We start from the raw sequence: 204,392 nt of genomic DNA, 5'->3' as shown, positions 1-204,392 counted from the left end.
TAATATGATTACATATTTATACATAAGGTTATATAAAATGACAAAACACTTCGGAATTAGGGTGAGGTCGTTTTCCCTGGCCAGAGTGGCATTGCTGACGCATTCTATTTTGCTTGGTTTGTATATTATACCTGCATTTGTTCTTGCTGCCAAAATCATGGATTTTAGAGACTCGGCTCGGCTATGGATGTCTGCTGCCAACAATGCAGTGATCATGATGATGCCCAGAGCCTTAGCACCTGTTCTTTATGGACTCAGAAACAGAGAGATATCTGCCACACTCAAACACTGGTTTACTAGGAAGAGGATGAGGTCCTGCAACTCCGAGTTATGTAGCTGATTAAGCCTTAAATGGGCAGCTTGACACCGTATTTTGCAATTGTAATTTCATTTATTAAAAGACATTTTTAATTAAAATGCCAATTAATTCGTATTTTGCTTCGCTCTATATTTTTCATGAGCTCTAAAACTTGCATTCTAACCTGTTTTAATAGGTTAGGCCGGGCAAGGCTGTCCAACTGTGTTAGACACCCCACATTAAATATAATAGTATACTTTAGACCCTGTGTCAGTGCTTCTATTCACTAAGAAAGTGTACCAGCCCGGAGGAACTATTCATTGAGCACCGTGTTGCCATCTCGTACACAGTATTTCCTACTGACTTTAAGGACAAACCTATGAGATGCCTAAAGCTGGCCATAGATGCAAAGATCCGATCGTTCGAATCCTCGAATGATTGGACTTATTAGACCTCCCCATCTCCCGACCAGCCACTAACATTTCAGATCAAATAAAGTAGTTAAAGAACAGATCAGCAATGTTCTGCCCCTGACAGCAATCGTACGATATCTATGTCCGACCAAAGCTAGTGACAGTCTCCCACTGAGACAATACACGCAGAGATATTATCGGCAGCCGACAGAAATTTTCTAACCTGTCCGATCGTCTGAACGAGCGATCGGCATGAGACGACAGATGTCGGGACACTCCACACATGATCCGAAAATCGTACGAATCGAGGATTCATACAATCGGATTTATGCGTCTACGGCCAGCTTTAAGCAGCAGCAAACACCCTAATTAGCATATTACCATTTTATGAACATGCACTAAGAATTATCTCTAAGGTAAACTTTAAACTTATGAGACACATTAGGCCCTTCTAGAAGAGAATCTCCTTTTAAACCTATAATACAAAACATATGAAACACAGTAAATAATGATGGTATAAATGATACACATGGTAACTGGAACACAACACTATATATATTTATTTTGTTTTATGATGTTGTTTCTCTCTTAAACATGTGAGTAGTGGTAAGTATGACATTTACTTCTGGGAAATCCTGGCACAGATACAAAGTATTGACCACACTTACTAAAATTACATTTTCTTTCCACCATGGCAGTCATTTTACAAGAGGTGTTGTTTACAGATTTGCATATTAGTGTTCCAGACTCTGGGTTATAATATGTGTCACAACACCTGGCCGAAGATCTATTGTGGGAGGTTATGTCTCATGACATCATGGATAAGGCAATACTTCAACCAGCAATTCTACCCAATACTACCCATCTTGAATAGGAAACAATTACACAATAAGGGGGTTATTTAGTAATGTCCAGTCGGGCTCTTTGGGGCAAAACTCGAATTTTTTGTGATTTATTAAAACCTGATGCCGCAAAACGTCTGAATTCGAAAATCTGGCATCTCAGACCTGCTAAGGTTGTAATTACGTCAATGGGAGAGGCCCCTATCCTATTTGGAAGTTTCTGTGGTCTGCGCTGTAATTAGCCTCAAAAACCAACTATTTCTGGCTTAATGGAAAAAACCCTTTAAACTAGGGCTATTCAAAAAAAATCCCCAAAAAATGTACAATTCGGGAAAAAAGTACGATTTTTGTTTTTGCTGGATTTTATCGAGTTTGTCCTCGATCCGTTGTGGTTTTTCAATAATAAATAAGAACACATTGTGGATTCTAGTTTGGTTGGACTTTTTTACACATTTTAGAAAGATAAGTCCATGTGTAGTGATGACCAAATTTGTGATGTTTCACCAAAAATTCGCTAAACTGCTAAAGATATGGCAAAATGGTGAAAAGTTTGCAAAACACTGTTTTTGACTTTTTTTTTATGTGATTTTTTTTTATGCGAGAAACCAAACCAATGGCAAATTTTGGACGCATGACCATGGCAACATTTTCCGCTCATCACTACATATGTATATACAGCAAATGTAGATTCAAACATCTACAGCTCACAGAATTAGAAGATTTCAGATGTGTCTCACAGTTCAACTTACATATAAAGAAGAATAACATCTTAAACCATAATGTTGGTTTGATTGGTTGTATTTAATACAGCTTGACAGATGCTACGAGTTGTTCTGATACAGGTATGGGATCCGTTATCCAGAAAGCTCCAAATTAGGGGAAGGCCATCTCACATAGACTCAATTTTAATCAATAATTCTAAATTTTAGAACAAGTTTCTTTTTGCCTCTGTAATAATAAAACAGTACCTACTACTTGTTATAAAGTAATTAATCCTTATTGGAAGCAAGCAATCCAATTGTGTTATTTAATATTTACATGATTTTTTTAGTTTACTTAAACTATCAAAACTATTAAAGTATTGAAATCTTATCCCCAGGTCCCAAGCATTCTGGATAAAAGATCCTATACTTGTATTGTATAACAAGTACTGTTATGAGAAACAGCTTTTTTAATCATGTCTGTCTTGTGCGCTGTTGCAGCAACAGAAAAATCACAAAGAAAGTTTTCCTGAGCTAAAAGTTAAAAAAAGGTCATTTCAAACAACTAAATTATACAAGCAAAAGTCCCCTTGTTTGTAATCTCCATGCCTCACCGATTCCCTGCCATCTGTTCTAACGATGAGCCTGGTAACAAGTGGCACTTTGGTGCGGGCAGTTTCAACATTACAGCAGGTGCCCTAGTTCACTCTTGCGGATGAGGGTGTTTGTATTACTATTTAAAATATGACACATAAATGAATATGACAGAAATTAAAGTGTTTTTTTCTTTATGGGAAAACTGGAGTGCTGGAGATGATTATATACTGTATACCATTCATGTAACTGTAAATTAAAAGATGTGTAAACCTGAATGTACATTTAGGTCCATAAATCTTTGAACAGAGACAACTTTTTTCTGATTTTGGTTCTGGACATTACCACTCATTACATTTTAAATGAAACAACTCAGATGCAGTTGAACTGCAGACCTTCAGCTTTAATTCAGTGGGTTGAACAAAAACATTACAAAATGTGAGGAACTAAAGCCTTTTTTTAACGCAAACCATCCTTAAGCTGCAAAAACAGAAAAAACCCATCCGAGAAATTGCTATAATATTAGGAGTGGCAAAATCTACATTTTGGTACATCCTGAGAAAGAAAGAAAGAAAGAAAGCAAGCAAGCAAGCACTGGTGAACTCAGCAACGCAAAAAGACCTGGACGTCCAAGGAAGATCTCAGAATCATTTCCATGGTGAAGAGAAACCCCTTCACAACAGCCAAACAAGTGAACAACACTCTCCAGGAGGTAGGTGTATCGATATCCAAGTCTACCATAAAGAGAAGACTGCATGAAAGTAAATACAGAGGGTGCACTGCAAGGTGCAAGTCACTCATAAGCCTCAAGAATAGAAAGGCTAGATTGGACTTTGCTAAAAAAAAAAACCAACACAGTTCTGGAAAAACATTCTTTGGACAGATGAAACCAAGATCAACCTCTACCAGAATGATGGCAAGAAAAAAGTATTGAGAAGGCGTGGAACAGCTCATGATCCAAAGCATACCACATCTCTATAAAACATGGAGGAGGCAGTGTGATGGCTTGGGTGTGCATGGCTGCCAGTGGCACTGGGACATTATCCATCATGTGACACAGGACAGAAGCAGCCGAATGAATTCTGAGGTGTTCAGAGACACAGTCTTCTCAAATCCAGCTAAATGCAGTCAAATTGATTGGGAGTTGTTTCATAATGACCCAAAACATAGAGCCAAAGCAACCCAGGAGTTTATTAAAGCAAAGAAGTTGAATATTCTTGAATGGCCAAGTCCGTCACCTGATCTGAACCCAATTGAGCTGCATTTCACTTGTTGAAGACTAAACTTCAGAGAGAAAGGCCCACAAACAAACAACAACTGAAAGCCACTGCAGTAAAGGCCTGGCAGAGCATTAAAAAGGAAGGAACCCAGAATCTGGTGATGTCTGTGAGTTCAAGACTTCAGGCTGTCACTGCCAGCAAAGGGTTTTTAAACCAAGTATTAGAAATTAACATTTTATTTTCAGTTTTTTAATTTGTCCAATTACATTTGAGTCCATGAAATAAAGCGAAAGGCTTTAGTTCCTCACATTTTTATGCAATCTTTTTGTCCAACTGACTGAATTAAAGCTGAAAGTCTGCAGTTCAACTTTAAATTTCATTGTTTCATTTAAAATTCATTGTGGTAATGTACAGAACCAGAATTAGAAAAAAGTTGTCTCTGTCCAAATATTTATGGACCTACCCTTTATTATTTTCTGTAATATAAATGGCTGTTTTCAACCACTAACACCGATTTAAGGACATAGCTTTAAAGGGTTGGTTCACATTTAAGATAACTTTTAGTATGTTATGGAATGGCCAATTTTAATATGCTTTTCAATTGGTCTTCATTATTTTTTTTATATAGTTTTTGAATTATTTGACTTCTTCTGACTCTTTTTAGCTTTCAAATGGGGGACACTGACCCCATCTAAAAAACAAATGCTCTGTAAGGCTACACACTTATCCTATTCTATTCCTAGGGGAATTTGGACCATAGCAACCAGATGGCTGAAACTGCAAATTGGAGAATTGCTGAATAAAAAGCTAAAGAACTCAGAAACCACAAATAAAAAAAATGAAGACCAATTGCAGATTGTCTCAAAATATCATGATCTGCGTCCTACTAACAGTTAACTCAAAGGTGAATCACCCCTTTAAAAGAGATCCTTCACCTAAATGCTGTTTTGCACAGTAAAAGAAAACATCATCCTAAGCAGCTTTCCAATATACAGTCATTAAAATGTTCAGTGGTTTTCAAATTAGTTGAAAAGGCAATTGCTATTAACAATTAGTGATGGGCGAATAAATTCGGCAGGTGTGAATTTGCGAAGAATTTCCGTGTTTTGCCTGCAGTGAATAAATTCACAAAACTGCAGGAAGAATTTGCTGGCGAAAAATCCACTGTATCAAAAAATTTGGGCGAGCGTCAGAATAGTCACAAATTATTTGGATGCCAATTGACTTTAATGTATTTGGACAAAATAGGCGCGTATAAAAACTTTTGGGGGCGACAAAATTGACGCTAGTCAAAATGATTTTGACTCCCATTGACTTCAATGCATTTTGCAAATTTTTCAGGTTTGGAGAATTTCGCCGTATATTTGCGAATTTTTCGGCAAAGCGAAATGGGACAAATTCGCCCATCACTATTAACAATACATTCATTGCACTACTGGAAAAAATGGTGCAAGCCGGCTGATTAAAGCCGATTAATGAACCTAATTCCTATTACGTTGTTTCAAGAGTCAGACCTAGAGAACAGAAAGGGATGAACAAATACTGATTTCAATAGCAATTACATTTGCACAAACTCATTGAAAATATTTGAAGAAAGTATACCGAGAAACTGTTTAGAATTATGGTTTTTTTTAGCCCTATTGTCTTTTGTTTCCTTTTTTAAAAGCCAATTCAGATTGAATATACACTAACAAACCCTAGCTGGGGAGTGCATGACTCATATATATAACTAAATAAGCAGCACTTTGCTCTGTGCTGTATCTCACTGTATCCTGTATGACTGCCTATGAACCAGACAGTGTCAGATCTTCCTTTAACCACCCTATAAACTCCCCAAACATGTATGTTTACTCGAGCTGAACATTTCTGTTGAGAAACAAGAAATCCCCTCCTGTCAGTGTTTCCACTTCTGTTACAAAGGGGAAAACATACTTGAGCTGTATGTTAGTTTTTCACGTTTACCCTTTGAAGTTGCAAATGAGGTTTCAACTGGTGTATGAGAAAAATTCCCTGTTAGTCTCTTTGGAGAAAACAAATATGTTGGAAAGAATGATATGGAACGTTAGAGCCAACGTTCATGAAAATTCATATTCATCCATGTCATGGTATATCTGTAGAAATAAGTCAAATCAACTGGACTTGTGTTTTTCTTGAAGTCGTTCAACTGGCCTTCTCAATTGAGAAAGGCAGCTGGGTGACTGGTGAAATGTCTTCAAGAAAAACACAAGTCCAGTTGTTTTGATTTATTTCTACAGATAACTTTAAAGCCTGTTTTTTTAAGAACAGGGCCAAACAGGCAATAGCTTCAGTTTCCCTGCTTGTCCTTTCTAGTTTAAGAAATAAAAAAAAATCAATAGATTTTTAAGATTAAAATACTAGGAAAAAAGTATGTACAAAAGAAGCCCTTTTTATTGCACTCGTGTTGAGCAAGGAGATATACTGCCCCAAATTCACAGTCATCTTAACTCCAAGGTTTTTTTATAACCCTAAAAAGTTGGAGTAAAGCAAATTCACCCTTTTAACCCAATCTTTCTTAGATTAGGGGGCACATTTACTTAGCTCGAGTGAAGGAATAGAATTAAAGATACTTTGAATTTCGAATGTTTTTTTTTGCTACTTCGACCATCGAATTGGCTACTTCGACCTTCGACTACGACTTCAACTTCGAATCAAACGATTCGAACTAAAAATCATTCGATAGTCAAAGTACTGTCTCTTTAAAAAAAACTTCGACCCCCTACTTCGCCACCTAAAACCTACTGAACCTCAATGTTAGCCTATGGGGAAGGTCCCCATAGGCTTTCTAACCTTTTTGTGATCAAAAAAATTTCATTCGATGGATGGATTAAAATCCTTCGAATTGTTCGATTCGAACGATTTAATCGAACGATTTTTCCTTCAATCGTCCGATCGAACAAGTTGCAGTAAATCCTTTGACTTCAATATTCGAAGTCGAAGGATTTAACTTCAACAGACGAATATCGAGGATTAATAAACCCTCGATATTCGACCCTAAGTAAATGTGCCCCTAGATGTTAACTTCAGCCACAGTGAGTTAACAACTCCAGCTTTGCAAAGGAAAATAAAGTAACCAAACTCACCCCACGTATTTTAAATTCAAGTGATGTTCTTGAAGAACAATTTGACTCCAATGTGTACAACATCCACCATATTCATGAAAAGATTTAAGGTTGTTTGAGGATGATGTTATTTTAACGCCACTAATATTTCTCACATCAATTTCAGCTTGCTCCATTAATTCAACGTCATGTAATTCCATCAGCACTTTTAGGATTCCATAGTTCTGATCCAACTGAAATGCCTATAATGTAATTAGAAGTTACTTTAATAATTCAAGTAATGAATTCAGTAAGGGGTATCAATGAGAAACAAATTAAATCAGGGCTTGCTGCATTATATGTATATGTAGAAATGCCCCATATTAAAAAAAACCCACAACAAACATTCTTTTAAATAAGAAAAACATATATTCACAGCAGACGTTTACACAGTAACATGGGATATATAACTGCACTAGTCCTATGGAATCTTGATTCTGTAGTATCATATTGATTGCCATGTTACTACAGAAGTCAACAAATTTATTGTATTATTTTATTTATTTTCTGCTTAATCATCTTAAAGGATAAAAAAGATATTCCAGGTACAACCATAATTCCTACTGTGACAGTGCCTCAGATAAATATTCACAACTGTCAAATCTCTAAAAAGTGTTTCAATATTCCCTTGATCAGGAAACTCTTCTCAGTGGCTCTTGTCTAGTGTCATAGTTGGGAACATCTGAAACACAACATGAAGCTGCTGAGCATGCATGCATGGGTTAGAGTACTGTGCCTACCAGCAAAGGGATCTTAAATTGTTTTACTTCTTTCCTCAGTAGTGGTGGATGCCTGTAATGCCATGATAACTCAGTCAAGGAGAAACTCCAGTATAAAGATATAGGGAGATGCATTTAGGTAAGATAATCAAAACTTTGAAGATTGTAAATGTTGCCAACAAGCTTGTTCTATAGTCTATGATGTTATTAATATAGGGCACAGATTCTGCCAGAAGAAGCAAAAGGGGAAGGTAGTAAGAAACTTAAATGAAATGATTTATCATGAAGGTGATATTGGCTCTGGAAGAGACTCTATTCCAAACTCCACTTTGCCTGGTTTTATAGCGGAGGAACATGTAGGAGCAAATAATCAATGAGAAACACAAGCGAAAAGCAGTAATGCAGAGAATATGGAACAGGAGTATGGCTTCTTCTGCATGCAGGGTCATGACAAAATTTAAAGGCAGGGAGCATGAATGACGGGGACATGTATCCGGTTTCTGGGTAAAGTGTAAGACTAAAAACCGTACTGCCAAGGAGAAAGAAGAAATGATCCATAAAAACACAATTTTGTTTTAGTTCTGGAGGGAGGCAATACGGAAGAGTAGTGCAAGGGCCATAGAATAGCCAAATAGGTGTCAACCACCATCAGAGCTGTGGTGAGAACGCCTCCACTATACGTGACGGACTGAAAGAAGAGAATCAGGGCACAAGCTCTCCTGGAAACCTTCACATTGCACACATTGCAAATGCAGTGGTGTTCAGAAAAATATACCACAAGTCAGAAACCAATGCATTTCCCATTAGGATGAACCTTGTCTCTTTTCGTAGGCTGAACGTGAATAAATGTCAAGGATTAGGTAGAGGGCGCTGTGGAGACTGATGGGGGAAGGTTGAGTCCTTGAGGCAGGAGCTGTATGTGCCTAGGGAACACGTAAAGGGAAGGCAGGAACAGGTTGAAGAAGGCAATGAGTCAGAATGGAACAGGTGCAGAGCGGAACACGAAGGAGAGGACTCAGGACAGGAACAGACTGGATAGAACAGGAGTAGAACATGAACAGACTGGATGGGACGGGACTGTGCGGGATAAAGTGCAGAAGGAGACTAGAGCAGAATAGCGAGAGAACTGGAGCGGATAGCAGGAGAGGACTGGATAGGATAGCAGGAGAGGACTGGATAGGATAGCAGGAGAGGACTAGAGTGAATAGCAGGAGAGAACTGGAGTGGATAGCAGGAGAGGAATGGAGCGGATAGCAGGAGAGGAATGGAGTGGATAGCAGGAGAGGACTAGAGTGAATAGCAGGAGAGAACTGGAGTGGATAGCAGGAGAGGAATGGAGTGAATAGCAGGAGAGGACTGGAGCGGATAGCAGGAGAGGGAGGAAAAGGCAGGGCAAGATGCAGAGCGAGACTAGGGAGGATATAGACAGAGTACAGGTCAGAAGAGAACAGGAACCAGAATGGCAAGGTCAGGTCAAAGTCAAGGCAGAATAAGGTTAAGGCAAGATCAGGTTTAAAGCAGGACCGGAGCAGAATTGGAAGGGGAAGGTAAGACAGATCATGACAGGACAAGGTTCAGAGCTAGGCAGGACAAGACAGGGAAAAGTTAAGACAAGACAAGATCAGACAAGGCAAGGCAAGGCAGAATAGGAAGGAGGCTAGAACCGAAACCCATAGCTAAGGACAATGCCACATTGCTAGGGTGGGAACCAATGCTTAGGCAAGGAGTGTTCGGAGGGCTGGCCTTAAATAGGGCAGAGTCAGCCCTGATTGGCTGACTGCAAACCAATCAGGCTGCACTGGTCTGGGGCTGCAAAGGCCAGGTAATATATAGTGAGCAACCCTACAGGCTGCTCACCTGGTCCAGTGGTTAAGGCATCAAGCCACAAACCCAATGGTTCCTGTTTTGAATCCCAGCAGATCCTGACAATAAAATGGTAAACAGAACAGCAGCTGTGGCAAATAGAGCCGCAATGAAACAGGTGGCTGCAGGGATATAGAGTAACTTTATCTCCATGCCGGGAGGGTTTGTAATCCATTCATGCTCGTGATGCAGAAACCTATCATCTATAGTCCTAGATAGATTTAAGCTTCTTTCTCTTTGTGATATCAGTGGAGTATAATATTTAGTGGTGTTTGTTTCACATATGAAGATGATATTAACAATAAAAAATCGTCCAAGGGATGTGGTCCAAGCAAAGGCTTTGTCTGAGCCAAATATACATGAAACAAAGGATCATGGCAAATGTGTCCTACTTTTTGATTCTTGTAAATAGATGTATCACATCCGGCTATTCCAGAAAGCCTGCAGCTATGGATATCTGAATGGCCTTTTAGTAAAAGGTGGCTCATTTAATGGCCTCAGGAGAGGAATAGATGGAATTATCACTTTACTAGGCAGATAGTGTAAAATATATACAGTATAACAAGTTCTGCATAGTGTGGTGTTATTAAAGTAGCAAGAACTAAGCGTGTTGTATTGATTCATTTGATTGATTTGCCGTCAGCATTAAACAAGCCAGATACAAGTGATGTGAATCAGGCCAGCAATAGATCCATTTTTATACGTGCAATGAAATTCATATTGTAATGTGCTACTTGTCAGCAGATGTAACTGAAAAAAATAATTAAATGTGACTGTTATGGGTGATAAATTTTTATTTCACTCTGGTGAGGACAATAGGATGATGCTAAAGGAATATTATTTATTATTCAAATATTATTTATTTATTTATTTTATGTGGCATTTAAGGCTTTAAAACCCCAAAACAGGCCACTTCAAATTATTTATGCTGCAATTTTTTAATTATTCTGCAACATTTTTAGAGAGCATGGTCAGAGGACCCAACTGAACACTGAAGTCACTGAAGTGACTCAATAAAAGATGACTGAACAGAGATGATTGAACTAAAAGCTGGGACTTCTGCTTCACTGAAACCTTGGTAAACAGAGAGCATTTTAAAGTTAAAGGGGAACTATCGCGAAAATAAAAATGTAATATAAGCTTCATCATACTGAAATATGAAACGTTCTAAATACAATCAATTAAATATTCTGTACCATTTATGAAATAAGAGCTCACTCAAATAACTGATTCCAGTACAAGCAAAATGTAACAAAATAACTGCCTTTTGCACAAATTCTGCATGTAGGGAGACGTGATGTCTGGTGATTTTAATAGAGTGAGCTCTAAGGGCAGAGACACACGCTCAGATTCAGGGAGATTAGTCGGCCCGTGCCACCGGCGGGATGGCAATCGGTGCACTTTTTTTTCCGAAGTCGGCCGAAGTTGCCTCACGAGGAAACCTCGGGTGGCTTCCTAAAATGTAGTGCTCCGAGTGCCATCCTGCTGGTGATTTACTTACTAGTCGGCAGAAGGAAATTTTGGGAGATTAGTTGCCCCGAAGAAGAGGAGATTTATCACCGGGCGACTAAATCTGAGAGTGTGTCTCTGCCCTAATACATCTTCTAGGCAAAAGGAGCCCCCCTATAAGATATATTGGATCTAACTGTCAATGAATATCTGACACCCAACTGCTGAATGAAAAGAGAGAAGAGAAACAGATTCTGAGAGAGGGATAGTGAGGATAAACTTGATTATTTCAGAAATGGTAAAGAATTTTTAATTGATTGTATTTAGAAAGTTTTTTATTTCAGTATGGTGAAGCTTCTATAACATTTTCATTTTTGTGATAGTTCCCCTTTAAGGACAGAGAGGAGCAGATCAGAAGGGTACATTCATTAAAACAAAAAAAAAAACAGCTATATCTACAGCATTCTAAAAGTTAGTTCTAAGGTGAACCTCCTTTAGAATTTGAAGAAGTATTATTTTAAAGGAGAACTAAACCCTAAAAATAAATATGGCTAGAAATACCATATTTTATATCATTTTATTGCACTGTGCATCTTGAAATGTTGTGCATCTTCGTCATGCAAGGATGGGCCCCATGAATGAGTTGACAATGTGTTCATATTCCCATAGCCAAAGTAATATAAATTGCTCTGATCATGGAACACAGGTTGCTGTGTTATGAAATGCAGGGACCATTGTCTTAAACCATTATGCCATAAATTGTTTGGGATACTGTTTCATATATTGCTGGGACACTGAAAAGTTTTGCGCAATTGTATTCGCATAGTTTTGTTCATATAGTGCTGCAGTACTTCTGCATGCAACAATGTACAGTAGTGTCTTGAAATGGTGGGATCACTGCATAATAAAAGGGTGGGATCATTGTGTCTTGAGATGCTAGAGTCACTGTTTCCTCAAATGCCATGAATACTGTAGCTGGGATTTATGGTGAACAAAAGGGTTAATCACAATTTGAGGATATATGCGTGTGCAGCCTATTTATCTTTAATAGCTGGGGACACTGTGTCTTGAAATCTGGCCTACTGAGCCATGAAATGCTGGGGCCATTGTATCTTCAATTTCGGGGACCACTAGTTTCCACATCACAACATCAGCAGCCAAGGTGGGTCCACCCCATGGAAAAGCTAAACTTAATGGTGTTCATTTTCAGGATCAGACTGGGTTTCCTGTGCCCACCACTCTCATCCTCTTCCTGAGCTACAACCCCACCCCACGAGTGCTCTGTTGTGAATCTCCTCCTGGGCTTGTGGCTCAGTGGGGGAGGCGCAGACCTGGCCACAGATATTGGTCAGCAAATATGCCTGCGGCAGGGGTTTGGCCATCAGAGAGGAAGGAAGGCAGCAGTGCTGGGTCAGCGTGGCCCATTTCTCCTGGTGCCCCATTGGCCCAGTCCGACCCTATCAGATTGAATATATAATTGGAATCATAAGCATGCTATTCATGACTATCTTATGTACTGTATATTATTTAAACAGTGACTATTCTGTGTTCAACATATGGAGGGTCATTTACTGTTGACCAGGGGGAGAGGTGTAGCATGTGACCCTTAAGCTCCCCATAGACGCAACGATTCTTCTTGCCGAACGACCGATTTTAGGGAAGCTCGACCAATCCTTCGAAATTATTGTGCAGTTAGTGGGATTTGAACGATCGTACATCTTACGATTTTTCGGCCGACATCTGTCAGAAAATTGATCGGCCAGGTCAAAAAATCTTTGTCGGTCCCAAAGCAATTTATCTATGTTTGCAGGGCCAAGCAGGCAGCTCCCCTTAGTTTTCCTGGCAAATTGGTCTTTATAGTTGATGGTAAATTCGTACGATTGTACGATCGTTCTGAGAAGATCGTGGTCTCACGATCAGGATCTGATCTTTTAAAAATCTCAACATCTATGGCCAGCTTAAGTGCTCACTCAACAAGCACTTCTTCCCCCAGTCTGGCTGCATCTACATGGGATTAAAAAATCCTTTTGAGGGATTGCAATAAAAAATTGCAAGTGACATTTTTGCAAATGTTAAGCTCTGCTCACAATGTAAAATCATTTGCTGGTAAATACTACAGTACATCGTTAAGCAAAGGTTAGCGTTAAAACCTGCTCTGGAGTTTCATAAAATATTCCGGCACTAAATACGCTTTGCGTTTGCGAAATTTTATTGCATACACTGAGAATGCTCGCAAAAGCCATTTGATCACAAACTTTGAGAGGAAGTCTTTGAGGTCTGTAATCGATCAAAAAGGAAGCAAACATGGTCTCAAACATTCTCAATGCGAAGTTTATTTGTGCTAACAAAACATATTACATTACCCCATTTGTCTTTTGTCGCTCCCAACCCTGCACAGCTGAATGACATACAGGTAAGAAGGGCAGGCCTATGTGATTACCCCTGCCTGTCTTGAATAGATTGTTGCTAAATGCAGACAGCCCTCTATTCAAGAGTTAGCTGTAGGACTCTACCCATGAAACAAAGCATTGCTTTTTATAAATAACCCCATTGATAATCACTCGTGGAAGTTTACATCTAATAAAAGTCACATCCCTTCTGCGGAATAACAATAGAATTTTATGTAATGTAATCCGTAGTGCTGTTTGATAAACAGGCCACTTTGTGCAAAATTCTTGTTTCTCTATTTGAATTCAGTTTTAAATGCAGCAATGCCACCTCATGGTTCATTAGAATTATGCATACTGAACCCAATCTGAACTCTTTGGCAGCACTAGAAATGCAGAGGTGCCAGCAGAAAAAACAGATGCGCACAAAGTACGAGCCTAAATGTGAGTATGTGCAAAGTGCACTTTTTATCAATTAGATAGGGTTCTGATTTGGGTTGGCCAGGCTCTTGGATTCAGTCGAGTCCAATGTGTTCAAGGGAGCAACTATCCCAACCAAAAACTCCCAGTGCTTCAAGTGTAACCTGACCCCCAGAGGTGTATATTGTGCACGTTATATCCAACATAACACAGAGCAAACAGAGGGAGCAAAATAGTAAATAAAATGTCACCTTAAATAGTCCATCTTTAAAAATCCATTCTTAAACGAATCCAGAATATCCCAACATTGTGGATCATACGATCAACACGTTTTGTGGCTTCTCGCCACTTCCTCAGAAGTGATCACCTCTTGGATTCAGTTGAAGCGGAATCTTGCTGAAAATAGGTCGGATTCAGCCAAATGCCGAATCAAATTTGGGATTTGGTGCCTAGCTATCAGTATTAAGGAGTCTTGTTGAATGTATTTCATTTTTGGGCTCAAGGGCTCCTTGGTCACCATAACCTTACTGGTTTCTATATTTGATTTCAATGCACATAGGCCATTCTGACATACATTCATGAGATCTGGCAGCATGTTATTATGGCTCTTAAACCAGTCATTCTGTACGTATGTGAAGCACTTCTCTCTCTCTCCACCCACAAATATTGGTCAGTCGATCACTTTCTGGTTTTGTAAAGGAAGATGCATAAGCATATGTGCTGCTTTAAGAAGGCTTGTACTGTATTGTAATTGTTGTAATGTAAATATCGCATTTGCAGAAAAATGCTTGAGAAATTGAGAAGTGTCTGTACTCGAAAATTAGCATTTAACTTATAGTCCTATTCTGCCATTGCAATAAATCTATCACTGACTTCCTTCTGGCACAACAGGAGTCTTGTGTCTCTGTTACAGGGGAGAGCAGGTTAACTATGATTTGGCTCCACCCAGGGTCAGAACAGACTGGGCTGTTATACCCCCTTGAGGGAACTTCCCTGATCCACAATCACACTCACAGAAGAAAGGTTGATGGGTTTATTTGCAGGATACTGTACCTTTAAATGCAGTGATACATAGAGCCTGCCAGCCAGGAGCAACTTTACATAATACTTCAGAGGGTTTTATCTCGGAGGGGAATTCCCAATTATGTGGCAGTTACTTCACAGTCCTGTGAATGACTCCCTTTGGCATTTCGTGCCATGAGAAGAGCATGCTTTGTTGACAAGAAACCCCTTTGCTTCTGCACATTAAATAAAGTACACTTGGGTTCCCTACTGACTTTTCACACTCAGTAATTCCTAGGGTCGCCACTTGTCCAAATTGACCCGGACAGCCCGGTTTTCATAAGGGCTGCTGGGGTCAAGACAGTCTGCCCGGTTTTCCTTATTTGGAAAATCAGGATCTTCCGTGATTAGCATGGTGATCAGCCAATCGCTTGGTCGCAACGTCATAGCCCCAGTCACTTGATGTAGCACCCCCACCCACAATGTCACTGGCCCTTCCTGTGATAAGACGGCCCCGCCCCCTGCCAGATCCTGAGCTGCACAAAGGTGGTAACCCTAGTAATACCTGGGACATGGCAGCCCCTTGCTTTCACTCTACTGCTTCTCTCTCCCTGCACTTCCTGTAGCACTTCCTTCCTGCCAGCTCTCCCTGCACTTCCTGTGCAGCACTTCCTTCCTGTCAGCTCACAGGGGTGGGGACTCCTCCACCTGCTTGCGCAGAACAACAGAGAGGAGAGACAAGTTTATATAGCTCTTTTAGATACTTTCCCATGGGAGCGGAACATACTATTATGTCGGGTGCATCTTATTACAGAGCTAGCATTCATTTAGTCAGGCCATCCCTGTGGTTTGTTCATTGTTCCATCATGCTGCTGCTGTACATTGACTGTTACATCTAGAAATCTGTAGTCAGTGCTCCATCAACCATTCCACTTACAACTGGTAACTGTGAAATCATTAAATGCCAAATAATGACTTTATTCCCTTGGCATTCAGGTTCCTAATAGCCTTTTTTTCTGATAATTGTTATTGATTCCTTCTCAGAGTGTAATTTAGCAATAGTGCATAGCCCACCTTAACATCTGTTCAGATCTGATAATTGGGTTCTTTTTCTTTCAGGCTCATACAGTCCGCAGTAGAAACAATAATGTGCATGTATTTTGTAGGGAGTAAAGGGGACATAACTGTCATGGAAGTTCACATTCCGGATTAAAGGAGAATTCAACCCTAAACGTAAAAAACCCTAGCCCCTACCCTCAATAGACTCCCCTCCCTTCTCCCCCCTAGCCTTTAAGTCTATTTGACACAAGTTTTGTGGATTCTGAATTCACAAAGAGTCAGAACAAAGAAATTACAACTTGGTAACGTATGAATGGGCATAAAAGGGCATTACCATTGCAATAGCATAGAGATATCTCTTCATAGCACAGAAAACAAAGAACTGCTCAAATAACTAATGGGATGGTTCTTCCTCAAGTTTAAGGTGATATGACCAAGCTAGCTTGAGAACAGAGTCCATCCAAGTCAGGGGGCTCCTGTAGGAATCTGCAAACACAAAATTGCTTTCTCTCTCACAAGCAAAACACAAGACACATGGCGGACATGAAACACCATGCAGGTAGTATCCTGGTCAAACTCAGACCCCCAGTTCTGCAAGGCTAAAATATTAACCGCTTAGCCATAGTGCCAGAAAAACTGTTTTTCAGAGCTGTCTGTTGAACTGGTCTTTGTGTAATAACTGTACTCTACTAATTAATACCTTGAAAAAAAAATGTATCTGAATTTAAATTATTTTTTTATTTGTTAACGGGTTTTTAAATACAATTTTTTTGGATACATTCTTTAATGGCCACTCATTAATATTTCCTGGCATAATATAAAAAAAATTAGAAATCAGTTAGAATTTTGAAAATCACATAAAAAGGTCAATAAAAGATTATTTGTTTTAGTAACTCCCCAAATGTTTCTGTTACATTTTACTGTACATTCTGGAACATTCTGGTACAATCTGTGGTATAGTAACATCAGTTACTTTAAAGGGCATGTAAAGTCTAAAATAGAATAAGGCTAGAAATGCTGTATTTTGTACACTAAATATAAACATGAACTGACTGCACCACAAGCCTAATCAAACAAATAATGTATGCTTTTTAAAATTGGCTACAGGGGGTCACCATCTTGTAACCTTGTTAAACATCTTTGCAAGACTAAGACTGTGCACATGCTCAGTGTGGTGTGTGCTGCTTAGGGATTGTCATAAACAAAGCTGCTTGAGTTCTGCATGGCTGGGAAGTAAGGCGGGGGCTCCCCCTGCTGTTCATAAGTATGATTGTTTCCCTGCTCAGCAGTTAGGGACCGTCTGACAATTCCTATCCACAGCAGTAAATGAAGGGAGAATTTCACTGCATACAGTCAGGTTTCTTATAAAAACACATTTTTTAATTAAAGTATATTGGAGATAGGTTTCTTTTTCATTAAAGAAAGTAAAAATTGGGTATTATTTTTTTGCCTTTACGTGCCCTTTAAATGGCTGGTAAATAAAAAGCATCATATGTCATTACATCATTATATATTCACTGATAGTTGACGTTTCTTAAATGTAGAAAAACTTGGTTATAGAAAACCACAACCCAAGTTGGGCATTTTAGGAAATAATACCTGTTTGTAAACAAAAATGTACACATCACTATTAGCTAAAACCTACCCAAAAGGCAAAGAATTAAATACATATGTCTCAGTGTACCCAAGACACAAGAGTGGGGTTACGTTGTTTCTCCGTGTCCAGCACCTGGTGCTGTTCAGTATAAAATACATTTCATTTAGTGCAAGAGGGGAAAACTAAAAAGAAGAAAGCACTTCAGTTCTATACAAATTAAGTCAGGCTAGACACACTTTTACAATCATATTCATCATATTGCAGCTCCATTCTGCACAAGTGTTTTGTATTGGGTGCTGGAATTGGCTGAGGGAGAGAGAAAACAATACAGTAGTGATGGGCGAATTTATTTGCCAGGCGCAAATTCACGGTGAATTCCCTCGATTCACGAAACCGCCGTGAAAATTCACCGACGTCCAGAAAAATGGGCGCCGGCATCAAAAACGAGACGCCGGCGCTGTTTCGCGAATTTATCGACTCAAATTCGCCCATCACTACAATAAAGTGGGTGCTATACATAGCACCTATTAAAAGCAGGGTTCAATAATGTAAATTAATAAAGGATAACACATGCACTTGTTAATAGAGTATAGGGGTCATTTATAATGCAGACCGTAGTGTGCAATGTGTAAAAATAAAGCTGCAAAAGGCCCTTTTTGTGCACTTTGCTCAGTGCACTCTGTTTTTGCAGAATGGCTGCAGACCTATGGTCCATTTGGTGCAAAGACCTGAGTACACTGCCTATGTTAGGCATCACACTGTTCAAGAGAGGTGTGCAGGGGGTGGCCTGTAAGTACTCCCCCTTCCTATCCCGTAACTCGTGTATCATTCAGAGGTGCAATTTAGGCAGCGGCCGGATGCCCAGGCCATAACAGGGCCCTGTCCTTATGTATTGGACAGGGCTCATCTTCGTCTTCTAATGCTGGGCTGTGCTCCTGAGACTGCATTTTCATTTCAGCTGAGGAGCAACCTCTTGTGGAAATCTGTGTACTCTAAACTAGCACTTATTACACTTAGGTGTTGATTTATAAAAGTTTGTAGAGCATTCATTTCTTCAAATCGAATTTTTAGCTCAAACACATTTTTAGTATAGCCACTTAATCCATATTTTTTTTGTCATTTCTCAAGTGTAAAAACCATAAAATCGATGAATACAAAAGTACGGCAAGTAGAAGTTGTCACGGTCATGTAGAAGTCAACGGAAGTTCCCATTCTTTTCTTGCAAAGATCGGCCTTTCGTTTGAGGGTTTTAGAGAGTTTAATCGTGGTTTCTAAAAACCACTATAATTTGACCTTTAATAAATGGGCCTCCGTTTAACATTCAAGCCTACACCAGTTATAACAATACCTTGCAGGGATGAGCTAGCAGTGCTTTTATGCATTAAACGGCAATTATACATAATCAACAAAACAGCACTCATTAAAGACCTGTGTTTAACTGCATATTCTGTCCACTCATTTGAGAGGGATCGGCATTGCTGCAACTCCTCAGATCAATTATAGATTCCAATGGTCATCAAAAAGGGTCCTGCCTCTGAAAGCATCCCCTCTCCGACACAGACATACTCTCACTTTCTATATAACTATATAAAATTGTTTGTAAGAAATGATCAGCATAAAGTCTCTTTAATATACTGTTATAAGGATTGTTTTTGAGATCTACTATTGTCATTTTTAGAACTTCTGCCTTTTACTGAAATACAATGCTCTTTTCAATAAAATCTGAATTTATATATTTATATTCTTGCATAAATATTAGATTTTTTGCAGACTGCAAATCTAATTTTTTTTTTTTTTTTATAGAGTTGATATTTCTGAGTGCAAATTGTAAGTAATCTGAAAATAATAATGTTAAAAGATTTGTTTTCTGCCACATGTCAAATAGTTGTCTGAGCATTAAGTTCAATGGACCAATAAAGAAATTCCCCCTAACCAAATAGTCATTGGTCCCCATGCAGGTCAAATCTTTGGTGAGGGCCTATCAAGAAAATAAAAATGTGAAATAAATTTCATCTCACTGAAATAAGAAACTTTCTCAGTGTCGGTGGTTCCTGGAGCCCAACCAGGCAATCTCATTTCAGGGTCCCACCAGATAAACGAACCACAGCAGCACCCTCCATCACCCCAAGCTGCTGCTGCACCCCTTCCCCATTGTGTACACAGATGAGCAATGCATTTAAACAAATATGGGAAATATGGCTTAAGTGAAGGGTTAACCCAAAATGCATTTTTTTTGCAATTCAAAATTTTTAGTCCCTTTACCACTCCCTTGGGCTATAATTACTCAGACATGCCAGTAATAACGGGAAATGAGCACATTAATGCTAGATATGACACAAAGATCACTGTAGAAAATGAGTAATGAGCATATTAAATCCAAACATGCTGGTAAGATCACTGCAGAAATGAGCAATGAGCAAATGAGTCCCACAAATGCCAGAAAGATTACTGAGATTAAGGGTAAGGCCAGAAGAGGAGATTTGGGGAGATTTTGTCGCTGGCGACTTATCGCCACGTCTTTTGCGTGACTATCTCCCCGAACTGCCTCAGCGTCTTTTCCCCATAGGCTACAGCGCAAAATCGCCTGCGCTAATGCACACGCGTTGATGCGTTTTCAATAGTCGCCCAAAGTTGCCTTACAAATCAGATGTAGAATCACTGTGAGGTGAAATACGTTGATGTGTTATCCCTTTGCTTAGACAATGTATTAGGTTGCACTGTCTTTCAAAACAACTCCAACACAAAGCTGCATATAGACGGTTGATGTAGATTGCCGATATGGGGATAGTGAAGTGCAACTTGGTTATTTCAAAAATGGTACAGAAATGTAATTGATTATTTATCATTATTGTACTTACCTCATACCCCATGATAGATGCCAAGGACAGGGCTGCCCCACAGTTCTGTGCTCTGCAAGACCCCAGACTTGGAACAACTTCACATTGAATATTTATAAAGAAACAGTCACTTACTACAGACATGTTTCAAATTAGTGCTCCATTTCCCAGGGGATCTCTGATCTCTAGGGTATTGTTTTTTTAAATCAAACTTGGAAATTGGACACATCTCAAGGACAAATTGGCTCATTATTATGATACAGCCCACTTGAAAGTTACAAGAAGCTAAATATATATATAAAGCTCCATTGCACCTGCACCAGTGAAACTCCATGGCTAATTATAACATACAATTACAGTTTTTACATCCCACAAATATCAGCAGCCATTCCTGTCCGGGTTGTTCCCATTCTAGAATCCGCAGCTAATGTTCCCTGTGCTGGCAGCTTGTCTCTACCTTCACTTGCCTTGAATCCTATTGGTAAAACTGCAAATGAAGAAACATTAGATTAGCAGCAGCTGTGTAAATGTACCAGTCTAAAAAAGATGATAAACAGATATTATCAATCCCAAATTTCCTTCTTTTTTTTTTAATCTCTGTTATTTTACAACCTTCAAATTAGCGTTCAGACATTTCCTGTTTATAAATCACTGTCAATCACTCTTAAGTAATACCTTACGAGCAAATAATTCTAATTTATAAAAATGATTTCCTTTCTCTCTGTAATAAAAATATAGTTGTTTGCACTTGATGTTAACTAAGCTGGATAAATCCATAACGGTGGCAAATGGGTTTATTTAATGTTAAAATTATTTTTAGCAGCCTTAAAGTATGGAGATTAGGGATGGATGAATTTTTTCGCCTTGTTTCGCCGTGGAAATTACGCCCATAGACTTGTTGGTCGGCGTGCGTCAAAAAAAAATGTTGGCACGACAAAAATTTTTTGACGCCCTTAGACTTCAATGGACATCAGCGACATTTCGATGGCGGCGAATTTTTGGCGAATCGAAACGGGTCAAATTCAACCATCCCTAATGGAGATACAAATTACGGGAAAAGAAATCTTCTGTTACCAAACATTCCAGATAATAGATTCATACTATGCCGTACTATTTGACCATTATGGACCCTATTGACCCAAGTACAAGATTCTCTTTGACCCTGTTTTAGCATTTTAAGAATGTTAGACAAACATATTATCCAATGCTATTGTGATACTAAAATCTATAGTTAATATAGATATGGGTATACTCTATATAATTTATATGGAGGGGTGTGTGTATATGTATGAATGTTGGGTTTCATTTGAAGGGGTTGAACTTGATGAACTTTGGTCTTTTATCAACCCAATTTAACTATGTAAATATATAGCATAATAAGCTTAGTAACAATAATCAACATTCACAATTCCAGCATGCAGAGAATAGAGCTAGATAATAGAATGGGATGCTATAAAAATTTGTACTAGGCAATAATGTAGAAAAAAAAACATTCTAGGTCAGTCGAAGTTACAAGATTTTCTTTTGAGAAGAGTGGCTGGGTTAGATTTTTTGGGTAAAAAATGTTTTTAATCCATATCTGAATTACAGGATATACTTTTTAAAGATTAATCTAGAATTTTAATGAATTACCAGTTATTGGGGATTATTTCTTCCTCTCATTGAAAGGATATTAGTCTCAAACAGAACACATGCAAAAACAATTCAATATCCTTATTACAATTTTTGTTATTATTTTTATTGTAGTCAGTTGAGTTATTAGGGCAGGACTACACGCCCGATTCCGCCGTGATCCGACGCGCAGCGCAAAATCGCAGGCATCACGTCGGATTCAACGGAAATAAGGCAACTAATTCAATTGTCAGATCGTGTCGCAGCATTGATGCAACGAGACACGACTTTTGGATGCAGACCCTGCACGCTGCCTCTGCATTCGACAGTTGTGTCGCGTCGCATCAACAATGCGACACGATCAAATATTAGCATTACTTACCTTATTTCAGTCACATTCGACATGACACCTGCTCAGCGCGGCAGATCGCAGCGGAATCACTCGTGTAGTCCTGCCCTTAAACCCTCTTTAGAGGATTTGCATTGTGTCTCTTTCTCACAAGTTTTAAGTGTATTTTTGTGTCAGACCATTAAAGGTTCTTTAATTCAATTAGCCAAGAGTTAGACCAATCCACTCCCAATAGGGGGAGCATTTGCAAATATTAAACAGCAGCAGCTATGAAAGCAGCAATCCCATGTATATGCCAAATCTTTTTTTAGTACATGACTCACCTTTCCATCAACGTAGTCAGTGGGTGTGAGTAATTCAGTTCTTTTAGACATTTCTGCAGAACCTTGCACATTGGAAGTGCTATTAACATCTCTGGTATGCTCATCGGTGTTACCAAGGGATTCGTCAGACTTGGAAGGTTTATTCAAAAATATTAAAGCTTCCCCTGATTTATGCATTTTATACAAAGCCGAAGAACATCTTGAAATCAGTGGTGAAAAATTATTACAAAAATATGGCAGGAATCTGGTTCTGCCAAGAAATACTGGTGTTGGCATCTCCTTTGTAAACAACCGTGATGTTATATGTTCTGTAAGTGCAGGTTCTTGCTGATGAAGTGTATAATTATCCTTGGAATCTTCCTTACAGTCTGCGAGCTGAGATATTTCTATTTCTTTGTTGGATTCCTTGGGTTTATTTCTGTAGCATAAAGCTGGGTAAATTGTTGGCTGAAGGCCATATTTTTTCTGTTCAATATAATTCTTGATATTATTGGAGACCTCTTGTGATTGTATTATATTTTCTATATTCCTGTGTTTTTCTTGCTGGTTACTGTTGCCTTCGTATAATATATGTAATGAAGCAATTTGATTGGTGCAATTCTCCAGTAGTTTAATAATGTTCTGATCATTTTCAGCCGGTGTTGGCTTCATAGAGCTTGCAATACATTTCAGGTCAAGTGAATGTGGGTTGTTTTGGTTGTCAGCTTTAGGAGGCTGAAGTTGATTGGGACTGTTCAATAAGTTCATGGACTCAATGTTATCTAATTTATTGAATGATTTCACCTCATTGACATTTTTACCTTCATCGCTTATTAAAAGGGGGAATTTGTTATCAAATAAGCTGTCTAATGACCCAGACTTCTTCTCCAAAAGACTGGTGACTGGTGTACACACTTGGGCCTCTTCTGTCTGTGGACCTGATAATTCTTGTTGGTATTTGGAATCGTGGTCTTCAGTTTTGTTGTGGTTAAAGGCATGTTTAGCTATTTGTCCCTCAGATTTCAATTCGTGTTTTATGGCAACTTGGTCTTCCCCATCACGAACTTCCCTTGTGTTTATTAAAATTTCCTTTGGTGATTCCTCTGCAATTCGGTCATGTTTGTATTGGTCATTCGTGAAGGAATCTACAGTGGGGACTAGGGGCTCAGAAATATTACCTGTCTTCCTCAACCAGTTTACCATCCCTATAGTTAAAGACAGTTCAGTATCACAGAGCTTCATCAAGCATTCTGCACCTTTCCATGAACTTTGAAAGCCAAAATCTCCTGCTAGATCACTAGCCGTGTCAGTTGCCATGTTTTCCTCAGACCCAACACAAAAACTATAAATTGACTGAGGATTGTCAATACTGTGTCCTGATATTGATAGTGCGCTGTCTAAAGCAGAGCATGGTGTTCTATCATTAGAATCATAAAATAACTCAAAAAGTGCATCTCCACTGTAACTATCTCTTGGACATGTTGCATTCTCCTTCTTTTCATCATACATTACAGGGGATGTTGAGTCGCAATATCCTTCATCACTTGTAGATACTGGTGATTCTGCATCAGTAAAAGTTCCATGTAAAGATACCAGATCATTAGAAGGGGATTCTAGCACCTTATCTTTTGGGAGAGTTTTGAGAGTCTCTTTTACAGCCATAGACTGTGAGGTTGGAAACAATGTGAAACCATCCTGAAAATATGAACAAAAACATTTTGTGGATTTGTTGTGCCCACAAAATCTTGTATAATCCATTGATTCTGATTTAGCTGGCGATGCAAGTTTTTCAATCCCACCTTGAAATGTCCCAGACATGGAATGGTCTTTGGGAATGCATTTTAATTTATGCCCATTCTTTTTGATATCTGTCCCCAAAATGGCTGGATTTTCATCTGCAAATATTTCCCCACAGCCAGTAAGAGAATCAAAGCTCTTCAGGGAAGCCACGTCCTCACAAAACCTATTGTAACAATCAATAGTGTCAATATGTAAATCATTATCAGAGAATTCATAAACTGATAACTCATCGGAATACATTTCTTTTGAATCAATTTTCCCCTCTTCTGCATTAAATATGATTTGCGGTAGCCTGTTCTTTTCGGTCAGTGATGCAATGTCTTGGCATTTATTTCTTTTTAATTGAAATATGTTTTTTAACCCCCTTTTAGGTTTTTTTAAAGAAATTCTCTTCCTTGGAAGAGTTTTAGCCACTGAGGGTACGAAAGGCATCTGGGGTACAAAGTTCCGATAGTCAATCATTTGTTGGCTGGCAGCTGAATGACAATTTCCTTTTCCATTTGTATTTTCAAATCCGGAGAAGCTGACACTATTGGGAATCTTGCCTTTTGTATTTGTTCTGTCTTGTTTTGTGACACAATCATGTGTTTTGCTTTTTTTGATCAATTTGTTGCACCAGACATTGGTATCTGCAATGTTCATATATTTTCCATTTGATGATTCCCTGATTCCAAAGTCATTCATTTTATTAGTGCACGAAACAATGTTTCTTTCTGCATATTGATTCTTCTTGTCTGCAACTCCAATACAGGGCAAGTTTTTAGGAGGATTTTCTGCGTAACTTCTAATGAAGGTCTTGCCACGTAGCAGCTCCATTTTAAGATGTTGTTCCTGCAAATAAGATGGTCAGTACCTGTTATTCAAGTTTATTTTACTGGTTACTTTTCATATTAAATAGATGGTGAATCCTTTTAGATATTTTAGAATGTTTTCAATAAAATGTAAGAACATCTTACTTAAAAATGTGTTAGGTACAGTGATGCATTATGGCCGATTCTTAATTTCTCATTTATGGCTCTGGTTATGACTGCTAAAGGATAAATAATCATTTCCATTTTTTAGCTTTTTTGCTATACTACTTTAAAAGTACTTGTATAGAGATGTCTTCCAGGTCTTAAAGGGCCAGGAACAGTTATAAGTCTAGATTAAAAAAAATAAGCATGCTTGTCTAGATGTTAAGGTAGAAATCCACATCCACCAAGCTGTTATACCATTGAGGGGCTTAGACTACAAGGTTAAATGCAGAAAACGACATGTGTTGTGGATAGCTGATTAGCTGATCTACTCATGTCTTTATGGATTACTTCCCACCCCTAATAAACACCAATAAGACACCCAAGGATCCTCTGTAATCATAACCATGCTTTGCCTTAAGAATGAATCTGTAAATGATACATCTATGGACACAAAATAAATACATTTACCTCTTGGTTGGTGGGGCTGAAAAGGAGAAATGCATTCAATGCATGTAATAATATTGTATGCGAGATGTTGCAATAAGCACTCATTGATAAAGTTACCAAAAAATATACATTTGCATTCATCTCTGATGTTACAGGCTCAGTTCTTCCACCCTGTGATCGGTGCCTCGTTATTCACTGCCTGCTAATAATAATTACTAGATGGTGCCTCGTTATTCACTGCCTGCTAATAATAATTACTAGATGGTGCCTCGTTATTCACTGCCTGCTAATAATAATTACTAGATGGTGCCTCGTTATTCACTGCCTGCTAATAATAATTACTAGATGGTGCTGCATGCCGAGACAAGAGCAGCAGCTGAATGCAGGAATGTGATCATGGGAATCCGCTGCATCATAAATACACTTTTATTTTGTGGGCTTGCTAAAGGAGCCAGTGGGAAACATGAGAGGGATTAAATGGTGGGGGATGTGAATAGCAGACAGCTGAGATCTGAATGACTCCATATGAAATTTAAATATATGTGTTTGCTGGTCTCACCAGGGAAAGCATAATAGAAAGGGAGATCTAGGTGAATGCCTTTGCTCTCAGCAGCAAAGTCACGGCCTTTGATAGAAAGAGAGAAAGCAATAAAAGCAAGGCTGCCGTACTCACCCTGGTTTGTCACTCCGGCAGGTGCTTGCTTTTTATTCTCTTCTTCATGTTAGTCCTGTTCAGCAGAGGAGGAGGATGAGGAGGCTCCAAAGAAAGAAGGCATTCTGAAGCTGATGGTAGAACGGAGCATTAGTTCCCACCCCTTTACAATCAAATGGTTTCTGCCCAGCACCCTGTTCTGATTTCCAATACGGATTGGAAGCTGTACGCTGTGCACAAGGAATACATCATCTCATTTACAGTTGGTTCTTTCCAACTGATGTCATGCGCTCTGTCTCTGGCCCTTATTTATGAGCAGGCAGGAACCACAGGCCAGAGATTTAGGGAAATATTTATCATATTATATCATTTACATTAATTGCCCCTGGAGAGAGGGGCATTTGCCCTGGCTCACCAGCATTACAAAGGCTGCTCCTTTGGGGGAAAAAAAATCACACATGTAACTGCAACTCCCACCTTCCTATCAGTTCAGCTGCTGCTGACCTGGAACTCAAAGGGGCAAATTCACTAAAGGGCACATTTTAACCAGCGAAAGATCCGTCACACATTGCGCCACTTCGTCAGGTGCAAATTCGTTACCACTATGCTAATGCGAAGATGCGTCCCTGTAGCCAAACTCTGGCGAAGTTTCGCTAGCGTTAATTAGTCAGCACGATCATTTCATAACAAACTTTCACTATCGTTCATTTCTGCCTAGCGAAACTTCGTTAGTACTCTTGTCCATGACGATTGGATTTCTGGCGAATTTTTGGTAGCGATGACCACTTCACCCTTTAGTAAATCTGCCCCAAAGAATCTTTTCAGAAACAATTTTACACTGGCAGAGGCCACTTTGACTTTGATTAGTCTAATAGTATTTCTGTAGGCATACTGGTCAACCCTCTATAAGGGCTCTTACACATGAGCGTTCCGACCTGCGCTCCCCTGCGTTCCGTTTTTTGGCGTTCAGCCACAGGGGAGCGCAGGAATAGATGCAAGTCATTATTTGAAATGGGGCTGTACTCACTCAGGCGCGTGTAGGCGCCGAACGCAGGAAAAATGCAGCATGTTGCGTCTGAACCTGCGTTCGGCGCCTACACGCGCCTGAGTGAGTACAGCCCCATTTCAAATAATGACTTGCGTCTATTCCTGCGCTCCCCTGTGGCTGAATGCCAAAAAACGGAACGCAGGGGAGCGCAGTTCGGAACGCTCATGTGTAAGAGCCCTTATACTGACCCCTGAAATACTCCTTTAAAACAAATGAAGAACACCTGAGTGGTCCCTCATAAATAATTCAGTACTCTCCCTGTACAGAAAATATTTGTATACAAAATAGTGTAAATATGTATATATATACTGTATATGTAAATATATCAAACAAAACATTGCTGGCACAAAACACAGCACAGGCCATATATTCTATGTAGGTCACTGGGAGATATTTAAAAATATAGTCAACTTGGGATATCTTTGCATCCCTCTTGAAAATAAGAGTCTGGTTAAGGTTCATTTACTTCCCCTACAGCTTCCTTTGTCCACCAGACATACTTTACTGCAGTGTTGGGAATGAGGTAACAATATAATAACTTAAACTTAAATGAGTGTGCCCTTAGTGTAGTCTAAACTGCAGATTGTTAGATTTGGAGCATGTTTTGTTGCAATATTAAAAAAAAACTTGTGAAGAGTATGTCCTTAAAGTGGGCATGGTTTACTATTGTTGCATCTTGGCTCCATCCACCAAAACACCTTTTGCTGTATATGTGTTTGTTTGTCTCTCCTGTGTGTGTGAATGTGATAATGAGTAAAGTGTATGTGTGGCTTCTTTGTGTATAAGTCGATGGTATCAGGTACCACCCCGCCATCTTGTGGTCATAAATAAAATCTTTGCATCACACGAGCAAGTCTGCTGTGGCACAAAGGAACCCCAGATAAGATGGTGCTGTTCAAAGAAAGAACCCTCCAGGTTGGTGCAATGTTTTATAAAGACTAGCACCAATACACTGGGAATTGCCTAAAAACACCTGCACCCACTAGCTCCCCTCCAGCATATTAACCTTTCTTTGTCCTTTACACTTGTTTGCTTTGTGCAGTTTATTATTTTTTTCCAAATAAGAGGCCAAAAATGTCATGTGCAAAGAAAACAGAAGCAAACCTGCTAAAAGCACATTATTTATGCCTGAGGCTTGTTCTCTCATTTGATCTTGTGTGTCCCAAATCAGCTGCAGGCCTAGGGTGAAGCAATAAATAGACATTTGCCTCCACTTTTCCACTTCCAACCCAAACCACTTGAGATCACTCAGAAAAAGATCAATGCACCTTCTTTTGTGAAGTGTTTTAAATATAAAACAGCTTTTTCTTTTCAAGAACCCCAAAGCAGAAGTATGAGTCTCAGTGTGCCCCTGGTTCAGTTGATCTTTAGCAGTTTCTTGCACCAGTGCTCACTCTCATTTGTTCTGATAATGGGCAACTGTGTAAAAGAAGAGCAGTTGTGTGAAACCACAAGAAACCAATTAATGCCACAAGGCTAGGTGGTCCAGAGGCAACCCTTGGGAGTCCATAAGATTTCACCTCAGTCACACTAATTACTAGTGAAGTTCATAGAACTGTTTGTTCCCACTTTTTTTAAGAGAAACTCTGGTTGTGGTTTTTGTACACATACTAAAGCCTCTAATGAACGGTGTTGATTTTAACTCTTGTGCCTGTTCCTAAAGGCACGACTCATAAGCTAAATAATAAAGAATCCTCTGCAGCTATATCCAGGTTTCCCCACCATGGTTTCCTCCAGCTCCAGAATAAAGAATACCTCATACAATGAATACAAATTAGGGCAGCAGTGCACATACACATTCACCCCTGAAAAGCAGCAGAAGATTAATATAGGTAGGGGATCCATTATCCAAAAATAGTTATCCAGAATGCTCTGAATTAGGGAAAGGCCATCTCCCATAGACTAAATATTTATACAATAAAACAATATTTTGTACTTGATCCAAACTAAGATATAATTAGTCGTTATTGGAGGCAAAACCAGCCTGTATAGTTTAGTTCATGTTTACATGGTTTTTTTTTTTAAGGAATAAAGATCCAAATAACAAAAACATCTATTATCTGGAAAACCCCAGGTCCCAAGCATTCTGGATAGCAGATCCCATACCTGTACTGTTGGAACCCAGAAGGTAAGTTTAGCAGCTCTATAGTAAGTAGCAATAGGGATTATGGGTGCCAGAAACATCAGAAGAGCCCTGAACCAAGGGGCTCATTTACAAAAACTGGGAAGATTTACCCCCAGTATTCCTTCTTAAAGGGGTGGCTCGCCTTTAAATTGACTTTTAGTATGGTGTAGAGAGGGATATTCGGAGATAATTTGCAATTATTTTTAATTTTATATTATTTATGGTTTTGTAGTTATTTCGATTTTTATTCAGCAGTTCTCCAGTTTGCATTATTAGCAATTTGGTTGCTAGGGTCCAAATTACCCTAGCAACCATGCATTGATTTGAATCAATGAAATATGAATGGGAGAGGGCCTGAATAGAAAGATGAGAAAAAAAAAGTAGCAAAAACAATAAATCGGTAGCCTTACAGAGCATTTGTTCTTTAGATGGGGTCAGTAATCCCCATGTAAAAGGTGGAAAGACTCAGAAGAAGAAGGGAAATAATTCAGAAAATATAAAAAATAAAGGCCAATTGGAAAGTTACTTAGAATAACCCATTCTATAACATACAAAAAGTCAATTGAAAGGTAAACCACCTCTTTAATTTACATTTATAACTGGTAATTTATCTGCTAAATGAAATATGATCCCAATCAAACACTGTAAATATATCAGTTTTTGTTTTTTGAGCGGCACATTTATTTTGAGTCAGACAAGAGCTGTAAGCCCCCCCTCCCAAAACAAAATATTGACATCCCTCTCTTATAGTATTTGCTGGATTTGAAATTCATTTCATGGTCGTGCAAACAGGCCAGAGAGTTATCAGTGTTGACAGCAACACTTGAATGAACATTTTTAATGGTGTGTTCATAAGCTTATATTGTACTCTGCTTAAAAAAATCAATGACAAGAAAAACATAGACCGAATCTGTTAAAGGCACCAAAGCATTTCCGTTCAGTATAGTATAAATCTTGGGTTGTTGGGAAATGAATGCCTCCTATTTTTCATTCTTTTCTAGCATTTTCCTTAAAGGGATACTGTCATAGGAGAAAATGTTTATTTTTCCCAAAATGCATCAGTTAATACTACTGCTCCAGCAGAATTCTGCTCTGAAATCCATTTTTCAAAAGAGCAAACAGATTTTTTTATATTTAATTTTGAAATCTGACATGGGGCTAGACATATTGTCAGTTTCCAAGCTGCCCCAGTCATGTGACTTGCTCTGATAAACTTCAGTCACTCTTTACTGCTGTACTGCAAGTTGGAGTGATATTACCCCCCAGCAGCCTAACAACAGAACAATGGGAAAGTAACCAGATAACAGCTCCCTAACACACGATAACAGCAACCTGGTAGATCTAAGAACAGCACTCACTCACTCAATCCAGGTCCCATTGGGACACATTCAGTTACATTAAGTAGGAGACACAACAGCCTGCCAGAAAGCAGTTCCATCCTAAAGTGCTGGCTCTTTCTGAAAGCACGTGAGCAGTAGTGATGGGCAAATTTGCACCATTTCGCTTCGCCGAAAAATGCTCGAATTTCCCAAAAAATTTGCTAAACGGTGCCTGCGTCTCGTTTTTGATGCTGGCATCCGTATTTGACGCCGGCGTCCATTTTTTTGATGCCATCGAATTTTCGTACCCGTTTCACGTATTTATTCGCCGGCGGTGAATCGCGAAAATTCGCCGCAAATTCGAGCCTGCCGAATAAATTCGTCCATCACTAGTGACCAGGCAAAATGACCTGAGATATACACAATGTTGCAGAATCAGTGCTCATTAGAAGGTGGTGCTCTATCTGGGAACCGTGCTGCAGTCCTTGGTATCCACAATCAATAAGATTATAAAATTCCCACCTTTTAGCACAAATGCTATTGTGTGTGTCATCCGTTTTCTTATACTCTTATAAAATGACCTGAGATGGCTGCCTACACACCAATATTACAACTAAAAACATACACTTGCTGGTTCAGGAATTAAATTTTATATGGTAGAGTTAATTATTTGCAATGTAAACAGTGTAATTTAGAAATAAAAATTACCTAATAGAAATCACAATAGAATTCAATTCTATTTCTTGGAAATAACCAGATTGTTTTCCTTGGGCAGTGGGAGGAAACCAGAGTGCTAAAAAGAAACCCACTTGGAGAATATTTCTGCTCTTTGTAGGTAGTTCCCTATTGATACTGCAGGACCAGTAATGGAACTAGGTGGGGGCGGGCCTGGGCCCGCCCCCACCCTCGTCCGTGTGATATTTCTCTGCGGCTGCAGCCGACTCCAGCCGGATGCAGCGCGTGCGATCTGCCGGGGGGCCCTGCGGGGGTATGGGCCCTGGCCCAGTTGCACCCTCTGCTCCCCCGGTAGTTATGCCCCTGTGCAGGACTATATTTTCAGAGATCCAAGGAAAATTCTGCAGGGCATGCTGGGAGGATTGTATCACTTCAGACCATTAGTGTATAAAGATGTCCACACATGAGCCGATTCTGTAGTTATCACGAAAGGGCATGGGGTAACTATACTCAGCTAAACACTTATATGGTGTCGAACAGTGGTCCCCAACTAGTTGCTCAGGAGCAACCGGTTGCTTATTTTTGAATTCCTGGCTTGGCAAGTTTTGGTTGCATAAAAACCAGCATACAGAGCTTCATGTAGGCTACCAGTTCATATAGGAGCTACCAATAGCCAACCACATCCCTACTTGGTACCCCAGGAACATTTTTTAGGCTTGTGTTTCTCCCCATCTCTGTTTAATTTTGAATATGGCTCAATGTTTGGGACCTCTGGTGTAGAACAAGGCAAAAGAAGAGAGTTAATCAAAATATGAGCAACCCCTTTAATCATGCTCTTACCATGCCTTTTCTTGTATACAAACAACAATCCAGAGGCTGGTACAATTTGATCAACTATAGTAAGCTTCAAGCCTTGTGCTTAATCCATTATACAACATCCAGCCCATCATTCCATGGAATGAAAAGATAACTCTGATTGAACTAAATCAAATCAATAAGGAGTTGTCTGGAGCTGTAAAAGCCTCATTTGATTGTGTTTACGACCAAGTGCGTGTGGAATGCACAAAGCAATCTCTCATACCTGTTTAACCAAGCAGTTTAACCAAGCTTTCTCTTTGGTGATTATTCAGATGGAAATATCGCAAGCAACCGGATCATTTAGATGCAACCCTCACATGTGTTTTGACCCACGGCTTCTTAAAAGCTTTCTCAACTAAGGCAACCGTTAACGAGAGAACCCTTTCATTTCAATCTAAACTGGCTTGCCTGAACTGAAATCTGAAACCCAGAAAATCTGAATATAATATTTTTGTGGAAGATGTAACTGCCAATTGAATTCTTACCTGACTTGGAAGAAGCTTTCGCTGTCTGTGGCCTTTAGCCTGGAGAAAAGACATGAACTTTTCGGAACTGGAATGCAGCCTAATAAGAATAGTGAATGCTTCCCTCATGCTCCAGAGAGAGACAAACTTCAACCGTACGCTGAATATGGATAAACCCAACCAGTATATGCTGCGGGAATGGATCATGTACCCATCATATTCTGGGATGAAACTGTTCCTCATGCCAACAGTTGTCTGCTTCCTTGCTGCTTTGGTTTCTACGCCTCTTGTGCTATTGGCTATTTACTCCAATTTCAGCATACGCTTGGAGACAAGGTTTTTACTCATGGGAAACACCCTGGTCTGCGATATACTATACCTCCTTTTCTACACAACTATTACTATTTGTAACACACTGAATCTAAAGACCCCCAAGCACATTTGTGTGCTGTTTCTCTTTGTGTTGGCTGTTACCTACTTTGGGGGGGTGCTCACCGCAGCCGCAATGGTTGTAGATACCTACGTGGCTGTCCTCTGGCCTCTGCATTATGTATCTCTGCTGCCTGCCACAAGAACTAAGACATTTATAATGTTCCTATGGTTCTGTTCTTTCCTATTCTCTGGGATAGCATTTTTGACCCTGAACTTTACTCAGAAGCCGCTTCCATGTCCCCTTGAGGTGTGCTCTCTGCCTGTTATCCTTTTGGTTGCTTTGCATGGCGATGATGTCCTCAAGTTGTGTTACATTCTTTTCATTGGCATTTTTCTGTTGTGTTTGTCGCTGATACTCTGCTGTTATATATACCTGTGTTATAAAACAAGAGAGACGGGAATATGGAAAAGTGTATCCTCCAGGGCAAGCGTCACATTCTTAATGCACTTTACTCTGCTTTTCCTTTACTTCAGCCCACTGATACTTCTCCTGACGGATGCACTTTTATATATGAGCCAGTTCATAGGTCTTCGAACGGGATTATGGGTAACTCTCACAATCTGTAATGTGTTAATAGTTCTGCCAAAAGCTGTGTCCCCTTGTCTGTACGGGCTGAGATACAGACAAATATATAACTCACTCAAACTCTTTTTAAAACTGAAAAAACACAGAGGCATTGCACCTGTGAGGTAACATTACAAGGAAAAGGGGCTTATTTTTTTATTATTTTTATTTACTGCCCTCTAGAAAATCTGGTGCAAGACAAAAAGCATGGTGTTCAGTTGTTGAAGAGCAGGTTTGGATTTGTGGTGAGGCCCCAAAGGCCGGGACCTAGGGTGGCAAGATTCTATAGGCATTTTGCTGCCCATCAGCATTCTAAGGAGCACTGAGGAATGTACTCCTGTACATGTAATCCCTAGTACTCTGGTGCATGTACACGCTAGCGAATGCAGGGGGCACTCATGCAGGCCATGGAACCTATTTTTGAAATAGAAAGAGGGACAAAAAGATTTGCCATGCGGAGGGAAATTTTTTGACCACATCCATTTTTGGCCATACTCCTAATTACCATGTCCATTTTACAAAATCTGGCAAGTTATGAAAGTTTGAATACATTTCTGTGGTTTTTATGTGTTATTACAGTTTTGCTAATGAAGGTGAATTGCCCTTTAAACTGTGCGTCTAAGTTCTCCCAAGAGACCTGCATATCTTAGATTGTTAAAAAAGTATCTAAGTATCTATTCCAGGCTCTCTACCGAAAGCCAATTAAGTTAGAAGCGTTGTATCTTTTTCTGGCTTTTCAGTGCAGGAGATCAAAGAGAAAGTTGGGGCATTTCAGTAACAAACCCGAGACTGCGGGTTGAGCTGTCAAAATCAGGACTGTCCCGCGAAAAACGGGACAGTTGGGAAGTATGCCCTGCAGCCTTGGGGGGCCCAAGGCCGAAATCCGTCCCTGTTCAATAGAATTCTATCTTTAAGGGTGCTTTGAGCAGATGGTCAGTATAGGTCTCTAATTATAACTTTCTTCCTTTGGGGCTCTTTCCTTACACTGGGTAAATGTATGTATGTATGTATATTTTTATTTGTATAGCACTCCTTGAGGGCAAAGCACTGTACAGCAAAGTAAATGACGTGCAAGGAATGGGGACATGCCAGGTGATGGCCTTGTTTCACTCACATGGCACCAGTTACCAGTTAGATAAGAGATGCCAAAGAGTTGTACCCTTCCTGCTTAAATGGCATAAGAATAGAACAAAAATGATGGCCAGCTAGAGATTTGGAAAACAATAAAATGGTGAATACTGGAGTTGCATATTATCTGGACAATAAGGATGAAAAATTCCTTGTCAAATGTCAAATGTTTGACAGTCACTGCCCTAACTCACGTCCAGACTGTGGTTTCCTACTCCACTTCTTTAGACCCACCTAGGGGTTCAGCCCCTCAGTTTGGGAACAACTCATCAAGGGATCAATCTGGGGGGAATTTTTTCTGAATCGAATAAGATAATTAAAGTAGATCATGTCTCTCTTGCTTAAAAACACCCAACACACTAAACTTTGTTTTTCCTACAAATGATTATTTGGAAGTTTATTACTTCATATGCTTTTGATGACCTTTGGTGAAATAAAATGGAACACTTCTTATAAAAAGCATTTTTTTATTTTTTGGGTCTGATATAATAATTAAAAGGCACATGTGTAATTATATTCCTGTTTCAGTGTTTGCTTGTGCTTCTTTAAAGGTGTTTCTACAGTACTTCTGTTTTTAGATTCTGCCTTTGGCATGAAATCCTATTTGTCTCAACTGAAACCCCTTCTGTCGGTTTCGGACTTGGGTGCTAAAAATCTACGCAGTGATGTATCCAGAATGCTCGGGACCTGGGGTTTTCCAGATAACGGATCTTTCCGTAACTTGGATCTTCATACCTTAAGTCTACTAGAAAATCATGTAAACATTAAATAAACCCAAAAGGCTGGTTTTGCTACCAATAAGGATTAATTATATCTTAGTTTGGATCAAGTACAAGCTACTGTTTTATTATTACAGAGAAAATCATTTTTAAAAATTTGTTTGGATTATAGGAATAAAATGGAGTCTATGGGAGACGGGCATTCCGTAATTCAAAGCTTTCTGTAAAATGGGTTTCCAGACAACGGATCCCATACCTGTATAGTGAAATATCACTGGTGGCCAGACGCAAAGGGTGTAGGCTGCAAAGTGTGTTGGATCCCAACCCCTAAATCTCATAGATCATAAATGATTTTGGTAAGTTATATTATGGTGGTTTCCTAGGAATATAATTGAACACAGAAAGCCCCTTTCTTTCTAATGGCAGTTAAAGTTAAACAATATGTTTTTTTCTAGGAAACTGGTCAATCTTAACATGTACATCCTTTGACATTTGATAAGATAGTCTCTCTAGCAGCTCTGTTTATTTTGATTTTACTAGTGTTTACTCTGGGATCTCTATGCTAGTACATCCTCCCTCTGTGTCCTGACAGGTACTAACAGGAATGATCTCCATAATGGCACCGTTATCTGCATGAGGCAATAAAATAATATTGTTGTGTAGCTGTAGCACAATCCCAATACATGTCAAACCTATGCCCTCCCAGCTGACTTTTCCCAGTTTATGTTTCACAGTCAAACTAGTGTTATGCCACTCTCGCTCTTCTAAAAAATAAGGTTATAAATATTTTAACATGCAGGACCTCTGCATATTTTTCAGTTACCCACATGCAATAAGTTCATCATGATAATGATATTGTAAACCCACATTACTACTCACATACAATTATGTTTTCTTGTTTCCTGTACCAGGGCCCCATGTTAGTTGTAAAGAGACCAGTCCTGAATAAGCTGGAAGCTCTTAGTTCCTCTGACCTGCAGCCCAGACAATACATACTTAAGGCCTCTATACAGGGGCCGATAGCTGTCAACAGACCAAGTCTGCAGCTTATTGGCCTGTGTATGGGGCCATCCGACAGGCGTTTCCGATCGATATCTGGCTGAAAGTCGCATATCGGGGAGAGATACGCTCGTTTGTCGACATCGCCAAACGAGAGTATCTCCCTGTGTATGGCCACCTTTAGCCTAGGAAATGCCTGCTTGAGGGACTGCATGGACAGATCAATGTGTTTTCTTCACTCTTTATTTTCTTATTAAAAGTCAGCCTTGTACCTTGAGGCTGTTCACTTAGCAGCTTCTCACCGTGGTGAATAGCTTTGCAGCTTGAGAACAACTCCTCTAATTTTAGCCCAAGGTTCTTTGCTGCTGACTCAACCATCTCCAAGCCTTCTGCCCTCCATTACTTATCCAGAGCTTGAACATGTATAGTGAACTTGTACCTTCCATGCATACTCGTGCATGCATGTGTGTTACATGTGCAAAGAGTACATTTTATCTAAGCAGATCCAGCATCAAGGGAGAATTATTTGCATTGTGAGGGTACACTGAGTACATAGGGAGTTTTTATATTCTCTTAAAAGAACAAGGAAAGTATTATTGACTTGGGAAAGCCAAGTTGTTAGGCACTCCCAAAGAATTTAATCGCTAACCTTAGACTATAGTCCTATATATAGTGCCATTTTTGGTCATGTCCCAGGATCCCTTGCACACGTGCAATAGAGCACAATGCAGTATTGTACTAGCATTCAAGTCTCATTGCTGGTGTTTGCCAAGTAATGCCCATCTCAATTTTCACATGATGCACCAATACAAGTGCAAAAAAGCAATCCTTGGATGACATTGCCATAGAATTTGATTGGCTCATCACAACAGGCAGAGCAAGCACATTGCTGTTTAAGACAAGTTTCTAAGGCACTTCGAGTCCTGGGGAATTCATTATGGCAGAAAGGCCGGGTGCAATGTGCCAAAAATTGCTGCTGAAAGCAGGCAGGGGGAGCATTCATGGGAGAGGCATGGGTTGTTTCCCTCCTTTGGGAAACGCAAAGTTTTGACCTTATGGGTTCTGAGTCGGTTGTGGGGTACAAAGTGCAATAAACATGGTTGTACCCTTTTTTCACGTTTCACCGTGCCCAGTGCTTCGTAAATAAGTCCTCGTAGGCCCCATGATCAACAGCTGTTGATTCTATTAATTATAAATGCATTAGCCATTTGTTGGTTAAAAAAAAAAGTCATTATGAAGCACAAATTAAAAGCTACTTTTGAAACTCTCTTTATTATCTTCCTTGCTGGTTGATTACACACAGCAGAGTTGTGAAGATCCCATTGGAGCTCTCCCTGGTTAAAGTCCAAATGGATACGGCAAAGGATTCACTGGCACACGGGTAATGCTGGCAGGGTGATACCCTTGCTTTAAATTTATTTAATACAGCATGCTGTATTGAACTCATCATACACATCAGGTGTAATCCTTACTGGACCTTCTACTCTGCTGCTTCTCTTCTTCTGCCCAGTGATTTACATTGCTATTGACAATAATGCAATAGTACCTACCTGTAAGTAGGGTTACCACCTTTTCTGGGAAAAAATACCGGCCTTCCTATATATTTAGCTTTTTTCCTATTAATAATATTGGGATCAACCATCATTTTTACTGGCCAGGCCGGTAAAATAAAGGCCAGATGGCATCTCTACCTGTAAGAGATAGCAGCGGGTGAGCACTTTTCCCCTATGTAGGAGAGTCAATGCGTTTCTAAACATACAGTTTATATTTTCCACATTGTCATCTATAATCTCAGCTAGCTGTACTATAATGTTAGATCAATAAGGGACTTTGAGATCAGTAGTGTGAATTTAGCGTCTGTACCTGCTATGAACAAAAGGTGGCAGCAAATGTCACAGAAAGGGAAAATGCAATAATTACACATCCTTGCTGGGAAGATCCCAGAATACAAGACGTAGGCCAAAATCAACTCCTTTTTGCTTGTAAACATAAAAGTATGATCAATCAAAAAATTCAAAGACTAAATTAAAGGGTAACCACGATTTAAAAATAGACGTTTGGATGTTAAGTGGACTTTAGATGCCGTGAAGAGGGACCCCAACAAAAACATACAAAATATAATGGTCATCTCCTGGGCCCCCCAAAACCCCCATAGTAACACTGTCACCCCTTGCACTCATTAAAATAACAATCTGTGATGTATTTCTATATCTACAACATGAAATATGTCGGACACTGGTATTTCACTGGTATTTTTGCTTTTATTAGGTGACTTTATAGGGGCTGTTCACCTTTGAGATAACTTTTAGTATGATGTAGAGAGTGACATTCGGAGACAATTTGCAATTGGTTTTCATTTTTTATTATTTGTGGTTTTTGACTTATTTAGCTTTTTATTCAGCAGCTCTCCAGTTTGCAGTTTCAGCAATCTGGTTGCTAGGGTCCATATTACCTTAGTAACCATGCATTGATTTGAATAAGAGACTGGAAAATGAATAGGAAAGGACCTTACTAGAAAGATGAGAAATACAAATTAGCGATAACAATAAATGTGTAGCCTCACAGAGCATCTGCTTTTTAGATGGGAGTCAGAGACGACCATTTAAAAGCTGGAAAGAGCCAGATAAAAAGACAAATAATTATAAAACTAAAAAAATAAATAATGAAAACCAATGGAAAATTTGCTTAGAACTGGTCATTCTATTACATACTTAACGGTGAACCACCCTTTTAAAGGGGCCACCACACACCGCTGGGAGTTACAGGGAGTTGCCCACAGCCTAAGGGTATCAGGGGGTAAACTGTCAGCAGGTCACATTACTCACCTACTTCCAGGGTCAGTCTGACACCGGGAAAAAAACCCGGTGGGCCCTGGTCCTCATGGGCCCCCACCAGGCCAGACCCCTCTCCCGATCTCATGGCCCTAAAAAATAAAAACAATTTGCGGCGCCGTGCAGCGCGGTTCGTGCATGCTCGCAGGGGTGCTCCGCCTCAGACGGCAGCGCCCCCCTGGTTACCAGAGGTGGCAATGTGGCTCCTGGTTAGTGATGGACGAATTTTTGCCGTTTGCAAAACGGCGCCGGCGTCTCGTTTTTGACGCCGGCGCCCGTTTTTGACGCCGGTGCCCGTTTTTCGAATTTTTGCCGCGAATTTTCGCGGGCGTTTCGTGAATTTATTCGCTGGTGGCAAAACGCGCAACTTTGCCGCGAATTCGCGCCTGGCGAATAAATTCGCCCATCACTACACCTGGTAACTAAGAGCCGAATTTCCGGTTTTCAACCCGGAAGTTCGGCTCTTCTAGTGCAGAACGCGCAACTGTGCTCTCTGCTCTAGCGAAGTGGACCCCCCCACCCTGTACTGGTCTGGAAAAGTGAGTGCCTTGGGCAGGAGGGCGGCAAATCAAAGCCCGCCTCAGGTGGCAAAATGCGTAGTATTGGCCCTGTGTGCTCGTGGCTCCTTTTGTGCATGCGCACTCTCATTTTGCACAATTGTGGAGTCGCAGTAGGGGGTCCGGAGAGGGGCCCTGGACAGCGGCCCTGGACAGGAGTGACTGTGGGCCCCAGGCCCCCCAGTCCAACCCTGCATACTTCTCAGGCCCACCCACGGGTGTGCTACATAAATATTTGAGTGAACAGGAATTCAGTTAAAAAAATCCAGGGTTGGATCATTATAAACCTTATAAAAGGGGTTAGATGACATTCTGGGTGTATAACAGACAGGAATGATTGGGCTATTACACATTTCACTGGTACAGTCTATACTCCTTCCTTACCTGCTGGCATGATGACTTGGTGTGCAGCAAAAGAATGGAACAGGGGAATAATATATAATAATTGCGTGCAGTGTTGGATTCAAGGTATAACAGACAAAAGAAGATATATTATTCTACAAACTTCTATCTTTATTTTAAATATTATGGCTCCCCAAGGCTGGGCATCGGAAGAGCTGCAGTTTGGATAGAGATTAATGATACATTTTCCTTCTTAACTGGTTATCCAGGCTTCCTGCAGAGGCTGCCCAGATGCCAAAAACTATGGATGAAATCCAATGACCAATAACAAAGCTGCATTTTCTGTCCTCACTACTAGCAGTTTGTGGGCTTACAGGAGTGGCAAGGGGTCTTCTGAACAAGACCATCCGATTATAATTCAGAGCAAAATATGTACATTGATGCAGTTAAACTGATTATGCACGTGAGCTGCTTAGGTTCGACCAGAGTACAGATATGGGACACGTTATCAGGAACCCGTTATCCAGAAAGCTCAGAATTACAGAAAGGTAATTTCCCATCGACTCCATTTTATACAAATAATCAAAAAAATGTTGTCTGTTGTGTTCGGCAGAGGCAGTTCTTTGCAAGGCGTGTGCGGGAATAGAACTTATTTTTAGCTATGGGTGTTATGATTCATATGGGCTGCACCATAACTAGCTTGAACATCAAATCAGGGATACTGCCCCATTACCTGAGCACAACATTACTGCCATTACCGTTTGTGAAGTGAGCTTAATTTGTACAATGAAACATATGGTAGGATAATTGTGCTGCACACTAATCAGGCTTGCTAATTTGCTAATTGTTTTGCATAGCTACAGTTCATGACAATTCTCCCAATCATCCAGGTTCGAAAAAGTAATTAGGTGCTTAAATCTGGCTCATGATTGTGCTCCAACTAATTCATTCGTTATGGATCTTCTATTACTTTGGATACATTGCACACACCTTACAGGGTTATATCTGGGATGGAGATTGAAGGTTAAAACATATTCACATAAGCCCTCCTTTAGGAAGCTGACAACATAGATGATGGTTTGGGGAAATGTAACAAGGGGAATTGATAACTCTGCTACAAATTTCCAACAGTTGCCTCCACTGAAAAGCAGGGCTGATCCCAACCATTGTGTTGCTTGAGGTCACCTTGCACCCTCCTTTTACCTTTCCTCCAGCTTCACAAGTTTACACTTCTTCCCTGGGGCCATACATTTCTAGGGACGTGAGCTCCTACACAATAAGGTTTGTACCTGTCCTGCAGTAAAAACAAACACAAAATACAATAAAAAATGCTTACAGTTCATCTAATAACTTGTGTTCAGTGAGAGTTCATGAAACTTTTCTGCCATCCCTGCTCTCATGTGAGACTTAGGGACAGATGCCTGAAAGTCACCTGTCATTGGGCATTAGGCAGTTTTGAGTGATCATGAAACGTTGGGGTTTTTTGTGGTGCCTACCACTGAAGCAATCTAAGGGCCTTGGGTGAGTTTGGCCCCAGGGATTCATTCTTTGGTTGTGCCATTTTAGAAAGGTTATTTTGGCTGGTCTGTATGGCAACTCTGTAAATTTATAAGGTTTCCATTAAATTCATTTTTAATATGTAATTGAATGACCAAATCTAAAAAAAACTATTTAATTGGTCTTCTGTTTTTTTAGTCTTTAAATTATTTGCCTTCTTTTTTTGACTATTTCCAGCTTTCCAGTCACAGCAGCCAAAAACGTTTCCTCTGTTTCGTCGCAAATGTCAAAAGAGCTGGGAAGCAAACCCAAACATAAAAAAGTCCATTGGGGTTCCAAATAAGGGCTGTGATTGGCTATTTGGTAGCCCCTGTGTGAAATGGCAGCCTACATGAGGCTCAACTTGGCACTATACTTAGTTTTTATGCAATTAAAACCTGCTTCCAAGCCTGGAATTCAAAAATAAGCACCTACTTTGAGGCCACTGAGAGGAACATCCAAGAGGTTGGAGAGCAACATGTTACTCATGTGCTACTGGTTGGGGTCTACCACTCCCTGGTTGCTATGGTAATTTGGACCCTTGCTGGTTTGCTGAAATTACAAACTGCAGAGCTGCTGAACAAAAAGTAAAATAATTAAAAAAGCACAAATAATAAAAAATTAAGACCAACTGCAAATTGTTTCTAGATCATACTAAAAGACAATATGCTTTAAATAAACTAAAGCATATTGTAACAGAATAAAATTATTCCAATGTTGACAATTCATAGCAAATAAAAAAGAAGGTTTTGATAGAGGAGTCCAAAAGGTAAGTTGGGGACATGGGGTAAGGTAAGAGGCTGATTTATTAGGTTGCTGTCAATGGGAAACAGTACAACAAACATAGGCCTTACTAAAAAATAAATGAACTTATTTAAATCCGTCATTGCCATATAATATTCATTATGCTTACCAATAAAACTGAACTGTAGCACCCACAATCACAGAAGGAATTTTCCTATGGAGAAGTTAACGTTTATTGAGCATTTATTGATTCCCCCTCTCTCCTGTATCTCGCTATTAGGGCTGTACTCCATCTCACATGGTTCCTATGATTTATTTTCATCATTATTTGGGATGTAAGCAATAATGCTTCTTTTGTCTTAAGTACTTTATCCCAACATTCACAAGCTTATTCCTGTTATTGTCTGTTTCCATAAACCTTTGATTTATTATATATATATTAGTCACCTAAAATATTGCAGATGTGTCATACTGCATGGGTTTGTGTATTCAGGCACAGAATCCTGCTGTGTAGCATTAGAATTATAAAACATGTATTTATGTTGTGGCCAAGTAGAATAGTTTTTAGGCTTGCCACGTGTCCGGATTTCACCTGGATAGCCCGGTATTTGGAAGGGCTGTCTGGGTGAAACCTTCTTATCCGGATTTCAAAATTAGGAAATCTAGACAGGACATTGAAAATAAGGACATGGAGATCAGCCAATCATTGATCGCCACATCATCAGTAGGGATGTAGCGAACGTCGGAAAAAAAGTTCGCGAACATATTCGCGAACTTGCGCAAAAATGCGAGCGGTTCGCGAACGGTTCGCGAACCCCATAGACTTCAATGGGAAGGCGAACTTTAACATCTAGAAAAGACATTTCTGGCCAGAAAAATGATTTTAAAGTTGTTTAAAGGGTGCAACGACCTGGACAGTGGCATGCCAGAGGGGGATCAAGGGCAAAAATGTATCTGAAAAATCTGCCTGTGTGTGCTTGGAAGAGATAGTGTAGGGGGAGAGCTGTTAGTGATTTCAGGGACAGATGATAGTAAGTTTGCTGGCTAGTAATCTGCTTGATACTGCTCTGTATTGGAGGGACAGAAGTCTGCAGGGATTTGAGGGACATTTTAGCTTAGGTAGCTTTGCTGGCTAGTAATCTACTGTTCTCTTTAAACAACTGCCATACGTTGACCTTGTAGGCATTGTTTGCCCAGTTTTTTTGGACGCAGCCACTGAAGCACAGTTGCCAGAAAAAATATGCCATATAAATGCTGAAAATAGTCATTTTTCGCCATACGTTGACCTTGTAGACATTGTTTGCCCAGTTTTTTTGGACGCAGCCACTGAAGCACAGTTGCCAGAAAAAATATGCCATATAAATGCTGAAAATAGTAATTTTTCGCCATACGTTGACCTTGTAGACATTGTTTGCCCAGTTTTTTTGGTTGCAGCCACTGAAGCACAGTTGCCAGAAAAAATATGTCACGTAAATGCTGAAAATAGTCATTTTTTGCCATATACGTTGAGTCAACGTATGGCAAAAAATGACTATTTTCAGCATTTATATGGCATATTTTTTCTGGCCTCTGTGCTTCAGTGGCTGTGGCCAAAAAAACTGGGCAAACAATGCCTACAAGGTCAACGTCGTTGACCTTGTAGGCATTGTTTGCCCAGTTTTTTTGGCCACAGCCACTGAAGCACAGAGGCCAGAAAAAATATGCCATATAAATGCTGAAAATAGTCATTTTTTTGGTCGCAGCCACTGAAGCACAGTTGCCAGAAAAATTATGCCATATAAATGCTGAAAATATAAATTTTTTTGGTTGCAGCCACTGAAGCACAGAGGCCAGAAAAATTATGCCATATAAATGCAGAAAATATGCATTTTTTTGGTCGCAGCCACTGAAGCACAGTTGACAGAAAAATTATGCCATATAAATGCTGAAAATATAAATTTTTTTGGTTGCAGCCACTGAAGCACAGAGGCCAGAAAAATTATGCCATATAAATGCAGAAAATATGCATTTTTTTGGTTGCAGCCACTGAAGCACAGAGGCCAGAAAAAATTAAACCAGTAGGGTTTGCACCCTAGTTTGTAACGGTGGCGGAGGGAGGAGGAGGACGCTAAAGGACAGCTGTGTGTGGAGTCATGAGGCTTGAAGAGAAGGACAGCTGCATAGAAGTCAGAACAAGTCTTCCGGCGTGCAGTAACCCTCCGAGATCCACCCCTCATTCATTTTAATAAAGGTCAGGTAATCGACACTTTTGTGACCTAGGCGAGTTCTCTTCTCAGTTACAATCCCTCCTGCTGCACTGAAGGTCCTTTCTGAGAGCACACTTGAGGCTGGGCAAGACAAGAGGTTCATGGCAAATTGTGACAGCTCTGGCCACAGATCAAGCCTGCGCACCCAGTAGTCCAGGGGTTCATCGCTCCTCAGAGTGTCGATATCTGCAGTTAATGCCAGGTAGTCCGCTACCTGCCGGTCGAGGCGTTCTTTGAGGGTGGATCCAGAAGGGTTGTGGCGCTGCCTTGGACAGAAAAACATTTGCATGTCTGACGTTACAGACTGGCCAAAGGGCTTTGTCCTTGCAGGTGTGCTCGTGGCAGGATTACTGGCACCTCTGCCCCTGGAATGTTGATGAGTTCCTGAAGTGACATCACCCTTAAAAGCATTGTACAACATGTTTTGCAGGCTGGTTTGTAAATGCCGCATCTTTTCGGACTTGTGGTATGTTGGTAACATTTCTGACACTTTATGCTTGTACCGAGGGTCTAGTAGCGTTGCGACCCAGTACAGGTCCTTCTCCTTAAGCCTCTTGATACGGGGGTCCTTCAACAGGCATGACAGCATGAAAGACCCCATTCTCACAAGGTTGGATGCAGAGCTATCCATCTCCGCTTCCTCATTATCAAGGACTGCATCATCCACGGTCTCCTCCCCCCAGCCACGTACAAGACCAGGGGTCCCCAAAAGGTCACCACTAGCCCCCTGGGAAGCCTGCTCCTGTTGGTCCTCCTCCTCCTCCTCCACAAAGCCACCTTCCTCCTCTGACTCCACTTCTGGCACCTCTCCCTGCGTTGCAGCAGGTGCCTGGGTTCGTTCTGGTGATTCCGACCAGAAATCGTGCGCTTCCAGCTCCTCGTCACGCTGGTCTACAGCCTCATCTGTCACTCGTCGCACGGCACGCTCCAGGAAGAAAGCGAAGGGTATTAGGTCGCTGATGGTGCCTTCGGTGCGACTGACCATATTTGTCACCTCTTCAAAAGGTCGCATGAGCCTGCAGGCATCGCGCATAAGCACCCAGTAACGGGGGAAAAAAATCCCCAGCTGTGCAGATCCAGTCCTACCACCCAGTTCAAAAGGTACTCGTTGACGGCCCTTTGTTGTTGCAGCAGACGTTCCAACATAAGGAGCGTTGAATTCCAGCGAGTCTGGCTGTCAGAAATCAAACGCCTGACTGGCATGTTGTAGCGCTGCTGAATGTCAGCAAGGCGTGCCATGGCTGTGTAGGAACGTCTGAAATGGGCCGACACCTTTCTGGACTGGGTGAGAACGTCCTGGAATCCTGGGTACTTGGAGACAAAACGTTGGACTATTAAATTTAACACATGTGCCATGCAGGGCACATGTGTTAAATTGCCTAGTCTCAACGCTGCCAACAGATTGCTTCCATTGTCACACACCACTTTTCCGATCTGCAGTTGGTGTGGGGTCAGCCACGATCGGCCTGTGACTGCAGAGATGACAGGAGTACAGATCCGGTATGGTTTTTGCTTTCCAGGCACGTCATCCCCAAGACAGCGTGACAACGGCGTACCTGGCACGTCGAATAGCCTAGGGGAGCTGGGGGTGCACAGGTGTGGAGGAGGAGAAGGAGGACCCAGCAGCAGAGTAAGAAGAAGAAGAAGACGAGGTAGAGAGCGATGGAGGAGTAGAGGTGGTGGCAGAACCGCGTGCAATCCGTGGCGGTGACACCAACTCCACTGTTGTTGTTGAGCTACCCATTCCCTGCTTCCCAGCCATTACCAAGTTCACCCAGTGGGCAGTGTAGGTGACATACCTGCCCTGACCATGCTTGGAGGACCATGCGTCAGTAGTCATATGGACCTTTGGCCCAACACTAAGTGACAGAGATGCGGTAACTTGGCTCTGCACATGTTGGTACAGGTGTGGTATTCCCTTTTTAGAAAAAAAATTGCGGCTGGGTACCTTCCACTGCGGTGTCCCAATTGCTACAAATTTGCGGAAGGCCTCAGAGTCCACCAGCTGGTATGGTAAAAGCTGGCGGGCTAAGAGTGCAGACAAGCCAGCTGTCAGACGCCGGGCAAGGGGGTGACAGTCAGACATTGGCTTCTTACGCTCAAACATGGCCTTCACAGAAACTTGGCTGGTGGCAGATGACTGGGAATGGGAACAGGTGGTCAAGGTGGAAGGCGGAGTGGAGGGTGGTTCAGACGGGTCAAGGAGAGCAGAGGTAGAGCAGTAAGATGCTGGACCAGAAGGAGTGTGGCTTTTAGTTTGCCTGTTGCCTTTGAGGTGTTGCTCCCAAAGTGCTTTGTGCTTGCCGCTCATGTGCCTTCGCATAGAAGTTGTACCTATGTGGCTGTTGGGCTTACCAAGGCTCAGTTTCTGACTGCACTCATTGCAAATTACAATGCTTTTGTCAGAGGCACACACATTAAAAAATCCCACACTGCTGACTTTTTGGAAGTGTGCGATCTGGCGGTAACAGTAGAAGTTGGCGGAGTTGGCGGTATTGGCGGCAATGGCGGGTGCGTTGGCCGGCTGAACACAGGTGCCGATACATGTTGTTGCCCTACTGATCCCTGCGGGCTGTCCTCCCTGCTTCTTCTAAGTCTTATTCTCCTACTGCCTCTCTGACTCTCCGTCTCTCCATCTGAACTACCCTCCTCTTGCTCTCTTCTACTAGGCACCCACAAAACATCAATCTCCTCATCATCATTCTCCTCAGATGCATCAATTTCTTCTGACACATCACAGAAGGAAGCAGCAGCGGGGACCTCCTCCTCATCACTCATTATGTCCATCTCTATCGTGTTCTCTGCCAGAATTAAATCTGGTGTAAGGTCCTCATCTCCTTCATCTTCTTCTGGCAATAATGGTTGCGCATTACTCAGTTCAAGAAACTCATTGGAAAATAACTCCTCTGACCCCAGTGAAGAAGGGGCACCGGTGGTGGAGGAAGTGTTACGTGGGGTGGCCATAGCAGTGGAGGATGAGGAGGATGTTGTGGTAAAGTTAGAAACGGTAGAGGATGGGGTGTGCTGTGTAAGCCAGTCAACTACCTCTTCAGCATTTTGGGAGTTCAGGGTCATTGGCTTTTTAAAACTGGGCAATTTGCTAGGGCCACAGGATTGCATAGCAGCACGGCCCTAGCACGGCCTCTGCGTGGCGGCCTGCCTTTGCCTGGCATTATTTTTAAAAAAACAACAACAACAACAAAAACTCAGTTGGTTTTTCTGGAAACGATAATACACACAGCTAGATGGCGGGTTGAAGAAAACACTGTGCAAATAATGCCTACAAAGTCAACGTATACACTACTACAGCGGTGGATACGGATTACGTAAAATATATGAATGCTGCTTGAAAAAAAGTAACTCAAGTGGTTTTTCTAGAGACGATAATATTATCAATATTTAGACAAAATGTGAACAAGGTCACACAGCTCGATGGCGGGTTGAAGAAAACAGTGTGCAAATAATGCCTACAAGGTCAACGTATACACTACTACAGCGGTGGATACGGATTACGTAAAATATATGAATGCTGCTTGAAAAAAAGTAACTCAAGTGGTTTTTCTAGAGACGATAATATTATCAATATTTAGACAAAATGTGAACAAGGTCACACAGCTCGATGGCGGGTTGAAGAAAACAGTGTGCAAATAATGCCTACAAGGTCAACGTATACACTACTACAGCGGTGGATACGGATTACGTAAAATATATGAATGCTGCTTGAAAAAAAGTAACTCAAGTGGTTTTTCTAGAGACGATAATATTATCAATATTTAGACAAAATGTGAACAAGCTCACACAGCTCGATGGCGGGTTGAAGAAAACAGTGTGCAATAATGCCTACAAGGCCAACGTATACACTACTACAGCGGTGGATACGGATTACGTAAAATATATGAATGCTGCTTGAAAAAAGTGACTCCGGTGTTTTTTCTGGAGACGGTAATATTATGGATATTTAGACAGAATGGGAACAAGGTCACACAGCTCGATGGCGGGTTGAAGAAAACAGTGTGCAAATAATGCCTACAAGGCCAACGTATACACTACTACAGCGGTGGATACGGATTACGTAAAATATATGAATGCTGCTTGAAAAAAGTGACTCCGGTGTTTTTTCTGGAGACGGTAATATTATGGATATTTAGACAGAATGGGAACAAGGTCACACAGCTCGATGGCGGGTTGAAGAAAACAGTGTGCAAATAATGCCTACAAGGCCAACGTATACACTACTACAGCGGTGGATACGGATTACGTAAAATATATGAATGCTGCTTGAAAAAGTGACTCCGGTGTTTTTTCTGGAGACGGTAATATTATGGATATTTAGACAGAATGGGAACAAGGTCACACAGCTCGATGGCGGGTTGAAGAAAACAGTGTGCAAATAATGCCTACAAGGCCAACGTATACACTACTACAGCGGTGGATACGGATTACGTAAAATATATGAATGCTGCTTGAAAAAAGTGACTCCGGTGTTTTTTCTGGAGACGGTAATATTATGGATATTTAGACAGAATGGGAACAAGGTCACACAGCTCGATGGCGGGTTGAAGAAAACAGTGTGCAAATAATGCCTACAAGGCCAACGTATACACTACTACAGCGGTGGATACGGATTACGTAAAATATATTATGGCTGCTTGAAAAAAGTGACTCCGGTGTTTTTTCTGGAGACGGTAATATTATGGATATTTAGACAGAATGGGAACAAGGTCACACAGCTCGATGGCGGGTTGAAGAAAACAGTGTGCAAATAATGCCTACAAGGCCAACGTATACACTACTACAGCGGTGGATACGGATTACGTAAAATATATTATGGCTGCTTGAAAAAAGTGACTCCGGTGTTTTTTCTGGAGACGGTAATATTATGGATATTTAGACAGAATGGGAACAAGGTCACACAGCTCGATGGCGGGTTGAAGAAAACAGTGTGCAAATAATGCCTACAAGGCCAACGTATACACTACTACAGCGGTGGATACGGATTACGTAAAATATGTGAATGCTGCTTGAAAAAAGTGACTCCGGTGTTTTTTCTGGAGACGGTAATATTATGGATATTTAGACAGAATGGGAACAAGGTCACACAGCTCGATGGCGGGTTGAAGAAAACAGTGTGCAAATAATGCCTACAAGGCCAACGTATACACTACTACAGCGGTGGATACGGATTACGTAAAATATATGAATGCTGCTTGAAAAAAGTGACTCCGGTGTTTTTTCTGGAGACGGTAATATTATGGATATTTAGACAGAATGGGAACAAGGTCACACAGCTCGATGGCGGGTTGAAGAAAACAGTGTGCAAATAATGCCTACAGGGCAAATAATGCCTAAAAGGTCAACTTATACACTACTACAGCGGTAGTAAAATAAAAAAAAGTAAATAAAAAAAAAATGAATATTAAAAAAAAAAAATTAAAGTTGGTGCTGCTGAACTACTAGGAGCAGCAGATTAGCACACCAGTCCCACTCCCCAACACTGCTAGACTAATAGCACTGGGCTCTTATAGTAGTAGTAGTAGTAGTAGTAGTAAAACAACAAAAAATAAATAAAAGCAGTCCTTACAAGGACTACTGTTATTGCAGCAGTCAGCAGATGAGATCAGAAGCAGGACAGCTGCCCACTGCAGCTACATACAGAGCACTGCAGTAGAAGGTAGATTACTAGCCAGCAAAGCTACCTAAGCTAAAATGTCCCTCAAACCCCTGCAGACTTCTGTCCCTCCAATAACAGAGCAGTATCAAAACGATTACTAGCCAGCAAACTTTCAACTGTCCCTGAAATCACTAACAGGCAGCAGCTCTCTCCCTACACTATCTCTTCAGCACACACAGGCAGAGTGAAAAAACGCTGCAGGGCTTCGGTTTTTATAGGGAAGGGGAGTGGTCCAGGGGAGAGCTTCCTGATTGGCTGCCATGTACCTGCTGGTCTGGGGTGAGAGGGCAAAAAAAAGCGCCAACAATGGCGAACCCAAAATGGCGAACGTCGCGCGACGTTCGCGAACTTCCGGCGAGCGCGAGCACCCGATGTTCGCGCGAACAAGTTCGCCGGCGAACAGTTCGCGACATCTCTAATCATCAGTCCTGTCCCCGTTCTAAAGTATTCAGACGGCCAGTCTGCTCTGGTGTTTTTCTTATGTTTTAATTGACAAAAACCCTATGTGTGGAAAGTCCTGCTGTGAATAACACAAAGGAGAATACCTACTTGAAAATGACACTGGGTGTTGCATTCTCTTTCACTAAAATGGGTATTGCCTCTTCTGCCATTTGTGCAAATTCCCACAGAGTATGTTGTTATTTGTACAGCCCTATACAATACGGTACATTTGATGCATTAATAGAACTCAATTCAATGACAGAATGCAATAAACTATGCACAATTTATACAATCATATTCAAGCTAAAATGTCAAGAGACACAAGGGAGCCTACAGGGTGTGTTCAATATGTTGCCATTTTGTTCTTTGTAGTTTTGTGTTTCCATTGGGTACCTCTCTTGATGGGTGATCTCTTGATGTGTTGAGGAGTAGAAACTAGGGATGGGCGAATTTGACCCGTTTCGCTTCGGCAAAAATTTGCAGTTGGCGAAAGTTTGCATAAATGCGTTAAAGTCTATGGGCGACAATTATTTTGACGCGCAACATTTTTTTGTCCCATTGAAGTCTATGGGCGTCATTTCCGCTGCGAAACGCAGCGAAAAAGTTTGCTTATCCCTAGTAGAAACTAATGCGGCTGTGAATGCAGTTGTTCCATAGCACAGTATTAATCAATATATAATCACGGGAAAGAAAACATTTGCACACTGTTGGGGTTATGCAATAAAAGGTGCAAAGTTTGCTACAGTGTAGTTACTTATAGCAACTGCCTCCCTCCTTCCACTACGTAAAGATACAGTAGCAACTAAGTTACTAGATTCCTGAATTAGTGATGTGCGGGCCGGCCTGATACCCGTAGGACCCGTGGGTCGGACGGGTTTGGGCCAACCTTGCTCCCCCATTTGTGGGTCGTGGGTCGCTGTTTGGGTTGAGCTCTTCTGCCTGCTCTCCCCACTGATTTCCGACTTCTGGTTTTATAGGCGCACGCCTATGTGCTCCGCCCCTTTTGTGATGTCATTGGTCTAAAAAAGGAAAGTGGAAATCAGGTGTGGACAGGTGCAGATCTGGGGCACGCAGGTTAGGGTCGGTGTGGGTCGAGTTTTTCTTGCCCCACATCCCTATCCTGTATATTCCTTTTCCCATATCTTTGAAAATGTCATTCTTTTCTCTGGAGGATCATGTTACACAATACAGAAGAACAATATCATTAGTTAATATAGGCAGATACCAGAAAAAAACATTTGTTTAAATTAGCCCCATGCATCTAACCCAACTGGCTTTACTACTGCCCATTCAGCAGTCTCCTCTTTTTATTTTCTCATAATGAAGAAAACAGATTTTGATGGACAGTTATGTGTAATACAGTCATATGAAAATGTTTGGGAACCCCTCTCAGCCTGCATAGTAATTTACTCCACTTTCAACCAAAAAGATAACAGTGGTATATTTTTCAACATCTGAGTACTGGGGTGTTTTCTGAACAAAGATTTTTAGTGAAGCAATCAATATTCAGTTGTATGAAATTAAATCAAATGTGAAAAACTGGCTGTGCAAAAATGTAATTTTGCTAATTTGAATGCATGTAACTGCTTAATACTGATTACTGGCAACACCATATTGGTTGGATTAGCTTGTTAAACCTTGAACTTCATAGGCAGGTGTGTTCAATCATGAGAAAAGGTATTTAAGGTGGCCAATTGCAAGTTGTGCTTCTGTTTGACTCGGAAAAGTGACAGCATGGGATCCTCAAAGATCCTCAGAGGGAGAAGTACAATATTCTGAAATGGCCTCACAGTCCCCCGACTTGACTATTATGAAAAATCTATGGGATGATTTGAAGCAGGCTGTTCATGCTCGGCAGCCAACAAATTTAACTGGATTTTGTATGGTTGAATGGTCAAAAATACCACCATCCAGAATCCAGGCTATAGGAGGCATCTAGAGGCTGTTACATTTGCAAAAGGAGGCTCAACTAAAGTATTGATGTAATATCTCTGTTGGGGTGCCCAAATTTATGCACCTGTCTAATTTTGATGCATATTGCATATTTTCTGTTAATCCAATAAATTTAATGTCACTGCTGAAATACTATTGCTCAGCCAATGATAAACAAAACTCCAAAGAATTAAGAGGGGTTCCCAAAACTTTTCATATGACTGTACATCGTTTAGGAGGACTGTCTTTCCTTTCTCTTACCGAAAATCTAACAAAACTGACTCAAATCCCACATGTAGAGTGATAAAGAGAGAGATTTTTTTTTTTTTAGTTATTTTGCACGAATGAGCTGAAATATGTCTTGTGGGCCAAGGAAGGGCCCCATAGGATTTGTAGACCAAACTGTCAATCAGAATATGACTCAGACTCCTGCATGAAGAGGTACTGAGAGGGGGACAGGGAAGAATAACGAATATATCGGAAATGGTGCTGGTGCTGACACATACCAGCAATTAAGCAGATTAATTTCCCATAGAGTAGTGCAGTAAGTATATTAGTGGGAGCACTTACTGGTCGATGCTCGGCTCCAGCATGCTGCACATCCTGCAAAATCTACTATTGTATATCTAGTGACTTGTTTCTGTGGTTCCCAATATGTGGGGAAAACAGGGAGAAAAGCCTCCGTAGGAAGGATCATAAATCCGCTATAGCTAAACCTATACAGGAGAAACATAACGGTGTGATGAAGATATAATTTCAAATCATAGATGAGTTAAAATAAAGTATAAGGAGAGGTAATTTGGAAAGAAAATTGTTTTTGAGGGAAGCATGATGGATTCACTGAATGGAAACTACTGAAGCCTATGGGGTGAACAGGGAATGGGAGATATCATGCTTCTGTTGAACTTGTTAGTAGATTTGATTCACAATGTATCAAGATGTTTGCTGTTCCTTATTATCTTCAGGGTGGAAATGGATTGTATATAATGTGTCTATTATGGTAACAGCTTTAGTTGAATTAGTGTCAGTTTTTTAGTAACATTGTATAATTCTATTATCTGCAGTGGAGGATAGGTAGTAAGTGTTCAAACGGGGTCATTTAAAATTCTATTTACTTTGACATGGTGTTAATTGTCCTGCCAACGAATGGTCATGTAAATCGGATTATTTGTAAGGCTTTGGAAGGGTTAATGTGTTTTATGAGCGGGGTTGTGCCTTTTTAAGGAAGATGGAGATAGGCTGCTGTTAGCTTCTGAGGAAGTGGCGGGGAGCCATGAAACGCGTTAAATAGGCAGCCTACGATATGTCAGCGGAATGCGGATATAATTTTTAAGATTATTTAATACATTTTTATCTTTTATCTGATAATACCGGCTTCCTTGGTGCTCCATTTTTGGATGAACTCTCCATAGAGTAGTGCCCTGGCTCAGACTGATTATAGTGATTTGTGTCTATTTGCTTCCATTTCTTCTATGCTGCTGACACTTAATTTAACGTTACCCTTACTTGGACAGATTAGTTGTTATTACGCTATGTTTTACCAAGGCAATAAACTCATTTCTTTAATGCTCCAGTCTGACAGGACAGGTACTAAAATAACAGGATTGGTTTCTATTTTTTATGGTTTCTACCCTTTATTTTGTACAGAGATGTGTTTTATACAGTTGAGCTGATTGGAAACCTGATTTGCATCCTCATTGGCAGCTATCCATGCACCATTATTATGTTCCATCCCATGATTGATCTTTTTTTTTTCATGGATAAATATTGACAGACCCACTGGAGCTGAGAGAGTGCAATTATTCTGCTGATCCAAACAATATTATTAACATGTAAGTATATATCGCCAACATATTTCACATTGCTGTATATGGCAGGTAAAAGAATATAACGTGAAGAGAAATCCTTTCCAAGAGCAATTTACACTGACTTTACAGTTTCTTATAAATATTTTTGAAATCTACAAGCCATTATAAAGGCTTAAAATGCTTTTTTAACATTCCCTCTGCATTTATCTCTGTATTTTTAAAATTAATTGGACATGCACAGATTTATTGCAGGCACTGGGAATCCATTCCAGTGCACGAGTAGTAAAATAATGTACAATGGACTACTAGGTCTGTAGTTTGAATGTGTTGTGGATTTCAGTGGCAGATGTGCTTAATATTATTAGTATTCTCAGATTCAGTAAAACATAATGCAAAGGCATTGGGGGTCCTATTTAATATGGAGCAGGGGCTTTGGCAGTTCAGTGTGCCTCAAAGCCTCCTGGGGTGGTTTCAATGTACTACAGTGGTGTGGAAAAACTATTTGCCCCCTTCCTGATTTCTAATTCTTTTGCATGTTTGTCACACTTAAATGTTTCTGCTCATCAAAAACCGTTAACTATTAGTCAAAGATAACATAATTGAACACAAAATGCAGTTTTTAAATGAAGGTTTACGTTATTAAGGGAGAAAAAAAACTCCAAATCTACATGGGCCTGTGTGAAAAAGTGATTGCCCCTCTTGTTAAAAAATAAGTTAACTGTGGTTTATCACACCTGAGTTCAATTTCAAAGGTTATAAAGCCATTTCTAAAGCTTTGGGACTCCAGCGAACCACAGTGAGAGCCATTATCCACAAATGGCAAAAACATGGAACAGTGGTGAACCTTCCCAGGAGTGGCCGGCCGACCAAAATTACCCCAAGAGCGCAGAGACAACTCATCCGAGAGGCCACAAAAGTCCCCAGGACAACATCTAAAGAACTGCAGGCCTCACTTGCCTCAATTAAGGTCAGTGTTCACGACTCCACCATAAGAAAGAGACTGGGCAAAAATGGCCTGCATGGCAGATTTCCAAGGGGCAAACCACTTTTAAGCAAAAAGAACATTAAGGCTCGTCTCAATTTTGCTAAAAAACATCTCAATGATTGCCAAGACTTTTGGGAAAATACCTTGTGGACCGACGAGACAAAAGTTGAACTTTTTGGAAGGTGCGCGTCCCGTTACATCTGGCGTAAAAGTAACACGGCATTTCAGAAAAAGAACATCATACCAACAGTAAAATATTGTGGTGGTAGTGTGATGGTCTGGGGTTGTTTTGCTGCTTCAGGACCTGGAAGACTTGCTGTGATAGATGGAACCATGAATTCTACTGTCTACCAAAAAATCCTGAAGGAGAATGTCCGGCCATCTGTTCGTCAACTCAAGCTGAAGCGATCTTGGGTGCTGCAGCAGGACAATGACCCAAAACACACCAGCAAATCCACCTCTGAATGGCTGAAGAAAAACAAAATGAAGACTTTGGAGTGGCCTAGTCAAAGTCCTGACCTGAATCCTATTGAGATGTTGTGGCATGACCTTAAAAAGGCGTTTCATGCTAGAAAACCCTCAAATAAAGCTGAATTACAACAATTCTGCAAAGATGAGTGGGCCAAAATTCCTCCAGAGCGCTGTAAAAGACTCGTTGCAAGTTATCGCAAACGCTTGATTGCAGTGATTGCAGTTATTGCAGCTAAAAAGCTGCCTACTCCAGATAAAGTCAGTAACTTACTGGTGCTATCAGGTACGTTTAAAAATCCTTTCGCACAATGAGTCCCCATAGAGCTTTGTATGATCTGCTACTTGGGCCTCTGGGCCAATGACTAGATCAGCCAGATTTTACCTTGCACATGGGTGGCCAAATCGGGCAAAGACTCACTCCTTTGGCAACCTTGTTAAATGTATGGCAAGCTTTAGTCTTGCGTCAATTCGTATTATGGTGACTTGTTCAAAGCTGTCTTCAAAATGTCTCTAGAATGCTTGGGACTGGAGGTTTTCCTTAAGTCTACTGAAAAAAATGTAAACATTAATTAAACATAACAGGATTGTTTTGCCTCCAATAAGCATCAATTATATCTTAGTTTGGATCAAGTACAAGGTACTGTTTGATTATTACAGAGAAAAAAATTAATAATTTTTGAAAAATTGTATTATTTAATTAAAATGTAATCTATGGTAGACAGCCTTCCTGTAATTCGGGTCTTTCTAGATAATGGGTTTCCAGATATCAGATCCCCCACCTGTACTAAAAAGTAATCAGTGAACATTAAACAATCAATTTAATTAATATCTGGCATTGCACTTGTTTTCTCTCACTTTCAGTTCTCTGCTATTTTTATTTCTAACTAGAAAATAAAATCACAAGGGAAAAGAATGATGTAAATCTTAGTCCGACCTCAGCTGTTGGCCAATGAACTAACCAGGGCCTCTCACTTTATTCACTATAAACAAAAGTGTGTTTGTAGAGCATGCCCAGTTGGTGTCCTTCATGGCTGTAAACTGTGAACAAACCTGTTTGTACTGTTGTGCTGTTCCGCGCAGCTCGGATAAGCCCTAATTGTTATTCAGCTCCTTAAGCATAAGCTCCTGGCAAAGCTCATAGACTTTCGCCTGGGCTAAGATTGTCTAAAATAGCAATGGGAATGTATGCAACCTAAGGCACAGCGGGATAGGAGAATAATCACCATCCCCTCTCTCTCTGGGCTGGAAGTGTGGGGACCATTTTATAAAGTTTAAGAAATGCTAAGTGTAATGTACTTTCTGCGGAGCTTCTTTAAGGTAAGGCTGTTTAACTTCTCTTTGCTATGTAAGGAATGCCTCTTGCCAAATACGAAAATGTTTAGGAATGCAGAAAAAGATCTTTTCTGAAATGAATGGATTTAATCTGTTGACTAAGGCATTTTGTCTATTCATACTGTAAGCTAGTATAATCAACAGGAGAATCGCTGTTTACTCAGTTCACAAAGTTTTATTTGACATTGATGACATATAATGTGTTGACACACAACAGAATAAAAAAAAAGACATTTGTAGACATTGTTATAATTTCTTATTGTCAGTAAATGATTTCAATTTTTTTTTTACGAAAGTGGTTTTAGAAAATCAGGATGTTTGGGTTTACCTAGAAGAAAACGAATAAACATAGAAAAGTGCAATTGGATGGGAAAATCTTTTTTTTTCCAGGGAGCAAGTATATTTTACGTAGCAGAAAAACATGAGAATTACTTTAAAAATAATCCAGTTCTGCAAGCAGTGGATCAAAGTGATTTATCATTCTTACAATATTAACATTCCCTCTATAATAAATTTAAAGGGCGGATAAAAGATAATCAGGCTCTGTGAAAATGTTATATGTAGTTATGTGACAGCTTGTGAAAACGTGTGCTTCCTTGGGATTAACCCAAGTCATATCATTCATTTAGGAATGCTTATAGGATTGCAAAGAGTTTCTGTCAACAGCGATATTCCTGCTAGTTTCTCTTTTTTTTTAATGCAAAGTAAAAAAAACTTTGATTAATTGTTAGATAAGTATGTATGCATCTAGAAAAATGCTTATCCTGAATGCAAGGAACCCATAATGTACTGTATATAATGGTATATACTGTGATCGCTTTTTGTAAAAGTGCCATTTGCCATTAGGTCATTTTTAGTTCTCGCCAAGGTCTCAATGAATGCCCAATCTTTGGCCCTCGGGAAGTCAGTTAAAATTTAGGAAAATATTGTTGTATCAGTGAGTCACTTTTTATCCAGTTTTATAGCTAGGGCAATAAATACATAGTTAACCCAAATCTCCCCCTCTCTGAATGTCAAGATGGGCTTTCAGGATAAACGAGAACAAATGTCCTTTCTCCCTAACGTTCACCTCAACTGACCTTTAGGCTGAGCCTTCCCATTGCCACGGTTCCAATTTGGAAGCCATTGACTGATCTAAAGGTGGCCATACACGGGCAGATTAAAGCTGCCAATAACGGTCCTTTAGACCAATTCGGCAGCTTATCTGCCCATATATGGGGGCTTCCGACAGCCACAATATCGATCGGGAAGGTTTAATTTTTCTGGCGATCTACCCATCGGAGCCCATTGCTCCTCGTTGTAATCTGATCATTCTGCCCTAGGGCCGAATGTTCGGATTAACCCAATATACAAATATAGCCCTGCCGTTGGTGTGCATATCGGGGAAAGATCTGTTTGGTGCTGTCATCAAACGAGTGGATCTTATAGTGTGTGGCCAGCTTAAGGGCTGATGTTGAGGGCTTTTCAAGTGTCATGAGGAGAGACACACAATATGTAGGATATTCTAACTCCACTTTCTCGCCCTTTCATCTCTGATGAACTACTATGCCCACAGCAGACAGTTATAAATAAATAATATTCTCTCTGCCCTCAAATCATACAATAACATATGATCAGGAGAAAATATGCAGAACCTTTTCTAAATGCAGGATCAGACAATTACAGTACAGGTACGGGACACGTCAACCGAAAACCTGTTGTCCAGAAAGCTCAGAATTACGGAAAGGCTGTCTCCTATAGACTCCATTTTATTCAAATAATCCAAATTTGCAAAAATGATTTCCCTTTTCTCTGTGATAATAAAAAAGTACCTTGTACAACATGATCCAAACCAATATAAAATGAATCCTTATTGGAAGCAAACCCAGCTTATTGGGTTTATTTAATGTTTACATGATTTTCTAGTAGACTGAAGGTATGAAGATCCAAATTACTGAAAGATCAGTTATCGAGAAAACCCCAGGTCTCGAGCATGCTGGATAACAGGTCCCATACCTGTAATAGAAGAACTGTTCTTTCATAATCACCATCACTATGATTTACTGATATCACCACCAATTAGTTATGTCAAGCATTATATATATATATATATATATATATATATATAGCGCGCAAAGAAGGTCCGCACTCTCAGGACTTAAATTGAAATAAAAATGTTTTATTGGCAAAACACTGCACCCAGGCGATGTTGAACCGTTTGACGAGAGTGCCGGCTCCTCCATTGACTCTATATATATATATATATATATATATATATATATATATATATATATATATAGTTATGCACAGTAAGCTGTTTCAGCTCCAGATAAGGTAGGTGTGTGCAGTACTAGCTCCCCTGTCTTATGTTTATGTTTTTTAGTATATGTCTGTGTTTTTATTGCCCTTGCCAAAATCTCTTAAAACAAGATGGGGCTGAGAACTTAGTTTCCAGTCCATCTGGTTAGTCTCGCTGTGAAAGGCAGTTGTACTTGTCACAAACACATTTCTGTGCGTTCCTCTGTTTTGACATAGCCGTTCCGCTGCATGTCGTTTAGCTAACTGAAATCCGAGGTAGAAAACACTGTGCAATTACTGAGTAAATCAAGGGATATGCATCCAATTACACTTGAAACTTGGTCCTACAAGGCGCCTGATTCTACAGCCACATATCACATTACATCATCATACAAGGGCATGATTCCTAATAATAAGGGTTGGAAATGTAATCAGCTGTTTGCAGCACAGAAAGCTCCACCATGTGACAGAGATAATAATTACAGAAAGATGCTTCAGTCTTGGAGCCATTCATCATTAGCCAAGGCATGCAGACCAGTCTCAGAAATGTATTATTCATTACTTATGGAGACTTTGCACCTTACAGACCAGTCTCAGTAAACTTGTTGCACAAATAATCTGTATGTTACTATCTAAATGCAATTTTAGTAACAAAGAAATAATATTGGTTTAGAGTAGTAGTGTGTGACGCTAATCTGGGCTATCCAGACCACAAGGAGTTAAGTGTCCAGCTAGTGATATGAGCATGGGTTACATTGTAACTCACACATCAGGTTCAGGGCCTTCGCTAAGTGGAAGTTTCCCATAAGGGTGTAGCGGAACTACAACACTCAGGCTACAGTATAGCAAAAATAGGAAAACGATGGACGCCAGGAGGTTCTTTTTGTAAAATAATCGAATGGTTTACTCACAGCTGGTAAGAGGTAAAGGTTGATGTAACATCACATGCTAGAATAGGTGGGATGACACAGCTGAGGAATGTGACTCCCATAAGGCATTGTAGTCAAGTAGTAATCAGGAATCCCAGGCAGATGTACCTTGAAGTGGTCCAGATCCAACCCAGTGGAGTGGTCAGGGAGAAGAAGTCTAGTCTGACACCCTATGCACTGTGGTCCCTTCACTGAAGGCAATGAAGATGTCTTGGGAAGCTACTCCTAACTCCCTGCTACAGATCCTCGATAGAGCACAAAGCTGCACTTGCTATATAATCTCTCTATCTCACTCTCCTAGAGAGTCTATAACAGATATAACCTAATTCTAGCTAACCTCATTCACGGGGTTCCCTGGTCCCAGACTTAATCGCTAAAGGTGCTGTCCCTTTAGGGCGGTGGCTTTACTGGGCCTTGGTGTACCCAGGTTCAATGAGCACAACCAGTAGGTAAGGACACCAGCAGCCAAAGAGGAAGATCCACCCCTTTCCAAACATTATATTGAAGTGTGGTAGGAAGTGGTCATTATACCTCTTGGCCAATAACTGATAGGTGAATACTTAAACTAGATAAATGGGCTTTTGCCTAGCAACTAGGGAAAAGGAGGGTAGGGATTTAAAGCTATAGGAGCCTAGCAGATCCTATAGGTCCCTACAAGTGTATATATACATATGTTTTTACATGTCTTACATGGAGTGCTTCCAAACATACCTTGAGAATCCTATACTTAACACGGGGGCAGTGGTGAACACATACTGTAGCAAACAGACCTCCATGTGGCATGAGCTTCAATATATCCAATATCTGGAAACACATTATCCAGAAAGCTCTAAATTAAAGGAAATTATCTTCCTATAGATTAAATTTACGTTTTTAAAAAGTATTTCTCTTTTCTCTGTAATAATAAAACAGTACCTTGATCCCAACTAAGATATAATGAATTCTTATTGGAGGCAAAACAATCTTCTTGGGTCTATTTAATGTTAAAAAGATTTTTAGCAGACTTAAAGGAACAGTAACGCCAAAAAAATTAAAGTGTTTTAAAGGACTGACAATATATTATACTATTGCCCTGCACTGGTAAAAACGGGTGTGTTTGCTTCAGAAACATATTTATAGTTTATATATGCTGTGTAGCCATGGGGGCAGCCATTTAAAGCTGAAAAAGGAGAAAAGGCACAGTATATACAGTAGATAACAGATAAGCTCTGTAGTATACAATGGGATTCTTCAGAATTTATCTGTTATCTGCGATATATTCTGTGCTTGAATGGCTGCCCCCATGGCTACACTGGCTTGTTTATATAAACTATAGTACAACTTCTGAAGCAAACACACCAGTTTTAACAGTACATTATATTTTATTACTTTGAAACACTTTCATATTTTGATGTTACTGTTCCTTTAAGATCTGGTGTTACAAATTAACCCCCTATCCAGAAAACCCCAATTCTTAAACATTCTGAGTAACAGGTCCCATACCTTTCAGCTAGAACGAATGCTGGTGATTTCAGCACAGACTGCATTTGGTGCACTTAGAATTTATTAATGGTTTTCAAGCATATTATGCATTTATATTGTATGTGTAGCACATTTGCAGGATATGAGCCTTTATCCTGTAGGAGATCATGTTTGATTAGTGCTCAATGCTCATGGAGGTCCAGCTTGCACCAAAGCGCATATATATATATATATATATATATATATATATATATATATATATATATATATATATATATATATATATATATATATATATAATCATTGCAAATTTGCAACACAACTACATGATAAGCCCTAGGGCATAAAATGACATTAGAATAAACAACCGCAGCATTTCTAATTGCTCTTTGATTTAGACGTATCTATGGTATTTAGAGATACACCTTTTCATTATTATAAGATCCCCTTCATTCATGGAGAGGTGATAGAGGTTGGCTCTTCCTGAAGCACACAGCACAAGGGAGATACAATATTTTATGAACTACTTAAACAAGAACAGTTACATCTTGTTTGTATATGATTTATTTTCTCGCTAATATTGCTTTATAAGTCACACTGTGCATTATTACAGGGAGAAAACCTTTGCTCTATCACTTTCATGACCTAAATTGCTGAGATGCTTCTCTCCACTTTGGATCAACTGCCACAAATGTGACAGAAAAGACAGAAATACCCTAGAATATGAGAATAGAATCCATGATAAAGTCAGCGCTGTTTTAAATCAATGAGTTTGTGCTTTTGGCCCTTAGCAATGTTTTCTTCCTTGGAAGTTTATTCTGTGATTCTTGTCCGCGTCATAACAGTGCACCTACTATCAAAAGATCCCAGAAGTCCCTTTAGAAAAGACAGGAAAAAAATATGGACACATAATCTTTTTTATTGTTGCTGTATGAATTGAGGGTCTCCATGAGGCTCAAAAGTAAATTTTAAATGTAATTACAATCAACATACTAGGGCACATTTACATACCGAGGTGCAGTTAGGAAAGTACAATTTGAGCGCAATCACCGTTATTTCCCCCTGCACCTATTGACACAGGCCATAAAGGGAACCCTGGATCTACTGTCTGGTCAGGAGGTGGAAGTATTTCCATCATTCCTCTGCATCAATAGGCAAAGCAGCAACTGATTCAGAACAGAAGGCAGCAACTATAAGTAAGAGTAGGGAGCCCATACAAGTGGTTTTATGTGCAAGTAACTGCGGGGAAAAGTATAAGTTGCTCACTGTGCTTGCAGGTGTAAATGAGCCCTACTGTTGGCTGGTGAAGCCTGATAGGTGCTATAATTATACTACAGACTTTAAGATTGAACTATACATGGCTTATCACAGGCCATGCCCTGCTTCTTTAAGATTATTATTGTCTTTATTCATCTTTTATTTATATTTTTGCACTTACACTAAACATCAGTGTGTTGCACATTGCACAGAGCCCCTAATAATAGGCAAATACACTCGTGCCTGTCCTTTAATTCCATGTGACGTTAATGGTTTCTGAATAATGATCTTACACGCAGCTGAAAACTAGGATTTAAACTTGTATTGTGGAACTGTTTCAAGGCTAACTATAACCTGTCCCTTCCAAAAAAAAAACAAAACCTGGCAGGGATTCCTCTTTGAAGCTTGACATAGTAATTTGCCATTGTGGAGCTTGACCTAGCAGCTTGCCAAGGGTTACCTTAGCATTAGAGCGTAGGAACTTCCAGATTCATTGTTTGAGCCCTAGGACCTCATTCATCTCCTTTTCCCTTAGTGTATGAGACAGAATAATAACTAATAATACTGTACATTCCCGGGGACCATCAACCACCATGATATCTACTTGCCTCCAAAATATTTGGTGAGTAGATGATAAAATTAATAGAAGGTCTCCCCAGGCATTGATTTTCTGCAAGGGCACAAAGGCCTGGGCCTAGTGTGATATAAATGAATTGTCAGCATGCTGCCCAGCTGCACAAGTGATTTCCTTGCTTTCATAGCCGCTCCAGTAGAAATATAGGATGTGCATGTTGCGCAATCCTGCGGACTAGTGATGATCGAATCTGTCCTGTTTATCTGTACGCCGAAAATTTCGCGAAAAGCATTGAAGTCAATGGGCGTTTTTATGCACCAAAATTTTTCTTGCTCCAAATGCTTTAAAGTCAATGGACATTTTTTCTTATGGCGACTTCTTTTGTCCTAATGCATTAAAGTCAATCAGGGTTTTTTCTTATGGCGAAATATTGTCATAATAAAATAAAGTCAATGGGTGTTTTTTCTTATGGGGACATTGTTGTCGAAATAGAAGAAGTCAATGGATGTTTTTCTCTGTGAATTGGGCCTCTGTGTACCTGAAATGCCAAGGCCTATTTTAATTCTCAGTCCAGACCTGCTATTTACCCATCTGCCTATGGAGTGAACATATATGTGCTTGGGGGGAGTATATATGATATAAAAGGATCTGAGGAATGCCATATGGTGGTTCAGTGGCATTGTAGTCTTCCTGCACTAGTTACTTCATTGTTTTTTCCAAAAGACAACAGTAACAAATGGGAAAAAAATTAATGATCTTCATTTTTTTGTTAAAAATCTTACAGCACTTAACAGCAAGCTGATACTGGGCTGTAACAGCAAGGAGAGGGATTTAAAAATCACGTGTTTCACAGCATGAGTGCAAATGTCCATCTGTAGTTAAAGGTATTAGCAGGTCAGATTAAAGGTGGTTTGAAAGTGGCAGTAGTAGGAGCTTGGAAAGTAAATGACCATTTGGTTTCCCACATCATTCTCTGTTGTTCCTCTGTACTCTGACCCACTGGCCATTTGCGTTTTATGTAGTAGTACTTAAGGTATTAAAAGGTTTTCTAGTCCAAATGCCAACAACCTGAAAAAATAGAGTTTTTGTTACTATAAAATCCAAATTTTTCGAGATTTATTATACCCCCGAGGCTGTAAAAAGTCAGAATCCAAAAATCCGCCATCTCAGACCTGCTGAGGTTTTCAATGGGAGAGGTCCCTATCCTATTTGGAAGTTTCTGATGTCTGCATTGGAATTAGCCCAAAAAACCTGACTATTTCGGGCTTTTCGTGCAAAAAAAGACTTTTCAGGAAAAAGCCCAGAGTGTTAAGCCATCTCCAGACTGCCATGGCAATGGCCAACACAAAGCCATAAGGGCATGAAGTCTACCCCAGTCTGCTGTCAGAATCACCCGTGTTGACATTTTCCTATGACCCACAATAAGTGGATGAAAAAAAAAACATGCATAAAGTGTTAAGGCACTGCCTTTTCTTGTGATAGAAGGACAACTTACATGACCTTCAGGTTAGAAGGCGTTTCAGAAAGACTTTGCTTGGGCGGCAGTGGCATATGGTCAACAAAAACAAAATTAAGAAGTGTTAATTGGATGTGGTAATCAGCTGTGATCTTAATGGTACATCATTTCTGGTCTGTGTTAATGCACCTAAGTATTTTTGCAGTGATGTCACGAAGCTATATCTGCCAGATTTCCATACCAACCCCTCCAGTGTCATGAATGAAGAGGCCAAAGGATACCAGAGCAAAGGACATAACCAACACCAGGCAAAGGATGTTACCCTGCCTAAATCTGCCCCTAATATGAACATGTGGCTTACTTTTTCAATCAAAACCAGTCTGCCATTAAGGGAAACATGGGGGTCTTGCGCATCACGAGGCTAAAACCTACAGTATGGTTCTCTTCAATGTACTCTTCTGTCGTTTGTGTGATCCCACCCAAATTTCCACTTTTGGATACATTCTAAACAAAACTATGCTTCAGTTATCAGATCAGACCTATGATATTTCCAATGAAATACAGAAAAAATCATTTGTGAGGGCATTAGCTGTATTTTAGGGCCCATGTCATTTGTTGCATATTATACTGTTCTGTGACTCTGTCTTAAGTTATGTGGCATGTTGTGTTTCTTCTTCTGTTACCATTAAAGTAAAATGGTATAGCGGCGTCACACCCCAGGCTAATTTAATCATTACTAAAGTTGTACTGGTTTGGTCACAAATTGAAACAAGTGCTCACAAATTAGCTTCTTATGCTCTTATATTAATCTTCTCAACAAGGAGCTCTCTTCTTCTGGACTCCACCACCCCAAGAAGCAGAGAACCAAAGACACAAAGGGAGGCAGGTAGGTGCCCCCCTCCTTCCTACTACCTGTCCCCTGATTTGTGCTTATGTCCGTGCTACAAAAGATTTTAAAGTAAACGCTAAGGGGTGTACTTTTAAAACCCTTAAAGCAAAGCTACTCTAAAAATGAATATGATGAGAAATGCACCATTTTATATACTGAATTTATTGAACCAACTTAAAGTTGATCCAGGCCTTCAAAGTTGTCACAGGAGTTTCCAATCTTGATTTTTGTTAGGAGTGTCACACACATGCTCAGTGGGCTTTGAGCAGCTGTTGAGGAGCTAAGCTTAGGGGTTGTCGCAAATCATCAAGCAGAAAATGAGGTTGGCCTGACATATAAGTTGATGCTAAAGGGTTGATTATTAATTCTGATGCTAAGTGTGCTGCTTTCTCTGCTGCCATGATCAGTAATCTGAATTATTTACTAATCAGTCTTATATATTGACATTTATTTAATATATATTCAGTATTTTGTGTGTTGGACTCTAAGCTCAGTAAGTGACAGCAGCACAGAGCCAGGGCCGGATTTACATAGCAGGCACCCCTAGGCCAACTGTTGTTCGTCACCCCGTCCCCTCCCTTTTATTCAATCAAATTTCCATCATTGGGACCAGAGCAATGGGGATTGGCGTGCAGGAGATTTTAAAAACTATTATATCTCCTGCACCTCCCAGTGTTTTTGAACCAATGTGGGTGTGGTTGGGCAGCATGCCGCCCCTAAAATCCTCAGATCTTTACTGCTAAAGGGCTGCGTTTGCCTTGGGCTGGTTCAGAAGCTCAAAACACAATGTACAACATGTCTAGCCTACTTCTTTAGAAGCTTTAGTTCTCCTTTAATGTTCCAACCATTGCAGCAGAAGCATAAGTAAATGACCCCACGTGGGTGTTTTAAGACAATAAGGGCCCTGTCGAAGTAGGATGCCAGTAGCCCACCAGAAAACCGTAGACTGTGGGCCCAATTTCCAAACTGTTATTCCTCCTCTCCTCAGTCAACCTCTTTATTCTTCTAGCCTTTTATATCTACTTACTATTTTTTATTCTTACATTATTAAGCCTCTTTTTTACCATTAAGAAACCATGAAATAGGCAACATGCTTAGAGGGCCCACTGACACCTCGACCCACGGGAGTTTTCCAGTATCCCAGTGGGCCAGTCCAACACTGAATAAGGGGGATAGGTGAGAAATGTTCGCATCAGGGCCCTCTGGCTAGTAGTCACACTGCAGAGTAAATGGATCTTGTCAATGGAAAGTGATCCAAGTCACTATATAATACATTAGAGGATTAGAGGACAATTGGAAGATTTACAAAAGGCGCTTGGCCTGCTGGAAGGACGCACAAAAGATGCACATCGTGTCCTGAGTACAGATGATATTGTGTCACATAGCACAGCAGCTGGTACTATTAGGAAATAAGTGTAATGTTGGGAGCTGCTTGTACAAAAGCTGCTCAGCCTGATATTATACCTACTAATCTCCTCCAGAATGTAGAAATCAGACATACAATAATATTGTCTTACCTGAATATGCCAAATTGGACAAATATCTAGATCATCTGATTGGGAGGCACCAACACAAATTAAGGATAGGCAATAAGATGCATTGTCATGACTCACACCCTTATGAGCAAGAGTGTGTGTTACACCCCGAGCAAATGTAGACACCTGTCAGAAATGTGTATGTGCAGCATTTACATGATGTTATATATGAGAGAGCAGCACTATGTATAAAAGAGGTTTGGACCTTTGCAGTTTTTGCCAGTTAATATATGACGTTTTATACATATACGTATATATATACGCTTTTCTCTTAAGGAGGCTGACAGGGCTAGATATGACGTGGATTATGGTCCACGTGCAGAGGCTTTTTTAGTGCTGCATGTTCTTGTTAACAGAGGCTCTATAACAGTGATCCCCAACCAGTGGTTCATGAGCAACATGTTGCTCTCCAACCCCTTGGATGTTTCTTCCAGTGGCCTCAAAGCAGGTGTTTCTTTTTGAATTTAAACTTGACTTGAAAGCAAGCTTTAATTGAATAAAAACCATGTGTACTGCCTAACAAATCTTCCTATAGGCTGCAAGTCCACACAGGGGCTTCCAATAGTCAATCATATCCCATATTCTGCACCCCTAGGAATGTTTTGCATTACTATGTTGCTCTCCCACAATTTTTACATGTAAGTGTGGCTCAGAGGTAAAAAAAAGGTTGGAAATCCCTGTTCTATAGGATCAGAGGCTTTGCAACAGGATTTTCACTGAATGCAAAGTGGTGCTGCTGATATGTGCACGTGTGGTTTACATTACTGCATTATTATACCATTCTGAAAGTCAGGGGCCTGCTTCAGCATCTGAGAAAAGAATCCCACTGCCCAGTACTATGATGTGAAAAAAAAAAAAAAATAATGTAAATTGAACACCATACTATCATCATTAATTACCATGCAGTAGACAGACCTGTCTCTAAATTAAGACATTTAGGAGTAAAACAAAACCCAAACTTGTTTTGGGCAGAGTGGGCAAATGTTAAAATTGGTTACTGATTCCAAATGATGATTTTCTATCTCAGTAAGAGCAAAACAAGATACTAGGAGTGGGGACTTCAAGAAAGAGGCACTGGCCTGAATTAGGTATGAAATACCATTACAGACATGAAGAAGACTTAAACTCAGACCTACAGCTTAAATGAGAAATCACATGTTCATGAAGAACAGAGGCTGGTACAAACTGGACCTCAGTCAAGTTTCCACTGAAGTCCAGTTTGTACCAGCCTTTGTTCAACATGGTCTTTTAAAATGCCATTAAGCATGGTGCCTTGGTGTGTGCCACTTCTTTGTGGCTGTATAAATAGAGAGGACAACCATTAATCGTATGGTGTTGTTTCAACTATATGTTTGGCCATACACATACTGGTGCTACTTGCAGATACATATGTGTGGATCTAAACTTGGCTGCACATTTAGTTCAGCAGCAACTCATACTGTATCTTCACTTCCAAATGAGTTATTCCTGATGCTATGGATGGCATATGTCTTGGGCTTGTTCAGAGATATCAACGGAGGCCTGGGAAACAAACAATGCTGAAGTATAAACTAGCAAATAAATGGAGCCATTTAAGGAATTCCTGTTCCCATCTCTGAGCAATAATTGCTTCATGATGTCTGATTACCTTTGCTTTACACCTTTGTTAACCTCCTTCTCGGTGCCATGTACACTGTCAATCACAAATTACTCTTAGTAATGTATCAAAGCAAACCAGCTCTCCCAATTGAATTGGGGTGGATTCTCAAAACATCCGCCCTGTTCCATTTAAACTATAGCTTTAATTAAAATAGGTGGTGACACGCTCATAAGGGGAGAACTGAAACTCGTATTAGTTTCATTTAGTCATAGGAAGAACCTCGGTGCCATGAATTAAAGGATCAATCAACACAGACTTTACTGGACCCCCTTTCATCTTGGGAATATGGTAATGTAATTCATGGATAGATCAAAAATCTTTCTTTGTAGAATGACTGCTCTTTCCAAGCCTCCACCTCTCATTACATGGGGATGAAACGCTCATCTTGTTAAAAGTCTCATCATTGTTTTTTTCCAGCTTTGCTGCTGGGCAGGGAATGTATCCAAGTCTTATCACTTTAAATTCAAAGTATTCCCATGAGAAACTGAAATTCATGTGTGATACACCAGCAGCAGTGCTAGGGAAAGCCAGAACTGTTTATTAACTATTTATTGGCGACCGAAGATTCTGAGCCTCCTGGCATAGTTTGTAAAATCACTTGAAATCTTAACAGGAAGACATTAGAGTAACACTATGGTGGTCTGATTTTTTTCTGGTCAGGCTTTTAAAGAGGAAAACACCATTTGTTTCCAGAAAAAACTAAAATTTTTCATGATTTATGGTGGATGGCGTTAAAGGTCCGAATAAAAAAGTACTTCAACTCAGACCCTCAAAGTTCATGTAGAAGGCAATGGCAGATGTCCCAACATTTTGAAGATATCCTGATCTGAGCTGGGTTTCGTTCAATAACCCAAAGATATTTTGGTTTCAGGCATCAAATCCAAAAAAGTCGCAGTTTTCGGTGACAAATCCAAAAAATGCGTAAGATTCAGATTTTTTTCACAATTTTATTGAGTCTTTTCCTGCACAAGAAATTTTCATGAAAATGTATTGATAAATAGGGGGGAAAGTCCATGTGGATTTGGTTGGAGTGATTTTTAGAAAATTTAAACATTTCGGATTTTGCTAAATAACTCCCTATAAGTTAACTCAAAAGCTCAACAACCCCCCTTTAAGGATATGATGCAGAAGAGATGTAATCAGGGTAACTTTGGTAGATAGGAATGCTCAGGAATGGATAAGTGGCTGCTGATTCAGGTACTAGGTTACTAGGCAGATGTAGAGCTTGGTTAAGTATGCATGGAATTTAACTTAACATTCCTCATATTATAAAAATCTGTTAATGAGAAATTCCACATAGGTAATGATTTTCGTTATAATTAGAAGGGAATTAACTGCCTCAAGAATAATTAATAGTATCTTCTCACTACAGAGAGCATGAATTAGTCATGATCTTGATGAATATTTTCAGAAGACATAAACACTAGCACAGCCTTTGGTAGCATTCTTCTTTAGTTCTGCATCCAAAGGAACGGAGCGTCTAGCAAACCTCATTAATGGTATGAATGTGTAAAAGAGAGAAGAACAACAGGACTAGTTCAAAAATCCGCTATAAGCCAACTGCATGAAATATAAAGAAAATTCAGGCAACTCTTTACTAGAAGTCACATTGGCAACATGAGTCTACAGTTTAATATAATACAAGTCAAAAGTTTAATACGTATATATGGCTGAGTGCAGACTTGAATAGAATCAGGGAAATCTCCAAGTGCAAAACTTGTACTGGTAGTTGATAACACCAGCTCATATGTTGAAGCAAGATAGTTGGTATTGGCAAGGGAATTTGTTACTGGAGATGACACTGAGCAAAGTTGTAGCTGTTCTTATTGAGAAGTTTAAGCTTGCTTTTCAACCAGATCCCAGTACAGCCCTGTGGCACTACACACAAAAAAAAAACTTGCTTCGGGTTTGCATCCACAATAATGTTATCATAATAATGGAGAGTGCTGTAAGATGCAAATTTACTGTGCATGATGTTTAGTTTCATGCCTGGGGAAAAAAATATTCACTAGGCTTATTAAAGTGATACTGACACTAAAAAATGAATTTTAGCATATGAATGTATATTAAATGTTACCTATAGGTCATGTTGATCATTTTTTGCTGAGAGGTTTGTTTTTGTATATAATTGTTAGTTTAAGTTCCTAAGCCTGACTCTCTGACACTCTGATTTTGCCAACCTGACTGTCCTATCTCAGCCTGTTAGTTCCAGTTTCTAATACTAACGGACTCCTGCTGCACAAATATGGCAGCCCCCTCATACAGGAACATGGGGGATCAGACAGGTAATGTAAAAGCATCATGTAAATACTTTATGGCAAAGTTAGAAGTAGCTTGCAAAGCCAATAATAATTATAATAGATGTAAAAAAAAGTTTAATTTCAGGTGTCAGTATCTCTTTAAGGACCACAAGAGCAGTGTGCAAAGTGCAATGTCAGATTTTTTCCTAAAAATACAATCTTTTTCCCCCAATTCCTGAGTCATTGTGGCCGAGCACAGCATTGCGTTCACAGCAATTATGTAAAATGTGTTAAAACTAACTCAGGTGTAAGTGAGTTTTGATGAATTGGACACAATTGCATCCAAAGTTTGAGTAATGCATAATTTCTGGCATTCAGCATTATTATTGGGTGTGATTAAATGGTCACCTATTGACCCAGCCTGAGGGAACCAGCTTGAAGATAGCAGTAGCGCCAGGGCTCCCCTGAGTTAATAGGTGGACTTTCATGCTATACAAAAGAAGAGATGGGACAGAAGCACTGTTGCAGAGTGTAGCAATTGGGGAGTGCAAAGAGAATTTTGCGCATTTTTCCGCCCCAAATTCGCCCATCAGTAGTAGCGTACTGCATTAAAGGATGTTTAGTGATCACATCTCTTTTCTAAATGCTTTATGAAGGTCCCTTGGGCTTATGGACATCCAAAGAGTTTAAATATGAACATAGAAAGCGGCTTAGTAAATCAGACCCAATGTCTAGAAGGCATTACAGGTATGGGATCAATTATCTGGAAATCAATTATCCAGAAAGCTCTGAATTATGGCAAGACCATCTCCCATAGACTCCATTTAAATTATATAATAACATTTTTAAAAAATTATATCTATTTTCTCTGTAATAATTATTACAGCATTCCTATTATTAGTAACGCTATGTTTAAAAATGACATAACTAAAGAAAGGATTTTAAATTAATCACTGAATGTAAGAAATGTTCAATTGCATGGACTTCTCCATGAATTCAGCAGCTTTTAGATGCTGTAATTTTACGTTCAAGTTTTCACAGATTTTTTGTATTTTTTTAGAGCAAACCAAAAATTGATAAGTAGCTAAAATTAGAATTCAAACATTGATAAATCACCCCCTACTATACGGGTGTCTTTTTGCCTTTTTGGGTGCATCAGTTTAAATTTCCAATATGTTGGTGATAGGTGGAGCTGTTTTATCTTATAAAACAATGTTCTGTCCTACTAACAATTGAAACTATACATTTATGAAAATATACACTTTGCAAAGAAGAAGCAAAAACAAAGTGGTCTGTTTCTTGTGATTTAATTTCAGAAATACACAGCTTTGTCACAAATTCTCTCCCCGATAACTGCACACTAATGGCAGTGTGAAAAATGATGGATGTATTCAAAGAGGCATTAAAAGTCAGGTCAGCAACTTCTTTTAAAAGAGGATGGCTTAATGGAGATAAGAGAAAGAGAAACTACAGGAGGCAGGGGATGACACTGAGAGAAAGGGAGATAAAGATGAATAAGGAGACATCACAGTATCTGTATTTTTCATGGGAAATGTATTCCATGGCATAATCACCCTCCAATAGCCTCTATTATATACATTTATTCTCTGGGGATAAAGAATAGGCAAAATCTAGAGCACTTGTTGTTTCCATTAGTTTCATGCTGATGCTGTATTAGTCAACCAAAGCCAAAGTTCAGGGGGGATTAGTGAATAAGCTACCCTAGCCTATAGCCTAGGGCCCCAGAGTAATTAAGGGCCCATCTAGCTTTTACAATTAATTCAGTTGGGTGCACGGCACAAGCTGGGTGAAGATTGGGCGGCCAGACAATGCAAGGTGTGTGGGTGGTGTGCGTCTGAGCTCTAAGATGCTTCGGGTTTGGTGCGTGACAAACTTGATGCACCTTAGAGATCTTGTGTATGTCAAACATATGCCTTGCCTTGTCTGGTTGCCTAATCTTCTCCCAGCAGATACCAACCCTGCAACAAACAGACCTAGGAATAAAAATAAATATATAAGAAAAGAAAATACAAATAATAATTGAAACAAGCCAGATCATGAGCCCCTTGAATCTCTAGATGCTCCCTTTACCCTGATATTTCTAAGCTTTTGGCAGAGGGAGCAGCCTAGCAGGGGGGCCTGTGGAAAGTGTAGCCTAGGGACCTCACATGTCGTTAATTCACTACTGCCAATATTGGAATTAAACATATACCCAATTCTAATAAACCTTCATACACTATACAGCCCAGTGGTATCTGATATTCTTCTTGAGACAAATTTTCCCCTTGGTCAGGTTAACCTTAAAGGACATGTAAACCCCCCACGCAAAAATTTAATGGCTGAAGAGCCTCTTTGAAATCTGTTATTACTTACCACTCTGGTTGTTCTAAGGTCAATAGCATGTTTGCAGCACCCCTTAATCAATAAGGATTTCTTCTGCTCCTCTAGCCCACTCAGCCCCCTCCCTCAGGAATTTCCTTTGGCTGTTGGCTCATGAGCATGCTCAGTTCTTCTCAACTCAAATAAATGCACCCTCCTGCAGCCAATGACTGTGTTAGCCTGCATTCTCTAATTGCATGAAATTCACATCACATAAGTGCTGTTTGCAGATATAAATGCACTGATGATGTCAGAGTGAAAATGCCCTCCGGGTGAAAGTTGCTATTTTTTTTAGGGAAATTAAATGATGCTGGCAAACAGAGGGGATGTGTGCAGTACAAAAAATGCCATTTGAGTGGCGGAAATGTGCTCAACTTATATACATGGTAGGAAAATATAGGCTCTCCATGTCCTTTGAGGTAAAAAATTTTGTAGGTCAGCCCCATTTATTTTCAAAAAATTACTGATATATGGAAAAAGCATTCATAAAAACTGGTTCAGCAAGTCTAGAAATTAATATAAATGTTGATTTTTTTTTGTTTGAGTCCTCAAATGTGTTATTTTTTTCATAGCTTTATTTTATTTTTTATTACAAAAGTTTATGGAAATTTAACAGGGAAATAACAGTAGAGCTGCATATAAATGAAGGTTGTGGTGAAAAAATATACACACATATACATGTTGCACTGAGGGTTTTTTTTTACATCAATAAACCAAATCGCAACGTTCAATATTGTTAAATCAGCACCTCACTGTCCATTTATATTAATATAGTATTCCAGGAGTTAAAATATACAGTAAATATTCAAATATTTAAAGGTACACTCCACCCAGTCAAAAACCCTTTTTGCCGTCTGTTGATAGTTACATGATCCCTTTGAATTTAACCTTGTTAATGTGCAAAATATTCAGAACTCTATATAGATTGTCAAGGGATTTTATATTTAAGGGTGAATTCAATTTGCTCAGTTTTCGGATGAAGGATATATGTGTGGCTTGTGGATGTATATTGAAAATCTAATTCTATAGAACTGAAGGTTTTGCATAGATACGGAAGTCTGGAGTAAATATTTTGTAATGAATAATAGGGAACATGTTAAAACCCATAGATATGACTACTGTAACATCTCGTCAGTCAGGAACCTTAATGGCAGCTGGCACTCTTAGATACACAAGGGAATCCCTGTGAATTCTGGTGTTCACGCCCTTTTGGGGCCCCGGGCTTTCTGCTGCGGAACCAACAGGGAACTTGTGCTTTTAGGAGAATGAGAGTACGTAAAAGAGGTACCGGCAAGGATTTATTTACTGTACTTTCTAAAGTTTTTGTATTTGAGCGATTAGGTCTTGTTTTTGCTTTCCGTCCAGTTGAGCTGCAAACCTCTCTAGAAAAATAAGCATCAGATATCAAACTTCTGTGCCTTCCATAATAATAAGGCCTTGTTTTCCCCTATTGCATTCTCTTTGAAGAATTTCGCTAACTTTGTCTTGGATACTTTTATTTCATTCTTTGTTTAACTTTCAAGAGCAGCTTGTTCTTGAGGCATCAAAGGGTAATGATATGGACAGAAAGTCTGTAGTCTTATCTGATTCTACTGCGTAATTCAGTTAGGTTTATTTTGTCTGTTAGACAATGAGTCTGAGCTGAAGTAACTGCCATGTTGATGTGAATAGGAAGACTATTTCTTATAGCTGGGTGCTGACTGTGCCATGTGTCTATAAAGCTGGCCATAGATGTTGAGGTTTTTAAAAGATCAGATCGTCATCGTGAGACCACGATTTTCTCGGAACGATCGTACAATCATACGAATTGACCATCAACTAAAAAGACCAATTTGCCAGGAAAACAAAGGGGAGCTGCCTGCTTGGCCCTGCAAACATAGATAGATTTCACTGGGACCGACAAAGATTTTTTTACCTAGCTGATCAATTTCCTGACAGATGTCGGCCGAAAAATCGTACGATCGTTCGAATCCCACTAACCGCACGATAATTTCGAAGGATTGGTCGGACTTCCCTAAAATCGGTCGTTCGGCAAGAAGAATCGTCGCGTCTATGGGGACCTTAAGCTGATTTGTGTGTGAGGTGCATTCAGGGATAGCAGATCTCTCAGTAAAGCAGTAAGTAACCACCATGTATACAATTTGCATTTTTTTCCAGAGTTGAACTACTCCAGAGTAGTGTTTTGTAGATATATTAAAGATTGAAGAGTAAAGTGAAAAAGGCCAATTAAGTTTCTGAAGTAGCGATACCTTCCAACAGGATCATATTTGCGGTTCTCTTCAGGGTATCTCTAGTTTTTCTCTTTACTCTTATAACCTTCTGTGTGATATGAATGGAACCGATTAGGCCGAGGGCCTGTTTAAAGTGGGTTTCTTGCACATATTTTTGGCTCCCATTCGGAACATTTTGTTCCTTAAATATAACCTGTAAAGAACAATGTCATCCATAAAGTATGTTTGTCCCAGTACAAAAAAGCAAGAATCTCAGTCATAAAACATGACAGAAAAACTGTTTTTATTTAGAAAATGAATGTCTTTATGATCACAGCAGTCAGAGATCCTGTGTAAAGAAATGCATTGATTTTTGTAATATAGAAAACCTATATAGCACTTAGAGTGAATGGTGGTGGACCTCTAAACTGAACACTCATATAGTTGTTGCATCATATATTCAGCAATCATCAGCAAGTTAGAAGTTTAACCATAGACCCATGCAAGCTTATTGATCAAATCACTACTAAACTCAAGCCTTCAAATTGTGGATTGGTTGTGGATCAGTTGGCAAAACCGGCATTAATTGAAAGCACTGATATATCAGTTGCCTGCTAAGCTCCGTATTTATTCTTCATGTATGTAAAGTGGATACATTACTTTTAAATCCCACACCAACACCAAATTACAGGTAGTTTGACTGTTAATGCTACCTGATAACCATTACCCTACTCCATACTGACTGTGGGGTTAACCCAAAACAGTGAATGGGTCTGATTTGCTTCCCTAAAATACTCATGAATCCCAGTATGTTGGTGAGTTATGGTGTGAACCTAGATATTCTTATGATATTAGCAGGATAACTGATATTGATATATATATATATATATATATAATTATAAACAGTAAAGTGTCCAAGTATGGAAAAAGCAGAAAAACTAGAGGCTAGAAATGAGCAAAATATGGTAAAAATAATGTTGCATGGTTTTAAAAAACACCTGTTCACTTTAATGGGGTTCATTTATAAACACTGGGCAAATTTGCTCCTGGGAAGCAACCCATGGCAACCAATCAGATTATTGCTTTCGGTGTTCAACCTGCAGCTGACTGAAAAAAAGCTAATCACTGATTGGCTGCTATGGGTTACTGCCCAGGTGCATATTTGCCCAGTGTTTTATAAATGAGTTTTTCTTTTTTTTTGCAGTGAAACGGGTAAGATTTGCCCATACATAAAAATCTGTGTCAAATCTGTGTCCTTCCAGCCTGTGTTGTATACAGTAGGTACTCCCCACTTAGCTTTGGGTTCTTAGAGGGTTGATGTGTTGTTATTCAACAAACATCATTATATGGTTATCATCCTTTGGTGAGTGCACAAAGCTCATTTTATAGCTTGAGGATGAGGGAGCCACTCTGCCCCAAAACTGACCCCTTTCTAGGCACAAATCACACAGGGCCTCTCTGTGTTTTAACCCATGAAAACAAGTTTTCTTTAGATGCAAAATAATCAGTTGTGCCGGCCCCACAAACATATCCTTTCCTGTTATTATATATTTAACTTATGGCGCCTATCGACAACAAACACTCCACAGTCCGTTACTATTGCTCAAGGGTATATTCCCAGCTTCATCTACATAGTGAAAAAGACTTCTTGAGCCACTATGGTTGTTTTTTGTTTTTTATATTGAATGGGTTTTTAATGTGGACTAATAAAGAGCTTTTTTAACTTTGAGGATTTCCATCTGTATGTACGTGTTGTAGACATTTATAGATATTGCAATTGTATGTAGCTCCTGAAGGGGTCGCTATAGTGAGGCCTATTTAAGGAAGTGATATATTTGAATCTGTAAGCCTGTGATTAAGGGAGGTGCTCCCGAAACGGCGACATTGGTCTGTGACCTATTGCAATAAACCATCATTCTTATCCGGAGTGCCGCCTTTTTTTTCCTTTGCTCTAGAACATGCTGGCCCCATACTGGCTTTACTATACATTTTACATTTGCTGAATAGGTTTCTGAGTGGAGCACCCTGCCTACTAGAAATTACTCCACAACCCTTAATCAGACTAGGATAGCCTAATATACTTTGCAGTTTAGGTCCATTGCTACCATATTGAGACAGATACATATATTCCTTGGCTATATGCTGCATGTTATAATACTTACCAATGATATAATAAGCATATCTTCAATTTTTCATACCATTTTTGTCTTTTAAATGAATATTTTTCAACGGTGCATGTTAAATCACAATTATTTTCCTCCTTAGTGGTTCCTGGGGTGCCCTATTGTTTACCTTATTTGTATTCCGTGTATCGCTTAACAGTTGGCCAAGAGTCAATGCTCAGCTTGTTGGTGGGTCTCATTGTGCATGATGTAATGAGCATTGCTGTGGGCCTGGCAACACACTCTTGATGGCTTTCCAAGTCCACTGCATGGGACAAAAAGTTTTGCAGTTTGCGACACAAAGGAGTCATTCACTGTCTCCCCTTCTGATATTTTGTCTGGTATTTTATGGGCTTCTTGTTTTTATACTTGTGAATGGAATAAATAATCCGTTAGACTATTCAGTGCACAAAGACATCATCTGAAGCTGAATTGAAATCCCTATCCCTACCAAGTAGAAAACGTTCATTTGAAAATGCTTTTGTACAAGAAGATTTGACTTGACAGAAGTACAGATAAGACTTTGAATTCAGCTTTGTTTTGACTGCTATGGATGATACATTAGGTCTGCTGTCGTGCCAAAACTTGTATGATAACTGATAAAGAAAAAACAACTTTTTCTTATTTGGCATACAGAGAGATCCAGATTGAACGGGTTATCACAAGTGGCTCATGCTTTGCAAAACATACCTAAAGGCGGCCACATGCAGACCAAGCGTCAGTATTTGAAATTGGGCCAAATATGTGTAATTGGCCAAAATGGACTGATTCGACTGTTGACTGGGGAGAGGATGGACAGAATTTCAGCTGTGTTTATTTTTTTGTAGTTAAACCAGGGTAGTGAATTGTGTTAGAGAGGGGGCAGATTGACGATCAGATGATTTCCAATTGAAAGAACTGAAATAGAAAATGTTGCTCGGTGCTTAGGTCGAAGTCGAAGGATTTAGCACAATTCGTTTGTTCGAATGATCGAAGGAAAAAAAAAAAAATTTTATCCATCAATCGAACAATTTTCCTTCGATCCCAAATTGCCTAGAAAGCCTATGGGGACCTTCCCCATAGGTTAAAATTGGTGCTCGGTAGGTTTTAGGTGGCGAAGTAGGTGGTCAAAGTTTTTTTTAAAGAGACAGTACTTCGACTATTGAATGGTCGAATAGTCGTACAATTTAGTTCTAATCGTTCGATTCGAAGTCATAGTCGAAGTAGTCAATTCGATGGTCGAAGTAGCCAAAAAAGAAGTATTTTTCCTTCTAATCCTTCACTCGAGCTAAAAAAATGTGCCCCTTATTGTATGAAATATCATTATCACTTATACCTATGTATCTGCTTGTTGCTTACTCTCAAATTGGTTTTGCATTGTCCTTATTCCATATTCAAGAGGCCATAAAATGTTATAAAAAAAGTTATAAAAAGTTATAGTCTGGGGTACACATTAGCGGACCCCTTTACGAATGCAGTGCAGAGTGTAAAATTTGCATGCAAACCATCATGTTTTTCTCAGAATACAGCAATTTTTCCTAAATGTTGAATATGATCCTATTGGTGCCTGTCTATTGTGGCTATTGATGCAACTTGATATGGAACCCTGTAACTATCCCTTGTGGTGTTGGTGGCAGCTCCAGGGTGGTTATAGAACTAGGGCCATAGTGCCAATAGGAGCACTTGTTGAAGATTCATCAGATTCAGAATGATGAATGTGTTGGGGATCAGAGCAACTTTGCAGAGTATGTTTGTGTCAAGGATTAGGTAGGGGGCGCTGTAGAGACTGAAGGGAAAGGGCAAGTCCTTGAGGCAGGAGCTGTATGTGCCTAGGGAACACTTGAAGGGAAAGCAGGAACAGGTTGATGAGGGCGAAGAGTCAGTCTGGATCAGGTGCAGAACAGACTGGATGGGACAGGGAGGTGCGGGCGTAGATCAGATCAAACTGGGGATAGAGTACAGAGGGAGACTGGAGCAGGATAGCAAGAGAGGACTGGAGCAAGAGAGGACTGGAGCAAGATAGCAAGAGAGGACTGGAGCAAGATAGCAAGAGAGGAGTACAAGGTAGGGTCGGAAAGCAAGGAACAGGCGAGACAAGGTCAGTACAAGGTGGAACAGGAAGCAGAAATCAGGAACAAGCAAGACAGGGTCGGATCAAGGTCAAGGCTGGGAAGGTACAAGACAAGGTAAAGCAAGACAAGACAAGGACAGGCAGACAAGGCGGAATAATAAGGGAAAAGAGCTAGAACTACCTAGTTAGGGGCGCTGCCGCAGTACTAGGAAAACCATGCAATGCTCTGGCAAGGAGTGGTCTAAGTGCTGCCCTTAAATAGGGAAGAGTCAGCCCTGATTGGCTGATTAAACTAGGCAGCAGCTGGGTTGGGGCTGTAGATGCCAAACAGGCTGCAGCTGAGCTGGGGCTGGAGAGGCCAATCAGGCGGCAGCTGGGCTGGGACTGCAGAGGCCAGGTTACACATAGCGACCAACCCTACAGGCTGCTCACCTGGCCAAATGGTTAAGGTATCGAGCCAGAAACCCACAGGTCCCCGGCTTGAATCCCAGCAATACCTGACAGTTTGGACAAAGTAGCTTTACTGAATAACAACAATATGTGCACAATCTGAGTCATACTTTTTAACTATTTAGACAAGGTCAATCTATAACATACAAAAAAGTGAACTGCCCCTTTAAAGAAATTGGAGGTACAGTATGGGAAGGGGTGCTTTTGCAACTCTACCCTCTGAATGGCAAATTGTCTGGAAACAACCTTAATTCTGAAAGGGGGGATATTTGTAGTGGACAGAGTCCCTTAAAAAGCAAAACCTGCTCTCTGTGTATTTTGATATGTATTAACTATTTTTATTTTCATGTTCTGAAAAAGTTTTTTTGCCTAATTTACACCTATAAAGAACACGTGTTGGGCTAATGCTGATACTCCCTTAATGCCTTTAGTGAGTGACAAAGGGAAATCCGTGTTTACGGAGAATAGAAGGGGTAATTATAAGTAGTGATGTCAGGTTTAAGCTTTTAGCAAAAGGACAAGCAAAGGAAGTGGCATGTCTCAGCTCAGAAGAACATGACTGCACACAGACATAGGGAGCAACACGACTCTTGGAGTTTCTGTGCCAAAGAATAATTATGGTTACACGATATTAAACTGTATTGGCTGTTGCACATTAGTCTTCCTGCGGTGCAGCTACTCCCTCTGTTGTTCCATTTAGTCAGGAGAAACACAGTAGAATATTGTAACTGGCCTTGCTGTGATTTTCAACATAATCTGGGGCGCAGTGGTTGCAACACGGCTCCACTTGAACACAGAACAGCTCACTGCTGCTGACACACTTTGTCTGTAAATGCTTTCTCTTACCATGCATACGTTTCCAGTCGCTGGATCTGCCTATTGCTGCTGACATCTCAGGAATGCATTAGTAACTATGACTCACTGGGCTAGGTTTTTAATGAGCTTGGTCCCGACAATTCTGTATTTGTGCTTATTTATGTACAAGAAATTCTTGCACAAGTTCATTATCAAGCATACAATACAAACAAAACAAACAAAAATAATCTAATAAATAGAAAATGCAAAGAATTTAAAGTTCCAATTCTATCTCTTCTTATTAGAATGGAATAGTATGCCCCTCCCTGACAAAAACTTAGTTTTCCAGTAAAGGTGTGGGATCCGTTATCCAGAAACCCCAAGTACCAAGCATTCTGGATAACAGATCTCATACCTGTATCACACTTCATGTCATATTTCCTACAGTATCCTATATAGCACCAGACATGCCCCTTCAGTAGTGATGGGTGAATAAATTCTCCTGGCACTACTTCGCGCGAATTCCCGCCGGCATAAATTTCCGATTTTCACGATTTTTTCATGAGAAGGTTCGAATTGCTTGATTTTTCATGAAAAGGTTTGAATTGCTCGATTTTTTAGTGAAAATGTTCGAATTGCTAGATTTTTCCGTGAAAACTTTCGAATTTCACGATTTTTCCGTGAAAACGTTCGGATTTCACGATTTTTTGTGAACTTTCCGATTTCATGATTTTTCGCAACTTTTTTGCCGTTTGGCAAATTTTTTGGGAAATTCACTAATTTTTCAGCAAAACGGGAGAGATTCACCCATCACTACCCTTCAGTCAATTATGGCTCCCTTTGCCTCCAGTAAAAATACATTTGTTCCCTCTACCAATTTAAATGTACAAATACATCAATGGCTTTGGCCTGTGACCTCTAACATTTTTCCAATCCTTCTTTTCGATAGTGACCAACAGGGCCATTTTGTTGTTGTTGTTGATGGCATTGCTGTCATATTCTGGTGTAACACTAATCCTTTCCAGTCCAACTGGGTTGAAAAATAAGAGAACTGAAATATTGTTCAGAGGATAAGACCCAGGGTTAAAGTAGATAACATAGCAGCAACACAGATTCCAAGAAAATCATAAGAAGCCAAAAAAAAAACAGGTCACATAACTAACTAAATCTGGATAATGAACACATTAATTATCCTCACCAATTTGTGTGTATGTATTGTATATCCCACTGACTAAAATGTAAGTTGTTGGTGGGGAAATATAAGTTGCCCAAAGATTCCTCTGGAATATTTCTTCTAGATAGGATGGCTGTATCCAGAAGCCATTAGCTTTTGTGTGTGCACTAATTCTAAGGTCAGTTCACATAGAAACAGTTTTTGTATAATTAGCATTTATTCTGACCACCTGTGTCTCTGCACCCACAAGGACAAATATAGGCTTTATTTTACAGGCAAACCTCAATTTTAAGTACCCTGAATTAAGTCTCCCCGCATTTTACAATTTTTATTTGTGGTCCCACCAATTTATAATGCAGGGTGCATTTCCCTGATTTTAAGTAATGTTTTCCCGGGTTTTCCATCAAAATTTTGTGCTGATGTACCAAAAACTGCTTTTGTCCCCTCTATGAATGTTATTTGTGAAAAAACATTAACTAAAATATTAACTAAATGTATATTTTGCCATGGTTCTGCCTGTAAATAGTCAATTCCAATTAGTCTGCCCCTTATACAGTCCTGTACTAATCACTTATTGCTTTAGGTTGTGTATGTGACAGAGAGACTTGCACATGTCCCCCATAATGTAATGTTTAACCCTTGTTATTAACACAGTAAATATTGTATCTCAAAGTAAAACGGAATCCTGTGCTTGTATCCTTTCAGTACTTAAAGAAAAGTTTATTTTAACAGATTTCCCTGATTTGACATTATCCCGGATTTTACATCATTTTTTCCTGGTCCCCTGAAAAATGTATTTGGGAGGTGAACAACCGCTTTAAAAGCCTTTTACATCTCTCTGTTTACTCCAGTGTCAGACCTAAAGGTGGCAATAGAGTTTACAATAACAATCTTTCCAGATCGTTTGTTTGTGTATCTGATGATTCAGTACTTATAGGGGCCGATTCATCAAGGGTCGAATATCGAGGGTTAATTAACCCTCGATATTCGACTAGGAATTGAAATCCTTCAACTTCGAATATAGAAGTCGAAGGATTTAGCGCAAATTCTGCGATCGTACGATCGAAGGATTATTCCTTCGACCGAACGATTAAATCCTTCGAATCGAACGATTCGAAGGATTTAAATCCAACGATCGAAGGAATATCCTTCGATCAAAAAAACTTAGGCAAGCCTATGGGGACCTTCCCCATAGGCTAACATTGACTTCGGTAGCTTTTAGCTGCCGAACTAGGGGGTCGAATTTTTTTTTAAAGAGACAGTACTTCGACTATCGAATGGTCGAATAGTCGAACGATTTTTAGTTCGAATCCTTCGATAGTCGTAGTCGAAGGTCGAAGTAGCCCATTCGATGGTCGAAGTAGCCCAAAAAAACGTCGAAATTCAAAGCTTTTTACCTTCGAATCCTTCACTCGAAGTTAATGAATCGGCCCCATAGTGTCCGATGTTCAGGTGCCTTCAAAGAACCCCATTCAAATTTTTCCAGCCAGCCCAACCAATAAGTCAACCAATATCCAAGTCTTCTGCTGATATCGGTCCGCCTGTCTCCTGCCATAGATGCACCGAATATATTATGGTTGCGTCTGTGGTCACCTTTAAAGGGGAACTATCGCGAAAATAAAAATTTAATATAACCTTCCTCATACTGAAGTAAGAAACTTTCTAAATAGAATCAATAAAAAATTCTGCATTGTTTCTGAAATAGTCTAGATTCTATCATTAGAAAATATATTCACAGGAAACAATTATTCTCCACTTCATATCAAAATTGCACAAAAGGTGAGAAAATTAGATCCCTGTAATGAATTTATTGAAGATTAAAACAAACTGAGGTTTTTTGAAAGAAGCTGTTCCTTGGCTGTTCCAGCCAAACCTACTTTTAAACTGGAGTTGGCACTGGGTTGGTTTTATGGAACTCATACTCTTATTTACTACATTTTAAAACCAATGGGAAAGGCAAAGGGAGTCTTGCAAAGGATCAGGAACACCCCTTACTGTCCAGACAACATCGCTGCAACCTCATTAGAACCAAAACCTTCTTGTCAGAGTATATAAAGCAAAGTTTTACCAATACTTATACAGGATTATGTTACAAGGTTTTGGGGTAGAGTATAAATACATGATTCAGTGCTATAATGACTAAATGACTAATCTGATTGACTTTCTAACATTCCTATGACAAGTCCAGAGATAGTTGAGAGATAAGTGAGAGCTTACTAAGAAGACTAGACAAGGCATGAGATCAAGTGTCTTACCAAGAAACAACTGGTGCAACAAGATTCTTCTCTCTTTTGTCCTGGGGGGTTACTATGCACTAAAATCCCAGACAATGGTAAACAATTAAACATGGCAATAGCCAAACAAAACAATTTCAGCTCAGTAAAATAATTAGCTGTTGCTTCGGGCCGTAATGCACTAACTCTAAACTTTTCTCCTTTCTCACCAGTTGTAGTTTGCAGAGACCAATACCATCGTGAATTATTCAGAACAGTGATCGATTTACCTGCTGCCCATGCTGCAATTTCTAACCAGGGACAGAAGAAGTGATTATTGCAAAAACAACCAAAATTAATTCATTCTGTTGAAATTATTGGCATGTGCTAAGGAATGACTGCACAATGGTATTGACAGTTTCATTTGGCTTCTTGGCATCACTCTTGCCCTTTTGCAAAGCTAATGGATTGTCAGGACTAGTATTAGGGTCGGAAAGCAAAGACATTTAGAAATGCAGTTCAACAACAAGATTAGATATCCTGTGTATAGTAAAATAATTAATGCTGTTATATGATATAAAATATGAAACACAGCCAACAGTGTGGGGCAGATTTATCAAAATGTGAGATTAAATGATGAACTGTAACTTTGATAATTACACTTCTAAAAATCCCATACAAATGAATAGAAAGTGGGTGAGGTTTTTTTCCTGTGGCAAGCTCAAATTTTGATAAATCTGCCCCTAAATGTCCAAAAAAATTAACATTTTATGCATGGCAAAAGAAATAACACTAATGATGGTGGCATTCGAATAGAAGGTACCAAAGGCAGGTACATTTTACCCAGGGTCCAAGGTTGCTTATATTTTGGGGGGGGGGGGGTAACAATTTGAAACCACCCAGGGAATATGAATTTCCTAATCCTTTAATAACTATAATAACATTGGAACTGCTGGAAAACCAAATGATTGTTGCAAAAGCTTCAAACAAAATCAACCATGGGGCAGACTGCCTATGATATAATATCAGTATATATATATATATATATATATATATATATATATATATATATATATATATATATATATATATATATATATATATATATATATATATATATATATATATATATATATATATATATATATATATATATATATATATATATATATATATATATATATATATATATATATATATATATATATATATATATATATGTGCATAAGAGGGCACTGCTCCTGTTATTTGTACATTGCAAAAAATGCATTGCATTATTTTCTACAGAATATGGCCCAGCTGCAGCTATAACCAGAGGGATTACAGACTCATTTTAGCATTCCTTTCACCAGCTCTAGACGTGTTTTCTCTTTCTGTTTATTCAGCTCCAAATAGAATAGAAATCCTTTGCATTTTTCTTATACATTTACAGCAGAGCGGTTATTTTATTTATATTTGCTGCAATAAACATTCTTCCGCCTCAAAAGTGTTTCCCTTATTAAATCCCCAGAAAGACTTTTCAGATATAGTTAAAGGGACTCTATCATGATTTTTATGATGTAGTTTTTATTTCTAAATTACACTGTTTACACTGCAGATAATTCACTCTACAATATAAAATTTCATTCCTGAACCAGCAAGTGTATTTTTTTTAGTAGTAATATTGATGTGTAGGAGCCATCTCAGCTCATTTTGGCTGGTCATGTGCTTTCAGAAAGAGCCGGCACTTTGGGATGGAACTGCTTTCTGGCAGGCTGTTGTTTCTCCTACTCAATGTAACTGAATGTGTCACAGTGGGACCTGGATTTTACTATTGAGTGCTGTTCTTAGATCTACCAGGCAGCTGGTATCTTGTGTTAGGGAGTTGATATCTGGTTACCTTCCCATTGTTCTGCAACTTTGGAAAACAAAGCGCTACAAGTGCCATAGCGATTTTAGTGCAGAATTCTGATGGAGCAGCACTATTATCTAATGCGCTTTGAAAAAAACTTTTTTCCAAGGACTTAAAGTTACTGGCCCCCAAAATATCTTCAAAATCTTTTAAGGGCACCCACAACTTTGAGAAAACCTGTATCAAACATCTATTAGGGTCTGAGTGGTGTCAGAGTATTATGTAGCCAAGTATAGAAGAAGAAGGTTCCCAGAGCAGATTATGTTAAAGGGTGTACTATTGCGCCAGATCCCATACAAACTGCATGGGACTGATCCTCCTGGTACATCATGGCCCAACAAAGAGGCTAGTATTTCATGTAATTCTCATTAGGGGCTGATTATGGCTTCCTTCTAGGTAAAAACCACCTTGGGTTTGGCATTTGTAGGTGTATTGCCCCTTCCAGAATTACATAACAGTTGGCATTTTAAATAAGGCTTTTTAAATTTAACAATTCGGGTTTTAAGATTTTTTGAACCAGTCCACCAACAGGGTGGGGAGAATTATGTCACCCCCATTTTAGACATTCTCTCCTTTTTCTTCATTACTTTTTTTTTGGACCTTTTGGACTAGAACTGAGGGAATCTAAGACCCATAACGTTAACAAAAGAAATATTGCATAGAATAAGACCAGCACCATATAAAACGTTAGCAGGGAACTCATTCCCCCCATTTTTTTTTTTTGCATAATTAAATTAAATGTAATCCTACACAACTTTTTAACTGAAAAATGTTCAATTTCAACTGAAAGTGACATTTACTTCACCTTAATTGTATTTGGTGAGTTTCTTGCAATTAGTGCTCTGCAGTGACAGATATACTGTACCTGCTTGTTTGCAATTGGCCACTGCCCGGCTTAGTTGAGAGGAGTGCCACCAGCCTCAAGCAAGGTGAAAGGGATAGTTTCTGGGTTTAACTGTGAGAGATAATAGAGATGGGTAGAAGAAGAAAAAAGGAAATTGCAAAGTGGCTTACTTTTTTCTATAGGCGAATAAACACACTTTCCACCAGATTAAATTCAGTGAGAAAAAGGTTTATCACCTTAAAAAGTCATGGACAAGATTCAATTTGACATACAATTCAATCCCACACTTATCTCACAGTTTATCACGTGAAAACTCTACTGAAGTCTATTGGAAAAAATTGGAACTGAATTAGGAGAAAAAAAATTTCTCCTCATTTTTCACATAATAAACCATGAGAAAACTTTTTTCTCACTGAATTCAATCTTTGTCACTTTAAATTAAGAGTAATTCATTGTAACCACTGATACCTAGGGGGTTATTTACTAAACTCCGAATGCAAAAATCCTGAAAAATGTGTGATTTTTTTTTTATATATAAAATCGAACTTATAAAAAAATCTCAAATTTTTCGTGAATTTATTAAACCCAGAGGATGGAAAAGTCAGAATTAGAAAGTCTGGCATCTCAGACCTGTTGAGGTTGCATATAAGTCAATGGAAGAAGTTCCAATGATTTTTTTTGATGTGCGCTGGGTTTCGTGCAATACCCCGAGTTTTTGGTCAAAAGTGCATAAGAAATCTGAGTTTTCAGGTGGATAATCCGGAAAAATCTTGAAAATCTAATTTTCGGGAAAATGTAATAATGAATAAGAGCAAAAAACCCGAGCGGATTTGATCAGAGTTTGTAGCTGAAAATGTTGAGATAAATAACCTCCCTAGTAGGGATGGGCGAATTTTTTCGCCTTGTTTAGCCGAAAAAATGACGCCCATAGACTGTATGGCGTTGTGCGTCAAAATAAAAAGACTTGCGTCCAAAAATTTTTGCCGCGCAACAAAAATTTTTTTGACGCCCATAGACTTTAATGGGCGTCAGCGACATTTCGCTGGCGGCGAATTTTTGCCAAAACGGGTCACATTCGCACATCTCTCCCTAGTGTTGATAATGTGTCTGCTTCAGCACTGTAAAATCAGGTGTCTGATGGTTCTGTTCAATACAGAGTTCCAAGAGTTCAGAGAATATTAATATTGGGTTCCGGAAAGACAAAGGAGATGAATAAATTACATTTTTGAACATGCGTGAGGCAGAAGAACATGCATGATATCTATGGAAGAAAAGGGGTATATACTGTAGGCATCTTTGTATATCCATCTCCCAACACAGACGCAACATTCTGTACATTAACATGTGTCCTCTCATCCTATTTATAACAAGTTGCTGGATATGTATACAAACTGTGGGTGTTACGTGAAACCAAAGGATTGTTTTTAGTGCGTGTTTAAACAGCCAATAATAACTCTCTTTAAAACTTGTTGAACTGGTACTCTGCATGTCTCCGTAATGATAGCGTGCAGACTTGTGCACAATAGTCTTCACATATTCTGCTCCGAATTACAACCAAAAACGAGCTGGAGAGTCTCTAACCCTCTGTGCCGGATTTTAAAAAGACGACCACCGGGTAAGGTAAAATACTGATCTTTGATTAAGTGATCTCAATGAAAGGTAGAGACATGAGTCTGTTCCGCTCATGGAAATGTGACACTAATTTCCTAAAAGGAAGTCAGATTTAAGCAATAGGGAATCTGTTTTGCTAGAACTATAGAATTTATACAATGATAGTAAGCACTTGTGTATATCTTTTTGTGATAGTAACTGCTGGACTTATGTGACCCTTGTTTTGTTAAATGATTGTAGACTCCTCTTTGTTATATATTAATGTCAACCACTGCATAACTTGCATAAATGATGATGATAATGTTGATGATAAAGTTGATGATAATGATTGCTTGAGTGATGTCTTTTCGGCCTCCCAGGGTGCCACTAACAGACAAGGAACACTGGGTATCATTTGTTCATTTATTAGTAAAAGATGCTGTAAATGATTTGCTGTGAGCTAACACTGTGAGGGTCAACATGCCTTAAGTAAGCAGCTATAATACAACTCTAAAATGAGGAGAGCATGGTGGTCATATCTAGGCCAGGGACCCTCTACATGTTCGAGTTCACTAAGTAAGATCTCATACAGAGATTTAATTGACTTGTTTGGAGGGTAGACCAACAAAAGTTGACTTAAATTCAGGCAATCTTGGGATCGGTCAATGTTAGATTCTGTTTTCTGTATTAAAATAACTAAATGTACTTCCTATTATTATTTCTGGCTACTTGCAATATATTTAAGTCTGTACATTTGCAAAGCCGAAAACGTTGTAGGAATGGATCAGGAATACATAACAGTTTTTAGACAGGGAACTGTTGGGTACAGTAGTAGATAAATGCCACTGGGTTCTTCACATGTCAGATTGTTGCTGGGATATTAATGTATTCTTTCTGCTTTTTGAGATGGACAGAACAAGAGTATAACCTAAATGATAAATGTTAAGCAGCAGTAGAAACAAGATATGAAAGGAGACAGTGCTAACCATTAGCTGTGTATAACAGAGAGGCAACTGAGATAGATCATGGATCAAAAGGTTCAAATAGATGTATATCAAGATGCTAAGTAACATGATTGGACTATACTAGATCTAATTTGCTAGGATGTACAACATACAATTTTGCTACAACGAGCTGATGCCAAGCAGCACATGGCTACCTAAAGAGATGTTCATCTTCTGGGTGTTAGGTCCAATGCTTTTCTGTTGCACTTTAACACAGAGTGAGACCTTCTGATGTCAGTGGGACCAGAAACTTCATTGCAGAATATTCCTGGAAGAACAAGACTTTTAGGTTGTGTTTATTTCGTGGGCGCATAACTGACACCCAATCTGCTACCCATTACTACCATTCTTTGTACATGTGCTGTCGCAAAAGTTGCACATGATGAATGTAATAAAAGGTGCAAGGTTTCCTATAGGTCTACTAGTCTATAACAACCAAGCAGCACTTGTGATATAAATAGACACTACAAAACAACAAAGAACCCTGTACAAAAATAATCCATTCCAAAGTCACAACTGAAGTGGATAGTAAAGTTCATTATGAGAAAATGGGAGATGAATGAGACAAAAGGCCAAAATGCAGAGGAAGAGGGAAGGGGGTGAAAAACTAGTAAAGTAAAAAAAGAAAGACTAAAAGGGAAGAGCAGAATCAGTAGTGAGTCAAGCAAATCAACAGTAAGTGGCCCATTCACTAAGCTCGAGTGAAGGAATAGAGGAAAAAAGAGGAAAAATAGTTTGAATTTCGAATGTTTTTTTTGGCTATTTCGACCATCGAATTGGCTACTTCGACCTTCGACTACGACCTTCGAATCAAACGATTCGAACTAAAAATCAGTGGAATATTCGACCATTCGATAATCGAAGTACTGTCTCTTTAATAAAACTTCGACCCCCTAGTTCGCCACCTAAAACCTACCGAGGCCAATGTTAGCCTATGGGGAAGGTCCCCATAGGCTTTACAAGGTTTTTCTGATCGAAGGATAATCCTTCGCTCGATGGATTAAAATCCTTCGAATCGTTCGATTCGAAGGATTTAATCGTTGGATCGAACGATTATTCCTTTGATCGTTCGATCTAACAAATTGCGCTAAATCCTTCGACTTCGATATTCGAAGTCGAAGGATTTCAATTCGGCAGTCGAATATCGAGGGTTAATTAACCGTCGATATTCGACCCTAGGTAAATGTGCCCCTAAAAGTGTGGATTCCAATTGTGCCTCCATACATAACAGGGAGCTGCTTTTACTACAATATATATTTAGGTACAGCAGGTAACCACTCAGGGTCTAATTAATATTAAGGGGCTGATTCACTATGGGTCGAATATCGAGGGTTAATTAACCCTCGATATTCGACTAGGAATTGAAATCCTTCGACTTCGAATATCGAAGTCGAAGGATTTAGCGCAAATTCTGCGATCGTACCATCGAAGGATTATTCCTTCGATCGAACGATTAAATCCTTCTAATCGAACGATTCGAAGGATTTGAATCCAACGATCGAAGGAATATCCTTCGATCAAAAAAAGTTAGCCAAGCCAATGGGGACCTTCCCCATAGGCTAACATTGACTTCGGTAGCTTTTATCTGCCGAACTAGGGGGTCGAAGTTTTTTTAAAGAGACAGTACTTCGACTATCGAATGGTCGAATAGTTGAACGATTTTTACTTCGAATCCTTCGATTCGAAGTCGTAGTCGAAGGTCGAACTAGCCCATTCGATGGTCGAAGTAGCCCAAAAAACACTTCGAAATTCAAAGTTTTTTTACTTCGAATCCTTCACTCGAATTTAGTGAATCGGCCCCTAAGGGTCTGGTTAAGAGTAAAAAAAAGCAGAAGAATAAAGTAAAGAAAATTTTGTTCTGGTTGGCGCTAACAAAATCTGCTTTGGATATTAAATACCTGTTATACTCTGTGAGGCTCTGATACACTCTTGATTGCTTCCCTTGGCCCAAGTATTCAGACATTGCCAATTCTGAAGCATCAGTTTTAGGGTAGGGCAGAACCTGCATCTACATTGGATATATCATGTGTTGAACAATTGATAGATACTTTTAGTAACTGTGGCCTGCCATCTGTTGTTAATTTGCTATAAACAACATCCCCTCCAATAAATATAATCTGCTAGGAATTGTAATGCATTAATACAATGGGGTTGCTGTAATTGAGAACTTTTGGGTTGTACAAATTTCATCCTGGCCTTGTGATACCCTTGTATCTTGCTTGGGCCAAAACCTGCATCAGACAGAGAGTTAATTCAGACTGCATTTCTACAAAGCACTGTTTTTGCGCCATCGCAAGTAAGTCACAAAGAACTATAATTCGTAATTCATCCGCCTGTGTGACTCTGACATTTTTATGTGTGCATCACACTCAGTGGAATTTACATGGTGGCACATCACTTAAGAGTACATCAGTCGTAGCAATCTGATAAGAAGCCATTGCTGGGTGTTTAAGCTTCTGTAATTATGTGTGAAGTAATAATGTACAGACACTGATATATAATAATCCTGTAGAAGGAATAGACATCCGTATGGAATGACCAAATTACCTAGTAATACTTTGTTTCCAAGTGTGTCTAACCTAGTAGCTCAAATTAGTTGCCATAGTTCAGTGGGGATGTGCATTTAAAAAAATGTCAGTGACCCAAGGAGTCATGACAAAAAAGTCATGACAATACATTGGAGGGATCTCCATGCAAATGGTGGTGTAGGAAATGTAGTGGGTGTTGGGAGTGCTTCAAAATACCTAGGGCACAGGAATATACACATCAACATGCTTGGCAACTAGGAAAACCTGGAACTACTGCCCTACTGGGTTGTATCTATGGCTGGAAATGACTTGGAGAAAGCAAACTAGTGCTGCTGTTGACATTGAGTCCATCTACATGCATAAGTAATTCTGAAGTTTGATTAGAGTTCCCCGTAACCTTGCAGTGGCACTAGAGTAACAGCTGGATTCTTTGTATTCATGAGTTATAGTTACTGTGACATTTGTGACACTCAATCATCAGATCTAGCTATGTTTGTATAATGGGACTACTTGTGTAAATATCAGGCCATCTGAAACTGCTTCTTGTAATAACAGTTTAATATCATTATGTTAATGGCTTTGCTAATGAGCATGCATGTCTACTTAACGTACCTTCAGTAAACAATTAGGATTAATTTAGTAAACTAAGGATTTTTTTCATAAATGGGCATAAATTTAAGGAACGAGAGTTTTAAGAAAAAGAATGTTTGATGACAAAGGAGCAGATTAGTAACTATGCAACATCTGCCATAGGTGGAGTCATTTGCCCCAGTAGGCTTCTGGGGGATAAAGAAATCCAAAAACTCTAGGGTGTGGTGTAGCGAGGTGTTAGGGGAGCTTAATGAGCCTATGGATGGAGCTATTGGAGGAGGATAATTAGTGTTTATTCCATAATTCTCTAGAGTAATACAGACAGTTATTCCTTGAATAGAAATCATAAGTCTCTAGTCACATATGCCTGTTAAGCAAAGGATAGTGTAAAAAACCCTTCTACTAACATTCAAAGCCCTTTAATCCTCTGCTCCTCGCTACATTTCTTCTCTTGTCTCGCTATACGTTCCTGGTCGTCTTCTCCACTCTTCTCAGAGCCACTATCTCTTCACACCATCCACATCCACCAGCTCTTGTCTCAAACCCTTTTTAACTTGCTGCTCCTTACCTCTGGAATTCCATCCCTGAATATATCCGTAAGGAACCCTCTCTCATTCTCTTCAAGAAAAGAGCCTACCTTTTTGATCATTAGTACATTAGCCTATCTCTGGGCCTACTGACTATGCCTTACCTTGTGCACTGTGTCATCTCCAATTTGTGCCTGCATGTTAGCCTCCCATCTACTTAGACTGTAAGCTCTACAGGACAGGGACCTCCTTCCCACTATGGGGTCCGTTTACTAAAGTGCGGTAAATCTGACTTTAAGTTTCCGCATGTTATCGCTGAGAATATTTTTACGCCAGAATATTCGCATCGACTAAGTTTACTAAACAGCGATGCGCTCAGAAGTCATTGCGATCACTTGCGGTAACTACGTTAAGGAACCAGCTTACGTTAGCGGTAATTTTAGCGAGTTGCGAATTTTCTGGCGAAAAATTACGTTTTTGCGAATATTTATGCTATAAAATAGTCTTGTTTTATGGCGGTTATTATGGCAATTTTTACTGTGACATTTATGGCCAGAAATGCATCTTCAAAACTTATAAACTTTATTGACTGATGATTATACCATCCAACAACATCACCAGAGTAACACCAATCAAACATTTATGCATCATATAAACCCTTCTGCCAATAGAATCATAGGAAATCATACCAGTCAATCTCTTTGCTTCATAGAAATGCACAGTTTAATGTAGCCAATCACAATGAAACCAAAAAGTGTAGAGGCTGACGAATCCTTGGACTGTGATGCCACTGCCAATAATACGACTCTGAGCTGAAACTGCTGCTGTTGTACCACATAGAAGCAGAAGCCAAAACATCCTGTCAGCAATAGCTACAGATCTGTCTCCTGTCAGCAAAGAATGATGGGTAAAAAAAAACATTATTATGGGATATTTCCTGCCCCTTGAGAATTTTCTGGCGGAAAAAATACTTTTACGCCACTTCATAGGTGGCGGTAAAAGTTTGCGAATATTCTGGCGTTAATTTTGTCTTTAGCACATTTCGCTGTTTAGTAAACCATGCGTTAATGTGTACGTAGCGTTATTTTCAGCGAATGCGATAACTGGCGAACAATTATTCTTGCGCAAGAAAATTCACAAATTTATATTTACCGCAGGTTAGTAAACTGGCGATAACATATTTGGCGAAAATTCTGTCTATATATTGTGCGAATATTTTTAACGCACTTTAGTAAACAGACCCCTATGTCTCTAACCACATACTGTAGCACTTACGCTTTTTGTCCTATGGTTTCTGTGATATGTCTTCCCCATGTATACTTTTACTTTTTACTTTATTGTACTTTTATGCACTGTACAGTGCTGCAGCTCCTTAACAAATAAAGTTATACATACATACAGGAGTTACCTATATAAAATGTCTATTTATTGCAATCAATCATGACTCCTCCAGGTGAAGTGACTAATGGTGTCAAAAGGGATAGGAGTGAGAAGCAATAGGACCATGGAGCACTGATACATCTCTGCTGTGTTGAATGAGATGAGTAATACTGTTTAATAATAATGTGCCCCTAATAAAAGTTTAATATTTGAAACTGCTGTGTTTGTGATGTGATGTGTTTATCCCCTGTATAAACCTGCAGATGAGCTCAAGGAAGACCTGGGTGACTATATTGCAAAAATCAGAAGTGTGACTTGCAACATCAATGATAAATAATTCTACTCAAAATTGCGTTCCACTGATACTAGTATTCTGCACAGAAGGACATACAGTATTCCTACAGTTCAACAGTACGAGGCTAAGCCTTCATACAGTATTAAAGTGCTTGTGTTTGGGTAGTGGTTGGTAGATCTGTCCACTATTTATTCTGTTTTTCAACAGAGTTGTCTTTTGTTGTCTACTCTTTCTGACTTTTCCTTTATCTCCTTTAGCCCTTTATATAGAACCAAGAAGATGATGTAAAAGTCCATCTAATGATGAATTTACCCCAGTTATACGTGCTGTGTATTTGTGTCACTTGGTAGGATTGAGGCAAGTGCCCTCTGGGACCTAAGGAATCAGAAGTTTGTGGAGCTTTTCCTAGTCTTATTTTATTGAATTAATTCCTGTGCTGGTTATAAAATCTAGAACATGATACAGGTATGGGACATATTATCCGGAATGCTCGGGATCTGGGGATTTTCGGAAATTTCCTTAATTTGGATCTCATACCTTAAATCTACTAGAAAATTATTTAAATATTAAATAAACCCAATAGGCTGGTTTTGCTTCCATCAAGGGTTCATTATATTTTAGTTTAGATCAAGTAAAAGGTACTGTTTTATTATTACAGGGCAAAAGGAAAGAATTGTACAAATTTTGATTATTTTGATAAAATGGATTCTATGGGAGATGGCCTTCCTGTAATTTGGTGCTTTCTGGATAACGGGTTTCTGGATAAGTGATCCTATACCTGCACCGAATACTGGTAATTAAAACAGATGCAGTGATAATCTAGCAATGGAAAACTTTTTTTATTCTAATAACCATGTATTGATAACTGGCCCAAGAAAAATCTACCTGTGGTGGCAAAAACAGCTTATACTTTTTGGGGGTTATTTACTAATATCCGAATATGTCTCACTATTTTCTTAAAACCACTTTGACTCCCACCCACATTTTTACCATATTTATCAATGAATTTACTCAAAAAAAATCTGGTGCGGGAAAAGACTCTGATTATGACTGAAAATGGCCCCAAAAATGTATTTGACTTCTACAAGACCTTGAAAGGTTTGAGATTAGGGATGCACCGAATCCACTATTCTGGATTCGGCTGAACCCCTGAATCCTTCGCGAAAGATTTGGCCAAATAATGAACAAAAAAACGAATCCTAATTTGCATATACAAATTAGGGGTGGGAAGGGGAAAACATTTTTTACTTCCCATGCGATTTGCATATGCAAATTAGGATTTGGTTCGGCTGGACAGAAGGATTTTGCCAAATCCGAATCCCGCTGAAAAAGGCTGAATCCTGGCCGAATCCAGAACCGAATCCTGGATTCAGTGCATCCCTATTTGAGATAGAGTTTAAGCAGCCTCGGGGTTTAATAAATCTCAAAAAGTTTTTTGCTACAAAAAATTGTGTTTTTCTCCTTTAAAACCATGATCAGAAAAAAATCGGATTTAGTAAATAACCCCCTTTGAGTTTATATATTCAGTGCTTGCAAGGTGTTCATCCAGGTGCTTTAATTGCCTCCCAATATCCAAACCTATACTGGTCCTTGCGTTGGATCCTGTCCACAGGGGACATGGTGGCAAAATGCAGGAATAACTGGGATGAAGAGAGGTCTCTGTTTATAGGCAACAGTTAGTATGCGTCGTAGTCAGTCTGTTTTCCATTATCAATTAGTTACAAAAGATTGGTCACCTAGGGAGCAATTCTGCCTTTATAATCTGCTTGAGCTACAAAAAATATGCAGAGGCAAAGTAAGGGTGGAAGCACCTACTGTATTACTGGTAGTGATATAATTATAAACTGTCTTTCTACCTTCATTTTACTATTGTTATCAGAATCATTGTGTCCTTTATAGAGGAGTCAAAACCGTACAAGATGCAGATTAGTACTGTATGTTCTACATTACAAAGAACAAGAGAAGAAATATCCACTCATAAGGTGATCAGAGCTTTTGCTAAGATAGTTAGGATGATTTGCGATAAAAGGAATTGCTGACGACAGGGCTGTCTCTTCATTTAACAGTTCAAAAAAAGATAGCAATCAAGAGAGAAAAAACGAGGTATTTTGGCTAAAGAATAAGTGCTGGCAGGTTAAATAACAGCTTTTCTCCTCTATTGCCTGCTGTAACACATACTATCTTGAACCCATCAAAGAAGGAATGTTTTCTTTCTAATTTAGTAGGGCAAATTCAAAGTGTTTATAACTTCTCACTATTGGCGAACAGAGTCAAATGTCCATTTCAGTTTTGAGAATGCCTCTCCAGAATTTGAAAGTGAAAACAAACAACTCAGTAGGCATCATGGAAAGAACTAAGGATAGAGTAGAGCAAAATTGAGACTTTAGCCTAGAGCTGATATGCACACCTTGAGGGGATACAATCATTTCATCAGATCACTATGATGGGAAGTACAGACTGCCTGGGTGAAGACAGCATTGACGAGACAATCCAGTCCTTGCCCCAGTGGGATTTTCAATCCTACTTGATTGACATCTGGCTGATTTGCAGCCAGATATCAGTCTGATAGACCTGTTAGAGGTTCCCATATACAGGCCAATAAACTGCAAACAGACCAAGTATGACTACCTTATGGGGGTCAGTTATCAAAAAAAATCGAGTTGGTGTTTTTTTGTGATTTGCAAAAAAAAAAAAAATGAGTACACAAAAATATGTGCAAGTATTTTCTAAAAACTATGAAATGTGAAAAGTCACACTCGCCAGAAAAAGCTAAAAGCTGGCAAGACTTCTATAGTCAATGGAAATGTATTTATTCTTCTCTTTAGATTATTATAACACAATTGGAGAGCTCTGGTATTTCATACAGATGGTTTTCTACATATCGCTGCATTCCAGCTGTTCAAAAGTATTTTCTTTGGGCTAATAAAACCTATATGTTAGTATTACTTGTGGGAAACTTTAACCTAATATATCATTTCAGCAGTTGCATCTCAAAACCTTGGTGCTGTCTATGAGAAAGAGCAGTGTCATACAATTAACAAAGTTTTCACCAGGTCTGGTAATCCATAGATATCAGTTGGATGTTTGCTGATGCCTAGTAAATGTTATATGCCGATTAGGTGCTTTGGTTTGGCAGAACCTTTGCCTCTTTTATTACATTACCCCTTCTGTATTTAGAATCTTCTACTTTTATTAGCACTCTGTTTTGTGTATTTGATGTGAACTGCTGTCTGGGTTTACCATGTCTACTTTGGCCATGCAACTGGCCAATATCTCTCATATCGCTTAATCTTAGTTGCTCTGACTGATCATTTTCCTGCCATAGATCCCCCTTGGCTTGGTCCTGTCTTGCTGAAATTTGCCCTTTATAAAAACTGTAAAATGTAAATTGCAACAGCAGCTTCCTACAGAACACTATACATAGAAATAGACTTATAGTTTCAATATGTGCTCTACAGATTTCTTTTACCACATAAACTAAAAAAATATTTTTTCTTTACAGACCCCTGAGCCCAATGAAGACTCTAACACTAAATTAGATTTCAACAAAGACCATTGTGGGGAACCCTGCTTGCAAGAGGTGGGAACGTTTTGTCAGGAACAGGAGGAAGATTATTTTGAAACAAGGTCATATTTCAGTGAAAGCCCATCAGAATTAAAAAGTGAAGTATTTGAAAGTATTTCAGATGCTGAGTCGGTTTCTAGTGAAACGAATGACGAACTAATCAGGAGATCTGATTGCCTTTTCCTGGAAAAAGAAGAAGCTTTGTATTCACTGAATAACGATGACGATGGTCTTTATTCCAACATCATTGTGAACAGTAATGAAGAATGCAATAAAAATGTGCTGGCAGAGACTGCTTCTGAAACGAATGTGTTGCACCGAACTTTAACATTTGACCAAGAGCAGTTGGATATATCTGAAACTGACAATGATGCCACTCAGCTAAAAGATTTCTTAAGACCAGTAGATGGTTGCACAAACAATATAGATATCAATGGATTAGAAAGAAAACAAGTCAGCCTTAAGGATGTATTTGGATGCCAGGCAGGATTACAATCAACTGGAGAAATTGCAAAATCAAAATCGGAAAACTGCCTTAATTGTGCAGGGTCAGAGAAAGACATTTTTACAGGAGGGCCCAGCCAAAGTCTGCCTAATATCAGTTTTGAAATATCTTGTTATTCTGACTTCTCTAGCCAACATGGAATTGCAAGTGTACAAAGTAAACAGCAAATATGTTTGGAGTCTCCATCTCAAGAGGAAATTAATGTAGACTGTTATTTAAATTCTGTATCTCAGAATGGGGGACTCTTGACATATACGGAGAAAGAAAAACACATTTCCGAGGACATTGTTCATTTGCAAGATTCCGATCGTTCTACTCAGCTATGTGAGGGGGAAAATGTGTTATCACCTGCAGAACACAATGAATTTCAAAGCATTTTAGATGATGATATAAAAGAAACTAGAGGCTCTATGTTAGCAATGGACATGAATAATTCAACAGAAAAGGTGGGTAGTATTTTATCTGATTCTTTTCAAGATATATTTAAAGGTTATTGGGAAGAAGCCACAGAATCTAAAGAAAAACAAAATATGACACTAGGTGGTATTAACAACAGCAGCCTGTTAAGGAAACAAATTAGCAGACAAGAACCAATAAGCCTTTTAGAAGACCTTCAAGTTATTGCTGAATCAAAAGGCTCCTCGAATAGCCAACAAGACAGATCTGCGGTTATTTTACTATCCATTCAACAGCCAGGAGCACAAACATCATGGAAGGAAACTGAGCAAAATTCATATAAACATGAAAATGGCAGTTCTTCACATTTAAACAGCAATGAACATTTAACTGATAGCAGAGATTCATTAAATTACCACCTAGTTTATAAATCCCCAGATTCAATGGGATGTGTGGAACAAGGAGAAGATGAGCAGAATAGCTCCACTCTTGTTGACATAAACAGAAAGATTTCTCTCTTTCAAAAGGAATCAGAAAGAATGCTTGTTCAAGAACATGCAGAAACCCATGGCAGACACTTGTTGGACATATTGTTAGAAAAAGAACAAAACAATTCCCCTGAAATAAATATACAAACAGCTAAAACAAAGTCCTTTAAGCAAAAAAATAATAAAGATCCAGAATTCCATAGTTACGATTATAAGGTGGAATCGATTGGTTCTAATCTTGACCAAGGTGACAATGTCTTCTTTGAACAGAGAACATACCTTGAAGCCACACAAGATTCTGAAGGAGATGAAAGTGATGTTGAAGTTTCATTCTCAGAAGAAAATAGAAATCCCTGTCTTGCAACAGCTGAGGACAGCAGAGATGTTATGTATTATTCCAGTATTGCAAAGAAAATGGACAATATAGATACGGTGGGTGATAATGAAAACAGCAGTTCCAGCAGTGAAGGCACTGAGGGCAGCATGGGAAACCACTGGAGAAGTGAGATCAACCATATAGAAGACAAAAAAAACAGTGTAAAGTTGTCCGGGGAACAAAACCAAACCAAAATAGCAGAATTTGAAGATTCCAAAACAGAAGAGAAAGAGGATACTAATAACAAAATAAAAGGGATGAATATAAAAAATAATGATATTTTTAAAAAATATCTGTCAGCTAAAATACCTACACCATATGGCTCACAACTAGCCATTCCAAATACAGAGGAAACGCCGGACTTCTCCGATGAAGATGTATATGGAAGTAGTTTTCTTTACAACAGGAGTATGAGGATGGCATCAGGGACTGGGAGAATTGATCTTGATAATTTTACCAGATTAAAATGTGGTGTTGCACCACCAAGCACCAACAATAAATCAGATAATCAGCAACGTCAGGGGTCCTGCAAACCCCCAAATGAAAACTGGGAAACCAAGAGCGACAGAATCACAGAAAGTAAACGATTAAAGGAAAGATTGATGTGGGCGCATAAGTCTTTCTCCAGTATGTTTGATTTTAAAAATAATGATAAAGACATTGCCAACCAGAGTTTAGAGGGCTCATCTAGAGAGGAGAAGAAAAAGTCAAAGCCACTTCAATCATCCTGGAAAACACTCCGAAATTCCAAAAACAAAGATAAGGAGTCATTTAAGAGACTCAGTGTGTTAAATTTATCAGCACATGTTATAAATACAAACAAATCCAGGGGGGCTTCCAAGGGAAATGGAAATGAACCGCCAGTTTTTGATCCATTCAAAAAACCTTCCTCTATGGAAATAAAGCCTAATTTGACCAATGATACGACAACAGAGTCCAATTCAGAACCTCTGGAAGATAAGGAAAAACATAAAGAATGGGACCTTAAATATGATGGTTCTTTACAAACATCTTGCGATGAATCAATGTTCTTTTCAAACTTTGATTCAAATGAATCACATTTATTAAACAAACAGCCGTCTATTACAACTTTAGTCCCAAATTCTGAAATAAACTCCATGCCATCTCGACCACTGAGTCCGAAGCCTTTTAGCCAATGGCCCAGCTTTCAGCGTAGGAGCTTGCTTAATTCCAGGATAAGTGCCACCTCAATGACCTCTCTAGCATACAGATCTCCAGCGGAGGGGTGCCCAGATTCTCCAGAGACAGCAGTAAAGACATGGGGAGGGCATTTAACAGAGAGACATAGTCCCAAAGATGATGGCAGTGTCAGCAGCCTGTCAAAGCCAAGCCTCAACACTGCTTCTTCAATAACAGACATACTAAGAGATGAGGTAAGAACATGTGCTTTTCATTACAGTGTCATAGTCCTTGGCATTGATTGTGTTTGCACGTTTGTCCTTTTTCTACTTGTATAAAAACTAGATAATAAACATGTAACAATAATTTTAAAAATAAACTAAAACATTAGAAAAAGTAAAGAAGGGATAAAAGCAGCACCAGAACCCAACTTGGCATGGCAGTTGATAATAAGGAGGGGATATTGAACATTCATTTTTATTTATTTACTAAAAATAAATTCTGCCTTTCTGTTTTGCCAATCCCAAGTCTGAAATTTAAAATGGTACTTGGTAGCCAGCCAAGGAAATTGGAGTTGATTTATAAAGACTTTTTGGGGTTCGCACAATAGCCATAACCGCACTGTTTATATTTATGCCATCATTTCCAGCAGTTGCCTAAACTGATTTCTCTTTGAATTACTATTTTAATTTTTAACACATGTGCTTTATTGCTGCTGCATTTTGCATTATTAAACATTTCAATCCTTCGGGCAGATGGCATATACAGCCATTGAATTTTTTGAGATAACGAAAGGAAACCTGTTATTGGGTAGTTGCACTCCATCTATTTTATAATAACCATTTGCACCACCAGTACAGTGAATGTCTTAAATATTGCATTCTATTGCCAGACAATTCTTTATCCACAAAGGTATTTGGTGAGCTAAAAAATAATAGATTTATTTTTGATTGAGTATTTTTGTTACTTGCCTATGTTGAGGGACTAGTGTGGTGCTGCTTTCTGTAAAATTGTCTGTTCGATTGTTTAGACTTGAAGTAAAGAATGACTTTTTTTACAGGTTTTTCCTTTGGTCCCCAACACATACATTCTTCATCCCAAAGTCTAGGGGTGCACGCTCTCCTGTTAAAATGAATATGAACAGTTTCCCTTAATATCATGGTTAAATAGGGACTAAACATTTCTGCAAAGCACCAGTTGCCAACCATAGTGGCCAGGGGCACAGATTAAGTATTTTCCTGAGGATGTCAATGAGATGTGCCAGCCTGAGATGTAGCAAAGCCCATGAAAAACATGCAGAATATATCCTTATAAATGGTGCTTAATGATGTAATATATACTAAAGACTCCTTGTTGTACTCAAGCTGCTACAGCAAGCCTTCATATGGCCAAGGAACTCCATTTCTTATGACTTCCATTATAAGGGTAGATATTTATTGTTTGTAACAGGAAAGCACATTTTCCTCATATCATATCTGCTTGCAGTAGGTATACAAGTATCCCAGCGCTTTTCATAGGATTTGAGTACAGCCATTGGGGACTTTAAAACTTTGGACAATGCAATAAAATTAATAGTTGATGAATATAGAAAGAGTATAGCCTTCAGTATTTGGCTGAACCTAAAAAATGGGATTTCATGCATCCCTAGCTTTCAGTAGAATAGATTTTCTGCTTTCCAGATTGCACTTCCAGTTGTTAACCAATGCTTGGCACAATCGATTACATAATGCACTGGTGTACACAAGTGAAATTGGCAATAGATGACTATTATCAAAACATGCTTCCAAATTATACATTTCTTCTTATCTGTAAAGATACCTAGAAGCTGTAAGGGACAGGGCACACGCTCAGATTCAGGGAGATTAGTCGCCCGGTGTGAGGCAACTTCGGGCGACTTTGGAAAACAAAGCACCCCGAGTGTCATCCCACGGGCGATTTACATTCTAGGTGGCAGGAGGCAGTTCGGGGAGATTATTCGCCGGGCAATTTATCTCCCCGAATCTGAGCGTGTGCCCTACACCTAAATATCCAAGCCTTAAGGTTCAGGGCACACGCTCAGATTTAGGGGGATTAGTCGCAACTTCGGGCGACTTCGGAAAACAAAGTACTCCAATTGCCATCCCACCAGCGATATTCATTCTAGCCGGTGGGAGGCAGTTCGCCAAGTGACTAATCTCCCCGAATCTGAGCGTGTGCCCTGACCCTAAATATCCAAATGGATATGTCCTGGGAATGCATGCTTTGTATACAAACTCATTAAGACCTGTTTTAGCACAATGATGATGTTGCTTTTTTATGTAAGAAGATATATATATATATATATATATCTATATATATATATATAGATATATATATATATATATATATATATAGATATATATATATATATATATATATATATATATATATATATATATATATATATATATATATATATATAGATATATAATTTATGCTTCTGGCAAAAGTTTGAGAAATTTATGTTTTAGCTGCTTGATACACAGAAGAGTAGATTTTCATTTAATGCCAATATAAACAGGATAGTAGACAAGTTGTCCCATCAACGCCACTAAAGATGCAAAGGGAGAGAAATGCTTTGCTTTACAAGAAGAGACCTGCAGACCTGACGACTTCTCAGTTCCTGCCTATCAACAGTGAAAATAGAACTCTGACACTGCCCCAGATGGCTTCCATGAGTCACAAAAGGGATTCAGAACAAACAAAGCCCAAAGCTTTATTCAAGAGCCTGAGTTGTGATAACGTATGGGTATGTGAAAGGAACCAAGAGAGCAAACTAGACAAGTCTATAGATGCAGGAGATCTCATGAGGAACCAGTCAAAAGTAAGAAAAGTCATCCATCCTGTATTGCCTTTCTGCAAGACTCTCTATTCTTATCTTTGTGCTGGATGCTTCGTCTTCTAATAAGCGTTTCCCTAAACTAAACTTTCTATTCTTTTAAGTCCAGAGCTTTTGGCTGATATTGAAAACTAACACCTCCTAACCACACTGGCCAGAATATGCAGGTAGATTGAATAGATTTAGACAATGTGTTCTCTGTAAATAGGATACCTTCCATTGCAGCATGTTTTACATTGGGTATTAGCCAAGCTAAATGCATCTTTTTCAAATTGTTTTTAAACTCTAGACCATAAGAAACCCCCCCAAATATTTACAATGAGTTAAGCACAAACAGTGGGAGAGAGTTTGATCAAATATTTGAAATGGTCAATATTTATACAGTACATGGTCTATAGTGTAATGCTTCTATATCTGTATATGTTTTAAACTCTTATGCTTACTTTGTACAAGTACAAGTATAGGATCCGTTATACAGGAACCCGTTATCCAGAAAGCTCCAAATTATGGGAAGGCCATGTCTCGTAGACTCCATTTTAATTAAATAATTCAAATGTTAAAAAACTATTTTCTTTTTTCTCTGTAAAATAAAACAGTACCTTGTGCGTGATCTAAACTAAGATATAATTAATCCTTATTGGTGGCAAAACAATTCTATTGAGTTTAGTTAATGTTAAAATCACTTTTTAGATCCAAATTATCCAAACCTCTGGGTCCTGAGCATTCTGGATAACAGGTCCCATACTTGCAACTCTTTGCTACATCCAACATTCATTAGAATTTGTAGAACAGTTATATTACTAAAATCCGAACCCTTATCTTTTGATTGAAAATCTCATATCATATCATATACGTTTAACTTCTTTGTTGTCCAAAACCCTTGGCAACAAAACTTTAATAAAACCTGTAAAGCGTATTTGAATCATTTGGGTAATAGCAAAAAAAATGACAGTTTTTCAATAACATATTGTCATATATAGGCTGATTTTTGGTTGTCACTGAATTAAAATATATATATATATATATATATATATATATATATATATTATATAATATATATATATATATATATATATATATATATATATATATATAGATATATATATATATATATATATAGATATATATATATAGATATAGATATATCGTAATTTGCAAGTAACCATCCCAACTTTTATGAATGGAAAATAAAAGCATTAAGGTCCCTATTTATCAAATAAAATATTGTCAATTTTCCAACTTCTCGTATTTATACAACCTTAATGGAAGTGTTTTAGTCTGGCTTCCAGCTTAGGTAAGGGCATTAGAAAATAAGAATTCCTATAGAGTAAGCAGCGCTGAGCACTACTACCCCAGTGGCCTATTACTCATATATGCTTTAATGGAAGAAAAAGGCATCTTATTATAAAGATGAACTATGCAAGACTTTCTGTAGGGTGGTGGTGGTTTCCAGCTTTGCCAATAGCAGAGAATGATGTAACGTGTGCAAATGGTCCATTGTGATGATGTGTTAAAAAAAAAAAAGTTAACTGGCTGTCATACAATATGGAGTCACAGTGACCATTAGCAAAATTACATGAACATTTTAGCTTGAAGGGGACATTCACCTTTAAATTAACTTTTAGTATTACAGAAATGGAACTATTCGAAGCAGATTTTCAGTTGGTCTTCGTTTATTATTTATGTTTTTCTGCCTCTTTCCAGCCTGCAACTGAAAATGTCCCTGACCCCGGCAACTAAAAAACTAAGGAATCAATGTAATTGTTATACTGTTTTGTTAGTAATCTTCCTATTCAGGACATCCACTACTCGTCTTCAATCCTGACTAGCAAACTGTTGCCTGGTTGCTTGGCAGATTTAGCCATAACAATCTTCAATTTCAAATCTGAAAGTTGCAGAATGAAAGATGTAAATAACTCAAAAAGTGAAGACTGATTGCAGATTTTCTTGGAATAATCCTTACTAAAATTTAATTTTAAAGCAAGCTTCCCTTTTAAGGATGGATTTTAGATTTAGGTCTTGACTTTGAGTACAGGTACAGTACAAGTACTATATATTTTATATACGTTATATATATATACAGGACTCCATTTGCACTTCCTTGGATAAAGTCCTGGGGCCTACTATTTTCCTTTGGGTTAATTTTGTAACAAACATTAATGATTTTTTCAAAGGGTGTAAAAATGCTCCAGGGCACATTACATCATTTTTTATATATATCAGCCTCCTACAGTATTTATTAAAATACAAATGTTGGGTAAACTCTTGGTAGAAAGCCTTTTTCATGTCACATTTGCTCATTCAGGCTTCAAGTATTTACTGCCACATCCATTGTACTTGGCCAGAGTTCAATGGTCCTGATGGTTATTTGTCTGTATTGCTCCATCAGAATTTATTTATATACATAAACATAATTTTTATTTTGTCAGGAAATACTGTAGTTTCTACAGCTGGAAAGGAAAGTAAGACTTATTTTAGGGACATAACTTGAGTAAGGCCAATACAGCATGTTTAAGTGGCCTTGGAAATGTTTCAGCTACTTCAATAGGCAAATGCCATGGTTCACTTCCCATTGCAGTCAAAGAAAATTATGACACATATGAGTGAGAGAGAGAGAGAGAGAGAGAGAGAGAGAGAGAGAGAGAGAGAGAGAGAGAGGGAGAGAGAGAGAGGGAGAGAGATAGAGAAGTATTTGTGGTGGTTGACCTAACAAACTGGAATATATTACATCATTCTTTTATAAATATACAATGATCATATAAACATCTTTTTGAGGTTCCACCATAACAAACAATAATCATAAACCCTTTGTTTCACATCCGGTCTAACACACTTCCAGGTTTTTTTTCCTCCTACAAAAAAGAAATCTTTTCCAAGAGATAAAGCTAAAAGTGTTATTCATGGATGTATTCTTCCTTAGGCTTCTATGAGTGCCTCTAATGGTCCTCCAGAAATATTCCGGAGATTCCCTTTGAAGGTTCACGCGTTTTCCCGGAGCACACCGACCAGGCTTGATCTAGTGGGCTGTGTGAGACGCACGTCTATGTCAGGTTTGTAAATGTGTCTTTCCCTTATTTCAGTTCAGTACTAATGGAAATCGTTGAGTGTATGAACCTAGTGCATGACATTTTCTTGTAGCTGACTTCTCAGGTTTTGGTCTTCCCAGACTCAGAGATCTGTACTTTTAGGCCTAGTAAAATTGGCATTTGGTTAGCAGCTTTGGTGGCCTTTAAGGCCAATGGTACACATGGAGTTGTAACATCAGGAATTGTTTTATAAACACTCACTTTTATAAATGGAATTGTGGCATTGAATGCCAGCAGAAACAATTGTTGTGAGAAAAGGGGACCTCTACGTTTTTGGGGTGTTATGTATGCACTGATTGACTCTAACTAAAATCTGAAGCAAGACAATTCTTGCCATTTTGTCAGTGAGACAAATTATGACTCCAAAACACCACTGTGCCTTTAGCCTAGACCAGGGATCCCCAACCTTTTGAAGCCATGAGCAACATTCAGAAGTGAAAGGAGTTGGGGAGCAACACTAGCATGAAAAATGTTCTTGGGGTGTCAAATATGAGCTGTGATTGGTCATTTGGTAGCCCCTATGTGGATTGTCAACCTACATTGAGACTCTGTTTGGCAGTGCACCTGGTTTTTATGAAACCAAAACTCGCCTCCAAGCCTGGAATTCAAAAATAAACTCCTGCTTTTAGGCTACTGGGAGCAACATCCAATGGATTGGAGAGAAACACGAGCTACTGGTTGGGGATCACTGGCCTAGACATTGTGCTGTGAAAATAACCAACGTAAGTCAACACAGTGGAAAAAAGGTTGGGGAAAACTATTTCCTAACCTCTAAAAAAATTACTTTGATTGATGATTTTGCAATGAGATTATTATTTTATTTTGTGCCAAACTGTAATTTTACCCTTGGATTATAAGGCACAAATACACATACAAATATGTATGTATATATATATATATGTATATATATATATATATTACTTTTAGAATTGAAGTGGTACCTGACAGTGAGAGTGTATTCCCCCAATCCCAGCTGTGACTGCACTTTAATTTAATCGCATTCCTATAAAAGGCAGCGTCTGTAAATCAAGATACTGATGTCCAAAGGAAGCTCCTCTAATGACAGATTGTTTGAATTAGGCTGCAAAGCAGATTGATTTGCTCCGGCAACATATTCAGGGAGCTGCAGCCAACAGATGTGAAGGCATCAGTATGGCTTTGTCATTTAAATCCTGAGCAACCTGCTATAGGACTTTAGCCACCATTAGAAATACACAGTGTAAACTCCTTAAAGACAACACTGTGAGTTATTGCTGCTGTGTATCAAATATACCTTCTATTTCTAGGGTTCTACCCTGGCCATTATTAGTAATAACATTTTTAAAAAGCACCATACAAAGAACATATAAATAATAGCCGATACAAAAATAAAGAGGGAGTTGCTCATTGGAGCGTGCAGTTCAAAATTGTATATTTCTGCAAATCTCACTATTATTCTTTGTTGCTGTTTAGTTGTTTCTTCTGTAAAGGTGACCCCAATTTTTCTGAGCCAAATGTAAAATTTATTGTTTATATGCAAAGAAATCTCCCTTCATACTGGTTTCTGCATGTCACTACCTTTGCAAGATTTCTCTTTCTATAATTTCTGCATCATCTGCAAAGCTTAGTTGATAATATATCCCAAAAGCATTGTTTGGATTGACCTTGGGTGTGTACTGAATTCTACCATCTTATATTAAGCTTTAGAGGCAAGTACATTTCATATTAGGAATGTGGACTGGAAAACAAAAAGTAAATCATTTGAGTATGTAAATGAAAAAATAGGTAGCCTTGAATGGTATCATAGTTAGGGAGATCAATTATTATATATTCATAAATAATTAAGGATGCACCAAATCCAGGATTCAGTTCAGAATTTGGCTGGTATTCAGCCATTTTCAGCAGGATTCAGCCAAATTCGCATGCCTAGCTGAACCTAAACCAAATCCTTAAAATCATGTGAAACTTTTCACATGAAAAAGGAAACTGCGATTATTTTCCTGTGTGCTGCTCTGGTTCTTTTGAGCCTTTCTTTCTGCATATGCAAATTAGGGATTGGATTTAGAACAGCTGAATCCTTCATGAAAGATTTGGGACTCGGCCGAATCCCAAAATAGTGGATTTGATGCATCCCTATAATTAATTAAATGTTCTCTAGTGGAAAGCTTCTATTGGTTTCCTTATTATTATTATGTGTGTTCCGTGAATACAAAGTTGTCTATGTTTGGCAGCACTGTATTCGCGAGGGGCAGGTGCTAGGTGAAAAGCACAGCCAGACACTGGGCAAAAGTATTTTTTGAGTGAATACTATGGGCCATGCATTTTCGCCTACTCTAGCACTTAAGTTCATAGTCCTAGCAGGTTGCCTTTTTTTTCTCTAATAATTTTAATAAGGTATGAGCAAAGGTTGTGGTTAGAGTATGTGTTAAGAGATTGACCCAGTTTTTGTAGATTTATAGTAATGATCAGTTATGCATTAATTAAGCTGTTAGTAATGGCCATCCGGTACCTACATTGGTTAAAAGAAGGAAAAAACGTCACCAATTTGCACTGGATACTTGCATATCTGTTGCCTATTTGGCACATGCACAGCACAGCAGGTCTGTCTGCCCATGCAATGATTGCAAGATGAGGGGGCATGACTAAGATCTGGTGCCCTGGGTGGCACTTGACCTTAAAAGGCAAAAAAATAAAATCTATCTCCAATATACTTTAATTAAAAAAACGTTTTTATAATAGACCTGACGGTATGCTGTGAAAATCTCCCATCATTTACTGCTGTGGATAGAAATTGTCAGATGGTCCCTAACTGCTGAGCAGGGAAACAATCATACTTATGAACAGCAGAGCCACTGGTTCTGCAGAGTTGGAGAAAGTAAACAATACAAAAACTATAAAATCCACATTAGATGACATGACAACACAGGAGCCAGTGCAGTTTGCATATTCTGATTATTAATCAGTCTTGCTGTATCGGCTTCTGGCAGATATTATTTGACTTGTGCTGTTTTGATAATTTATGAAGATCCCTAAGCAGCCCAGACCACACTGAGCATGTGCACAGTCTTGGTCTTGCAAACATGTTTAACAAAGTTACAAGATGGTGACCCCCTGTGGCAACTTTGAAAGCATAAATCATTTGTTTGATTAGGCTTGTGGTGCAGTAAGTTCATGTTTATGTTTAGTATACAAAATACAGCATTTCTAGCCTTATTCTATTTTAGACTTTACGTGCCCTGCAGAGGTGCTTTCACTGCTTCCCGAGGGATGAAAGCTCTTCCTCAAGACCAGAAACCCTGCTAACCACAAGAATATAAAAGCCTAACACCCAATGCAAATTCTTAAATTGATACTGCCATCAGTGTTGCCATTGGACTGTGTAAAGTGTCTTTGCTGCTGGAGAGGTTATTGGCTCTTGCCATATTTGCATGGGGGAATCCATTTCCCGGTGCTCATGTGACAGTTTCTTTTCCGTGTGACTTGTTGGCAGGGATTTTTCCGGTACACTGAGGAGAAGAGTCACTGATGCGCAAGACATAGCAGGATCAATTAATCTTTAACTGAATGACTCATTAACATTTACTTCACAGATGACTGGGTTTGCCAGTGGTGATTTAAAGGGCCAGTAGCACCAGAAAAGGAAATGGGTTTACATTGAATTAAATAGCTACACTGGTGTAAACTGTGCACTTCTGTCAGCAGTGATGTGAAACTGGGGATGGATAACCCGCCTGCCTCTTATTCTGCTTAGAATGATAACAGAAGTGAATATCAGTGCAAACACCCGTTATACAGACTGGCTTTGGGCTAAGGAGGAACTGGAAAATGTAACGTGAGCGTCGCAAAGCAAGATGACTTTGTGGTTGGCTGTAATTTTATAGGATTTATTCCTTTACAAAGCCATTTGAATAGTGTTTACTGTTAAAGGCACCAAAGTCTAGGTTCAACTGTTGCTTATAGATGGCTCATGACTGAAAGACCCCTATGCTCTTTCCAGACAAGTAAACACCAGCATGCGTTCTTCTTGCTTACCCAAGCATAACTGACAGTTAGTTCCATAAGAGGAAGGCCTCTTTGCGTATAGAGATAACCTTGCGGGTGGATTCCATACTCTTGATACAGGCTGGCCCTAGAATCTCAAAGAAGTATTCTTGTTGTCTTATCTTTCAGCCAGTTCTCACCTGAGTGGCATGTTAGTTCAAACTGTTGGGAATTGTTTTGCTCATATGGACACAATATGAAACTAAGGAGTAATGCAGACAAATAGCAGAAGACAACATTCTATGCATATTAATTTATGAATACATACAAAATAATATTAATATATGATGTTATAATTGACTGCCCATTTCTGATCTTTATTGGATAAGTGCATAGCTTATACATTATAAGATCTGCTCATTTTGCAATGTTGCCAAACAAGCAGATCTTTCACCAATATACCCAAGTTGAGGATGGCTGTTCTTTGACTGAAATATCAAACCTGGCTGATTGATTTGCAGTCCTTGATCCAATGGAACCTACCTAATCAATATCTGGATTACCGGACAGATATCAGTCATTCAGACCCATCGGCTGGCACCGTACATGTGCTAATAAGCTGCCAGTTGGGCTGAGGTGACAGCTTTTATTGGCCCATATATGGCCTCCTTATGTTTATTTGTTTTTTATTTTTTCCATCCATTCATGTAGTAGTAGTTAGCAAATGTAAGCAACTAATAGGGGGTCATTTACTACAACCTTGGACTGAAGGGTCCAAGGCCCACACAGGGGCCCCTGTGAAGAAGCAAGAGGCTGGCACACGGAGCGAATTAAACCAGGGTCCTACCCCTGGTGTGTTTATTGCGACAAACAACACACAGGGGCTCCTACCGCCCCACCTTGCCTGGCACTTGTACCTGTTCTCTTGATCAGGGCCGAAGGAGGGCAAGATCAGACAGGAGAGCAGGCCAGTGTCGTCGTCGTCCCCCCCCCTCCAAGTTTGACTCTGATATACTATATGAAAGACAGAATGCAAAAATAACAGATGGAATCTGCCAAATTTTTTTCAATTTGTGCCCTACCCTGCGCATACATGGAAGAATTGCCACAGGTCTCTACACTTTAAAAGGAGCCTAGAGACCTGTGTTCACCCCATGAATGCAGTGTTGCCTGAGTTCAGCAGTACTATTGTCATAAGAGTTACATGGGGGGGGGCATATAGGTGTATACCCCTCCCACTCCTGCTGATGTTTCATGCACAAGTTAGGGATGAGAGCAATATACATCCTCTGTGTCCTATGGCAAAATTTGGCCCAAGGTGCAGAGCCAGACCCAGATACAAATGCTTTTTGCACCCCTTAGTGCATTTGCACTTGTATCCATGGTCATACTAAATGATGCCTATAGAGTGTTTTTTCCTGTTGAATTTTAAAGTCTCAAAAAGTTTTTAGCCTTGCTATCCTTGTTAGATTATTTCCTTCAGCACTACCGGTCTGTACCTACCCATGCTAATACCTGATACTGAATACAGAAAGAATAGAAAAAGACCAAGGGGGCAATGATGAACATGCTCAGTGTCGGCCAGGCCAGACCCCTCTCCTGATCGGATTGTACATAAAAAAATAGTTTTTTAAGCACCGCGCAGCCCCATCACGCAGGCGTGCTTGACGCGTTGCAGTAGGGGGACTGGGGCTCAGAGGGGGGCCCTGGACAGTAGTCCCAGTGGGCCACGTGCCCCCCAGTCCAACCCAGAACATGCTAAGGGGCAGATTCCCTAAAGGACGAAGTGACTAATGGGCGCAGGCATCACTTCGCTAGCGAAGGAGATAGACACTAGTGTTACTTCGCACTCTAACGACAGGCGAATTTTCTCTCTGGCGAACGGACGTAACTCTGCAAAATTCACTAAGATTTTACTGAAGGTTACCAGACTTGCCTTCGCCAGCTCAGACCAGGCGAAGTGCAATGGAATGCACAGGACTTCCTCAAATTTTAGTGCAAAATTTTTCTGAGTCCCAAAAAACTCTGGCGTCTTTTCCTTTTTTCAGAGTGATAGCCTGTAAAAGAACGTAAAATTGCTTTTTGGGTAAACGGGTTCCACCCTACATTTTCTAACATATGGAACATAAACTATACACTGGGCTCATGTGTAGGGCATTATAACAACTCTATTTTATTTATTAAGGTTCCCTGGACTTGTGTAATGTAATGTATTTGCTGCAACATATATGTATGCAAATTAGGCAACGCTAGTGCATCTTCGCTTTGATTGCCGAAGTAACGCTAGTGAAAATTCGCCAGAGTTCGGTGCCCCGGACGCAACTTTAGGGAATTGCCCTTGTCTTAGCGAATTTACACCTGGCGAAGTGTTGCGATGGCTGTGAAACTGTTGCTGGTGAATTTTCCCCGCTTAGGGAATATGACCCTTAATTGCCACTTTGACATTTCATAAATCTGCTTCTGTGTTTTCCTATATTCACTCTGGTGGATGCAGAGCCCAAACCAGTCACAGAGAAATGGTTTAACAAGCAGCCTCCCGAAGAACAGAATCAGGGTATTTGTAATGACGATTCAAGGTCAGCAGCATAAGCACTGCTTGTCTGCATAGCAAAAAGTTCTACAGCACATGCCACTGACCCAGATGCACTACAGGAGTTTGTGTGCCATCTCTAGGATTTTAAATCCAGCCCATCTGTATCCTTAAGGAACAAGTCTCCATGCACAGCTTTTGTTCAGAGGAGCCCCCCTAGAGGCCCCCTATGATGTCAGGTTACTTATCACTGGGAAGGGAAGACTGCTCAGCATTGAGCCAGCACTGCCAGGTACTTGTGCCTGCAACAAGCAACAAGAGGCTTCTCTCAGCTGAGCTGTGCATACAGTGTGCCCGGATGAGGACTCGCCAGTGCCCCAGTGATGCCATGAACCCACACAGCTGCAGTGGGAGCTCAGGGCTTTCCTCTGGCTCAGATTCTGACAGCAGTAGCTGCCTTGGCTGGGGTGGTGCTGCTACTGCTACTACTACTGGGAGAGGTTTGCTGTCCAGATACTGGAGTTTGGAAAGCCTTTATTCTGCTACCGGTAAGGGAATACCCTCAATTATTAGGGGCTGCACATAAATAGAGGTTTGGAAGCCGAGGACAGGGGATTTTTTTTTGTTATTAGGAGGATAAGTGAATAAGCAAGAACCGGGTGCTTTGTTGTACATTGCATAGGAAATGCATGAATGACTTAAACCAACTCCTGGGAAAATAAAACACTATCATGACTCTCTCCCTGATATCATATCTGGATCGTTCCCACGCTGCCCTTCGACACATAGGGGGCTGCAAGAAATGAACTTCTTCAGCCTGAGGAACAGCAAGCGCCCAGGCAGAAATAACAGAATCTGGTATAGATGGCATTCAGCAACTTGTTAGGCAGCAGATTGGGGAAGGACACACAGAAACTCGAACTGATATCATTCATGTAGCAAATGCTGTGCAGTAAATGTACTTTTGTGTATGAAGCTGCAACCCCTTCCTAGGGCAAATAATACCAGTCCCCAGGTCACTATATGGTTTTAACACCGCTGCGCTTTTTCATGTTTGGTATACTTTTAAGATTTCCATTGCTTATTATTATCATCATCATTATTATTATATTATGATTATTAACAGGCATTTATAGAACTCAATGGCTTTCGTAGTGCTGTACAATAACATACATCAAACAGACAGATTTCATACTGATAGAGGCAGGAGGTATATAAAATAATGTGACAATTGCTATATATTCACTGATGTATTTATTCCCCTGAATGTTATTCTCAGGTTCTCTTTAAATAAGAAGGAAACACAGAAGAGAGTAAGTCGTGATTTTTTTGCTTGCCATGTCCTGAGTAGTATCGGTAGTGCAGGAATGCTATGGGTACTTGCTTAAACATGCCACTATTAAATAGCATCTAGCTAATCTGTATCTGAACTACAAATCCCACGATTCTCAGATGTCCTAGGCTATACCTCCTGGACACTGGAGGCTGGTTTGGACATTGGTCCAAACCAACCTCCTCTTTCCTTCTGGATGTTGCAAATGGGCAAGAGTAGCTTATTTATGCCTTGTCTCATTGGCTCATTAAACTATAAACATTTATGCAAATGCAATACCAATTTTAATTGATGGTGCCTCCCAGGACCCCTCCAGCTGTTTTCAACTTCTGTCCCCAGCATCTCTGACAACCAAAAGTGTTGGTAATTGTAGTTCAACAACAACTGGTGAGGCACTGACTTCACATTTTTTTTTAAGTTGGGGATATAAGACTTGAGTCAACCTCTTGTGCTAAATCTATTAATATCAATGCTTTAAAACGGTGCCAAGGAAATTTAGCTTGGGCCATTATTCAAGCCACATAAAGTAGGTTTTGATCATTAGTTAACATTGATTGATTTAATTGCTTAATGCATCTGAATGTCCCAGGGCAATAGTTTATCAAAGCTCTTTGCTTACTGTGCAACCTGTGGATATCTGACCTGTAACTAAGCACAGTTCTGCATATACAAGTAGTGCTATTAGTGGTATAATTAGTAGGTGCTGAGCCCCCCACAAGAAACCTATGGAGGGGACTATTGCACCTTCAGGTAGGACAGGAGCTGGGGGGGGTTTCATAACTATAGAGACCCTATGGGACCCCCTGGGGTCTGCTTCCTCTGCATTCACACCATATTGTGTTATATCAATAATGATATACATCCATAGAAACAATCGTCAAAAAACATTCATCCTGCAAAACATTTTGATCTTTTTTAATTCAGGAATTCTTTCTGTATTTATCTTGTGATTCTGTGCCGCTCCTTGAGGCTGCCAAATAGCAAATTCTTCAGGCCTCAGGACAATTAGCAGAGGGAACTGCTCCCAGACATTCAACTGAGCAATCACAAGCTTTCCAATATGCAAACTCCTCTTCTTCTAATACTTTCATTATCAGCCTTTATTCATATACACACTGTGATTGAACTCTTCTATTATACTTGTTCATAATGATTGAGGAGTACCTGTAGGAAACCCTTACAAACACAGGGAGAATATACCAATTCCTAGCCTAGTTTTTGGGGTAGGACTCAGGTTTCTAGAGTGGAGCACTGGCTGATGCAAGAAGGGGTAGAGCTGCCACTTGGATAGTATTTAACCAGTCTGACTGATAATACTTTATACCAATGTTGGAAGCAGGGAAGGAAGGGGGAATTGTGTTGCTGTTGTTGGACTACATGTTCAAGAACATTCAACTGCCACTTTGTTGGAGGGTACAGGGAGTTGTTCAGCAGCAGCTGCCGAGTGAATGCTAGTCTCAAATTGCAAATGCAAGAAGGGGCATTTGGGTGGATCAGGGGTGCGTCTGGGTGCCTATGGCAGATGCACTGGCTGTCGGGATGGTATAGCATTAAAGAGCAATCCCAAACAGACAGTACCAGCATCTGCCAGGAGTAGAACATCAATGAAATGCTTACACAGCAAAATGCCCTGGGTGCCATTCACTGCATCTCTAACATGTGAACCAGGCATGACTGGCACCCAGTGATTTATTTATTACATTAAATTTGTGCCAAATCACATAGAAGGAAGATGCCATCAAATCAAAACAAAATGTCTTTACTCAGTTAGTATGTATTTTACCTACCCTGGGCCCATGGTGCCCTGGTGCATATGGTCGATTAACAGTGTTATTTGTGCTGCTGGGCCAATACTGATATACATTTTACTGAGTGAGTAAATATTTTGTTTAATGGCCTTTCTAGTTGTTTTCCTTTGTGGATACTTAGTTGTGCCCTTCCTGTTAACATCTCCCCACTGCACCATTTTCAAGGGGAGCAGGGAAAGAATAGTTGGGATAAGAGGGGTAAGAACTTTCACACCCTATTTCATCCAATCACAGCTTTGTCTCTGCTTGGGAAAGGGAGCTGAGCCACCATGCAAGATATAGACATGGGATACTATACATAGTAATAAATATTTACAGGCTTTGGCATATGGCCAGCTGTGCAGAAGAAAAGCATTTTTGTCCAGTGGTGCAGTACTTTGAGGACAAAGGCTTTGTGCTCCCGGGGGCTTGAGGTCTTTGGAAAAATGCCACCCACCCCAAATCTCAAGAATGGCCAATGAGTTTCTAGGCACTGTTGTTGTTGTTGTTGCACAGCATAATTATTTAACATACAGGAATTCTATTCATTCTGGGAAATATCCCCAAACTTCAGGGTCAGCCAGAATTGTGGAGTTGATTTTGCATTCAGCACATCTCTATTCTTGGCCATTTTCGGTGTGAAGTGTCAGAGCTAAATTTAGTCTGAAATTCATGGCTGCTATGCATGCAGCAAGTTCTACCGCAATTGATGGTTTGGGCTTGTCACATGTTGTTATATATATGAGCAGAGTTGTGAGAACTGGGGCTGAAGAGATAAATTAGGCCTCCTAATGAAAGAAAAGAAATGGGAATCTAAAGCAAAGCCCTGCAGACTAAAACCTAAAATCCACAGTAAAGTTGTATATTTGCAGAACCAGCTCAGTTTTATATTCTGCAGGTGATGAGGATGATCAGAATCTAGAATATGCTCTGCGCATGGCTACATGGAGCCTGGCTTGTATGGCAAATGCCTTCTCTTTAGTTCATGTTGAGAAATGTATTCACCTTAAAGGTGGTTCACCTTTAAGTTAACTTTTAGTATGTTATAGAATGACCAATACTAATCAACTTTTTCTTTGGTCTTCTTTTTTTATTTTGTTATCGTTTCTGAATATTTGTATTGTTTTCTTTTCTTTGCGGCTTTCAAATTGGGGTCACTGACTCCATCTAAAAAAACAAATGCTCTGCAAGGCTACAATGTTATTGTTCTTGCTAATTTTTATTACTCGTTTTGCTATTCAGCCCCTCTCCTAATCATATTCCCGTCTCTTATTCAAATCAGTGCATGGTTGTTAGGGTAATTTGGACCCTAGCAACCAGGTTGCTGAAATTGCAAACTGGAGAGCTGCTGAATAAAAAGTTAAAATGAAAAAAAATAAAAAAAACACAAATAATACAAAATTGTCTATTACTAAAAGTTAAGATACCCCTGTAAGGGCTACTATCACCCCATTTTGTGTGATGCACCCACTCAATGGGGGTAGTTTACAGAGATCCAGGGTGCAAATGCACTAAAGGAAGCAAAAGCCTGCCTCTTACTGCTTATTTTAAAGTACAGGGCTCCATTTCACCCTCTGGCTGCCAGTGCTCCCTAGCTTAAATGATGGGTAAAGGGCTGAAGGCGATGAACTATGTTTAACCACCCATCTATCACAAATACAGCTCTGCCAAACACAGAGTGTCCATAACTGAGCCCAGAGACTCATAGTAGTTCTACCTGAAGGACAGGGAGCAAAGTACTAAAAACAAGGTGGATTGTGCCCACTTTGCACCCTACCCAATAGGTCAAATATGACTCCATTGTATATCTGAAATTGCCAAATAAGGGTCAATATGCGAGACAAGGGGTGAAATATTTATTAGAGTACAATAAGACTGGTGGAAAGGGCCTAGGGCAGCAGAAATTTAGTGGGCGGCATGTCGCCCATTCACACCCACATTCGTTTGGATGCACTGGGGATTGACAGGAGATACAATAGTTTTTAAAATTTCCTGTGCACCAATCCCTACTACTCCAGACCCTCATGCTGCATTTTGCCCATGTGCACAAAGGAAGTAGAGGGGATGGGGGGCGATGAACGGCAGCAGACCTAGGGGCACCTGCTATGAAAATCCGGCCCTGTAGCTGATTGCAGGGCTGGACCAGGCTGGCCGACGATTCAGGCAACACAGCACCCGCCTCGTCCCCCTCCACCATGCATGTGTACATGAGCGCAATTTCCATGAGCGCAATTTCAAACAAATGCACAGGCACACAGAGCAGGACTTGTCTGGCTGGACTGGCTAAGGCAGCAGGGAAGGTACACATACCTGGCGCCCCCTCAAAGTTTTGCACCCTAGGCATGTGCTGCTTCTGTCTACCCCTAGTTCTGGCCCTGGCTGATTGGAACTGTTTGTGAAGCCTATTCAGGGTTGAACTGGGCCGGCGAGACACCGGGAAAAAACACGATGGGCCCCAGTTCTTTTGGGCTCTGCCGGCCCATATCCGCTCCATGTACTGCCGCTTACCTCCCTCACTCCTGTTGCGACGTATAGGAAAAGGAGGCGCAGTTTGTGGCTGGGGTGGGGTGCAGATGGGATTTTGAGGCTGCAGGGCTGGTGTGCCCTGGGCTTCCCAGTCCGACGCTGAGCCCATACCTCCTGCCAACTGCAAAGCAATCTCCTCACACTCAACATGATGCACACCAGCAGAATTATTACTTATTAATTACCATGAATGCCTAAAATCATCCCTTTATAAATACAAGCAATGGCTGCGGAGTGAAATGGAAGGAAGCAGGTCACGTTCTCAAGTGTCCCTCTAATTGTAATATAGTAAGAGTACTGTATTTAACCCTGCTAATATAAATGCAGTGGTCACATTACTAGAACAATATGTCAAATATAATTGCTTTTTATTTGCTTGCATGCACCCCCCCCCCCTTCAGTCAACAATGCTATATTTGGCCTAGCTGGTTGTCATGGAAATCACAGTACGTGAAGAATGTAGAGTTTGCTCTCTGCCAGCAATGAGGTTTTACAGAAAACATCCATGTTTATCTCGTTATTCTGGCCAAGGCAACTCTGTCTCCTTATAGATAAATGGGAAAAGGCGCATTAATCATCACAAATAGTAAAACTGTATCTTCCTTTTGTCTCACTCCCAAATGATTTCTTTTCTCAGCAGGAAAAAAATATGCCAGATGCTATTTTCGCCTGTGCTTTTTAATCTGATGGGACTGCACACGTTTTTTATTTTTTATTATATGCAAAATAATTAGTTTTCAGGGCTTTCACCATGTGATGTACAGGTATGGGATCCATTATCTGGAAACACGTTATCCAGAAAGCTCCAAAATACAGGAAGATGCCACTTTATCCAACTAATTCAAATTTTTTTAAAAGTGATTTCCTTTTTCTCTATAATAATAAAACAGTTGCTTGTACTTGATCTCAACTCAAATATAATTAATCCTTAATGAAAGCAAAACCAGCCTATTGGGCTTATTTAATGTTTAAAATATTTATAAATGTTTATATATATGAAGATTCCATTATCCGGAAAACCCCAGGTCCAGAGCATTCGGGATAATAGCTCCCATGCTTGTATATGGGCCAAGCAAAGCTGTACATCTTTGCTCTCTCTATAGATTAATAATCCATTTAGCATATTTGACCATGTAATTGCTTGTTAATGTCTGATGTAAATTGTTTGCCAGTCTGTATCCTTTAGGGCTTGTTTCAGCAAGGGGGGTAAAAGAATCCTTAATATCTTCTTCTTCATGTGCGAGTAATATATATGTACAGAACATTCCTTCTCGGTATATTCTCGTTCATCTCCTGCTTAATTATGCTTTCATACATTACAGTCTTATCCCAGTCTGTGAGGGTTGCCCAAGTGGTTTTTGTGCTATACAAATAAATGTATATACATACATTAGGACAAGCTGACATCTTGTTTGAGTTTGTAAAAGATTCCTCCATTGGCCAGCACTATCTATATGTTTCATACAGATGATTTACTAATATCCATTTAATGTAAATAACTCTGAAAACAAATGAATGTCATTTTAATGTATTTTCAGCAGAAAATGAAAGGGATGGTTCACCTTATTCAAATTAACTTTTAGTATGTTTTAATTAAAAAAAAACACACCTAAAAATGAAGACCACTGCAAATTGTCTCAGATCCACCTCATACTATGAGTTAATTTAAAGGGAAACAACTAGAGTCCTGCTACCTTTCCCTGCTGGAAACACCAGGCAGGGGGCAGGGCCATTACGTAATGGGGGAGGACAGGCGACATGGCTGGGTTGGTCAATGATGTATCAGGGGTGGGGCAATGATGTCAGGGGCGGGATTATGACACTGTGGTCGGTAATTGGCCAACTGGCCAATTACCTGCAGAATACCAGCAAAACAGTCAGGAATTGGTCTGAATATTCTTTATCTCCTGTCTGTGCAGGCGGTCCGCAGACACCCTTTAGCTGCAGCTTGGCACTAGTAGGCGGCCATTTGGGAGGATAAAAATAAAAATATAATGCTTCCATGATGTCACTTCTGGTTTGAGTGATGTCACCTCCGGCTCAGGTGTTCAAGCATGGGCATAAAAATGCGGGTAAGAAGATCCAGCCATGTTGGGGTAAACGGGGTTTGGGTTGGGGAGACCCGTGCAGGTCTCTATGAACAACCCCTTTACATCAGCAAAAGAAAGCCTTGTAATGATTCCCTGTTCAGAAAATAAAGTTTGTGAGCAAAGCAACATCACTGTTGATTGATTTAATTTTCTGCTGACTGTAGCCAATTGGCAAAACTGGACAGCAGGCGGCGCTGTTGTTTCAAATTCATTATATATGTAGTGTAAAAACGCTAATATTATGAAAACTAAAAAAATATATTAAATGTAAACTGCAAAAGTGTTCACTCAGTTGTTTTGAGGCATTTCCTTTAAGCACTGGGCTATATAAGTCACAAAATGGGGACCTATCTTTGCAGTTCTGATAGGAAAGGGGCAAGAATGGGTTTTAGAGTTCTTGTGGAAAATAGATTAACCCAGGGCTGAACGTCATGCAACAAAAGCAAAAAAAAAACAGGTCCTTGAGCACAGTATTATATTGGACCATTTATCATATTGAAAGTGATTAAATAATTTTTTGTGTGTTATACAGAGAATACTGTACATCCTACTGTAAACGAAGTAAGGATATTATAAGTGACAGAGGAGTTCCTAAAGCGGCAGCTGAGTGCTTTTATGCAGGTCATGGAGCTTTGAGGTGACTTCCAATACCCATAAGTACCTTAATAAACTGCAGGAACATGGGCATAGCCTAAATCTCTCCAAAACAGATGGCTCCAAAATAGCAGCATTTACAACACATTCTGAAGGAGCTGTAAACTGAAGGCTGTTAATTGATATAAATTATTCATCACCAGCTAAATTGGGGGAGAAAATTGGTCATGGTTGTGGAAACCAAATAATCTCGGTGAAAATGACTTGAAACAATCAGCAGTCAGTTTTATTGTTGGTGAGGCCCACATAAAAATAGATTGAATATAATGAGGCCCCACGCGGTGACCCACCCTGTTTCCCAAACTGAGTCGGGATTAGTGGGCCGCCATACAATTAATTGTAGGAAACGTATTTGGTATGATATTATTTCCACCTTTAAACACCAATGTGAATCATACCAAAGCATATACTGGTGGAAAAGTGAGCCCTGCTCATTAGAGCTTACTATAGGCAGTTCTATTCTTTTCCACACAAAAAAAACAAATTGCAGTTTATAAATAGGACCTTTGGGGTTTCTCTTTATATTGGGAGCACTGTGAGCCCTGATGGAACATGAAATGAAGAAAAGAATGCAGATGACCATTCAGTTCCATCGCTGAATTCCCTGTTGTGCCGCTTGCCTGATGGAATGGCTGGCGATCAGAAGTGACAGTTTTGGCATGTAAGAAATGAAAACAAGCTGACAAAGTATGGTGATTACTTGTGACATGCAAGCAATGTGATTTGCAAATAGAACATTCTTTCTGTATCAATTTTGCCCACAAGGAACAGACAAAAAAAAATTGCTTGCTTGTTTTACTTTAGGTTCAACCAATTTGTAATTTTCAATTTAAATGATTGTCAGCTCTTTGATTTCAGCAGTTCTGTAGGCAGAGAAGCTGTATAATTAAAAGGAAAATCTTTACTGAGGCAGAACAATTCACAGGACCTTATTGACTTGGAGGAATATATCTTAGCTTGCCCTTATCTCATTAAATCCCAATGCTATCAGAAAGGTCCATAATCCCTGTCTGCATTCTGAGCCATTTAAATGCTTGGCTATAACTCACAGTCAATGGGAGGTGGTGGGGGATCTTGTTTAGGGGATTTTGTTTGGCTCAGCATGTCTCAGATGGGAAAGAGACACATTCGTACAGACAAAACACAATTCCACTTAGTGCAGTGAATAGCAGGGTTACCCAATAGGGAAAAAAATACATCATACTTAGGGCTGTTTTTTAACTGCTTTATATTAAATGTGGAAAGGGGTTATTTGGGAAAGAACCACGTTCATACAGGGTTACCCAATTGTTAAAGAAGAAGTATGGGGGAAAAATACATCATACTTGTTGTTATGTGTCACCCACTCTCCACGAATCGTAATAGTCCAGTGGAAATAAACACAGATCCAATATGGGGTGATTTATGTTGCAAAAAGCAGTGAGCAAAGTGCAAAAAAAAGCTACAATCTGCCGCTTTTTAGATGAGCACTTAGGGGCACGCTTTTGTTCCCCAGGGATCTGACAGTGTAAATAGGGTAACTGCAATGGTTTATTAATGATCTTCGGGTGTAGCCGTCCAAATAGTTCATTATATTTAGTACTACTCCAACTGAATATAAACCATAACATCGACACATATATGCGACATTGTATACATAAAACATTGTATCATTGCATGTTTTGCTATAATTGTGATATAACAAGACTAATAATGATCCCATAAAAATGTTAAGTTAAGCCTAGCAAGCAGACATATCCATGTATCTTTGAGCGTAGTCACTAATCTTGCTTGCACCTAATCAGTCACAGATGATGTGAGTGTCAGACTGTTACCATGAAGAAGGAGAGTGGGAAAGTTGGATATTCATCCTGCCGGTCTTCTGGGGTTCATAGATGACATAATCATAAACCAGAGGTTTCCAGACTGTGGGGCTGGTCCCCAAAGCACCCAAAACTGTGGTGTGTATAAACTGAAAGTCAACTAGGGTGTTATTTGTCATGAATACTTGTTTTGTAATGCCTATATTTTGAAAAATGATATAGATAAACTTTTTGAACACTAATCTACTAACCAACTCAGCCATGTATAAAGGTTTTGGGCGTAACTAAACCTGCACCTATTGTGCAAAGTGCATGGCAGAATGCAAAAGTGCAATAATCTTGTCGGTTTTAGCCCTTTTTTTGCACTTTTCACCCGGCTGTGCATTTCAAAAAGAACCCTATAGATTCAGCTACAGGATAAGGTCCTTGGGTATAACAGCATACCTCCCAAATGTCCCGTTTATCGCGGGACAGTCCCAGTTTTGACAGTTCAACCTGCAGTCTCTGGTTTGTTACTGAAATTCCCAACTTTCTCTTTGATCGCCTGCACTGAGCAGCCAGAAAAAGATACAAAGGGGCAAATTCACTAACCTGCGGAGTTGCGCTAGCGCAGGCTTCGCCACACTTCGCCACACTTCGCCGCACTTCACCAGGCGAAGTTTCGCCAGGGCACCGCTAATTCACTAAAATCCGAAGTTGCGCTCAGGGAGGCGAAAGGTAGCGAAGTTGCGTATATGGACGTATATGTAGCAGTAAATAGATTACACTACATAAGCCTGGGAAAGCTTCATAAAATAAAAAAGAGTTGTTATATTGCCCTATACATGTGCCCACTGTATAGTTTAGGTGCCATATGTTATGAAATGTAGGGGGGAAGGAGGGTACCCCAAAAAAATGAACGACTTTTTTAAGCCTATCACCCTTAAAAAAGGAAAAGAGGCCAACGTTTTTTGGGACTTAGAAAAAATTTCTACCTTTTTTGAAGCAATCCCTATCTACTCTATTGCACTTCACCTGGTCTGAGGTGGCGATGGCAAGTCTGGTGCAAGAGGTAACGTTCAGTAAAATGCACAAGTTAGTGAATTAGTGTAGTTACGTCCCATCGCCATAGCTCAACTTCGGCTGGCGTAAGGGTGCGAAGTAGCGCTAGAGTAGGTCCACTTCGCTAGCGAATTTACACGAGCACCCGTTAGTAAATCTGCGAAGTAACTAAATGACGTCATGCTGGCGAATTTGCGCTAGCGTTAGCCGCTTCACTCTTTAATGAATTGGCCCAAAAGTTTCTAACTTAATTTAGCTTTTGGTAGAGAGCCCAGAATATGTGGCAAGTGCACTTAGATACTTCTGTAACAATTCAAAATAAGCAGGTCTCTTGGGAAAACTGTGACTTGCAGCGTAAAGGACTATTCACCTTCATTAGCAAAACTGAAATAACACATAAAAACCACAGAAATGTGAAATCTGGCAAATTTTGTAAAATGAACATGGTAATTAGGGGGTGTGGCCACAAAATGTGCATGCCAAATCTTTGTGACTCTTTATCTATATATAAAATGTTGGGAGGTATGTAATAGTGACATAGGGACTGTAAGATGTGATTGTAGGGGCTTGACCACATACCATAACTTTATGGTTAGTATCAGAATAGTTTCGCTTGGGTCCAGGGTTGATAAAGTGTTATCACTGATGGTGGGAGGTGTGAATGATGTTTAGGGTCCGGTTGATGACATCAGTGGGCATGGCTATGACATGGCAAGCAAATTCCATTTGGTATGGCTTAACTTACTGACCAATATATTTTAAATCAAGCAGGTTTCATAGAGAAGGTTTCACCACCACAGTTGGCTGAAATAACATGGTGACTGGCAGTGCCTTGTGTAGGCTGGTTTAGAAGGGACAAAGAATACAGTTATTGCCTGGGAATAATAAATAATAATGGAGTTCTATTTTGGTTAAGAAGATAATAGCTAATTGCTACTGATGTCTGTTATCAGTCAACATTATTATGTTATAGAATAAACTTTAAATCCATTCCATCGCATGTAAAAACTGGATCCTAATCTATGTTCCCCGTAGTGATTGTTACACCTCCAAGCAAGCAATAGCATTAAGCAGCAGTATAATTGAAGCAGCAGATCCAGTTCCAGTGTCTTTCTTGAGTAGAGCATTCTGCCCAGTGGAATGATGCACAAGGCCTGTATTGTTAGAGAAATATGCACAGTGATAGGACCATACGAAGGAATGTTATGAGAATGCAATACATTAATGTGTTTGTTTACAAAATCCATTCCTGGCATAGACAAATTAGCCTGTGGAATGTCCATTCTAGTGTCTTACAGCTTAGTATTCAAGGGAGTTTCTTTGTGTACATTTGCTTTTGTTTAATTACTACAGTGAAAGAACCACGAGTCACAATTTCAGAATTTTCAGAAAATATAAATATTGCATAAACCATGGATAACAGATATGTAAGAACTCTGGCAGGGCCCTCAGTACTTATGGATCACTTATTGGTTGGTTGTGTGTGTCAATCTGTATGTTCGTTATATACACCCATTTATTGTACAGCACTGTGGAATATATTGATAATTTATTGATATACGTCTGTATAGTGTTTGAGTCAGACGTAAGCAACTTGAAATAAAGAACAAATCAAATCTGCTCCAGATTAAATGCATTAAAGGGGACCTGTCACCTACACATAAAAAGATGTGTGATAACAGCCATTTGCTAATAAAATATGGAACCCAAATTATTTTTTTCATTAAAGTAGCCATACCTGTTATAAAGGTCTTTACATTTCTGAGCTGTCAATCAAATATTACCTGCCCCACCTCCTGAGGCATAGAGGCGGGGCACTCAATTACTTTCACTTTCCATTCAGCACTTGAATTATTTACCTTCTTCGTCTGACTGTTTCCAGCTTTCAAATGGGGGGTCACTCACCCGTCTAAAAAATAAATGTTCTGTAAGGCTGCAAATTACTTTTTGTCACAAAACAAGGAAGTAAAAAATGTTTTCCCACCCCTAATTTGCATATGCAAATTGGGATTTGGATTCAGTTCGGTATTCAGTTGAATCTTTCGCAAAGGATTCAGGGGTTCGGCCGAATCCAAAATAATGTATTTGGTGCATCTCTAATTGTTATTGCTACTTTTTATCAATCACCTTTCAATTCAGGCCTCTCTTATTCATATCCCAGTCTCCTATTTAAATCAATGTATGGTTGCTAGGGTAGTTTGGACCAGAGAAACCAAAGGGCTGAAATTGCAAACTGGAGAGCTGCTGAATAAAAAAAAGCTAAATAACTCAAAAAACCACAAATAATGAAAAATGAAAACCAATTACAAATTGTCTCAGAATATCACTCATCATACTATAAATTCATTTAAAGGTAAACAACCCCTTTAATTTTTATGTCTCCGGAGTTTCAGTCTGGCAGCTCAGTAATTCAGGTGCAGGCAGTGTCGGACTGGGACAACAGGGGCCCACCCAAAAACCTTAGACCAGGGGCCCGCCCTCAGTACTATTATTCTTCCTCTCCTCACTCAACCTCTATTATCCAAGTCTCTATTCTTTACATACTATAATCTATTATTCCATCTATTTCACCTCTTTGTTCTTATAGAAATAGGGAATGTCCATGAAATAGGCCAAATGTTTAGCAGCATGAGGGCGCACTGACAGGAGTTTTCCCGGTACCCCGGTGGGCCAGTCCGACACTGGGTGCAGGTTACAATTTGCTCTGTTAGTTTGATACATTTCTCAGCAGCATTTGTGGAATATTAGCAACTATTGTATAAATTCCAACTGCCTTTAATGAGCAGGGACAGTGTGTTTTGTAGTCTGGAATCAATCTCTTTGTAGCAGGAAATCTGCTCTCCTCCATAAGTGCAAAAGGCTAGTTTTGACGGTACAAAAGGCTAGTTTTGACACAAAATTGTGCATGCATTGATGCTATCTCTAAAAGATGCACCCATACATGCTCCTATGAACTTGGGGCTACTTGCCAGGTGCAGCAATGGGTCCGTCCTGCTTTAAAGAATAGCATAATGTACACAAACAGGGGAATGTAATATAAGTCGCAAAGAGCAAAACAATTCGCACCAATAAGACTAAAAATCCACATCTCGCAATGTAATATTGTTCCTTAAACTGTTATTGCATTGCGAATTTTAATTGCGCATTGCGAATTTTAATTGCGCACTGCGAATTTTAATTGCGCACTCATAAGAAGTGCTTGAAGGTGTCGTAATCTTTTGGAGCAAACATAACGACTTTTTCAGTAAGAAGTTTTATTACATTGACTGCGCATTGGCGCAAACTATAAATTTCGCAAACGGTCTTTCACTGTCGGAAGTGGTCGCTAAACAGTTTCCGGGCTCGCAAAAGCTACATTAAATTCGCACAAAGCAAAATTTGTTCGCGCAAAGGCATAACTTTTCGCATTGCGAAAAGTTTTTCCGTTAGCGATTTTTATTACATTCCTCCGATAGACTACAACCAGACTGGATATTTTTGTAATTCCAGGGTTCCCTTTGCAGGTTGCATCTATATGTGAAACTGACTTGCTGCAAGTCAGTCTGGTGCTAATGGAGTTATTGACTCTGCCTGCAGAGGTGTAACCCACCCAGTGGTGTAAATATTGATATCCAGACCCCGAGGGTATCACAGATCATGTGCAGGTTGGGGGTACATGGTCGCAGGATCCCTTCAGGCTCCCTCTCTCTGCTACCACTATAGTTATGCCACTAATAACACCATTCCAACACAGGGGAAATATTGTGCATCGCAGCTTGCTGGGGGTTTAGCAAAATTTATGCTACTTTGCATCCATATTGGTGCATAGCACACAAGGCACCGTGTACTCAGACTGAAATTCTGAGAAAAATATAAGCTACAAATAATATAAATTATTATTATTACAGGTATGGGACCTGTTACTGAGAATGCTCAGGACCTGGGGTTTTCCTCTTAACAGATCTTTCCGTAATTTGGATGTCCATTCCTTAAGTCTGCTAAAAAAATAGTTTAAATATTGAGTAAACTAAATAAGATTGTTTTGCCTCCAGTAAGGATTAATTTTATCTTAGGTGGGATCAAGTACAAGGTGCTGTTTTATTATTACAGAGAAAAGGGAAACCAATTTTAAAAAAATCTTAATTATTTGATTAAACTGTCTATGAGAGATCCTTTCCCATAATTTGGAGCTTTCTGGTTAATGGATTTTCAGATAATGGTATTATTATTATTAGTAGTAGTAGTATAACATCTTATTATATTGCTAAAACATTAGCTGCTAAGGTAGGCACACCTGGGGGATGCCAGAACACACTTTCCTGATTTAGGGTCAGGGCAATCACTCAGATTCGGGCATATTAGTTGCCTCGCGACAAATCTCTTCTTCAGGGCAACTAATCTCCCGAACTGCCTCCCGCCTGCTTCGTTTTCCAAAGTCGCCTGAAGTTTCCATGTGAAGCAGCTTCGGGCGACTCCAGAACACAAAACTCACTGAGTGCCATCCTGCAGTTGACTTACATTCTTACGGGAGGCAGTTATGGGAGATTAGTTGCCCTGAAGAAGAGAAGATTTGTCACGGGCGACTAATCTCCCCGAATCTGAGCGTGTGTCCTGACCCTTATCTGTGTTTGTTGCAGCTCAGTGCCATGCACGCATTACACGGTCACCGGATGGACATTCCCACTTCCGCATGTATTCCCAGAGCATTAAATCAATTGACTGTTGTTACGGTTACAATTTCCTGAGATAGATTTCTGTAGTGTGCTGTGGGCTGAATGCTGTCAGGTTTTGGTAACCGATGTATTTTGGCTCAGCCTGTAAATGTGCTTATACTTATCACTAGCGATTATTTTGTATCCGGCGGCTATAAATGATTATGCTATTATAAATATGTTTTTGTTGCTTAATCAATACTGTTTTGCTGTTCTGATCTCAACACTAGAAATAGAAAGCTTCTGTAGAAACTCTATATTTAAAGGCAAACTAAACCCTAAAAATTAAAATGGCTAGAAATGCCATATTTAATATACTGAACTTATTGAACCAGCCTAAAGGTTCAGCATCCCTATACTAGTAGTGATCCAGGTCTTCAGATTGTCACTGGAGCTTCCCATCTTGGATTTTGTTAGAACTGTTTGCAAGAAGCTAAGCTTAGGGGTTGCCCCAAATTATCATTCAGAAAATTAGGTTTGTCTGTCATATAGGCTGATACTACAAGGATGATTGCTAAATTCTGATGCTAATTGTGCTTGTTTCTGAGATGCCATGTACCAATAATTAGATTTTTTCAATAATCAGCCTCATATTGTAACATTGATATGATATATATACAGTATATTGTAAGTTGGTCCCTAAGCTCAGTAAGTGGCAGCAGCACAGAGCATGTGCACTGAATCAGCAGAAAAGGAGATGGGGAGCTACTGGGGCATCTTTGGAGACACAGATCTTTACCACTGAAGGGCTGTGGTTGCCTTGAGCTGGTACAGAATTCCAAAACATAATGTACGATATGTCTGCCCTACTTCTTTATTTCTCCTTTAAAATCTTGCCCCCTGTTCTCATTCCCAGTGATTTCTAATTTGTAAAAAATAATTTGCTGGAGCCCTGTTCCACCCAGATCATCCCCCATTCTGCCCAAACCCCTACTCTATTCCCTCCTGGGAGTAAAAATATGCAGGATGTACTGCAGGCCTTCAGATAGGGCTGTTATTAGCTTGAGGTCCCACTGTCATTTTATGAATTCGTCCAAGGGAAATATTAAATCATAATATTATATCCTATTTATTTTACTTTTTGCCATTAGTGGCTGAGCTCTCTGGTTGGCTAAGAAGAACTTCACTGGCACACAGGAGTTGCGATAGCCCTTGCAATTCTATTAATGCATGCCCCTTTGTCTAGCATTGACTACTGCATTCATAAAATTGCAAGGGCTTGCCCTGCTATCTCAACTCCTGTGTGCCAGTGAAGTTCTTCTTACCCTTCATGTGAGGTGGCCAATTCCTCTATCGCTGGGCACCAGGATACGTGTTTTTGTGTTTGTGTGGAGTGCGGCTTCTCCAAATCTTGCTTCGAACTCTCTGGTTGGCTGACAAATGCTTTTTCCCACAGGCCCCCTACTGTGTTGTAATCCTGCTGCAGGAAACCAGACGGGAGTGTAAAATTACCAAAGATACTCTTCATACATACCAGTGCGCTAATTAAAATGGCTTGTTGGTCAGAAGGTCCCAGATCCATGTAAATATTAAGGCCAAGAATAAAAAGGGACAAAACCATACTGACTGATGCCTTTGATCTGTCGCAAGCCTGGTTTCAAAAATTTAACCAAAAGTTATAAACAAAAAATATTATTTGTAAATGTGATTCCAAAGCAGTGTCTGTGCCTTTCTGTTCTCTACTTAACTGGTTGAGACTCCTGAAACAATGTAGCAGAAGCCAACTAAGCATTATATTATGCCCAACGGGTGCCCTTTAAGGCGTCTGCTACATTGTTACAGGAGATAGAACCTGCAGTGCAGAATGGGACAGATAGATACTGCTTTCAGTAGCAATTACATTAAGAACTTGAAGAATTGCTGAGCTTCGGAAGAAAACGGCCAGTTACTATTTAAGATAATAGATTTTCCCTGAGGGGGAGAAAATAAAGGAATTAGAAAATCAAGGAAAGAAAGCATAAACACGCCATATAGCTGAGCACCTCCAGTATTGTTACACTGCTGGGATCTCACTAGAACATGAAGTCATAGCTCTGGGAATACTAATCCCTGTAGTGCAGTGACTCACTCTCATTGCATGATCTCATTAGATACATATACCCAAACCCCATGAAATTCATTTATTAAGGGAGAGCAACAGTGAAGTTAAAAATAAAAAACGAGAGCTTCTGTTTTTTTTTTTTTTGCATAAATCATCTTTTTATTATGAACTTATACAGGGCCAATACATTTCCACAAGGCTTTACAGACAATATACATCGTTCCTATCAGTCCCTGTTTTATTATGAGCCAATGAACCTGTCTGTATGTTTTTGGAGGAAAGCCTTGCATGCAATAGAAGAAAGTACCCTGGCTGGAATCAAACCCTGGGCATAATCATCTGGGGGCCACCTTTGCTGTTAGATGGAATAAGGTCATGGGTCCTTACCAGGTCCCCTCTATCTGTTCCCATCTAGTTGCACCACTGCTGTTGTTAGTAGGGATGTCGTGGACTGTTCGCCCGCGAACTAATTCGCGCGAACATCGGCTGTTCGCGTCCGCCGAATGTTCGCGAACGTCGCGCGACGTTCGCCAATTTGGGTTCGCCTTAGCTGGCGCTTATTTTTGACCTCTCACCCCAGACCAGCAGATACATGGCAGCCAATCAGGAAGCTCTCCCTCCTGGACCACCCCCACACCCCCTGGACCACTCCCCTTCCATATATAAACTGAAGCCCTGCAGCGTTTTTTCATTCTGCCTGTGTGTGCTTGGAAGAGCTAGTGTAGGGAGAGAGCTGTTAGTGATTTGAGGGACAGTTGATAGTAACTTTGCTGGCTAGTAATCTACTTGATACTGCTCTGTATTGTAGGGACAGAACTCTGCAGGGATTTGAGGGACATTTTAGGTTAGGTAGCTTTGCTGGCTAGTAATCTACCTTCTACTGCAGTGCTCTGTATGTAGCTGCTGTGGGCACTGCTTCTGATCTCTCATCTGCTGACTGCTGCCTGTAACCCAATAGTCCTTGTAAGGACTGCTTTTATTTTCTTTTTTGTTTTTTTTACTTTGCTACTGTAAGAGCCCAGTGCTATTAGTCTAGCTGTGTTGGGGAGTGGGACTGGTGTGCTGCTCCTCCTAGTAGTTCACCACCACCAGCACCAACCAGAGTCAAAATTGTTACAAAGTATCTTATTTGCACCTGTTAACTGTTCTGAGCTCTCTGCCAAAAGCTAATTAAGTTAGAAACTGTTTTTTTTCTGGCTGTTCAGTTCAGAGAAAAGAGGGACTGGTGTGCTGCTCCTCCTAGTAGTTCACCACTACCAGCACCAACCAGAGTCAAAATTGTTACAAAGTATCTTATTTGCACCTGTTAGCTGTTCTGAGCTCTCTGCCAAAAGCTAATTAAGTTAGAAACTGTTTTTTTTCTGGCTGTTCAGTGCAGAGAAAAGAGGGACTTTCCAGTACAAAAGAGGGACAGGGGGTTGAGTGGTCAAAAGAGGGACAGTTTTGAGGTATGCAAGTGCCACCTAGCTGTGTGAGCTTTTTCACATTCTGTCTAAATAACAATAATAATTCCGTGTCTGTAAACATCACCTGAGTGATGTTTTTACAGCAGCAATAATATATTCCGTATCCACTACTGTATACGTTGCCCTTGCAGGCATTGTTTGCCCAGTCTTTAACCAAGTGCCACCTAGCTGTGTGAGCTTTTTCACATTCCGTGTCCGTCAACAATGTATTTTTCAGATACATTTTTGCCCTTGATCCCCCTCTGGCATGCCACTGTCCAGGTCGTTGCACCCTTTAAACAACTTTAAAATCATTTTTCTGGGCAGAAATGTCTTTTCTAGCTTTTAAAATTCGCCTTCCCATTGAAGTCTATGGGGTTCGTGACGTCCGCGAACCGTTCGCATTTTTGACGCAAGTTTGCGAATATGTTCGCAAACATTTTTTCCGCCGTTCGCTACATCCCTAGTTGTTAGCTACTGTCTGATGAAGGGTTTGTTTTTTGTACGCAAAAGCATATGGGTGTTAAAATTTCATTTTGGGGCACATTGTTCCTATATGAGCTCTTTGATCTTTGTTTTTTGGATACACAGTCACAAAGATCTTATTAGCCTGGTTTTATTTCTATGTCATGCACAGACAGAGCATTAAGGGTGGTTCACCTTTCAGTTAAAGGGATACTGTCATGGGAAAAAAAAAATTTTTTCAAAATGAATCAGTTAATAGTGCTACTCCAGCAGAATTCTGCACTGAAATCCATTTCTCAAAGGAGCAAACAGATTTTTTTATATTCAATTTTGAAATCTGACATGGGGCTAGACATATTGTCAATTTCCCAGCTGCCCCTGGTCATGTGACTTGTGCTCTGATAAACTTCAATCACTCTTTACTGCTGTACTGCAAGTTGGAGTGATATTACCCCCCTCCCTTTTTCCCCCCAGCAGCCAAACAAAAGAACAATGGGAAGGTAACCAGATAACAGCTCCCTAACACAAGATAACAGCTGCCTGGTAGATCTAAGAACAACACTCAATAGTAAAAACCCATGTCCCACTGAGACACATTCAGTTACATTGAGAAGGAAAAACAGCAGCCTGCCAGAAAGCATTTCTCTCCTAAAGTGCAGGCACAAGTCACATGACTGGGTGCAGCTGGGAAATTGACAAAATGTCTAGCCCCATGTCAGATTTCAAAATTGAATATAAAAAATCTGTTTGCTCTTTTGGATTTTAGTGCAGAATTCTGCTGGAGTAGCACTATTAACTGATGCGTTTTGAAAAAAAACATTTTTTCCTATGACAGGATCCCTTGAAGTATAAACATGTTACAAAATGGGTAATTCCAGGCAATTGGTCTTACTTTTTTTAATTATTTGCCACCTTCTTCTGATTCTTTCCAGCTTTCAAATGGGTAGTCACCAATTTGTCCGTTTCGCCGAAAAAATTGAACCGGCTGAAAATTTGCAAAACACAAATTTTGCTGCAGCATCAATTTTGACGACCGAGTGATTTTGCGTATACTTTGACGCTCGTGTCATTTCACGTAAATTTTGATGCTCGCGTCAATTTTGACGCAGGCGTCCAAATATTGTTGACGCGTGACGGTTTTGATGCAAGCAACTACTCAAACGCGCGTCCAAATGTTTTTATATTTTTGCATCAATTTTTACACCGGCGTTAAAGTCAATGGGCGTCCGAATAATCTTGACACGTGACGGTTTTGATGCGAGCGACTATTCTGACGCACATCCAAATTTTTTTGGAGTTTTTGAATTTTCACTGCAGTTTCACGAATTTGTTCGCCATTCGCAAATTTATTCACCCATTACTAGTAGTCATTGAACCCATCTAAAATGTTCTAATGTTCTGTAAGGCTACAAATTAATTGTAATTGCTACTTTTAATTACTCACTTTTCTATTCAGACCTCCTATTCACATCTCAGTCTCTTATTAAAATTAGTGCATGGTTGGTAGGGTAATCCGAACCCTAGCAACCAGATTGCTGAAATAGCAAACTGCAGAGCTGCAGAATAAAAAGCTAAATAACTCAAAATCCGGAAATAATAAAAAATGAAAACCAATTACAAGTTGTCCCTCTACATCATACTAAAATTTATTAAAAGGCTAACAACCCTTTCAGTTATTAATAAATGCATGGATTGAATACATATCTAATGTCTTTGTAACTCTTTGAAATAAACCTGTTTTTGCTTTTTTTGTGCTTTCAGGTTAGTTCGTTAAAGGGACTGTTCCCTCTTGACTTAACTTTTAGTATGATGTAGAGAGTGATATTCTGAGAGAATTTGTAATTGTGTTGCATTTTTTAATCATGAAAGGTTTTTGAATTATTTAGTTTTTCATTTTGCAGCTCTTCAGTCTGCATTATAAGCAATCTGGTAGCTAGGCTCTGGTCGAAAGTCCAACCTATGGTCAGGGCCCCCTTAGCTCATTAAATGGGTACACATACAGTAAACAGAAATAAAATACTGCATCAGTTTCAAGAGTCTCTGGAAAAGCAAATACTTGGGGGCCCATTTACTTAGTTCGAGTGAAAGAATAGAATAAAAAAAACGTAGAATTTCGTACGAATTTTTTGGCTTCTTCGACCATCGAATTGGCTACTTCGACCTTCGACTACGACTTTCACTTCGAAACGAACAATTTGAACTAAAAATCGTTCAACTATTCGACCATTCGATAGTCGAAGTACTGTCTCTTTAAAAAAAAACTTCGACCCCCTCCTTCGGCAAGTAAAACCTACTGAGGCCAATGTTAGCCCATGGGGAAGGTCCCCATAGGCTTCCTAAAAATTTTCTGATCGAAGGAAAATCCTTCGATCGATGGATTAAAATCCTTCGAATCGTTCGAAGGATTTAATCATTCGATCGAACGATTTTTCCTTCGATCGTACGATCGTAGGAAATGCGGTAAATCCTTCGACTTCGATATTCGAAGTAGAAGGATTTACATTCAGCGGTCGAATATCGAGGGTTAATTAACCCTCGATATTCGACTCTATGTAAATTTGCCCCATAGTCTCCCCAAATCTCCACCTAACTGACTTCCAAGCTGAGCTTATCAGGTGTTATAAAGAGAGCAAATGCTTATTATCTCTTCTATTCTGAGCCACACGTTCGAAGCGAGTTCAGTAGATTTCTTGACTTCCAAAATTTGATATTGCTATGGAATCCCTTATCTGAAAACCAATTATCCAGAAAGAGTTACGAGAAGGAAATTACCCATAGAATCCATTTTTAAGCAAATCATTTTAATCTCAAAAAAGGATTTCCTTTATCACATAATAAACTATTAGCTTGTACTTGATGGTAACTAAGCTACATGAATCCATATTGGTGGCAAAACAAAATTGGGTTTTAAAGGGGACCCATCACCCAAAAAAATTATTTTAAAATCCTATTTTATCACATTAGTTAAGCAAGATGAACTTTAATTACACTATATAAATTATTTAAATCTTGTTTCCTTCATTCTGGGAATTCATAATTATAGCAAGCTGGCAGGAGCCATTTTGTGGACACTGTTATTAAGACAAGCCTTGTATCATCTCAGAATCTTGTTTGTGCACCAGAATGGGGGACCTGATGTCCATCCCCATGCCCTGGTTACACAATTAAATGGTAAAGAGAATGGGGGAATGTGGGGAGATCAGTGACATCTAGGAAGTGCTGAATGGAAATTGAAAGTAATTGTCTGCCCCGCCTCTATGCCTAAAGCATAGAGGAGGGGCAGACAATATTTAATTGACAGCTGGGATTTTTAAATGAGCTTACAACAGCTATGAATGGTTTAAAAAAAATAGAAATTTGGATTTCATGTTTAATTTGAAAAGGGCTTTTATTATACAGATTTTTGTCTCTGGGTGACAGGTCCACTTTAAAGTAACTAATTGTTTTCAGATAGATCACCAGAAATAACAACTTTTTCCAATGACTTTCTATTTTCTGTGTGTGGCTGTTTTTCTAATATTGAAGTGTCAAGTGTCATTTTCACCTTCTGAAGCAGCTCTAGGAGGGGTACAGCAATACCCCACTTTAACATTCCCAGAAATTATGTTTTCCCAGAAACTACACAATTATTTGTGGTCTGGTGTAGGTAAGCACCATTTGATTTTTTCCCCGCATTTTATATTTTCTCTGAATTTACGTTGATTTGTTGTGGTCCCCGGAAAACCATAAAAGTGGGGTTTACTGTATATATGTATACATTCAACAAAATTGTACAAACTTGGAGCTAAGAATAAAGCAAGCATGAAACTCCACCCAAATTATCAAAAATATAATTTTGCCTAATGAAAGCAAATGGAATTCTAATCAGTTTTCCAATACAGGTATGGGACCTGTTATCCAGAATGCTCGGGACCTGGAGTTTTTCAGATAATGGATTTCTGTAATTTGGATCTTCATGCCTTAAGTCTACTAGAAAATCATTTAAACATTAAATAAACCCGATAGACTGGTTTTGCTTCAAGTAAGGATTAATTATATCTTAGTTGGGATCAAGTACAAGGTACTGTTTTATTATTACTGAGAAAAAGAAAATCAGCTTTGGGTTATTTAGATAAAATGGAGTCTATAACGTCTTTCTGTAATTTGGAGCTTTCTGGATAATGGTTTTCCAGATAACAGATCCCATACCTGTATATTGTATATTAATCAAAAGATCCTATTGAACGTGGTATCCACGCTTAATTACATGTACAACTGAAACAAGGAAGCTAACAGTTCATGCAAAGCATTGTGGGAAATGTAGTTCTGGCTGCAAGAGCGCTAACTAGATCGACAGCATTTTAATAGTGCAGGCAGTCAGGATGAGCAGAGAATAGAAAGGGACAAACAGAGGTTTTTGATAGCAATTACATGTGCAAATATTTATTATGTGTTTTGATAACCATATTATTTATCTGAAATTTGCAGTATTTAATAATGGGTCGACGAGCAGACCTTCGCTGTTTGATGACTTGGGGAGTGATGAGGATTTTTATGATGAACTACATGTTTCCGGTCACCGCTTTGTCGGAGGGGGCGAGCAGCTGGCAATAAATGAGGTAAGATAGTTTCCACCATAAACCTGGGTTTGCCTGATAGATTTAAAGCAAAAGTGGAGTACAGATGACTATAGCCTTTGTATCACCCACGTGCAAAGTGCTGAGTGATTTTGACACATGGGTGTATCATAACAATGTCTCAGTGTCTCAACCACTATAATTATATGGAACTACTGCACATCTGCTTGTGGGTGTGCCTGAAACTAGCAACTCTTACCTGTGGCATTTATTGTCATTGTCTGGCCACAGTGATCAACAGATTATGTGCTATATATATCTTCTGTCTCCTCCAACAGTCTTTCCTCTGTCATTCTCTCTGGAGTCTTTCTCCTTTTACACTATCCTCTCTGGCACTCTTTCCCTGACACTATGTCCTCTGGAACTGTCTACTCCGACACTCTTTCCCCGACACTCTCCCCACTGACACTCTCTCCTTTAACACTCTCCCCCCTCCAGCATTCTCTCCTCTGGAAGTTTCTCCTACTTTTTCCTCTGGCACTCTCTCCTTCTACACTATGGGGCAAATTCAATAACATTCGTAGTTTCGCCAGGCGCAACTTCGCCGCGCTTCGCCAGGCGTAGTTTCGCCAGCGCTCCGCAAATTCACTAAAATCCGAAGTTGCGCTCAGGGGTAGCGTAAGGTTGCGAAGTTGCGCTAGCATTGATTCGCTATGTAAAGCAAAGTTACGCTAGCGAAGGCTAATTTGCATACGGCGCCAAATTCAAATTTCAATGGAGGAATACGTATCAGCACTACAAATGCCTAGAAAACCTTCAAATCATCAAATAAAAATTTTATTTTGCCCTACACATGTGCCCACTGTCTAGGTAAGTTGCCATGAGTCCTGAAATGTAGGGGGGAAGGAGGGGAGCCCCAAAAATTTTTTCGATCTTTTTCAGCCTATCAGCCATCATGTAGAAAACACGCCAGCGTTTTTTGGGACTTAGAAAAAATTTAGACTTTTTTTGAAACAATCCCTATCTACTCTATTGCGCTTCGCCAGGTCTGAGGTGGCGAAGGAAGTCTAGCGTAAAAGGTAGCGTTCAATACACTGCGCAAGTTAGTGAATTTGTGTAGTTACGTCGCTAGCGAAAATTCGCCAGGCGTAAGGGTGCGAAGTAACACTAGCGAAACTACGCCAGCGTTCGTTAGTGAATTTGCGCAGTAACGAAAATGCCAAACGCTAGCGAATTAACGCTAGCGTTCAGCGCTTCGGCGCTTAGTGAATTTGCCCCTTTGTCTTTAGCACTCTCTTCTCCAATGCTCTCTCCTCTGGCATTCTCTCCTTTAACACTCTCCCCTCCAGCATTCTCACCTTTTTTTTGTTCTACAACACTCTGTTCAGCACTCTCTCCTCCAATACACTCTGGTACTTTCTCCTCCAGCATGCCATTCTCTAGTACTCTTTTCTCTACACCTTTTTCTTTAGCACTTTCTCCTCTAATGCTCTCTTCTCTGGCACCCTCTCCTTCAGTGCTCTTACCTCTAACACTCTCAACTCTCAACTGTCTCCTCTGGCACTCTGCCATTCGATCATTTCGCCGGGTGCTAACCCAATTCAATATAAAGTCTAAAAATAAAAGGAAGCACTCACGGCATAAAGGTTGTTAGAAGTCCTTTACTGAATCATATAAACATCTACGCGTTTCGGTACCTCAAGGGTCCCTTGAGGTACCGAAACGCGTAGATGTTTATATGATTCAGTAAAGGACTTCGAACGACCTTTATGCCGTGAGTGCTTCCTTTTATTTTTGGACTATATATATATATATATATATATATATATATATATATATATATATATATATATATATATATATATATATGGTTGAAAATACATTTCCCTTGATTAAACGCAATTTCTGCTACTGGGTGTGCCATTATGCTGTAATGAGACAGTTTGTTCGACTTGGTGACTGCCGGAGCAGGGAATTGCTAAGCACACAAATTGGAAAACTGTGTCAGCTCCTTACGTAAGTTTACCTAATATGCTTGCGCCCCACACTGTTAATTTTGCCTTACGGAAAACAAATTGCATCTGCAGAGATAAAATAGATATATTGTGCTTTCCTCTCTACAGCCTCTACATGCAAAGCTTTCTATAGTGATGCTTAGTGTGCCACCTTCTGGTGAGCAGCAGGCACTGCATGGCTTCTCTGGGCTGCATGTTGCATTGTGGCAGAGATTAGCAGAGAAAACCAATATACACAGCAACTTTTTCGGTTTTAACCCTGAAACTCTTGATTTTTAGACTCTGGTGTGTGTGTTTTATTATATGTGCTAGTTACACGGCAGCTTTCCACATATCTCAGCCATGGTCATTGTTATGTTTTGGGTAGCCGAGGATGAGTAGAGTATAACAGTGCTTTATTAACAGGCTCAGGCAGCCATTACACAACAGTAACTTTCACTTTTAAGCTGACAGGAAGTATGCACAGTATAAGTCTGAGCACAGTGACATCTACAGGCCATTTGTATAAACACCACATATTCCCCCTATAGTAGGAAAGTATTTGGACAACTAGAATAAACAGCAACAATTAAACAGTATGCATTTTAAAGCAATAATATACATTATTCACATCACATAGTCCTTGGTCCATGAAGGTAGTTTTCTGATTCTCTCAGTACGCCTTATAGGTTCGCTTTCTTCAGGCCTATTGCAGTTGACATCAGGAGTAGGAAAATGTCCTTCATCAAATGGAGCTTCTCCAAAGTCATATCTAACAGGAGCAAGACGATTTGCATTCTATATGCGTCCATCAGATATATATGTATGGTCCTCGCTGGTGTCACACTTCAAGTGGTGTAGTAAATTTAGATTGTCCTTGTTTCAGTATTCCTGGTTTCTTAATTCTGACTAAAGATCCAGGCTGAAAGTGTACTTCTCTGGCACCACGTTTTCTGTTCTGTAAGCCTTGCCTTGCATTTGGCTTGTTAATGTTTCACAATGTCACAATGTCAGCAGTAGACTATTTTGTAGGCATAGTATTTTGTGGAAGCTTGATGTCTGCAACATGTAACTTAGTGCGCATCTGTCTGCCATGTAATAATTCAGCAGGAGATGATTGGGTTGTTGCATGGCACGTTGCTCTGTAGTAATGTAGGAACTCTATTGTAAATACTTTCCAAGATTTCCCAGTAAGATTTGCTGTCTGTAGTGCTTCTTTCAGACTTCTGTTGAATCGCTTGATTTCTTCATTTGCTTGTGAGTAATACATTGAAGATTTCCTATGCACAATATTCCTCTCTCTCAGAAAGGATTCAAACTCATATGAGACAAACTCTGGTCCGTTGTCTGATATTAACTTCTTTGGATTACCTTCTCTACTGAAGACTGTAAACAGAAATGTTATTACTGTAGCTGATTTTATATGAGAAACAAATGCAATTTCGGTCCATTTACTGTAATAGTCCATCAAGGTTATAGCAAATCTACAGTCTATAGGAGCATCTGTAAAAGGACCGACAATATCAATAGCAAGTTTTTCCCATGCTGAATCAGGAAATGGTACTGGTTTTACATCTGGTCTCAACTTAACTTTGTGTACAAAGTTCTTTGCACAACCCAATGAAGTGTTGCTTTGTGGTGAAATTTTAGACACTGGCTGGGTGGCCGGCACTGGTGCTGTAGTAATGAGACCATCAACTAATTGTAGGTTTAATGCAGCAAAGAGATCCCTTCCAAGTATAGCAGTACCCTTATTCACAATGTAAATTTCAGATTTTGCAGTATTTGATTCAAATTGTACAGTCACTGGCAAGCAACCAAGCACAGGTATTGGATCCTTTAATTAACTGACCAGTTTCAAGGCAGGTGCAACAAGCGGATCTTTTGCAAAGTATTTAAAGAAAATATCCTTTGGTAGTATAGAAACAGCTGAACCTGTATCAAGCATCATGTTAATGCAGTGTCCCTTGTCAGCAGAAACAGTATTGACACTGAGAGTGCATATAAACTTGTCTGGAATAAATGTATCAGCTTTATCCACACTTAATACTGTGACATTTGTAGTAGTGACTTCATGAACATCTTTAGCAGAACTACGGCAGATCTTAGAAAAATGTCCTACTTTTGTGCATTTGCGGCACCGTTTAGCTTTTGCAGGACATTTAACATGATTTGCAGTGTGTTGTGTTGAACTACAGCAAAAGCAGTATTTTCTATTTCTATTTGCTGCACGATTTTTCAGTGTAGGTGAATCCCTTTCCTTAGCACTGTATTTTGCCTGTGACTGTGCATTATTAGGCCACAGTGTTGAATTCACAATCTGTACATTCCCAGCAGTTCCCTGACTGAGAGTTTTAGCCTCTGCCACTGCGGTTTCAATTTGGCTAGCAACTGAAATAGCATTTGCAAAGGTTAAATCCTGCTCTAGGAGCAGTCTCTCTCTCTCTCTCTTAACATTTCATCTGTTAGATTCCCAAACTCACAGGTAACAACCAGCTCTCTCAAAGTTGCTACAAATTGTTCTGTGGATTCGCCATTACGTTGTCCACGTTGGCGGAGTTTATATCTTTCAGCAACCACATTTACTGTTGGCACGAAAAAGTTCTTTATAGCAGTAAGAGCAGTTTCATAAGTCTCATCAGCTAATGGTAATGTATAGAATATACTCTGTCCCTCTGCTCCCAGGCAGTGAATAAGTAAAGCACGCTTTCTAGCAGCAGAAATCTCCCCTTGGTCAGCAGCAATAATGTAATTTTCAAACATACGGATCCAAGCAGTAAAAGGTATGGTAGGCTCACCAGGGTTTGGAAGAAAAGGTGAAGGCTGCTGCAGAGGTAGAAGAGCCATCTCGTCATCAATCTGTTATGTTTTGGGCAGCCGAGGATGAGTAGAGTATAACAGTGCTTTATTAGCAGGCTCAGGCAGCCATTACACAACAGTAACTTTCACTTTCACTTTTAAGCTGACAGGAAGTATGCACAGTATAAGTCTTGAGCACAGTGACATCTACAGGCCATTTGTATAAACACCACAGTCATGATTAAGAGTTGCAGGACTTAAAACAAAAAGAGGCAGTGCAGTCTCCAGCAGCACCCATGGGTGCTGTGAAGGCAAGAGGGCAGTAGGGGAAAGCCATGTAATATAGCCCATGGTGTTGCAAATCAATTGTGGATTACATTTTTACATGAGATCCAACAATGAATAGGACTAAACAGGAAAACCAATTGAAATCACTTAAAATGAAAATAGATTTTTTTTCCCCCCAATCCACAAGTGATAAGGACAGAGTCCCATTGGGCCTACGGCCTCTGTTGCTCCCTGACTAGAGATGTCGCGAACTGTTCGCCGGCGAACTTGTTCGCGCGAACATCGGGTGTTCGCGCTCGCCGGAAGTTCGCGAACGTCGCGCGACGTTCGCCATTTTGGGTTCGCCATTGTTGGCGCTTTTTTTTGCCCTCTCACCCCAGACCAGCAGGTACATGGCAGCCAATCAGGAAGCTCTCCCCTGGACCACTCCCCTTCCCTATAAAAACCGAAGCCCTGCAGCGTTTTTTCACTCTGCCTGTGTGTGCTGAAGAGATAGTGTAGGGAGAGAGCTGCTGCCTGTTAGTGATTTCAGGGACAGTTGAAAGTTTGCTGGCTAGTAATCGTTTTGATACTGCTCTGTTATTGGAGGGACAGAAGTCTGCAGGGGTTTGAGGGACATTTAAGCTTAGGTAGCTTTGCTGGCTAGTAATCTACCTTCTACTGCAGTGCTCTGTATGTAGCTGCAGTGGGCAGCTGTCCTGCTTCTGATCTCATCTGCTGACTGCTGCAATAACAGTAGTCCTTGTAAGGACTGCTTTTATTTATTTTTTGTTGTTTTACTACTACTACTACTACTACTACTATAAGAGCCCAGTGCTATTAGTCTAGCAGTGTTGGGGAGTGGGACTGGTGTGCTAATCTGCTGCTCCTAGTAGTTCAGCAGCACCAACTTTAATTTTTTTTTTTAATATTCATTTTTTTTTTATTTTACTTTTTTTTATTTTACTACCGCTGTAGTAGTGTATAAGTTGACCTTTTAGGCATTATTTGCCCTGTAGGCATTATTTGCACACTGTTTTCTTCAACCCGCCATCGAGCTGTGTGACCTTGTTCACATTCTGTCTAAATATCCATAATATTACCGTCTCCAGAAAAAACACCGGAGTCACTTTTTTCAAGCAGCCATAATATATTTTACGTAATCCGTATCCACCGCTGTAGTAGTGTATACGTTGGCCTTGTAGGCATTATTTGCACACTGTTTTCTTCAACCCGCCATCGAGCTGTGTGACCTTGTTCCCATTCTGTCTAAATATCCATAATATTACCGTCTCCAGAAAAACACCGGAGTCACTTTTTTCAAGCAGCATTCATATATTTTACGTAATCCGTATCCACCGCTGTAGTAGTGTATACGTTGGCCTTGTAGGCATTATTTGCACACTGTTTTCTTCAACCCGCCATCGAGCTGTGTGACCTTGTTCCCATTCTGTCTAAATATCCATAATATTACCGTCTCCAGAAAAAACACCGGAGTCACTTTTTTCAAGCAGCATTCATATATTTTACGTAATCCGTATCCACCGCTGTAGTAGTGTATACGTTGGCCTTGTAGGCATTATTTGCACACTGTTTTCTTCAACCCGCCATCGAGCTGTGTGACCTTGTTCCCATTCTGTCTAAATATCCATAATATTACCGTCTCCAGAAAAAACACCGGAGTCACTTTTTTCAAGCAGCATTCATATATTTTACGTAATCCGTATCCACCGCTGTAGTAGTGTATACGTTGGCCTTGTAGGCATTATTTGCACACTGTTTTCTTCAACCCGCCATCGAGCTGTGTGACCTTGTTCCCATTCTGTCTAAATATCCATAATATTACCGTCTCCAGAAAAAACACCGGAGTCACTTTTTTCAAGCAGCATTCATATATTTTACGTAATCCGTATCCACCGCTGTAGTAGTGTATACGTTGGCCTTGTAGGCATTATTTGCACACTGTTTTCTTCAACCCGCCATCGAGCTGTGTGACCTTGTTCCCATTCTGTCTAAATATCCATAATATTACCGTCTCCAGAAAAAACACCGGAGTCACTTTTTTCAAGCAGCATTCATATATTTTACGTAATCCGTATCCACCGCTGTAGTAGTGTATACGTTGACCTTGTAGGCATTATTTGCACACTGTTTTCTTCAACCCGCCATCGAGCTGTGTGAGCTTGTTCACATTTTGTCTAAATATTGATAATATTATCGTCTCTAGAAAAACCACTTGAGTTACTTTTTTTCAAGCAGCATTCATATATTTTACGTAATCCGTATCCACCGCTGTAGTAGTGTATACGTTGACCTTGTAGGCATTATTTGCACACTGTTTTCTTCAACCTGCCATCGAGCTGTGTGACCTTGTTCACATTTTGTCTAAATATTGATAATATTATCGTCTCTAGAAAAACCACTTGAGTTACTTTTTTTCAAGCAGCATTCATATATTTTACGTAATCCGTATCCACCGCTGTAGTAGTGTATACGTTGACTTTGTAGGCATTATTTGCACAGTGTTTTCTTCAACCCGCCATCTAGCTGTGTGTATTATCGTTTCCAGAAAAACCAACTGAGTTTTTGTTGTTGTTGTTGTTTTTTTAAAAATAATGCCAGGCAAAGGCAGGCCGCCACGCAGAGGCCGTGCTAGGGGCCGTGCTGCTATGCAATCCTGTGGCCCTAGCAAATTGCCCAGTTTTAAAAAGCCAATGACCCTGAACTCCCAAAATGCTGAAGAGGTAGTTTGACTGGCTTACACAGCACACCCCATCCTCTACCGTTTCTAACTTTACCACAACATCCTCCTCATCCTCCACTGCTATGGCCACCCCACGTAACACTTCCTCCACCACCGGTGCCCCTTCTTCACTGGGGTCAGAGGAGTTATTTTCCAATGAGTTTCTTGAACTGAGTAATGCGCAACCATTATTGCCAGAAGAAGATGAAGGAGATGAGGACCTTACACCAGATTTAATTCTGGCAGAGAACACGATAGAGATGGACATAATGAGTGATGAGGAGGAGGTCCCCGCTGCTGCTTCCTTCTGTGATGTGTCAGAAGAAATTGATGCATCTGAGGAGAATGATGATGAGGAGATTGATGTTTTGTGGGTGCCTAGTAGAAGAGAGCAAGAGGAGGGTAGTTCAGATGGAGAGACGGAGAGTCAGAGAGGCAGTAGGAGAATAAGACTTAGAAGAAGCAGGGAGGACAGCCCGCAGGGATCAGCAGGGCAACAACATGTATCGGCACCTGTGTTCAGCCGGCCAACGCACCCGCCATTGCCGCCAATACCGCCAACTCCGCCAACTTCTACTGTTACCGCCAGATCGCACACTTCCAAAAAGTCAGCAGTGTGGGATTTTTTTAATGTGTGTGCCTCTGACAAAAGCATTGTAATTTGCAATGAGTGCAGTCAGAAACTGAGCCTTGGTAAGCCCAACAGCCACATAGGTACAACTTCTATGCGAAGGCACATGAGCGGCAAGCACAAAGCACTTTGGGAGCAACACCTCAAAGGCAACAGGCAAACTAAAAGCCACACTCCTTCTGGTCCAGCATCTTACTGCTCTACCTCTGCTCTCCTTGACCCGTCTGAACCACCTCCACTCCGCCTTCCACCTTGACCACCTGTTCCCATTCCCAGTCATCTGCCACCAGCCAAGTTTCTGTGAAGGCCATGTTTGAGCGTAAGAAGCCAATGTCTGACTGTCACCCCTTGCCCGGCGTCTGACAGCTGGCTTGTCTGCACTCTTAGCCCGCCAGCTTTTTACCATACCAGCTGGTGGACTCTGAGGCCTTCCGCAAATTTGTAGCAATTGGGACACCGCAGTGGAAGGTACCCAGCCGCAATTTTTTTCTAAAAGGGAATACCACACCTGTACCAACATGTGCAGAGCCAAGTTACCGCATCTCTGTCACTTAGTGTTGGGCCAAAGCTCCATATGACTACTGACGCATGGTCCTCCAAGCATGGTCAGGGCAGGTATGTCACCTACACTGCCCACTGGGTGAACTTGGTAATGGCTGGGAAGCAGGGAATGGGTAGCTCAACAACAACAGTGGAGTTGGTGTCACCGCCACGGATTGCACGCGGTTCTGCCACCACCTCTACTCCTCCATCGCTCTCTACCTCGTCTTCTTCTTCTTCTTACTCTGCTGCTGGGTCCTCCTTCTCCTCCTCCACACCTGTGCACCCCCAGCTCCCCCTAGGCTATTCGACGTGCCAGGTACGCCGTTGTCACGCTGTCTTGGGGATGACGTGCCTGGAAAGCAAAAACCATACCGGATCTGTACTCCTGTCATCTCTGCAGTCACAGGCCGATCGGTGGCTGACCCCACACCAACTGCAGATCGGAAAAGTGGTGTGTGACAATGGAAGCAATCTGTTGGCAGCGTTGAGACTAGGCAATTTAACACATGTGCCCTGCATGGCACATGTGTTAAATTTAATAGTCCAACGTTTTGTCTCCAAGTACCCAGGATTCCAGGACGTTCTCACCCAGTCCAGAAAGGTGTCGGCCCATTTCAGACGTTCCTACACAGCCATGGCACGCCTTGCTGACATTCAGCAGCGCTACAACATGCCAGTCAGGCGTTTGATTTCTGACAGCCAGACTCGCTGGAATTCAACGCTCCTTATGTTGGAACGTCTGCTGCAACAACAAAGGGCCGTCAACGAGTACCTTTTTGAACTGGGTGGTAGGACTGGATCTGCACAGCTGGGGATTTTTTTCCCCCGTTACTGGGTGCTTATGCGCGATGCCTGCAGGCTCATGCGACCTTTTGAAGAGGTGACAAATATGGTCAGTCGCACCGAAGGCACCATCAGCGACCTAATACCCTTCGCTTTCTTCCTGGAGCGTGCCGTGCGACGAGTGACAGATGAGGCTGTAGACCAGCGTGACGAGGAGCTGGAAGCGCACGATTTCTGGTCGGAATCACCAGAACGAACCCAGGCACCTGCTGCAACGCAGGGAGAGGTGCCAGAAGTGGAGTCAGAGGAGGAAGGTGGCTTTGTGGAGGAGGAGGAGGAGGACCAACAGGAGCAGGCTTCCCAGGGGGCTAGTGGTGACCTTTTGGGGACCCCTGGTCTTGTACGTGGCTGGGGGGAGGAGGACCGTGGATGATGCAGTGCTTGATAATGAGGAAGCGGAGATGGATAGCTCTGCATCCAACCTTGTGAGAATGGGGTCTTTCATGCTGTCATGCCTGTTGAAGGACCCCCGTATCAAGAGGCTTAAGGAGAAGGACCTGTACTGGGTCGCAACGCTACTAGACCCTCGGTACAAGCATAAAGTGTCAGAAATGTTACCAACATACCACAAGTCCGAAAAGATGCGGCATTTACAAACCAGCCTGCAAAACATGTTGTACAATGCTTTTAAGGGTGATGTCACTTCAGGAACTCATCAACATTCCAGGGGCAGAGGTGCCAGTAATCCTGCCACGAGCACACCTGCAAGGACAAAGCCCTTTGGCCAGTCTGTAACGTCAGACATGCAAATGTTTTTCTGTCCAAGGCAGCGCCACAACCCTTCTGGATCCACCCTCAAAGAACGCCTCGACCGGCAGGTAGCGGACTACCTGGCATTAACTGCAGATATCGACACTCTGAGGAGCGATGAACCCCTGGACTACTGGGTGCGCAGGCTTGATCTGTGGCCAGAGCTGTCACAATTTGCCATGAACCTCTTGTCTTGCCCAGCCTCAAGTGTGCTCTCAGAAAGGACCTTCAGTGCAGCAGGAGGGATTGTAACTGAGAAGAGAACTCGCCTAGGTCACAAAAGTGTCGATTACCTGACCTTTATTAAAATGAATGAGGGGTGGATCTCGGAGGGTTACTGCACGCCGGAAGACTTGTTCTGACTTCTATGCAGCTGTCCTTCTCTTCAAGCCTCATGACTCCACACACAGCTGTCCTTTAGCGTCCTCCTCCTCCCTCCGCCACCGTTACAAACTAGGGTGCAAACCCTACTGGTTTAATTTTTTCTGGCCTCTGTGCTTCAGTGGCTGCAACCAAAAAAACTGGGCAAACAATGTCTACAAGGTCAACGTATGGCAAAAAATGACTATTTTCAGCATTTATATGGCATATTTTTTCTGGCAACTGTGCTTCAGTGGCTGCATCCAAAAAAATGCATATTTTCTGCATTTATATGGCATAATTTTTCTGGCCTCTGTGCTTCAGTGGCTGCAACCAAAAAAATTTATATTTTCAGCATTTATATGGCATAATTTTTCTGGCAACTGTGCTTCAGTGGCTGCGTCCAAAAAAACTGGGCAAACAATGTCTACAAGGTCAACGTATGGCGAAAAATGACTATTTTCAGCATTTATATGGCATATTTTTTCTGGCAACTGTGCTTCAGTGGCTGCGTCCAAAAAAACTGGGCAAACAATGCCTACAAGGTCAACGTATGGCAGTTGTTTAAAGAGAACAGTAGATTACTAGCCAGCAAAGCTACCTAAGCTAAAATGTCCCTCAAATCCCTGCAGACTTCTGTCCCTCCAATACAGAGCAGTATCAAGCAGATTACTAGCCAGCAAACTTACTATCATCTGTCTCTGAAATCACTAACAGCTCTCCCCCTACACTATCTCTTCCAAGCACACACAGGCAGATTTTTCAGATACATTTTTGCCCTTGATCCCCCTCTGGCATGCCACTGTCCAGGTCGTTGCACCCTTTAAACAACTTTAAAATCATTTTTCTGGCCAGAAATGTCTTTTCTAGATGTTAAAGTTCGCCTTCCCATTGAAGTCTATGGGGTTCGCGAACCGTTCGCGAACCGCTCGCGTTTTTGCGCAAGTTCGCGAATATGTTCGCGAACTTTTTTTCCGACGTTCGCTACATCCCTATCCCTGACTTGCATGTCTGAATGATGCACAAGTAAGGGCTCTTACACAGAGGCAACATGCTGCGTTTCATCTGTGTTTGGCGCTTACTTGCATCATCATGAGGACGGCACCATGAGGAAGAATTACCTGTGTCTGGGCCTGCTCTCCCTTGCGGTTGAACTGATTGAAATGGAAAACAGGGGAGCCCAGCCCAAAATGCCTGGGTGTAAGAGCCTAGGGGACAGGTATGGGGGACCAGCAGAGCTGCAACCAAAAGGTTGCCCATTGCCTCGCTGCATATGTTTTACCTCCTTCTTCAACTTGTGGCTGTGATCAGGAGAGAGGGAGCAATGTTTTTTCTGGGTCCAGTGCCAGTGGCATTTCTTTTGTATGCAGTTGTCCCATGGTTTGATACTAAAGAGAAAGCTTGTTAGGAATACAAGCACTTTGCCAGCATATTGGAATTTCATTGCACATTGTTTTGTGCATTTTGCAGAGCAGCTGCATATGGAGGGGGGGGGGATTTTGTAGGTGAATCTAGGTCAGTAATTATCATCTGCCCAATGGTGGGTGTTAATTACAAGGCCCATTGCATCCTAGTATCTCCCTGCAGCCTGTTCCATTCTGTAAATTAAATGTGTCCCCTATTAGAGTTGTTGTTTATATCTGTGGTCTCCCACTATATCTATGCAGTTGCACAATTATTAGATATACAATTTTTTAATTATGATGTAGTTTAAAGAAATGTATGGAGCTCTTTAACTCATTTCTTTCCATCAGTGATATAACTAGATATGACTGACTTATTTTTCAGGCTCCCAAAATGTCTAGAAGATGACCTGTTTTACCAATATTAATTTAAATTGTTTATGAATTAGGGCCTCAGGGGCCCCTATACCTCCTAGGCTCCGCAGCTGCAGGGTTTGCTTCCTCTGTAGTTACACCCCTGCTTTCCATAATTATACCCACATTTAATCAGCTAACAAGGAGGGCTTCCATGTTGAAAATAAAGGGGGCAGGTCTTGCATGAGTGTTTTGAAAGAAAGAGAGCCCCCAATTAAATTTAAAAAAGTTAACACTACTATCTCAGTGCCTTATTATGGAACACAAAGACATGTGGCAATTTGTCGAGGTGCAGTTTAGGGCACAAAAATGGCATGCAGCTGTCAAAGGAGTCTCGTGTTGGACTGCCATAATTAATTTATTTGTTTTGCACTGAGGTTGGGGCCTCAGCCTTCCTGCATCATCAGCGCTGAAGAGGCATTCAGGTTATATCCCATGACTGTACATGGTTTTCTATGACAAACACAAATATTGGATTTATTTGGTCTGTAAATTATAAATTTATATGAATGATACAAGTGCACAGTGTAATGCTACTGAATTGGATATTTTTGGTAAATTTTAGGCTTCGTATTAACTTGGAAATATAATGCCTTAATTTGTCATAAGAAAAAAGGCACAGATGATGGACCAGGTTGTTCAAATCCATTGCTGTTGTGCTCCACTTTGTTCCCCCCCCCATCCTTCTATAATTGTGCTATTATCCTAGATACCATATTGTAGGGCTATATGCACTACTAAGGATTTTCCATTTTACAAGATGGTGCGTGGTCCCTTTAAAAAAAAAAAAGTAGGGATCTGCCTTTTGCCCTATGATCCGTGTGTGTTTGTTTGAGGGATTTGGCTTGTTTGCATTTGCTATAAGATCTGCATTTATGCAAAGCAGACTTGCATCTGAATATCAAACCCTTGAAAGCCCTGCTGTATTCTGCACACGCCTGATTGGCCAGTGGAGAAGCCAATAACTCCCTTTAGCAAGTGCTGTTGGAGAATGTAAGGCTCTTGTTGGATGAGGAATTAAATACCTCCATGATCCTGCTCTGGCTGGGAAGCACCGGGGCTTTCTTCATTAAATAGGATTGCAGAGTCATTTGCTGCAGAGCTCCTAAGGGATATATAAAGCTCAGGAATGAAATGGTGGAAAGAGCAGAAAGGCAGAGAAGTGGGGCACATGTGCAGTGTGTGGAAGAAGTGCAGCTGAGCAGATTGATTCTTCTGACAGCTGCCCCATAGCTCTATTGTTACAACGGACAGGAATCTCTGAGAAGCAGAGAGAGAGAGAGAGAGAGAGGGTGGTTGCTGCCTGACAGCAGCCGTTTTTTGCCTAGACATGGCGAGGAGATCGGAGCGAGCCAAACAAAAATGGAATGTTCTTCATGCCATCCTGCGGTGTAACATGGACCCTGAAACCCAGCGTGTGGTGGTCTTTGTCATTTTGCTTTTTCTCATCTTCATTAACGTCGTCCTGATGTTCCTTTTGGCATTCTTTTGAGACAAGGCTGGCTGAATAGGATTTTTTTTTTCTTGGAACTCAAGCTCAGGCTCAGCAGGGTCAGCTTGCTCTATGTCCATTGAAAAGGATCCTTTTGTGGTCACCTTGACAATGTGTTTGGCCCTGAATGATCACAGCCTAACTCTTGTGCCTTGCAGACTTCCCATTCAAAGAATGGAGAGACTTTATTACGTAACTGCCGTGCCTGCCCTTTTCCCAGCACAACATCTTTTTTTATTATCATGATTTTTTTTTAATGATGGGTACGAAAACAAAGGATTCGTCAAGAAAAAACGCCCCAAGCAATTCTTTGTACCTTGAGCAGGATCCTTTGTGTTGGTGGGTTATGGATTCTCAGCCAACGCTTTACCCCCTAGGTATTCCATGCATATCAAGAGCACCATGTTTACAGAGAGCCGTGCTGCTTAATTCATAGCTATGCTGCCATTTTCTGTCTGATGTCTATGGAAGACCTGCACATATTAGATCACAGCATGGTATGGTTCCCAGCATAATGAATATTGCATCAGATACCCTGCGATCACTTCTGGATCTCCACATCCACGTCAGTTTCATGCACAAGGGGAAAGATATGCATTTGTTACGTAGGACATTAAGGAATATACACTAGAGGACAGGGATCACGTTCAACAGAGATCTCACCATCTCCATCTGCTGATATTGTGTGATTCTGCCCAATATGGATATAACCAGGATATCAAAGATGGATCACAGCCACACAATGCCCTATGTACACTCATTATTCACATGGGTCTATGGTTAAACACCAGATAACTTTTTTTTTTTTAATCCATTAATGGGTTTATTTTTTTAGTCCCTTGGGCTCTAGACATGAAATCATATCATTCTTTACATATGTATAATTTGTTGACTTGGGCGTGTTTTATCCTCTGCTTTTTGTATATAAAATGAGCTTTGCTTAGGTTACTCTTTGTTTTGGTAATGTTGTTATGGCCCTACCACTGATTTTAATAAGCCAACAGAAAGTATGTTTTGAAGAGTTCTAGCTTTTCGATGACTCTTTTTTAACCACACAATGAGACAGAATAGGCATGGAAAGAACAAGATGGCTTTTAATGCAACTTTCAGCATCCTTCAAATGCCAAAAATTGCCTTTGCACTTGGGGTTTTATATGGCAGGATTAATCCCCCCACTGAGCACTGTAAGTTCTTGTTATCATTTAAAGCAATGTGTCGAGTGTGGACGTTTCATGTTTTCTTTAGTGCCATATGTCATTTATTTGTGCCAAAGTATATTTATTGTTCTGTTGCTTTTGGCGTGTTGTTCTGTTGTATTATAAACCCTGCAACTGGATGGCTACAATTCTCAGTATGCACTTTCAAAGACACATTTTTTGTAATACCTGCATTTTATTTGAAGTGCTTTACAGTGGTCACTGGGAACTGCATCCACTGTGAAGTGAAGAATAAAATAAGCTTTCAACAGAAATATCTTGCATGCTTCTTTTATGTAGACAACGGCAAACCAGAATTTCGGATAAGGGCTGGTGTTTGAAACTCAGGTGGAACTCATGATTTCATGGGCCTTTATTTTGGCAAGGCCCAATCTTATAGTTTGGTGACATTGGTTCTGCAGGTTCTGTATTTTGAAAGGCGTGTTTCATTGTTATTACTATACAGATACAGATACTCAATTCTATTTTGGCAAACTATTTTCTTCTCTGGTAACCTTCTCACATGCACCCTTACAGTAACATGACTTAACCAGAGCAAGTTCTTACCTATGGAGTTTAACCCATCAGACATTCTCCTACTTTACAGAGTTCCACATTTTCATTCAAACCCCATGCCTTCAGCCAAGCCTATACACTTCCATTTTTATTCTTACCAATTCTAAATGTCTAGGAACACAGCAGCCTTCACACATCAGCTAGATGATCTATAACTTTGTCCAGGGCTTATTATCCTATTATACTTTTCCTTATCATCACTTTAACTTATGCCTACCTCTTTAGAACAGGGTTGCTACCTTTTCTGGAAAAGATACCTACCTTATCCTATTCTTTTGTACTTTCTCCCCTTTTAAAAATATTTGCATCAGGGGTCATTTTTAGCAGACACGTGACAATTTTCTTTATAGTGTAGGCCCTTGCAGGTAGGACCCTCATTATGCATGGTTGGTCTATATATTTGATGTCATTAAGTCCTTATGCATGGACATAGAATGTGTTAGCACTATCTCAAACTCTGTAGGGGGTTATGTAATATAAAGTGCAATGTTTGTAACATTTCTTATGGCCTATAGTAACCAATCAGCATGTAGAATTTCCTGGCCACCTGTTCATAAGTAAACATCTTATTGGTTGCTATGGGTTGCTGCTTCTAGGCAAATATTGTACCCTTTATTACATTATGGTGGATACACTTTTATGTTGTTCTTTTTTCTTTACCAATTGATGCTGAGCTTCTCTTTTAGCAGCTTCTGAGCTACAGTCACCTTGTATTGTATCTAGGCTGTTTAAAGTCACTGCTGGTGACCATTTCCACCTATTTCCACCTTGACGAACACCTTTATGGATTATGTGTGTTATGCATATTCCTACTCCATGTTCTTCTTAACTGACACTTTCTCTCTTTGGTTCCCATTATTCTGTTAATTAAGGAAGTCCTCTGGTGCTCTGTGATGTTGAGCTGGACTGTGGTCAGCACAAAGGATATTCCAGTCATTTAGACTTAGTTTTAGTCCAAAAAAGCAAGGCTAGAGCAGTAGCCTTTATGGGACAGTGAAAGCAGGGCCCAACAATCGGATCAGAATGGAGGCCATACGGGCGGTTGGATCGAGGGACCGCACCAACAAAAAGATGTGGCCTCAATCTGACGGGATTTTTTACCCTGCCCGATTGGCATCTGCCCGACTTTCGGCCAGATATCACACGGGCCAATAAACTGCTGATTCGGCCTGTCAGCAGCTTTTATTGGCCTGTGTATGGGGGCCTTTACTGCAGAGTTTGAATGACCAGTCATCAACTTTAAGGATCACACAATACTCCCACAGTTAAGTTAACTGGGTTTCATTTCTCATAATTATATTATAAGACAATAGGAGACCGTAAGGAGACCGTAAGGAGCAAGTGGTAAGAAAGCTTGTGAGTGGCCATTAAAAAGACAATCGTTGCTTGGGCAAAGTCTAAATCTATTAGTACTGCCTTTACAGATACAATAAAAGTGAATTGGTATGTAATATTTCTTTGCAACTCTAATGGCCTTTATCAAGTCTCCTTATTCAGAATAAAGCCTTTCACTGTGTAACTTATGGAGATGGATGATTAGTTGCCAGAGGGTGGCAGGCCAGACAGCCTTGCTATAAGATGTAAATGGATAAAGAAAGAGTTGCTGCAAACACACATGAACACATTCTCATTCCTCTTCAAGGGAAAAGTGGGTAATTATTGCAAAGAGAAAACGAAGATTAAAGTTTTTCAGATGTGTGGGTGGTAAAAGAGAAATTAAAAGCCACAATGGTACAGGTAATGGCATAAAACAGCACATGGGTCAGTAATATAAGTAGTTAAATGAAACTTTATCCTTAATTAAGATATTTCTTTATATTAATGGGTGCTTTTTTTCAAGGGAAGTATAATTGCTTAGATGTTTTTGGGCCTACCAGCCCCCTCTCTCTGTGTGCAATTCTTTAACACTAATCTATGGCCTATGATTAAACGCCCTTTGAGCATGAAAAGGTTCTGCCAGAGATGGTTTCTTAAATAAAAAGACCTTTTCCCTACATTTATGTGGCCTTATTATGTGGATATCTTGGTTGCCCAAACACCTAATTGTTTTCTTAATATTCTATGTGTGTCAAGTCACTCAAAGGTAGGTGATCTCAAAGTGTCAGCCATGAATGGGGTGTGGATTATAGAGGCACCCAGGTGCTACTGTGCAAAGTTGCATACAATAAATTCCTAGAAATGTACTTTTAACTTTTATTTATCACATGGTAAAGAGGTCAATGTTTCAGTCTTTTCCTAAGACCTTTCTCAAGACCACATATATATATATACTTGCAAAGAAGATCAGCCCTTCACAGGTCTTAAAAAATAACGTAATTTATTTAGCAACAGACTGACGTTTCGGCTGACTCCTCAGCCTTTCTCAAAGTGCCAAATACAATTTAAACCATGTCTTTTGAGGGTAGGACTAGATGATGAGTTGTTTACGTGAGATTCTCCTTCACTTCCGTTTTCACTAAACCATCCGACACGTCGCATGCGTTTAGCCGCATTGCGACATGTTGGGTCAAAACGCATCATCTAGTCCTGCCCTTAACACTCGCTGGCGGGAAAATCGCCAGCTGTAACGATATCACATGCTTGGAGTTATAGTTAAACACCAATTAAATATTCGACTATGATTACATCCGGTCAATTTGTATACAAAATATCAGTACATAAACATCAGATTTATTACACAGACAAGATTAAAAACAAATAACAAAAAGCAATAATGTTGTTAAAACTATCCTGGTGCTTCACAAAACTGTTCATAAATGTTACCAGTTCAATCTACATTTTTCTATTCACATTAAACTTGCACTCAGGGAAACGATTAGTTAAATTGCTCCTGTGAGAATCGTTGAGACAAACACAACGGGCTCCTCTACTTTAGTTGTACTATAAAACTTTACTTATATTAACTCTTGGTTCCATATTTAATCCCATTATGCTATAGCCGAGCCGTGAACGACCTATCTATGAATGCAAACTAACCCCAGATGACCTCAAGATCTGGTTTCCCTAAATTATATAAGTATTCGACCTACCAAACATCCCACTGTTATGTTGTGTTGTATGTTATAATCATTGACTTAGCAGGAGACGGGAGACCGCTGTTGCTATGGATTCTCCTACCCCGCAACCTCTCTTTTCCACCACTGACAAATAACCCTAAAAAAAGTGTAACCCTTTAGAATTAGGAGTAAAGCTAAAGTGCCACCAACATACATAACCCCTATTATGGGCCCTCTCGTATATTTATTACGATGTTTCGGCTCCTAACTCAAGCCGTCCTGATGACGGCTTGAGTTAGGAGCCGAAACGTCATAATAAATCACATTTTTTTGCACTAAACTGAGCCCTGAGAGTGCGGTTACTTTTATATATAAATATATATATATATATATATATATATATATATATATATATATATATATATATATATATATTCAAAATGCCCAGGGTGTTCCTTTGGGTTAACAACATTCTTCCCATTGTAAAATAGCCTGTTTCTCTGAGACATATCAGAGGAAGCTCTCTCATGGGAAATCAAAATCACCAATAAGTCTTGTAGCTTCCACAATGTAATTGAATGCTGTGTAATTAGGAGAATGTAATCATAGAGGGAACATAGCTGTCACTTAATCTACAAGAGCTGAAGGACAGGAAGATTCGATTTACTGTTGCACGATTACGTTTCCCAAGCTGATAAACACTTATCGTCAACCGAAATATAAAAATGTCAAATGAAAACAGTAGTGAGCATAATTGATTTATATCATATTATCTGCAACAAAATGCAGTTTGAGTTTATGAAGTAAAAGGTGCAGTTCTCCCGCGGCCCTGAATTTTCGAGTGATGGGAGGAGATGGTGATGCTTTCCATTTGGATGTGAGGGTGGAGCACTGAAGCAATTTGTTCCTCTCTCTTGCAGCAATAAATTGATGGGGTGACAAACAGCTACATGTGACAACTTTATTAGAATTCCTATAAAAATCTCACCAACTTGCAGGAATGCTGGGATTGTTTTTCTTAATTTACCATTTAGTCACCTAAGGGCCAAAGGGCCTAAAGCAGCTGCCCAAGGCCCAGACTCTATGGTGCCTAAGTATATGGTAAAGAAGGTGCTGCATAGAAACCCTTCAAAATCCACATAAAGGTTTAACTAGGATGAGATGGAACTATAAAGACTGTAATAAATAACATAATAATTTCCATGCTCATTATCTTAGTGACTACTTGTGTCTTGTGCACAGGGTTATTGTCATCATAGAACATTCCCTTGCTATCCAGAGACCAACAGCTTAAAGCCTATATATACTATTGAAGGTGCTATTTATTGTAGTCCCACTGCTATATTTTAAATGAACAACAGTCAAAATGAGAATAAAATGCCTTCTTCTCTTATATATGGTGTGATATATGGATTTGTATATCTACAAGACATATTTTGTCTTTATGATCCCTTGCTAAAAAATATCCCATTGGATGCTAATTATATATTTACATATGTTTTATAGCTTAAAAATAGGATAATCAGTTGTAACTCTTTGCAAAACCTCTGTTTTGACTGTCAATTTGTAAACAAGTGACTGGTACAGTATGTACAGCAGTAGGAGGAAATGACCATGGGATCTCACTATAATAAATACATATAAATATATTGCAGAGTGAGTTTTATAGACCTACACAGAGCCTTATACAGCATCAAGCTATCTGCATCCTTCATCAACTGCTCTGGTGCCCCAGACATCTTTGGAGACCATTTGTGTATTGAAAAACCCTGTTTTCCAGTGATTCCCTTAGATATTCCAAAGTGCTACTAAATAATTCATATCGCCCCATGGTCTTTTTTTTCAATTAAGATGGGGAATTCTTTTTGACATTGGGGATGATCTATGGGACTAAGGGAGCTGCCCTACTTTGTAATTAAAAATAAAGTGGCACTGCTGGTTATGAATCGCTAAACACTCCTCTATACATTCTATCTGTCATGTTACCAATTAGTAACAGACAGCAATTTAGTGAGGCAACCAATGCGTAAGGATCCACTGCATTGCAAAAGACAAAAAATAGCCTTTAGGTGCTTTGTGTGTTTTTTTTAAGTGCTAAAGCCCCAGTTTCTCCCTTTTTACCTTCTCCTGATGTCCCCTTGTAACATTACTCATACAGAGATTAGAAGAATATTGCTCTATTATAAGGAGACCCAAGACCATATAAATGGACAAGGTCAAAGGCCTCCTTTGTTACTTATAACATCCTTATATTTTACAGCAAGGGGTATATATTTTTATAATACACAAAAGCCATGAATATCTTGTAAATTATATCCTTATAAATGGTGAGTTCTGATGTCATCAGTTATAAACGGTGAGTTCTGATGTCATTTTTGTCACATGACTCACTAAAATTTGTGTATTATAATAAATAAAGTACCCCCAGATGTATAATATGAGGATATTAGAAGTTACCTCGGAGTTCCATGACCTGTATAAAATCACTCGGCCTTCGGCCTCGTGTTTTTATATGGTCATGAAACTCCTCGGTGACTTATAATATCCTTATATTTTACAAGAGGGGGTACTTTATTCACTATATAATATACAAGCTTCAGTGAGTCTTGTGACTCATACGATATTTCAAGGCTCTTGTGTATTATAATAATGACATGAAAAGAAACTGGCAAACAATGATGTCCAACCCTTTCTATTATTTTAATTATTACCATATCCTGCATAGCCATCTGAAAAATCTCCACCACTTCTGAAGTGTATGCCGAAAGTGTGAATAATAAAGTCAGAGCTGCTCAGTGTCGTCCAGTCTTCAGGGCAAAGCAGTTACATGTAACTGCACCAATGGTCAGCTTTCTGTATCTAAAGAATACAATTAGTGAAGGGCGAATTTCGGGCGAATTTCGGGCGTTTCGCTTTGCCGGAAAATTTCCGAAATTCGCGAAACGGCGGAAAATTCACTAAATGGCGGATTTTCGTGGCGGTTTTGCTAATTTGTTCACCAGTGAATCGCGGGAATTTGCCGCAAATTCGCGCCTGGTGAATAAATTCGCCTATCACTAAATACAATAGGTTCCAAGAATAGATTCCAATGATGGATAGTTAGTTACATTATCTATAACCTTATGTAATGAATCTGATGTTTCATATTCTAAAGATATCCATACAGCAATGGGCAGTTTGCCAAATAGATCTTTCCCCCAAAGGTGGGCAATATCAGGCTAATCCAATCGTTTGGCCAAATGATCAGATTACAGTGGCTGAAATAGGGGTTGTTTGGGCAAGGACCCGCATCAACGCACCCCATGAAACCTTCCCAATTGACATGTGGACTATTTTTGGCCAGATAATTGAGTAGGCCTGTCAGAGGGCTCCATATATGGGCAAATAAGATGACAAATCTAAACTCAAACTGGCATTTTAAATCAGCCCGTGTATGGCCAACTTTAATCTAGCCATACACTAGAAGTTTACACAGCCTTATTTTCAAACCTGGGCAATAGTTGTCTGATTTTTGGATTTAAGATGCATAATTGGTCTGGAGGGATCAAGTTGGTCCCGAAGTAAGTTTTATTACATTTTTTATATTTCTTTTGTTTATTGATTTTCTAGTTTAAACAACAACAATAGTTTGAAGAAAGTGAAGGGACACAATGACTCTAGGTGGGGTTAGGAGCAAGCTGGAGAGAGGGGCTATAAGTGTCAGTGGCCAAGGACTTGCATTGGGTGCCAGAAGCTTTTTGGCCCAAGCAATGGTTGGTTGGTTGGTCTGATCAGGACAGTCATTAGAAATCGCAGGGCCCCATACGACAACATTTTCTGGGCCCCCTGGGCTGCGCAAGCGCCACCTACAGGTCTGCCCTCCCCACCACACAGTAAAAAAACAAAAAAAATATTGGTGGCTAGGGTTCCCACATGTTAATAAAAAATAAAAAGATATTAGTGGTCAGGGCCCCCCATAAAAAAACACTTGTGGCCAGGGCCCCCCCATTAAAAAAATATTGGTGGCTAGGACCCGACATGAGAAAAAAAAATTGGTGGCCAGGGCCCCTTAAACGTCCATGCCTTCCCGAAGTCAGCAGCTCTCAGAAAGATGGGGGCCCAGCTAATCAAGTAAGTGTGGCGTGGCCGGCCCCCCTTACCCTCGGGGCCCCCTACAACTCTCCCCCCTGTCCCCCCCTGATGGCTGCCCTGGGTCTGATGTTTTTTAAGGAAAGTTATGAGATTTTCTTCTTCCTTAAAGCTTTTGAGCTCTTCAGGACAGGGAACTCCTTCAACATTTGTTATACATTTTTAAGCATTGTTGCACAGGTATGGGACCTGTTATCGAGAATGCTCAGGACTTGGGGTTTTCCAGATAACAGGTCCTTGTGTAACTTGGATCTTCATAATTTAAATCTACTAAATATATAGGCTGGTTTTTCCACCAGTAAATATTAAATATATCTTAGTTTGGATCAATTACAAGGTACTGCTTAATATAACAGAGAAAAAGGAAATCATTTTTAAAAATTTTAATTATTTGGATAAAATAGATTCTATGGGAGATGAACTTCCTGTAAGTTGGAGCTTTCTGGATAACAGGTTTTCAGATAACGTATCCCAAACCTGTATTTCTTTATAAGAATTGCAAACACTGTGTATGTTCGTATAGGCACAATATGAATAAATACAAGAGAAATATTCCCAAAATGCAGATGAGCCGCACACACAGGATGACACAGACACACAATCTCAAACTATTATATTATTAGGAGGCAGGTCCATTGCTTCCATACAATACAGCTTGTATTTACAAACACTTACAAAATCTGCTTAAAAAAATTATACTTAAAGGGATCCTGTCATCGGAAAACATGTTTTTTTCAAAACAAATCAGTTAATAGTGCTACTCCAGCAGAATTCTGCACTGAAATCCATTTCTCAAAAGAGCAAACAGATTTTTTTATATTCAATTTTGAAATCTGACATGGGGCTAGACATTTTGTCAATTTCCCAGCTGCCCCTGGTCATGTGACTTGTGCCTGCACTTCAGGAGAGAAATGCTTTCTGGCAGGCTGCTGTTTTTCCTTCTCAATGTAACTGAATGTGTCTCAGTGGGACATGGGTTTTTACTATTGAGTGTTGTACCAGGCAGCTGTTATCTTGTGTTAGGGAGCTGTTATCTAGTTACCTTCCCATTGTTCTTTTGTTTGACTGCTGGGGGGGAAAAGGGAGGGGGTGATATCACTCCAACTTGCAGTAGAGCAGTAAAGAGTGATTGAAGCTTATCAGAGCACAAGTCACATGACTTGGGGCAGCTGGGAAATTGACAATATGTCTAGCCCCATGTCAGATTTCAAAATTGAATATAAAAAAACAGTTTGCTCTTTTGAGAAATGGATTTCAGTGCAGAATTCTGCTGGAGCAGCACTATTAACTGATTCATTTTGAAAAAATGTTTTTTCCCCATGACAGTATCCCTTTAAATAATAATTGCAACGCTGTGAACAGTCTGAGATAATATTCTGCATGATTTGTGTTAATATGGATATGAGTTGATGGAACATGGACCCTTGTTAATTTACAGCTGATAAGTGATGGCAGTGTGGTATACGCTGAAGCTCTCTGGGACCATGTCACTATGGATGATGGAGAACTGGGTTTTAAGGCCGGCAGTGTCATTGAAGTAATGGATGCTACCAACAAAGAGTGGTGGCGGGGGAGGATTGTAGACAGTAAAGGATGGTTTCCAGCCAGCTTTGTTAGGGTAAGTATTGTTAATCTATAACTATCCCTTTTTACTATAAGTCTGTTCTATACTATTAATGAATTTTATAGGAACACATGTAGAGAAATTTTATACATTTTCCATAATGCAATATTTGCCTTTTTTGCACATTTTAAGCACGTGCAAATCCTTTTTTTTGTGGCAGTCACTTCGAGTTCACGAAACTATATTTAATATGCACAAAGGAAAAATAATCTCAAAAGCAAATGTTATCAAAGCCCCCCTCACCCAATAGACAAACCATTCAAACAATAAAACAGGCTTATTCAGCAATCCTTATTTTAGCTCAGAGCAGCCAAACTTCCATGAAGTGGGTTAAAAACCTAACTGAAGATATATATTTGAGAGGCAAATTATATTAAAGGAACAGTAACACCAAAAAATGAAAGCGTTTAAAAGGAATGACAATATAAAGTACTGTTGTCCTGCACTGGTAAAATAGTGTGTTTGCTCCAAAAACCCTACTAGAGTTTATAGAAACAAGCTGCTATGAGGGCAGCCATTCAAGCACAGGATTCATAATAGTTAACAGATAAGCTTTGAAGAATCCCATTGTATACTATAGAGCTTATCTGTTATCTGCTATGCATCCTGCTCATATTTTCCTTTTTCAGCTTTGAATGGCTGCCCCCTTGGATATAATGCAGCTATTTATATAAACTATTGTAGAGTTTCTGAAGCAAATACACCAGTTTTACCAGCACAGGGAAACACTACATTATATTTTCATTCTTTTAAAACTAGGGATGCACGGAATCTAGGATTCGGTTTGGGATTTGGCCTTTTTCAGCAGGATTCGGATTCTGCCAAATCCTTGTGCATGGCTGAACCGAATCCGAATCCTAATTTGCAAATGCAAATTAGGGGCGGGGAAGGAAATTGCCTGACTTTTTGGCACAAAACAAGGAAGTAAAAAATGGTTTCCCCTTCCCACCCCTCATTTGCATATGCTGAATCTTTTGCGAAGGATTCAGGGTTTCGGTTGAATCCAAAATAGTGGATTAGGTGCATCCCTATATAAAACACTTTCATTTTTTGGTGTTATTGTTCCTTTAAAGCTGTAATGTCATAAAAAGTAGTGGATCTATGGCAGACTGGGCTTGGAGGGCTGTATCTGTATCTGGGCCCGGGGTCTCCAATTCTCCTTATTGAGAAGATTTTCCAAGGGACTATAAACAATTGCCTTTTGAGACAAGTGAGTGCTTAATATCACTTAAAGTGCTAAATTCTCTGGGGGATTTACGGTATTTAAAATAGCATTTATGTTAGCAGTGTTTTTGTGCTCTAGTGCAAATCATGCTTCACCCTGTCCATGAGATCTAGTGAAATAAATAACCTTTATTAAAGTGATACTGACAAGAACATATTAAGCAATCTTGAATTCCAGGAGGAATTTTGGATTCTGGGAATGGCTAATGTACAGGGACCATAAAAAATAACTGCTATGAAAGTCATAAAAATTAAACCTCTTTGTGATTTAAAGGGGATGTACAGTCAAAAACTGAAAATTGACTTTCAATTTTCACATCTAAAAAAAAGACTTTCTTCAATTTACTTTCATTAAAAATTTGCAGCCTTGTATACTAGAAGACTCAAAAATAGAAAAGGTGGAAAACACACTCTATGTTCAAATCAAAGTTTTATTAAATCAAAAAATATTTTGCCCAACGTGTTTCGACTACAATCGGTTTTAATCAGGGGCACAAAATTTCAAAATAAAGTGGAAAAAGCTAAATTCTCAGCCTTCTATACTAGAAGACTCTGTAATATTACTGTACATGTCTCTATTCCTTGATAGAAGGTAACTTATACATGGAATTCAACTAATACTTAGAAGTAAATATATCTGAGTGCACTGTGTTTTGGAAAGATTAAACTATTCCTTTGTTTGCTTCAGCTCCGTGTTAACCAGGATGAACCAATGGAAGATTGTGTTACTAAAGCAGGGGACAAAGACCAGGATCCTAGAAATGTCCCAAGGAGAAATGGCATTGGGTCGAACAACAAAGATCAAATGAGAACTAATGTTATTAATGAGATCTTAAATACAGAAAAACATTATATTAAGCACCTGAAGGATATTTGTGAGGTAATTGTGACATCACTTAAGTCTGGGGGGGCAGCAGAAGGGGGGCTGACAATTGGCATCTGGCGAAGACAAAAGCGAAAAGGAAAAACAGGTTCCTACAAGTCCCCCAAGTGGAGACGGAAGGTAGACCATTTGTCTGAAAATCTACAGCAGGGGTCCCCAACTTTTTTTTACCCGTGAGCCACATACAAATGTAAAAAGAGTTGGGGAGCAACACAAGTATGTAAAAGTCCCTTTGGTGCCAAATAAGGGTTATGATTGGCTATTTGGTAGCCCCTATGTGTACTGGCCTCTATGAGGCTCTACTTGCTACTATACTTAGTTTTTATACAATTAAAACTTGCCTCCAAGCCTGAAATTCAAAAATAATCACCTGCTTTGAGGACACTGAGAGCAACATCCAAGGGGTTGGAGAGCAACATGTTGCTCACGAGCTACTGGTTGGGGATCACTGATATACAGTATGCCTCACAGTGTACTTAGACCCTTCATTTTTATTGGCTGGAAAAGGTCCGCAACATTTACATGTCTTTGTTTGCTTGCTTTAACATAAATATTCATCGGGGATATTTATAAATAACAACTGGTATCTTTAGCAAGGAATTTCTTAGGTTGGCAGTGGCCAACCTAAGAGACTTTTTGAAGAGGCTTTTGTGGTGATCCCTGAGAGGCCTTCCCCAACAGTCAAAATAACAGCTGTGGCATAGACCTATAAGACTAGGCAGCTTTTTGAAGCCATGGTAAAATGCTACTGGCAGTATGACTCCAGGAAAAACATTACACAAAAAATAGACATTCCCCACTGAAATTAATGACACATTTCAACTACAGGTGGAAAATTGATTTCAGTGAGTTTTCCCCCTGATTAATATTGAATAGACAATTTATCTGTTCATTTAATATGCATATTTCACTAGTCTATGCCTGTTTCTAAGCACATGTTCGGACATTAGTAAAGACAGCTAATCTAAAATAAGGCACCGTTGTGAACGTTTCTTTAGTAAAGACGCAGTATATGCAGAAAAAAGGGCTCACATACAATCACAGCCATAATTGCAAATGTGGAAAAACAGATCCAAATGTTGCACGCATTTCCAACATTCATTAAAGGTACTGTACTAGCTGAAGCAAAGGTACAGTACTGGGTGCCAAGCGCCAATACTCCAGCCCAGTCTGCTCTGTTGAATCACTCACAAGTGATTCTAGGGAACCCTATGGCTACATCCAGGGTTGGACTGGTGCATCCAGGGCCCACTTGGAGTGCAAATGTCAGGGCCCTCCAAGAGGACTGAAGGGCCCTCCTCCCGGCACCCAACTTTTCACTGCTCCCAGCCCCTAGGCGGAAAGGTGGCCCCTAGGCGTACTGCCCTTCCCTGTGGTTGCCAAAGATATTTGGTGGTGAACACCCATATGACATTGATATCTAGTGTGAAGCAATACTTTATAATAATTACATGACCCAATGCGGTTAGACCCCTCAAAGAGGAGAACTTCGCCAGGAGCACTGAAAAATATGTGGGCCATTCCCTGTGATTGGGTCAGGGCCAGGGGAAAGGAGAGGGGACAATCCGGGTAGGGGAATGGGTCTGGGACAGTGGGGCCTGTGAATATCTGAGGCCACCAGGTTTTTTTGCGGCCAGTCCGACATTGGCTACTGCCACATTCAGAGTCCCCATAGTAGGAAAAAATGCCCAAAGAATCACACACTAATAGCATTTAGGTTTTAGGGTGGAAAAAATCAATACCTGAAATTGCATGCTTTTTAAGGTGCAACTGCAGTGGGTGCAAAGCTATGCATGGTCACAATTACACTTGAGCTATTTGGGAAATACTGCATTGTGGGCAAAATGCATGGTGAATTGTGTGCCAAATTGTCGTTTTTACACTTGCAGTCACAAATGACCCTACTATATATCGAGAAGTATATATTTTATATGCTATGAAATGGTTTCAGTTAAAGGCCCAATGATCTCTTAAGCTGTGATGGCTTCCATGCAGGGCTACATCAAGCAGTGCCGTAAAAGAGACGACATGTTTACAGAAGAGCAACTGTGGACAATCTTCGGGAACATCGAAGAGATCTACAAATTCCAGAAAAAATTCTTGAAAACACTTGAAAAAAGAATTAACAAAGAAGCTCCTCATCTGAGTGAGGTCGGCTCTTGCTTTTTGGAATATGTGAGTGAATTCCTTGCCTTTGTGTATTGAGAGCGATGATTGTAATTACATGAGTAGTTTGTATTATATATAGTTATACTCAGCCATAAAATGTTGATGCCTTTATCTGAGCTTATAACATTGCTAAAGGGACATTGCTGGTATTGCTTCACGTGGTTAATGCTAGTTAATTGAATGTTTAATGGGGCTTGTATTGTAAATGCCTCTGCTTATTCTTGCATTTATATCACATGTTTTAGTTGTTCCCATTCACTGCCAAGTGGCATGGCTGCCCTGGTAACCACATTTTCTAGAAAAACATGCTCTTCTTATTGACTAGACTATGTGAGAACGTAGATTCTGCTTTGTTGCTATTCTGTTACCCCCTCCCCCCTTTTCTTGCCCACATCAGAAACAATGAAAAATTAATTAGCATGTGCACACCACAATCAAACAAGTATGAGGTGCTAATCCAAAGGGGACTCCTCTTTAGAGTCGCCAAGGCTTGTAGTAATTCCAATAAAAATGAAGATTGCACACACAAACTTTTCCACTGATGAAGACCACGTGCAGTCGAAATGCGAAGGGCTAATGTCTTTATTCTGTAGACTTTTGGGGGATTATTTATCAAAGTCCAGATTCAGGCATCGGAGTTCCACACAGCCATCTTCCAGGTCTTCGTGTCTTCTTCCGGCACTTCGGCAATTTTAGTGATTTTTGCCTCAAGTGCAGTTGTCACAAATCTGGCAAATTGCTCCGACTGCGCATGTGCCTCTTCGCCAGTCTCCAACTCAGCTTACCTAAGACCGGAAGATGGCTGTGTGGAACTCCAATGCCTGAATCTGTGCCGAGGGGTAAGTATAAAGTATGGGGCATTTCCCCTGGGGGCAGCTATACTGGGGGGGAGGAGGGGGTCTATGTGGGGTGGAGGGTAGGGGTTTTTTTTTTTTTGAAAAAGGTTGAATTCTCCTTTGATTCCCAGGCTTCCCCAGCAGAGGTTACAGATTTAACTCTACTGAGTGTGTATGAGTTTCAGTCAGTGGCAGGGATTTGTGGGAAAGGTAAGAAAAATGGGGGAAGAGCATTAAATTATTTTTTTCCGCAGAACCAGTGCATTTTTTATTTAATATATGGCAGTTTTGGGTTTTGAATCATGCTGTGGGTATTCCAATGCACTGCCTAAGCCAGTGCTTCCATCCTCTATGACCTCCCGCTGGTCAGTGGTATATACAATTTCTTATAGAAGTGAGGAGAGCATACCAATTGCAGGTTGCTGCTGCAAAGTGCTTACACTTGGGAAAGGGTATGTAGTCTATAATAAAGCACTTTGCAGCAGCAATCCAAGCTAACCAAGAGGTTTCTACGTTTATTTTTCAGCAAACAGATTTTCAAATCTACTCAGAATATTGCAACAATCATCCCAACGCCTGCACAGAACTTTCCAAACTTTCCAAGGCCAAGAAGTATGTCCATTTCTTTGAGACCTGCCGGTTATTGCAGAAGATGATTGATATCTCTATAGATGGGTTTCTGTTAACCCCAGTGCAGAAGATCTGTAAATATCCACTTCAGCTGGCGGAACTTCTAAAGTACACCAATCCCCAACACAGGTACAAAAGAGACCATACATGCATCATACACAATGATGTGTTTAGCACAACGTGCCCATTACATACATGTGATACTAACTTCAATAATAGAAACAGAGAGAGCACAGGGGAAATAACTGGATGAATGCATAAATGCAGAATATTTATAACATATGAAGATCTCTTTTATTGAAACATTTTGTTTTAGTACTTTATAGTTTACATTGTTGAATGGGTGGTTCACCTTTAAGTTTTAGTATGTAATAGAATGGCTGATTCTAAGCGCCTTTTCAATTGGTCTTCATTATTTTTTTTTTATAGTTTTTTAAATTATTTGCCGCCTTCTTCTGACGCTTTCCAGCTTTCAAATGGGGGTCATTGAACCCATCTGGAAAACAAATACTCTGTAAAGCCACAAATGCATTTTTATTTCTACTTTTTATTACTCTTCATTCTATTCAGGCCCTCTCCTATTCATATTTGAGACTCTTATTCAAATCAATGCATTGTTGCTATGGTAAGTTGAACCCTAGCAACCATATTGCTCAAACTGAAAACTAGAGAGCTGCTGAATACAAAGCTAAGTAACTCATAAACTACAAATAATAAAAAATAAATCCAATGGCAAATTGTCTCAGAATATCACTTTCTATATCATACTAAAATTAACTTAAAGGTGAACAACCCCTTTAACTGTGGTGCCTTAGACAAGGACATACCTGAACGTACCTGGGCCCCCAGTCTCCATCATGCAGTGACATGGGAGCACCCAGCAACAACTACAAAACTACACATGCAGGTATGGGACCTGTTAATCAGAATGCCTGGGGTAATCTAGAAAAGGGATAATTCTGTATGTAATTTCATACCTGATCTACTAGAATATTATGAAAACATTAAATAAACCCAATGGCTGGTTTTGCTTCCAGTAAGGATTAATTATATCTTAGTTGGGATCAAGTACAAGGTACCGTTTTATTATTACAGAGAAAAAGGAAATCATTTTTTAAAATTTGGATTATTTGGATAAAATGGAGTGGGAGAAAGCCTTTTGGAGTAATTTGGAGCTTTTTGGATAATGGGTTTCCAGATAACATTTCCCATACCTGAATCAGCACAGATTCAAGCACCAAGGAAGAAACCCAATGTGATTGGTTTACCAGACCCACGCTTCCCTTGGCCCGCCCTGCAGTCATGGGAATCTGTTGTTCTACTCTTATGCCAATGGGCTGGCAGTAGAGTACACAAGGGCACCTGATACTGTGCCACCCCTTCAAAGCTCTGAACCTATCCCTATTCTTCAGCAGTGACATAATCAAGCTTTGTAACTCCTAACATGTCTCCATCCGTAACAGCAGTCGTATAAGGAGTTATTGAAGTATTTATGAAATTACAAGCTGCACAAATAACTAGCTGACATTCTTTCCCACCCATATGCTCAAGCTATAAGGAAAAAATTCTCCTGAGTCTACTTTTGTACTCATCCTGGTTAATGTATAGTCATGATCCCCCATAAGCTGAAGTAAGGGATGTCAAATGGCGCCAACTTATTGAATAACTCAGGTTATGCATTTCACGAATACTGTTATACTGGTGTTTTTTCAAAAAAACACAATAATATGAAAACACGTGCATTTTTTTCTTGTTTTTTAATCCAGAGACTACACAAATGTTGAGGCAGCCTTGGACGCAATGAAAAATGTTGCCAAGCTTATCAATGAAAGAAAGCGGAGACTTGAGAACATTGATAAAATAGCCCAGTGGCAAAGTTCTATAGAGGATTGGGAGGTAAATAAGGCTTTTCTTGCTGTTTCCCTGCAATTCGTCTTTCCAGGATAGTACTCGTTGCCCGTCCTGTGGCTGTTCAAAACCGAAGATTTGTAGAGCAGGCACTCAAATGAAGGCAATCCTCCACCAGGCAATAAATATAAGTAAAATGATTTATTATGTCACATATATATAGCCTTGCGCATTTAGTGTTACAAAGCCTATGACTAAGGGGCAAATTTACTAAAGGGCGAAATTCGCCAGCGTGACGTCATTTCGTTACTTCGCCGATTTACTAACTGGCAATGACGTAAATTCGCTACCCAAGTGGACCTACTCTACCGCTACTTCGCACCCTTATGCCAGGCGAAGATGCGATATGGCGAAGGGATGTAACTACGCTAATTCACTAACATTTTAACGTTACCTCTTGCGCCAGACTTGCCTTCGCCACCTCAGACCAGGCGAAGTGCAATAGAGTAGATAGTCCCAAAAAACGCTGACGTCTTTTACTTTTTTAAGGGTGATAGGCTGAAAAAGATCTTAAATTCTACATTTCCTAACTTGGCACCTTTGTACTTTAACTTGGCGCCATATGCAAATTAGGCATTGCTAGCGTAACTTCGATTTGCTTGACAAATCAACGCTAGCGCAACTTCGCTACCTTTCGCGTCCCTGAGTGCAACTTCGTATTTTATTGAATTAGCGGCTCCCTGGCGAATATTCGCCTGGCAAAGTGCAGCTAAGTGCAGCGAAGTGCGGCAAAGCCAACGCTGGGGCAACTTCGAGGGTAAGTAAATTTGACCCTAAGTGTTTGTAACACGAAACGCATAAGGCTATGTATATTTGACATAATAAATAATTTTACTTATATTTATTGCCTGGTGGAAGATTGCCTTCATTTGAGTGCCTGCTCTACAAATCCTTGGTTTTGAACCACTCCCCTTGCTGAAGGCTCAAGGCAGTGCACCTGGGCCTCTTCCATTACCTGGTGAGTTACTATTTGATGTTGGACTGCCATATTTTGAATATTTGATGATCTTCCTGTGACTGTACTTTGTCTTGCCTGATATCAGTAACTCAGGGGCATAGCTACTGGGGATGCAGGGGGTGTCATCGCAGCCGGGCTCGCACCCCCTTGGGGCTGATGCGAAGCGCGCTGAAAACTGCGTCCGGAGATGGGTGCTCTGCCTGAACCCAGCCCCCCGCGATCATAGTTACGTAACTGCAGCCATTTGAAGATTGCAGCTGTGCATGTGAAAGAGAATGGTCAAAGGAAAATATTATTTTTTTTTTTGTGATGTTTTCTATTTGCATATGTCTATAAACATAGTCATTTCAACATAAACTCTGTAATGAAAGTGTCATATTATGAAGGACATTTACTGTGCAAATGATTGTTTTTCAAACTGGATAGCTATTCCGTTATTCTCTCTGTTAAAGACCATTCAGGACAATGTGTCTCCCTCTTTATATTCTTGAATTCCCCTCTGGAAGTCATTTCCGCAATATCAAAGGCTGAAAAGCAAAGTGATGAAAGAAAACACAGGGAGAAGCCAAAAGGAAGAATAAGTAGTATCATTGAAGGAAATATTTGACAGAAGTAGTTCAAAGATGCGGAAATGTCTGTAATCCTTCTTTGGGAATAAATCAGTCAGTCACAGATTTATCAGTCTCTCTCTCTCTCTCTCTCTCTCTCTCTCTCTCTCTCTCTCTCTCTCTCTCTCTCTCTCTCTCTCTCTCTTCAGCCTTCTTCTGAGCATGTCTTTATTGGGGGAATATTGAGCGTCCCTTGCAGAATACACTGTTCCATACTCCTATGTGTGTGTGCATCTTCTGGCCAAAATCTGCTCACTGTACACAGTAGAGGAGGATTCTTATTTGGGTCTTATTTGCATCTTCTCTACTGTTTTTTTCCTAATTTTAGTCTAATTGTTAGCTCAAGGGATAGTGGTCTCTGGACTTTTTTGGAAAAGGTAATCTACCAAAGGTTTTTTCCTTCCAGTTTCCATGCTTCACTGTCACGGGAATGGGAAAAGGAAAAGCTTTTAGAGATTCTATACAATACCGTATTAGACCATTCCCATACAAGAAATCTGGGAAGACATGAGCCTGCCAGACTGAAAGTCTATAATTAGTTGTTGGGGATCTGTTAGCGTTTAAGGCTATTGGAATTGCCAACTTGTACTGCTTACTTGTACTGTCTTTCATCTCCAAAGTCCTATTTGTCCATTTTACCACACATGTGAAGCGCTTGGATTACAAGAAGTATTGTTTGGCCCCTGGGGCCTGAAAAAATAGCTCCATCCCTTTATGTTACAAATGTGAACCCCTGATATTTGTGGTAAACCATTTCTGAGCATAAATTATTTTAGTAATGCCTTGACTGTGGATGCTGCATTGTTACTGAGCACTGGTGATGCATTAGGACAATTTGAAAAGATATCAGCACAAGCTAACAACTGAAACCTCATTATTTATATATTCAAAAGGAATTTCAGAAAGTGCAGAGGGAAGAAAAGTGGTATGACATAAGTGATATGAGGCTGTAAAACAGGGAGAAAGTCCTGATAAAGTAGATATATATTTAACAGGTCAAAATGACTTAAAAGGTGAGCTTGGATTGGCGCATACCATGTGTCATGGTAAATTAAATGGCAGACTTTTCAAAACAGATCTGCTGAGAACTCAGATTTGTTGCCCGCTATAAGGGTCAGGGCACACGCTCAGATTCGGGGAGATTAGTTGCCCGGCGCCTCAGAGTGACCTCACGAGAAAACTTCAGACGACTTCGGAAAACGAAGCACTCCGAGTGCCATCCCACTATTGGTTAACATTCTAGCCAGCGGGAGGCAGTTCGGTGAGATTAGTCACCCAGAAGAAGAGGAGATTTGTCGCCGGGCGACTGATCTCCACGAATCTGAGGTGTGCCCTGAGGGTAAAAATGCACGAATGTGGCAGAGAAACCTTCCATAAATGTTTTTGTCACATGCAATAATTGAAACCACCAGTTAGTCTTAGTTAGGCTTAGTCGTCCAAAGTTGTCTCACTGGGAACTTCAGAAGAACAAAGCAACACATAGGTTTTACCACTGGCAATATGAATTGCCAGTGGAGATTTGTCACCTGCAGTCATGCATTTTTATCCCATGCACAAATTTCCCCCTTGGTCATTAACCTTAAAGGGATACTGTCATGGGAAAAAAATTTTTTTCAAAATGAATCAGTTAATAGTGCTGCTCCAGCAGAATTCTGCACTGAAATCCATTTCTCAAAAGAGAAAACAGATTTTTTTATATTCAATTTTGAAATCTGACATGGGGCTAGACATATTGTCAATTTCCCAGCTGCCCCAAGTCATGTGACTTGTGCTCTGATAAACTTCAATCACTCTTTACTGCTGTACTGCAAGTTAGAGTGATATCACCCCCCTCCCTTTCCCCCCCCAGCAGCCAAACAAAAGAACAATTGCAAGGTAACCAGATAGCAGCTCCCTAACACAAGATAACAGCTGCCTGGTAGATCTAAGAACAGCACTCAATAGTAAAAACCCATGTCCCACTGAGACACATTCAGTTACATTGACAAGGAAAAACAGCAGCGTGCCAGAAAGCATTTCTCTCCTAAAGTGCAGGCACAAGTCACATGACTGGGGGCAGCTGGGAAATTGACAAAATGTCTAGCCCCATGTCAGATTTCAAAATTGAATATAAAAAAATCTGTTTGCTCTTTTGAGAAATGGATTTCAGTGCAGAATTCTGCTGGAGTAGCACAAGTAAGTGATGCGTTTTGAAAAAAAAAAAATTCCCATGACAGTATCCCTTTAAGGGTTACTCACATCAGAACATAAAGTGAAAACAAGAAAGGTTGTGTAAAGTAACGCCCTTTATTCTCTGTTCTCCACTACCCCCCCCCCATCCCCCCAGAGGCAGTGCTAATTGCAAATTGTTGCTTAGCAAATAAAACATGTTTTAAAATGATTTGTAATTTGGGCTTGTAGTCCATAAAGTTCACCCGTGGTTTGCATTTGCTACAGGGAGAAGATATCCTTGCCAGAAGCTCTGAGCTTATACATTCTGGGGAATTAACCAAGATTTCTCACCAACAGCCAAAGGGACAGCAGCGGATATTTTTTCTATTTGATCATCAAATTGTTTACTGCAAGAAGGTAATAGAATTTGACTTTTTAACTCTAGTGAAAAGGCCTCATATGCACAATAGAATGGCATGATTTATACTCATTAGATATGCAATGGCAAGACTCATAGCCATTAGATATGTCCCATGTGGTAGCTGGGGGGCACTGGGGCCCATTGTAAAATAAGGGTCGCTGGTGCAGAGAGCAGTGTCCCTGGAAACTCTAATACTTTGGAAAGGGATTTCTAAGGAACAATATAAAGACTGAGTGAAAGACTTCAACAGAATGTATGGTTGGGGAAACTGTACAAATGGACAAGACCACTGCACATCACAGATCGTGTTACTCCAGCAACTGCATTCCTTATACAGTATTATGTTAACCAGAAGTGTAAACCTTTTGTTAATCTTTGTATCTTTATATGATCATATAAATCATTCAGGATTGTTGATTTGATGGCATACAAATGTGCACTTATAACACACAATTGCACAAACACACAATCCCTGCTCAAGATAGATGGAACAGATGAAAATTTGCTCCTTGCACTTGTATATAACCATATTTGACATGAAACAGTGCCAAAGATCTTAGCGCAACATCCCAATAACAGCTGACTATCCTATTTGATACAGAATATGTTGCCTAACAGCTCAGTATCATACTGGTAGAGATGAAGAACCCAAGAGTGCCATCTAGCGCACTCATTATCACACTGCATAGGGTCATTCAATTCTGTTTTCTTTTCTGTGTCCCTATTTCATAAGTTGGAGGCCATAAAAACATCTCAGTGGTGCACAGCTGGCTCTTGGCCTTCTGTTTGGGGTAAATGATGAAATGATACCTCTCATTCCTAAAGAGATCTGGTCATTTTTTGGGATCACAGCTCCAAGCAAAAACACTCCTCCCCACTCAAACCTACATTTGGATTTGTTGGCAGAAGTGTGATGGTACTTACAGTTGGCAATTTTGCACAGAGTTGCTATCAATCATCAAATACCATTTAAAAATTAAAATCCTTTGCGATGTAAGAGATTACTCTTTCTTGTATTTCTCAAGACAACATTCTATTTCTGAAAACTCTAGGACCTGTTACGCCGTGACATTCTGTATTATAAAGGGAAGATTAACATGGACGATATGGAAGTTGTAAATGTAGATGACGGTAAAGACAAAGACTTTAATATCACTGTAAAAAATGCATTCAAGCTTCAAAGCAAAGTCTCGGAAGAGATTCACCTTTTCCTGACAAAGAAACCGGAGCACAAGCAGCGTTGGCTACAGGCCTTTGAGGAAGAAAGGAAACAGGTGCATCTGGATAAAGAGACAGGTAACTGCATTGTTGGCCTTAACTCTTAGCAAAAAGAAAAACATAAAGCGTTTGTGCATGCTTGCACTCAAACAGGATTGGTGAGCTCAGCATACAGTGCTCCTACTGGCTCAAGCCCCTGAGTGCCATATGAAGGCTGTATGCACAGTGCCGTCTTCATGGACATATTTATTGTCCATATTGTATTATAAGTAACACAAATCTTGAAACTAATGTATCTGCCAGTACAATGGTTTCAGGCACTTTAACATGAAACTTCCTTTCTTCAAATCTCAAGGAATGCCCTTGTATCTGCTGGGAGGACCTGCTTATGATAAATGGCCCCCTTACATATTTATACATAGTTATTGTATCCCGTTAAGTGCCTGTTCTCCAGAGTAAACATTGCTAGTCTGGCCAGTCTTTCCCCATAACTGGGATGTTCCATAACCTTTACCCGCTTAGTTGTTCTTCTTTGGACTTTACATTCATCAATATTGAATCATACCAGTAAATTTCACTTTATGAAGATTCCCCGGAAAAGATGGCTTGTCCTGGATAGAATTAATTGGCCTATATTGTTAAACACTGATACATTGCTTAGAATGCCCTCCATAAAGTCATTAATGAACAGAATAAGTATGGGTATGAGACCTATTATCCAGAATGCTCAGGCCTGGGGTTTTCCGGATAACGGATCATTCCATAATTTGGATCTTCATACTTTTAGTCTAATAGAAAATCATGTAAACATTAAATAACCCAAATAGATTGTTTTTGCTTCCAATAAGAATTAATTATATCTTTGTTGGGCTCAAGTACAAGCTACTGTTTTATTATTACAGATAAAAAGGAAATCATTTTTTAAAATTTGGATTATTTGATTATAATGGATTCTATTGGAAAAGGTCTTTCCGTAATTCGGAGCTTTCTGGATAATGGGTTTCTGGATAATGGATCTCATACCTGTACAAGTGGACCCAATACAAAACCCTGTCAGACTGCACTAAGAACCCTACACCAATTAGAAAATGTATATGACCTTTTAGCCAGTTCTCTTTCCAGGTACAGCCAGTATTACCAAAACCACCAGACCTTAGTTCAGATTTTGATCAGTGTTTCAGAAGCAAAATTAAATGTATGTTTGTTAGAAATAATAAATTAATTTTGTGTTATTAGGTTTCAGCATCAGTGAAATACAGAAGAAGCAGGCTATGATTAATGCCAGTAAGCCTCACCCGTCAGGAAAGCCTAAAGGTTGGTACCATTTTGGGATGGGACATCCAGGATTCGGCCTTTTTCAGCAGGATTCAAGTTCAGTGTCGGACTGGCCCTGACCCTCGTGGGCCCCCCGCCGGCCAGACCCCCTCTCCCGATATCGAAATTTTGGTGAAAAAAAAAAGTTTTTGGCGCAGCGCATGCGCGCTGAGCGACGCAGCTCGCGAATGTGCATGGCGCATCACAGTAGGGGGCCAGGGGGGCCCTGGACCAGAAGTCCCAGTGGGCCCCCAGCCCCCCAGTCCGACCCTGTTCAAGTTCAGACGAATCCTTCTGCCCGGTCGAACCAAATCCGAATTTGCATATGCAAATTAGGGGTGGGGAGGGAAATCATGCCTTTTTGTCACAGAACAAGGAAGTAAAAAATGTTTTCCCCTTCCCATCCTTAATTTGCATATACAAATTTGGATTTGGTTTGGTATTCGGCCGAATCTTTTGCAAAGGATTCGGGGGTTCAGCCGAATCCAAAATAGTCGATTTGGTACATCCCTAACAAAAAGTCCCATGATTTTAAGGATTAAGATTGGCCGGGGATAATGCAGCGGTGCCCAACTTCAGTCTTTCTTATATAAAACCTTTTTTATGAATCAGCAAACATTTCATACTTCTTAATCTGTTAATAAAGAAATGCTTGAATTCCATCACGTAGCAGATTTCTCATTTGGTCATCAGCTGGCATTACAATCCTCCCTCGCACATTCCTACTGAATTCCTTTAGCACTGTATGTGTATATTCCCAGGAGAGCACTGAGGGGTTTACTGTGTAATATAATGTGTACTGGTTCCCAAGATGTAAGGGACAGGGAGATTGCTAGGGACTGGCTTGATGTTGGCTCAACCTGTATCTCTTCTCTTCCAGCTGTCAATAGGTCATACTATGATTTCTGGATGAAGCAGAAGCACCCCACTCTGCCTGCCGACCTCCCACAGCAACAAGTCTTCATGCTGGCTGAACCCAAGCGTAAACCCTCCAATTTCTGGCAGAACATCAGCCGACTGACCCCATTCAGAAAATAAAGGACGACTTTGTGTTCTACTCCTGTACAAAGAAAGCACTTTACCCACAGTCGACCAAGTGCCTGGGAGTCCTGTCTTTCTTTTATTGGGCATGGCGCTGGCTGGTGTATTTATTTTTTACAGAACAGTTAGACGTTCTTAACGTATTTGTTGCTGCCTTTTCCAAACGATCAGATGAATCACCTGGGAAGTATTGTTTGTTTTTTCTTTTTTTTTTCTCTCTTTCCTCGTCTTAGGACGTCAAAATATTGGCTCTGTAGATGCTTCTGGCGTGCTCATGCCAAGCTTCTGCATCCGGCCAATAACCTGCCTTGGAATACGGCTGAGTGGCAGCTGAAGAGAGTGACCAGAGACGTGGCTGAGGGCGCCAGCTCCATGTGTAGACGACATGGAATATCCATGTTTACTGGGAAAATGTTTAATAAGCTCTTTGCATTGTAAATACTGACCCTATATTTGTAGTGGTTCCATGGTGCATTGATTAGATTCAACTTGATAATGAATTTAGCTCTCACTTTAATAGATACCGACAAAGATGTGCTCCATCTAAACCACTAAACTATTAGTCCCTTAAAGGGAAACTGTCAAGGGAAAAACAGTTTCTTTCAAAACGCATCAGTTAATAGTGCTGCTTCAGCAGAATTCTGCACTGAAATCAGTTTCTCAAAAAAGCAAACAGATTTTTTTATATTTCATTTTGAAATCTGACATGGGGCTAGACATATTGTCAGTTTCCAGGTGCCCCAGTCATGTGACTTGTGCTCTGATAAACTTCAGTCCCACTTTACTGCTGTACTGCAAGTTGGAGTGATATCACCCCCCCTCGCTTTCCCTCCCAGCAGCCTAACAACAGAAGGTAACCAGATAGCAGCTCCCTAAGGGCATGGACACACATGCGGATCTTCATCGCGGTTAGCACCGTAGTCTTTAAAAATGCTGACTATTGCGTAAATACACTAGTGCAATGTGCCATTGCATAAGCTCAAAACCTTAAGCGGGTCTATGCAGCAGAAAACTCGGCGAAGATCCGCGTGTGTCCATGCCCTAACACAAGATAACAGCTGCCTGTTAGATCTAAGATAACAGCTGCCTGGTAGATCTAAGAACAGCAGCCTGGTAGATCTAAGAATAGCACTCAATAGTAAAATCCAGGTCCCACTGTAACACATTCAGTTACACTGAGTAGGAGAAACAACATCCTGCCAGAAAGCAGTTCCATCCTAATTCTTAAGCCTTATTTCCTATTATCCAGCGCAGGACCAAGGTTGTGTAAATGACTTCTAAATAAGATGGCAATGTGCGGAAGCCTTTAACTACAGTCATTATCATCCCCACTTTAAGCGTCAGCTCTTTGGAACAAGGATTAAAGACGTTATCCTACTTTTTACAGCCAGTATGGTGAGAAGGTGCCAAGAAAATGTCCTGGTTGTATCCATGATACACAAATTAATGCGTGTGCCTAAGACATCTGTGCTGTGAAAAGTGCACAGGCCTGGCAGGAGGTTTGTCTGGCCGTGTTTGATCTGCCGGCAGTTGGGGTTAATAATCCCTAATCCTTAACGAAGGCTTAGAATCCTATTTGCTGCTTTATTATGTGTTTTTATTTTTAACCTGAAGGAATTGCCCTTGTTCGGTTAGATATCCATACAATGCCTTTCAGAAGAGTAACGTTTCTTTTTCGCATTGGTACCATGTGACACATAACAATTGCCTTATGGTACCACAAGCCCAAAGCCATATTTTTTTTTTTGCAAGTTTTTGGATACTATTATGGCATTACTTTGTGACCCTTTAAGTGCCCCCAAAGGGTTAATGTATATCATGGACGTAACAGACCAGAGTCTACTTATTTATTGTTCTGTTTTCTTATTGTACACTACATAAAGTTAACTCTTGCACTGTTTAATAAAAAACCCAAAACAGGGTTTTCATCTTATAGAATAAACATATTGGAAAAATGATAACTGACTGCTTTATGCTTCTATTTAATAAGCATCTATGAGCACAAGCTTCAGAAACACACTATACAAGCAGCCATGTGATACATCTTTGTGCACTCAACTTGAAGGATCCACGTGAAAATTTATTGGCCCTATGGCTCACTATCCAATTTTTTATGCTTTATTAGGTACATTGAAATCAGTTGTTAGATTAGGGTTGCCATCTGTCCGGTTTTAACCCGGACAACCCAGGTCAAAACATTACTTATTTGGAAAACCAGGCAGGATTACCCATGATTGACCAAGTGATCGGCCGTTCACCAAATCATAGACTCGCCCCTCTACATCATGGCCCCTCCCCCAGCCCAGTCTCCATCGGGGGAGAAAAGGTGGCAACCCCATGTTGGATACAGAGCCACTAAGCCTTAATGGGGTGGTTCACCTTAAAGTTAACTTTAAGTATGTTATAGAATTCTAAGCAACCTTGTATATTTTTTAAAGTTATTAGCCTCTTTCCAGCTTTCAAATGTTCGGTTAGGCTACACATTTATAGTTATTGCTGCTTTTTATTACTCATCTTTCATTCATATTCCAGTCTCTTATTCAAATTAGTGCATGGTTACGAGGGTAGTTTGGATCAACCAGATTGCTCAAATTGCTGCTGAATAAAAAAGTTAAACCACTTAAAAAAAATACTAAAAAATTAAAGTAACTGCAGATTTTCTTAGAATTTCAATTTCTATATCATACTTAAAGTCAACTCAAAGGTGATGATACATGCCATTTTTCTATATCTAATTTAAAGAATTAGCAGTTATTCATTTTTTTTCCCTTCGTCCCATAAAGGCATTACCAACTAACCCAGACTTGCTTTAGGAACATGTGTTGGATCTGCTCTATTTAGGGGTGCCAGGCTAATGACTTGAGACAGACTGATGTTTAAATAAGTGGCATTTATTTACAAAGGAACTAAAAGGTATAACATAAAAAGGGAACTAACGAAGATGGAGGGAGGTAGAAAGGGCTAGGGAAGGGAGTGGAAATTGACTAAGTATTTACAATGCTCTTTATACACATAAGAAAGACCATTCAAAGCATACCCTTTCCAAAAACAGCCACACCCAAAAGACAGTTCGGTAAGTATTCTTTTGGCAACCCTAGCAGTAACCCATAGCAACCAATCAGCAGGTAGCATATACTAGTCACCTGATTAAATGGAAACATCCTATTTGTTGCCATGGGTTACTGCTCCTGGGCAAACTTAGCACCTTATATTACATATGGGGGAATACATGCAAAATAGAAGATAGCTATGTTCTAACATCCCAGCTTAGCTAGTAGTCACCTAGTGATGCCCAACATATTGCCTCCTCCCCACCCAATAAAGTTGAGTTTCCCTTGTTCAAAAGTTGCTGCCCATAGACCTCCTATTGTGTTAATAACCTATATAGCCATATACAGTTATTTAAACTTAGCCACTAAGAGGCACATTTATCAAAGGTTTAATTCCAAATTCATGTGAATTATTTTTAACTCTAATAAATTTGAATATACTCGAAATTCAATTGGGGGGTTATTTAATAATAAAAAAAAATTAATATCTCAAACTCTAACAAATATTACCAACCCGAAAACTCAAATCGAATTAGACTAAACTCGAATCAAGCTTTTTTTTCTCGAAAAAAAAAAACCTTGAATGTCAGGAAGGCAAATAACATGTTAATATTGACTTGTACTGTACATGAATTTGGCAGGTTTTAGGTGGCGAATAGTCGAATGAGTTTTTAAAGGGCCAAGGTTTGATCGATCTCATAATTCGAATTAAAATTCCTTTTGAGTTTGGATTATTCACAATTCGAATTTGACATATTTGTCCGAATATGCAAATTAGGGCCAAAGAGAAATGCGCATTGTTATTTTTTTTTTTTACTTCCTTGTTTGTGTGACAAACAATGGTTCAGCCAAGCAATTGGATTGGGCCCCCCCCTTGTGATACCACAAGAGGGGGGTCTGAACCAGTGTAAAAAGCAGAGTTAAGATGAAGAATGGGAAACCTGACAATCAATGATGCTGGCAAATCTATCAGGGCTAGAAACATATTCCTCTTAGAGCATGAAAAAAAATACAAAAAAATAAGCAACACAAGTCAATCTTTATTCAAAACAGTATTAATACAGAACAATTCTTCGTTACAATAAACGTGCTTTTAAAGAATTCAGAATCTGAGCTCATCTAATCACATTATACAAAAACGTTTCCATAATTGAATTGGCTCAGAATATCTCTCTCCAACCCACGGCATTCAGAGCATCTGCCTCATGTCTATACGGTGCTTTGTTTTTTGGAAGACAACATTAACCTACATATAAAAACCGCCTTTAAAGAAAAACTTTTACATTCTACAAAAAGAAAAAAAAAATTATGTTGCAAAGCTTATAGAAATATAGTCCGATATTGATTGGCTGATCAAATATATTGGAGTGTGGTCTGCTGAGAGGGTAAAACTGAAGATCATTTCAGAAGCAGTGCAGAATTTTTACCAATTATGTTCTTGTTTTTTTTTTTGAGACAAGGCTCATTTCTACATTTTAGTTTTAGATAGTTCAATAGTTCTCCTAATCTAACCCTCCAAATTTATTTCAGTTATAGGAAAAAAAAAAAAAAAACCAGAGCTCAGCACTGCTTTGTGAAAATCAGGTAAATGGTCAGCTTTAACCCAACAGCTTTCCTACATTATAGATATTTATACCTATAATGAACTTATCCTGACCAGTAAATAAACAGGTAATAAATAATAAACATATTGGCTTATTAGCAAATCCATTTATTTCCTATGTGAGTTAAGGAAAGGAATCATTATTCCGAATGGCTGCCATGGAAATGTTGAATCTGTAGAGTAAAAAAGGAGGAGGGAAAACAGGAATGGAAGTTGGCAAACTATATTCATATTGTAAATGCTTGGGCAGATTAAAATGAGTATAGATTCACTAGACTGTCATAGAGAAAAAGAAACGTAAATGGTGTAAGTTATGATAAGGAAAATGGCATCTCTACCATGAACGGAATGTTTACAAAGTTTTAGTACATTTGGGAATCAACTCTTCTTAAAGAGAAAAACAGTTAGAGGAGCATTGCTATTTTTGCCATGGAGAGAAAGGTAAATGGTTTCCCTTTGAATGTGTGATCTGAGACAGGCATATGGCCCTTGCTATATTGCATCTACAAAAGTAAAAGGAGACCAAAATGAGCAGGCCAACTTTTTGAGCATATTTGTAACCGTTCCAACCAAATAAAAAAACAAACCAGCATCTGCAATGTGTCCTGTTTGTTACCAATCAAGCGCAGCTCACTTTATACTGAACAAGGGCAGGTTTTATAGGGATCCCAGGAGTGCAAGGCCTTTCCCTTTATTATGTAGCCAGCAGCTTCTTCTACATCCTATTTAAAGAATTCAGACAATGTGAAATGTTACTTAAAGTAAAAACCAAACCTACACCTTTCATTACTTCTTTGTGTTTTGTTAAAAGAAAACCCTCCTGTGCCAGATAAATGTTCACCCTAAATGCATATCTGCGTTTTATTTAGACAGACATTTGCTTTGTGGAAGTGCTCTTAATCATGTAAATAAGTGGAAAAGAAAAGGTGGTTGCTTTGCCCCAGGATAGTGTGATTGGTACGTTCTATGTCTTTGAAAAGCAAAATGTGAAAAGGGAATTACTAGGCAGGACTGATACAAGAATCGGTGAGTACTTCCAGTAGGAAGAAAGGGTGAGCCATGCAAACATACATGAAGATTGCAGATTCATACCCACAAAACAACATCATGGCTGCTCTAATTTACCCCATGATGACAAATGAAAAATGACAAAGTCCTCTACACACATGAATTACCAAGGTCGGATAGGTATTGAACGCAATTAATAAAGAGTGATACAGAAATTAATCTGCCTACAAAAAGCATGAACATATGTACAGACACAAGTGCATGCCTATTCATATGCCACACAATACTCTAATCGCTTTCAGGTACAGTGCCATTATTTCCAATAGGTAAGGGTTGAGTGCAATGGCAGTCAGATCATAACATAAAACTAAGAAATGTACAAAAAAAAATTAAAAATGTAGGTAAAACAGCGCATGTAAAGAGAAAAATGGTCATGTGACCTGCACTTAAACTAATACAAAAGGCAGACCATCCATCAACTGTGCAATAGCAAAAAAAAAAAAAAGGTACCTTGTTAAGAGATGCCATCGTTACATGACTAATATTCTTATAGCCACTGGCTACCTAGCAGGCCAACTGTGGGTTTAAAGGCTGTGTGTAAAATGACAAGAGATGCAAATGTCAACACATTAACATTTAGGAAATATTACTTGCTATACTTGAGTACATAACTGAACCAAAAAAAACAAAAAAATAAAAAAAAGGGTCAACTGCGCCACACCAAAACCTTGTTTAAAAAACAAAAAAATGGTTCTGTACAAATAGGAAGAAAAAAGCGCTGCATTAACAAGAAAAAGGTTGAGGTCAGTATCAGATTGACAGAAGAACATCGTTCTCTCTCCAAAATTGGTGCGACTCACAGAAACGTTTAGTGTCATCTCCCAATCCAAAAGCAAAAATCTTCTATGGAATGATAGAAGCAGGTTCGCTGGTTTATAAAATAATCCTATAAATAAATGTATTTTTTTTTTTTTACACGGACTGTAAATTGTTGCTTATATAATCCGTACAATTAATCTGGTTGATGATTGTAGTGGAGGAAAAAGTCAGAAACGGAACTGGTGACATCAACCTTTTGTCTCCAGAAATGGGGGCAACAAATTCTTGACACTATTCCTACTGTAACACAAAACCAGCAAACGAAAAAGAAAAAACGCAACATTTCCAGAGACTAAATGAATTCGTAGGTTACACTAGTTTGAGGATGGAAATCACGTTATTAAAACATGGCACCATTGAACTAGCAACAATCTCCAATGTGAGCAACACTAAAAATGAACATGCTGGAATGGTTAGTCTTACCTCTAGATCATAGGACCTTGCATGCACAATCAATGCTTATGTAGTACAAGGTCTTACTGAGCTCCTCTCAGTTCCTTTTGCATAAGATGTTTGTTTTTGCATATGTCACTGCTTTAAACCGAGCAAGCGTCATTTCTGTACTTAACATGCATTCAACTAGATATGGACTGAGACAACGTTGTACTCCCTTTTTTTAATCATAATAATTAGCTAAAAAAATTGCAAGACTGTCCACAAAACAGGATTTTCGTTTTAAGACGACCACTAGAGTTCCAAGATGTTAAGATAAGCAGTCATGGAAATCTTCAGAGATCCTGAATTAGTGTTAGGCAAAGTGTTGAGAGAATTCAGAAGGAAGAAACTTCTCACTAGAGGTTTAAAAGCATCAGCATCATCTGTTAAGCCTCAACTTGCTTGCATTTCTTCCATCTTTAAACCTGAAAAAGCAGCTACAGGTTAGATATAAAGAAAGTGAAATGCATACCCCAACATTTGCCTTCATGCTTTGTTATAAGGTTAAACTCTACTCAAAATGCATAGCAACATATACAGAAACAAGATCTAGAAGCAGACTAAGGGCACGGGTTTTGTCTGCCAAAACTCACGGGTCCCATAGCTTTCAGGGTGATTTGTGTACCACTACTGTGTATGCAATATTTAATAGACTCAAATGTTTGGTCTCAAAATCACAATACAGTTTAAATAAATAAGAGGCTGTGTATCCATGGGAGCTATCACTTCAGTTATAATTGGACAATAGTGCACATGTATACATAGCAGATAACGGATAAACTGCTTAGAATACGATGGTTCTACTTCTTAAGCTGGCCATAGACGCAAAGATCTGATCGTAAGAATCGATGATTTATGCGATTTTCAGACCGTGTGTGGAGAGTCCCGACATTTTTCGTCCGGCGGAGATCAGTCGTTTGGTCGATCGGACAGGTTAAAAGATTTCGGTCGGCTGCTGGTAATATCCCTGCGTGTATTGCCGATCGTATGATTTTCAGAGGGAGACTGTCACCAGCTTTGGTCGGACATAACTTTAGTACGATTGCTGTCAGGGGCAGAACATCGGCTCATCTGTTCTTTTATACTTTATTTGATTGGAATAGTTAGTGGCAGGTCGGGAGACGGGGCCAGCATTACTCAGTACGATAAATTGGGTCAAAGAATATTCAGTGCTCTCTACAGGACTTAAGTTCCATGTCTGTCTCTATTATAAAGTAGGACATTTGTTGCCAAGAAAATTTATTTGTAGGTTATCTCAAACACAAATTTCCCAGAAAGCCTAGGCCCTATAACACACTGCATTTCCCCACTGGCTGAAAAAAAAGCAATTGAAAAAAAACAAAAAAAACAAAGAAAAAGCTATTGGACCCATATATGTGCACTAGTGACCACTGCAGGTTTGGGTCTGCACCAAAATTCATCCTCTCGTCTCTAAGATCCCCCATCTTGGAACCAGAGGTATGGGCAGAAGTAGCATAGAGCAGAAAGATGCAGATCCTACAATGGAAACATTTTGCAGGCTAGGGTCAAGCGCGTGCAAGATTTCACCAGAAAGCACTGAAGTGCCCCTTACTGCTTTTTTACCAACATTTTTTCTTCATTGAACCACTGAAAATGCTTTATTTGCAAATGTAACTGCGACTGAAAGCATTCTCCTTCGGCACTCCTGGCTTTGACTCCTGAAACAATGTTGCCAGCCAGCTGATTAAAGCACCAAATTAAATATGAAAATCTGTACTGAATGTATATGGGAAAGTGTCTTAGAATTACATTTTCTGTCATTATGCAAAAACTGTTTGTTGGGTGGAGGACCCAAGGCAGCCACAAAGTAGACAGACTCAAGTGTCGGGAGATCTAGCTGGCCTGAACAGAAGATGTGCATCATCCATAGACCAAGCTCAGTCAAGTCACTGAAGGGCAAGCAGCAGGTTGAGATTCAGTTGTGGTGATAACAAAAGGAAAAGAATTATGAATGAGGGAAGAGATGAAATTAACAAAACATCACTTACACTGTTAGGCTTATCACCACTGTGGTGGGACATAACTATACGTTGGAGTCCCTGGAGGCCGATATGTTGGCATAGTGACTTGAGGAGCTACAGGAGTTGGATAGTGGCTGGTCAACAAAGTACCTTGCAAAGAACGAAAAACACAAACTGTTAATAACGATCATAAAGGTAATGAGTGCAACAGGTTAAGAAACTAGCAGTACCAATATTCAGTTTAAAAATCAAGCTTACAACTACATAAAATGGGATGGTGGCCATATGTAAGACTGGGCACAGATCCCTTCCATGCCATGGACACTTCCCCACAGGAGTGGAAAATGGAATATGAGAGGGGACAGAACGTAATGCCTGTAGTCTTCTGATTGCAAAGTACAGGCTGTTCTTTCAGATTTGAGGGACCATTATATGATAAACTGCTGTACACGCGTTGTATTTTTTAAAAGAAACATTAAACCTGTACCTGCTGACATTGCCATGGTTGTTCCAGCCACCATCCCCATAGCCACTCCATTGCCTCTGGGTGATTGTATTGGAGCAGGATACATTGTTGCAGGCATTCCATTGGGCTGCACAACAGTAGTGTGGTGAATTACATGAGGGGGAGCTGCATAAAAAGGCTGTGTGTAGTATGCCCCTTGCTGTAAAAAACAAAAAGGTGGGGGGGGGGAGGGACAAAGAAGCAATTTGGTCAATAATAATAACAATAATCTTAACACTTTATTGTAACATTGCAAAGCATGTGGTACTTATGTCTCCTGACACAACCCTAGCATTCCCCAAACACCTGAAAGCTGTGCTTCCTCAGAACAACTTGACTCCCAACTGTACAGGGTCAGTGTGTTCTAGATTGTGTGTTCTAGGTTGCCGTTATGGAGCTAAGAAGTTAAGGGGTGGTTGAAAATCACGATACAATAACAAATAGCTACATCTCCTATAGAAGCTGAGCTTACAATGCCAATTCATCAATTCTTGCCAACAAATTCTGTAGTGAATATTGTGAATAAATCACTTAGCTCAAGTAACTAATAGCAGCCTAGAGCATCTGCTGTGAATGAAGACTATGAGGAGCTACTGGGGCACAAATCTGCAATGCAAGTCTTGGGCTGGTAAAGAAGCATCCAGCTGTTTAGAGTGAGTTTTAAAACAAAAAAACATCAAATTCAAACGTTGATAAATAAGCCCCAGAGCATACATTTTTTAGCCTTTTTTGCATTAATAGAGCACAATTCACATATGCTTTTTTCCTGTTTATCAATATTTCAGATAATGACTACAATTATTAATATTCAGCTGTAACAGAATAAGTGTGGAGTAAAGATCATGTTGCCTGCCTTAATCTATTCACCATTTTACCTGTGCATATGGATTCTGCTGAGGATAGGCACTTCGTACTGGGTATACTGCCGTTTGGTAAGGATTTGGGGAAGAAGAATAAGGTGGTACCGTCCCGCTAGTGGGTGAACATGACACTTTGTATGGTGTACCTGGTGTGTACCCTAGAAAAGAAATTAAGCGACAGTTGTAAATAATAACAAACATAAGTGCAATGACTGGCATCTAGCATGGCAATATGATTATCTTATGTGAGCAGTGGCTTCTGTTCATCTCACTGCACAGCATAAGCACGGATTACAAATAAAGCCACTATCACGCGTGCACATACCACAATCTTATAAACAGGCTCTGCTGAAAGCTTTTGCTAGTCTGTTGTAGACTAAAAAGCATTAGTGAGTTGACATACAGCATCTGAAACTAATCTGTTGTAGACTAAAACTAATTAGTGAGTATACACCGTCTGAAACTAGTGTGTTGTAGACTAAAACTAATTAGTGAGTATACACCGTCGGAAACTAGTGTGTTGTAGACTAAAAGCAATAGTGAGTATACACCGTCTGAAACTAGTCTGTTGTAGACTAAAAAGCATTAGTGAGTAGACATACACCATCTGAGACGTGAAACAAACAGCAGGGTTGGGCAGTGGGTAACATGGCTGCCTTACAGTGCATTGAATTCCAGCCAGGCCACTATCTGCTAGACGTTTATATGTTCTCCCTATGTCGGTGTTGGTTTCTCCCCCACTAGAAAAACATACAGAAAGGCTCCTGATAAAATTGCCCAAAGTGCGTGTGACAGGTAAGCTCATGAACCTGATGTGAATAATGTATAATCCATATAAAGTCCCCACTATAAACCCTTTCATTCAGATGGCCATTCCTTTTAAATAATAAAAAGCTATTGCTGTAGTTTGGGGCTTTCTGGATAATAGGGATGGGAACTGCCAAAGAGCAAAAACAATGGTCTATCCTCCTTGTCTCAATCAAGACAGGTTATGTGGTACATCGCAACGGAATCAAAGTTTCACGAAAACCTTTTTTTGGGCAACCCTAATCTTTCTATAATTGTATGTTGTTGGCCACACATCTCCAGAGCCTGCACAACCACAATAATGGATTAGTACAGGTACGGAGTTGATTTTATAGAAACCAGTTATCCAGAAAGCTCTAAATTCTGGAAAGGCCGTCTCCCATAGACTCCATTTTATCCAAATTTGTAAAAATCATTTCCTTTTCTGCTGCGTCTACTGCAGTGATGGATAGATTGCAGAAAACGCTTATTTTACAGATGTTTCATCACTGCTGCACTTCATGGAGGGGTGAAATATGTTGATATTTTATATAGACATTAAAACGTATAAAGGTAGATTTATATTCGTACTAAGGAACTGGGTAAAAAAATGTACTTTCTGAAGTAAATTTTTTTCTTTGCTCCCATTTTTCTGATTTATTGTTCATCAAAGTAAAAAGTGGACAAGCTTTCGTTTTTTGGGTGGATAGTTCACCTTTTAGCATGACATAGAGAGTTCTATTCCAATACATTTTGCATTTGGCTTTCATGATTGGTGGCTTTTCAGTTAATTAGCTTTTTATTCAGCAGCTCTACAGTTAGTAATTTCAACAATCTGGTTGCTAGGGTCCAAGCTACCCTAGCAACCATGCTGTGATTTAAAGAATGGAACACTGGAATATAAATAGGAGAGGACCTGAAAAGAAAGATGAGTAATAATAAAAAAAAAAAAAAAAAATAGCAACAATAAATTTGTAGCCTTTTTTAGATGGGGTCAGAGACCTCCCCATTTTAAAAGCTGGAAAGAGTAAGAGGAAGGAGACCAATAATTAAAAAACTATTAAAAAAGACCTTTTGATACGTTACTTAGAATTAGCCATTCTATAATATACTAAATATTAATGTAAAGGTGAAGCAACCGTTTAAGTGTCTGCAAAAATGGGAGTGCAGATAGCTTTCTATTACATTCAGCTGGAATTAGAGTATATAATAAGAACATTGAACACAAACAATCTCTATACATGTAGAAACATACAAGGGACTTGTGCAGGTGTTAAATATACACAAACTGATGGTTTATTTCTATTTCTCCAAACCAATTGCTGTACAACATTGTAAAGTTTTAACTGAATGTATATGGGACTACATGTAAGGAATCGAATATATAAAACAGAAATGTATGGGATGGGATCAGATAACCAGAAACCCATCATCATAAATTTTTTTAAATGATATCCTTTTTCTCTAATAATAATAATAATAATAATAATAATAATAATAATAATAATAATAATAATAATAATAATAATAAAACAGTAGCTTGTACTTGATCTAAACAAAGTTATAATTAATCCCTATTGGAAGCAAAACCAGCCTATTGGGTTTATTTAATGTTTACATGATTTTCTATTAGACTTCAGGTAAGGATCCAAATTACAGAGAGATCGATTATCAGGAAAGCCCCAGGTCCCGAGCATTCTGGGTAACAGGTCCTATACCTGTACCATGCTTTGCCTACGCATATTCAAACCACCAATAGGCTTGCTATGGATTTAGGGAAGATCTAGTACAAAGGCCTATCATAATACAGAGGAAAAAGCAAATTGGTACAATAATGAATAAATTCTGTTCACTATGGGAAAAAGGCACTGCCAAATTCTGGATTCTTTCGGCTTAAAACTTTGTGAATAATCAATTCTGTACCAATAAAGTGCATGGGTTTTCGCAATAGATACACAAATAACTGTACTCAGGTACATATTTTGCTTTTTTTTAAAAAAAATTTTATTGCATATAAAATGAAGTAAGCGAAAGCCACTAAATAGAAAGCAAAAACAAAGCAAAACAAGTACCTGAAGGAATTGCACCGTTTCTCGCAACAGAGAACGCGTGCCCGAACATGAACATTTGCACACCTGAAGACACATGTGCCGGATGTTCTAGCTCTGAAAACAAAAGTTGAATTTTAGTGCATGCATATACATGGAGTATCATTATTTTCCTAAGAAGCTGAAATTGTGTAGGGTGTAAAGGTCCACTGGTGCTTGATCTAGGTCTAGATTTCACTTGGTATTTGTCTAGTGGAAATCTGAAGGGGTTTGTATATGTATTTACCCTTGTTTTCTGCTCGGCTTCTACAAATGTGTCTCTGCTTGCAGTTTAACGGACAAGTGAAACTCACTGGGTGCTGCCAATGTATTAGGAACCCTCCCGATGAATACAACTGCTTAAGTCTTTACCCTCTTCTGTAAAGGGCAACTCACAGGCCAGGGTTTTCCATCAAAAACTGGCACTACCCAGTAGATTTTAATTTTCATGTCCTTTTATCCCTGCATCCCAAAGACTGGCCAATAACAGATTTGCTTATAAATTATCCCAGGCCTGCCAATGAGTCAAAACTTATTTGCCAGAAAAGTATTTTCCAGCTGAACAGTGAAGTAAAATGAAAAACTCCAGATCATGGGCAACCCTCTGGGGAAGGAGAAGAAATTACAAAGTAGTTATGTAGAAAAAGTATTGAGATATCCAAAATTCAAACTACCAAAACTTGGTGCACTCAAGGCAATAGCCATATCATTCATAAGTTAAAGAATGGGCCTCTTTTCACCATTAAGTATTTTTTTCATAGATTGTACAGCAAGAAATCTGCAAAATAAATGTTATGGTTCAGTGGACCTACATAGGGAAACATTCACCTTTAAATTATTATGACCTAGATGGACCTATTCCAAAAGGGGCAATATCATAAAAAAACCAAGTATTTAGCATTGTATTAAAGGCACGTTAATTTATAGGGTTGTATAGTTTACTTTTTTGTGCTTCTTATTTGCAAATTTCCCTCTATACATTAGTAGCACCAACCAGCCATTCAACTGGTCATGATTTATGACCCCCAAGCTGCAGAACACAAAATTAAAAAAAAATCAATGTCTTGTTATAACATCATCTACATCAGTGTGCTCAAGTCTTTACACATGCTTCTCACACTGTGCATTGAAAGGTCTTCAAATGGTGATGTCAAACATAAAAAATGTTTTGAATAGAGGCAGAGCATCAGAAAAATCCCTTGGAGGGGCACATCTGACAAAAACCTTTCCCTTGGACATCCCTGGCCTATATAAACAGGTAATTAAGGTGGCAAACAGCTTTAAAGAGAATTCTTTAGGTTTATGTGAAAGGTGCAAAAACACCATCTAAGCTGCCAAAAATATATATATATTTTTTTATACAGACAATTAAATTTCCTCATATTGAGAAGAACCTGGATAGCCTGCCTCTGACCTACAGGGACTGTTTCTCTACCCCCATCCTCCTTTAGCTAGATAGTCAGCCTTGTTTCACTGTGAAGTGATGGAGTGGAAAAGTGAATAGCTTATATCATGTGGAAATTGTGTCAGCACATTTTATTGGCCCATGTAAATTCTGATACTAATTGCACTGGTTTCTGTGCTGCCATGTGGTAATTATCTGTATTAATTTCTAATCAGCCTTATATTGTGACATTTCTATTCTATATGTACTGTATATTGTGAGTGGGTCCCTAAGCTCAGTAAGTGACAGCAGCACAGAGCATGTGCAGTGAATCAGCAGAAAAGAAAATGGGGAGCTACTGGGGCATTTTTGGAGACATAGATCTTTACTGCTAAAGGGTTGTGGTTTGGCTGGTACAGAGGCCCAAAACATAATTTGTAGCCTACTTCTTTAGTTAAAGGGGACCTGTCACCCAGACACAAAAATCTGTATAATAAAAGTGCTTTTCAATTTAGACATGAAATCCAATTTCTATTTTTTATTAAAGTATTCATAGCTGTTGTAAGCTCATTTAAAAATCTCAGCTGTCAATCAAATATTGTCTGCCCCTCCTCTATACCTAGGCATAGAGGCGGGGCAGACAATTGCTTTCACTTTCCATTCAGCACTTCCTAGATGTCACTGCTCTCCCCATTTTCTCCCACTCTCTTCACCGATTAATTGTGTAGCCAGGGCATGGGGATGGACATCAGGTCCCCCATTCTGCTGCACAAACAAGACTCTGAGGGGCAAATTCACTAAGATTCGCAGTTGCGCCAGCGGCCGCTTCGCCAGCGCTACACAAATTCAATAAAATCCGAAGTTGCGCTCAGGGGAAACGAAAGATTGCGAAGTTGCACTAGCGTTAATACGCCAGGCAAAGCGAAGTTACGCTAAAGATGCTTAATTTGAATACGGCGCCAAATTCAATTTACAATTGAAGTATACGTAGCAGCACTACAAATGCCTGGGAAACCTTCAAAACATCAAATAAAAATTTTATTTTGCCCTACACATGTGCCCACTGTATAGTTAAGGTGACATGAGTTAGTAAATGTAGGGGGGAAGGAGGGTAGCCCAAAAAAAAAAAAAAAGGTCGATCTTTTTCAGCCTTTCACCCATAAAAAAAAAAAAAAAAAGCCAGCTTTTTTGGGACTTTGAAAAAATTTCAACTTTTTTTGAAGCAATCCCTATCTACTATTGCACTTCGACTGGTCTGAGGTGGGGAAGGAAGTCTAGCGTAAGGGCTAGTCCACACGAGGAGATTCAGGGAGATTTTGTCGCCTGGCAACTAATCGCCTCGTCTTTTGAGCAACTATCTCCCTGAACTGCCTCAGCGTTTTCCACCATAGGCTACAATGCAAAGTCGCCTGCGCTGCGATGCATTTTCAATAGTTGCCCAAAGTTGCCTCAGCAATTTCAGGCAACTATTGAAAACGCATCGCCGTGTGTGCATTAGCACAGGCGACTTTTCATTGTAGCCTATGGGGAAAAACGCTGAGGCAGTTCAGGGAGATAGTCAAAAGACGAGGCGATTAGTAGCCAGGCGACAAAATCTCCCCGAATCTTCTCGAGTGGCCTTACCCTAAAAGGTAGCGTTCAGAAAAATGCGCGCGTCAGTGAATATTCGTAGTTACGTCCATTGCGCAAAATCGACAGGCGCAAGGGTGCGAAGTAACACTAGCGAATTTACGCCAGTGTCCGTTAGTGAATCGGCGAATTAACGAAAATGCACTACGCTAGCGAATTAACACTAGCGTTAGGCGCTTCGTCCTTTAGTAAATTTGCCCCTGAGAGTCATGTGACAACTAGTTAAACAAAAAGGCTTTGCCTAACATATATTCTAATGTATATGTATATTCGTTTAACAATCATTCTACAAAATTCATATATGGACATCTTAGAGAGGCTTCATTAATGCATGGATATTTAATCTGTGCTTTTCAAGCTTAGGTGTCCATTATCTTTCCCTGGATCGAGTTATTTCATATCTCATGACTAATTACATACATTGATGGCTAAAACTGAACCAACCAATTTTGTTCAGAAATCTAAAGCAAGGAAGCTCTACCCATCACTTTTTAGGTCGCTGCGTTCACCACTGTAGCAATGGGTGACATTGGCAGCCATACATTCTGTTCAGACACACTTGCAGAATTTCAATTGGTTCTCGAATTGTTTGCCCAAGCACAGTGAGCAACTTTTCCCACAGTAAGTCCTGCCTAAAACCACTTTAATTAAAGGTACATGCATCAAAACACACTGCTCGCACTTCGGTATACTTGCACTAGGAGCTGCTCAGTCTTTCCTGCCTCCTGTTCCAAATTGGGCACCAATGTACTTATGCACGGGAACCATGGAGCTCCCTTACCACCACCTCCTGACCAGCAATAAGTTCCAGGGTTCCCTCAAGCCCTGTGCACATTTGTGGATAAATAATTTGTTGCAGATGTGACTCCGACAAACACCAGAAACATACTTCAAAAATATTTTGGCAGATTGGACATAGTTGCACTTTGCTCACTGAGACTAGGAAAATGCATGAGACCCCCACTTTTTTTTTTAATTTTTTTTTACTGTTGTACAATCACATTATGTCAAAAAGCTAAAAAATCCTTGAAAATCATCTTACCTTGTTGGAAAGCAGGATTTGGTCCAGCATACATGTTAGGAGAATATGCAGGAGCAGCTGCAGCATAGCCCATTGGGAAGCCTGCTTTAATAAAAATTGAAATCATGATTATCAAAAAAGTGAGTCCTGGAATATGGTTTGGAGGTAAATAGTGTCTGCAATATTAAAATGCACGACTTCCGAAGAGAAGCCCTCCAAAGAATAGCTAGCTAGCTGAGCACAAAGGTACAAAGCTCGAATTTGTGGGGCTTCTCTGGGATATAAAACATAGGGCAGAAACATACAAATACAATTACAAAAAAAGAAATCACATTGGCATTGATTGGTAGTATAAATAAGCAGGTAGCAAATACTGTATGCAACTTATATAATAAAGGTATTAAATGGATAATCTGGGATAAAGTAGGTGCAATAGAAGATGGAAATAAATTAGTTACTTGCAACTAGGTTTTTAGACAAAAAAAGTGTCACAGGGCCGTCAAAATCAAATATAATGCCACAGTTCAGTGTGATGTACATTTATTGATTTATTTTTAAGTCACTACAGCCTTAAAGGGATACTGTCACAGAAAAACATGTTTTTTCAAAATGCATTAGTTAATAGTGCTACTCCTGCAAACTTCTGCACTGGAATCCAATTCTCAAAAGAACAAACAGATTTTTCTATATTGAATTTTAAAATCTGACATGGGGCTAGACATATTGTCAGTTTCACAGCTGCCCCCAGTCATGTGACTTGTGCCTGCACTTTAAGATGGACCTACTTTCTGGCAGGCTGTTATTTCTCCTACTTAATGTAACTGAATCAGTCTCAGTGGGACTTGGCTTTTACTATTGAGTGTTGTTCTTATATCTACCAGGTAGATGTTATCTTGTGGTAGCGAGCTGCTATCTGGTTGCCTTCCCATTGTTCTTTTGTTAGGCTGCTGGGGGGGGGGGGGTGATATCACTCCAACTTGCAGTACAGCAGTAAAGAGTGACTGAAGTTTATCAGAGCACAAGTCACATGACTGGGGCAGCTGGGAAACTGAAAATGTCTAGCCCCATGTCAGAATCAAAATTAAATATAAAAAAATCTGTTTGCTCTTTTGAAAAATGGATTTCAGTGCAGCACTTTTTGAAAAAATCCCTTTAAAGTCTTAACTGTATTTTACTATAAAACTGCTATTAGAAGTTAAATAGAGCAACTGTATACTTACCAGGATAACCAATCCCTTTGGCATTAGCATATGGAACCCCAGAAGAACCAGGGCTGTAAACAGGATTCATGATTTCAAAACTAAAAATAAAAGGAAAGGAAAGACAGCACACTTAACAGATCCACAAGGAACAGGTTTTTATTTCAGTTCATATTAGGATAGGGAAAGCTTTATAAAATACACCCTCTTGCCAGAATATACCTATCAAAATAAAATTACAAAGATAAAAACCAAAAAAATATATTAACAGTGATAATAAGAAAAAAAAACAAATGCAGGATTTTGCTAATTTATGGCCTTTAGTATCTCGATGACAGGCACTGTATTTATATATTTTTTAAGCATAAGAACAACCTTTTTTATGTTGTAATAAACAGCCATACATATAAATAGTTTAGTGGTCGTGTTTTATGGTCAGTATAACATGCATTTAAGCTGAGTAAAGGCCAAAAAATAAAGGCTTTTATTTATATATAATATACTGTTACCAAGCACTGGTGAAATATATGTTTGCTTCAGTAGCTCTTTTATTTGTTAAATAAGGTACCAACTATCTACAGACCTATAGAATAAATTTTCGTGATATTAAAAAAATATTCTATTTGCAAATGCAGAGTAGACCGATATAACATTTAGGAGGGTGTTTCTCCTATGTGTGTGCTCTGAAAAGTACAGGATCAGCTTGTACAGAACGAAGCAGAACCAGCCTATTGGGTTTATTTAATGTTAACTTGATTTTCTAGTAGACTTATGGTATAAAGATTATGGAAATAACCATTATCCGGAAAGCCCTAGGTCCCGAGCATTCTGATAACAGGTCCCATACCTGTGCTGCCTAATACAATAAATCTTTACTTCATAGTTAGATTTAGGTTTTCTTTTTGGTGCCCCCAGGTCATTGTACAGCTTCTGAGCTGTACTAAGCACACTCCCATCTTCTACATATGAGATACTAAAAGCAGGCAAGGAAGGTACCTTGTTGGGAGTTTGTCCCACAACCAACAGTTTTTGCTTACGAATATGGGAAACCCCACCTCACTTACGTGTCGTACACGTGGGGTGTCAACCTCAGTTTTCTGTGGTACGGATTACTGGAGTTCTATCAATCTGGGAAAGGAAAAACATTTTCTTTGTCACTTTTTAGTTATAACATTATACCTTTTAGCAAGGAAATAGAATTAGGATCCTGTAGGCACCATTCTGTAAAAAATGCAACAAACACTCAGGAAAATGCACTCTCAACCATATGGCATATTAATAAATCACACTAACTTATCCTAGGATTTGATCAAACTGGAAAAAAACAAGTAACCTCCATGGTTACTCATTTGATGTGGCCGAAATTCCGTACCAGTGGGCAGTACATAAAGTATAAAGTATGGGAAGATTAAATACAGATAATACAGATAATGTATTTGTAACCATCCAAATTAGAGAAGATAAAGCAGGCTCCTTAGCAAAGACCCTACTTTGTAAATTTGTAAATTACTTTACAGTATGAAATGAGTTTACAAACTAAAAATATCTCTGGCACAGATGATGGCGTTTGCGGTTGGTGGGGTGGCAGGTTATATAGTAGCATACACTACTAGCAACATTAACAAAGGTTTAAAGGGATCCTGTCATCGGAAAACATGTTTTTTTCAAAACGCATCCGTTAAAGGAGAAGGAAAGGTTAAAACTAAGTAAGCCTTATCAGAAAGGTCCATCTAAATATACCAGTAAACCCCCAAAGTAGTGCTGCTCTGAGTCCCCTGTCAAAAGAAACACTGCATTTCTTTCCTTCTATTGTGTACACATGGGCTTCTGTATCAGACTTCCTGCCTTCAGCTTAAACCTCATTGCCCTGGGCAAGAGCATGCTCAGTTTGCTCCTCTTCCCCCCCCCCCCTTCTCTACTGTAATCTGAGCCCAGAGCAGGGAGAGACTCAGGCAGGAAGTGATGTCACACCATGTTAATACTGCAGCTCCTATCCTAAACAAACAGAGAGTTTCTAGAGCTTTTTACTCAGGTATGGTAAAACATTCTACAGAATAAATATAGCATTCTAGATTGCACTATTGCAGCTAATCTATTGGCAATAAAATGCATCCGTAGCTTTCCTTCTCCTTTAATAGTGCTACTCAAGCAGAATTCTGCACTGAAATCCATTTCTCAAAAGAGCAAACAGATTTTTTTATATTCAATTTTGAAATCTGACATGGGGCTAGACATTTTGGCAATTTCCCAGCTCCCCCTGGTCATGTTTTTGGTCAAATTTTGAATTTTTTTTTTCCCATGACAGTATCCCTTTAAGAACCCTGTATTTTTAGGTTAATTGTCGGGCAATTCAACTTATTTTCCCATGCAGGTCAGTTGTGTGACTACACCATGATTGGGAGTCAGGTTTATGATGTCATACACAGATGTCTATATAGGCTGGGTGCCGTATAAGTCATCTGCAATGCCTCATCCAACCCATGGCCTCCAGCAACACTTGATTGCCTCTACTGAATTGCTCTTATTTTTTTTATGTCTCGTGCATGCTGCATATTGCAACAAAATAGAATGAAGCTTTATAAGATGTAAAGTATTAGAGAACTTCCCTCATGCAGTACTTTACACAAAATAACCCACCATATAAAAAATACTTGGCTGCAGCCCAAGGGCCTTTTCAAAGGCCATGATAACGTTCGATATGGTGTATTGACATACACAGCTGCTATTTTGTAAAGCACAAATCCATCTCTCCATGTTGATTACTGAGCACCAATCCATTACTCATGCTACTGCCACTTCACCATTAAACAGTTGTGTTTCTAGTTTGTCTCTAAATGTCCATAATGCAACATAGGCTATAATGCCCCGGGAGCTCAATGAAGCACTACTCCAGCCATCACTGGCATGTGCAGACAGAAAGACTAGTCCATTTTGGAGTCAGGCGGATTTTTTCCCCTCTGACACAAATAGGAGAGGTTTCAAACTGGGTTTTTTTTTTCCTTCCTTTGGATCAACTAGCAGTTAGGCAGGTTAGAATAGAGTTAAAAGGTTAAACTTGATGGACTTGTGTCTGTTTTGACCATAACTTACTTTTGTTACTTACTATGTTATGTTACTACAAGAGGCAGGATACACTTTGGGGTTAAAGGGGTGGTTCACCTTTAAGTAAACTTTAAGTATGTTAATAGAATGGCCAGTTCTAAGCAAATTCTCCATTGGTCTTCATTATTTATAGTTTTAAATTATTTGCCTTCTTCTGACTCTTTCCAGCTTTCTAATGGGGGTTCTTTGGTCCCATCTAAAAAACAAATGCTTTCTAAGACTACAGATTGTATTGTTGTTAGTTTTTATTACTCAGTGATTCTATTCAGTCCCTTTCCTATTCAAATCAGTGCATGGTTGCTAGGGTAATTTGGACCCTAGCTCCCGGATTGCTGAAACTGCAAGCTGGAGAGTTGAGGAATAAAAAGCTAAATAACTCAAAAAACACAAATTATAAAAATATAATAAATTACAATTTGTATCAGAATATCACTCTACATCAGTGATCCCCAACCAGTAGCTCGTGAGCAACATGTTTCTCTCCAACCCCTTGATTGTTGCTCCCAGTGGCCTCAAAACAGATGCTTATTTTTGAATTCCTGGCTTGGAGGCAAGTTTTGGTTGTATAAAACCCAGGTGCACTGCCAAACAGAGCCTCAATGTAGGTTGACAATCCACATAGGGGCTACCAAATGGCCAATTACAGCCCTTATTTGGCACCCCAAGAACATTTTTCATGCTAGTGTTGCTGCACAACTCCTTTTACTTCTGAATGTTGCTCATGTGCTCATGATTGGGGATCCCTGGTCTACACGGGTTGAAAAGTTTGGGGATCCCTGGTCTACACGGGTTGAAAAGTTTGGGGGATCCCTGGTCTACACGGGTCGAAAAGTTGGGGATCCGTGGTCTACACGGGTTCAAAAGGTTGGGGATCCCTGCTCTACACGGGTTCAAAAGGTTGGGGATCCCTGGTCTACACGGGTTGAAAAGTTTGGGGGATCCCTGGTCTACACGGGTCGAAAAGTTGGGGATCCGTGGTCTACACGGGTTCAAAAGGTTGGGGATCCCTGGTCTACACGGGTTCAAAAGGTTGGGGATCCCTGGTCTACACGGGTTCAAAAGGTTGGGGATCCCTGGTCTACACGGGTTCAAAAGGTTGGGGATCCCTGGTCTACACGGGTTCAAAAGGTTGGGGATCCCTGGTCTACACGGGTTCAAAAGGTTGGGGATCCCTGGTCTACACGGGTTCAAAAGGTTGGGGATCCCTGCTCTACACGGGTTCAAAAGGTTGGGGATACCTGCTCTACACGGGTTCAAAAGGTTGGGGATCCCTGCTCTACACGGGTTCAAAAGGTTGGGGATCCCTGCTCTACGACATACTAAAATTCAACAACCCCTTTAATGTAATCAATAAACATATTCCCTGCTGATACGGGCTAGTCTAGGGGTGATAATTGTGATAGAGAAATATAATGGCAATTATTATTAAAGTTCACATTAATAGTCATATAAATAGCTTCTATATAGTATTAACAATAAATGCCTTCAAGGTACACTACACTATTAACGTTAAAGGGGATGTAACCCCAAACATTTCCATTTTGCCTTAAAATGTTAATTTGCAGCAAGTTTCCTTTATACATTTATATACAGAGGTATGTGCAAACTGATACACAAGGCCTCTCCTTCCCTGGGCTGTTGTCCTGCTGCTTGTGACGTGGGAAACAATGTAAGAGAAAGCAGAGGCAGGTCAGAGCCGTGTAGAGAGACATGTATCACGACATTGCTGGAATGAGAGGATTGAGTGGGAAAAGAGCGCCATTGTTAACAGAGGCGGCAGCATCAGGCCAGAAAAGAACATTGAATGTACATTTAGAAATAACTTTGCGGCCACTGAGCATGTGCAATCAATGTAAATACAGATACAAAACATGGTGCCCCATCAGATCACATTCCACCTCGAAAAGGGACACACGCATTATACCTACCGCTCAACACTCCCTGTGAAACCGGAACAGCCTTTACTTAACACAACCCGCAGTCCCGGATCGCTGCTTAAAAGCCTTGTAGCGTCGTTACCGTCTAGTTCCTAGACCTGCTAATTCATACGTCACAAATCTCATCTCGCGGGGCTCTGACGTCACGCTGTATTTATATAAGAGCGGCGGCTTTGGGGTCGTGTCGTGTCGACTTGGTACTAAGAAAGTCGGTGTCACGCTGGGATAAGCGTCTAGAACGCGCGGTACTTTGTGCGGGAGTCTGTTGGAGGAAGCTTCTGCCGTGTTTTTATTGTTGTCAGTGCTATCAGCAAAGGGAAAGAACATACTATTACTTGCTGGTTACCAGAACTACCTACCGGGCCAGGGCTCTTTAGTTTTTAGGTTGTTTTTTTTTTCTCTGTTACAAAACTGTACTGTGTACAGCTACAAACAAGGGGCAGTTTTTTTTCTTTTTTTTTTTTTACAGTTTAGGGACAAAAAAAGAACTAGTTCAGGAGAATACAATGCCTTAAATTGACAAGAATTTAGGGACAAAAAAAGAACTAGTTCAGTATAATACAATGCCTGAAATTGACAAGAATTTAGGGACAAAAAAAGAACTAGTTCAGTATAATACAATGCCTGAAATTGACAAGAATTTAGGGACAAAAAAAGAACTAGTTCAGTATAATACAATGCCTGAAATTGACAAGAATTTAGGGACAATAAAAGAACTAGTTCAGGAGAATACAATGCCTGAAATTGACAAGAATTTAGGGACAATAAAAGAAGTAGTTCAGGAGAATACAATGCCTGAAATTGACAAGAATTTAGGGACAGAAAAATAACTAGTTCAGGAGAATACAATGCCTGAAATTGACAAGAATTTAGGGACAATAAAAGAACTAGTTCAGGAGAATACAATGCCTGAAATTGACAAGAATTTAGGGACAAAAAAAGAACTAGTTCAGGAGAATACAATGCCTGAAATTGACAAGAATTTAGGGACAGAAAAATAACTAGTTCAGGAGAATACAATGCCTGAAATTGACAAGAATTTCGGGACAATAAAAGAACTAGTTCAGGAGAATACAATGCCTGAAATTGACAAGAATTTAGGGACAGAAAAATAACTAGTTCAGGAGAATACAATGCCTGAAATTGACAAGAATTTCGGGACAATAAAAGAACTAGTTCAGGAGAATACAATGCCTGAAATTGACAAGAATTTAGGGACAATAAAAGAACTAGTTCAGGAGAATACAATGCCTTAAATTGACAAGA

The 204,392-nt window shown here is 39.7% G+C and overlaps 3 protein-coding genes and 1 pseudogene across 14 annotated transcripts; 2 read left to right on the top strand and 2 right to left on the bottom strand.

Annotated features, from left to right (window-relative positions):
* Positions 1-8,001: 8,001 nt before the first annotated feature.
* On the bottom strand, positions 8,002-15,474 carry LOC121394128 (annotated as a pseudogene).
* A 17,725-nt stretch (positions 15,475-33,199) lies between these two features.
* LOC121394127 (probable G-protein coupled receptor 148) lies at positions 33,200-34,252 on the top strand. The gene has a single exon (XM_041564134.1). The coding sequence runs from the start codon at positions 33,200-33,202 to the stop codon at positions 34,250-34,252; it is 1,053 nt and encodes a 350-aa protein (XP_041420068.1).
* Positions 34,253-57,617: 23,365 nt separating this feature from the next.
* Positions 57,618-180,300, top strand: arhgef4.S (Rho guanine nucleotide exchange factor 4 S homeolog). 5 transcript variants are annotated; one of them, XM_041564989.1, is made up of 14 exons: positions 57,618-57,850; positions 99,708-102,929; positions 105,215-105,517; positions 108,453-108,582; positions 139,451-139,581; positions 164,113-164,292; positions 166,211-166,402; positions 168,401-168,580; positions 169,937-170,169; positions 171,807-171,936; positions 175,951-176,082; positions 177,139-177,382; positions 178,541-178,618; positions 179,499-180,300. In XM_041564989.1, the coding sequence occupies exons 1-14, from the start codon at positions 57,812-57,814 to the stop codon at positions 179,654-179,656; spliced, it is 5,352 nt and encodes a 1,783-aa protein (XP_041420923.1). In that variant the 5' UTR covers positions 57,618-57,811; the 3' UTR covers positions 179,657-180,300. The 5 variants fall into 5 exon arrangements, with proteins under 5 accessions (XP_041420923.1, XP_041420924.1, XP_018121336.1 ...); XM_041564990.1 differs by lacking the exon at positions 57,618-57,850 and adding an exon at positions 70,094-70,170; XM_018265847.2 differs by lacking the exon at positions 57,618-57,850 and adding an exon at positions 89,773-89,910.
* A 3,429-nt stretch (positions 180,301-183,729) lies between these two features.
* fam168b.S (family with sequence similarity 168 member B S homeolog) lies at positions 183,730-203,263 on the bottom strand. Of its 8 annotated transcripts, none has more exons than XM_041564078.1 (9): positions 203,118-203,262; positions 199,143-199,215; positions 198,109-198,188; positions 196,910-196,990; positions 192,840-192,932; positions 189,997-190,139; positions 189,104-189,281; positions 188,644-188,766; positions 183,730-187,059 (listed from the first exon to the last, which is right to left on the bottom strand). In XM_041564078.1, the coding sequence occupies exons 3-8, from the start codon at positions 198,176-198,178 to the stop codon at positions 188,657-188,659; spliced, it is 675 nt and encodes a 224-aa protein (XP_041420012.1). In that variant the 5' UTR covers positions 198,179-198,188; positions 199,143-199,215; positions 203,118-203,262; the 3' UTR covers positions 183,730-187,059; positions 188,644-188,656.
* Between the last annotated feature and the right edge of the window lie 1,129 nt (positions 203,264-204,392).

The sequence above is a fragment of the Xenopus laevis genome, chromosome 5S (genome assembly GCF_017654675.1).
Source record: "Xenopus laevis strain J_2021 chromosome 5S, Xenopus_laevis_v10.1, whole genome shotgun sequence".
Taxonomy (NCBI): domain Eukaryota; kingdom Metazoa; phylum Chordata; class Amphibia; order Anura; family Pipidae; genus Xenopus; species Xenopus laevis.
This window is presented reverse-complemented; position numbering and strand designations above follow the sequence as displayed.

Bases quoted from the DNA above. Each gene is read 5' to 3' on its own strand.
- arhgef4.S (XM_018265847.2), top strand. From the start codon at position 89,788: ATGATAGCGTGCAGACTTGTGCACAATAGTCTTCACATATTCTGCTCC. The intron at 166,403-168,400 runs GTAATTGTGACA...GCTTCCATGCAG, and splicing joins ACCTGAAGGATATTTGTGAG to GGCTACATCAAGCAGTGCCG. The intron at 171,937-175,950 runs GTAAATAAGGCT...CATTTGCTACAG, and splicing joins GTTCTATAGAGGATTGGGAG to GGAGAAGATATCCTTGCCAG.
- LOC121394127 (XM_041564134.1), top strand. From the start codon at position 33,200: ATGAACTTTTCGGAACTGGAATGCAGCCTAATAAGAATAGTGAATGCT.
- fam168b.S (XM_018264629.2), bottom strand. From the start codon at position 198,178: ATGAATCCTGTTTACAGCCCTGGTTCTTCTGGGGTTCCATATGCTAAT. The intron at 189,282-189,996 runs GTAAAATGGTGA...TGTTTTTTACAG, and splicing joins AGCAGAATCCATATGCACAG to CAAGGGGCATACTACACACA. The intron at 188,767-189,103 runs GTACAGGTTTAA...GTTCTTTGCAAG, and splicing joins AACCATGGCAATGTCAGCAG to GTACTTTGTTGACCAGCCAC.